The 288358-nt window shown below is 46.3% G+C and overlaps 3 protein-coding genes across 19 annotated transcripts in view; all 3 read right to left on the bottom strand.

Annotated features, from left to right (window-relative positions):
- Positions 1-15218: 15218 nt before the first annotated feature.
- Positions 15219-31742, bottom strand: ndufa12 (NADH:ubiquinone oxidoreductase subunit A12). Its single transcript, XM_038810946.1, has 4 exons — positions 31527-31742; positions 28082-28164; positions 20421-20508; positions 15219-15492 (listed from the first exon to the last, which is right to left on the bottom strand). Exons 1-4 carry the CDS (start codon positions 31613-31615, stop codon positions 15312-15314), a joined length of 441 nt encoding a protein of 146 aa, XP_038666874.1. The 5' UTR covers positions 31616-31742; the 3' UTR covers positions 15219-15311.
- Positions 31743-45170: 13428 nt separating this feature from the next.
- On the bottom strand, positions 45171-210042 carry LOC119973238 (nuclear receptor subfamily 2 group C member 1-A-like). Of its 15 annotated transcripts, none has more exons than XM_038810931.1 (18): positions 209639-209875; positions 183321-183366; positions 142157-142212; positions 127055-127133; positions 109827-109943; positions 82463-82597; positions 81885-82112; positions 81255-81339; positions 79248-79427; positions 78980-79127; positions 76588-76681; positions 76307-76491; positions 74367-74550; positions 65865-65986; positions 65131-65270; positions 61175-61312; positions 51005-51110; positions 45171-47325 (listed from the first exon to the last, which is right to left on the bottom strand). In XM_038810931.1, the coding sequence occupies exons 4-18, from the start codon at positions 127061-127063 to the stop codon at positions 47151-47153; spliced, it is 2046 nt and encodes a 681-aa protein (XP_038666859.1). In that variant the 5' UTR covers positions 127064-127133; positions 142157-142212; positions 183321-183366; positions 209639-209875; the 3' UTR covers positions 45171-47150. The 15 variants fall into 15 exon arrangements, with proteins under 15 accessions (XP_038666859.1, XP_038666862.1, XP_038666867.1 ...); XM_038810934.1 differs by having other exon boundaries at positions 142157-142209; XM_038810939.1 differs by lacking the exon at positions 183321-183366 and adding an exon at positions 111908-112011 and having other exon boundaries at positions 209639-209874.
- Positions 210043-254552: 44510 nt separating this feature from the next.
- Positions 254553-288358, bottom strand: part of fgd6 (FYVE, RhoGEF and PH domain containing 6) — a 243997-nt gene continuing 210191 nt past the window's right edge. For all 3 annotated transcript variants that reach the window (XM_038810925.1, XM_038810924.1, XM_038810926.1), the window contains 3 exons: positions 287347-287475; positions 283249-283400; positions 254553-256929 (listed from right to left, as the gene is read on the bottom strand). In XM_038810925.1, coding sequence (XP_038666853.1) covers positions 256893-256929; positions 283249-283400; positions 287347-287475 — 318 coding nt within the window. In that variant the 3' untranslated portion in view covers positions 254553-256892. The remainder of the gene's footprint in view (positions 256930-283248; positions 283401-287346; positions 287476-288358) is intronic.

The raw sequence follows: 288358 nt of genomic DNA, 5'->3' as shown, positions 1-288358 counted from the left end.
TTCCTGTCCTTACGAAAAGTCACATACCCCTGAATATGTAGTTCCCAGTTTTGATCTCCCTCTATTTGGTCTCTGTAATGGCTACAAAATCATACCCAGTTAGACAAAGGAGAACCAGTGGGCGTGATTTATTTAGATTTCCAGAAGCCCTTTGACAAGGTGTCGCAGAGGAGACTTAAATAAATTAAGACCCCATGGAGTTAAGGGGTCCATCCTGCCATGGATAGAGGATTGGCTGACTGGCAGAAGGCAGACAGTGGGGATAAAGGGGTCTTTTTCAAGATGGCAGCCGATGACTAGTGGTGTGCCTCAGGGGTCGGTGCTGGGACCACAACTTTTCACAATATACATTAATGATCTGGAAAAAGGAACTGAAGGCACTGTTGCTAAGTTTGCAGATGATACAAAGATATGTAGAGGGACAACCAGTATTGAGGAAGCACGGGGGCTGCAGAAGGACTTGGACAGGCTAGGAAAGTGAAAAAAGAAGTGGCAGATGGAATACAATGTGGAGAAGTGTGAGATTATGCACTTTGGAAGGAAGAATGGAGGCATAAACTATTTCCTAAATAGGGAAATGCTTCGGACATCAGAAGCACAAAGGGACTTGGGAGTCCTTGTTCACGATTCTCTTAAGGTTAACGTGCAGATTCAGTCAGCAGTTAGGAAGGCAAATGCAATGTTAGCATTCATGTCGAGAGGGCTAGAATTCAAGAGCAGGGATGTACTCTGAGGCTGCATAAGGCTCTGGTCAGACCTAATTTGGAGTATTGTGAGCAGTTTTGGGCCCTGTATCTAAGGAAGGATGTGCTGGTCTTGGAAAGGGTCCAGAGGAGGTTCACAAGAATGATCCTCGAATGAAGAGCTTGTCGAATGAGAAATGGTTGAGGACTCTGGGTCTGTGCTGGGAGTTTAGAAGGATGAAGGGGGATCTTATTGCAATTTACAGGATACTGCCAAGATAGAGTGGATGTGGAGAGGATGTTTCTACTAGTAGGAAAAACTAGAATCAGAGGTCACAATCTCAGACTAAAGGGGTGATCCTTTAAAACAGATGAGGAGGAATTTCTTCACCCAGAGGGTGGTGAATCTGTGGAACCTTTTGCTGCAGAAGGCTGTGGAGGCCAAATCACTGAGTGTCTTTAAGACAGAGATAGATAGGTTCTTGTTTAATAAGGGGATCACGGGATTACGAGGAGAAGGCAGGAGAATGGGAATGAGAAAATATCAGCCATGATTGAATGGTGGAGCAGACCCGATGGGCCGAGTGGCCTAATTCTGTCTCTATGTCTTATGGTCTTATTAACATCAATTTGTGCTATTAATTCATTTATTTTGTGCTGAATGCTACGCGCATTTAAGTAAAGAACCATTAATTTAGCTTTTTTACTATTTTCTCCCCCTTTGTTGCTGTTTTTAATGTTTGTACACCCTGTCCCCTCATGTCACACTCTGGGTATCATTATCTAAATAGCTGCCTTGTAATGCTGTCATATCCTTTTGCTTTGTAAGCCTACATATCCCCTTTCCAGAACCATCCCCCACTCTATTTAGTTTAAAGTCCACTCTTCTTTTCTAGTTATGCAGCTTGCAAGAACACTGCTCCCAGCATAGTTCAGATATAGGCTGTCCCAACGGTACAGCCCCACTTTCCCCAGTACTGATGCCAGTGCCCCACGGACCAAAACCCACTTCTCCCACCCCAGTCTTTGAGCCATGTATTCATCTCTCTAATTCTATGTGCCCTATGCCAATTCGCACGCGGCTCAGGTAATAATCGAGAAATCATAATCTTGGAGATTCTGTTGTTTAATTTAGTGCCGAGCTTCTCAAACTCTCTATTCCTCCCATTCCTCATTTTACCTATGTCGTTGGTCCCTATATACCAAAGATAGCCCTGGTGCCGGGTGGCAACACAGTCATTGGGACTTTCACTCCTTGCTGCAGAGAACAGTGTCAGTCCCCCTCACTATACTGCACCCTACTACCATTACACTCTAATCTGCTCCCCGCTCTTGAATGGCTTCCTGTACCACACTAACATGATCAGTCAGCTCATCCACCCTGCAGCCCCCACTCTCATCTTCCAAAAGTGTGGCAAGCAAAACCCTAGTTAGGACTGTAATGATATCTAAAGAGAGCAAAGTGTTAACAAGATTGATGTTCATAGTATCTCAACACTAGATGGCTTCACTGAATAGTCTTGTAAAAAGCTGCGTCTCTAAGCATTCTGGGAGAAGCTTATGGAGAAGGATAGTGTGAGGTTAAGATAGTGTTGATAGGGCAGCACGGTGGCCTAGTGGTTAGCACAACCGCCTCACGGCGCTGAGGTCCCAGGTTCGATCCCGGCTCTGGGTCACTGTCCGTGTGGAGTTTGCACATTCTCCCCGTGTCTGCGTGGGTTTCGCCCCCACAACCCAAAAATGTGCAGAGTAGGTGGATTGGCCACGCTAAATTGCCCATTAATAGAAAAAATAATTGGCTAATCTAAATTTAAAAAAAAGATAGTGTTGATTGTGTTAGAGAGACATGATAGATTACTGTAACATAGATTCAGCTCCTAATATAGTGTACGCTATATGTGTACAGCTCCTAACTCAGTGTACTCCACATGTGTACAGAACTAACACTGTTATTTTGTTAGCTATTACTCAGTAGAGTGTGCAAACCATTTATAGTGCAAAATAAATTAATTTTGTTTTAAATACATAGCTTGATGTTCTTTGTAAACACTACGACTTTTAGCTGTCTTGGAGAACTATACAAGGAACATCACAAGCAGTTGCAGGATTATGATCTCGTGACAGAGAAGAAATGGCAGTTTAGTTTCACATCAGGATGGCGTCTACACATCATGAGTAACTCCTGCTCCAAGCTGTTTCACCATTTCCTCTTTGGTAATTTTTTTCCCGTGACTGCAGTTTGTGATTCCGCCCTGAAGTTGGCACCATGATCCCAGTTTGCCTGTTTCAGGTACACTGCAGTAATGTGACACTCTGACCTGCCTGGTTTTAGAGTGCGATCACACTTTTTGGATCAGGCACTTATTTTTTCAGCTGACTTCAGGATGTGAACACAAAATAAGAAAAAGATTTCCCATTTCTTTGACACAATCTCCCCATCTTTCAAAGAACTTTAAAGGCAAGAAAGTACTTTTCAAGTTGTGTAATGTAGGACACGTGGTAGAGATCAAGGAACATGAGGAGGAACAATCTTCAAATTTGTGTGCAGCTCCTAATGCAGAGTACTACACCTGTACAGGGCCTAATAGTGTACTACACATGTGTACAGCTCCTAACTAAGTGTACTCCACATGTGTACAGCTCCCTGCACAATGCACCCCACATGTGTACAGCTCCCTGCACAATGCACTCCACATGTGTACAGCTCCCTACACAATGCACCCCACATGTGTACAGCTCCCTACACAATGCACTCCACATGTGTACAGCTCCCTGCACAATGCACCCCACATGTGTACAGCTCCCTACACAATGCACTCCACATGTGTACAGCTCCCTGCACAATGCACCCCACATGTGTACAGCTCCCTGCACAATGCACCCCACATGTGTACAGCTCCCTACACAATGCACTCCACATGTGTACAGCTCCCTGCACAATGCACCCCACATGTGTACAGCTCCCTACACAATGCACTCCACATGTGTACAGCTCCCTGCACAATGCACCCCACATGTGTACAGCTCCCAATACAGTGTATTACACAGCTGTACAGATCCTGTTACAATCTATTTCCTGAGTCACACTGACAGTGTGTGGGTTTCCCCTCTGCTAACTACAGTTGTCTTTTCTAATAATGAAGGGTTTATTAACAAACAAATTATATACAGATCACTGTAATTGATGTCTTCATTCTCAGTGCTAGGATCACAATGGCTGCAAAAGCCCACGCTCTGCATTGAGATCCCCAAGCTTATTTCCCATTGGCTGATGAATTCACAGGACCCTTCTGATGCGCACCCCTTTAAAGGGGCAAGCTACTACAGCCCTTCCCTCTTTAACTCCCTTACTACATAGTACACAGATAACTTTTACAACTTTCAAAAAGCAATAATGAACAATTTTTAACATAGTTCATCAGAAACTCCATCTGTCAGGGGACTTTCTCTGGAATTGACATCGCTCAAATGGTTGTGGTTCCGCTGTTGACGTAGCTTTGGCTGGATCTACTTCAGTGGGACTCTCTCCTGGTACAGTATATCACTGTCCACTATTTCCTCGGTCATACTGGGAGCAGTACTATAGTCTGCAATTGGCTGATCAGCCGCTTCACTCCTTGGACAAACAACACTACTTGCTGGGACAACGGGATCATGCAGGAACACTGGGGCCTGGGACGGCTCCTGTCTTTGTAAATAACCTATGTGTTTCTTCAAAAACCTGTCTTGCGCTTTCACTTCATAAGACAGTAGCCCCAGGACTCAGGGACCCATTTTGGCCCACTTCTAAAATTCTTTACCAAAAATGGATCGCCTATCTCAAATGCACAAATGCCCTTTCCACATTTGCTGAATTACGGTTCCTTTTCTAACAACTCTGCTTTGTCTCCACCCTCCCTGCCAGACTCAACCTGGTTCGCAAGCGACGAACTAGCTCAGTAGTGGTAAGCGGGGTGGTTCTGTAGGCGAACAGGAACCGTGCTATCTTGGTTCCTAATGACACAGTTGTGCTTCTTCAGACCAATCTTGAACATCTGAACGGTGCATATGGTGGTTTAGTGCGGTCCGAATATGTTTAATTCCATTAAACGTCATGAATTGCAGGAATTCTGCACTTGTGAACGCAGTTCCATTGTCTGAGACAAGTATTGCTGGCACACTGTGGGTGGCGAAACATTGGCGCAGTGTCTCGATGGACTGTGGCAAGTGAAGTTGTTGACTTCATTACATACACCTACATCCATTTTGAATGGGTGCCCACTGCCAAAAGGAGCATGATGCTCAAGAATGGGCCATGCAATCTACATGAACCCTCACCCATGGCCGATCCGGCCATTCCCTGGGGTGCAAGCTGACAGCTTCTGGTGTAACAGGCTTTGGTCACATTGTTTCACAACCCTTTCTATATCTACATTGAATTCAGGCCAGCAGGCTTCTCGTAGCATTTTCATCTTAGACATGCCCGAATGGGCGCTATATAATTCTTCAAGCAGAGATTCTCTGCCTGATATGTGAATGACCACTCTCTTTCGCCAAAGGATGACACCATTCTCGCAACTAAATCCATCTTTCTTGAACAGATAAATCTTAATTTCCTCTGAAGCTTTTTCATTCCTCCATCTGTGCAATATCATGTATTTGTTTTTAAATTTAGAGTACCCAATTAATTTTTTCCAATTAAGGGGCAATTTAGCGTGGCCAATCCACCTGCCCTTGCACATTTTTGGGTTGTGGGGGCGAAACCCACGCAAACACGGGGAGAATGTGCAAACTCCACACGGACAGTGACCCAGAGCTGGGATCGAACCTGGGACCTCGGCGCCATGAGGCATCAGGGCTAACCCACTGTGCCACCGTGCTGCCCACAATATTATATATTCAACCTTCAATAACTATGGGTCTCCATTAGTCCAGGACTTAATTTGTTGCGCTGTCACAGGTAAGATGTCCAGAACGTTTAAGGCTATTGCAATCTCTTCTGGTACTAGAGAGGGTGGCGTGCCTTCTGGTAACAGAAGGTGACATAAGGCATCTGCATTGGCTGTGTGAGCTCCTGGCTGATGTTGTAAAGTATATTCATAGGTGATAAGAACAGCGCCCAATCCTGCATCCTAGCAGAAGCAATTCGTGGAATTACTTTGCCTTCCTTGAAGAGCCCTAAAAGTGGCTTGTGGTCTGTGATGATAGTAAAATGCTTCACGTATGTGTATTGATGAAACGTCTTGATGCCGTGGATAATAACCAGGCCTTCTTTTTCTATTTGGGAGTATCCTCTTCCGGCGTCTGTTAGGGCTTTTGATACATACCCAGTGGGTCTCTCCATTGTTTGGGCTAACACAGCCTCTGCCGATATGGTGACTTTCAGAAGGTGTTTGACAATGTCCTGCATAAGAGATTATTGGGCAAGGTTAAAGTGCATGGGATTGGGGGAAGTGTATTGAGGTGGATAGAAAACTGGTTGACAGGCAGGAAACAAAGAGTGGGAATTAATGGGTCCTTTTCAAATTGGCAGGCAGTAACTAGTGGGGTACCACAGGGATCGGTGCTGGGACCCCAGCTATTCACAATATATATTAATGATTTGGATGAGGGAACAAAATGCAACATCTCAAAGTTTGCAGATGATACCAAGTTAGGTGGGAGGGTGAACTGTGACGAGGATGCAGAGATCCTACATGATCTGGACAGGTTGGGAGAGTGGGCAAATCAATGGCAGATACAGTATAATTTGGAGAAGTGTGCGGTTATTCACTTTGGAAGCAAAAAGAGGAAGGCAGATTACTACCTGAACTGTTGTAAATTGGGAGAGGGCCTGCGTGTCTTTGCAGCGGGACCTGGGTTCCTTGTGCACCATTCGCTGAAGGTAAGCATGTTGCTGGAGCAGGCGGTAAAGAAGGTAATGGTATGTTGGGGTTCATTGTGAGAGGTTTGGAGTATAGGTTCAGGGATGTGTTGCTGCAATTATACAGGGCCCTGGTGAGGCCACACATCGAAGATTGTGTGCAGTTTGGTCTCCTTCTCTGAGGAAGGATGTTCTTGCTCTCGAGGGAGTGCAGCAAAGGTTTACCTGACTGATTTCAGGGATGGTGGGACTGTCATATGAAAACAGATTGACTAGGTTGGGATTGTTCTGACTGGAGTTCAGAAGAATGAGGGGGGAATCTCATAGAGACTTATAAAATTCTAACAGGACTAGACAGGGTAATGCAGGAAAGATGTTACCAATGATGGGTGTGTCCAAACCAGGGGTCACAGCCTGAGGATTCAGGGTAAACCATTTCAGACAGAGATGAGGAGACATTTCTTCACACAAAGAGTGGCGAGCCTGTGGAATTCATTACCACAGGAAGTAGTTGATGCTAAAACATTGAATATATTCAAGAGGCATCTTGATATAGCACTTGGGGAGAATGGGATCAAAGTTTATGGGGTGAAAGCAGGATTAGGCTATTGAGTTGGATGATCATCCATGATTGTGATAAATGGCGGAACAGGCTCGAAGGGCCAAAAGGCCTCCTCCTGCTCCTATCTATGTGATGCATCACATGTAAGTACTATCTTTTTAGAGGGGTTGAAATGTATGAATAAGCATGAAGACTGAAGTGCCTACTTAACTTAGTTAAAAGCCTCTTCTTGTCGTGCTTTCCAACCCCATCTCTGGCCCTTCCTTAATAGCACATTGGACAATGCTGGCACTGTTGATAGATTTGGGAGGAATCGCCCATAATCGTTGACCATCCCAGGAAAGATATGAGTTCTGAGGTGTTCCTAGGGGCCGGTGCCTTCTTAATTGCTTTCACTTTGTCTTCTACAAGAGTAAACCCCTGAGAGTCCAGCCGATGACCACTTCATTTGCCTGGAAGGTGCGCTTCTCTCTTAAGTGCACTCCCACCTCCTGAAACCTCTTCAAAACTTTGTCCAAGTTGGCCAATTCTTCCTCATCAATGGATCCTGTTATTAAAACATCGTCCAAATAAACAACAACCCTAGGCAAACCTTGCAGAAAACTCTCCATAGTCCACTGGAAGATGGCGCAAGCTGGTGAAATCCCAAATTGACTTGTATATTGGTATAAACTAAGAGTATTTATGGCGACATATCCTGTTGATAAATCATCCAGCTCTAACTATTGGTAAACGTGGTTCATGTTCCAACTTGGTATATATATCAACCCTCAGCTAACTTGGTGCAAAGACCCTCTATTTTGGGAAGAAGTTACCTATCCAGTTTTCTGGCCTGATTTACTATCAGCTTGTAATCTCTGCAGCTACGGATGGTCTTGTCTGATTTGACTACTGGCATGGTGGGTGCTGCCCACCCCACTCTGCAAATTGTCTTGGGCCGAAATGATGCCCACATCTTCCAGTCATTTTAATTTGGTTTCTACCTTCACTACTTATGTTTAGGGGCACACAGCTTATCTAAAAATCTTTGGGGTGGCCTCCGGGTCCATATGGATCATTGTTGCAATCCGTAGATCTGTCCTAATTCCTTATGGGAACACATCTTGTTTTTTTACTGACTTCATGCAGGCACCTCCCCCCCCCCCCCCCCCCCCCCCCCCCTCCTTTCAATTAAAATTTTCCAGCCAGTTCAACTTGATCTCCTGGAGCCAGTCACGTCCCATTAAGCTTGATTCTTGGCCCTACATCACTAACAACAGTAGCTGTGCAGCTGCTGTCTATAGCCCACTGGAATCATGGTCACCCTGGCTATTTTCACAGCCTCACCAGTACATGTAGCCAGTCTAGCTGCAGTACCCTGCAACCCCAGAGGTTGAATCCCTTCTTGGAGATACCGGTAGGCCTGTTCGCTCACAACAGTAACTGATGTCTACTTGCACACAAACACCACCGCTGTGATGGGGGCTAACTTGCTTCCTCTCACGTTATTCAGGGACTAAACATTCTGTTCAGCACTGGGCTATCCCCCATACTATGCACTGGGGCTTAATTATTTACTCTGCTTGTACTGGACAGGCCTGGCTTGTTTTTGCACTTGTGCATTAAATCCTTTCCTTCCACACGCAGAGCACTCTGCTTATCTAAACCTACACATTTCTGAGGAGTGACTTACTCTGCACCAATAGCACTCTATTATTCTTGGAGTTTGTTGTTTAAATCTTCCTTAACTTGTGATCCTCCAGCTTCTGTGTTGTTTCTTCTACTTAAACCAGCTCCTTCACTCCTAGCACCACCACTGTTTGCAGTTTCCCGCCCAAACTGGTGGACGTCATTGCTCTGAGCACTTTGCAGCTCCTGGGCACCCTTCTCGGTGCTCTCTATTACTGACACCATTTCCAGCACCTTCTGATTCAGCAAACAATTTTCTCTGTATAGCTGCATGGTTTGTCCCACTTACAAATTGGTCCTTTAGCAATTCATTCAACACTGATCCAAAATCGCAATGCTCTGTGATTGATTTGTCTTAGTCTTGCTGCAATGGTCTCCCCTAGGCTTCTCCCTTTGTACCTTTGTAATATTATTGAGGGCTCAGGGTGATAATGCCCCTTTGAGGGGTTGGGTGGAGTTGTTGGGTTGTGGTAATGGGGTGGCGGTGTGGGCTTAAGTGGAGTGCACTTTGCAAGGGCCGGTGCAGACTCAATGGGCCGAATGGCCTCTTTCTGCACTGTAAATGCTATGATTGATTGCTGAATGAGCTCTGCAAATGTCCATGTGTCGGGAACATCCAGGGACGTTAAATTCCGGATCAAGCTATACGTCTGGGTCCCACATGCCGTCAGCAAAATAATTTTCTTCCTATCCTCCCTCTCTATTTCATTAGCATGGAAAAAAATATTTCAGTCAGCGTGATTGGCACCCCATCCATAAACATTCACTTCCTCCACCATTGACGCGCAATGGCAGCCATGTGTACCATCTATAAGATGCACTGCAGGAACACACCAAGACTCCTTTGGCAGTACCACCCAAACCTGTGACCATTGTCATCTAGAAGAATAAGGGCAACAGATCCATGGGAACATCAGCATCAGGACGTTCCCCTCCAATTCGCTCACCATCCTGACTTGGAAATATATAGCTGTTACTTCACTGTCGCTGGGTCAAAATCCTGGAACTCCCTTATAGTACTGTGGATGTGCCAACATCACGTGAACTGCAGTGGTTCAAGAAAGCAGGTCACCCTCACCACTGCATTCTCAAGGGCAATTAGGAATGGGCCATAAATGCTGGCCTGGCCAGCAACACTCACATCCTGCAAATGGAAAAAAAGCTTTTTTCATCACAATCAACCATACAATTATTGTATAATTTGCAATCTTAATCATCTCCCAACTTTTAAGTCTAAATCATTGATATATACGACAAATAGCAAGGGATCCAGTACTGAGCTCTGCGGAACCCCACTGGAAACAGTCTTCCACTCACAAAAACACCCACCGATCATTACCCTTTGCTTCCTGCCTTTGAGCTAATTGGACTGTTTTAGTTGCCATAGGCAAAATGGCCCAAATGGCCTTCTGTACTCTATGATTCTCAGGAAAGGGACGCAGCTGATTTTCTGTAATTTATTTTGTTCTCCCACAATTTACAGAGAAATTAAGAACAACAAAAGACAAAGAACAAAGGAAAGTACAGCACAGAAACAGGCCCTTCGGCCCTCCACCCTGTGCCGACCATGCTGCCCGTCTAAACTAAATTCTTCTACATAACCTGGGTCCGTATCCCTCTATTCCCATCCTATTCATGTATTTGTCAAGATGCCCCTTAAATGTCACTATCGTCCCTGCTTCCACCACCTCCTCCGTCAGCAAGTTCCAGGCATCCACTACCCTCTGTGTAAAAACCTGCCTCATACATCTCCTCTAAACCTTGGCCCTCGCACATTAAACCTATGCCCCCTAGTAATTGACCCCTCTACCCTGGGGAAAAACCTCTGACTATCCACTCTGTCTATGCCCCTCATAATTTTGTAGACTTCTATCAGGTTGCCCCTCGACCTCCATCGTTCCAATGAGAACAAACCGAGTTTATTCAACCGCTCCTCATAGCTAATGCCCATCATACCAGGAAACATCCTGGTGAATCTCTTCTGCACCCTCTCTAAAGCCTCCACATCCTTCTGGTAGTGTAGCGACCAGAATTGAACACTATACTCCAAGTGTGGCCTAACAAAGGTTCTATACAGCTGCAACATGACTTGCCAATTCTTATACTCAATGCCCCGGCCAATGAAGGCAAGCATGCCGTTGCCTTCTTGGCTACCTTCTCCACCTGTGTTGCCCCTTTCAGTGACCTGTGGACCTGTGCACCTAGATCTCTCTGACTTTCAATACTCTTGAGGGTTCTACCATTCACTGTATATTCCCCACCTGCATTAGACCTTCCAAAATGCATTACCTCACATTTGTCCTGATTAAACTCCATCTGCCATCTCTCCACCCAAGTCTCCAAACGATCTAAATTCTGCTGTATCCTCTGACAGTCCTCATCGCTATCCGCAATGCCACCTACCTTTGTGTCATCTGCAAACATATTAATCAGACCAGTTACATTTTCCTCCAAATCATTATATATACTACGAACAGCAAAGTCCCAGCACTGATCCCTGTGGAACACCACTAGTCACAGCCCTCCAATTAAAAAAGCACCCTTCTATTTCTACTGTCTGCCTTCTATGACCTACCAGTTCTGTATCCACCTTGCCAGCTCACCCCTGATCCCGTGTGACTTCATCTTTTGTACCAGTCGACCATGAGAGACCTCGTCAAAGGCCTTACTGAAGTCCACATGAACAACATCCACTGCCCTACCTGCATCAATCATCTTTGTGACCTCTTTGGAAAATTCTATCAAGTTAATGAGACACGACCTCCCCTTCACAAAACCATGCTGCCTCTCACTAATACATCCATTCGCTTCCAAATGGTAGTAGATCCTGTCTCGAAGAATTCTCTCCAGTAATTTCCCTACCACTGACGTAAGGCTCACTGGCCTGTAGTTCCCTGGATTATCCTTGCTACCCTTCTTAAACAAAGGAACAACTTTGGCTATTCTCCAGTCCTCCGGGACATCACCTGAAGACAGTGAGGATCCAAAGATTTCTGTTAAGGCCTCAGCAATTTCCTCTCTAGCCTCCTTCAGTATTCTGGGGTAGATCCCATCCGGCCCTGGGGACTTATCTACCTTAATATTTTTCAAGGCGCCCAACACCTCGTCTTTTTGGATCTCAATGTGACTCAGGCTATCGACACACCCTTCTCCAGATTCAACATCCACCAATTCCTTCTCTTTGGTGAATACTGACGTAAAGTATTCATTTAGTACCTCGCCCATTTCCTGTGGCTCCACACATAGATTCCCTTGCCTATCCTTCAGTGGGCCAACCCTTTCCCTGGCTACCCTCTTGCTTTTGTATGCTACAGCATACAAGGCTACAGAACAAGTGCTGGAAAATGGGATTAGAATAGGTGCTTGATGGCTGGCATGGACACGATGGGCCAAAGGGCCACTTCCTGTGCTGTAAAATGCTATGATTGTATGACACTGTGACAACACAGTGACTCATTGCACCTAGAACACAATGTGCCATCGGTTATTCAATTATAGGCAATTGTGGAGTTCCGTCCAATACATACCAGACGTGCTTCCCTTCAAATTACAGTTCGTATAATACACCAGCCTCCATTTCAACTGATATGCCCCCGTGTTTCATTGGGAGTCACTGAGAGGACGCGGAGAGGTTCACAATGTTCATGAGCTTGGAAACACAGATGTAAATCACTTGCACCCTCTGCTGTTCGTAATCTGCATCTGCAAAAGCAACTTTTTATTCAACTGCCAGCATTAAAAAAGATCAAAATGTAGAGATTGTCACAGTCCCACAAGCACCTCAATCACTATTGCCACTCACACTGCTGCAGAAATGGACTGTTGGCCACCTACAGTATCCGAGAGTGAGCGTCGGTCACAGCCTGTGGAGTGCATCACTAAAACGTATGAGTTGCAGCCTGTTGTAAAATGTTCTATCCTAGTTCGTATGTTTGCACAATTATCCTGCTGCCTTAAGGGCTCCCACAAGCTTTGCATCAGGCATGGATTTGGACTCATTGGCTCTGCAAAAGCAAGCTGCCAGAAGCCAGATTCTCTGGGAAAGCAGCTACCATCATGAGGGTCCTTCGCAGCCCCCATTCACTAAACACACGTGTGTTCAGCAAGCACCTCACAGTGGCTTAAGGTGCTCGAGTAAATTCAGTAGTTGGCTGGTGTCATGCAGTTATTATAGAATTTCATAAAATAGAAATAGGTTATTTGGTCCAACCAGTCTATACCACTAAGTTCCACTGGAGTCTCCTCCACATCCAACTCTTTATTAGTGCAATTCTCTAATCCATTTGCCCCCATGTGCTTATTGAGCGTTCCCTGAACTGTACCAGTATGATTTGCCACAACAAATTTGATTTCTTGGTGACGATAATGATCACCAATTTTGCAGCTCCCACAAATGAAAACAATACTACGGCAAAACATTTTGTAATTTTATTAGGTCACCTCTCAGTTTTCCCTGAGAAAACAAACGCAGCAATTTCAACCTTTCCTGTTGGCAGAACCTCAGTTATAGTATCATGCACAAAGTTTTTTCCCACCCTCTCCAGCTTCACTGGACTAGTAATTGAGACCCAGGGTAATGCTCTGAGGACCCAGGTTCTAATCCCACCATGGCAGGTGGTGAAATTTTAATTCAATAAAACTCTGGAGTTAAATGTCTATTTAAAAAAAAAAATTCAGAGTACCCCAATAATTTGTTTTCCAATTAAGGGACAATTTAGCATGGCCAATCCACCTACCCTGCACATCTTTGGGTTGTGGGGATGAGACCCTCGCAAACACGGGGAGAATGTGCAACGCCACACGGACAGTGACCCGGGGCCAGGATCAAACCTGGGTCCCCAGCACCATGAGACAGCAGTGCTAATCATTGTGCCACCCTTAAAAGTCTAATGATGACCACTAAATCACTGCGGATTGCTGTTGTTTGTGGTCTTCTATACCTTGCAAAGGAATCCATCTAACACCTTGACTTGTCCAAACCAGGATCTTTATGGAGTCTCGTGTGGTAAGATAGGAATCTGTTGCAGAGCACATTATCATGAAGTCTCCTTGTTACTTCTCTGGAACAACACCTAGTACCGACTATTCACCTGTATACTACCATCTGCAACCATCTGTTGATAGCCCAATGTATCCCCACATATGTGGGAGTCGCTGGTCACATGACCATGGTCTTGATACCACATGGTGCATCTGCACTGCAACCTGCTGGTCGGAGGTCGCACACCATCCATCTATGATATTGCCCACAGGCATATTACCACAATTGTTGCTATAGGGAAGGAAGTCTGCTCTCCTTACATGTGACTCTAGATCCATAGCAATGTGGTTGACTCTTAAATGTCCTCTGGGCTGGTCTCAGTCCAATGGCAATTAGGGATGGGTAATAAAAGCCAGCAACTCCAACATTCCATGAATGAATAAAAAAATATATCCTTTTTATATTATAGTGACAAGAGCTGTCTATGCCAGTCATATTTGAAGTGTGGTCTGAGCTCGGCTCGGTACAAGTTTTGCACAACTTCTCTTTCTCAATCGTATTTATCCAGAAATAATATTCAGTTTGTAGATGGGATGTTTGGTACCTTTTGAAATTTTTTTTTCAAGGACTTGTATTTATGTAGCACTATTCATGACCACCAGACATCTCGAGTGCTTTACAGTCAATTTAGTACTTTTTGTATCCACTGTTCATAGAGAATAGAATCCCTATAGTGCAGGAGGCCATTCGACCCATCGAATCTGCACAAGCCCTGTTGTAAGAGGACAGGCAAATTGCTCTCAGCAAACTCTGACAGTGATAATGATCGGTAAATGCTGGCCGGGATACCAGGGAGAACTCCCCTGCTGTCCTAAAATCCCAATCATAGAATCCCTACAGTGCAGGAGGGCATTCAGCCAATCGAGTCTGCACCGACCCTCTGAAAGAGCTCTCTACCTAGGCCCATGCCCCCACCCATCCCCTTAACTCCATCTAACATTTTGGGTACTAAGGGGCAATTTAGCATGGCCAATCCGCCTAATCTGCACATTTCTGGACCGTGGGAGCACCTGGAGGAAACCAATACAGAGTGACCCAAGGCCGGAATTGAACCCGGGTCCCTGCACTGTGAGGCAGCAGTTCCAACCAGTCTCACTGTGCCGCCCTGGTCAGTATTTATTCCTCAAGCACCAAAATATGTTGTCTGGTCATGGGAGCTTGCTGTGCACAAATTGGCTGCTTAAATATTCCTACATTTCAACAGTGACTACACTGTAAATACCATTTACTAGCTGTGGGACATCTTGAGGTGAAAGGTTCTGCGCTACAAACCTCCATTATATTAGGAATATATATATTTTTTAATTACAATGGACCAAATATTACCTGTTCTGACTGCATAACCACACCCAGTTTTTAAAACAAACTCTATTGAAAGCAGACGTATGCCAATCTGTAAAATGACAGACAAAATTTCAAGGAAAATATGCATTGTATAATTTTATTGGTGTTCGCTGTCCATACAAAGTCAAAATGGAAGGTATAAGTTACAGTAAAGGTTGCGCCAGTCCCTACTCATTTGCCGCTGGTTTGTGGTGGGACCCATTCGTGAATCTTCTTGCGGGTAGTTGAATAAGGTACGTACTGCTCCGCTGTACCACTCACGTTAAACTGATGAGTCTTCCAGATAAATTTCCGATCGACAGGAGGGTGTGTGCTGGGAGGATTCTCAGTAGTGCAATGAATCCAGCAATGCCTAAGATAGTCAGGGAGGATACGAAAATAACAAAATTACCATCGCAGAAATTTCAAAAACACTAAGCTGTGCCCGGCTGTGCTTGGATGTGGTTTCCACATGGAGAAAAGACAGAACAATCAGCAACCATATTCTACAGCGGGATACAAGACCCCCAAATTGCAAAACAAAAGCACTGGCTTTTGTGAATGGAAATGTGAATGCACCCACCTTGTGATGTAATCACCATCATCATAGAGTCAATTGAATCACCATCATCCCACCAAGGTAAGATAAATGATTCAACCCAGCAAGGGTAAATTGTCCCTAAGCCTGTGTACAGTTTAACTCCTTTCATAATCACCATACAGTGTGGAGCTGAATCGTCCCATTGGATTGGAAGTGAGCAGATGCAATATCACTATTCAAGAAAGGAGAGAGAGGGAGAGAATCCAGAGAAATATAGGCCAGTTAGCCTATCAGCGGTTGGGAAAATATTTGAACTTATTAACAAGAAAGTCTTAACAATGTACTTGGAAAATCACAGTATGGCCAAAGTCAGCATGGATTTACAAAAGGGAAATAGCGTTTGACAGATCTATTAAGAGTTATTTGACGATGGAGGGAGGGGTTCAGATTTATGGGACATTGAAACTGGTTCTGGGAGCGGTGGGACCATTACAAACCGGATGGTCTACACCTGGGCAGGACCGGAACCAATGTCCTAGGGGGTGCTTTTGCTAACACTGTTGGGGAGGTTTTAAACTAATGTGGCAGGGGGATGGGAACCAGATTAGGAAGTTAGAGGTCAGTAAAGAAGCAGCAACTGAAGCCAGTAAGGTACGAGACAATAAACTCAATGTGACTAGGGGGAAGAGCAGACAGGGAAGAGATGATGAACGCAAAGGGACAGGTGGTCTGAGGTGCATTTGTTTTAATGCGAGAAGTGTAGCAGGTAAAGCAGATGAACTTAGGGCTTGGATCAGTACCTGGGAATATGATGTTATTGGTATTACTGAGACTTGGTTGAGGGAAGGGCAGGACTGGCAACTGAATATCCCAGGGTATAGATGCTTCAGGAGGGATAGAGAGGGAGGTAGAAGGGGTGGAGGAGTTGCATTACTCGTCAGAGATGATATCACAGCTGTGATTAAGGAGGGCACGATGGGAGATTCGAGCACTGAGGCAATACGGGTGGAACTGAGAAATAGGAAGGGTGCAGTAACAAGTAACATTGTTGGGACTTTACTACAGACCTCCCAAAAGCGAGCATGAAGTAGAGGTACAAATATGCAGACAGATTATAGAAAAATGTAGGAGCAATAGGGTGGTTGTGATGGGAGATTTTAACTTCCCCAACATTGAATGGGATTCGTGTAGTGTTGGAGGAGTAGATGGAGCAGAGTTTGTAAGGAGCATCCAGGAGAGTTTTTTTAGAGCAGTATGTAAAGAGTCCAACTCGGGAAGGGGCCATACTGGACCTGGTATTGGGGAATGATCCCGGCCAGGTCATTGATGTTTCAGTCGGTGATTACTTTGGGAATAGCGATCACAATTCCCGTAAATTTTAGAATACTCATGGACAAGGTCAAGAGTGGTCCGAAAGGAAGAGTACTAAATTGGGGAAAGGCAGAGTATAACAAAATTCGGCAAGAGCTAGGGAATGTGGATTGGGAGCAGCTGTTTAAGGGTAAATCCACATTTGAAATGTGGGAGTGTTTTAAGGAAAGGTTGATTAGAGTGCAGGACAGACATGTTCCTGTGAAAATGAAAGATAGAAATGGCAAGATTAGGGAACCATGGATGACGGGTGAAATTGTGAGACTAGCTAAGATGAAAAAGGAAGCATACATAGGATCGAGGCAACTCAAAACTGATGAAGCTTTGGAGGAATATCGGGAAAGTAGGACGAATCTCAAACGCGCAATAAAGAGGGCTAAAAGGGGTCATGAAATATCTTTGGCTAACAGGGTTAAGGAAAATCCCAAAGCCTTTTATTAGTATGTAAGGAGCAAGAGGGTAACTAGAGAAAGGACTGGCCCACTCAAAGACAAAAGAGGGAATTTATGTGTGGACTCAGAGGAAATGGGTGAGATTCTTAATGAGTACTTTGCATCGGTATTCATAAAGGAGAGGGACAAGACGGATGTTGAGGCTAGGGATGGATGTTTAAATACTCTAGGTCAAGTTGTCATACGGAAGGGGAAAGTTTTGGGTATTCTAAAAGACATTAAGGTGGACAAGTCCCCAGGACCGGATGGGATCTATCCCAGGTTACTGAGGGAAGCGAGGGTTGATATAACTGGGGCCTTAACAGACATCTTTGCAGCATCCTTGAGCACGGGTGAGGTCCTGGAGGACTGGAGAATTGCTAATGTTGTCCCTTTGTTTAAGAATGGTAGCAGGGATAATCCAGGGAATTATAGACCTGTGAGCTTGACGTCAGTGGTAGGCAAACTGTTGGAGAAGATACTGAGGGATAGGATCTATTCACATCTGGAAGAAAATAGACTTATCAGGGATAGGCAGCATGGTTTTGTGCAGGGAAGGTCATGTCTTACAAACCTAATAGAATTCTTTGAGGAAGTGACAAAGTTAATTGATGAGGGAAGGGCTGTAGATGTCATATACATGGACTTTAGTAAGGCGTTTGATAAGGTTTCCCATGGCAGGTTGATGGAAAAAGTGAAGTCGTATGGGGTTCAGGGTGTACTAGCTAGATGGATAAAGAACTGGCTGGGCAACAGGAGACAGAGAGTAGTGGTGGAAGGGAGTGTCTCAAAATGGAGAAGGGCGACTAGTGGTGTTCCACAGGGATCCGTGCTCGGACCACTGCTGTTTGTGATCTACATAAATGACCTGGAGGAAGGTATAGGTGGTCTGATTAGCAAGTTTGCAGATGATACTAAGATTGGTGGAGTTGCAGATAGCGAGGAGGACTGTCAAAGAATACAACAAAATATAGATAGATTGGAGAGTTGGGCAGAGAAATGGCAGATGGAGTTCAATCCAGGCAAATGCGAGGTGATGCATTTTGGAAGATCAAATTCAAGAGCGGGCTATATGGCCAATGGAAGGGTCTTGGGGAAAATTGATGTACAGAGAGATCTGGGAGTTCAGGTCCATTGTACCTTGAAGGTGGCAACGCAGGTTGATAGAGTGGTCAAGAAGGCATACAGCATGCTTGCCTTCATAGGACGGGGGATTGAGTACAAGAGTTGGCAGGTCATGTTACAGTTGTATAGGACTTTGGTTCGGCCACATTTGGAATACTGCGTGCAGTTCTGGTTGCCACATTACCAGAAGGATGTGGATGCTTTGGAGAGGGTGCAGAGGAGGTTCACCAGGATGTTGCCTGGTATGGAGGGTGCTAGCTATGAAGAAAGGTTGAATAGATTAGGATTGTTTTCGTTGGAAAGACGGAGGTTGAGGGGGGACCTGATTGAGGTCTACAAAATTATGAGAGGTATGGACAGGGTGGATAGCAACAAGCTTTTCCCAAGAGTGGGGGTGTCAGTTACAAGGGGTCACGATTTCAAGGTGAGAGGGGGAAAGTTTAAGGGAGATGTGCGTGGAAAGTTTTTTACGCAGAAGGTGGTGGGTGCCTGGAACGCTTTACCAGCGGAGGTGGTAGAGGCGGGCACGATAGCATCATTTAAGAGGCATCTAGACAGGTATATGAACGGGCGGGAACAGAGGGAAGTAGACCTTGGAAAATAGGAGACAGGTTTAGATAAAGGATCTGGATCGGCGCAGGCTGGGAGGGCCGAAGGGCCTGTTCCTGTGCTGTAATTTTCTTTGTTCTTTGATGTAATGTAGGCAAGATAAAGAGGAACCAGGTGTGGTATACAGGCATTTGATGAGATGTCACACAAAATACATGATTTGTAGGTAATATATTGGGATCAATGAAGGATTGGTTAACAGACAGGAAGCACAGAATACTGCTAAAAGAAGTATATTCAAGCTGGCATGCTGTGGCTACTGGAGTACCACAAGGATCAGTGCTGGGGCCTCAGCTAGCTTCAATCTATATTTAATATTTTAAACAAAAAAGCTAGATGCAAATGCAAGGTATGTGGAGGACACAGAGGCTGCAAAGAAACATGGACAGGTTAAGTGAATGGGAGACAAGGTGGCAGATGGAGTAAATGTGGGGAAGTGAGAGGTTAGTCACTTGGTCACAAGAATAGAAAAGCAGAATTTCTTTAAAATTATTTTGTTACGTTGACTGTTATGCACTTGGCACAAGGAACACAAAATTAGCATGCAGGAAACACAGCAAGCAATCAGGAAGGCAAATGGCATGTTGGCCTTTACTGCAATCAATTGCAGTAGAAGGATAAGCAGGTATTGTTAGAATTGTCTAGGCCTTTGGTGAGGCCATATTTAGAGTGCAGTGCAGTCTCGATTCCCACACTAAAAGAGAATATACTTATCCTGGAGGCAGTACAGCAAAAGTTCAATAGATGGGTCTCTGGGGTGAGAGAATTGCCTAATGATGAAAATATGAGTTAAATGGATCGATATTCTCTGGAGTTTAGAAGAATGAGAGGTGACCTCATTGAAACATGTATGATTCCAAAGGGTGCCTGACAGGGAAGACGCTGAAGAGTGGTTTCTCTGGCTGGGAAATATAGAACACAGGGGGTACATGTGTCAGGATAAGACAGTTCGCCATTTGGGATTTGTGCTCCTCCCTTTTCTCTTGGAGTATAAATTATTGTGATGGTTAAAATTTGGCTTTCTTGTGTTGGTTCTGATGAGTGAAAGGTGAACAGCTTCAGCGATTGAGCGTTTGTGCAAGCAAATGTTTGTGTGTGCTCAAGTGTGTATGTTAAGCATGTGTGATGTGAGTGAATCACTCACCCAATGTTCGTTAACAAAGCAAGCACTCTGAAGTAAGCATTCCCACAGTTGCAAAAACAAGTCCTAAATATAAGGTTTACCATTCTGGAGGGACCATGCTCCCATCTACTTCCCAAAATGTGTTCTTCCCATTCATCTCACTGGTATATTCAACCCATCTATGTCGACCTAGAAATTGAAACCATTGATATCATCAACAAAATATCACAGACTAACTAATCACCTTTCTCTATCATCTATGAATATATTAATTCAACCCTGTTGTGCAGATTTCTCCCTTACAGCCCAACAGTAATGATTAGAGACCTTAGAAGCACTGATCACATATCACCACTGTCACATTGCCCTTGAGAATCATCACAACAAAGGTTCAGTAGGCAAGGAAACCAACAGGCAGACTAAACGGAAGACAGCATATTGCAAAACTAGGGACAGAAATCAGTAAATCCCAGACTTGCGGTGGCAGCCATGGTGTGAGCAGTCACACATTTGGTAGCTCCCCCTCAAAGTGGGTTTCTTTGGTCCTTTCCCCGTTCGTAGGATAGATGTTTGGATGGAAAAAGGTGTAGGAATACCAGGAGAAAGTGTGACTCGTCTGCTGCAGCTGGTGAATGGATCCACGGATCAGGAGTGGGTTGAGACGAAGGGAGCTGGTGGGGCATGTGAATCTTCATGTCCCACAGGTCAAGATGGCGGAGGGTAAAGGGCCAGTCCCTTTTGCCCAGTGGCCAATGGAGCAGCTGATTCTGAAATGAGTTCAGCCAGCAGCGAGGGAAGCCTTGGAGGACCTAATCAAAGTGGTAGAGCCGCTCAAAGCAGGGATCGATCATGTGGGGTAGAAGCTGGAGTCCCAGGGTCAGGCGATCCTGAAAGTGGAGGTGGTGGTGGGGGAGCACAGGGAGCAGTTGGCCTCATTGGCAGCTGAGATGGGGGTGATGTGGGAGACCCAAAGAGGCTGAAGGAGAAGGTGGAGGATCTGGAGTACTCCAGAAGGCAAAACTTGCAGATATGGGGATGCCTGAAGGAAAAGGAGCGGCGGTCGGCACGTACGTGGCCAAGATTGGCAACGTTGATGGGGGAGGGGCCTTTGACTGTCCTCTGCAGGTCGACCGAGCACACAGGACGCTGATGAGGCAGCTGCAGACGGGTAAGCTGACGGGGGGCGATGGTAATGTGGTTACACCGCTTCTTGGATAAGGAGAAGATTCTGTCGTGGGTGAGGCAGACGAGGAAGTACACCAGGGAAGGGAACGAGCTGCGGGTGTATCAGGACCTGGACGCAGAGCTGGCGAGGAGGTGGGCTGGGTTTAACCGGGTCAAGGCTACCCTCTTCAAGGAGGGGGTGAGGTTTGGAGTGCTGTACCCGGCCTGCCTCTGGGTGACTCTCCAGAATGGAGAATACTATTTTGGTTCGGCAGAGGTGGTGACGGAATTTTTCAGACAATGGACTGGCAGGAGGAGGAGGACATTGAAATTTGGAGGTGGTGTGAGGTGTTTCCTTTCGGTGGTTGTTGAAGGGTCTTTTCTCTGTTGTGATGCTTTGTTGAGCTTGGTGGCCAGGTGCTTGGGGAGTTTTAAGGGTGAGTGCGCCTTTTTCTGTTCCATTGTTTCCTAAGGGACTGCGGACATAGGGAGGGGGGCTGGAAGGTTGTCAGGCCTTGGGCGGGGACTGCCATGTTAGCTGGGCGGGTGGTTGATGTAGGGGAGGGGCTTGGGGTTGTTGTTTGGTTTGGGGGGGCGTGCTGACAAAGGTGTGGTCATGTGGTGCTATTTGAAAAGGAGCTATGACAGTGGACATCCATGGGTGGGCCTGGACACTGGCCGGTCCAAAATGGGATATGGGGAGCCCCCCCCCCCCCCCCCAAACCAGGCTGGTCACATGTAGCGTGAGGGGACTGATGGGCTGGTCAAACGGTCACGTGAGTTCATGCAACTGAGGAGTCTGAAGGCAGACATGGCTTTTCAACAAGAGACGCATTTGAAGATAGGGGATCAGATAAGGCTGACGAAAGGAGGGGTAGGTCTGTGTTCCATTCCGGATGGGACATGAAGATGAAGGGGTGGCGGTGCTGGTAAACAAGCGGGTGGCGTTAGAGATGGGGAACATAGTGACAGATTCGGGCAGGGGGGGGCGGGAGGGAGGTTGTGATGGTGAGTGGGAAGCTGGAGCGGATGCCAGTGGTTTTGGTGAACTTTTATGTCGCAAACTGGGATGATGTGGAGTTTATGAGGTGGGTACTGGGAAAGATTCCAGACGTGGACTTGCACCGGTTGATCACCAGGGTGGGGAAGGTTTTAACACGGTCATTGAGCCAAGTTTGGACCAGGCGAGCTCGAGGTTGGGAAAGGTGTCGGCGGTGGCGAAGGAGCTGCTGGTTGACTCAGAGTATTTGGTGATTGTGGTTTCAAACTACGCACCGCACTGGGTGGATTTGTGAGTGGATGGGGCGGGGAGGAGCAGCGCCTGCAGTGGAGACTGGATCTGGGGTTGCTGGCGGATGAGGGCATGTGGCTATTCCTGAATAGGTTGGAGTTTCCCAGGGTGGGTGAGCAGCTGGTGCAGGGACTGGGGGCCTCCATTAGATTGAGGAAGGTGATGGAGAGTATAGGGGTGATGCGGGCAGGGAAGGCCACATGCACGTTCCCACTGGAGTTTTATAAAACTTTGAGGGGTGGGGGTCGCTGCTGGTGAAGGCATATAATGAGGCTAGGGAGAGGGGGGAGCACAAACCCCCCATCCCACCCCACACCCATCCTCACAGACACATGCTATTGCAGGCGTACATCTCCCTGATACTGAAGAAAAATAAGGATCTGGAGCAGCGTGGATCCTACCGCCCAATATCGTTGCTAAATCTGGATACTAAGTTGTTGGCGAAGGTATTGGCTTCACAAGTTGAGGACTGTGTCCTGCGGGTGATAGGTGAGGACCAAACAGAGTGACCTCAAATTACACTGTGAACGGGGCAGAGTGACTTAACATTACAATGTGAATGGAACAGAGCGACCTCACATTATAGTGTGAACGGAACAGAGCGACCTCACATTATAGTGTGAACGGAACAGAGCGACCTCACATTATAGTGTGAACGGAACAGAGCGACCTCACATTATAGTGTGAACGGAACAGAGCGACCTCACATTATAGTGTGAACGGAACAGAGCGACCTCACATTACAATGTGAATGGAACAGAGCGACCTCACATTATAGTGTGAACGGAACAGAGCGATCTCACATTATAGTGTGAACGGAACAGAGCGACCTCACATTATAGTGTGAACGGAACAGAGCGACCTCACATTATAGTGTGAACGGAACAGAGCGACCTCACATTATAGTGTGAACGGAACAGAGCGATCTCACATTATAGTGTGAACGGAACAGAGCGACCTCACATTATAGTGTGAACGGAACAGAGCGACCTCACATTATAGTGTGAACGGAACAGAGCGACCTCACATTATAGTGTGAACGGAACAGAGCGATCTCACATTATAGTGTGAACGGAACAGAGCGACCTCACATTATAGTGTGAACGGAACAGAGCGACCTCACATTATAGTGTGAACGGAACAGAGCGACCTCACATTATAGTGTGAACGGAACAGAGCGACCTCACATTATAGTGTGAACGGAACAGAGCGATCTCACATTATAGTGTGAACGGAACAGAGCGACCTCACATTATAGTGTGAACGGAACAGAGCGACCTCACATTATAGTGTGAACGGAACAGAGCGACCTCACATTATAGTGTGAACGGAACAGAGCGATCTCACATTATAGTGTGAACGGAACAGAGCGACCTCACATTATAGTGTGAACGGAACAGAGCGACCTCACATTATAGTGTGAACGGAACAGAGCGACCTCACATTATAGTGTGAACGGAACAGAGCGACCTCACATTATAGTGTGAACGGAACAGAGCGACCTCACATTATAGTGTGAACGGAACAGAGCGACCTCACATTATAGTGTGAACGGAACAGAGCGACCTCACATTATAGTGTGAACGGAACAGAGCGACCTCACATTACACAGTGTGAACGGGTCAGTGCCCTCACATCACACAGTGTGAACGGGTCAGTGCCCTCACATCACACAGTGTGAACGGGTCAGAGTGACTTCACATTACACAATGTGAACGGGTCAGAGTGACCTCACATTACACAGTGTGAACGGGTCAGTGCCCTCACATCACACAGTGTGAACGGGTCAGTGCCCTCACATCACACAGTGTGAACGGGTCAGAGTGACTTCACATTACACAATGTGAACGGGTCAGTGCCCTCACATTGCACAGTGTGAACGGGTCAGAGTGACCTCACATCACACAGTGTGAACGGGTCAGAGTGACTTCACATTACACAATGTGAACGGGTCAGTGCCCTCACATTACACAGTGTGAACGGGTCAGTGACCTCACATTACACAGTGTGAACGGGTCAGAGTGACTTCACATTACACAATGTGAACGGGTCAGTGCCCTCACATTGCACAGTGTGAACGGGTCAGAGTGACCTCACATTACACAGTGTGAACGGGTCAGAGTGACTTCACATTACACAGTGTGAACGGGTCAGTGCCCTCACATCACACAGTGTGAACGGGTCAGAGTGACTTCACATTACACAATGTGAACGGGTCAGTGCCCTCACATCACACAGTGTGAACGGGTCAGAGTGACTTCACATCACACAGTGTGAACGGGTCAGTGCCCTCACATTACACAGTGTGAACGGGTCAGAGTGACCTCACATCACACAGTGTGAACGGGTCAGAGTGACTTCACATTACACAATGTTAACGGGTCAGTGCCCTCACATCACACAGTGTGAACGGGTCAGAGTGACCTCACATCACACAGTGTGAACGGGTCAGAGTGACCTCACATTACACAATGTGAACGGGTCAGTGACCTCACATCACACAATGTGAACGGGTCAGTGCCCTCACATTACACAGTGTGAACGGGTCAGAGTGACCTCACATTACACAATGTGAACGGGTCAGAGTGACCTCACATCACACAATGTGAACGGGTCAGTGACCTCACATCACACAGTGTGAACGGGTCAGAGTGACCTCACATCACACAGTGTGAACGGGTCAGAGTGACCTCACATCACACAGTGTGAACGGGTCAGTGCCCTCACATTGCACAGTGTGAACGGGTCAGAGTGACCTCACATCACACAATGTGAACGGGTCAGAGTGACCTCACATCACACAGTGTGAACAGGTCAGTGCCCTCACATTACACAATGTGAACGGGTCAGTGCCCTCACATCACACAGTGTGAACGGGTCAGTGCCCTCACATCACACAGTGTGAACGGGTCAGTGCCCTCACATCACACAGTGTGAACGGGTCAGTGCCCTCACATTACACAATGTGAACGGGTCAGAGTGACCTCACATTACACAGTGTGAACGGGTCAGTGCCCTCACATCACACAGTGTGAACGGGTCAGTGCCCTCACATTACACAGTGTGAACGGGTCAGTGCCCTCACATTACACAATGTGAACGGGTCAGTGCCCTCACATCACACAGTGTGAACGGGTCAGAGTGACTTCACATTACACAATGTGAACGGGTCAGAGTGACTTCACATCACACAGTGTGAACGGGTCAGTGCCCTCACATTACACAGTGTGAACGGGTCAGTGCCCTCACATTACACAATGTGAACGGGTCAGTGCCCTCACATCACACAATGTGAACCAGTCAGTGCCCTCACATCACACAATGTGAACCAGTCAGTGCCCTCACATCACACAGTGTGAACGGGTCAGTGCCCTCACATCACACAGTGTGAACGGGTCAGTGCCCTCACATCACACAGTGTGAACGGGTCAGAGTGACTTCACATTACACAATGTGAACGGGTCAGTGCCCTCACATTACACAATGTGAACAGGTCAGTGCCCTCACATTACACAATGTGAACAGGTCAGTGCCCTCACATCACACAATGTGAACCAGTCAGTGCCCTCACATTACACAATGTGAACAGGTCAGTGCCCTCACATTACACAATGTGAACGGGTCAGTGCCCTCACATTACACAATGTGAACAGGTCAGTGCCCTCACATTACACAATGTGAACGGGTCAGAGTGACTTCACATTACACAATGTGAACAGGTCAGTGCCCTCACATTACACAATGTGAACGGGTCAGTGCCCTCACATTACACAATGTGAACGGGTCAGTGCCCTCACATTACACAATGTGAACGGGTCAGTGCCCTCACATTACACAATGTGAACGGGTCAGTGCCCTCACATCACACAATGTGAACCAGTCAGTGCCCTCACATTACACAATGTGAACGGGTCAGTGCCCTCACATTACACAGTGTGAATGGGTCAGAGTGACTTCACATTACACAGTGTGAACGGGACAGAGTGACTTTACATTACAGTGTGAACTGGACAGAGTGACAGTGCAGAACGCACCCCTCAGCACTACACTGGAGAAGTGTCAACCTGGATTAAGGGCTGAAATATCTGAAGTGGGACATGCAGACTCCTGACCAAGAAGCAAAAAAGACACTATTGAATCAAGACTGATGTAAACAGTTTGGGTCTTACGAACCTGATGTACTACTACTGGGCAGCGAATGTGGAGAAGGTGCGGAGCTGAGTGAGAGGGGTTGATTCCCAGTGGGTCAGAATGGAGGAGAGTTTGCGCAGGGGGTCAGGATTGAAAGCACTAGCAACAGCGCCGCTCCCAATAGCCCCGGGAAGTACTCATGGAGTCCAGTAATAATAGCTTCATTGAGAATTTGGAGGCAGTTTCGCCAACATTTTATGTTGGAGGAAGGGTCAAGGGAAATGCCGATTTGGGAGAACCACAGATTTGAGCCAGAGAGTTGGGGCGGAAGCTTTCGGAAATGGGAAGGGAAGGGGATTAAGACCCTAAAAGATTTGTTTCTTCGGGTCGATTTGCAGGATTGAGGGAGCTGGAAGCAAAGTATGGGCTGGAGCAGGGAGAAGTGTTTAGATATTCAGGTTCAGGACTTTGCCAGGAAGGAGATATAGAGTTTCCTGGAGGAACCGGCCTCCACGTTGGTGGTGGATACTGGAAGGAGGTTTTTAGGGTAATGTCCAAGGTGGTGCACGTGAAACTGGACCCGGGCCCCCAGGAGGCCATATTCAGGGTGTCGGACCGGCTTGGGTTGGAAACAGGTGCGGAGGCAGATGTTGTAGCCTTCGCCTCGGTGATCGCCCAAAGACGGATCCTGATGGGTTGGAGAGCTGTCTCTCCACCCTGTGCCCTGGCGTGGTGGGGGAGGACCTCTTGGAATTCTTGACTCTTGAGAAGGTTAAGTTTGAACTGAGGGGAAGGACAGAGGGGTTCTACAATTCATGGGCATTATTCATTATGCACTTTCAAGAACTGGATAACATCGAACATTAGTTGGGGGGGGGGAGAGAAAGGGGGCGATGGGTGTTAATGGGAGCTATGGGGGATTCCTGATTCCTTTTTGTCAGTTGTTTATGTGAACATGTGGGTGAATGTTTTGGGTTTGGTGGGAGGATGGGATCGTTGTTATTGATATGGGGATTGACATACTTGTTACTGATTGTTTCTTGTTGGTGGGTGTAAATTGGGGAGAAAATGCGGTAAAGGAGGAGAATAAAGAAATATATTTTTAAAAAGACTGATGTAAATGGGATTTTACTGCAATTAAACACCAACTTCACTGATCAATAAACTGGTACCTACCAAAGAAGTATCGTTTGTCTTCATAATATTTGTTACCATACTTGTCTTCACCAACATATTTCCCAGTTTTGAGCTCACTTGTTCTGGAAAAGACAAACCCATTGATGATATATGGCAGAGGTGTCAACATTCACACAGGTATTTAAAATGGTCAACTTGGGATAACGGCACGAGGAACTTATCAAACTGTTCTATGATTAGATATGCCAGTGTACAGCTTCCTGAAAAGCTGGCTAACAGGCTTTAAAAAATACTGGACAACCCCTCCCCAAAAAGATCTGACGGGGCAAATAATTAAATGCAACCCTGTGATTGAGGCTTCGGGGCTGAAAGTCCTTCAGGTGACCTTGAATTTCTGGAATTATACTGTTTTCTTCTTGTGATTACATGCTATAATTCAGTTGACTTTCCTGTAAAATACGAAAACAGCGTGTATGATATACAATCCATAGAATAGAATTCCTACATTTGGTCCATCAATTCTGCACCAACCTTGCGAAAGACTCCACCTGGGCCCACCTCCCACCAGGTTTTTGTAATCCTAAAACCCATCTAACCTGCACATCTTTGGACTGTGGGAGGAAACCGGAGCACCCAGTGGAAACCCACGCAGACATGGGGACAACGTGCAGACTCCACACAGACAGTCACCAAAGGCCGGAATTGAACCTGGGTCCTTGGGGCGGTGAGGCAGCAGTGTAACCACTGTGCCACACCTACAAGCAATGGTTATAATGAGAATGCAGTGGGATATTAGCTGCTTGTGAACTGAACTGATGTTCCATCCCATATTCAATTAATCACATCATGGGTGGTGCAAATTCACATATACTGCAAAAAGACAATACCGCATCAAACTAGAGTCCCAGGCCAACGACACTAACCCACGATGACTATGGCAGAGCCTACACAAGATCACAGGCTACAAAGCAAGGCCAGGCGGAATATCTGGGGCTGGGGCATCCCTACCCAATGATCTGAACAAGTTCTATGCCCGCTTTGAGCAGTCAGCCAATGTATCAGTGCCACCTGTCCCAACAACCCTGGACACACCAATACCCACTATTACAGCCTCAGACGTAGGAGCTGCCTTCTTGAAAGTGAATGCAAGGAAAGCGACGGGCCCCTGCGGAGTCCCTGGGCGAGCACTCGGAGCCTGCGCAGACTATCTGGCGAGTGTATTTGTAGATATCTTCAACACCTCACTTCTCCTCTCTGAGATCCCCACCTCCTTCAAGAAGACCACCGAATACCAATACCAAAGAAGAACAAGGTAGCCTGCCTCAATGACTACCGACCGGTGGCCCTGACGTCTGTTATCATGAAATGCTTCGAGCGGCTAGTCACAAGATGGATCAACGCTAGCCTCCCAGACGGTCTTGATCCACTGCAGTTTGCCTGTCAGTGCAACCAGTCCATGGCAGATACTATCTCCCTGGCTCTACAATCAACACTTGAACACCTCGACAACAAGGACACGTACGTAAGACTGCTGTTCATAGACTACATCTCCGCCTTAAACACCATTATCCCGACAAGACTAATAATCAAATTCTGCAATCTTGGACTTGACCCCCCCCCTGTGCAGCTGGATCGCGACTTCCTCACCAACAGACCACAATCTGTCAGGATAGGCAACAGCACCTCCTCCACAATAGTCCTCAACACCGGGGCCCCGTAAGGATATGTGCTCAGTCCTCTACTGTACTCCATATACACACATGACTGTGTGGTAAGATTTTGCTCCAATTCAATCTATAAGTCTGCGGATGACACGGCTATGGTGGGCCGTATCTCAAACAACGACGAATCAGACTAGACAAGGGAGATAAATCACTTGGTTGCATGGTGTACCAAAAACAACCTCTCTCTAAATGCCGGAAACAAGGAACTATCATCGACTTCAGGACGCATAGTACGACTCACACTCCCATCTGCATCAATGGCTCCGAAGTGGAGATGGTCGATAGCTTTAAGTTCCTGGGGGTCACCATCACGAACAATCTGTCCTGGTCCATTCACATTGATGCAACAGTCAAGAAAGCCCAACGTCTCTACTTCCTACGGAAGCTAAAGAAATTTGACATGTCTGCATCAACTCTCACAAACTTCTGCAAATGTGCCAGAAAGAGCATCCTATCCGGCTGCATCACAGGCTGGTATGGCATCTGCTCGGTCCAAGATCGCAAGAAACTACAGAGTGTGGTGAACTCAGCCCAACACATCGCACAAGCTTGCCACCATCACATTGATTCTGGAAACGCCTCCCGCTGCCTCAGGAAGGCAGACAGCATTAACAGAGACCCCTCCCACCCAGGCATTGCCTCCTTCCAGACCTTTCCATCAAAAGGTACAGAAGTCTGAAGAACTGCACATCCAGACACAGGAACAGCTTCTTCCCCACAGCTACACAACTCAAAAACGCCTCCTCGGACTGATCTGTTACCTGTAAGAACACTATTCACGATGCCCTATGCTGCCCTTACTCATGCATTTGCTTTGTTTGGCCCCTTGTTCCGCATTGCAACCAATCACTGTTTATCAATGTACCATTTGTCAATATTCTCTGTTGATTATTCTTTTTGTCTACTAGGTATGTACTGTGTACGCTCCCTTAGCCGCAGAAAAATACTTTTCACTGTACTTCGGTACTTGTGACAATAAAATCAAATCATTGTGCATTAAGAAAAATGAAAGATGAGGCAATATTTTCCTTGAACCCCAATGCAATTCTGTGGTGCATGTACACCCACGGCGTTATGGAGGGAGTTCCAGGTTTTCACCTGGATAGGAAATTCGATTTGAAAATACACTTTCCATCAGTTTCAAATATGCAAATATTTGATACCGAAATGTTTCATCCGTTTACTCTTGAACATTAATTTTCATGCCTTCAATTTCACTTTCCAATTTGAGATTCTGGAATATTTCTATTACTGTCGTCATTTTTGGGAGCTTCAGCTTTGTTCTCATCTTAAAGCCAGTATTATTTCTGTCCTTTCCATCCAAACCTCTACTTGTTTATTAGTTTGATGTCCTTTCTACTTGCTGTCTCTCTATTGTGTGTTCCCTTTATCCCCTCCCGGTCCCTCACACTGTATTCCTGGCTGTTTCTGTCTCTCCCTCAACTCAATTACTGAGTGACTCGCACACCTCACCTCAAGGTGACTCATTCTCTATCTCCACCTACCTCAGGGTAACCCTTCCTCCCTCCCCTCCCACCCTCCGGTGGCCTTGTTTCTCTTTCCCCCATCCACCACCTCAGGGTGACCCTCCCTCCCTTCCTTCTTCCCTCTCTCTCTCACCCCCCCCGGTGACCCTGCCTCTTTCCCACACCCACCACCTCAGGGTGACCCTGTCTCTAGCCCACCGTCGCCCCAAATTCCTACAAGGCATCAAAACTCATCTGCTTCGAGCTCAGTCTCTCCCCTTCCTCTGTTCTCACCTCAAGAGCTTCCAGAAGGCGCCTCGGATCCCGCCATGACTCCAAAACTGGGTCCAACCCCGTTTAAACACAGGGAGAATGTCCGCCATTTTTCAGCGGCCCGATAGCGCCACTCGCCGTCAGCTGACAACACAGTCCAACATCGCCACCCGCGGCCAGCTGACAACACAGCCCAACAGCGCCACCCGCGGCCAGCTGACAGCATAGCCCAACAGCGCCACCCGCGGCCAGCTGACAGCATAGCCCAACAGCGCCACCCGCGGCCAGCTGACAGCATAGCCCAACAGCGCCACCTGCGGCCAGCTGACAGCACAGCGCCACCCGTGATCTGCTGACAGTACTGACCGACAACCCCAGCCGCGATCTGCCGACATTATTGACCGACTGCGCCACCCGCGGTTAGCTGACAGTTGAAACGAGCAATATTATTGGAAAGATTTGAATTTACAGTAAAGATCTATGCCGGTATTAATGCTGCACGTGATAGAGATGTCTATCGATAAAAGCAAACTGCCGATTCTGAAGACCTGAAGTAAAAACAGAAAATGCTGGAAGTACTCAGCAGGTCTGGTAGCATCTACAGAGGGAGGAACAAAGTAAATGTTTACAGTCCAATGTGGCTCTTACCTCCTAAAACCATAGAATTCCCATTGTGCATTCAGCCCATCGTGTCTGCACGGACCCTCCAAAAGAGCACCCTACCTGGGCCCAATCCCCCACCCTATCCCTGTAACCCCATCTAACCTTTGGACACCAAGGGGAAATTAGCCTTCCCAATCCACCTCACTTGCACGTTTTTTGACTGTGGGAGGAAACCAGAGGAAATACACACAGACACCGAGCATGTACAAACTCCACCCAGACAGCGACCCAAGGCCGGAATTGAACCAATGTCTGGTGCTGTGAGGCAGCAGTGGGAACCACTGTGCCACCTGGCTATAATTTATCAGAATCACAGAATTAAATGGCACAGTGCAGAAGGTAACCAATGGTAACCGCACCAGCTCTGCAAATGAACAATTCACCTAGTTTTGTTCCTTCACCTCTCCCTGTAACCCTGCACAGTCTTCCTTTTCAGATAACAGTCTAATTCCCTTTTGAATGTTTCAATTGAATCTGCCTCCACTTGAATTAGGTAGAGCATTCCAGACCCCAGCTACCTGTTGAGTGAAAATGTTTCTTCCAATCACTAATGCTTCTTTTACTAATTATTTACTGTGCCCCCCTCATTCTCAATCCTTTCATGAGTGGGAACAGGTTCTCCCTATACAAGCCCTTCATCATTTTCAATATCTATTAATAATAATCCCTTATTGTCACAAGTAGGCTTCAATGAAGTTACTGTGAAAAGCCCCTAGTCGCCCCATTCCGGCACCTGTTCGGAGAGACCGGTACGGGAATTGAACCCACGCTGCTGGCCTTGTTCTGCATTACAGTTGAGCCCACTGTGCTAAACCAGCCCCAGTGGGATGTCAGAGAGTAGTGGGGGCGTGGAATGCACTGCCTGTGGAAGTAGTTGAGTCGGAAACATTAGGGACCTTCAAGTGGATATTGGATAGGTACATGGATTACGGTAGAATGATGGGGTGTAGATTAATTTGTTCTTAATCTAGGACAAAAGTTTGGCACAACATCGTGGGCTGAAGGGCCTGTTCTGTGCTGTATTTTCTATGTTCAGTAATAGAACAGTACAGCACAGAACAGGCCCTTCGGCCCTCGATGTTGTGCCGAGCAATGATTACCCTACTCAAACCCACGTAGCCACCCTATACCCGTAAACCAACAACCCCCCCCCCCCCAGCACAGAACAGGCCCTTCGGCCCTCGATGTGCCGAGCAATGATCACCCTACTCAAACCCACGTAGCCACCCTATACCCGTAACCCAACAACCCCCCCCCCCAGCACAGAACAGGCCCTTCGGCCCTCGATGTTGTGCCGAGCAATGATCACCCTACTCAAACCCACGTAGCCACCCTATACCCGTAAACCAACAACCCCCCCCCCCCCCTCCCTCCCTCCCTCCCAGGACACTACTGGCAATTTAGCATGGCCAATCCACCTAACCCGCACATCTTTGGACTGTGGGAGGAAACCGGAGCACCCGGAGGAAACCCACGCACACACGGGGAGGACGTGCAGACTCCGCACAGACAGTGACCCAGCCGGGAACCGAACCTGGGACCCTGGAGCTGTGAAGCATTTATGCTAACCACCATGCTACCGTGCTGCCCCACGGCATGTCTCTGTATGTCTCCTCTGAGTCTTCTCCAAAGAAAACAGTCCTAACTTCTCCCATCTATCCCCATAACTGAAGTTTCTCATCCCAGGACTTCTCCTCATGAATCTTTTCTGCACTCTATCCAATGCCTTCAGATCCTTCATAAAGTGTGGTGCCAAGAACTGGACGCAAAACTCCAGCTGAGGCCAGACTGGTTATGTGTACAAGTTTAAAATAACATCCTTGCTCTGGCACACCATTAGTGAGATGTATCCAGCGAGCCAAAAGTCCAAGGAATGTGTACCTGCCTCCCCGAACAGGCGGCAGAATGTGGCGACTAGGGGCTTTTCACAGTAACTTCATTGAAGCCTACTTGTGAAAATGTGATTATTTTTGTATTATTCTCCAGCTATGAGCATTGCTGAAATGGCCAACATTGATTGTCCATCACTAAGGCTGAGATCATCTGATCAGTTGCTTTTGCCACTTGCCATCTCCAAGCCATTGGTCCAAACTATTCCTTCGGATTTTACCTTCCTGACTCCTATGTTACTTGACATTGTTAACTTGTAACAGGGAGGATAGTGATGTAATGGTAATGTCACTCACAGAACTAGCAATCAGAGGTCCAGCATAATGTTCTGAGTTCAATGGGTTCAAAACTCAATTAATAAATTTGGAATACAAAGCTAGTTTCAGTAATAGAAACAGAGTAGGCCCCATGAGCCTCTTCCATTCAATATGATCAGAGCTGATCGGACTGTAACCTCAACTCCAGATTCCTGCCTAACCCTAATAACATCTTAATGCCTTGCTCATCAAGAATCTATCTTCCTCTGCCTTAAACATATTTAAAGTCTCTGTTTCCACTAGTTTTGAGGAAGAGAGCTCCAAAGACTCAGGACCCTGTGAGAAAAATAATTTTCCTTATCCCAGTTGTAAATGAACAATCTTTTAAAAAAAAATTCCAATTAAGGAGCAATTTAGCATGGTCAATCCACCTGCATATCTTTTAGTATGGGGCCGAGATCCACGCAGATATGGGGAGAATGTGCAAACTACACACAGACAGTAGCCCAAGGCTGGGATCGAACCCGGGTCCTCAGTGCTGTGAGGCAGCAGTGCTAACCACCGCGCCGCCAACAATCCCTTATTTTTAAACTGTGACCCCTACTTCTAGATTCTCCTACAAAAAGAAGCGTCCTGTTCACAACCACACTGTCAATGCCCCTCAGGATCTTTTATGTTTCAATCAAGTCATTTTACCCTCTAGCGCAGGCATTTTCAAAGTCAGGGTCTCGACCCGCGGTTGTCGGGAGGGTCGTGGAGTGGTCGGCCCAAGGGCTGTGACCGGCTTATAAGAATTCCGGCCGTGGACAGTACCCGATTGGCTGTAGTGTTCAAGGGAACGGGTCAAGGCTGGGCTGTGTGCTGGTCCCCATGCATGGGGGGGGGGGGGGGGGGGGGGGAGGCAGGGGGTGATAGGCGGCCAGGTGGGTGCAACTGTGCTTGGAGCATTGATCTAGGACTTGCCCTCTTCACATTGCTCAGCCCATCCCCCGCCACTGATCGGCAGTATGTGACCTGCAGCTCCATTGTCAAGGTGCTCAACGGCCAGTATGTCTGCTTGCCCTCCCATGAGGTGAAGTAATGGTCGGGAAGTGCTCAGCAGAGGTGGATGCATCTGATGACAGAAACAGCTACTGGACAGTGAGGGGGGAGTCAGATGAGGCCAGTCAATAAAGTTGACACATGTCAACACTGGAAGAAACCTACACAATCATCACTTTGTGTCACCACTCTCTGGAAACCAGGAAGTATGTGCTTTTCGTGAGAACGGAGGAGATGAATTGAATGTTTGGATAGGTCAATACAGTGGAACCAATAAGAATTATTGTGACATTGTGCGTGTTTGACAAGTTACCTCATCTCGACTAAAGTCATAGTTTGTAAATTAAAAACAAGTTTTAACTTTTTTCTCTACTTGTTTAAATTTCTAAAGAAATGGGAATATATTTAAAACAAAGTTTGTGTATAAATGTAAGGATGCGCATGTTCAACTGAAATTGCTTTAATTTTCAGTAGCTAAGTCATAAATTTCGAAATATCAGGTGTTGAAAATACAGTTTCAAAGTAAAAAAACCAGAATGCCAGCTTTGGGTACAAAATCAGAGGAGAGATTATTCAATATTGTAGCTGCCAGCAAGCAAGCAACAGGACTGTGTGAAGCACTGAAGATGGGATTATTTTGCAATCACAAAGAGAGGGCCAGAGACACAAACAGGCCAGGATCTCACAGCTGAATCTGATGGAGAGAGGTGCTCAGTAGAGTCCACAGCAGGGCAAAGCAATGCTGGCGTGAGCTGTATACAGAGCTCCAGGGCCTCTGGCGAACAACCCATTAAAAAACTGAAATCGGGAACAAAGCAGTATAAAGATGATTTCTTGAGGTATGGTTTTGCTAATTGTGCCAATGAAAATCAGGATACAAAGTCCATGTGTGTTATATGCAGGGAAGTACTGACAAATGAAAGTTTAAACCCTCAAAACTTCAAAGGCATTATGAGTTAGAGGACAAACCTCTTGATTTTTTTCAAAGGATGCAATGAGAACTTAAATTGTGAGTTAAGCCCTCAGCAGAAATGTAACATTGAATGACAAAGCAAGTGAGATCGTGAGAACAAAGCAGGCTCAGCTGTCACATTAAAGGAAAGCAATAATGGCGTGTCCCAAAGGACAACCAGAGGCGGTCGTGAAGGTCGTCTGGTTGGTAAAAGTGGATCCCGGGAAAAGATGTTTGAAAAATACTGCTTAAGTGAGTAGAAGCCTAACCTCTCAACTTCTCCTCACATTTCAGGTATTATTCCAGTAAACCTCTGAATTGCTTCCAATGCATTTACATTCTTCCTTAAATAAGGTGATCAATACTGTATACTGTACCCAAGCTGTGGTTTCACCAATGCCCCATAACTTTGTATTCAATTCCTCATGAAATAAATATTCTATTAGCTTTCCTAATTACTTGCTGTACCTGCATACTATCCTTTTATGATTCACACACAAACACCCAGATCCTCCTGCATCCCTTTTGCAACTTTTTCAATCTTCCTTCCAAATTGGACAATTTCCTACTTGCCCACATTTGCCAGATCTTTGCCCACTCATTTAACCTATCTATATCCCTTTGTAGCCCCATGTCCTCCTCACAACTTACTTTCCTATCTTTGTGTTGTCAGCAAATTTAGCAACCATATCTTGAGTCACTTCACCCAAGTCATTTATATAAAATGTTAGAGGCCTCAGGACTGCTTTCCATGGCTCATCACTCGTCACACCTTGCCAACCAGAAAATGACCCATTTATGCTTAAATCTATTTCCGGTGAGCTAGCCAAACTTTAATCCATGCCAATATGTTGTTCCCTACACCATGAGCTTTTACATTGTGCAATTACCTTTGACATAGCACCTTATCTCAGATCGTGTTTTCGGGATCCTTAAGGGGGAGGGGGAGCAGCCCCAAGTCATGGTCCACATAGGTACCAACGACATAGGTAGGAAAAGGGATAGGGATGTAAGGCAGGAATTCAGGGAGCTAGGGTGGAAAATTAGAGGTAGAACAAACAGAGTTATTATCTCTGGGTTGTTACCCGTGCCACGTGCTAGCCAGTCGAGGAATAGGGAGAGAGAGCAGTTGAACACGTGGCTGCAGGGATGGTGCAGGAGGGAGGGTTTCAGATTCCTGGACAATTGGGGCTCATTCTGGGGTAGGTGGGACCTCTACAAACGGGATGGTCTACACCTGGACCAGAGGGGTACTAATATCCTCAGGGGGAGGTTTGCTAATGCTCTTCGTGAGGGTTTAAACTAGTTCAGCAGGGGATTGGGAACCTGAATTGTAGCTCCAGTACACAAGAAGCTGAGAGTAGTGAGGTCATGAGTAAGGTTTCAAAGTTGCAGGAGTGTACCGGCAGGAAGGAAGGTGGTCTAAAGTGTGTCTACTTCAATGCCAGGAGCATCCGGAATAAGGTGGGTGAGCTTGCGGCATGGGTTAGTACCTGGGACTTTGATGTTGTGGCCATTTCGGAGACATGGATAGAGTAGGGCGAGGAATGGTTGTTGCAGGTGCCGGGGTTTCGATATTTCAGTAAGTTCAGAGAAGGTGGTAAGAGAGGAGGAGGGGTGGCATTGTTAGTCAAGGACAGTATTACGGTGGCTGAGAGGACTTTGATGAGGACTCGAATACTGAGGTAGTATGGGCTGAGTTAAGAAACAGGAAAGGAGAGGTAACCCTGTTGGGGCTTTTCTATAGGCCTCCGAAAAGTTCCAGAGATGTAGAGGAAAGGATTGCAAAGATGATTCTGGATAGGAGCGAAAATAACAGGGTAGTTATTATGGGGGACTTTAACTTTCCAAATATTGACTGGAAACACTATAGTTCGAGTACTTTAGATGGATCCGTTTTTGTCCAATGTATGCAGGAGGGTTTCCTGATGCAGTATGTAGATAGGCCAACAAGAGGCGAGGCCGTATTGGATTTGGTACTGGGTAATGAACCAGGACAGGTGTTAGATTTGGAGGTAGAACATAGAACATTACAGCGCAGTACAGGCCCTTCGGCCCATGATGTTGCACCGTCCTGTGAAACCCTTCTAAAGTCCCTCTACACTATTCCCTTATTGTCCATATGCCTATCCAATGACCATTTGAATGCGTTTAGTGTTGGCGAGTCCACTACTGTTGCAGGCAGGACATTCCACACCCTTACTACTCTCTGAGTAAAGAACCTACCTCTGACATCTGTCCTATATCTATCTCCCCTCAATTTAAAGCTATGTCCCCTCGTGCTGGACATCACCATCCGAGGAAAAAGGCTCTCGATGTCCACCCTATCTAATCCTCTTCTATGCCTCAATTAAGTCCCCTCTTAACCTTCTTCTCTCTAACAAAAACAGCCTCAAGTCCTTCAGCCTTTCCTCATATGATCTTCCATCCATACCAGGCAACATTTGTGTAAATCTCCTCTGTACCCTTTCCAATGCTTCCACATCCTTCCTATAATGTGGCGACCAGAACTGCACACAATACTCCAAATGCGGCCGCACCAGAGTTTTGTACAACTGCAACATGACCTCATGGCTCCGAAACTCAATTCCTCTACCAATAAAAGCTAACACACCGTACGCCTTCTTAACAACCCTCTCAACCTGGGTGGCAACTTTCAGGGATAGTTGATAGTGACCACAATTCGATTACGTTTACTTTAGCGATGGAAAGGGATAGGTATAAACCGCAGGGCAAGAGTTATTGCTGGGGGAAAGGCAATTATGATGCGATGAGGCAAGACTTAGGATGCATCGCCTGGAGAGGAAAACTGCAGGGGATGGACACAATGGAAATGTGGAGCATGTTCAAGGAACAGCTACTGCGTGTCCTTGATAAGTATGTACCTGTTAGGCAGGGAGGAAGTGGTCGAGTGAGGGAACCATAGGTTACTAAAGCAGTTGAAACACTTGTCAAGAGGAAGGAGGCTTATGTGAAGATGAGACGAGATGGTTCAGTTGGGTCGCTTGAGAGTTACAAATTAGCTAGGAAGGCTCTAAAGAGAGCTAAGAAGAGCCAAGCGAGGACATGAGAAGTCTTTGGCATGTAGGATCAAGGATAACCCTATAGCTTTCTATAGGTATGTCAGGAATAAAAGAATGACTAAGGTAAGAGTAGGGCCAGTCAAGGACAGTAGTGGGAAGTTGTGCGTAGAGTCCGAGGAGATAGGAGAGGTGCTAAATGAGTATTTTTTGTCAGTATTCACACAGGAAAAAGAGAAAGTTGTCGAGGAGAATACTGAGATACAGGCTACTAGACTAGAAGGGCTTGAGGTTCATAAGGAGGTGTTAGCGATTCTGGAAAGTGTGAAAATAGATAAGTCCCCTGGGCCGGATGGGATTTATCCTAGGATTCTCTGGGAAACTAGGGAGGAGATTGCTGAGCCTTTGGCTTTGATCTTTAAGTCATCTTTGTCTACAGGAATAGTGCCAGAGGACTGGAGGATAGCAAATGTTGTCCCCTTGTACAAGAAGGGGAGTAGAGATAACCCCAGTAACTATAGACCAGTGAGCCTTACTTCTGTGGTGGGAAAAGTCTTGGAAAGGTTTATAAGAGATAGGATGTATAATCAACTGGAAAGGAATAATTTGATTAGAGATAGTCAACATGGTTTTGTGAAGGGTAGGTCGTGCCTCACAAACCTCATTGAGTTCTTCGAGAAGGTGACCAAACAGGTGGATGAGGGTAAAGCAGTTGATGTGGTGTATATGGATTTCAGTAAAGTGTTTGATAAGGTTCCCCACAGTAGGCTATTGCAGAAAATACAGAGGCATGGGATTCAGGGTGATTTAGCAGTTTGGATCAGAAATTGGCTAGCTGATAGAAGACAAAGAGTGGTGGTTGATGGGAAATGCTCTGACTGGTGTCCAGTTACTAGTGGTGTGCCACAAGGATCTGTTTTGGGGCCGTTGCTGTTTGTCATTTTTATAAATGACCTGGAGGAGGGCGCAGAAGGATGGGTGAGTAAATTTGCAGATGACACTAAAGTCGGTGGAGTTGTGGACAGTGTAGAAGGATGTTACAAGTTACAGAGGGACATAGATAAGCTGCAGAGCTGGGCTGACAGGTTGCAAATGGAGTTTAATGCAGAAAAGTGTGAGGTGATTCATTTTGGAAGGAATAACAGGAAGGCAGAGTACTGGGCTAATGGTAAGATTCTTGGTTGTGTGGACGAGCAGAGAGATCACGGTGTCCATGTCCATAGATCCCTGAAAGTTGCCACCCAGGTTGAGAGGGTTGTTAAGAAGGCGTACGGTGTGTTAGCTTTTATTGGTAGAGGAATTGAGTTTCGGAGCCATGAGGTCATGTTGCAGTTGTACAAAACTCTGGTGCGGCCGCATTTGGAGTATCGTGTGCAGTTCTGGTCGCCACATTATAGGAAGGATGTGGAAGCATTGGAAAGGGTAGAGGAGATTTACACAAATGTTGCCTGGTATGGAGGGAAGATCATATGAGGAAAGGCTGAAGGACTTGAGGCTGTTTTCGTTAGAGAGAATGTTAAGAGGGGACTTAATTGAGGCATAGAAGATGATCAGAGGATTAGATAGGGTGGACATCGAGAGCCTTTTTCCTCGGATGGTGATGTCCAGCACGAGGGGACATAGCTTTAAATTGAGGGGAGATAGATATAGGACAGATGTCAGAGGTAGGTTCTTTACTCAGAGAGTAGTAAGGGCATGGAATGCCCTGCCTGCAACAGTAGTGGACTCGCCAACACTAAACGCATTCAAATGGTCATTGGATAGGCATATGGACGATAAGGGAATAGTATAGAGGGACTTTAGAAGGGTTTCACAGGACGGTGCAACATCGTGGGCCGAAGGGTCTGTACTGCGCTGTAATGTTCTATGTTATCAAATGCCTTCTGGGAAGCTAAGTAAATCCACCGGTTCCCCTTATCCACTGCATGTGTCTCCTTCAGAGAACTCCAACAAATTGATTAAACATGATTTTCCATTCACAAAACCTTACTGACCATGATAATGACCACAAAGCCATCATTGATTGCCGTAAACATTCATCTGGATCACAAATATCCTTTTGGGAAGGAACTCTGCCATCCTTACAGAGTCTGGCCGACACTTGATTCCAGCCCCATGCAATATGGTTGACTTTAACTGCCCTCTGTTATCTTACGTTCAAGGATAATTAGGAATGCTTTTCCAGCTATGCCACATCCCATGAGAATTAAGAAAATAACTATTCAGATAGTTCCCCATCAAGCGTTGTCCTAGATGGTGTTGAGATTCTTGGGTTGTTGGAGCTGCACTTATTCTGGCTGCTCTCATCAACCCACTCTTCAAAACAAGTAACTGCTAACCCCTCTGTCCTTGAAAACTACCACCACGATTCCAAACTTCCCTTCCTTTGCAAAGTCCTTGAACTGTATTGCTTGCCAAGTCTGTTCCCATCTTTCCCAGAACTGCATTTTGAATTCCCCCAATCAGCTTTCTGCTCAGTCACAGTTCCAAAACAGCTCTCATCAAAGCCACTAATGATATCCTACATGGCTGTGAACAAAGGTAAACTTTCCCTCCCTGGCCTGTCTGCAGTTTTTGACATGGATGTTCACAGCATCCTCCTCCAACACCTCTCCACTGTCATTCAGCCAGGCAAGATAGCATTTGTGCAATTCCATTCTTTCCAGAGAATCACCCACAATAATTTTTCTTCCCACTCCTGTAGCTACTTCTGGTAGCCTCCAATAATCTATCCTTAACCATCTATTTCTTGTTTACATGCTGTCCCTTGGCAACATCTGAAAACACATAAGCTTCCACACGTACAATGACAACATCTTGCTCTACCTCATCACCAACTCTCTTGGTTTTACCAACTCTCGGTGACTTTAAATTGTGACTGGTCATCCAATATTCAGAAATTGCCATACATATTGGGAAGACCCAAGTCATTGGATGGGATTTTCCACCTTTCGAATTTGTTTCTTCAGCTACTTGGACCCCAAGCCTTGGGAGTTTCCTCCCTAAACCTCTCCAACTCATTTTCTGCCTTTAAAAGCTACCTCTTTGACCTCCTTCCCTAACATCTCCTTCCATGGCTTGTGGTCATATTTTGTTTCATAACGTCCTCGTTTGCATAGGATCCCTACAGTTGAGGAGGCCATTCGGTCCATCGAGTCTGCGCCCACCCTCTGAAAGCAGTCTACCAAAGCCCAATCCCTGTAACCCCACCTAACCAGCACATCTCTGGACACTAAGGGGCAATTTGGCATGGCCATTCTACCTAACCTGCACATCTTTGGACTGTAGGAGGACCCCAGAGCACCTGGAGGAAACCCACGCAGACACAGGAGAAAGTGCAAACTCCACTCAGACAGTGACTTAAGGCTGGAATTTAACCTGAATCCCTGGTACTGTGAGGGAGCAGTGCTAACCACTAGGCCACCATGCAGCATCTTGGGACATTTTATATTGAAGGGACTATAGAAATTATGTTATTCCTAATTGTACATGACAAGTTGGTGATAAGACCATGAGACATAGGACAGAATTAGGCCACTCGGCCCATCTAGTCTGCGCCGCCATTCAATCATGGCTGATATTTTTCTCATCCCAAATTCTTCTGCGTTCTCCCCATAACCCCTGATTGATCAAAAACCTATCTATGTGATGATGGTGAGAGGTTCAGCCAAGGGAATGCCATTAAAACTGAAGAGGTTAGATACTCTTGTTGATGAGTGTTGCCTGGTACTTGTGTGGTGCAAATGTTAAGTTCCACTTACCAGCCCAAGCAGAGATGTTGTGCAGGACATGCTGTATGCGCTCACGGCCTGCTCCATCATTTGAAAACTGAATGGACCTGAACATTGTTCAAATATGCACAGCAAAACCTGCAGCTTATCACAGGCAATGCCATAGGGGGCCCCAGCAGGGGCTGGTTTAGCACAGGGCTAAATCGCTGGCTTTGAAAGCAGACCAAGGCAGGCCAGCAGCACGGTTCAATTCCCGTACCAGCCTCCCCGAACAGGCGCCAGAATGTGGCGACTGGGGGCTTTTCACAGTAACTTCATTTGAAGCCTACTTGTGACACTAAGCGATTTTCTTTTTCATATAATCTATGTTACATAATAGACCATTGCAACTGTTAGGAAACACAAGACTCACCTTCAGCAATGTCCCAAAATTTGGAATTCCCTCCCTAAATCTATCCTCTTTAAAACCTACCTCTGTGCTCAAGGGTGGCACGGTGGTTAGCACTGCTGCCTCACAGGGTCCCAGGTTCTATTCCAACCTTGGGTGACTGTCTGTGTGGAGTTTGCACTTTCTCCCTGTGTCTGCGTGGGTTTCCTCCGGGTTCTCCGGTTTCCTCCCACAGTCCAAAGATGTGCAGGTTAGGAGGATTGGTCATGCTAAATTGTCCCATAGGTCCAAAAGGTCAGGTCGGGGTACTGGGTTACCGGGCTAGGGTGGAAGCCTGGGCTTAAGTCGGGTGCTCTTGCCAAGGGCCGGTGCAGACTTAATGGGCCGAATGGCCTCCTTCTGCACTGTAAATTCTATGATTCTATGCAATACTTTCCCAATTCTCTTTATATGGTTCGGTGTCAAATTTTGTTTGAGAATGCTCCTAAGAAGCACTTTGGGATATTAGATAAACGCAAGATGTTTCGAGATCCAACAGTATAGATAAAATACAGAACACCGATTTCACCACAAGCAATGCCACATGTTGCACCAGGAGACATAAAATTCTTTTAGATTGCTGTGCCCGACGAAGGAAACAGTGCCTCGTACTTCCTTGCCCCACAAGTGCTGCCTCACATGTTGAGGGTTCCCAGTGAGTGCTGTTTTAACTCCTGTTCCCAACATCCATGGTATTTTGCTCTTTGTACAATAGCCATAGGCCACAAAGAAGTCACCAACAAATTACAGAAATGCCAGTTTTAGTTTACTAAGTGTTGTTTTTATCATTCACAAGTACACACAACTCATTTTTTTGCTGCTGCTTTAATACTCAGAATCTTATTGCCATCATCCTAACATGTAGCTATATACAAACAGAGAAAACGTCACAGATTCCTTTCCTAATAAAATCAGTTACAATCTGTTTTAAAAAAATACAGCCAAAATAGAATTTACACTTGTAGTCTGATTTCAAGACATTTACAGGAGCATTTATACAAAAAACACGGTTGGGGGGGGGGGGGGGGGGGGGGGGGGGGGGGGGGAGAAGAGAGAGAAATATCAGAGGCGGGGGATACTGACGGTATAAAGATTGAGCTATCACTAGTGTATAACATATAGATATGGAATACAAAGCGCTTCAAACTGGAGAGTACACTATCCTCAAGAGGGTTCAGGCTACATCTCAATTAATGTGTATAATATATATATAACAAGTGACAGTAACGTTATACACAGCTTGGACAAGACGTAATTTAATGGCTGCTAACACAGGAATATAAAAACGATTCATGATTGTCGTGGCAACAACTATAATTATCACTAGGTGTTGAGCTTCCTCTGTTACCTGCATTACTAGCTGTTTCTCAAGTAATGGAATCGTTTAGCTTTTGGGATCAGTTAGCAACTGGTGAATCAAACGGTGCAATTTAAAATCAATGACATTCGCTTCAGTGGTTTGCCTCCTCAGCCAAAGTGCTTAGTCAAACCTTTTATGGAAGGAACACATTTCATTAATATAGACTCTATCAATTGCGTTGTCCTGATGTAATTTTATGTGGTTATTAGAATATGCCCCGAAAGGGAATAAACTTGCTTTTGGGAACATGCAAGAAACTCGATTGTGTACTACACAGGGTGGGAGCGGGGAAGGGGAGGGACTTAAAGAATCAGACACAAAAAGGAGTTTTTAAATTAGATATATTTTTTTTATACAAAATAGTCAACTTAAGTTATCCTGCAAAAGCTGGTGAGAAAGCTAGCAACAGTCAGAAGTTTCATTTGATACCGCTTCAATTATTACCACCCATCCTCCCTCCCGCACCCTCCCGTTTCACAAACCAAAAAGAACCCTGTCCTCCCCTTCAAAAAAAAACACACAATGCAGATTCTGGGTGATGGAAATCTGCAGCAGGTTAAGAATGCTGAATGAAAAAAGCTTTCTTCAATGTAACCAAAAGTCAGTAGTGAAGGGAAGCCAACCAACAAACAACATGCCACATATCTCTTGTTCCTCAATACTAGCCTTTCGTTCACTTCCAAGTATCTAACAGGACTTTCTGTAAAATTCTAAAGTTGAATACTGTAAACCACAATTTGTACAGAAAACATGTATTTGCGAATGGCATTCCATAAAACATTTTGATGCAGGTAAAAGTTTCCACTCTCGCACAGCAGGAAACATTGCTGCAACACTAAAAACTGGCTAAACCTGTAACTGTACAGACTAAACACCTATCAACCATTTCCATTTTATTGGAACATAAATTTGAAATCAGTTACTGTGTTTGAGGAAATATTAGCACAAAGAAAATGGGTGCAAATGGGTGCAGCCGAAGATTGCCAGGATTTGTACCCACTAGAGGGACTTTTCCAGCAAATTTAGATGTGAAAATAGCAAATTGTATTAAAATTGAACTGTTTATGGTATCTGCCATTGATATTCTTTTCTGGGGAAGGGAAGTCCATTTTTGTCAGGGACTTTTCCAGCAAATTTAGATGTGAAAATAGCAAATTGTATTAAAATTGAACTGTTTATGGTATCTGCCATTGATATTCTTTTCTGGGGAAGGGAAGTCCATTTTTGTCATGGACTCAGTCCATTGCTTGCTAAATTACAGATTACTGCTCTCCACTTACCGGACTTTTATCAGGGAAATGGTTGAAAAACAAACAGCTTTGGGATTGTGGGAGGAGGTGAGACGAGGAACTGGGATATGTAAGGAGAATAAAAATTTGCATTGTTGTTTTCTCGACAGCCAAAGTGCTACAGTAGATTTCTTTTTACAGCTGCTTTCTAAACGCATCCAATTCCTCGAGTCAAATCCATATTCTTCTAATTAGCACTTCTGTGCGTGATTTCAATACAAAAATGAGACTGTTTCCTTGGGATGTTTACCAGCTGGGCCTGGCTGTGGGTTCACGGAAGATCAGACAGGCTTCAGTGCGCTTACTATTATATGTCACTCTACAATGTACAGGACGACAAAATCTAACATCAGCTTGGCGTGGTAGTACTGCAAAATATAATTTGCTCTCCTGCTTTCCCTTATATTCTTATTCATTACGAAGAATACAGAATGTGAGATACATCAGTAAAATTAAGCTACCAGATACAATTAGTAATTTGAGAAAGACAAATTTGTCAGCTATTCATATAGTTGTCCAATATTTGCCCAAAAATGTGTGAATCCACATCTAAATGCTATGCTATATATATAGGAACAGTCTCAGACATGCAACATCAGTGCTTTATCAATGTTAATGAAACATTAAATAAGCCCATATTTTTCAAATGACTGTCTAGTCAAATACAGTCCTATAAAAATTATTTTTTAAAAATTGGGGTCAACACAAATATATGATCATGGCGTTTTTCAACTCAAGCTGTACACTCATTCTGCAAACTGCAGAAACTAACAATTTTAAAAAAAGGAAGGGATCATTCATGGTCACTTTTTTTTATTACAACTGCTATCAAGCACAATTCATCAATGAAAAATATTCACAGTCTACTCTCCATGAATTGTTTTTTCTCGTTCTCTTCTTTTATAAAGACTACCCCGAGATTTCTTTGTACATGAACAACCTGCAATTGTCTCTCATTACTGAAAAAGGTGAAGAAGCTTCCAGCAGGTCACTGCGATTGTTCATAGGTGTTAAGTCACACTGCAGACCCTGTGATCTGACTGTTGTACTCTGCAGTTTCCATTCGCAATATGTACGGTATTATACTGTCAATCTGCACATTTCCTATTAGTCCAGCAAAGAACAGTTCCTCAGTGATAGCAGAACTCATGAGTCGTAGTGCAGGCAATCTAAGAAGAAGTCTTGATAATCTAAAAAAAAAGAAACTAAATTATAATTACCTCAGTTAAAACCGGCATTACCCATGTTCCAAGGCACCTCAAGTCACATATGTTCGCTACTTCTGCAAGGCACCTTTTGAATATATACTTTAGGAAAAAAAAGCTCTTAAAAAATTCATTCATGGGTTGTGGGTGTCACTGGCTGGGCCAGCATTTATTGCTCACCCTGATGGCATTTAAGAGTCAACCACATTGCTGTGGATCTGGATTCACATGTAGGCCAGACCGGGTAAGGACGACAGATTTCCTTCCCTAAAGGACATTAGTGAACCAGATGGATTTTTACGACAATTGATTCATGCTTACCTTTAGACTTCTAATTCCAGATTTTTATTTAATTCAAATTTTACCATCTGCCATGGCAGGTTTTGAACCCAGGTCCCCAGATCATGACTCTGGGTCTCTGGATTACTAGTCAAGTGACAATACCATGACGCCACTGCCTCCCCTAGCTGTTAGCTGTTACTGTTTTCCATCAATGCCAGTATAATGTATGAAGGGCTTCACTTGGGATACAAGTAGCTGGCATTTATATTGCAACATTCATATCCTAAGAATTTCCCAAATAGACCTTTTGAAAAATAGCCAGTATTGGAACAATGTCAATTTGCACATCACAAAGTCTCACAAACAGCAGTGAAATTACTGACTAGATAATCTGTTGCAGTGATGTTGAGCAAGAATTAAAAATGGTCACTGGGAGACTTGCTGCTCTTCCTCAAGCTGTGTCATATGGGAAGACATGGGTTTGATTTAGAAACATCGAAAATAGGAGGAGTAGGCTACTAAGCCCTTTCATCTTAAATTACTGAGAAAAGACTAGGATATGTGCTCAAGTCCTGGAGCACAATACAACATGCCTCCAATTTGGGGTGCGCCTTGGGATAAACTTGCGGTTCCTTTAGGCCTCACCAATATGATCCGGGATAAAACAGATAATAGCACAAATTCAGACTGGTCAACTGAGCATTGAGAAAAAGATGAAATAGGTTAACACATTTTGAGGTTAGAGCCTTTCTCAGAACTTGGCCTGATGTGAATATCCTGCCTTTGTTGGTTTGCTTCTCGTCTCCAAAGATCTCAGTATATAGAAATACTCACAGGCAGCCAGAATTCGAATGTTGTAGAACTACAACTTCAGCGCAACAAGCACTTTAACAAATTCGCTATTTCTTGAAAATTTAATTGTGCTGATGTAAATACTGTTTTCTGTCACAACTGATTACCTTTTCATACCATTTGTTTGACTTAATATACTCACAGCTTTCACTGCACTAATGCTTTGAACAATAGGACCACGCTGTTGGTTTTATCGCATTTCATTTTATGAGGGAAGTTGGGAAAGCAGCAGGTGAAAAATAAAAGCCTGAAATGTTGCGATGTTCATAAAAAACAATACAACGTCTTGGAGTTCATTGCTAACTTTGTTTGTGAGACAGCAAGTCGGGAAGTTACCTACCTTGTCCGCGACTCGATAGTGCCCCTCACAATCAAGAGCAAGAGCTCAATCATAACTGGTCTGTTAAATTGGATCATTGATCTCGTGCTACCCACCCCTTTCCCACCCCACATGTCTAGTGCATGTCAACAGAGGAACTGTAATGGACCTATGGTCTCTTACCCCATTCAATCAGATCATGGGTGATCGGCATCCTAACTCCACCTGCCATTTCTCACAGTAGTGCTGGCTCACAAAAATTATTTAAAATTATTAATTGAGCTAGGATTTATTGCATCTTGTGGGAGACAGTTCCACATTTCTATCATCCTTTGTGTGAAAAAAATGTTTGCTATCTTCTTTCCTAAATGGCCTTGTTGATTCTGCACTTTGGAAAAATAAAGGAGCGGAATATTATTCAAATTGAGAAAGGCTGCAGAAAAGCGCAGCACAGAGGGATTTGGGGGTCCTCGTGCATAAATCACAAAGCTAGCCTGCAGGTTCAGCAGGCAATAGGGAAGACAAATTGAATGTTGGCCTTTATTTCAAAGGGAATGGAGTATAAAAATGGGGAAGTCCTGTTGAAACTATATAAGGCACTAATTAGACTACACCTGGAATACTGTGAACAGCTTTCGTCCCCTTATCTAAGGAAAAATATACTGGCATTGGAGGCAGTCCAGAGAAGGTTCACTAGGTTGATCCCAGATATGGAGGAATTTTCTTATGAGGAGAGGTTAAGTAGGTTGGGCCTGTACTCACTGGAGGTTAGAAGAATGAGGGGTGACTTTATTGAGACATGTCGGATTCTCAGCAGGCTTGACAGGAAGATGCTGAGAGGATATTTCCTCTTGTTGGAGTCTAGGACCAGAGGGCATTTCTCAGACTCAGGGGTCACCCATTTAAGACAAAGATGAGGAGGAATTTCTGCTGTCAATGGGTAGTGAATCTGTGGAATTCTTTACAGCAGAGGGCAGTAGATGCTGGTTCGTTAACTATATTCAGGACTGAGACAGGCAGATTTTTAATCAGTAAGGGAATCAAGGGTTATGGGGATCAGGCGCGAAAGTGGATTTGAGCATTATATCAGGTCAGCCATGATCGCATTGAATGGCGGAACAGACTTGATTGGCCGAGTGGCCTACTGCTGCTCATACATCTTCTGGTCTTTTCTTGTCCTAGATGCCCTCACTAGCAGAAAAAAATCCTATCTGCCCAAATCAATTCCTGTTAAATTTCTAAAAGCTTCAATCCAAGGCAAGCTAGTCTCCAGTAAGGAATTCAGAAGAAACAGAGAGTAGTTAGAATGTGGAATTTCCTATCACAAGGCACACATGAGGCAAATAGCATAGATGCATTTATGGGCAAGCAAGATAAGATAAACATAGAGGGAGAAAGGAGTTGAAGGTTGTGCTGAAGGAGGGGGGTGGGAGTAGGCTCACGTGCAGCATTAAAATTGCCATGGACCAGTTGTGCTGAATGGCTTGTTTCAGTGCTCTGCATTATATGTAGTTTTAAGTAATGTAAAATCAGCCTTCACCTTCTATAATCTAGGTATGTAATCCCTTTTCATAATCTAACCCATAAAGCTCTAGTGACATTCTGGTAAACAAGTGCTGCCGTTCTTTCAATGCCAGTATATCCTAAGTGCAGTAAATAGAATTACATGTGGTACTCCAGGTGTTGTTACGTTTCACTACAGCAAAACGTTGTCCCCATTATATTCCAGCCCTTGAATTATAACGACTAACTTCCCAATAACCTTTTTCATTTTTACATGTTTAATACATTGTAGTGACCTCTATACATGGATCCCTACATCTTTTTTGATCTCCACTGTTCCTAGCTTTTCACCATTTCAAAAAAAAAACTTGGATCTATCCTAAGTTGGTCCAGTGAAATCCATCAGTTTTGTCCGTTCACGTAAGCCATCCATGTCCTTAATTTTACGTTGCTACCAACATTATTTAGTACGATATCGACCTTTATGTCACTGGCAAACTTTGATACATAACAGAGAATCCCAATGGCCGGAGAATTCCACCCCATATGTATATATGTTTCTACTCCAGTTTGTCCAGGTAATGTTGCTAAATGTATCCCAAGGAATCACATTAGCCCCATGATAGAAAAGTGAGTTGACATCCCTGTCCAATAGTATGTCAAAGTTTAATAGTTGAAATGAGATTGCAGAAATTGACACCATCATACCTGTAAGAATCATCTGGATAGGCTTTTGCTTCATAATCCTGAAGTTCCATATATGCCTTCTCTTGAAATTTATCAATCTGTGCTGCATTAATTAGGCCTGGATGATCTAAGAAAGACAAAATAACTAATCTTAAAATGTTGCACAGGTTTATGATCTAAAAAGTGCTCATTCACAGCCTTAAAATGCTTTAGATTCAATTTTCAGCCAAGAAGAATGTAATGAGGAAAGATATAAATCGCCAACATTCTTTTCTCAACGAACTCAAGGGTAGGACTGATTATGTCAAAGGTCTTCAACTGGGGCTTATAATCCCCCAAGGGCTCCATGAGAAAGTTTCAAGGGGTCCACCGCTAATAATGACAGAATATAGATTCTCACTTGTAAATGAAAAGAGTCACAAAGTTAGTTACTCAGTGACATGTCTCTTCCCTGTATAGAAGGCATAGTTTTTTCAAAAACAATTTCAAGTAAGATTCCCATGGTGACCTTTCTCCAACCATCAGATGTATCCTCAGCAATGTTGTTCCAAATGCTTTTATTTTTTGAACACAAACCTTTCACTGTCCGCTTGTTATATTTGTGAGAAGTTTATCAAAACAAATTCTCGGCTTCTTTAAAAAACGTCAAAAGGGTTAAGTAGTTTGTAAAACTTGCTTTCAGCCTGTCTGGTTTTAATCAATAATTTTCTTTGGGAGAGAAACAAGCAATTTTCCCTTCCTTTATTCATTCATTCATTCATTCAGCTTGCTGCCAACTATGATCACATTTCTAATATCAGTTATCTTTGAATACAAGTTTCAATGTTTTATCTCCGCTGATTTTCTGTTATAAGAATCTGAATATCGTTTCAGTATTTATCTTTGCGAGAAGAAAAACAGAATACGGGGGCTCCAAAAAGAGCACAATCTTTAGAACCCGAGTAGTTAACAGTTCTGCTGTGTTTGTATTTGCATTGAGGAGTATCCACAAAACTAGTTGGACTACATAGAAAATATTTGTAGAGGAATATAGATAAGGCAACTTCTGGTATAAATAATGCCATATGTGGTATAGGAGCTCCAGAATTAATGGTTAATCTATATAAATGACTCTGAATTAACTTGCTTTCGTTCACGATTGTGCATGCAGGTTAGCGTTGCGATTCTCTTAGAGACTGATAACTTTCAGAAAGAGATGAATTTCCCATTGGAAATAACCAAAGGACAAAAATAGCACTTTTTAAGACTTTTACTGCAACAAGCAAACTAAAGTCAACATAGATCAAACATTAATTAACAGACATATATCAAACTAAATAAAAGATACCTTTACATTGCCCATTGAAACCGAATAAGCATTGTGAAACATTTTTACTTTATTCCATGGTTTTGTCAGATATGTAGCATTAAACAACAGTCCCAAAGTAACCCCTAGTTCTCCAGCAGAAATTCACTTCTCCTCCCACAACAAAACTTCCAGTGTTCATTTGAATCTATAACTGTTCCATAACACCAGAGTTTTTCAGGATACAATTATCATCAGAAAGGCGCACGTTGACAACTCCCCCTTTCCCTCAACTCACAACAGTCTTGACAATCCAGCATCCAACTCCTTTAATTAGTTTAGTCGGTTCTGGAAAAATGGTTTCCCCATACGGAGATTTATTTTGAATCTCCAATAATTCTTACAGGACAGCAAGACCATTTCCTCAGCCTGCATCTCAGCACAGCTGTTCTTTATGTGAGATCCTGCGAAAGGTACTAATAATTGCCACTTGACTTAGATGTGTTTTCATTTGAGTTATTCGCCACAAAGCAACTGGATCACGTGGGCATTTCACCGAACTGAGATGTTTCTCGGGAATGCTAATTATACGTTTCCAGAATTCTGTTTTAATTTTAAGTTAAAGATGTTAAGTGCGGTCTTCATGACAATTTAGACATATATTTTTGTATATTTTCATAAGAAAAATGAAAGCTGAAGTGTTTTGGCAGTATAACCAAGGCATTGGTTTGCATTATATCCTATTATATGGGATGTCGACATTGACAATATGTTATCTAATGCTGGTCTGTTGTTGGTTTCCCTGCATTATGGGAGATGGCCATTTCTTGTCTGTGTAGAGTCATGGTGCATTGTAACATGGCTGTGGAGCCGGATTGATGCATGTCTTTCCAGTGTGGGCAAGGATGAATTGTCTGTTTTTGTTGGGGTTGACTGTTTTTTCTAGCTTGCCATCATTCCTATTTGCTTGTATTCTTCACTGCTCAAAGGAAACAACACTAAAGATTGCTCTCCAGGTCGTTCTTTCATATGCATTTTTCTCCCAGTCTGTGGTGGATATGCCACATTTCCTGCATTTCATCTTCAAGGAGTCCTTGAAGCTTAATTTCAGCCTACCTTGTGGGTGGTGTCCAAGTTAAAGTTGTGAATACGTGCCACCTGAGGGACTTTGTCAGTCATGTGTATCACATGTCCATTCCATCTGAGCTGGGCTACGATGATGAGTGCTTCGATTCCAGACGTTTTTGCTCTTTGAAATAACTCAGTGTTGAGCACTTTGTCCCCCCCATTTGATGCCCCTAATGTCATGATTGCATCTTGTATGCAACCTGTTCAACTGCTGAGTATGCCTGGAGTAGGTAGTGCATATCTCAAAGTTATACAGGAGGGTAGATTTTACTACAGCTTTCTAACATTGCATGTTTTGTTGCAAGTTTGACACCTTGCTTCCTCTGCAGTCTCTGTGTAAATGGTGAGCTCGCTCTTTGACATTTTGCTCTCAGTGGAGACATTTCTGGCTTCCAAGTTGAAGTTATCCACGGCCTTCAGGGTTGTGTCACTGTTAGTTAGTGTGGATTATAGTCTGAATCTAATAGCGATTGGCAGAGTATCTGTCTTAAGCCAAATGGTTAACCCATAGTCATCAGCCACTTTTGAAAAACACTCATGATCCTTTGAAGGCCATGCTCTCAGTGACATGAAGGCACAGTCGTTGGCAAACAGCAATTCCTGGATCATCATCTCTGCTGCTTTAGTTGAAGATTTAAGTTGTCTCAGCATGAAGAAATTTCCTTCTTTTCTGAATTCGATGTACATTTCATCAACATTTTCGCTAAATGCTCCAGAAAGCGCGGCAGCAAAGAATATACTGAACAGCACAGGGGCCATGACACACCCTTGCTTCACACTTGTTACATCAAAGGGTCAGTATATTCACCAGTCAGTGACTGACCATCATTCCATGTGAAACTGCTGTATCAGATTTACAGCTCTATCAGGCCATCAACTTTCCACAAGGGGCTTCATTTTTTTACTGTTGAAAGGCCTTTGTCAGGTCAACAAAGGCATAGCAAATCCCACCTGTTGTTTGTGGCATTTCTCTCCTATTTGCTGAAGGATGCAGATTATGTCCCAAGTACTTCTGCCTTCCCTAAACCCACTTTAATTGACTTTCTGGCAATACACATCCTGCTCTGTGGCTTACAAGTCTGTGCAGTAGAATGTTTTCTAGAATCTAACCAGCCATCTAAAGCAGCAAGATTATTTTGCGGTTGTCACATACAGGATTGTGTCCTTTTTTGTACAAGTGAACAATCAAGGCAAATATTAACTCCTCAGGAATGGTTTGCTGATCCCAACTGTGTGTAACTGTGTGAGGAAGGACTGTAACAACTTCAGTGCTAGAAATTCCTCATGTCGTGATCATAGACTTGAAGCTCTCTGCTTGCCTGGCCTACTATGCGTCTTGTATCCTGCACAGCTTCTATGTCTTAGTAGCAGGTGTATCTTTGTTTGCCAGCCATGCTGCACTTTTCTCCTGTAGCAGTTTCTTAACCTGATCACTGTTTTCATCAAACCAATTTTGATCATTTCTTTGCCGTATTCCCGACATCATCAACAGCTTCCAGAACTGTCGATTTGAATGTTGACCATGCTGAATCAACATCCATCACTTGGGTTTTCTTTCGAGGACAGTGCTTTGTCAAGTTTGAACCAGAATTGTTCACAGCACTCTGCAGACACCATTTTCTGCATATCTTGCTTTCTTTGGGGCCTAGTGCATGCTGGTCTTCATTTTGGTGGGAGTAAATTTCACCTTGAAGCATAACATCCTGTGGTCTGTAGAACACTCTGTTCCTCTCATAATCCATGTGATCATCTTTTATGTTGCTCTGCCAGGGGATGATAAAGTCAATCTGATGCCAGTGTTTAGATCTTGGATGCACCCAAGTGTTTTGTACTCTGTTTTCTGTCGAAAGATGGTTGTTGATTGGCATATTCCAGTGGGTGCAAAGACAGGAGAAATATAACATTGCTGTTGCATTTCTTCACACCTTTACTCCCTAAGCCAGATAGTCAGTGCCTATCCTTTATTACTCGTCCCTAATTGCCCATGAACTGGATGGCTTGATGGGCTTACATTGAAGTTCTCCATTACAATGAACTGATCCTCCTATGGAGTATCAGTCTGATGATGACCATGGAACCATTGTCAACTGCCCTAAAAACCCATCTGGTTCACGAATATCCTTTAAGGAAGGAAATCTGCCATCCTCACCTGGTCTGGCCTATATGTGACACCAGAGCTACAGCGATGTGGTTCGTTCTTAAATGCTCTTCTGAAAGAGCCCATCAAGCCATCCAGTTCATGGGCAATTAGGGACGAGTAATAAATGCTTGCCCAGCCAGCGACGCCCACATCCCATGAATGAATTTTTTTAAAATGTTTTCTCGCTATCATTATTTGGACTGATGGCTGTTTCATACTTGTTCATGAGGTGATTGTTTATGCCCCTATGGAGAATGTCCAAACGTTTTGTTACGCCAGACTTGCTGGCAAAGACGGCACCTGCCTCGCGTCTCTCACTCTGCATTGCCTACCCAGAAGAATGTGGAGCTGGCTGATAGCTTTATCAGCTGGCCCTCCTCGATTACTGGGATTTCACTAAAAGCAGTAATGTCAATATTGCATCGCGACAGCTCCCAGCAACCAGAGCAGTTCTGCGCTGGGGTTGGGAACTGTTGTCTTTATCAAGTAGAATTCATACGTTCTTTTTGTCTCACCTACGATATACTGTAGTGTGTAGATGAATACTAAAGGAGTGCATTTCGAAATATAATGGATTGTGTGTGCAGAAGTCTGTAAGGCTTTCACCATGTGCACATGAGTTGATGGAGATGGATTGCACTTGGCTAGTCCCATTCTCTCGGTCTTGCACATCTGCTCCTGGTGGCTAAACAAGTCAAGCCAAATGGAGATGTTGTTGACTGCAATGGATGATCTACTTCACCTTTTGTGCCCATGCTGATGAGCTTCACAGCTGTCCATATAGCTGTGCTGTGATGGCTTGGGTATGTACCATTTCCTCTGCTACATCCATCAAGACTGCTCTTATTGTATACTTGGAAAAGGGTGGTTGGAGATAGAGATCCTATGGAGTAGGATGCAGCTTACTCCTGCAGAAGGGACTATCCGACACCCCAAGCACATGGATATTAGTGGCCCAGTTAGGTCTGTGGGCTGTGGTTAGCTGGCCCCTGCTAAGTTGAATACCAATAAGTGTTCCTCCAACATCAGATCATAAGACTGTGCTCCTTCTCCCGGCTTACAAGCAGAAACTCAAGCCGGAGAATCCAGCTAAGAAGGTTGTTAGGGGGGGGTTGTTGGGTTACGGGTATAGGGTGGATACGTGGGTTTGAGTAGGGTGATCATTGCTCGGCACAACATCGAGGGTCGAAGGGCCTGTTCTGTGCTGTACTGTTCTATGTTCTATGTTGTGCAGTGCGGGTCCGAGGAGACAGAAGAGCTCTTACGTGACTGCTTAGAGACAGTGGATTGGTCCATATTTAAGAACTCAGCGACTAACTTAAATGAGTATGCCACCACAGTCACAGACTTCATCAGCAAATGTGTGGACGACTGCGTGCCAAAGAAAGCAGTACGTACGTTCCCCAACCGGAAACCATGGCTCAACCGCGGGATTGACTCCCTACTGAAGGACAGATCTGAGGCGTTCAAGGCAGACGACCCTGTCCTATACAAGAAAATCCAGGTACGACCTCCGCAAAGCCATCCGAGATGCCAAGAGAGAATATCAAACTAAGCTAGAGTCACAGACAGACTCTCGGCGGTTGTGGCAAGGACTAAACAACGTAACGGGCTACAAAGCGAAGCCGAGCAGTATCTCTGGCAGCAGCACACCCCTCCCCGATGAACTTAACGCATTCTATCCTCGGTTTGAGCAGGTAACCAACAATCTGCTGTCGAGTGCCCCAGCAGCCCATAATTCACCCATACCCACCATCACAGTTTCCGAAGTCAGATCGGCCTTCCTGAAAGTGAACCCACGGAAGGCGATGGGCCCGGACAGGATCCCTGGTCGTGCACTCAGAGCCTGCGCATACCAGCTGGCAGAGGTATTCACAGACATCTTTAACCTATCCCTACTCCACTCCGAGGTCCCCACCTGCTTCAAGAAGACCACCATCATACCGGTACCAAAGGAGAACCAGGCAACATGCCTCAATGACTACCGCCCGGTGGCCCTGACGTTGTAATGAAGTGCTTCGAGAGGCTGATCATGAAGCGCATCACCTCCATATTCCCGGAACGCCTTGATCCACTTCAATTCGCATACCGTCGCGACCGGTCCACATCAGACGCCATTTCCCTGGCCCTACACTCATCCCTAGAGCATCTCGAAAACAAGGACTCCTACATCAGACTCCTATTTATTGACTACAGCTCCGCCTTCAACACCATAATCCCAGCCAAGCTCATATCAAAGCTCCAAAACCTAGGACTTGGCTCTCCACTCTGCAACTGGATCCTTGACTTTCTGACCAACAGACCACAATCAGTAAGAATGAACACCAACACCTCCTCCACAATAGTCCTCAATACCGGTGCCCCGCAAGGCTGCGTACTTAGCCCCCTACTCTACTGTACACACACGACTGCGTGGCAAAACTTGGTTCCAACTCCATCTACAAGTTTGCTGATGATACGACCATAGTGGGCCGGATCTCGAATAACGACGAGTCCGAATACAGGAGGGAGATAGAGAACCTAGTGGATTGGTGTAACGACAACAATCTCTCCCTCAATGCCAGCAAAACTAAAGAGCTGGTCATCGACTTCAGGAAGCAAAGTACTGTACACACCCCTGTCAGCATCAACGGAGCCGAGGTGGAGATGGTTAGCAGTTTCAAATTCCTAGGGGTGCACATCACCAAAAATCTATCCTGGTCCACTCATGTCGACGCTATCACCAAGAAAGCACAACAGCGCCTATACTTGCTCAGGAAACTAAGGAAATTCGGCATGTCCACATTAACCCTTACCAACTTTTACAGATGCACTATAGAAAGCATCCTATCGGGCTGCATCACAGCCTGGTATGGCAACTGCTCGGCCCAGGACCGCAAGGAACTTCAGAGAGTCGTGAATACCGCCCAGTCCATCACACGAACCTGCCTCCCATCCATTGATTCCATCTACACCTCCCGCTGCCGGGGGAAAGCGGGCAGCATAATCAAGGATCCCTCCCACCTGGCTTACTCACTTTTCCAACTTCTTCCATCAGGCAGGAGATTCAGAAGTCTGAGAACACGCACGAACAGACTCAAAAACAGCTTCTTCCCCACTGTCACCAGACTCCTAAATGACCCTCTTATTTACTGACCTCATTAACACTACACCCTGTATGCTTCAACCGATGCCAATGCTTATGTAGTTACATTGTATATCTTGTGTTGCCCTATTATGTATTCTCATGTATTTTCTTGAATTTTGTTTAATTCCCTTTTCTAATGATCTGTTGAGCTGCTTGCAGAAAAATACTTTTCACTGTACCTCGGTACACGTGACAATAAACAAATCCAACCCAATCCAATCCAATCTGTTAGAAGGGTAAAATAAGCAGGCCAGGATTTCCATGCCAGATTGCCGTCCAGCAATCCCTGCTGGGAAATGTAAAAGGGCAGAGTCATTTTGGCTATGGTGCAACTGAATACAGTACTACTGCTTCTGCATCGCTGAATGTGTTTTAGTACTCAAGTAAAAGTGAGTTCATAGGAATGTCCTCAATGAAAACTGGCCATGACAAACAAAACACGCTGCCTAAGATACCTCCAGAGCCAAAAACAATTGCTGCTCAGCAGCAGATTTCACAATCAGAGAAGCAATAATAAATATACTTTTGATTGTATATCTAATTTTTATGCAGAAAACAAGTACTAGTATTTCAGGGATCTACTGAATTTTTATGTGGAATGGATCCTGAAAAGCAAATGATTGAGTCCCCCCTCCACCCTGCCGGTATAAACCATTGTGAACTGCTTACAGACGGCACTGGCATCCATAAATATCCAAGGGAAATGAAGAATGAAGACAATTAAGGGTAATGTGATGAAGAAGCACACCAAGAGCAACAAAATGGGCACATTTATGATTTGTAAGTTAATATTCGGATTAGCTTCACATGTGCATGAAAATCTGTGCTCAGGCTACAACTTCATAAAACTGACCCAGATATAATCATTTACAAAAATGGTAATTAGGAAAATGTATACCAGATTAAATAATTTAGCTTTCCCTTGAAATGAATTAAAATAATTTGCTGTCAGATCAAGAAGTCAAAATTCCAGCAGGACCAGACAGGGTAGATGCAGGAAGGATATTCCCAATCGCAGGGAAGTCCAAAACCAGGGGTCACAGTCTGAGGACATGTATAAACCATTTAGGACTGAGATGAGGGGAAATTTCTTCACCCAGAGAGTGGTGAGCTTGTGGAATTTGCGACCACAGAAAGCAGTTGAGGCCAAAACATTATATGTTTTCAAGGAGGCAGATATAGCTCTTGGGGTTAAATGGATCAACGGATATGGGGGAGAAAAAAAAGAGGAACAGGTTAAAAAAAACACAAACGTAGAAACCAGGAGCAGGAGTAGGTCATTCGGCCCTTCGAGCATTCTCCGCCATTCAATATAATCATGGCTGATTCTCAATCTCAATTCCTCATTCCCGCTTTATCCCCTTATCCCTTAATCATTAAAATCTAAAACATTATCTCTTTTGTTAAAAATAAATTCCAATTGAGAGGTAATTTAGCGTAGCCAATCCTCCTACCCTGCACATCTTTGAGTTGTGGGAGTGAGACCTACACAGACTCGGGGGAATGTGCAAACTCCACACGGACAGTGATCCAGGGCCAGGATCGAACCCTGGTCCGTGGCTCCGTGAAGCAGCAGTGCTAACCACTGCCCCACCATTCCGCGCATCTATCTCTTTCTTGAATACATTCAGTGACTTGGCTCCCACTGCTTCTGTGGTATAGAATTCCAGAGGATCACTAGCCTCTAAGTGAAGACATTTTTCCTCATCTTAGTCTGAAATGGTCGACCCATTATCCTGAGACTGTGTCCCCTAGGTCTAGATTCCCCAACCAGGAAAAACAGGTGACTGAGTTGGATGATCAGCCATGATCATAATGAATGGCGGAGCAGGCTTGAAGGGCTGAATAGCTCTTGTTTCTATTTTCTGTGTTTCTATGAATCGAATACAAAAGTAGGGAGGTTATGCTCCAGTTATACAGTGCACTGGTGAGACCACATTTGGCGTACTATGTACAGTATTGCCCTCTTTATTTAAGGAAGGATGCAAATGCACTTGAAGCAGTTCAGAGAAGGCTGCTAGACTAATACCTGGAATGGGTGAATTATCTTCCGAGGAAAGGTCGGACAGGCTAGGCTCGTTTCCGCTGGAGTTTAGAAGAGTAAGAGGTGAATTCCAAGAACATACAAGATCCTGAGGAGTCTTGACAGGGTGGATGCTGAGAGGATGCTTCCACTTTTGGGAGAATCTATGACTAGGGATCACTGTTTAAAAATAAAGGGTCACTCATTTAAAACGTCTTTGCAACTCTCTTTGTGAAAAGATTCTGGCATCAGAGTCTATTTTTAAGGCGGAGGTGGATAGATTCTTGGTAAGCAAGTGGTGATAGGTTATCGTCGGTCGGGGCGATGCAGATTTGAGGTTACTATCAGATCAGCCATGATCTTATTAAATGGCGGAGCAGCCTCGAGGGGCCGAATGTCTTTTTCCTGTTCCTTGTTCATATGTTTGTATGTTAAAGTCACTCTCGCTCATTGATCGCACCATTTTTATAGACTTGAGCTTTACTCACCTGGGCTAAAGAGGACAATTGCCTTCAGGTAGGCATACTCGTATCCATCCAGAGATAGTTTAACCATGCTGTTGCAGAACTCCTGCAGTTTCCAGATGTGCTCCATCACCACTTTGACACGGTCTGCTGACAATTTATCTGTTCATTAAAAAACAGCACAACAAACAATATTCTTATCAGCATGACACATCCTAAAACTGAACTGAAAGGAGAACAGAAACCTCACTGCAAAATGGAGATGATCAATCTTCCCCAGTGGACATTTTTCATTGATGGCCAAGTTTCACCACCATTATTGTTCTGAATTTACAAACAGGCTACGTTAATGCTTCCTGTGAAACACTCTTCACTCCCCTAAGTCTCTTGCAGTCTCTCCTACTTTAGAATGGAAGCTTTCAGTCTTAGAAATTATAGGCATGAGTCTGAGATTTACGATATGGTGCACCACCCTGTAATGTCAAACCACTGCACCAACACTAAATGTTTGCCAGTGATTCCCAAAATAAATCGTGCAGGATGAGATAACCAATCAACAGGAAGCTGATTCATCAACACTTTTGTACAAGAGAAAATTAATTTGTTGGACTTAATTTAATAGGAACTCAAGCAGTTTCTGTCTCACAATCCACCCTATCCTCCCCACGTTAACTTAAGATGGCTACAATATCCCACTGGCTACAGCAGTGGACCAGCAACTCAGCAGGCATAGGTTCAACTCTACCCTGGCAAGCGGTGAATTTGAATTTTTCACATTTTGGGCTAGGGTTGAAAACTAATATGAGCACTTTCTAGTGAAAGCCCAGTTAGTTGACCATGTGCTTCGGGGAACATGATCTGCCACCTTTATCTGCTCTGCCCTATAGGTAACTCAAGTCCCACAATATGTGGTTGACTATTAACACCTTGTCTTTGGGTCTCCCAGTCCCACTCTGAATTAGACAATGAGGAGACCTCCTGATCCCAGGCCTCTCCCAGTGCCATTATGAATGACAGGACACCTGTGCTCCATCACTCCACGATATAGCATTCCAGGGCGCACCTGCATTTAATGATTTTGCTGTAAAGGGGTTTGGGGGATCCTAAGGTTGTGAAATGAGCTTTAGGAATAGGAGTTTGCATTCGGCTGCTCGAGACCATCCCAGTCAGTTAGATCATGACTAACTAACCTGTACTATAACTCCATTTACAAGACTTGGATCTTGGTGCCATGATGACTAGCCTCCAGCAATTATAACCATATTTCTGTACAAAATAGGACTTCAACCAGTGGAGATTTTTCTGATTCCCATTAAGTCCCGTTTTACCAAAATGTAATGGGTGGTGGCGGTGGTGATTGCCACTCTATCACCCAAAGAGTTGACTGCCCGCAACTATTTAATGCCCCGAGTGTTAATTCGCTGGAGGTGAGACGTGCGCCCCTCTCCCTCTGATGGCTGCTAGCCAATTGCGAATGGTGTCACTGTTGGGATGACAAGCAGCTAAGTCCAGAGTCTCACAGCAGGAAATGGAGTTGGAGAAAGAGCCTGGGAGGGAGCTCCAGGTGAGTGGGGGCAGCAAGAAAGGCATCCCCGTCTCTACTGTCAGAGGCCAGAGCAGAATGACCTGTTGGAGTTTACCTGTTGGGAGTTTCCCTGCTGTCCCCAAATTCTGCCCTATGACTTTAAAACCGAGGCCAAGGCAGGAAACCTTTCATTATAAATTAAATGAAAAATTATGGTCCAGTGCATTTCCCTGGGTGGCACCACTATTCACATGCTGGAATACATACCCAATATTCCTACTCTCTCCTTCTCCTCCCGACCCACATGAATGGATTTCCTCCAATTCCACGTGTTCTCAGTTTAGGTAACAGTCTCTTATTTAACACAGGGCCTTGGTGAGACCACACCGGGAGCATTTTGTGCAGTTTTGGTCTCTTTATCGAAGTAAGGATATACTGGCCATTGAGGGACTGGCAGCGAAGGTTCACCAGACGAATTCCAGGGATGGTAGGATTTTCTATGAGGAGCGATTGGGTCGATTGGGCCTGTATTCAGAACACTGAGAGGGAATCTAATTGAAACATATAAAGTTTGGACAAGGCTGGACAGATTGGATGCAGGAATGTTGTTCTCTCTGGTTAAGGGATCTAGAACAAGGGGTCACAATCTCAGGATATGGGATAGCTTGTTCAGGTCTGAGATAAGGAGAAGCCTCCTCACTCAGAGGGTGGTGAACCTGTGGAATTCTCTACAATAGAAAGCTGTGGAGGTCAAGTCACAGAATATATTTAAGAAGGAAATATATAGATTTCTAGACTCTAAGGTTGTCATTGGGTATAGAGAGAGCATGTGAGTCTAGTTTCGAGATAGAGGATCAGCCACGAGCATATTGAATGGCAGAGCAGACTTGTAGGGCCGAATGCACTACTCCCATTCCTATTTTCCATGTTTCTATGAATGCCGTTTCAAAATCACCAGAAGTAACATTCATAGGCACTCCCTTAATAACCTTGAAAGATTCAACTAGGCTCAAGTTAGCGTGACGTATCTGTTACAAATCCATACTGGCTGTCTGTGATCAGTTCATATTTGTCCAAATGTTCAGTTACACTATCCCTAATAACAGATTCCAGTAACTTCCCCACAACAGACATATCCAAACTTGCACCAAGTCCCACTCGCCCATCATCCTTGTGCTCATTGGCTTACTGGTCCAGTAATGCCTCTATTTTACATTCTCATCCTTCATTTTAAATACCTCCATGGTCTCATCCCTTCCCATCTCCTATCACCCTCCAAGAACTCAGTTTGTCGAATTCTGGTCTTTTGAGCATTCCCAATTATTATCACGCCACCACTGGCCATCTCAGTCACAAGCTCCAGAATTCCATTTCTGAGTCTCTTAGCTTCTTAAGTCACTCCTCCTTTAAGCTCTTTAAAACCTAGCTTTTTGATCAAGCTTTTGGTCACCTGTTCTAATATCTCATTTGGCTCGTTGTGAAAGTTTAATTAATAATGTTCCTGTAGGTGGCAGCACAGTGGCTAACACTGCCGCCTACGGCACTGAGGACCCAGGTCCGATCCCGGGCCCGGGTCACTCTCTGTGTGGAATTTCTCCCAGTGTCTGTATGGGTTTCACCCGCACAACCCAAAGATGTGCAGGTTAGGTGGATTGGCCATGCTAAAGATTGCCCCTTCATTGGGAAAAAAAATAATTGGGTACTCTAAATGTTCCTGTAAAGTGCCATTGAAGAAGCAATATAAATGTGTGGATTATTGTTAAGATTAATAGGTCTTTAAAAAATCCTACTTCACCTCTCCTACTCTTCTTAAATGATGGGATGATGTGGGCAATTTTCCAACCCAAGGAGACAATTTCTAAATCATGATCATGACTAAAGCATCTGCAATTTCCTTCCTTACTTCTTTTAATACGCTGGAAACCATCAGGTTTTGGAGATAGATCTCATTATTTTCTCCATTACCATTTTATAAAAGTCCAGCAGTAAATCTAGTAAGTTCTTCCCTTAGTTTATTTTTATTTCACTCAGACCTGTGGCAATTTATTCTCATCCTCTAGTGAAGGTCAATACAAGATAATTATTTAGGAGGTTGACTTTTTTCTTACAATTACAAAATCACAAGTGCTGTTAAAGGGACCACATTAGCCACAGCTATCTGCTTTCCCTTAAAACATTCGTGGAAACCTTTTCTGATGTCCTTGGTGTCTCTTGCAAATTTATTTTCTTAATTGCTTTTTGTGGCTCTTGCTACATTTTTTATTGCTTTTCTGTTCCTTCAGTTTGAGTTTCAGTTTCCATCATTCTTTGCATTTGTGCAGACATTTAACTCTACAAGCAAATGTTTATTTTCTTTACGACCATATAGTACAGTCTTCAGTGGTACATTAAATGAAGTGTTTAAATTATTCTAGCACATGCCCACATCAAGTTTGAAGAACAGCTCTCTGCCTACCTTGCTGGAGACTTGTTTGCAAATGGTTGACAATTGCTGTGAGTATGGTCGATAAATTCATCACTTGGGAACACTGGGCCAGACCAAGAGTAAAGAGTTCATTCCAACAAGCGCGCACCAAAGCAGTATTATTGTCTGGCCTGTGGAAACAAGATAGATTCTTAAACCTAAAATAAAACGGTGACAAAGAACTGAAACTTTTTCATAATGAACTGATAAATTACTGCAATTTATTATTAATGTTAAAGTACAACTGAATTTGTTGGCTCATTAGGCAAACGTAGCACTGATCTTTACAGATTGAAATATCCCAAAATGCATCCCTGTAAAGTCACACTTCAACATATTGGGTTTGTTTACTGACACGTGTACCGAGGTACAGTGAAAAATATTTTTCTGCGAGCAGCTCAAACAGATCATTTGTTACATGAAAAGAAAAGAAAATACATAATAGGAATAAGAGATGTAAAAAGAAGATCTGTCGGGAAGAGCTCACAGAGTCACCATGCTCCGGAGTGCCACCTTGGTACAAATTATTCTCTATTCCTTCCACTGCACCATTTGTAGCCACAGTAAGATATTACAGCCTGGCCCTCAAGAATTCTGCCCAACTTCTCTTCAGGGTTCTACCTCCAAAAGCCAACTTAACCTTTTGACTGTGCCTCTTCCTCATCATCCCATGAGTCTCATTTTTCCCCCCAAAACTAAACAGTGGTCAAAAATAAATCACTAACCCAAGAGCCTGGAAGGCTGGAATAGACCTTGCCCAGTGCATGGAAAGGAACAATAATCTTGATGCAGACTCGCAGATGTAGTGCACGTTCAGGTATTCTGGCATAGGCGATGGCATAGTTAACTGCAGGTGGAAAAAAAAACAAGGGGAAAAGCGCTTAATTAATATCAAGAAAACAAATAGTCGGAAAAGCTTCCTTGTTAAGTAGAAGTTGCAGTTGGTGATATCATACTATCCTTGCTGTCTATGCTTAATTTACTGCTCAATGAGATATTTAAATAGGCATTTAAATCAACATCATTTATGCAAGTCACATTATATCTCTCTTTGATAGCTTTTAGTTTTTATTTCACTTTCCTTTCCCGAGCACTACCTAGAAGGTGACACAACCATAAGTACACAAAACATAACAGACAATAACAGATCTCAGGATCTTTTCTTCATTATTTCATGGGATGTGAATGTTGCTAGAAAGACCAGCATTTGTTGCCCATCCCTAATTGCCCTCGAGAAGCTGGTGTTGAGCTGTCCTCTTGAACCGCTGGTGTTCAAGTGGTGAAGGTACACCCACAGTACCGTGTGGGAGGGAATTTCAGGATTTTGACCCAGTGACAATGGAGGAATGGCAATATAGTTCCAAATCAGGATGGTATGTGGCTTGGTGGGGACCCTGCAGTTGGTGGTGTTCCCATGCATTTGCTGCCCTTGCACTTCTAGGTGGTAGAGGTTGAGGGTATGAAAGATGCTGTCGAAGGAGCTTAGATGAGGTGCTGCAATGCATTTTATAGATGGTACATACTGCTGCCACTGTGCGTTGGTGGTGGAAGGAATGAATGTTTAAGGTGGTGGAAGGAATGCTGATCAAGCAGGCGGCTTTGTCCTGGATGGTACAGTATTGAGGTTCTTGAGTGTTGCTGGAGCTGCACTCAGCCAGGCAAGTGGAAAGCATTCCATCACACTCCTTGACTTGTGTCTTGGAGATGTTGGGCCGACTTTGGAGTCAGGTCATGAATTACACACCACAGAATTATCAGCCTCTGGCTTGCTCTTGTAGCCACAATATTTTTATGGCTGGTCCAGTTCAGTTTCTGGTCAATGGTAACCCCCAGAATGTTGAATGTGGGGGATTCAGCGACAGCAATGTCTTTGAAGGTAAAGGGGAGTTGCTTAAAATTTCTGTTGTTGGAGACAGTCATTGCCTGGCACTTGTGTGGTGCAACGGTTACTTGCCAATTATCTGCCCAAGGCTGGATATTGTCCAGGTTTTGCTCCATTTGGACATGGGCTGTTTCAGTGTCTGAGGAGTTGTGAATGATGAACATTGCACAATCATAAGAGAAAATCCCCAGTTCTGACCTTATGATGGAGCGAAGGTCATTGATGCAGCATCTGAAAATGATTGGGTCTCGGACTCTACCCTGCAGAACACCTTCAGTGATGTCCTGGGGCTGAGATGTTTGACTTCCAACAACCACAACCATCATCCTTTGTGCAAGATATGACTCCAACCAGTGGAGAGTTTTCTCCCCAACTCTCGGTCTTCAATTTTACTAGGACTCCTTGATACTACACTAGGGTTGAATTTATCTCGCTTTTTGGACAGAACTCAGCTGAGCAATTTTCCACATTGCTGGGTAGAAGCCAGCATTGTAGCTAGAAATGGATTGACTAGGGGTGTGGCTAGTTCTGGAGCACATGTCTCCATTCTGTCAGGGACAACCCATAGCCTGTTCAGTATCCAGTTCCTTCAATCGTTTCTCGATATCACGTGTAGCGAATCGACTTGGCTGAAGACTATGCTGGGGCCTCAGGTGGTGATAGAGATGGATCATCCACTTGCCACTTCTGGCTTAAAAAGGTTGCAAATGCTTTAGGCTGGTCTTTTGCACAGTTCTGCTGGTTTCCCCCAAACTTGAGGATGGGGATATTTATTGAGTCTCCTCCTCCTGTTAGTTGTTTAATTGTCCACCACCCTACCCATGAGTATGGCAGAACTGTGGAACTTAGATCTGATTCATTGGTTGTATGATCGCTTAGCTCTGTCTATGCATCTGCAATAGGTAGATTAGTAAGGGCAAGGAATTTTATCCCTCTTGTTTATCCCTCTCTCACCATTGCTGCAGACCCAGTCATGTCCTTTATACTATGGGCAGCTCAGTGGGTGGTGGTCCTCCCGAGCCACTTTTGGTAATGGACATGAAAGTCCCCCGTCCAGAGTATGTTTTATAGCCTTGGTTCTTCTTCCAATTGATGTTCAATATGGAAGGGTCCACCAGCTGGGGCAGGGCTTGTATACTACTGTGCCACCACCTCTGGTGGGTATGTCCTGTTCCACTGACAGGGATAGTGATGGTGCTAATATAAAAGCAAAACACTGTGAATGCTGGAGTGAAACAAAAACAAAATGCTGGAAAAACTCAGGTCTGGCAGATTTTGTGGAGAGAGACAATAAAGTTAACTTTGAGTCCGTATGACTCTTCTTCAGAGTTAAAGAGAGGGAGAAACGTCTGGGTTATATACTGTAGAAGAGGGGATGGAGCCACGAGAGTAGAGTAGAAGGTCAGTAGTTGGTGGGAGCTGGCCTCAAAGATGGGTAGGTCATGATACAGAGGAAGGTGCTAGTAGTTGGGAAGGTGCTGGTACAGTAGTTGCATAAAGGTAAGAAATCAGAATATGTGAATAGGAGAATAAAGATCAATGTTCAGTGAAAGCATAAATAAAGAACAAGTGACAGATAGAGGGGAGGGGGAGATTTGCTTTGGGCTTCACTGGACCATTGCAGCAGGCCAAGGACAGGCATGAGGGCAAGATGTTGCTTCACCTGAAAGGAGCGTCCGGGGCCATGAACGGTGAGGAGTAAGGCGGTAAAGGGTCAGGTTTCGCACCTTCTGCGATTGCGAGTGAAGGTGTCGTGGGAATGGGGATGAGGAGTTCGCGGTGATGGGGGAGTGCCGGGTACCACGGAGAGAGTGGTCCCTGCAGATTGCTGGGGAGGAAGGGTGGGGAATATGTGTTTCGTGGTAACATCATATTGGGGAAATAGTGGGGAGGATGATCCTTTGAATGCGGAGGCAGGTGGGTGGAAAGTGAGAACAAGGGGGACCCAATCATGGTTCTGGGAGGGAGGGGAAAGGGGAAGGACAGAGGTGTGGGAAATGGGTCAAACTTGGTTGAGTGCCCTGTCAATCAAAGGGTGGCGCCTCAGTTAAGGAAAAAGACAGACATGTCACAAGTGTCATTTTCAAGGTTGGCATCATCAGAACAGAAGGCGTAGAAACTCAATGGATGAAGTCCTTACAGGAAGCGAGGAGCTGTAGTCGAGGTAGCTGTGGGAGTCTGTGGGCTTGTAATTAATATTGGTGGTCAGTCTATCGCTGGAAATGGGTGTTGTTTGAATCATTGACTGTAGTCAGTGAGTATGACTGTGTCAGGCTGCTGTTTGGTTCATGGGACAGATCTCCCATCTTTGGCACAAGCTCCCAGATGTTTGCAAAGAGGACTTTGAAGGGCCGATAGTACTTGGGTTTGCTGTTGTCTTTTCCAGTGCCCAGGTCTTTGTCAATGCTGGCTAGTCCGTTGGTTTCATTCCTTTTAGACTTTGCAGCAGTTTGATGTAACCGAGTGGCTTGCTGGCCATTTCTAAGGGTAGTTAAGAGTCAACTACATTGCTGTTGGTCTGGAGTCACACGTAGACCAGACCAGGTAAGGTAAGGTTGGCAGATTTCCTTCCCTAAAGGTCAATTAACCAGATGGGTTTGCATGACAATCAATAGCCTCCGACAACCATAACTACCTTTTGTGATAGATATGACTCAAACTAATGGATTCCCGCTGACTTCCAATTTTTCTTGGCTCCTTGGTGTCACTTAATCAAATGCTGCCTGATGTCAAGGTCATTCAGACTGACCTTAAATGAGGTGAGGAGCTGAGCGGTTCTGATGGAATACAAACAGTCCACTTGATAGCACTGTCAACGGCACCTTCCATCAATGTACTGATGATTGTGAGTGGACTGATGAGGCATTAGTTGAATTTATGCTCTTTTTTTGGAGACAGGACATGCCTGGGTAATTTTTCACATTGTTGGATAGATGCCAGTGTTGTAGGTGCACTGGAACAGCTTGACTGTGGGTGCAGCTAGTTCTGGAGCAGAAGACTTCAGTACTACTACTGGGATGTTGTCAGGGTCCATAGCCTTTGTTGTAGCCACTGCGTTGAGCTATTTATCGATATTGTGTGGAGTGAATTGAATTGGCTGAAGACTGGCATCTGTGATGCTGGGGACATCAAGGGGAGGATAACAAAACAGAAGACTAATGATCGCTGTGAGACAATTCAAATTTCTTCACAATCAAAGAACAAAGAACAATACAGCACAAGAACAGGCCCTTCGGCCCTCCAAGCCTGCGCCGATCACGTGTCCTATTGAGACCAACTGCCTGCATCATTCTGTACCCTGTCTGTTCATGTGCCTATCCAGATTAGTCTTAAAAGGTTGCTAACGTATCTGCCTCAACCACCTCACTTGGCAGTGCATTCCAGGCCACCACCACCCTCTGTGTAAAATGCTTCCCGCATACATCTCCACTGAACCTTTCTCCCCTCACCTTGAACTTGTATCCCCTTGTAATTGTCAATTCCGCCGTGGGAAAAAGCCAACTGTTCACCCTATCTATACCCCTGATAATTTTATAAACTTCTATCAGGTCGCCCCTCAGCCTCCGTCTCTCTAGGGAGAACAATCCCAGTTTATTCAATCTCTCCTCATAGTTAATACCCTCCATACCAGGCAACATTCTGTACTCTCTCAAAAGCCTCCACGTTCTTCTAGTGCGGTGACCAGAATTGGACACCGCATTCCAAATGTGGCCTAACCAACGTTCTACATAACTGTAACATAATTTTCGAGCTTTTATACTTGATACCCCATCCTATGAAGGCAAGCATGCCATATGCTTTCTTTACCGCCATTTCCACTTGTGCTGCCACTTTTAAGGATCTGTAGACATGTACGCCCAGATCTCTCACCTTTTATAGCTCCCACCTGAATTGGATCTACCAAAGTGCATCACCTCGCATTTGTCCGGGTTTAATTCCATCTGTCATTTCTCTTTGGCAATTTTGCAGCCTATCTATATCCTGTTGTATTCTCTGACAATCTTCATCACTGTCCGCAACTCCTGCAATCTTTGTATCATTCGCAAATGCCAATCAGACCTGCTATGTTTTCTTCAAAGTCATTTATATATATTACAAAGAGCATGAGGTCCCAGTACCGATCCCTGCGGAACACCATTAGTTACAGACCTCCATTCGGAAAAACACCCTTCCACTGCTACCCTCTGTCTTCTATGGCCAAGCCAGTTCTGAAAACATCAAACTAGTTCACCCCTGACCCCATGTGATCTAATCTTTTGCACCAACCTGCCATGAGGGACCTTATCAAATGCTTTACTAAAGTCCATGTAGACAATTTCCACAGCCCTTCTCTCGTCAATCATTTTTGTCACCTCCTCAAAAGACATGACCTCCCCTCATACAACCATGCTGTCTGTTGCTAATAAGACCATTCGTTTCCAAATGTGCATAGATCCTATCTCTGAGAATCATTTTCATTATCACTGACGTCAAGCTCACTGGCATATAATTACCCGGGTTATCCTCGCAACCCTTCTTAAATAATGGTACAACATTGGCTATTCTCCAATCCTCTGGGATCTCACCTGTGGCCAATGAAAACACAAAGATTTTGTCAGAGGCCTAGCGATTTCATCTCATCTCCCTCAGTACTCTGGGATAGATGCCACCTAGTCCTGGGGATTGGTCTACCTTAATGCTTTTTAACACACCTAACACCTCCTCCCTTGTAATAACGACCTGTTTACACATCCCTCTGAGACACCACCAATCAACGTGTCCCTCTCCTTTGCGAATACCGATGCAAAATACTCATTAATGACCTCTCCTCCTTCCTCTGGTTCTACACATAATTCCCCTCCTTTGTTCTTGAATGGGCCAACTCTTTCTCTAGCTACCCTCTTGTTCCTAATATATGCATAAAATGCCTTGGGATTCTCCTTAATCCTGTCTGCCAAGGACAGATTTTAACATTGGGCAGTAAACAGACACCTTCAGACCAGCTCTTGTATCCCACAGCACTCAATATTATCCAAGTAATATTACATCAAAACTGCTCGTTCATTGCTGGCAACTACTACCCTGGAACTCAAACTACACACTAGGGACTTTAAACAGCCTACTAAATTTAAACTGAAACATTAGGTTTGAATAGATCAAACCAAATTTTTAAAAAAATGAAATACAATTAAGCAAAATCAAAAAGATGACGATTATGCCCATTATAACAAATTAGAAGACTAATGATCATGTAATTCACATTTTTTTCTCTCTGACGATTAGCGAATTGTAAAAGTTCAGGGGTTCTTAGAGCTTCTGTGCTGAAGTTTCTGTGTCCCTGTGCCACTGCTAGAAGATTGACCCACTGCGAATCCCAGACTCCTGTGGCCACTAATTCTGTCCCTAATTCAGAGTGGGGGGTGGGAATGGGATTTAAAGGTCAAGTGGACCTGTAAATGCACATTAGTGTTGCTCATTGCAATCAGGCTGGAGGAAAGGGGAGCTGCATCCATACATGTTCCACCAAAGGGGCCTGGAGGTTCTTTGTGATTTCTGGCCCCAATGGGAGCTTAACTCTGGTACATTAGAATCATAGAATTAGAAGAATCATAGAATTCCTACAGGGCAGAAAGGGGCCATTTGACCCATCGAGTCTGCATCGACCCTCCGAAAGAGCACCCTAACTAGACCCACTCCCCTGCCCTATCTCTGTAATCCCACCTACCTTTGGACACTAAGGGGCAATTTAGCATGGCCCCACCTAACCATTCAGGCAATCATGTGCTCCAGGATCAAAATGTTGCTGCGGAAATGGCTGGAGCCATTCCTGGGGGCTCAAGTACGATTGATTTGAGCTTTCAACTGGCAACAATTCAGATGAGTCGTTAAGAGTTAGCCATGGCTCGATGGTCGAACTCTTGATTTTGAGTCAGAAAGTGGGTTCAAGTCCCAATATAGAGACCTAAGCACACAATCTCCTTCTTTGGCTCGGTGTCCATTTTCTTTCCCATTACAGCTCTGTACAGGATCTTGGATCATTTTTCTATGTTGAAGGTGCTATGTAAATACAAGTTATTCTTACCATCACATAGAATTACAACATGGAGACAGGTCACATCGGCCTCCTCCTACCTTACTTAATCTAACCCCATCAGCATATTTCTTCCTCATGTGTTTATATAGCTTCCCCTCAAATGTATCTGTTTTCACTTCAGTCACTTAATAATAATAATCTTTATTGTCACAAGTAGGCTTACACTTCCCTCCATCCATGAGTGAGTTCCATCTTTATTACCACATTCAAATGTAAGTGCACAATAGGACACAGAACTATGAAGAAATAGTTTGGCATTTTTGAATTCCATTGTGAAAATCATATTTCCATATCAAATTCTGTAAGGGTCAACCCTGTTGATTCTCCTATTTCCTAATTCTTTTATTTTATGGTTATCGTTTTGGTCCATGGATCTTTAATGCAACATACCTTTAAGTCAAGAAAGGGAAGTAAGGAATTTAAAAGTTGCAAAATAGCACACTGTGCTGTGAAGATGTAGAACAGAAGACTCAGACTTTATGGCATCCCAGAGATTGGAAGGATTTGGTTTGATTGGTTGACTGGTGGCCAATGAATTGGCCAGGGGCAGTATTCTGACCAGCAACAGACAGCAATTGGGTCCAACCAGGTGAGTTTTTTTTTCAGAGAATCTGGCAGGGAAAGCTCCTGGATACTAAGAGAGGCTTTGTGTTGTTCTCTTTCTCTCAAACGTTTCCTGTTTGCTGTTTCTGAGTCTGCAGAGAATGTCTTGAGACCCAAATGAACCTGCAGTGAAAACTATTACAGACTGAAAGCAAAGACCTCATCCAACTGGAGGCAGAGGCAGAAAGAATCAAACTGGAAGATGTCCATCCGAACAAGAGACTTTTATCCTTTTTATTTTTACACCCCTCCTTCCCCTGGTTTGCCTGCCATGTGTGTGTATAAAGGGTGGGGCAGGTTAAAGGGGAGGAGGTGGTTAGGAAATAAATTAGAGTTCACCAGTTGCATTTGCTGCCCATTTAATTATAGTTATTGTTATTAATAAAAGTTAATTGTTTAAATTTACAAACCTAGTGACTGTAGTTATGAGGCAGCCAAAGACCAAAGATTTCGAGTATTTCTTAAATTAAGAGTTAATTTCAACTGTACTGCCACTCTGGGTTAAATAGGGCTGGAATTGACTGCGCACTAGCCCAGCATGTCATAACAATACAGAAAATGGATTGTATCATGATCATTAGAAGTTTGTAAAACACTGAAAGCTGTGCAAGTGTAAAGAAATTTATCACATGTCAGAATAACGTGAACATGGAATGCACATAACCATACCTTGAAAGCGACGTGTACATCACTGAGAAGAGGACCCTCAATCTCGACAACAGGAAGGGACTGTTCTCCGCTAATTAGCTGGATATTGGCGCCAGAAGTATCCATGCATTCTGCCGAGTTCTGAACAGCTTGCCCCTCTGCAGGGTTTAGTGCTTTTGCGAGTGTATCAAATGCCCTGAAATACCAACAGTCAGAAAACACAGGCATGTTTTATCGAAGTAACATTCCCAGTCACACTTCGATTTTACTGGTGTCGTGAAGTTTTAAAATGTTTTTCCACGGGGCAATTTAGTGTGGCCAATCCACCTACCCTGCACATCTTTGGATTGTGGGGGTGAGACCCACACAGACATGGGGAGATGTTCAACTCCACACGGAGAGTGACCTGGGGTCGGAATCAAACCCGGGTCCTTGGCGCCATGAGTCAGCAGTGCTAACCACCACCACTATGAGTCACTTGTCATGAAGTTAATACAGAATAGGGAGACTTGGAATAAGTCAATTGATTGAAAAGGCTGTGCTCCAGTGTGTTTCAATTAACTCTCGTAACCTTTTCACCAGCAGAAGTTTAGCATGACAGCAAGATCTTTGGTGGAGATTTTACAGAAACATCCTGGACAGTTTCTTTATGTGCTATTTCCAGGGCAAACAACAATGATCATTTACATTAAAAACTTAATTGTTATCCTGCCCTTTTGTTTGTAATGAAACTAAGGGGAGTTTTGCTAGATGTTTTTGCAAACCACAGTCATTATACTACAGAATAATCTTGGAGTGAGCTGGCTGAAATCATATTGGTTTGATCTACTTTTAAGTTATTACCAAACTGTGAATAAAATGTTAACTACAGAAAGCAGGACTGTACACACAGTGTAAAAAAAGAAACGGGATTTCCAAAATGAAACGGGCATCACATTCTGACCCCTCTGACCTCCGTCTCCTACGCTTGTCTGATGAAATTCATAGGAACAGCGCCAGGGACCCGGGTTCAATTCTTTGGTGACTGCTTATCTGGAGTTTGCACATTTGCCCAGTCTATGTGTGGGTTTCCTGCGAGTGCACCTGTTTCCTCCCATGGTCCAAAGATGTGCACGTTAGGAGGATTGGCCATGCTAAAATTGCCCCTTAGTGCCCAAAGATGTGCAGGTTAGGTGGGGATGCAGCATTAGGACAGGGGAGCGGGCCTAGGTAGGGAACTCTTTCAGAGGGGCGAGACAGACTCGATGGACCGAATGGCCTCCTTCTGCACTGTAGGGATTCTATGGAAAATTCATAGAACAGTCTCTCAATCTTTTGATTAGGTACTTTACAATCTGCCAGACTCCACACGAGTTCAATAGTTTTAGATCATAGCCACTTTTTATAACCATTTTTACAGACAGCAGCTGTTAGAAATGCTTCAGCAGCAATTAGAAATGATTCTGTTGCTGTCATTTAAAACGAGACCCATATTTTGTTTCTTTCTCTCTACCATAGGGGCTGGTTTAGCTCAGGGCTAAATAGCTGGCTTTTAAAGCAGACCAAGCAGCGCGGGTTCAATTCTTGTACCAGCCTCCCCGAACAGGTGCCAGAATGTGGCGACTAGGGCCTTTTCACAGTAACTTCATTTGAAGCCTACTTGTGACAATAAGTGATTTTCATTTCATTACCATCTCCTTTTGCCTTGCATCATCATAACTTTTGTCAGTTCATTTCTTCTACCTTTCACTATATCACAGATAGTCCCTTTGAGTTCTTTCCTCCCCTCCCCGCACTTACGCTGCCTCTGCACTTGCTTGAAAGTTGTTAGTCTTCCAGCTCTGATGAAAGTACATTGACCTGAAACGTCAACTCTGCTTCTCTCCACAGATGGTGCATAACCTGTGGAGTATTTCCAGCATGTTCTGCTTTTATTTGTAAACTGCTTCAGTATTTGTTACGACTCAACAGATAATAGTTACCTTGTAATATCACTGGCAGACTGATCATCTTGTTGCATTTCTGATAAAGAAGCATCTCCATTACTCAAGGCATCAATCCCTGATAAATCAGCACTACTTTGGGACAGATCCTTGGATTTGCTTAAGTTTGCAAGTGATGTTACAACATTTGCAAGAGTGCTTAAATCACCTTGACAGGTTTCAGCCTGAAATGAAAAGGACAGTTTATGAGCATTTGCTGATCTGAACATTTAACTTACAGGATACCATGAAATTTAGAGTAAACGGGACCAATATCCTACCTTGTTCTCAGCTGCATGTAACATAGCACTCTCTGTCTTCAGCAGTGGCTGTTGAATGTTAACCAGCATTCCAGGTTCCAGAAGACCTGCAGGCCTGTTTGAGACAAAAGGGTGAGTATTTGCATGCACAACAATAAACCCTTACATAGCCAATCCCCTTCACCAGTCAATCTATTAAATTCCTTCCCAAGCATAATCACCTCTACTTTACCATTACTGGAGCTCCCCTGTTATCAGCAGCAGTTGCAGTCCCCAGGGAATTCAGTACCCTCTCCCCAACATTTGGACAGCTGGGGTCTCTGAATAAGTAACAGAACACACTGTGGATGCTGGAAATCTGAAATGGAAACAGGAATTCTGGAAATACTCAGCAGGTCAGGCAGCGTCTCAAATTTCAAGTCGCTGATGCTACCTGACTTGCCGAATGATTCCAGCATTTTCTGAAGGTTTTACTACCACTGAATGAGTTGATTGGATATGATTGATATTTGTCACATTATTGTACAGTGAAAAGTATTTTCTGCAGCCAAATGAACGTACACAGTAGACAAAAAAATAATCGACAGAGTACAGTGACAAATGGTATAGCAACAAACAGTGATTGCTTACAGTGCGGAACAAGGGCCAAACAAGTAATACATGAGCAAGAGTTGCATAGGGCGTCGTGAATAGTGTTCTTACAGGGAACAGATCAGTCCAAGGGAGAGTCATTGAAGATTATAGTAGTATGGGGAAGAAGCTGTTCCGATGTCTGGGTGTGCGGGTCTTCAGGCTTATGCATCTTCTGCCTGATGGAAGGGTCTGGAAAAGGGCAAAGCCTGGGTGTGGGAGGTCTCTGACTTCCTGAGGCAGCGGGAGGTGCAGACAGAATCAATGGGAGGTGCAGACAGAATCAATGGGAGGGTGGCAAGCGTGTGTGATGCGTTGGGCTGAGTTTACCACACTGCAGTTTCTTGCGATCTTGGGTCGAGCTGATGCCATATCAAGCTGTGATGCAGCCAGATAGGATGCTCTCCATCGCACATCTGTAGAAGGTTGTGAGAGTCGATCCAGACATGCTGAATTTCTTTGGCTTGAAGTAGAGACGTTGTTAGACTTTCCTGACTGTTGCATCAATGCGAGTGCACCAGGACGATGGTGACACCCCAGGAACTTAAAGCTATTTACCATTTCCACTTCGGAGCCATTGATGTAGACCGGGGGGGGGGGGGAGGGGCTTGTGCTACGCTTCCTGAAGTCGATGATCAGTTCCTTGGTGGTCTTTGCAACATTTCGAGGGAGGTTGTTTTCGGTACACCATGCAACCAAGTGATCTATCTCCGTTCTGTAGTCTAATTCATCATTCTTTGAAATACGACCCACCACAGTTGTATCATCCGCAAACGTATAGATTGAATTGGAGTTAAATCTTGCCACACAGTCGTGTGTGTATAAGTACTACATAAGGGAGTACAATAGAGGATTGAGCACACATCCTTGTGGGGCACTGGTGTGGAGGAGGTCCCGACAGATTGTGGTCTGTTGGTGAGGAAGCCAAGGATCCAGCTGCACAGGGAGGGGTCAAGTCCAAGATTGCAGAGTTTGGTTATTAGTCTTGTCGGGATAATGGTGTTGAAGGCAGAGATGTAGTCTATGAACAACAGTCTGACGTAGGTCAGACTAGTTTGGGCTAGTTTCTGAGAGCAATCTCATGAATGATCTGTTATCTGTCTTCTGAACATGCACTGAGGACTGAGTTTAGGAGGAACTTCTTCACCCAAAGGGTTGTGAATCTATGGAATTCCTTGCCCAGTGAAGCAGTTGAGGCTCCTTCATTACATGTTTTTAAGGTAAAGATAGATAGTTTTTTGAAGAATAAAGGGATTAAGGGTTATGGTGTTCGGGCCGGAAAGTGGAGCTGAGTCCATAAAAGATCAGCCATGATCTAATTGAATGGTGGAGCAGGCTCGAGGGGCCAGATGGCCTACTCCTGCTCCTAGTTCTTATATTCTTATGCACAAGAATAAGTTTGTTACAATGGTGTGTTTCAAAATTGGGTGCTCACTGTTTGAATTTAATGCATGGTTTGTGCAGGAGTTAGGAAGAACATTAACAGTAGCAGGTGTATATTTTTGGACAATTACCCTGTGTAAATCTCTGTATGGACTGTTTAATTACAAATGTCTTCCCTAAAGAGGTCTTTCCCACAGGATCATCTTCAATTCTGTAAGCAGCACTCTAACCTCAAGCATTACACATGTTAATAAAGACACAATTATTTTTAGAAATCGGAAACCCTCCCCCACACCAAATCTGGACTTCTCAGTGGCTAACCTAGACTGGTGCTGCCACTATTGTCGTTTTCCACAATTAACACCATGCTCTTTATAAGTTTGTATAATTGAAATGGTACCTTGCACTTTCTTTGTCTGTTACAAAGGTGGGTGTTGCAGCTAAAGGACTCCGCAAATCCTTCCTGATGTAAATCTTTTCAGTAGAGGCTGCACAGTTTGCAGACTTTTCTCGTGAAACTTCAATCGGTTTCCGTTCACACTGAACAGCTATTGAAAAACAAACAGCATAACAAAGGTTTAAAAACAAACAGCATAACAAAGGTTTATACAGCCACTCTTAATTTGTGCACGTGCTCAAATCATTTGGAAGCTCAGTCCTTCACTTACAATCCTGCTTCATCCCGAGAGCCAGGCATCTCTGCAGCCGGCAGTACTGGCAGCGGTTTCGGTGGTGTTTGTTAATGACACAGTCCTTCGACCCTCTGCAGAGATACACCAAGTTTTTCCTTATGCTTCTTTTGAAGAAGCCTTTACAGCCTTCACAGCTCACTGCCCCATAGTGGCGTCCTATAAAGTATGGAGAGAACAAAAGACTAGCATCCCAGTACAAAATCAGGGGGTGAAGAGACAATTACTACGTAATTAGAAATGTCAAACATTTGCAATTTTCCACAAAATGTACTGAAGCAGATATCAGGAAAATAATTGTCAAGATTTATGATTATTGTACATGTTAAACACCTCAATTGGCTTCAGATAAGCATCAAGCTAAATTCAAGCAGAACTGAGGCACCAAGCACAGTGCTCCAAAGAAAAGGGAGCCGTTGATCTATGCATAAGGTGTCAAGCAAATAAAAACATTTTACTTGACTCTTTAATTTTATGATTATTCGGCTGAAAAAGAGAAAAAGGATAATGATAGCCACAGATCATCTGGATAGCTAATTATATTTACACTGGGTTCTTGAAAGTACACAATCAGTACTGCAATCAATACTCTTGAAACAGCTGAAAAACATAATAGCCAAAAACAAAGTCTGTTCCTTCAATTGTTATCCCCTTTCTCCCCCACCCCACTCTAATTCTTTGGAACCTACCATTTTGCTTCCACACTCTAATTCCCCTTCCTCTCGTGTTTCCTCGAATTAAATATTGGGAAAGAATAAAGTTATTGTTTTCAGCCATTGCTTCAAACTCCATACCCTAGCTACTGACTCAATCCCTCTCCCTGGCAACAGTTAGATTTAAATCAATCTATTTGCAACCTTGGGTGTCACATAAAATACTGAAATGAGCTTGAACCACATATTCGTACTGTCATGAAGACCGGGCATTTCCATTTTCTCAAGGTCATTCAACTTTGTCCCTGACTCAGCTCATCTGCTGCTGAAACCCTCACCCGTTCCATTGTTTCCTCTAGATTCTCACATGCTACCTCTGTAAACATGAGGATGTCTAAGATCCTTCTGCTTGTTGCTCAATTTGCTGCAAGTCCTGTTCTTGTATCACCTACATTGGTTCCCAGTCAAACGATGTCTTGATTTCAAAATTCGCACCCTTGTTTTCAAATTCCTTCATGGCCATGCACTTCCCCTTCTCTGTAACCTCATCCTACTCCAGAACCCTCCAAGATACCCGAGTCCGTCTAATTCTGGCTTCTTGTGCACTGCCAATTGTAAGTGCTCCAGCATTGGTGGCCGTGCCTTCACTTGCCTAGGCACATAGCTCTTGAATTCCCGATCTACCTCCCTCTGCTTTTGTACCTTGCTTTCTTCCTTTAAGACACTTCTTAAAAATCTACCTCTTTAACCAAGTCTGACCCAAGATCTGCTTATGTGACTTGGTGGCATACTTTGTTTTATAATGCACATTGGGACATTTTGTGACGTTAGATGCACTGTATAATTTGTTGTTGCTTTGCACACTTAATGTTGTTGACTATTTGACTCCTTCAGGGGGTCTGACTGCCTGCCAACAGATGCAGGCTCAAATCCGAATGCTCTCTTTCCCAAAGACTATTACTATATTCCCCACCTCATTGGTCAACAGCCCTGTCAAAGAAGAATATGGGACTAATGTGATGAGAGAAACTGGGCCAGAAAGGCCAATCGGATCTCTCAGAACAATGATGGAACACTGATCAACTATGAACAGACAGTTGCATTATAGATTTTCAATATGGCTGTTAGAAATGAACAAACTGAAGTGCTAGGCAAGTCTCCAGGTTTAGAATGGCACACTCCCATCTGCCTTAAGAGAAAGAATTGTGTACACACTTAAAACTATTTCATAGCCACAAAACACAAATTAGAATTTTTATTTCAGTGTCATCAAAAACAAGCTCAAACTAGATTTTGATATATTTGTCAGAGATTAAAGAAGACATTTTCTTACCTGAAGCCCTGTCCCCACAAACTACACAGAACTCCAGTGGCGGTTTGACTGCACTTTGCTCTCCTGAAACAGCATCCGTCACAATCTACAAAGAAAGAAATACAAATACATATTTTTTTCCCCTCTATAAATTACATACCGTAAAAGCATCAAAAATTAGGCTTTATGTTGGCATTCGCCAGATTTGGTGCCATGATTTTGGCAGACGATCTGGAAAAACTATGGAAGTTTTGGTCAAAGTTATGACATGGGGATTGGGAAAACCACTGCAGAAATTCCAACTCAAAACTTGAAATTTTGAACATTATAGGTTACGTTTTCTCAACTTGGTTTCTGCAAACAGTTAATGGTCAGGAACATATTGAACTCTGGAGCAGGCTTTGCCATGGCTCTTTAAACGGAGTCAAGAAAGCAGCCCACCAGCACCTTCGGAAGGCAACTTGGAATGGACAAGAACTATGGACCTTGCCAGAACACACTCATCCCAAAAATAAGTCCAACAAAAGCGCAAAGTTAAGAGTAAAAGAGGACAAATACCATATTTTAATTCACTGACAGCCACATACATGCAATTTTCTAATAACAGAGGCGACAACAATCAGTGCACTTTCCAATGTACACTTTCTGTACCTGTATATGCTGTGCTGATCCATCAGGAGATGTAAAAATGAGTTGGTTGAGACCTGCAGAGTCAGGTGTGGCCAGGATCACTTTTCCCTGTCCTGAATCAGGTCTGGCTAAAATCACTTTGTTTGACGATGTACCATCTGAATTTGTTAAGATGAATTGTTTGCTCGCACCATGATCCATTGAGGTGACGATTTGGATCTTCTGGCCCGTCTGCTGATCAGTAACAATCTACAAACAAAAACGTACTATTTAGTAGTTGACACCCGTCAAATGATAGAAGTGGATAAACCAAATATAATGTTGCCTATTTTTTTTAGGTCTGCAATAATTAAAATACATTAGCAACCAATGGGACAAACAACAATGTATTTAAACATATACTGGCAACACAATGTAGGGAGGTAGACACCACATGGACCAGTAACTACCTACATGAGGGAAGCCAGACTTTTAAAATCTGCTTACATACATCTATTCCTTTGTAAAGGCTGAAAATAGGATGGGTGGAGCAGGTTTTAATGCTCGAGTACATGCAACGGTTAGGCTATTTTCACCAAATTTAGTAAGAGAAATTCTACCTGAATGCGCTGAGCTACAGTGACACCAGGGTCTGCGGGAACAATCTGAATCCTCTGTGGGGTACTGGTCATTATTGGTCGTCCTATTACAGCTCCTGGAGCTACAGTAGATAATGTCCCTTGAGAGTGGGAGACCTGTGAGGAAGTTGCCAGGAAATATACAATAATAAAAATAAAAAAGGCACATCTAACTTCAAACTACATTTTTTTTTAGCAAAGCATCCCTGTCCATTGCAATTAAAATGAACTTTTAAGATGATTTAAGTTAATAATTTCCACCACATTTTTTCTCTCTTTTATTCAGTTTCCCACTGGTGCCTTATTATTACATAGAACAAACATAGAACATAGAAAAATACAGCACAGAACAGGCCCTTCGGCCCACAATGTTGTGCCGAAGTTTTGTCCTAGATTAAGAACAAATTAATCTACACCTCATCATTCTACCGTAATCCATGTACCTATCCAATAGCCGCTTGAATGTTCCTAATGTTTCCGACTCAACTACTTCCACAGGCAGTGCATTCCATGCCCCCAATACTCTCTGGGTAAAGAACCTACCTCTGACATCCCCCCCATATCTTCCACCATTCACCTTAAATTTATGTCCCCTTGTAATGGTTTGTTCCACCCGGGGGAAAAGTCTCTGACTGTCTACTCTATCTATTCCCCGGATCATCTTATAAACCTCTATCCAGTCACCCCTCATCCTTCTCAGTTCTAATGAGAAAAGGCCTAGCACCCTCAACCTTTCCTCGTAAGATCTACTCTCCATTCCAGGCAACATCCTGGTAAATCTCCTTTGCACCTTTTCCAAAGCTTCCACATCCTTCCTAAAATGAGGCGACCAGAACTGCACACACTACTCCAAATGTGGCCGTACCAAGGTTTTGTGCAGCTGCATCATCACCTCACGGCTCTTAAATTCAATCCCTCTGCTAATGAACACTATCACACCATAGGCCTTCTTCACAGCTCTATCCACTTGAGTGGCAACTTTCAAAGATCTATGAACATAGACCCCAAGATCTCTCTGCTCCTCCACATTGCCATGAACCCTACGGTTAACCCTTTATTCTGCATTCATATTTGTCCTTCCAAAATGGACAGCCTCACACTTTTTCAGGGTTAAACTCCATCTGCCACTTATCAGCCTAGCTCTGCATCCTATCCATGTCTCTTTGAAGCCGACAACAGCCCTCCTCATTATCCACAACTCCACCAATCTTCGTATCGTCTGCAAAGTTACTGACCCACCCTTCAACTCCCTCATCCAAGTCATTAATGAAAATCACAAACATCAGAGAACCCAGAACTGATCCTTGCGGTACACCACTGGTAACTGGGCTCCAGGCTGAATATTTGCCATCCACCACCACTCTCTGTCTTCTATCGGTTAGCCAGTTCGTTATCCAACTGGCCAAATTTCCCACTATCCCATGCCTCATTACTTTCTGCATAAGCCTACCATGGAACCTTATCAAATGCCTTACTAAAATCCATGTACACTACATCCACTACTTTACCTTCATCCGTGTGCTTGGTCACCTCCTCAAAGAATTGAATAAGGCTTGTGAGGCAAGACCTACCCCTCACAAATCCATGCTGACTGACCCTTTTCAAGCAGTGTCTTTCCAGATGCTCAGAAATCCTATCCCTCAGTACCCTTTCCACTACTTTGCCTATCACCGAAGTAAGACGAACTGGCCTGTAATTCCCAGGCTTTTCCCTATTCCCTTTTTTGAACAGGGGCACAACATGTCCGTGTTCAGCTGAGGGAGTGAGATAGCCTGAATTTCAAATGACTCCACTATTGTAATTGTTGCTTACACTGTCACAGAAGGTGAACAGGAGCCAGGTTGAGCCGTATACTACTTCCTGACTAAAACACAAGTTCAAATCAGTGAAGACTATGAAACCTACATCTATCAAAATAATTTTATTGACTTTATGGAAGAAAGTGAAGAGATATATTGCCAAACATATCCTGTTTTAATCAGCACGTTTGTTGAACAAAGCAAATTCCACTTGTATGATAAATAGCTTTGACGTAACTCTTACTTCCATCCCTATGACCAGTTCTTTCTTTATTAGGCACATCAGCTCTCATAGCTGTTGCAGAAATTTACTGCACCACACAATAAAATTTATAATTTCCATATGCTTGATGTTTATTATTCTTGTAGCTGAGTTTTCTAATGCGACACTCATCATCCAAAATAAATATCCTACTTGTACCCACAGTATCTACAGCTCAGCAATTTTAAAAATCGTACCCCCCCCCCCCCCCAACCCCGTGGCCCAGAAGATAAAGTTTACCGCTGCAAGCCTCTTTGTAAATTAGATCTTTATATTGCCAAATACAGCATGTTGCTCCTCACCAACACAATATTATTTTCAGTGCATGACCATCAAAAATGCACACAGTACCAAAATGCTCTCCAACAATCACATATTTAAATCTGCATGGTTGTCTTTTTTGAACCCAAATGTCCCAGTACTTGATTAGCTTTGCTTGTAATAATCTTTATTAGTGTCACAATGAGGATTACATTTACACGGCAATGAAGTTACTATGAAAATCCTAGTCGCCACACAACGGCGCCTGTTCGGGTACACTGAAGGAGAATTTAGAATGTCCAATTCACCTAACAAGCATGTCTTTCGGGACTTGTGGAAACCGGAGCAACTGGAGAAAACCCACGCAGACACGGGGAGAACGTGCAGACTCCGCACTGACAGTGACCCAAGCCGGGAATTGAACCCGGGTCCCTGGTGCTGTGAAACAGCAATGCTAACCACTGTGCTACCGTGCCGCCCGATGACAATTTTGTAATGACTGCCTGGATATCTCATATGTTAAGTCAACACTCCAATCAAGGTTCTTTACCTCATTTCTTAATAATCTACACAGGCATTTCTTAATAATCTACACAGTTCACTTCTTCTATTCCAATGTCCCTTTGTCACATTAAAACTATCGTTCCTTAAATCTTTTGGCTCTTTAACTCAATTCTTTTTCATGTCGTCATCCCAACATTCACTTCTACACTTGTCAACTTGCCAAATGCAACACTGTATGTGGTATTACATGGGGCAAGAACCCCCTTTGCTGCACAATGACATTAGAAATAAATTTAAGCAGATGACCTGTTTCTTGTTCCTGGATTCTTTCAGAGTGCTACCATTTCGCTAAAATATCTAAGGCAATTAGGGACGGGCAATAAAGGCTGTCCCAGCCAGCGACGCCCACATCCCATAAATTAATTTATTTTACATTCCGATGTATCATTCCTATTTGCTAATGTCTCAGTGACCAATGATGCAATGATCAAGAACTATTAAATCTTTGCTTGCTCCTCCATGCAAATATTTACTGGGTTCTCATTCTACTTTGTAATGTTGGCATATTTTCCTTGTCAATCATCCTAGGTGTGTTACTTCATATATGCTTAGCCGTTTTTAGATGTTAGGTGCCTACGGAGCTCAAAGTGGGTGTTTCTTCTAAGGTTTGGACCAAATAGAAAGCAGATAGTGAAAATGGATCTTTATAAACCAGGCCACTGAGGTTGTTTAACTTACTCACTATTTCAAAGGGACTTTTGCCTTTATCTTTTGCTACTGGCATTCTACTTTTGTCATTTTCAAGATTCCATAATTATCCTTTTTGGGGATATATGCCTTGCACTATATCCCTGGATGATCCTGGTTGGAGTTTGGTGATGAGGGGTCAAGTTGAATCAGAGAGAATATCCTTGTTTGATTGAGGCAACTGGAAGTGGGTGGGGTGGGGTCCAGCTTGCAGTGGCGGTTTTGCTGGCGAGTGGGCCCATGCCTCGGCAGTGCTGTATGCTTCAGGATGATGGCTGCCATTCCCAATGCTGTTTTGGATGATGATCCCGGCTCCGTGGTGCAGGTCTTTGGTGCTCACTTTTATTTATTTAGGTTTTCTTTTTACCCAATTGTTATTTTCTTTCCAATTAAGGGGCAATTTAGCATGGCCAATCCACCTCCCCTGCACATCTTTGGGTTGTGGGGTGAAATCCATGTAGACATGGGGAGAATGTGAAAACGACACACGGACAGTGACCCAGGATCTTCAGCGTCGCAGTCCCAGTGCTAACCACTGTGCCACATCCCCCCTCCCGTGCTCACTTTTATGATGAACTATGAAATATCCATGGGAAATTGGAAAGTGCAGAAAAGAATCCTGGTATTTGATTGAGCAATATCCCTGGTGAGGATCCGCCTTCAGTTTGTAGAAATCCTGCTGCATTGTAGGTTGTCTACCCTGACCGACTTAGAAAGCAGGGGCCGGACAAGAATTTTTCGCGAGCCCGGTCCCTTGCGAAACGTGGGAGGACAAGTTCCCAATTGAGTTTTTAAAAATTGGCTGCGGACTTCCGGTGGCTGTGATGACGTAGGAAGCCACACATTTGGGAGCTCCCAGTTTAAACGGACTTTTAGGCTCTTTTTAGAGCCCAAAACGGAAATTTTTCGATGTCTCCCGGTGGGGGAAGGTGTGCTGAACGACTTTCCCTGCAGTTCATGACTCGAACCCGGAGTGGAAAGGGGGAAAAAGCAGCAGCAGCTACCCAGAAAAAACAGGGGAAGGGATCTAAGATGGCCGCTGGCACAGCTCCAGAGGAGTGGAGGCTCTGAGCCCAAGAACAATTAGCTGCTCTCATGCGTTGCTTCACAGACTTCAAAGCTGAGGTGCTGAGCTCACTGCAGGAAACAAACAGAAGGCTGTCAGAGATTCAGACCACCCAGGGTGCTGCCATCCAGGAGTTGCAGACACAGGCCACTGAACGAGAGGAGGAGGCAGTGGTCCTCGTGAGTAAGGTGGAGGGGCACGAGGCACTCCACAAGAAGTGGCAGGAACGCTTCGAGGTGCTTGAGCACCGCATGAGGCGGGAAAACCTGCGGATCTTGAGCCTTGCAGAGGGGCTGGAGGGATCGGACCTGACAGCCTATGTGGCTGTAATGCTGAACTCGCTAGTGGGGGCCGGGTCTTTCCATCTGCCCTTGGAGCTGGAGGGAGCGCACAGGGTGCTGGCCAGGAGGCCTAAGGAGAATGAACCCCCGCTTGCGGTGCTGGTGAGGTTCCACCGGTTCAGTGATCGGGAGTGTGTGCTGCGCTGGGCCAAGAAGGTGAAGAGCAGCAAGTGGGAGAATGGGGTAGTACGGATCTACCAGGATTGGAGTGCGGAGGTGGCTAAGCGGCGGTCCGTATTTAATCGGACGAAGGAGGTGCTTTACAGGCAAAAGATAAAGTTCGGAATGTTGCAGCCCGCGCGCCTGTGGGTAACTTATTCGGACCGGCACTATTATTTCGATTCCCCGGAGGAGGCGTGGGCCTTCGTGCGGACGGACAAACTGGACTTGAACTAGGGGTTGGGGGTTGTGGGGTCGGTTGTAATAGTGCTGGATTCTGCTGTTGCTGTGTTCTCTTTGTTTTTTGTACTTTTACAATTTTGATATCGTTATTTACGGGGGTGTTCTGCTATGTTTTTTTTTGCTGTGGGGCACTGTTCGAGTTGTGTATCTTGCGGGGAGGGTCGGGGGGGTTTGTTGTATTCTATGTCGGGTTGGGGGTATGGAGTGGGGCTGGTATTTGGGAGCTGCATCAGAAGGGTGTGGTGGGGCAGTGCGAAAGCGCGGGCTTTCCTCTGGTTTCCCACGCTGCGGGGCTGGGGGGGCGGAGACTGTGACGGGGGGAGGCGCTGGAGCGGTGCCTGGAGGAGGGATAGATTGGGGGATGATCCCACTTTGGGAGGGGTCGGGTTATTGGCGGGAGTTTCCGGGGTCAGCAGAAGTTAGCTGACCCACGGAAGTACAATGGAGGACGGTTCGCGGCTAGGAGGGTTCCTAGCCTGGGGGGGGGGGAAGGGAGGGGGGAAAAGTGGAATACCGGGTTGCTGCTGGTAGGGTCAGGAAGGAGCTGGTGGGGGCTGGGGGGACAGAGGTGAGGTGTTGTCGCCGTGGGAACTGGGTCGGGCAGGGGGTTCTGGCCTGGGGCGGGCAGTCGACGGGCTATGGCTAGTCGACATGGGAGGGGGGCGGGACGCCCTCTGATCCGGTTGGTCACCTGGAATGCGAGAGGGTTGAATGGGCCAGTGAAGCGGTTGAGGGTACTGGCTCATCTGAAGGGGCTAAAGGCAGATGTGGCAATGCTTCAGGAGACACACCTGAAAGTGGCGGACCAGGTCTGCCTGAGGAAGGGATGGGTGGGGCAGGTTTTCCACTCTGGGTTGGATGTGAAGAACCGGGGAGTGGCGATTCTGGTGGGGAAAAATGTGTTGCTTGAGGCATCGGAGGTGGTAGCGGATAAGGGGGGTAGGTATGTTATGGTTAGGGGCAGGCTACAAGGAGAGAAGGTGGTACTGGCTAGTGTGTATGCTCCAAATTGGGACGATGCGGGCTTTATGAGGCGTATGTTGGGACGGGTCCCGGATCTGGAGGCGGGAGGTCTGATCATGGGGGGGGACTTTAATACGGTGTTGGATCCTTCACTGGATCGGTCCAGCTCTAGGACGGGTAGGAGGCCGGCGGCGGCCAAGGTACTGAGAGGGTTTATGGACCAGATGGGTGGGGTGGATCCATGGAGGTTTGTGAGGCCGAGGGCACGCGAGTACTCTTTCTTCTCCCACGTACATAGGGTCTACTCTCGGATAGATTTCTTCCTGGTGAGTAGGGGACTGATTCCGAGAGTGGAGGAGGCCGAGTATTCGGCCATTGCAATCTCCGACCACGCTCCGCATTGGATAGAGTTGGAGATGGGGGAGGTGCGGGACCAGCGCCCGTTGTGGCGGTTGGATGTGGGGTTGTTGGCGGAGGAGGAGGTGTGTAGGAGGGTCCGGGCAAGTATTGAGGGGTACCTCGAGGTGAATGATACGGGGAGGTTCAGGTGGGGATGGTCTGGGAAGCCCCGAAGGCAGTGATTCGTGGGGAGCTGATATCCATCCGGGCACACAGGGAGAGGAGCGAGAGGAGTGAGAGGGATAGACTGGTGGGAAAGATGCTGGAGGTGGACAGGAGGTATGCAGAGGCACCAGAGGAGGGACTGTTGGGGGAGAGGCGCAGCCTGCAGGCTAAATTTGATTTGCTGACCACTAGAAAGGCGGAGGCACAGTGGAGGAAGGCACAAGGGGCAGTGTACGAACATGGTGAAAAGGCGAGTAGGATGCTGGCTCATCAGCTCCGCAAGCGGGATGCGGCTAAGGAAATTGCTGGAGTGAGAGACAAGAGTGGGAATGTGGTGCGGAAGGGGGTAGAGGTGAATGAGATCTTCGAGGACTTTTACGGGGAACTGTACCGGTCAGAGCCAACTGGGGAGAGGAGGGGAATGGAGAGGTTCCTTGACGGGCTTTCTTTCCCGAAGGTGCAGGAGGAGAAGGTGGAGGGGTTGGGTGCGCCGATTGAGCTGGAGGAGCTAGTTAAGGGGATCGGGCAGATGCAGTCAGGGAAGGCACCGGGACCGGATGGGTTCCCGGTGGAATTTTATAAAACGTTTGTGGACTTAGTGGGCCTCTTGCTGGTGCGGACACTCAACGAAGCGTGGGAAGGGGGGACTTTGCCCCCGACAATGTCACGGGCGCTGATCTCATTAATTTTAAAGAGGGACAAGGACCCCCAGAAGTGTGGTTCATACAGGCCCATATCTCTCCTCAACGTGGATGCTAAGGTGCTGGCAAAAATCCTGGCCACCAGGATAGAGAACTGTGTGCCAGGGGTTGTGCACGAGGACCAGACAGGTTTTGTGAAGGGAAGGCAGCTGAACACGAATGTGCGGAGATTGTTGAATGTCATCATGATGCCGGCGATTGAGGGGGAGGCAGAGATAGTGGTGGCGCTGGATGCAGAGAAGGCCTTCGATAGAGTGGAGTGGGGGTACTTATGGGAGGTGTTGGGGAGGTTTGGATTTGGTGAAGGGTTCATTAGATGGGTACGGCTGCTATATGAGGCCCCGATGGCGTGCGTGGCCACGAATAGGAGGAGGTCGGAGTACTTCTGGCTTGACCGAGGGACCAGGCAGGGTTGCCCCCTGTCCTCCTTGTTGTTTGCACTGGCAATCGAGCCGCTGGCGATGGCGTTGAGGGATTCAGAGGGGCTTGGTGCGAGGTGGAGAGGAACATAGGGTGTCGTTGTATGCCGATGACCTGTTACTGTATGTGGTGGACCCAGTGGGAGGGATGCCGGGGGTGATGGAGTTGCTAGCTGAGTTTGGGACCTTTTCAGGTTATAAATTAAATTTAGGCAAGAGTGAGGTGTTTGTGGTGCACCCTGGAGACCAGGAGGAAGGAATTGGTAGGCTCCCGCTTAGGCAGGCAGGGGAGAGCTTTAGGTACCTGGGGGTGCAGATGGCCAGGGACTGGGGGACTCTTTACAAGCATAATTTCACCAGACTTGTAGATCAGATGGAGGAGGAGTTCAAGAGGTGGGACATGCTGCCATTATCGTTGGCGGGGAGGGTACAGTCCATCAAAATGACGGTGCTTCCGAGGTTCTTGTTCCTCTTTCAGTGCCTGCCCATCTTTATCCCCAGGGCCTTCTTTAGGACAGTGACTAGCAGTATTCTGAGCTTTGTGTGGGCGCATGGGACTCCGAGAGTGAAGAGGGTGTTCCTGGAGCGAGGGAGGGATAGAGGCGGGCTGGCGCTGCCCAACATTCTGGGGTACTATTGGGCGGCCAATGTGTAAATGGTGCATAAATGGGTGATGGAGGGGGGAGGGGCGGCGTGGAAAAGAATGGAGATGGCGTCATGTAGAGGTACGAGCCTGGGTGCCATGGTAACGGCGCCGTTGCCGCTCTCCCCTAAGAGGTTTACCACGAGCCCGGTGGTGGCGGCGACCCTAAGAATCTGGGGACAGTGGAGGCGGCATAGGGGGGAAACAGGGGGCTCGATGGAGGCTCCACTGGGTGGCAACCATCGGTTCATCCCGGGGAACAAGGATGGGGGATTTAGGGGGTGGCAAAGGGCGGGCATCAGCAAATTAAGGGACCTGTTTATTGGCGGGAGGTTTGCGGGCCTGGGGGAACTGGAAGATGAATTTGGCCTTCCCCAAGGGAACATGTTCAGATACTTGCAGGTAAAGGCGTTTGCTCGGCGACAGGTGGAGGGATTCCCTTTGCTGCCCTCGCAGGGGACGATGGACAGAGTGCTTTCGGGGGTGTGGGTCGGAGAGGGGAAGGTGTCTGATATCTATAAGGTAATGCAGGAGGTGGAGGAGTCGTCAGTGGAGGAGCTGAAGGCTAAATGGGAGGAGGAACTCGGGGAGCAGATAGAGGACGGGACTTGGGTCCCTGGATGCCTTGGAGAGTGTCAACTCTTCCTCCTCATGTGCGAGGCTTAGTCTCATTCAATTTAAGGTGCTGTACCGGGCCCACATGTCCGGGACTAGGATGAGTAGGTTCTTTGGGTGTGAGGATAGGTGCACCAGATGTTCGGGGAGTCCAGCGAACCACGCCCATATGTTCTGGGCATGCCCAGCACTGGAAGAATTCTGGAAGGGGGTGGCGGGGACGGTGTCGAGGGTGGTTGGATCCAGGGTCAAACCAGGGTGGGGACTCGCGATTTTTGGAGTTGCGGTAGAGCCGGGAGTGCAGGAGGCAAAAGAGGCCGGTGTCCTGGCCTTTGCGTCCCTAGTACCCCGACGAAGAATTCTGCTACAGTGGAAGGATGCAAGGCCCCCCAAGTGTGGAGACCTGGATCAGTGACATGGCGGGATTTATAAAACTGGAAAGGGTCAAATTTGCCCTGAGAGGATCAATACAAGGGTTCTATAAACGATGGCAGCCTTTTCTGGACTTCCTGGCGCAAAGATAGGTAACTTGGTCAATAGCAGCAGCAACCCGGGGGGGGAGGGGTGTTCCTTATTGTAGTTTCTATTCTGTAACTTTATATTGTGTTAATTTGCGTTGTTGTTAAAATGCTGTGTTGTGCATGGGGGTGGGGCGAATGTTTATGGTTGTTAATATTATTGTTATTTTTGGTATTTTACTATGGTGCGTTATTGTTGTATAAATTCAAAAATTTTCAATAAAAATTATTTTAAAAAAATTGGCTGCCATGCTTTGGCAATTTTGATTAGGAGGTTGGGCACATCAGCTTCGATGAAGCACATTGTACCAGGTCTTCCAGGCCTGGGGACGGTTGGGGCCCCAAGCCACTGGTCTTATATTATTTTGTTCTCGATGTTCGTCATGAGGGGTTGGAGGTGGCTGGCTGTATCCCCACGACCTCTGGCCGGGACTTAATTTCTAGTTGACTGGGCGTCGAGGCAAAGGCATGGTGGAGGTGAAGGCGCTTCATTAGATGGAATTTTTAAGAGTTCGACTAAACCGGTCATTACTTCGGCCTTTTGAAGTGACATAGATGCTGCTTTATCCTGCATTCATCAATAATCCTGGACTTTGCTCTGTAGCCACCTGGGATGGCCACTGCCCAACACAAAATGGAAGATTGCAAGGAATGCAGGGAAAATGGACATGTTGGAAAGCAAGCAGCTTGCAAGGCGATTGTATATTGGGACGACTGCAGAAACCAGTTTTGACTGTTGCAGAAACCAGACAGCACTGTGAAAAGAAACCAGTTAACATACTAATGAGGCAATACCGGGCGAGTCCCAGATACAATGGACACAAGTTGATCACAAATCGATACATTCTATGAAGGCCAGACCCCATGGCGCCAGAGAAGCCCAAAACAATAGGTCCCAAGAACCGCCCCAGTGACCGAGGAACTGCCCTATGATTGGGGGGTTCAAACATAATCGATTGGGAAGAGACCCAATCGATTCCAAGCAGGTAAGGGAGTCCGCCCAAAGGGGCGCGGACACCCTGGGACCTATAAAAGAAAGGTCCCACACATGGTTCAGTCTCCTGTCTCCTACTCCAGCCTTCGGACGGCAGCCACCAACAAGTAAGTGCCTCCCAACGACCGCTACCAGAGATAGGCACTCCTGACTCCCTTTTAATTGATACCAACCTGAAGTCTGCAGACCAGAGCAGAGCAAGAGGCCTTGTTCCCTGACCCAGCAGTTCCTTCGAGATAAGTATTAGTTGTTTAGCGGTAGAAGTAAGTTTAATCCTTTTAGCGTGTGCATGGGTAGTTATTATAATTGTATTATAATAAACTCTAGTTGTTTGGACTTACTAATTGGTGTACGGTTTTATTGCTTTGAACTTCACCTTGAAGCTTGTGGCGGTGTCTTAACGGCACCTGGCGACTCCAGAGCTTAGAACAATAAACAGAGCCAAATTGAGTGTTAAGCACACTCACCCAGAACGACCAACAGCTCCCATTTGATTACTCTGTTGATTTCTTGTGATTGTCTTTCTCGTAGCAAGGGTTGGTGAGGTGTGAGCACGAGAGTGAGGATCGTTTGTGATCCAGTTTTAGGAAAAACCATACCGAGTTGGTAATGTGCAGTCTAGCTTCTGGTGTTTTTTTTATGTGCTGTAATCCGCAGTTATGAGAAGGGAGTGCATTTTAGACAACCCTCATCTCGTTTATAATGAAGATGAGTGGAACCACGGCAGGCGGATGGTTGGTGTGGAGGTGGAAGGGTTAATTAAGCCCTAACTAGGATCAAGAACAGCCCCCAGTTAGAACTAATTGTATCAGGTTTTAATTTTTTTTATTACTTTGAATTTTGAGAATCTGTGCTCGTCTCATCTGAAGGCCTGCAGATCATTCATCTGGGAGAAGACGGGATTACTTCTGATTCTTCCTTTGGGTTGGTGTTTTTTTGAAAGAGCTATTAAAGTAGGGAGAAATAAGTAGGGGTACACTGGGGTGGGGTTGGCTAATCCTTGTTCGAATTGTTGACTCGAGAGTCTGTATGCATTGCCTCTACATTGTTGGAGCCCCTTCTTTTGTTTGGGGGTAGCTTGATGGGAGTTAGGTGCCCTCCTCTAAGTTTGCACGCGCTCTCTGTGTCTGTGGATGTTTCCTCTGGGTTCTCTGGTTTCCTCCCACGGTCCAACGATGTGCAGGTTAGGCAGATTGGCCATGACCAATGGAGAAAGTGTACCGACATAGGTTGCTCTTTCAGAGGGTCGGTGCAGTCTCGATGGGCCAAATGGCTTTCTTCTGCTCTGTAGGCGAGTCTATGGATTCTAAGTGGTCTTATAAAGTGGTTTCGCAAATGTCATAGAATCATAGAATTTACAGTATAGAAGGAAGCCATTTGGCCCATCGAGTCTGCACTGGGCCTTGGACAGAGCATCCTACTTAAGCCCAGGCTTCCACTCTATTCCTGTAACCCAGCAACCCCAACTAACCTTTTGGAAACGAAGGGGCAATTTAGCATGGCCAATCCACCAAACCTGAACATCTTTGGGCTGTGGGAGGAAACTGGAGCCCCTGGAGGAAACCCACGCAGACACGGGAAGAATGTGCAAACTCCACATAGGCAGTCACCTGAGGCCTGAATTGAACCTGGGATCCTGGAGCTGCGAGGCAGCAGTGCTAACCACTGTGCCACCATGCTGCCCTCATTGTCGTTGGGCCTTACATGGGAGGCAGTGCCTCCATGGGAGGCAGTGTCTGTCTATGTTGAGGCATTGCCGCCTTGTCCACTAGTACCCTCTTTTTGATGACGTAGAATGCTGGTCTGTGGCTAACATTCCTGGGCTAGCTCGGGTGTTCCTCCTTCAGGGGGCGTTCTTTTTCTCTTCGCTTGGGTGAGCAATGTACTGTTATAAACCCTGGTTTGGTTTGGTTCAATGGGTTACGAGGAGGTTCCCCTTATCGTTCCAAGACAAGACACCCTATTATTGGTTGCTGGGAGGTGCTGACCATAATCCGAATCTATAGCTGCTGGCCTTCTCTGTATAACCATGTAGAATGATGATCCTTCCGTTGTGTGTCTGAGGTTGGGATTATGTGGTGTTGTGTGGCATATGTAAAACACCTTTCTAAAACTGGGGTTCTCGTGTATTTTCCCTTTTTTGTTATGGTGGGTATAAAGAAGCAGTGATTGGTTCCTCCTGGGGTACAGACAGGTCTGTTATAAGAACATAGAACATAAGAATATAAGAACTAGGAGCAGGAGTAGGCCATCTGGCCCCTCGAGCCTGCTCCACCATTCAATGAGATCATGGCTGATCTTTTGTAGACTCAGCTCCACTTTCCGGCCCGAACACCATAACCCTTAATCCCTTTATTCTTCAAAAAACTATCTATCTTTACCTTAAAAATATTTAATGAAGGAGCCTCAACTGCTTCACTGGGCAAGGAATTCCATAGATTCACAACCCTTTGGGTGAAGAAGTTCCTCCTAAACTCAGTCCTAAATCTACTTCCCCTTATTTTGAGGCTATGCCCCCTAGTTCTGCTTTCACCCGCCAGTGGAAACAACCTGCCCGCATCTATCCTATCTATTCCCTTCATAATTTTAAATGTTTCTATAAGATCCCCCCTCATCCTTCTAACTTCAATTATCTGAGGGGAGAAGGTTGCGGTATGTCATTGATGCCGCTGGTGCTACTAGAGTTGAGGGAGATGTGTGCTGGTGCTTGCCTGAACATGGGATGAAAAATTTATCCTGATCACGTGGCCGCGGGGAGGTGTGCACCATTTTATCATGTTATATGGCCTTATCCTTTTCTCCCTTGTTCTTTTGTGATGCCTATGGCAGCATCAAGTTGAGTCTAATGATTGCACTTATCCACTTATATGATGTTCTCCTGTACCCCTCTGCATCCATATATGTTGCGATTTTGTTTTTTTGCTGAGCTGTACCATTTATTTGGTTTTGCAGCATTACTTGTTCAAATGTAAAACTTCAATAAATATACCTCCATACTCGCTGGGAAGAGCTCACTAGCAACCACTCTCTCCAGCCAGAAAAGTTGGAGACTGATACAGTAACTAGCAGCAACCTGCAACTTCCAACTGGAGCTGCATCTCGCCGAGTGCAGTGGCCAGTCACCTTGCCAAAGGTGGTAGAGCTTTCACCAGAGTGAGCTATTGATGCAATGCTGCTGTGAAATAGTGATTCTTCAAGAGGGAAAAGAACTCAAACACCAGGCTAAACAACCAAAGCCATAAACATAGATGAGGTCCAATTAGTAATCAGTAATTAAACCTGGCAAAACTGCGGGTTACAACCAAATCTACACTCAATTGCTGAAGCACCTTGGCCCCGTGGTGGCAAAATGGTTCACTGTATTGCTGACCACAATCATCCAACTACCAAAAATCTGGCCGAAAGCTAAGGTCATTGCAATCCCCTAGCCTGGCAAAATCACGAAAGAAGTTACAGACCAATTTACAGACCAATTTATTTTCTATCCATGTGTTGCAGGATGTGAGACAGAATCATCTTGCACCATCTCCAACCGACTGTGGAACATACACTATCCATAAAACAAGCTGGATTCCGTAAAGAGAGCAACACAGAGGGCCAGGTACTTGCCCTCACCACCCACATCGAAAATGGCTTTCAAAAGTGCCCGAAAACTGGAGTCATCTACCTCGGTCTCAGTGCAGCCTATGACACTGTGGCACAAAGGCCTATTGGTCACTTCTCTTCTTCAAAATAGACGAGTCCATATGGAGTCCAAAGCCAGCACATGGAAGAGGCAACAAAATGGCCGACATCAAAGATCAGAATTGGCCACCATCCTGTTCAACCTGTATACAAATGAACTGCCAGCCACATGCAGCCGAAAGTTCATCTACACAGATGACAACTACTGTTGCCAAGCGAGAGATTTCAAGGACATGAACAGTGCTCTTAATGACGACCTTTGTAAACTCTCTGACTACTGTCAAAGCTGGTGCCTCAAACCAAACGCTGCCAAAATGAATCATGCGTCTACCACCTTGACAATGCAAGAAGTCACCAAAACCTTGACCTCTACCTAAACAACAGCCGTTACAAATACCACCCTACACCTACCGATCTTCGTGACCTTCAAGGCACACCTTCAGAAAGTCTCAGCAAAACTGAAGACTTGCAACAATCTTATCAGCAAACTAGCAGGAACCTCTTGGGGAGCCAACATTAGAACTTGAGGATGATCCTTTTTGGCTCTCTGCTAAGTAGCTGAGTACGGTCTTCTGTCTGGAAAAACTCTGTGCACTACAAACTGGTAGATGCCCAGCTGAATGAGTCCATGAGGAATATCTCAGGGGTAATCTGGTCAACAAACACAAATCTGTTCTGCAACATTGCGACACCACAAATCCGTTGTGAAGCTAGCACAGCACGATTGCTGGAAAGAGTGCACAAAAATCCACATCTGCCACTAGTGGATGATATCACCCATCTACCACCAAACTCCTCATCTCAAGGTGGTAATCTGGTCCAACTTGCCCGAGCTAGGCAATTCTGCTGCAGACCTGTGGCACAACACCAACAACACAACACCAGAATCAGAACTTGGTTGATGAAAGCACGTTGGAAATGCCAGGCTTTGGCTTCCGCACGGCAAATGGGTCAAATTGAACAGGTTTCATACTGGAGCTGGACCCTGCCACAACATCGTACCTTGGGGACACCGTGACTCACCCCTATGCAATTGTGGCAAAGTGCAAACCCATGGTGCATATAATCAACAATTGCCCTGACCTGTGTTTCAGTGGCAGTCTCATGGCCCTACACCAGGTTGGTGAGGAGGCCGCTAACTGACTGAAGAATTTCAAATTTAACACTGAGCTGTTCATCAGTGCATATAAGCGTAGTGGCAATGGTATTAGCTTAGTGCAAGTTATTGTGTTGAAGATTAATTCCAAATATAAATGATTTAGATGAAAGTATGGCAGAGCAGGTCAAGTATCTGAACTGCAGTATGTGGGAGTTTGTAGACAGGAAGACTCGTCCTGAGCAAACACAAATGCAGTGAATGTTTCCAGTTTGAATCTCTCCAGCTCAAAGTTATTGATAGATAACATCCTTTGTAAGTAGGCTCGAGAGTCCCGCATGATATATTGCCTACTGGCAGCACGGTGGCGGATTGGTTAGCGCTGCTGCCTCACGGCACCGAGGTCCCAGATTCAATCCTGGCTCTGGGTCACTGTCCGTGTGGAGTTTGCACATTCTCCCCGTGTTTGCGGGATCTCGCCCCCACAACCCAAATATGTGCACGGTAGGTAAATTGGCCACGCTAAATTGGATACTTTAAATTTATTTTAAACAATTAATTAAAAAAAAGGATATATTGCCTACTTGAAGCTCGGGGGAGGGATATCTTGACCTGGTTTGAAAGGATATGGGGGAGGTAGAGGAATTTGAAGAATCCATTACTTGGGGTCCTTGTTGGGACGAACATCATAGGAAGAATTAGGTATTAGGTCCCATTTGGAGATTAGAGAGCAACAGGAATTAGAGGATTTAAATTAAATAAAAGGCTAATAAGTACTTGATTATTAGAAACTCTGCATTATTACCCAAACCATGTGTAAATTTGGCATCTCAGATTAGGAAGGTGAACATGTGCCTGAAGTAGTGGTGTGGGAAAGAGGGGGTTCCATTTCATGGCACACTGGCACTGGTACAGAAACCAGAACGAACTGTGCTGTTGGGATGGGTTCCCCTCAACTCGGCTGAGGCCAGGGCCTTGTGGAAAGAATAAACAGGGCAGTCACAAGGGCTTTAATCTCGTAAATCGGAAGGAGGGCTCAGAAAGTTCCACAGGTAACTTTTCAAATATTTCAAAAACAAACAAAAGATGTGCAGGTTAGGTTGATTGGCTATGCTAAATTGCCCCTTGGTGTCCAAAAGGTTAAGTGGGGTTACGGGGATAGGGCGGGGGAATGAGACTGGGTGGAGTACTCTTTCGGAGGGTCAGTGTGATTTGATGGTCTGAATGGCCTCCTTCTGCACTGAATGGATTCTATGATAATAAAGTAACATTCAGAAATTGCACCTTAGACAGTACTGGTAAAGGGAAAACGAAAACATACAGTAATTAAACCAGGAGAGAGAAAAATGGGAAATGTTTGGGTCGAACATTAGAGGAGGACAGGTAGGGTGGATGGACTAAATAGACATTTTTTTAATACAGCCACACAGAATGTTAGGAACAATGTGAATTAATTGAAAATCAATACAAAACAAAGCACAGCTCCTGGTGAGTAATAAAGGTGCAAGCACCAAGAAAGGAGATAGGATGGATACAAAAGGGGAGTATGAAAAAAGAGATGCAACAAAAATCACAAATGATGATGGAAAAAACTGATGGCCCTAAGAAGCGATAAATTCCTGGGACCAGATAACTTTTAAAGCAGACCGAGGCAGGCCAGCAGCACGGTTCAATTCCCGTACCAGCCTCCCCGAACAGGCGCCGGAATGTGGCGACTAGGGGCTTTTCACAGTAACTTCATTGAAGCCTACTTGTGACAATAAGCAATTTGCATTTAATTTCATTTCAAGATGGGAACATTGCGCATGCCCAAACTGCTATCTTCCAAAGTTCTTTTCATTGGAGAACTAATGTTTTAGATTGTAAAATTGTGTGTGCTGTTCACTATTTAAGAAAGTTAACAAAGGGAAACCAGAGATTGGAGATGTATTAGCCTAACATCTGTTGCTAGAAAACTACTTGGGTCTATAATTAAAGGTAGGGGCTGAACACCTTGAAATCTTTCAGCTGATCAGAGAGTCAGCATGGATTTGGAAGAGGTAGGTTATGTCTGATGGATTTGATCATTTAAAAAAAAAAAGGTGACTAAAGTAGTGGACAGGAGAATGCCCGTGGATATTATTTAAATGGACTTCAGGAGGAGGATCTACAGGAGATACTCATTATAAAAAACAATTTTCTCCTTGGCATAAGATTAAGTGATACAAACATAAGTAGGCCAAAGTAGTATTAGACAAGGAGAGACAAGCTACGGTAAGAGAAGTAACCAGAGAAGTTAGCAAGACAAAGTACGTTTAAGTTTAAGTCATGGCAGATGAGGTCGGCCAAGTGGAATGTATAACCCATCATATGTGGAAAGTAATGGACCACACCAGCATCCCAGGTGACCACATGTGCAGAAAGTGCGCCCAACCATAGAAACTTGAGTAGCGGCTAGAGATACTGTGGCACATCTGCAAGTATAGCACCAGGTAGCCCAAAAGAAGCAGGCAAATAGTGCAGGAGTCCCCTGGGATCCGACTCTCAAAGCGGTTTTCCATTTTGAAAGTTGATACTGATTCCCTAAGGGAGTGCCATCAGACGTAAGCTTCTGGCTCCACAAGCGGCCTGACTGGACAGGAGGGGAGGAAGGAAGGAAGCAGGAATGATAGTGATAGGGGATTCATTAGTTGGGGGGGGGGGGGGGGGGGGGGGGGGAAACAGACATGCGTTTCTGTGGGTGCAGTCATGACACCAGGATGGGTGTGCTGCCTCCCTGGGACCAGGTTCAGGGATGTCACTGAATGGCAACAGGGCATAATAAAAGGAGGAGGGTGAAAGGAAGAGGTCATGATACACGTTGGTAGAATAAGGGATGAGATCTTGCATCAAGAATTCTGGGAGCTAGGCAGCAGATTAAAAAGCAGGACTTCAAAGGTTGTAATCTCTGGATTACTCCCGGTGCCACATGCTAGCGAGTACAGAAATAGGAGAAAAGGGCAGATGAATGAGTGGCTCAAAAGTTGGTGCAGGAGGGAGGGTTTTAGATTTCTGGATCAATTTAACCTTCTTCATTGCTTCAATGTGCTTTGTTAACTGTTTTTCAAGTTCCACAGCCATCACCGTGGTCATTTCTTCTGCTGTGAGGAATGAAGCCTCCCCTGGTACTTCAGCCTCCGCTTTCCTTACAGTTCCTGCACTGACTTTTTCACTCACCGGCGACTTCCATTAACCCCCTTTTTCACGACCGTTTTTCTCCCAAACTTGGACATTTCTCCTCCCTGTGCCTTCGTACAGCCTTTTCAGCCCCTGTTGCCCCCGGGACCGGGCGTTAAAACTCAGAAATTCCTATTCCGAGTGGGAGCCCTCCAGTGTGCGGCTGCCTCCCACCCGCCATCACCGGAAGTCCCCAATGGAACTATAAGATATTGCTGATTCTTCTGTTGAAGTGAGGGAGGAAACCTGCCCTGAGGACATTACCTGATGGCCAAAATCTGTTCCACTGGGTACATTAGAATACTTCAGACTAAATAAACCAGAAAACATAGGCAATATGGAAAATTTGAGAAAAGAGTTTGAGGTTGGAGGCCTCAGCTTAGAAGTTCATAAATTTCATTTTCTGAGGATGAAGAGAAATGGGATGACGGAAATTAGAAATTGGCTGATTTTTTCGTAAACCTCGAAGGCAGTTTACTGTTATGTTTTCAACTTATTCACTGATCCCAGTAAAGGGAAACAAGCATTAGTTGATGGTACTCTTAACTGGAGAAATGTTGGAAGAGATATTGTTGATCATGAAACTTCCAAAGCTCATATTAAAGCTATATGTGCATTTGTTTAAAGATGTAAATTATCTGGAAGAATTGATTCTGGTTATTGGCTCAATTTGAAAAGGAGTGTTCTTACTGGAGGCTGAGATATGTTGTTGCCACAGTTGAACTGCTGTCATCTTTGGGACTACCACTAAGGGGACATGATGAGTCATTATTGTCAACTTGAAGAGGTAATTTTTTAGCCTGTGTGGATCACAGTAAACTTGACTAGATTCCCAAAGAGCATTTGGAAAGTTGTCAATATTGTGGCTCAGGGTAGACTAACTTGTTAACGCACTAAACCTACGATGACTGCATCAGTGTAATGGCAGAGTGGCTCAGAAACTAATTCACTAACGAAGTCAATGATGTCCAATGCTAGTCCATAATAGTTGATTCAACACCAGATGCAAGTCATGTGGACCAATTAACATTAAGATATGTGACCAGCAATGGTGATGTTCTACAGCAATTGCTTTGTTTTGTCCAGCTACAATCCCATACTTCGGAGTATCTGGTGACAACTGGTTTGTAAAACATTGCAAATTTAATTTTGGACATCAAAATAGTCGTGGGCAGAGCTTCGATAATGCCGCAAATATGGCTGGAAAATATTCAGGTCTACAAGCAGGACTGAACAATGCAAGTCCCTGTGCATTATCCATCCCATCTTTCAGTGACACCTTGAATTTAATCTGCAGCTGAATCCTATGAGGGAGCTGTACATTTTTTTGACTTTGTTCAAAACGTGTATGCCTTTTTTTCCAGTTTCCATACATCGGTAGAATATGATGCAATCATGCTTAGAGCAGGCAAATGGGAAATATTTGATGGTCAAACAAATTCGTGAAGCCAGGAGTCCGCTCGTGCAGATACTGTTTTAGCTTTGAAAATGAACTTTGCTGTTATAAAGGACACCTTATTAGACATAGCCGCATCAAATTCAGAAAATCATGTGTGAAAGCTGTAGCAAAATCCTTAGCAGAGATGTTTGAAAAGTGCAAGATTGCTGTTTTTATTCTTTTGCGGAACCATTTACTTCAAAGAATTAATGCTGTCAAAAATCACTGTAAAATACTGATACAGCTTTACTGAATGTTACACAATTGTTAACCTCAGTTAAAAGTTTTGTCACGGATGCTCAAAATGACGATAGCTTGGTGGACTAACATTAACAAAAAAACACAGATCTCTCTGATGGCAAGTGTACAAGACGCAGGAAGTTATTTTTCGATGAAACTGGAGACAATGAAATCACTTTAATATGCAAAGAGAAGATAATCATTGAGACTGCGATGTTATTTGTGACACAATAATGGTGCAATTGCAGAGTAGAAGAGAATCGCTGAAGAAAACAATTGATTTATTAAAGTGCTTTTCGAAAGAAGTTTGGATTAAGTTGCTAAAAGCCACTGCAGTCAGAAATTGAGTGAATTCTACCAGGAGAACATAGACACAAATATTTTTGAAGATGCAGTGAAACAATTCAATCATTTATTTGATAATAATGAGCTCTGTGCTTCAAGATCACCAGCTGATTTGTACAAGCTTGTGTATGATGGTTTGCAGGCAACCTTTCCAAATGAAATGAATGAAAATTGTTTATTGTCACAAGTAGGCTTCAAATGAAGTTATGGTAAAAAGCCCCTAGTCGCCACATTCTGGCACCTGGAAACCATTCTGAATTTTCTTTTGAACAATACCTGTCACAAGTGCTTCCTGTGAATGTTATTTTTTCTGTATTGAAAGAGTTCAAAGTAGAACGGGTCGAGAGCTTCACTTTTTAGGTGTCCAGATTACCAACAACCTGTCCTGGTCCCCCCATGCTAACACTATAGTTAAGAAAGCCCACCAAAGACCCTACTTTCTCAGAAGACGAAGGAAATTTGGCATGTCACCTACTACTCTCACCAACTTCTACAGATGCACCATAGAAAGCATTCTTTCTGGCTGCATCAGTATGGATCCTGCTCTGCCCAAGACCGCAGGAAATTACAAAAGGTCGTGAATGTAGCCCAATCCATCACGCAAACCATCCTCCCACCCATTGACTCTATCTACAATTCCCACTGCCTCAGAAAGGCAGCCAGCATAATTAAGGACCCCAACGCACCCCGGACATACTCTCTTCCACCTTCTTCCGTCAGGAAAAAGATACCAAAGTTTGAGGTCACGTACCAACCGACTCGAACAGCTTCTTCCCTGCTGCCATCAGATGTTTGAATGGACCTACCTCGTATTAAGTTGATCTTTTTTCTATACCTTGCTATAACTGTAACATTATATTCTGCAGTCTCTCCTTCCTTCCCTATGTACGGTATGCATTGTTTGTGCAGCATGCAATAAACAATACGTTTCACTGTATACTAATACCCGTGACAATAATAAATCAAATCAAACTTATTTTCGAAGTACGATGAGTCAGGAACATTTGACAAGTTCAGCAAAATTGACAATTGAAAATGCGCCTTTACAATATTTTGCCTATGGTGATTCCGTTGTTAATCTTGTAAAGAGAATATAAAAAAGCTATCTAAATTGCCATGCCAACATGGGATGAAGCAAGAAAATCTGTCCCCCTTCTATATTCTGTTTTTTTTCCAACATGGACTATTCTTGGTCTGATATAATGGCTGCAGCTGGTCACATGCCGATAGTTCTAATCACCATCATTCTCAAGATTGACCTTCAGAAAGTCTCATCTAGGACAAAGAACGGAATCCTGCCACAGAGCCACTGATATTGGACTTGGACTCACTGGGCACTTCACTCATGCTAATTAACGGCAATTTTGTGAGAGGAAGTAAGTAATTATCTTTTGAAACTGGATGGGACTCAAATGTACTGCATGGCAGCATATGCATCTAGTTGATCAGAGTATTTGCTCCTGCACTGGATTGGCTCATTCTGTCCTGCAGTGGCCTGAGCTCCAGTGATGTAATCGGCTGATTTTTCCATCTCGTTGCTCATCAGCAAGTTACGTGTTCCCTCGCTTCAAGACACACACCGATCTTCCGTCAAAGATTGATCATCTTTACAGTTATTCTGACAAGTGGTAAGCCTGGATTTCAATTCAGTAATTATTCATACAGGCGTGTTTTTGCAAGTTAAAAGCTCTAACGCAGCGATCAATGTGTGTGTTTTGGTGGCTTGTGCCATTGCGTTCTGTGGGGCGAGGATGGACGGGGTTGGGAGGGGCGTGATGTCATGGGAAGGGGGGGGGGTGCAGAAATTAAGGTGAGCGTGGGGGGCCCCACAAAGTGTAAATCTGGATTGGGGGAAGGCATATTTTATTTTAAAAAGTTAGGATCTGGCCAAAGTAGACTGGGAACAGTTTGTTGTCGAGGGATGTCCCATAGGGTTCAAGGGGGCATTCTGTGCATGAAGACATTGGTAGGGTATTAAACAAATACTTCTCATCTGTCTTCACTTAGGAGAACGAGATACAGAGTTTGGGGAGAGGGACTATGAGGTTCTTGAGCAGTTTCACATGGGGAGTGAGGAGGTATTGGAGGTTTTAGCAGGACAAATCCCCAGGTCTGGATGAGTTGCATCCCAGGCTGCTGTGGGAGGCAAAGGAAGAGCCGTGGGTGTGTTATGGGCCAGGGTTTAGAGAACCCCAAAGTGTACCATGGAGTTCACCTGAACCACAACATTTAATAGATTGTGGTATGGGGAGCACATGGCCCACTCTACAGGTGTGTACAGCAGAAATGGAAAAGTATTTTTAAAGCAAAACAATGTTTATTCTACGAACTCAAGTTAACCTTTTTAAAACGTACAGTGAACATCTTAGCAACCATCAATTCAAATACAACCCCCAAAGAATACAACACTAAGTAATCCATAATAACTTCCCAAACATCCAGAAGACAAAAGAAACACCTTTTAACAGAAGCACATCAGGTTTACGTTCACTACTGAAAACATTTATGATTCCGAATTCACCAAATGATCAACAGATAGTCTTTTCATGGCAGAGAGAACTTCAGCTCCAACACTGAAAACAAAACTAAAACACACCCTACAGCAAACAGGCTAAAACAAAAGTAAAAAGCTGACAGACAGCCGAGCTCCACCCACACTCTGACATCACTGATAAACACCCATTTCTTATGACAGCTGAAGGACAGCTATCGTGGTTCCACTTTTCAAAAAGGGTGGTAGAGATAAACCAGAGAATTACAGACCAGCGAGTCCGGCATCAATGGTCGGGAAACTTTTGGAGAAACTTCTAAAGGAGAGAACTAATCTCCACTTTGAGAGGCAAGGTTTGATCAGGATAGTCTACACAACTTTGTCAGAGGAGGGGGCATGCCGAACAAATTTGATTCAATTTTTCGAGATGAGCGGGTGTGGTGTGTTGATGACAGTAGTGCAGTTGATGTAGTTTATATGGATTTCAGCAAAGTCTTTGACAAGGTCCCACATGGGAGACAGAAGAGGAGGGGGGCAGCACGGTAGCACAGTGGTTAGCACAGTGGCTTCACAGCTCCAGGGTCCCAGGTTCGATTCCTGGCTGGGTCACTGTCTGGGCTGAGTCTGCATGTTCTCCCCGTGTCTGTGTGGGTTTCCTCCGGGTGCTCCGGTTTCCTCCCACAAGTCCCGAAAGACGTGCTGTTACTCAGTAAATGACAGGACATTTGGAAGCTCAGAGGAACAAAGAGATCTTGGGGTGCTTGTACACGGGTCCCTGAAGGCAGCAGAATAGGTTTATAGGACAGTAAAGAAGGCATTCGGGACTTGTCATTATTAGTCGTGGTACAGATTATAAGAGCAGGGAGGCTGTGTTGGAGCGGTACAAAGTTTGTGTCAGCCATAGCTGGATTATTGTGTGCAGTTCTGGTCACTTCACTATCGGAAGGGTGTGATGCACTGAGATGGAGCATTTGAGCAATGAAGAGAGGCTGGATAGGCTCAACATGTTTCCTTTAGAGCAGAGACGGTTGAGGGAGGACCAGACTGAGGTGCGTATGATTATGAGGGGTATGGACAAGAAGCAGCTTTATCTGCAGAATGAGGGGCAGTTGGTTTCCAGGGGATTGAGGAAAAAAATAATTTTCACCCAGAGGTTGCTGGGAGTCTGGAATGTTGTTCTGCCTAGGAGGGTAGTAGAGGTGGAAACCTCGCAACCGTTAAAAGGTATGTGGATGAGCACCTAAATATCCTAGCATTCAAGGCTATGGGCCAAGTGCTGGAAAGTGGGATTAGTGCAAAATTTGTTTAGCTTTGTCGGTTTAGACACGATGGGCCGAAGGGCCTCGTCTGTACTGTATGACTATGACTCCCAGAAGGCATTTGATAAAGTCCTGCATTAAAAAATTGTTAGCTAAAGTTGAAGCTGTGGAACTGATGGTAAATATTTGACCTGGTTAGGAAATTGACCAGGCAGAAGGAAACAGAGTAAGGATATCTACTTGGCTAGGTGTGCCAAGTGGTGTCCAACAAGTGTTGAAACCTATTATTCACTGTATTCATTCATCTTTGGATGATGGGATAGAAAGCCACATATCCAAGTTTGCCGATAACACACAGATAGATGGTATAAGTAATGTAGATGGAAGCCTAAAATTACAAAGAGATATTGACAGATTAATGAATAGGCAAAATTGTGGCAATGGATTTCAAGATGGGCAAATGTGAGGTTATTCACTTGGGACCTGAACATGCTGGAACAGGATGTTTTTAAAAAAAAGGTGAAAAGCTAGAAACAGTGGCGGTCTAAGGAGGGTTAGGGGTCCAGTGCATGGATCACTAAATCACAGGTATAGAAGGTATTCAAAAAGGCAAATGCAAGGCAGGAGGGAGTCATGTTTCAGCTATACTAGTATTTCAAGTAATTGTGAATCTTAGCAAGGAGATATCAGCCTTGGAGGAAGGACAGGATAGATATACCGGAATTACATGAATTATGAAGATTACACAAACCAGGGTTACATTCCTGGAATTTAGAAGATTAATGGCAATTTACTTGAAATTTTTGAGATAGTAAGGGGAAGATTGGGAGAAACACTCCGATAGTTAGGGATGTCAAGGGCTTAGGCCGCAGTAATAAAGACACATCTTCAAGCAGATCCGTTCTGCCCCTCAATATTGCAAGCCTCTAAAGTCTGAATACCGAACGATAGAATCCCTACAGGGCAAAAGGAGACCATTCGGCCCATCGAGTCTGTATCAGCCCTCTGAAAGAGCGTACCCCTACCCCCAAACCACTCAACGACCGTATCCCCGTACCACCACCAAACCTGCATATCTTTGGACACTAAGGGGCCGTTTTTTAGCATGGTCAACCACGTAACCCGCACATCTTTGGACTGTGGGAGGAAACTGGAGCACCATTTTTTAAGATGGAGAGGGGAGCCAAAACCCTAGCCTCTGCAATTCTCAGTTCTCTAGCAGATGGCTTGCTCTGCTACTAACCAAAACTAGCACCTCAAATGAGGAATCATGGTAATTCTCGTGTCTGCTTAGCTAGGCCCCCTGCTGAGATGAATGAATGAATGAAACTAATTCAACATCATAAATTTCTTTGGAACATGGAAACAACATCCTGCTTGTCTCAAGTTTGTGAGGCAATGTGAGGATACACAATTCTGTTAACTACTATCTGGTACACCAGTGAGGGGCATGAATCAAATTTCTGACTGATGTGTATGTCATAAAGGGGCTTGCAAAATAAATTATGTGTCATTGCAACAGAATATTAACCTGAAAATCATATCTATGCAAAGTAGGTAAAAATCTCAACATGTAATTGTGTGTCTCACATGCACATTTATTCAATGTTGAGTAGTGCCCTCGGGCTTATAAAGCCTTACTTGTTCAGGTTGCTGCATTGGAGGTTGCTCCAAAAGGAGCTAACACACAAAGGATCCATAGGCCCCAATGTACAGTAGGACATGAAAACTGCTTCAAAGGCAACTCAGGTTAAAGATGGGATGATTGCTGTTTTTGCTTTAGCAACTGCTGTCATTTGTCTCTAATCTGTTGGGTGAAAATGTCTGTGGACAAACATTGCTCAGAGTAGATTTTAAATACAGCTCTGAGCATGAAGACCAAATAGCTGATTGAATTCTGTATATAACACTTTGATTGGATCTGAAAAGAGTAACATAGTTTCAGACACTATGGATGAATGAATATTAGGTGGAAAACTGCATTTTAATGTTTGTTGCCTACTTAATACTAATGAGGATTTCTTGTTTCATGTAAAAGGCACCAAGACACACATAGATATAGAATAGAATTTAGATATAGAATTTACAGTGCAGAAGGTGGTCATTCGGCCCATTGAGTCTGCACCGGCTCATGGAAAGAGCACCCTACCCAAGGTTAACACCTCCACCCTATACCCATAACCCAGGAACCCCACCCAACACTAAGGGCAATTTTGGACACTAAGGGCAATTTATCATGGCCAATCCACCTAACCTGCACATCTTTGGACATACATACAAAGCAAAATTTGTATCGACATTATTGTACCTATTAATAGAATGTGTGCGTTTTAGGGTTGCATACAAGTCGGTTTGACTGTACAGAGAAACTGCGTATCTATTTATTTCAGTTTGGCGTTCCCTTATAATATTTACATGCGGGACAAAGTTAGGCATGCATTTTTCTTTTTATATTCAAAGTTCAGGTCACAATTTAACATTTCATACTTTCAGTAGAATTCCATCAAAAGAAAAACAATTGGTGAGTCCACTTTAAGGTTAGGTGATTATTGACTTGGCTCAAAATTTTCTCAAGCTGAACATTGTGTAGGAGAGCAGCTTTCAATAAAGCTGAACACATGTTTCTACCGAAGGATCCTAAAACTAACATGAATCTTGATCGAGGTGAACTGTAGAAAACATTTAACAAAAACTTATACATTTTATCTGATTGGCAAAAAGCACAAAGCAGTATGATGACTATGCTTGTAATTGACTTTGAACACTTTCAGCAAATAACTGTAACAAAATGAGCTATACCTGTTGTTCAGCTAGCTGCTGAACTAAATCATCAGTAATTGTGATGAGCTTTACTTGAGCCTGTTCAGCCAAGGAGACTGGTGGACTTCCAGCCATAGACACTTGATGCATATGAACCTGTTGTGGCATAAAACAGTTGTTTAGCAAACAAAACAGGAGGCGACCATTCAGCCTCTCAAGCTGTTCTGCCACTCAATTAGATCACATCTGACCTGTACCTCAACTCCATTTATTTGCTTTTCCTGTACAACTGTTGATAGCTTTAGTTAGGTAAAGATATCTCAGGCGTGAAGATTTTGTCCGAGCATCTTCATCTTTTATGGGCAAGAGAATTTCAGATTGCATAGGAAAATTGCTTCCTGATTTTCTTCCGGAATGGCCTAGTTCTAACTTTTAGATTTTGCTCAAAAAAGGTAAAAATTCAAACAATTTGGTACAGCATAGCTAGGTGATCGACTGTCTCCCATATAGGGGGTTGGAGTCCCATCATCATGTGTCACCTCCATACATCTATTCTAGCCAGCAGTAGAATTCAGCATTTTGCTTTCATCAGACTGCTAAGTGAAGCATTAGGAGGATTGGGGCAGCTGCAGCAGGGCCATATTGTACCAAGTGTTTCATCTTCCATCAGAAGCAGCAGTTGTCAGGCCGTCTGTAGCTCATCCCATTCACTCAGCTGAGAATAACTAGCTCCTCGGCAGCAGTTTCTGCATGGAGAAAGTCCCACCAGAGATTTTACAAAATGAGGAGTTTAGTCAGGACAGTGTTCCTGCCTGGGAGCTTCAGAATTGACATCCAGAGCTGAAAAAAATGAAGGGCTTCTTGCAGGAGTTTGTTGATGACTGGCAGACGTAAGCAGCACAATTTCTCGCAGAAGCAAGACCAACGCCCTCCTTGGGAGGTGCATGCCTCCTTCTCCTATTTGCAATCTCGACAGTATTATTATTATTATTTGTTTTGAGCAGCGGAGCTCTGATGGTTAACTACATAAGCCAATTAGCATAAATGTACTATTTTGCTTAAAAGCGACTTCTACCTGATTAGTTATACCCCATAAAAGCAGAATTCTTTTTTTTTTAAAAACAGTAAATTATTTTACATCTATATTTGGCATATCACTGAGCTAGGTTCATTTTTCAAGAATATTTTAAACTTCTACACTCGGTTGCTAGAATATAATCTAGTATTTGAAAGATCTTACAATGGCACTGTATATTACAGTCAAATTATACGGGGAGATGGGGGAGATTTTAAATGCCCAATTAAAATGAACATCAGTTTCCCAACTATCACTTACTGCCACCTTGCCAAGAGAATGGAAAATACATTTTCATTCAAATCAAGACAAAATAATTCCTGCAAGAAGGTCAAAAATCTGAAGCGATCTTTGAAAATGCAATAACCAACATCTTTGATCACCTTCTTGACAACAGGAATTAGGGTATGATCAGAAATCTGCCTACCATTAACCCTTCAATCAGAATATACTTAAGCACATCAAATAGGTTCCAGTTTTCAAGTAAACCCAGCTCTCTGTCCCCATTGTGTCAGAGGTAGATAATGTAATTGCGGATTCTTCAATGCATAAAGAAATTGCAGAAATGCACGTGTTTACGTAAAAAGTTATATATACTCCCATGCTGCACTGTTCTGAGAGCTAATGATATAAACACAAAGCTGCACAAATCTGTCCTGATGTGTTATAGTGGTGTCTGAATTGCAGTATAAATGCAACATGCGGGCGGCATGGTGGCGCAGTGGTTAGCACTGCTGCTTCACGGCGCCAAGGACTCGGGTTCGATCCCGGCTGTCCGTGTCGAGTTTGCACATTCTCCCCGTGCCAGTGTGGGTCTCACCCCCACAACCCAAAGATGTGAAGGGTAGGTAGATTAGCCACACTAAATTGTCCCTCAATTGGAAAAAAAATGAATTGGTACTTTAAATTTATGAAAAAATAAATGAAACATGTTGCATGACTGCGTGCATTGTATTGATTTACAGCTGTAATAACCACACTAGCATAGTGATGAAAGTGTGAACAAATGACCTGATACCACTTTCAAAGTGACAGAAAGGTTTACCTTTTACTTGTCGTCACAATGCTCTCAGCTGTTACAGAAGTAAAAATGCTACTGTATTCAAAAGCGGTATTGATGACTCAATTACTTGCTGCTCTTTAGTTTGCCTAAAGAGTGAAAGAAAAAGTGCTTTAAAAATAGGGAGGAGTAAAATTATCACATGAGCAACCAATCAATTCAATCATTGAATTGAAATTACTTTTGAGTAATGCATTGTTATTCAGGTATTATCATGTGGGAGCATCACAGCAGTATGCTTTCTTCCTTTGTTACATTCTTTACTTCTATTTTTTAAAAAGAACATTTTCCTCCTAAACGCATGAGATTAGGCTCATGCTTGACTTCAAGCTCACATTCAAAAGCACCAGGGAGACCTGAAATTAGCAGAAGAGGTTTTAATGACTCTACAGACACTCCAATTGCCACAACCACAATGTAAGCCTTGGGAGGAAGACATAACCTGTTCATTACAGATGAAAGAGAAACTCATAACAGAGCTACACATTGAGCCAAAGTGCCTGGGACAAGCAAATGCAATAACATACATTATATTCCTTTCCAATATTCCTTCATAACCAGGTGTATGAGAAGATCTATCAAAAGGAAGACATTAATATTCCCAATCTATTCAATCATAAAATGTCAATCATGAAGCTGTAGAAGACAAAACTGAATGAGTTTTTACCCTGCATTGAAAGATTGTCTATGCTGATAGCATAACCGTTAAAATACACAATACCCAGTAATTAAAGCAAATTAGGTCAGCAAATAATATCAGTTGTGAGTGTATGGAGGGGGGTGAGGAGGAGAATGGTTTAAGAAACAATTCAAACTGATGACAGTCTTTTCTCAAGATATCTCCCTTCCGATTCAAAGGAAACCCGATGCACTGGGAAGACAAAATCAGGCTTCATGTCTTGGAAATTGGGGTTCGAGTACTTTAGATGGGTCCGTTTTTGTCCAATGTGTGCAGGAGGGTTTCCTGACACAGTATGTAGATAGGCCAACAAGAGGCGAGGCCACATTGGATTTGGTACTGGGTAATGAACCAAGACAGGTGTTAGATTTGGAGGTAGGTGAGCACTTTGGTGATAGTGGCCACAATTCAGTTACTTTTATTTTAGCGATGGAAAGGGATAGGTATATACCGCAGGGCAAGAGTTATAGCTGGGGGAAAGGCAATTATGATGCATTGAGGCAAGACTTAGGATGCATAGGATGGGGAAGGAAACTGCAGGGGATGGGCACAATTGACATTTCAAGCTCGTTCAAGGAACAGCTACTGCGTGTCCTTGATAAGTATGTACCTGTCAGGCAGGGAGGAAGTGGTCGAGCGAGGGAACCGTGGTTTACTAAAGTAGTTGAATCACTTGTCAAGAGGAAGGAGGCAGCTTATGTAAAGATGAGACGTGAAGGTTCAGTTAGGGTGCTCGAGAGTCACAAGTTAGCTAGGAAGGACCTAAAGAGAGAGCTAAGAAGAGCCAGGAGGGGACATGAGAAGTCTTTGGCAGGTAGGATCAAGGATAACCCTAAAGCTTCCTATAGGTATGTCAGGAAAAGGAGGGTGGACACCCTTGCCTTTGCCTCCCTGATCGCCCGCCGTAGAATCCTGTTTGGCTGGCGGTCAGCAGCACCGCCCAGAGCTACAGACTGGCTGTCCTACCTCTCGGAATCTCTCCAAATGGAGAAAATCAAATTCGCCCTCCGAGGGTCAGACGACGGCTTCCACAGAACGTGGGAGCCATTCATGCAATTGTTCCGGGACCTGTTTGTGGCCAACGTACAAGAGGAAGAATAGTCGGGTGGCCAAGAATCAGGGGAAAATGGATGAGAATCGGGGGAAGGTAGCGGGGGGGAGGGGGGGGGGGGGGGGGGGGGCTACGGGTTCGTTACGGGGGTTTGATGGCTAGCTAAGGCCCAAAACCAAACTATAAATAAATGCCTATAAATATATGCCTCGGTCATATTGGAGCCTCTTGACCACGCTCCGCCATTCAATACGATCATGGCTAATCTCCTCTTAGCCTCAACTCCACTTTGCTGCCCATTCTCCATAACCCTTCAACCCATTACTAATTAAAAACCTGTCCGTGTCTTTAAATTTACTCAATGTCCCAGCATCCACTGCACTCTTGAGGTAATGATTTCCACATATTCAGACCCTTTGAGAGAAGTACTTTCTCCTCATCTGATTTAAATCTGCTACCTCTTATCCTAAAATGACCTCTTGTTCTCGATTGCCCCATAAGAGAAAGCATTGCTCTATGTCTATTTTGTCATTACAATTTATCATTTTATATACCTCAATTAGATCTCTCATTTTACTAAATTCGAGAGTGTGTAGGCCTAAATTGCTCAATCACTCTTCAACAGGCACTTCCACCTAAATGAATCACAGCCCATTCACACAGTAATTTTATCTCTGCTGGCATTTAAAATCAGAATGGTGGTCACTTCAGTGTGCTGAAATGTCATGTGCCTGGTATCTTCCTATGCTCCTCCTCTTCTTTATCGTTGCAATAATGAAGGATTACCAAAGCATGCTCCCATTTTATCAGGAGATATGCCCCAAAAGCCATCCTACCAAGCCTGTTCAACTGTGGTTGCTTCTGTCAAAGCAACAGAAACACAACTGGAAACAAAGTTAAAATCATATCCAAAAGTTGCTGCTGGTCCTTTAAATACCTCCATATAGAAAAGCTTAGTCTAGCAACCTCAGACACCCATAATATAGCCCTGCTGCCTAACAAATATAAGATAAAGGAGCAGGACTAGGCAAATTTATCTCCACGAGCGAGCTCAGTCATTCAACGAGATCTTGGCTGATCTGATGGTGCCTTAAACTTCACTTTCTGCCTGCCCCACAGAACCCTCGACTCCCTTGTAGAACAAAAATCTGTCCAACTCAGCCTTTAATATATTTAATGACACAGGCTCCACTGCTTCCTTGGGAAGAGAGTTTCAAAGACTTACAGCCCTCAGATAAGAAATTCCACCTCATCTCATTCTTCAATGGGGAACCACTTATCTTTAAACCAGGAGCCCTAGTTCTAGATGCCCCCATGAGAGGAAACATCGCAGTACCTATCCTGTGAAGCCCATAAAGGTGGAAATCTGAAAAGAACATTAAAATGATGTGACTTTTGCCACATCAGAATATTTGAAATGAAGCTCATACCTGTGTCAGCAGGAGCCTCTACTGCCTAGAAACAAATGAACGATGATCCAGCAGCACCAATTTTTGCCCATTTTCTTTGTTACTAATGCCCCATTTCAGGGGCACAAGAGTTGTCAAGTTGGCTCTTCACTTTTGCTCGACTCATCTTCTCATATTTTTCACTCAAATGGAGGTATTAAACCAAGGCCCAGTTGCTGAGTGCAGGTGAAAGTTTGAATTAAAATAAGATCATTGAGTTCACGGAATCTTGCAGCACCAAAGGGAGCCATTCAGCACATTGCCCCCGCCAACCAATCCACCCCCCTCCCCCCGGTAGCCCATGTATCGATGCTGCCTTTTTGATAAACTCTCCAACCGACTGACTCCCTGCATACAGCCAAATCATTGCTAATTTCCCAGGCCCACAAGCGCTTGCCAATATATTCCAACGTTGCAGCCTAGATACCATCAAATCATGTTGTCCAGTGACTGTTGATAATTATGCATGTAAATGCGGGGTTATAAATTAACATGGTTATACCTGTATAGAACATAGAACAGTACAGCACAGAACAGGCCCTTCGGCCCTCAATGTTGTGCCGAGCCATGATCACCCTACTCAAACCCACGTATCCACCCTATACTCATAACCCAACAACCCCCCCCCCCCTAACCTTACTTTTATTAGGACACTACGGGCAATTTAGCATGGCCAATCCACCTAACCCGCACATCTTTGGACTGTGGGAGGAAACCGGAGCACCCGGAGGAAACCCACGCACACAGGGGGAGGACGTGCAGACTCCACACAGACAGTGACCCAGCCGGGAATCGAACCTGGGACCCTGGAGCTGTGAAGCATTTATGCTAACCACCATGCTACCCTGCTGCCCCTATATTTTGCTTTAGAACAAATGTACATTTTCTATCGGAGTGTACCCATAATTGTGTTATGGTTTTATAAAACAGATGAATACACACCTAAATGTAGAAAAGTTTCAAAAATTGCTTATGTATAATATTGACCATCCAAAAAAATATTTTTAAAAAGTCAGTAATTTTCAACGGCAGAAAATGGCCGGTGCTTAAGAAGGGGAGTGGCCAATTTTGGTAGGGCATTCAGGAATCAAATTCTCTCCTGTTTCTGCCTACTCAAGTAGGTTACAGGGTTCATTTTCTTTTCAGGAAATCTAATTCCTTTGGATCTATATGAGATCAAAAGAATTAAAGCATTAGTTGTGTTCGCAGGTTCTTAAAACTTTCACCTCAGTGGCTACAAACATACAATTACTGCAGTTGGTTATGTTAAAAGAACGTCAGCTCGCAAAGAAAACAGTAGGAGTAAATCAATCACCAAGAACGGTGCGAGAAAACTACATAATTTGGAAACAGCAAATTTTGGATACAATATGGCAGGTGTATTAGCTAAAAGGAAGTGCAAAAGGTTGTCAAAAAGCCAAAAGTACTTGCCTTCATAGCAAGTGATGTACATTGTTTTGTTGTTTTCAGGCTGCATTTTCCACACCCTTCTCTCGTGCTGGATGAGGAACTTGGGTTACAATTCAGTCCTGATGAAGGGGTCATAGAGTCACAGAATTTACAGTGCAGGAGGCCATTTGGCCCATCGAGTCTGCACCAGCTCTTGGAAAGAGCACGCTACCTAAGCCCACACCTCCACCCTATCCCCGCAACCCAGTAACCCCACCCAACCTTTTTGGACACTAAGGGCAATTTAGCATTGCCAATCCACCTAACCTGCACATCTTTAGACTGGGTGGAAACTGGAGCACCTGGAGGAAACCCACACACACGGGGAGAACGTGCAGACGCACAGACATTACCAGGGACAGCATTATATATTCAACTCTACATGGTGCTAGCATTTAGGGTGGGAATCCCAAAGATTAAGGTTCAATACTACCGAAGACATGGCTGCCAATGGTTGGGCAAAGGAAAATACACAAGGGGCCTGAGCTGGAAGGACATAAAATTCCTGGATAGCTGTATATCTCGACAAAAAAAGAGAAGGATGAGTCCATGGAAGGATCTGAACATGGGGCGAATGTTATTAAAATAAAGGAACCGGTGAACTGGGAACCAATGTCAGGGTAATGGGTAAATAGCATTTGGTGTGGGTTAGGATTTGGGAAACAAAGGAATTGAAGAACTAGAGTTCACTGAAGTTGGAAAAAGAACAGCCAGAAAAGCAATAAGATAATCAAATGTGGAGACAACAAAAGCATTGACAGAGGTTAAAAATAAACCTAGAAATAAACTTATCCTACTCAGAAACGTGAGAATATGGATTTTGCTGATCCAGAAGACCTTGGAAGAAAGTCAAATGAGGTGTTTGCTTGGGAAATAATTACTTGAGTTCGTCATGGATTTGCCGAGTAACAGCAGTAATATGAATCTAACAAAGCATAATAGTATGCACTCTGTCCAGCAACAGGTACAAATCTGCCTAGTAACAGCAGACCGGATGAGTCTTTCCCAGTAACGAGATTAGCAGATTAGATTCTACGAAGATGGTATTAGGTGTGAATCGCCTATTGCAAGAAATAGTTTACCAGGACGATTGGGAGATCAGGGAGGTATACGCATGCTAAACTCGTAAGAATCCAAGGAATTTGATAGTGACAGACAGCCCAATACATAGAAGGCAGAATCAAAGGGGAGCAATGGTATAACTGCCATCATCCTCAGATGCCAGTTTGCATCGAGCAGCGTGGAGGCCAGTTTATATCTAACAGTCTCCAAGTCTGAGAGCCAAGGTAATGCAGAAACCTTCATAGAGCAGACTTAAATAATTTAACTGGACCAGGACAAGGCAAGACATCTCCCAGACTTGGTTATCATCCCTGTGTGGTCACTGTAAATTGGTTTTGACTTGTAGATCTATATAATTTGACTGTTGTTTGGGGAAAGAGAGAGTCTGGAGTTCAGGAACGGTATACACTGTAGAACAAGGGGTACGCTCTGAATAAACTGTGTGTTAAGAATAATCTCTATTCATGTAACAAGTAGGCTTACATTAACACTGCAATGAAGTTGCTGTGAAATTCCACAAGTCGCTAAACTCCGGCGCCTGTTTGGGTACACCAAGGGAGAATTCAGAATGTCCAATTCACCAAACAAAATCTTTCGACTATGGGAGGAAACCGGAGCACCCGGAGGAAATGCAGGCACGGGGAGAATGTGCAGACTCCGCAAAGACAGTAACCCAAGCTGGGAATCAAACCTGCCGCTATGAGGCAACAGTGCTAACCACTGTACTACCATGCCGCCATTTTACTTAACTGTCTTAACGTAGTATAATCCTGCTCGAGTAATAAATAGTCTTTAATAATTGTTACACGATGACTGGGCTGCTTATTCTCACTGGGGTTTCACTTGACTCCTCACACCATTCGAAAAACACAATTATATGCCCCTGAACCTGTGTTCCAAGTTGGGGACACCCTCGCAGATATCAGTGTGGATCTCGCTCAATCTTTTTTTTTTATAAATGTTTTTATTCAGTTTTCATATTTTTTATTGAACAAATTACAAATTGTTAGGAGAAAGAAAAAAAAAAACAAACACGCAAAAATTAACATACATATTTACAGGTAAGCATCTTCGTAGTAGTAACTGCGCCCCCCCCCCCCCCTCAACATGTTTATTTAGTTTGGTTTTGGGCCTTAGCTAGCCATCGAACCCCCGTAACGAACCTGTAACCCCCCCCCCCCCTCCCGCTACCTTCCCCCGACTATTCTTCCTCTTGTACATTGGCCACAAATAGGTCCCGGAACAGTTGCATGAATGGCTCCCACGTTCTGTGGAAGCCGTCGTCCGACCCTCGGATGGCAAATTTGATTTTCTCCATTTGGAGAGATTCCGAGAGGTCGGACAGCCAGTCCGCAGCTCTGGGCGGTGCTGCTGACCGCCAGCCAAACAGGATTCTACGGCGGGCGATCAGGGAGGCAAAGGCAAGGGCGTCTGCCCTCCTCCCCAGGAATAGATCTGGCTGTTCTGAAACCCCGAAGACCGCCACTATCGGGCATGGCTCCACCCTCACTCCCACCACTTTGGACATTACCTCGAAGAAGGCTGTCCAGTACTCCACGAGTCTGGGGCAAGACCAGAACATGTGGGCGTGGTTGGCCGGGCCTCTTTGGCACCGTTCACATCTGTCTTCCACCTCCGGGAAGAACCTACTCATACGGGTTCTTGTTAAGTGGGCTCTATGTACCACTTTTAGTTGCGTCAGGCTGAGCCTTGCGCACGTGGAAGTGGAGTTGACCCTATGCAGTGCTTCGCTCCAGAGTCCCCACCCAATCTCCATCCCCAGGTCGTCCTCCCATTTCCTCCTTGTTGCGTCCAGTACGGTGTCGTCCCTATCTACCAGTCGGTCATACATGTCACTACAGTTCCCTTTCTCTAGGATACTTGCGTCCAGTAGGTCTTCCAGTAGTGTCTGTCGTGGCGGTTGTGGGTACGTCCTTGTCTCCTTTCGTAGGAAGTTTTTGAGCTGCAGGTACCGTAGCTCGTTCCCCCCAGCTAGCTGAAATTTCTCTGTCAGTTCGTCCAGTGTTGCGATCCTGTCGTCCGTGTATAGGTCACTGACTGTCAGTGTCCCCCCGTCCTGCCTCCACCTTTTGAAGGTGGCGTCGGTCAGTGCTGGTTTGAACCTATGGTTGTTGCAGATGGGAGCCCTGTTCGACATTTTGGTCAGGCCAAGTTGCTGCCGCAGTTGGTTCCAGGATTGGAGGGTGGCTGTCACCACTGGGCTGCTGGAGTGTTTTTTGGGTGGGGATGGGAGTGCTGCCGTGGCGAGGGCCCGGAGGGAGGTTCCCATGCAGGAGGCCTCCTCCGCACGCACCCACTCAGCTTCTGGCTCCTGGATCCATCCCCTTACTCGCTCGGCTGTTGCTGCCCAGTGGTAGAATTGTAGATTCGGGAGGGCTAACCCTCCCCTGGTTTTTGTTTTTTGTAAGACCTTCTTTGGGATCCTAGCATTTTTACCCCCCCATACGAACGCCATGATGAGTTTGTCCAGCGCTTTGAAAAAGGCCTTGGGGATGTAGATCGGAATGGATCTAAACAGGAAGAGGAACCTGGGCAGTACGTTCATTTTGATCGTCTGAACTCTCCCCGCGAGGGAGAGCGGGAGTGTGTTCCATCTTTGCAGGTCCTTTTTAACTTCCTCCGTCAGGCTGGTGAGGTTCCATTTGTGGATCCCTTTCCAGTCATGGGCTATTTGGATCCCCAGGTAGCGGAATTTATGTCGGGCTTGTTTGAACGGCAGCCCCTTTAGTGCTGCCCCCCCCCCTGCCCCCCCCCCCTTGCGGGTGTACTGGGAAGATCTCACTTTTGCTCATGTTGAGTTTGTAGCCCGAGAAGGCTCCAAACTCTTTCAGGAGCGCGATGATTCCGTCCATGCTGCTTTGTGGGTCCGAGATATAGAGGAGCAGATCATCCGCATAGAGTGAGACTCTGTGCTCTCTACCTCCCCTTCGGATCCCCCTCCAATTTTTTGCTGCCCTGAGCGCGATTGCTAGCGGTTCAATTGCTAGTGCGAACAGCAGCGGGGACAGTGGGCATCCTTGTCTGGTGCCCCTGTGCAGCTGGAAGTATTGGGAGTTGGTATTGTTGGTCTGTACACTCGCCATGGGAGCGTTGTACAGGAGCTTTACCCAAGCGGTGAACCCTGTTCCAAGCCCGAACCGCTCCAGTACCTCTATGAGGTATTTCCACTCGACTCTGTCGAAGGCCTTTTCTGCGTCCAGGGAGACGATCACCTCTTGTGTTCTCTCCCCGGAGGGGGTCATTATCACGTTCAGCAGGCGCCTGATGTTCGCGGTCAGCTGTCTACCTTTGACAAAGCCCGTCTGGTCCTCTGTGACCACCTCAGGTACACAGTCTTCTAGCCTTTTGGCTAGGATTTTGGCCAGTATTTTGGCGTCTGCATTCAGCAGAGATATGGGTCTGTATGACCCACATTCCGTTGGGTCTTTGTCTTTGATCTCGCTCAATCTTACCTTTTTTGAAAAAATATTTTTATTCTCCTCCTTTTTCACATTTTCTCCCAAATTTACACCCAACAATAAACAACAATCAGTAACAAATGCAATGTCAATTCTCATATCAATAGCAATGATCCCATACTCCCACCAAACCCCCAGACATTAGTCTGCATGTTAACATAAAGAAATGACAAAAAGGAATCAGGAATCACCCATAGTCACCATTAACACATACAATCCCCCCAACCCACCCAGACCCCCACAATGTTCGATGTAATCCAATTCTCAAAACTGCATAATGAATAACACCCATGAATTGTAAAACCTCTCCATCCTTCCGCTCAGTTGAAATATGACTTTCTCAAGAGTCAAGAATTCCAGCAGGTCCCCCCACCACGCCACGGCACAGGGTGGAGAGGTTATCTCCATCCTAACAGAATCCGCCTTCGGGCGATCAACAAGGTGAAGGCGACAACATCTGCCTCCGCACCCATTTCCAACCCCAGCTTGTCAGACACCCCGAATATGGCCTCCCGAGGGTCTGGCTTCACGTGCACCACTTTAGAGATTACCCTAAAAGCTCATTTCAGTAATCCTCCAATTTTGGACAGGACCAAAACATATGAACGTGGTTTGCCTCCTCTCCCCCCCCCCCCCCCTCCCTCCCCCCCCCCCCCCCCCCCCCACACCTCCCCCCCCCCCCCCCCCCACACCTCCCCCCCCAACACAATATTCACACACATCTTCTACCCCCTCAAAGAGCCGGCTCACCCCTGTAAGGTTTGCTCTATATACCACCTTCAGCTGTATCAGCCCCAACCTCGCACGTGAGGTGAAGGCATTCACCCTCCGGAGCACCTCACACCAGAACCCCTCCTCCATACCCGTGCCCAACTTTTCCTCCCACTTTGTCTTGAGCCCTTCCAGGGGTGCCTTCTCCTCTTCCAAAATAGCCCGTAAACCGCCGATACTACCCCCTTCTCCATTTCCCCTGTCATCAGCACCTCCGCCAGCAATGTGGAAGCCGGAAGTTCTGTATCTCCTTTCTGGCAAAGTCTCGAACCTGCATGTATCTAAATATTTCCTCCTACTCCAGCCCATACTTCGCTCCCAGCTCCTTCAATCTTGCAAACCGACCCCAAGAAACAAATCCTTTTGTGTCGTAATTGCTTTCTCCTCCTATCTCTGAAAATTTCCATCCCATTTCCCTGGCTCAAATCGATGGTTCTCCCGAATCGACATTTCCCTTGATCCTGCCCCCAACCCAAAGTGCTGGCGAAACTGCCTCCAATTCTCAACGAAGCTATTACTACCATAGCGCAATCTTATCTGAAAACAATTTTGAAAAGCGTATTTAAAACCAAATTGATGGAAATGGCAGATAAATTAGATGGAATTGGCAGATAAATTAGTAGTCTTATCACCTAGTAAGTGACTAGCTGATTTTCACAGTAACTTCATTGCAATGTTAATGTAAGCCTACTTGGGACACTAATAATGATTATTATCTACAGGGGCAAAGAAGGCTGAGAAAATTGTAAGCTTGGGCTTAGCCGTGCCCAATATTTTGATAAGCAAGGATAATCAATTAGTGAAGCTTCAATTACAAAGCAACATAGAAAAGTTGCATAGAAGTTAAGAGATGCAGGAAAAAAAGTGGGATAGAGAGGAAAGAGAATGAGAGAGCTTTTCAATGGGAAAGGGAGGCAAAAGAGAGGGAAGCGAGGAACGGGAAGAAAAAGGGAGAACTTTAAATGGGAAATGGAGCATGCAGCAAGGGTGAAAGACAAAAAGAGAGAGACACTTCCAACTTCACACACAGGTAGCAGCAACAAAATGTTGGAGCAGGTGGCAGAGGAATGTGGTTCTAGATGGGAAACTCGTGGGGAGGAGGAGTTCAGATATGTACAAGCTCGAGCAAAATTCAATGAAAGAGATGCTGAGGCATTTGTGGTGCTAAAACAGCTCAACAGGTGAAATGGCCACAAAACATTTGGACCTTACTCTTACAGTCTAAACTTGTAGGTAGAATTAGTATGCATTCTTGGCAGAGGAAAGTCTGGGGACCAAGAGACAGTGGAGAAAGCTATATTAGGGGTTATGAGCTGGTGCTGGAGGAGTACAGACAAATGTTTTGAGCTACAAGGAAACAGTCTGGATAAACTTACATTAAATTCAAAAGGGTTAAACAAAGTAATTTTGATAGGTGGGTGCTATAATTGAAAATAGAAGAAACTTATGAAGCCCTGAGACAGATCATTCTGTTGGAGGAATTTTAAGATTCGTTGCCGACATGATTAGAACCTGTGTTGAGGTTGCAGTGTGTCAAGTTGGGATACCAGCATAGATTACATCAGCGTAGTTTGTGTCAAGATGAATATTAATATATTTGGATGAAAAGCAGGAAAATAGGGATTAAAAAGCTGTCAGAGCCAAACATGACAGAAATGTCTTGTTAGACAAGAGAATATACTCCATTTCCTATAATCGTAGCATCCCTACAGTACAGAAGGAGTCCATTCGGCCCAGCGAGTGAGCACTGACTTTCAGAAAAGGACACCCTACCTAAACCCACTCCCCCGCCCTATCCCTGCAACCCCATATAACCTGCATATCTTTGGAAACTAAAGGACAATTTTAGTATGACCAATCCACCTAACCTGCACATCTTTGGACTGTGGGAGGAAACCAGAGCACCTGGAGAAACCCGCGCGGGCACGAGGAAAAAGTGCAAACTCCACACAAGGCCGGAATTGAACCCAGGTCCCTGGTGCTGTGAGGCAGCAATGCTAATCGCTGTGCTGCCTTAATGCTGTCACGTAAATGTGTCATGAATAGTGAGCCATCTAGAGGAAGTTAATGTTAGCTGTCAAATATAATGGGAACCATGATATACTAAACAAGTGAATTACTATGTAAAACTTAGATCTCAATGAAACTAAGGTACCATACATGTGAAGAAATTATTTTTAAACTAGCAGAGACTTGCAAGCACACCAATCCTCTACCCACCAACCAATCAGAAAAATCTGGACAAACATAGTCTGTGTATTATTTTCAAAGATTTGCCTATATGCCTTAAACATAACCTGCCTCCTTCAGTGCCATCTACAAGCTCAGGGGCATAAGTACCTTTTCTGCATGATTTTATCATGGTACTTTGGTTTGTGAAAAATTGTATTGCTTTGGTTATGGTGTATTATTTTTGTTTTTTTCTGTCTTTTCATTGTTTCACTCATAAGAAAACAACCTGAAGGTACAAGAAGGACTACAGTTAAATACATTGAATTGCTTTACCTGCACTCTTGATTTTTTTACAGGCAAAATTTGGGCATATTTATATGGCACAGATTTGAATGGCTAAATGACCAAGTCCTGCTCGTTTCTTACTTAACGGTCCAACAAAATGTAATAAAAGTTCAAGTTTGATGTATAAAAGGAAGGTTCCGGAGGTCATCCCTCCCAATGGGATCAATTTCATAGAATATTTCATAGAATATTTCATAGAATTTACAGTGCAGAAGGAGGCCATTTGGCCCATCGAGTCTGCACTGGTTCTTGGAAAGAGCACCCTACCCAAGGTCAACACCTCCCCCTATCCCAATAACCCAGTAACCCAACCCAACACTAAGGGCAATTTTGGACACTAAGGGCAATTTATCATGGCCAATCCACCTAACCTGCACATCTTTGGACTGTGGGAGGAAACCGGAGCTCCCGGAGGAAACCCACGCACACACGGGGAGGATGTGCAGACTCCGCACAGACAGTGACCCAAGCCGGAATCGAACCTGGGACCCTGGAGCTGTGAAGCGATTGTGCTATCCACAATGCTACCGTGCTGCCCGTAATCAAGTTACATTATGACTTTGTATGAGTCACTTTAACTTGTTAAACTTACTGGGCCATTCTTGAACACCAAGAATGATACTTTGCTGGTGAGTAAGATAGCTAATTGCAACCATGATGTGTTCTTATTAACTGAATAAAATGTAATTGCTACACATCATAACGGTTCTGTCTTCTTTGGAATCTTTTACAGTGCAAGGATTGATAGGTGCAGTTCAGGAAGGTCCTGATATACAGGGTTTATTATTGTCCTTGGTTGGGAACTCATGTTAAAGGGCAAGGAATTTGGCACAGATCTATGAGTCAATTCACTTCAATCAATTCAAACATCTAATGTAATCGAAAACAATGGGTCATTATGGAATACAGTTATGAGGAACACAGTGCCTTATACCAAATGTTCCATGGTATATCAGGTGTTGGTTTGGCTCCGGAGTAACAATTTGAAAACAAGAAATGAGTCATTGCTTCAAGAATTAGGTTTACGTCAAGAGTTAGTAGGAGTATTTATGTTCCTTGGACATTAAGGAAAACAATGGATTATGTAACTACGCTAATACTATTTAATATAAACTAAATGTGCTCCTGGCTTTTAGTCTGAGGCACAATTTGATAGGGTCCATCTTCTTGATCAATGAGATCAGGTGACAGTGATCTGTTTTAATAGACCAGACTATAACTGCAAGGCCTCAAAGTCTCACCACATTATAGTTGGTCAGTAGGTAAAGGCACACTTCGGTTTGCAGGAATTTGCAAGCTCCTTGTTGAATGGGGGTGGCTCTAAACCTAAGAATAGCTACTGATTAAAAACTCAAACATAACTGAAAACCAAATTTGATCCCAATTATAGGCCATGCATTTTCAAATTCTTAATATATCATATACACCTGACAAAACACTGCAAAATGAAAAGTTTAGTTGTTTTTCACTTTTGCTGCAATGAAAGATTATGCACATTTTTAAAAATCCATTTACAGGATGTAGGCGTCGCTGGTTAGGCCAGCATTTATTGCCCATCCCTAATTATCCTTCAGAAGGTGGTGGTGAGCTGCCTGTTTGAACCACTACAGTCCTTCATGTGTAGGTACACCCACTGTGCTGTTAGAGAGGGTGTTCCAGGATTTTGTCCCAGCGACAGTGAAGGAACGGTGATATATTTCCAAGTCAGAGTGGTGAGTGACTTGGAGGGGAACCTCCAGGTGGTGGGGTTCCCACGTATCTGCTGCTCTTGTCCTTCTAGATGGTAGTGGTCATGGGTTTGGAAGGTGCTGTCTAAGGGACCTAGGCAAGTTCCTGCAGTGTATCTTGTAGATGGTACACAAGGCTGCCACTGTTCGCCAGTGTGGAGGGTTTGAATGTTTGTGGAAGGGGTTGCTTTGTCCTGGATGGTGTTAAGTTTCTTGAGTGTCATTGGAGCTGCACTCATCCAGGCAAGTGGAGGGTATTCCATTACACTCCTGACTTATGCCATGTAGATGGTGGGCAGGCTTTAGGTGTTCAGGTGGTGAGTTACTTGCCGTAGGATTCCTAGCCTTTGACCTGCCCTGGTAGCCACAGTATTAATATGGCTAGTGATATTTTTAGTTACTTCTAAACCATACAAGTTTTGAAGTAGTCTGATACCCCAATCTCATTAAGGGGCAAATATTTCAGATACTAGTTCCACAATTTATGTTTTCCAAGCCGTGCGACATTTTACAATGAAACAGAGATGTAACAGCTTGATGGTTCACCACTTAAAGTTTCCTTAAAGTAAAATTTTAATTGCGGTTTAGAAAATCAGCCTCCGTAATAATTGAAGATTCCTCCAAATGCTACTATACATACTGGCAAAGTCAACATTAAGACTATATCAAAATCTAATGAAGCCAATGACTGCCCGTGATAATTGAAGAGGCAGCTCCATTAAATTTGTTTTCCGGTAATCTACACGCAAGCTTCGATTTGATGCTTGACATTCCCCATCACACCCATTTATCCCAATCTCGCTCTTCCAGTCGGGATACAATGCGCTCCAGTTTCATACCGTGAAACTATGATGAAATGTATCCAACGATAGCTAAAATAAAAAAACCACATTAAGCATCTTTTGAAATCGTTAATTTTCAGAAAGCTGGCTTAACAATATCTGCATACCTCAGCCATTTAATGTTCAGCAATCTGCTGTGCCAACTCCTCCATATTGCTTGCCATTCAGTTGATGCATGGGCACTTCCTGGAAGAAATAAATAGGATTTATCCACTCATACTTGAAGTTGGAGGAAAATCATAACATTTGCATCAGCTGAAGAAATATATTGGGACTCAATACATCCGGAATCCACAGGTACTGAGCACCAAGTTTTAACAAATGTAATTTTCTTTTTTATGGCAAATAAAGGAGAAATAATAAAACACTGGGAAGGACCTGCTTTCTGTAGCATCTTCTTGAACCTCAGGGCATCCTATTGAGCTTCACCATTAATCAAGCAGTGTTTAATTTTTTTTCCAATTTTACAAAATCCAACGAAACATATACATTTTTTAAAAACCCCTGAAATATCAAAGATGATCAAAAAAAACAAAGAGAACACAATCCCACCCCCCTTAGCAACTGACTGTGACCGATCCCCTCACGGTGCACTTAATCTTCTCTAGGTATAAAAACTCCCATTAAATCCACTAAGAACGCTGGGGCACTTGGTGGGGCTGGAGACCTCTACCCCAGCAGGATTCACTTCCGGGAATCAATGAGGCAAAGGCAAGGACATCTGCCTCCGCCCCCACCTGCAGCCTCAACAAGTCCGACATCCCAAACATAGCAAGCAAAGGGCAGGGCTCCAGTTCGATATTGAGAATCCCCGACATGGTGCTAAAGAAGGAGACCCAAAAGCTCACAAGTTTGGGACAGGACCAGAACACGTTTGCACGTGGTTGTCTGGGCCCCCAAAGCACCGCTCACACTTATCGTCCACCTCCGGGGAAAAAACTACTCATCTTTTCATGGATAGGTGTGCCCTAAATGCTAAATTAAAGTAAATCAAGCCCAGGTTCATACATGAAGGCGTGGAGTTCACCCTGCAAAGGGCCTCACTCCACACCTCATCATCTATTATCGGCCCCGAGATTCCCCTCCCACTTTGCTTTCACTCCATCCACTAAGCTTAATTCTTCTGATAGGATCCACCCATAGATTCCGATCCTTTCTGTTAGTGATGTTGGCAGCACCTCTGGGAAAGTCTTCTGCACTAAATTCCAAACCTGGAGATACCTAAACGAGTTTGACCCCGATAGCTTGTTAATTCATTGAAGCTGACGAATCGCCCCCCCCCCCCCCCCCTCAAAAACAGGTCTCCTATTCTTTCTCACCTCTTCCTTCTCTACACCCCAAACATAGCATCCAGTCTTGTCGGCTCCAACAGTACAAATAGGAGCCAACCTCGACAAAGATCCCAGTCTAAAATGCTGTCTGAAATGCCTCCCTATTTTTAAAGTGGACACAACCACTGGACTTGCAGAATAGCTTGTCGGCGAAAACGGGAGTGAAGTTGTCACCAGCGCACCCAGTCCAGGCCCCTTACATGACCTTGCCTCAACTTGTACCCAAGCGGCCTCCGGGTCACTACACCAACACCTAGCACCCTTCCTATATTGGCCGCCCAATAATAAAAAAGCAAATTAGGCAGCACAAGGCTTCCAGACTGTCTGTCCCTCTGTAAAACTGTCCTATGAATTCTCCGAGTTCTGTTGGGCAGAATAAGGCATTTGGACACACATGAATAGGAAAGGTTTCGAGGGATATAAAATGCAGGCAAATGGGGTTAGCTTAGATGGGACTTTTGGTTGGCAAGGATCAGTTTGAGTCGAAGGGCCTGTCTCCGTGCCGTAGATTCTATGATACTTGCCCGTCCAAATAAAATATGTTATCAGTCTGTTTACCCTCCCAAAAAGGAATTTAGGGAGGAAGATGTAGCCATGCTGGCCACGCAAAATGGACACTGAGCCAAAGTAAAATGGAAGACAGAAGGAAAAGCCTGTTTAGTGAGAACAGACAGCCTGCTCTCAACTAATTAGCATTTTGCAAGCAGCAAACCAGTTTCTGGCCAGGTGCAAGATCTCCAAGCCAAAGGTGTTAATGGCAAAGCGCTTAGCATTCTGATGAGGCAGCCCAGATCCAGGCACGAACAATGGCAACATTTCCATCTCAATGTAACACTTAATTGGTTGCGCAGACAGGATGGCACCAGAGTAAAGAATATCGGAACCACCCCCCAACATCGAGGAAGGCCCTCGCATTGGAGGATTTCGAAGGTAACCGTTTGGAAACGCTCCAATCGGTACCGAAAGGTAGAGCCCGCCTAGAAGGGGGCAAGGACATTAGAGAGGGGTATAAAGGCAAATTCCCCACAGAGCCCGGTCTGTTAAACCCGTGCTCCGGCCCTGATAGACATCTTGCATCCTGACTCCAGCCGTTGAGCACCAGCCGCCGAAACCATAAGTTCAACGCTCGCTACGCGATCCAAGCCCACTAGACCCCCAGTACCAGAACGCTTGCTGAAGGCTGCAGTACAAGACCAGGACGAAGGCCTCGTTCTCTGACCTTGCCTGTTCCTGTTAGATAAGTATTCTGTTCACTTAAGTTTAGTTATAGCTTAGTCTCTTAGTGTGTGCATGAGTATTTATTATAACTGTATAATAAATATTGATCGTTTGAACCTTACTAATCGGTGTATCGTCTTTATTACTTTGAACTTGACCTTGGAATACTTGTGACGTTGTCTATACGGCAACTGGCGACTCCTAAAGCTGAATAAATACATACAACAGAGCCTAGTAGTGTTAAGCACACGTCGAATACGGAGGCGTGTTAATACACTCCAATAAACGCGTTTTACAACCACAGTAAAACGTGCAACATTTAGTGGCGACCTCCTGGCGGGACACGGTTGTAAGTGGAAACCCCACACCGTCCAGGACCCTGAAATTTGAATTAGAACTCCAAATTGCAGAGAAAGAAAGAGATCACAAGTATTCAAGGTGTTCAAAATAATAAGCGTAATTCGGAAGTGTGTTTAGTGCATGCGTACTAACAGGGCTGTAAGGTAAAACTGAAAGCTTTTTGTTGCGACAAACTTTCGGTAGTTTTGTTAACGGAACATAGCGTAAGCCGTACCCGTTTCTTGAAACACAACCCCAACAACCCCCTGTTCCAAATTATACAAAGAGAGTCAGAGGAAATGGCCATGCAGGCAATGGAACGTCTGATGGACCCAGAAAGGTTTGTGGTCGCAGCGACCAGCAACAGTAGCAGGGTAGGCCAGTGTCCCACGTGGGAGCTGGAACTCCGCAAATATTTACAAGGAAAGGGATGGCCCCTTTGGAAAGAGTTTTGTGCAAATGAGGAGACAGGTCCCGGGAGTATAGGTCATACTTGGTGGGAGAACCTCTCTCAAATACACAAAAAGAACCTAGGTAAAGCACGCAAGCCGATGGCGATTGTGTCCTGTTTGGCACAGTTGCGAGGCGCAGAGGAGGTCATCAGGACGCTCCGGACAGATTTAGAAGAGAGGAATAGGATGAGTAAGGTCGATGTCAGGGACATCGAGAAGGAGAATCTGGATCTAAAAGGGAAGTTGGCAGAGAAGGATAGAGAGGTGGATGATGCCAAAAAGGCTCATCAGTCTTGTCTAGCTCATCTGAGCAGTTCCCAGACCCAGTATGAGAAAGCCTATCAGGACGTGCAACGTGCCGTTCTGATAAGACAGGAATCGGAGAAGCAGGTGGAGGCATTGCAGAGGCAATGTTCTGATCTCAAAGCAGCTTTGAGAGCACTCCATGCTGCAACGACCGAACAAAGACAAAGCACAGTTGACCACGCGAAATGCAGGAAACAGATTGCGGAACTGCAATCTCTGCTTTCGGTGCAGAATGGCTTCCAAAGCACCTTTGGAGCACAGTTAGATGGGGAAAACGCCCCAGATTGGCAGGAATTAAGTGAGACAGCGCAGCGTTATGTTCAGGGAACATGTGCGCCAGCAGCTCAGCAGAAACGACAGGCACCCCAACCCCCCACAGCTCAGACCATAACCGCACCCATGAATCCCGTAACCACGCAGAGAAAAGCCGAATCAGAAGGCGCCCCAGACATAACCTACACCACCCCTTTAACAGTAACCCAGCTAAGGGACGCGTGTGAAAAGATCACTCCGTTCCTCCCCACCGCAGACCCCCACCAATTTTTCGCAAAAGTGAAACAGCAGGCTACCATGTACGGCCTGGATGAGAGAGAGCAGGTTAAGCTCACAGTTCTGAGTTTAGACCAAAGTGTAGTAGCAGCCCTCCCCGACCCACAGAACGTGGCAGGAGGCAGCCTAGAGGAGATGCACACCGCCATTTTAGATGCTATAGGGTACAATAGAGGTGACCCAGTAGAAGGATTAAACAAATGCAGACAGAAAAGATCCGAACACCCCACAGCATTCGCAGGAAGGCTGTGGATTCATTTCAGCGCAGTTTTTGGACAATTAGATAGAGCGCATTTAACCCGCGAAAACATGGTTAAATGGACGCGCACAATAATCTCCCACGCAACAGAAGCAGGACAGAGCGCTTGCAACAGCTATGACCCCTCAGAAGAGGCCCATAACGAGAAATGGGTCCTGAAAAGGTTGTCCTTGGGAGCAATCGCTTCAGGAAAAAGGCAAAGTTAGATCCCCAGAAGAGGCTCAGGCTGCTGCAGATATTCAAGCAGTCAGAGAGCACCAGAAGCCCGCATGGGTAAATGAAGGCAAGAGCAGCCCTCAGCAGAAAGGACAGGAATGCTATAACTGTGGACAGTTAGGGCATTGGGCTAAAGAGTGCAATGCACCCCAGCGATCTCAGAGAGGCCAGCAGACAGGCACTCTGAACCGCAATAAGTCAAAACCGATCCATAATGTTACAGTACAGTCAGGACCCACCAATGTGGACGAGACGGACTGACGGTGTCCGGGCTCCCCCACTTGGGTCTGTGACACACTATGGGACTCATCAGGGAGGCCCGTAGTCACAGCGAAAGTCAAAGGGAAGCCCATAGAGTTACTGTGGGACACAGGAGGCTCCCGCACCACCATTAACTCCACGATCACGGCACACGCAGACACGTGGCCGACCACATCCACCATTACACTTAGCGGGTTCACCGGACACTCGCAGCAGGGACACATTACAGCACCCATAGCAATTCAGCTAGGGAACATTTCCACAAGGCACCCCGTAGTTCTAGTAAATCTTCCCAGGACAGCAGAACACATCCTAGGGATTGATTTTATGAACACACACAGCTTATCGTTCGACCCAGTAAACCAGTGTGTCTGGCGAATGGCAAGAGCAGACAGAGCACCAGCCACCCTCACAGTAGGAGACTACGCTAATCGGATTAGCGCAGTGGGAGAGTACTCATTCGACCTGACTACACTCCACACAGACAGACAAATTAAAGCATTACTGAACAACACAGGACAGCATTTGCAAGTCACCGTCATGACTGTGGCAGAATGACTGGACAAGTTCATGTTACCGGACAGGACCCCCGACCACAAAAGCAATACAGATTTCCCCTCGAGGCAGAGGTGGAAATAGAAAAGGTTATAGGTAGCTTGTTGGAGCAAGGTGTACTTAGAACGGTAGCCTCGACCAACAATGCCCTATTTGGCCAGTGAGGAAGCCCGATGGATCATGGCGTCTGACCATCGATTATCGGGAACTCAATAAAGTAACCCCCGCAGTAGCCCCAACGGTAGCTACTAGTCCCGAGACCATGCTCAAGCAGGGTCTCAACGCCAAGTACTTCACGGTATTGGATATCAGTAACGGATTCTGGTCCATACCATTGGCAAAAGCGTGCCAATACAAATTTGCATTCACTTTTAAAACTCAGCAGTATACGTGGACATGCCTCCCACAAGGATTCCACAATTCACCCTCCATTTTCCACCGACAGCTGGCAAGTGGATTAGAAAAATTTTCCCGACCCGAATGTCTGGTACAGTATGTAGACGACCTACTACTGCAGACAGACACAAAGGCAGAGCACATTTCGCTTCTGGCCGAACTCCTGGAATTGTTGACTTCAATTGGATGTAAAGTTAACCCCAGAAAGGCCCAGATATTGGAAAGTCAAGTGATGTATTTGGGAACAGTCATCACGCACGGCAAACGCGAGATCGAATTCAAAAGAATTGATTCGATCGTCAAATTGCCCCTTCCCCAAAATGTATCAGCCCTCCGGTCGTTTTTAGGACTGGTTGGTTATTGTCGGAACCACATCGACGGATTCGCGACAAAAGTAGCCCCACTCTCAGACCTCCTTAAGAAAGGAGCCCCCTGGGAATGGCTTCCGCAGCATACAGGCGCTGTGGAGGAGTTAAAACGAGCCCTTAGTGCAGCACCCGCGCTGCTAGTCCCCGACCAACTTTCACCCTACGCAATAGAGGTAGCGAGCACCGATCTGACCCTCTCGGCCGTGTTGCTTCAGGAACGGCACGAGCAGCTAAGACCAGTGGCTTATGCCTCCTGACTGTTAGACCCGGTTGAACAAGGATTTTTAGCCTGTGAGAGGCACCTCCTTGCTGTCTTCTGGGCAGTACAGTACTTTTCATACATAACCGGACTAAACCCCATCACCATTCTAACCGAACACACACCCACACAGCTACTACTAGACGGTCGACTGAAGGACAGTTCAGTTAGCCAGATTAGGGCAGCTAGGTGGACCCTACTTTTACAAGGACGGGACATTACTGTAAAACGGACACGCACACACACATATTTAGCAGACAACCTCCAATACCCCGGACAGCCCCATGACTGTGAAATTGTAGCACCCCTGCATAACACAGGCCCCTTCATAGCGAAAACACCCCCCAGGAAGCTAGGAAACCCCGCACAAGGCCCCCCACACACAGACACGTGTGGACCCCTCAAGATATACGTGGACGGTTCATCCACAGTTTTAAATGGTGAGCGTATCACTGGATGCGGCATCTACGTCGAGGACGCGCAGGGGCGCGCTCTCGAGGACATAGCACTGAAGTTACCTGGTCACTTAGGCGCGCAGGCAGCAGAGCTAGCAGCCATAGCGTATATAGTGGACCACCCCGCTTCTTTCCCCAGCCCAGCAGACATATATTCGGACAGTTTATATGTCTGCAAAAGTCTAACAGATTTTTTGCCCCTGTGGAGGACAAGAGGTTTTGTATCCGCAGACGGAAAACCCCTTCCATCAGCCCCCTTACTTCAGCACATTCTAGAGAGAGCGAAGGACAGGACCTTCGGCATAATAAAAGTTCGCAGCCACCATAGGTCATCACCCCCTGGGAATGTAAAAGCCGACGCATTGGCTAAGGCAGGTTCCAGGAGAGGACACTTATGGACCCCCCCAGCTAGCGCACCAGCTAGCGCCCCTGTGAGCGCAGTACAAGTCTCACAAACAGAGGTTAAAGATCTCGTAGCAGCACAGAAACAGGACAGAGACCTCAGGGAGGTTTTCAAGGGAAACTTTGTGCCTGCGTACGAACACTTTAAACACGCACTGACCACACATGAGGGTGTGATCATTAAGGATCAACTTTATGTGGTCCCACAGCAGGATAGAAATGCAATGATCGCTTTATTTCACAATAACCACGGACACCAAGGAATTGATTCAACCACGAGGCACCTCAGGCAACTCTGTTGGTGGCCTAATCTCAGGACAGATGTCACACACTATATAGAGAATTGCCTGATTTGTGCTCAGAATAACCCGGAGCGGTATTCTAAGAAAGCACAACTTCGGCATACTCGCCCAGTTAACGGCCCTTGGACAAACCTCCAGATCGATTTTATAGGTCCATTGCCCCCTTGTCGGAATGGCTATAAGTATGTTCTGGTGGTGATAGATACCTTTACAAAATAGGTAGAGGCATTTCCATCACGTACAAACACAGCTAAGACAGCTGCAAAGATCCTGACCCACCACATCTTCACGAGATGGGGTTTACCCCGAAGTATCGATTCGGACCAGGGATCTCACTTTACAGGACGGGTCATGAAGAACGTCCTGACAATATTCGGCATAAAACAAAACTTCCATATTGCGTATCATCCACAGTCCAGCGGGATTGTGGAGCGCATGAATCGGACCCTAAAAACGACCCTAAGGAAAATGGTTCAAGAGAATAACTCAACATGGGATTCAGTGCTCCCATTTGCACTTATGTTCATAAGGAACACTGTCTCCACATCTACAGGATACACACCACATACACTCATGACCGGACGCCCTATGAAAGGTACAGAATTCCTTTTAGGACTGGACATGACAAGCCCCGAAGTGACGGCCCTCACACATGAAAAGGCAGTTAAAGGTCTAGTTGAGACTGTGAGGTCTGCACAGATCGCAGCCGCAGTCCAGCTAGGGAAACGCCTACAGCAACGCACTGCCTGTTTCAATAAGACCGTACACACCACAGAATTCCAGGTTGGACAACAGGTAATGTTATCTGTTTATAACCCCAGCAGTTTTTTGGCTCCAAAATATTCCGGTCCCTACTCAATTTCGGACAAAATTAGCCCCTCCGTTTACAGGATAAAGTATCCTAATGGGAAGACCGCGTGGTTTCATATTAACCAGCTTAAGGCGTATGGAACACAGTCTAACCATGCTCATCATGTACTGCTGGATGCAGCAGAACACTTCACCCCGCCCACCAGAAACACTTTTCCACCATCCCCCTCACAGACCAGTTCATCCACGGACTCGCCCACGACTCCGCCCACAGACCACTACAGACCACGCCCCGACACGCCCACAAGCTGCCACAGCAGAGACAGCAGGACTGACACTGACTCTGAAGACAGCGACAGCACACAGCCATACAGCCCACACTGCACCAACTACGACCCCGACTCCAGTGACCCCATGGAAGTCACCTACCTCAAATATCCAGAACCACCACCCGACCCCGACTACCCCGACAACACACTCGACACTACATTATGGCACAGGGACAATTCGTACAGACTTGTCCGTAACGATGAGAGTGACCCCCGGTCACACAATTCCAAAGTTTCATGCCTGATCCACACAAGGGTGTGGGATCCGGGAGAGCAGGACGACGCAATGTCTGAATCCCGACACGGCAACCCCTTTGTGACCCTGTTCACAGAGGCAGAATCAAAGTGAGGTGTCCAGATGATGTAAAATAGGAATCGTTTGAGGGAAACGATGTCCTTTCTGATGGAACCTGCACGTATGTTTGTCTTCGTTTTATGTTTGTTTTGTTTCAGGATTGTACATTGTTCAGCTGGAGGATGGACATCTTCTTTTCAGCTGAAAAGATTGTGACCACCTCACATACACGTTAGCTTGTCTGCCGAAACTTTTGAGAACTTCGGTTTGATTGGAGATCTTTTCCAAAGTTGTAAGGCTACACGCCAAATAGCTTGTCCGCAGATATCTCTGAGAACTTCAGTGATGTCCTCAGTTGGAGCATCTTGGCTCCCTTGGTTTTTAGGTGCCCCTCTATTCGGCGAAATAGAGGCTGCAAGTCATGATGAACACATTCGTACCCGTTTTTTTCCAGGTTACTCAGGCAGTGGACAAACGGCACTGAGGACCCGCCCTGTCTGAGAACCAACCCTTGGTCAGCCAAGCTCGGGTATGGCACAGCACGCCCTACCCGGGGATTCCATCCAACTCGTACCCGTCGCGGCCCATACGCAACTCATTCGGAAGTTTGTTTCAAAGTTTGTTTTCATTTTAAGTTAGGTAGCCCTTCGGCCGCCATCCCACATGCTATTTACATCCGGGAACATTCGGATGGTAAATCAGCAAAGCCTGCGAGACGGCTCGCAGAGGGAAGGATTGTTAGGTGTATGCTGGTCTTTAAATTCGCTTTTTGAAAAAAAAAATGAGGGGAGTCACAGGGTGTGACTTAGCCAGTCATTTTAAAGGGTCAATTAGGTTTTGAAAGACAGATGCACTAACAAGTAAAGGTCTTAAACTGTGTATTGACAGATACTGTGCTTGATCCCAAAGGTTTCAAAGGACGAGACAGAGGTCGAGGCCAGGATTGTCAATACCGGAGGAAGAAGGAAGAGAAAGAAGAAGAACAGCAAAATGATGGAAACCCACCTATTGTTTCTAAATGTTATGTGTATATGTGTGGAAACAAGACACGTTTCCCCCACAACCCCCACCGTAAATGTTTCAATTACAGCAAACCCCCAGTGCTCAGCTCTGATCAGCGAGGTTCAGACCTGGTGCACTAAATTCATGACGTGGTACTCCATGTCCTATATAATCGAATCACTGTTGGTGATCGCGATCCTCATCATACTAGTACAGACCCTCAGGTTGAGGAAATGGAAGAGGAGAGCCTCTCGTTCCAGCACCTCACCCATCTATAGAGTGCAATCCCCCATCTTCGGATTCCACCAAACCCCTCAACCCCTCACTGATTACAACACTCTGTAAATAAAAAGTTCAGCCATGTATTATATTGTTCCATACTCGACTGCCGAGTTGGGAAGTGTGATGTTGTGGTGTGAATGATTAAGGTTTTAGAGTGATGAAATGTTAAGTTAAGGTTAAGAGTGATAGGTAGAGGTTCCCAGTTGTAGTAATGCATGTCCCTTTGACATAGGGCCAAGTAGAAATGTTAGTTAAAAATTTTTCTCTTCTTCCCATAGTTTAAGATAGAGTAGAACAGGAACTGGCAAGAGGTCAGAACACAAGGAAGGCAACGTACATAGGTGATCCTTCACAATATTATGATTGTGAGGATCACAAGGAGGGAATGTAGCCATGCTGGCCACGCAAAATGGACACTGAGCCAAAGTAAAATGGAAGACAGAAGGAAAAGCCTGTTTAGTGAGAACAGACAGCCTGCTCTCAACTAATTAGCATTTTGCAAGCAGCAAACCAGTTTCTGGCCAGGTGCAAGATCTCCAAGCCAAAGGTGTTAATGGCAAAGCGCTTAGCATTCTGATGAGGCAGCCCAGATCCAGGCACGAACAATGGCAACATTTCCATCTCAATGTAACACTTAATTGGTTGCGCAGAGAGGATGACACCAGAGTAAAGAATATCGGAACCACCCCCCAACATCGAGGAAGGCCCTCGCATTGGAGGATTTCGAAGGTAACCGTTTGGAAACGCTCCAATCGGTACCGAAAGGTAGAGCCCGCCTAGAAGGGGGCAAGGACATTAGAGAGGGGTATAAAGGCAAATTCCCCACAGAGCCCGGTCTGTTAAACCCGTGCTCCGGCCCTGATAGACATCTTGCATCCTGACTCCAGCCGTTGAGCACCAGCCGCCGAAACCATAAGTTCAACGCTCGCTACGCGATCCAAGCCCACTAGACCCCCAGTACCAGAACGCTTGCTGAAGGCTGCAGTACAAGACCAGGACGAAGGCCTCGTTCTCTGACCTTGCCTGTTCCTGTTAGATAAGTATTCTGTTCCCTTAAGTTTAGTTATAGCTTAGTCTCTTAGTGTGTGCATGAGTATTTATTATAACTGTATAATAAATATTGATCGTTTGAACCTTACTAATCGGTGTATCGTCTTTATTACTTTGAACTTGACCTTGGAATACTTGTGACGTTGTCTATACGGCAACTGGCGACTCCTAAAGCTGAATAAATACATACAACAGAGCCTAGTAGTGTTAAGCACACGTCGAATACGGAGGCGTGTTAATACACTCCAATAAACGCGTTTTACAACCACAGTAAAACGTGCAACAAAGACATCTGGGCAGCACGGTAGCACAAGTGGATAGCACCGTGGCTTCAAACCGCCAGGGTCCCAGGTTTGATTCCCCGCTGGGTCACAATCTGCGAGGAGTCTGCACGTTCTCTCCGTGTATGCACAAGTTTCCCCGGGTGCTCCGGTTTCCTCTCTCAGTCCAAAGATGTGCAGGTTAGGTGGATTGGCCATGCTAAATTGCCCTTAGTGTCCAAAAAAGGTTAGGAGAGGTTATTGGGTTACGGGAATAGGGTGGAAGTGAGAGCTTATTGTGGGTTGGTGCAGACTCGATCGGCTGAATGGCCTCCTTCTACACTGTATGTTCTATGACATTGAAGAAAAAAGAAACCCTGCCTGCCAAGGATAAAGGCAGATTATCCAACATTTACAGAACCGAGGAGGGGTAATGAACAGATGTCCCCTCCAGAGTTGGAGTTTGATTTTCTCCACCTTCTCCTGAATCGGACCAAGTACCTCTTCAATAGAATCCCTACAGTACAGAAGGTGGTCATTCGGCCCCTCGAGACTGCACCAACCCTTTGAAAGACCACCCTACCTGGGCCCAATCCCCCGTGCTAATCCTGCAACCCCACCCTAAGGGGCAATTTAGGATGGCCAATTCACCTAACCTGTACATTTTTGGACTGTGGTAGGAAACCCACGCAGAGAGAGAGAGAGAGAGAGAGAGAGAGAGAGAGAGTGCAAACTCCACACAACCACTCGAGGAACAATGGGGAGCTCTTGGATCAAATTAAGCGCGGGTTGTTCGAGTGCCATTTAAATATGGCGCCAGGACGTTCAGCCCCATGTGGTACTGTGGGGCAGGCAACTTCCTACCCACCCATCATGGGATTTACCGTGCTCCTCGTGGATGATTAATTACGGAACTGAACATCGGACGATCGCCTGTGTTCAGTCATCTCGTGCCCACCTGGAATCTCACTGCCATTCATGCCCACCACAGGATTTAGACTTCGGAATGGAAGATTCCTCCTGTAGTCTCATTTACAGATACCAGTTTCTTATTTCTGTATTTCTTTCAAGGTAAATTCAAATTCTCATTTGTGCTATTTGTGTGATTCAAACTATTTTGGCTGGACTGTTCACCCAGTCACATAACCTGGACTGTTCACCCAGTCACATAACCTGGACTGTTCACCCAGTCACATAACCTGGACTGTTCACCCAGTCACATAACCTGGACTGTTCACCCAGTCACATAACCTGGACTGTTCACCCAGTCACATAACCTGGACTGTTCACCCAGTCATATAACCACTGTGTTCCTTCCAACTTGAATTTCTACAGCAGATTTCACAAAGAAATGTGTCTGATGCTATTTAAAACCTAGAGAACAGATGGGGTATCTGTGTTTGTTCTGGGAGCGGGTTTTAAAGGTAAGAGATGGCATGCCAGCTGATGGCATGGATGCCAATGATGGGGCAACATACACAAGAGGCTGAAATTGGGGCAAGAGGGTCTTCAATGGACTGCTGGGGGGAGGGCATGGTGATGGCGTGGCAGTGGTGATGATGTGGACATGGAATTTAAACACTAGAATTTAAAATGAAATGTTGGAGGACTGGGAACAAGCAGAAGTCCTCAAAGAAGGCAGCAGTAGTAAGATTTATCAAGATGGCAGGTTGGTAAGCCAGCATTTGTGGATATAAACAAAGGTTTAGAAGCTTGGTTCAAGGTTGAACAGAATGTCAAGGTCATGAGGGGCTGGTCCAACCTGAGATTGTGGCCAGGGAATGGCAAATTGAGTCAACTGGTGTTAGGATGGTGATGGTGATTGATAATTTAAAGAAAGTTATAGGGCTGGAATGAGGGAGAATCCAGAATGTCCAATCTTCCTAACAAGCACGTCTTTCGGGACTTAGAACATAGAACATAGAACAGTACAGCACAGAACAGGCCCTTCGGCCCTCAATGTTGTGCCGAGCCATGATCACCCTACTCAAACCCACGTATCCACCCTATACCCGTAACCCAACAACCCCCCCTTAACCTTACTTTTTTTATTAGGACACTACGGGCAATTTAGCATGGCCAATCCACCTAACCCGCACATCTTTGGACTGTGGGAGGAAACCGGAGCATCCGGAGGAAACCCACGCACACAGGGGGAGGACGTGCAGACTCCACACAGACAGTGACCCAGCCGGGAATCAAACCTGGGACCCTGGAGCTGTGAAGCATTTATGCTAACCACCATGCTACCCTGCTGCCCTTGTGGGGAGAAACCGGAGCACCCGGAGGAAACCCACGTAGACACAGGGAGAACGTGCAGACTCCGCACAGTTACCCAAGCCGGGAATCAAACCGGGGTCCCTGGTGCTGTGAAGAAACAGTGCTAACCACTGTGCTACCGGCAAGCGATTGAAAAAGTACATAGAGTTAGAACACAGAGACAGGCTACGTAGCCCAACCAAACCATTTACCCGACATGCACAGGCAGAACAGTCTTAGTAACATTTACCCACTCCGTCATAAATGGGAGGCCCCTAGTTCGAGTACATTTAATCTTGTATTTACAGACCCTTGGGATATTGACCCCATAACTGTTGAAAATAGCCTACTTCCACCTTCCCTGTTCCTTCTTTCATAGCCCATCACATATCACATAGCCCCATAAACTGCAATGTTCCAATGGACAAAGATCCAACTTGTTCAAGGCGTGTTGCGTTTATATTTCCTCATACCAGACAGCATCCGAGTGAATCTCCAAAGCCTCAATATTCATCTTCTACTGTGGAGCCCATTCTCTCAAATTCCATTAATTTTTGAACTACCTCCAAACCTTCCACAAATAAGGAATCTAAAACTGGACACAATACTTAGCCGCATATTCAATCCACAAGATATCTGGCAGAGATTGTTCATGCTTCTCTTAAATAATCAACTCTACAGTCAAGAATTAAGTTTTTTAGCTTTTAAACATTTTAATTTACCTTATATTTTATAGCCATCATGACCCATGTTTTAACATGACCCCATCACATGCAGCTAATTGGCAACTTGTGCTGCCCAATATTTCAAGTTGTCTTCATAACTAGTTTTAGGCCATCACCTTCTTTGTACCAATGTCTGTTCACATGTCTGCACCACATGCATATTGTACTACTTATCGGAGGTTGGTTAAGTTCAGTTGGCTGGACAGCTGGTTTGTGCACAGCAAGGCCAGCAGCGTGGGTTGAATTTCCCTACCAGCTATTGATAAAGCCCCCGCCCACTTCTCAACCTTGCCCCTCACCCGAGGTGTGGTAATCCTCAGGTTAAATCACCACCAGTCATCTCTCCCCCTCAAAGGGGAAAGCAGCCTAATGTCATCTGGGGCTGTGGCGTCTACTTCACTATTTTCATGAAATAATTGCAAACACTCAACGTTTAAACAATACAAACTCAGCTCATACATCTGGAAAATTTAAGTTATCCGAATACTTTCAATTCTACTAGTTTAATTCAGAATTCTCTGCAGCCTACCTTTTTAAAATCCTTCCTTCTGCAACCTAGCAGATGAATGATAGCTTGTTAATCTGCTGGATAAAATAGTTAAGAAAGTCAATACTTCTAACATTTCAAATATGTAATTGCCAAATCACATCAGTGCACAATACAAACATCAAAAGTGCATTTACACAATGTATTTTTAATGTCCTTCGGACATCTCAATGGGCTTCAGAACCAATGGATTACTTTTGGACCATCACACCCGCTGTAATGGAAACAGATGGACTGGACAATTTGTGCACAGCAAGATTTCACAATTAACAAGATAAATCACCAGATCCTCCACTTTCAGTGAGACTGATCATTTTAGAACACATTTCTCAAGTCAAAAACTATAGAAATGATCCCCAAGGTACTATTTGACGGAATAATGTTGGCCAAGAGAGTGGGAAAGCTCCCAGTTCTCAGTCAATCTTTTACATCCACCTGAACAGGCGATCATTTAATATTTATCCACAGACAGCCCTTCCAATGAGACAGCACTCCCTCAATGCCTCACGGTCGTGTTAAGCCTGTGTTAACCTCAGGACATACAGGCTCAGAACACAGCACCACCACTGAGCCACATCTGACAACATGCTCAAAATTCCAGCTCTACATTTTCTATCTACCATGAGATTTCCACATCTCTATTTCCAAATACAAATTTGAATCTCATTTCTTTTTTTTCACAAAAAAAGCCCAAAATAACATGTTTACATTACACCTTTTGAAGGCAACACCACAATTGTGAACTTCCTTTTTAACAGTGTATTAACCTCAAGCAGACTAATAAACAAAGCACTGAATTATTTTGTCAGGTACGTCCATGGAAGTGCTGTCCTGGGCCACTTTTCATCTTGCACCCTGCATAAACCTGAGCTCATCCAAACTCTACTGCCCATGTTATAATTTGTACTAAGTTCCATTCACCCATCACCTTGGGCTTGCTGACCTACACCAGCTCTCAAACCAGCAAGGCCTCAATTTAAAATTCTCATCCTGGTTTTCAAATCCTTCCATGGCCTCTCCATCTCTGTAACCTGCTCCAGCCCAACAACTTTGAGATTGCTCATGCATATTCCCAATTTCAATCTGACAGCCCTGTCTTCAGTTGCTGAGATCCTAAATTCTGGAATTCTCTCACTAAATTTCACTTCCTCTCTAGCTCCTTTGAGGCAGTCCTTAAAACCAATCCAAATAAGTCATATTGACCTTCAAACAGCAACTCTTTCTGTCTCCACAGATGCTGCCACAACTTAGTTTTTCCAGCACTTTATTTTCCTTCCTTAAAACCAATCCTTGCATGTCCTTATGTATTCTTACAAGAACACTAGGAGTGGGCCATTTGGCCCATTGAGACTGCTCTGTCATTCATTTAGATACTGGCTGATCATCTACCTAAAAGCTACTTGCCTGCTCTGTCCCCATATCCCTTGATGCCATCAGAAAGTGATAGATTTCTGGATACTGTCTTGAACACGCTAAATGATTGGGCTTCTACAGCTCTCAAGATTCACTGCCAAGTGAAGAAACTATTCATCTCAGTCTTAAATGGTCAGTCCTTTACTAGGGAACTGTGCTCTGTAGTTCTCGACTTGCCAGCCAGGCTACTATATACATCAATGCTGACATGCCCAGGAATATCACTTCACATTTTTCAATACTCTGGAGAATACAGGTCCACTTTTCACCATCACTCCTCACAAGACAATCCCGCTTCAAAGTACTGTTGATAGCACTGTCAATGACTCCTTCTATCACCGTGGTGATAGCTGAGAATATAATAATGAGGTGGGAATTGGCCAGATTGGATTTGTCCTGCTTTTTGTAGGCAATTTTCCACATTGCCGGGTAGATGCCAGTGTAATAGCTGCACTGGAACACCTTGGCTAAGAAGGCAGCTTGTTCTGGAGCAAGTCTTCAGTACCATTGCCAGAACGATGTCAAAACCCAAAGCCGGAGTGAATCGAATTGGCTGAAGACTTGCATCTGTAATGCTGCAGATCTCAGATGGAGATGAATCGTCCACTCTATTTCTAGTTAAAGATTGCTGAAAATGCTTCAGTCTTGTCTTTTACAGAGATGTGCTGGGCTCCCCCATTACGGAGGATGGGGATATTTGTAAAGTCTACTCCTTCAGTTAGTTGTTTAATGTCCACCACCATTCACGACTTTATGTAGCAGGATTGCAGGGCTCAGGTCTGATCCGTTGGTTGCGGAATCACTTGGCTCTGTCTATCACATGCTGCTTCCATTGTTCAGACCCGCGTTGTAGCTTCACCAAGTTGACACCTCTTTTTAGGCATCACTAGTGCTACTCCTGGCATGCTGTCTTGCAATATTCATTGAACCATGGGATTCCCATGCTTGATAGTAATGGTAGAGGGGAGATAGGCAAGGCCATGAGGTTACAGATAGTGGCTGCGCACAATTCTACTGCTGCTGATGGCCCACAGAGCTTCGTGGATGCCCAGTTTTGAGTCGATAGATTGAATCAAAATCTATCCCGTCTAACAGTGGTGATGCCACACATGAAGGAAAGTATAATCAATGTGAAGATGGGACTTCGTCTCCATGAGGAGTATGGAGTGGTCACTTCAAAATCAAAAGGGAATAGGATGTGTGTTAAATTTGCAACATCTTTGAAACCAGTTTATGCTTCACTGGGAGATCATTAAGGCAGGGCTAAGGAACAAGAAATTAATGTTAATATTTTGCATATTGCACAAGAAACACAAGCATCCTCTGAAGAGAAAATATTTTGGAGACTATTCACAGAAAGTTTCTCGCCTTCAACAATGTTAATTCATCTGCGTCCTCGGGATGCAGCTGGAGGGATTATGATTTTAAATCATACTAAATGCTCTAATTCTGGGGAATATTTCCTGTGCAGTCAGTGTATTGAAATCACTAACGTATCATCTAGAAAAAGCTTAGGGAACAGGCATGCACTGGACCATTTCTCAGGGCAATGCCTTGACCAGAGTTGACCTGCCCAGTTTCAATTTGACCAAAGCTGGGCAGTTAACAGTTCCATGCTGCATTCTCCATCGCAACCAATCAGCGCTCTCTTTTACTGGAATATAAATTGTTGTTACCCCGTTACTGTTAGTATGAGGACGCAATGGTCAGGGCGGCATTGCCAGAGATGATGGGTCAGGCATCCATTTCACTGCTGCTTAAAAAGGATAAAGATCCAGTTGTGTGGCGCGTATAGGCCCATAACTCTGTTGAATGTGGATGCCGAGATATTGGCGAAGGTTCTGATGCTTAGGTTGGAGATGTGCCTTCAGAAGGTGATTGGGGAGGATCAGACGGGGTTCGTAAAGGGCAGGCAGTCGTTGCCAAAGGTGCAGCAGCTGTTGAGTGTGGTGTTTTCTCCGGTAGAAGGAAGGGAGTTGGGAGTGGCGCTGGATGTGGAGAAGGCGTTTGATCAGATAGAGGGAGCTATCTGTTTGCGGTGTTGGAGAGGTTTGGGATTGGGTCTAAGTTTGTAGCTTGGGTGAAATTGTCATACAAGGATCCAATGGCATGTGCGCGAACAAATTAAATGAATTCAGGGTACCTTCCGTTGCAGAGAGAACGAGGCAGGAGAGAGAGCCTTCGGCCATAGTGTTCAGGTGCTTGGATAAATTGGGGCGGGGGGTGGAAGAAGAAGAAGAAGGCGAGAGAGAGAGGGAGAGAGGAAAAGAGGAGGAGAGAGAGAGAGAAAGAGGAGCATAGGGTGTCCCTATGGACCCAAGCTCTTCTATAGGGGATATTTGGAGCATTTTCGGGCTACAAGTTGAACTTGGGTAAAAGTGAGTGTTTTGTGGCATCTTCTCCAGGGGTGGGTTTGGAGTGGGGGGGGGGGGCGTTTGTCATTTTGGGTGACAACAACCCACTTTAGGTATTTAGTAGTGCAGGTGGCCTGGGATTGGGTACAGCTTCTTAAGTTGAACTTTACCAGCCTGATAGGTAGGGTTAAGGTAGATCTACTGAGGTGGATAGTCTTCTCCTGTCGTTGGCAGGTCAGGTGCAGGGGGTGAGGATGAATATTTTGCTACGGTTTTTATTTTTATTTCAGTGCCTGCCATTTTTTTTCCCTAAATCGTTATTTTAAGGGTGTGTATAGGTTGATTTAATTGTTTGTCTGAGCAGGTAATGTGGCTAAGATTAGAAAGACGGTACTTCAGAAGGGGGGGGGGGCCTTCTGAACCTGTTGTACTAATACTGGTAGAGCAAATATGGAGAAGGTGCAGGGTTGGAGTAGGGGGACAGAGGATGGAGGCAGGGTCTTGTTAGGTGGTTTGGGTTGCGGGCGGTGACAACGCCGCCACTCTGTTTGCCCCAGGGGGTATTTGGGAAGTCCTATCATGATTGCCGCATTGAAAATATGGAGGCAATATCGGCGGCACTTTTGGCTAGGGGTGGGGTTGACAGAGAAATCATGGATTTGAGCATCTCCCTCCTTATTGCTGGAGGTGGTGTTGGCGGTAATGAGCTTGGCAATTTACAGGAGGATTTTCGAAGAAGATAAGGAAAGCTAAGTGGGAGGAGGAGCTGGGGATGCTGGAGGAGGGATTGTGGTGCGAGGTGCTGCGGAGGGTGAATGCCTCAACCTCGTCTGCAAGACTGGCTGGGTTTGATACAGTTAAAGGTGGTACAAGGGCGCACCTGGTGAGGTCGAGGATGAACCGGCTGTTTGAGGGGGTAGAGGTTACTTGTGAACAGTGTGGGAGGGGACCCAGCTCGTCATGTACATATGTTCTGGTCCTGCCCAAAGTTGGACAAACCATGAAGGCTGGCTTGCATATGGACTTGGAGTCAGGTCACAAAGGGGCCATATCTGGGGTGTCGGACCTGCCGGAGTTGCAGGCAGGAGCGGAGGCAGATGTTTTAGCCTTCTCCAAGCTGATCACTCGCAGGCAGGTTCTGTTGGGGTGGGGGTCAGCTTCTTCACCCATGTGCCTCGGTGTTCCTGCATATAAAGAAGGTGAAGTTTGCCCTAAGAGAGGCAAATGAGGGGTTGCACAAGAGATGAGGTTTGTTTATTCTGCATTTCAGGGAGTTAGTTACCAACAACTGTTAGGGGGAGTGGAGTGGTGGGTTTGTGCTGGGTATATTTTATTTTATGTTGGCATGCTTTGTAAATGTTAAAATGTCAAATACTTGAATAAAGATACTTATTTAGAAAAAGGTACAGCGGGCAGCCGGGTGGCGCAGTGGGTTAGCCCTGCTGCCTCACGGCGCCGAGGTCCCAGGTTCAATCCCGGCTCTGGGTCACTGTCCGTGTGGGGTTTGCACATTCTCCCCTGCAACCCAAAAATGTGCAGGCTAGGTGGATTGGACACGCTAAATTGACCCTTATTTGGAAAAAAATAAATCGGGTACACTAAATTTATATTAAAAAAAGCATTTACCTTTAATGTAGAAAAACATCCTAAAATGCTCGAGGCCTCAGAAAAACAGGCCGAGCAGGAGGGTACGACCCAAATATTTGGTCAAAGTTGGGTTCTAGTGGTTGGGAGGGGGGAGGGGATCAAAAGAATTTTTAAGCGACAGACTGGTTAGCCACCTTATTTTCTTCCAAATTCTTCCCATAAATCGGCAGAAGCTTTGACAAAGCATCCATACTCGAAACATTTTTTTTTCTCTCCACAGATTCTGTCAAACCTGCTGAGATTGTCCAGTATTTTCTATTTTTGTTTCAGATTCCAGCATCCGCAATAATTTGCTTTTATCTTGGGGGTGAGTTAGGTGGTCTCTCTGAGAGGGTGCAGGTTTGGCAATCCAACATGCTTCAACAGGTATCTGAGGTAGTAAGTAGTTTTGTCAAATATAAAAGAGCAGCCAGTCATTCAGAGGATTATGGAAAGGCAAGCTTGCATGTTATCAGTGTACATTTGGATGATGTCACCTAGCAGCAGATAAGAATGAGGAGGGGACCAAGGGCGCTGCCTAGGCAGAGGAATCATTATAGGCATGGCAGAGATCAACCAAGACATATGGTCACAAAATGAGATTAAGGAGGCGGCAATTTTTTGTCCAGTATTTTCTTTACGGCAAGTGTGGCAAAGTGTTGGTCTCAGTCATCTCTTTCAAAGAAGGCTGGATGCCTACAATATGTTTCATAAAAAGTAAGTAAAATATTTTAAGCACCTTTCCTAACAATTTTGATTTACTTATTTTGGAACTGGCAAAGGAGGAATATTTGGAATGTCCACTTTTTCTCTTTTGCTCTTCCTGAATTAACATGCATCTCATTAGCCACTCTCTCCCTCCTCCCGCCCCCCCCCCCACCTCCCTCACCCCAAATCCTTGGTCATCTTTGGTTTTGTACTTGCGTTGTACAGGTTAAGATCTCATTCCCCTTTTTGTAAAAAAAAAGCAGGATGCTTCATTTCCACATTCCCTACCCTTCCTCATGGTAGCACAGTAGTTATCACTGTTGTTTCACAACGCCAGTGGCCCGGGTTCGATTGCCGACTTGGGTCACTGTGCGGAGTCTGCACGTTCTCCCTGTGTCTGCGTGGGTTTCCTTCGGGAGCTCAGTTTCCTCCCACAAGTTCCGAAAGACGTGCTTGTTAGATGAATGGGACATTCTGAATTCTCCCTCCGTGTACTCAAACAGGTGTCGGGCTGTGGCGACTAGGGGCTTTTCACAGTATCTTCATTGCAGTGTTAACGTAAGCCTACTTGTGACACTAATAAAGATCATCATCTTTTAAAGGCCACCTTTGCCATACTCAACAAATCCTACCAAACACTGCGCAATGAAGCCTGGAACATGTACCACATTATATTCAGAATGACCACCTTATTTTGCCACCCAAAAATACCAATCTCGAAGAGTGCTGCAGCTTAAAAATCCTTAATGCCATTGTGTGGTGGACTAGGGTGATGCTATGCACCAGAAGTTGAAATAACGTAATGTAGCACCTTTCATGACAATGGGTATCCTAAATCCTCAGGAGTGTAGTCACTGCTATAACGTAGGGAAATATGGCAGTCAATTAGGAAGTACAATAAGTATGCTATGCCCTCAACAGTTTGGAGATGCAGCAGAGCTTGGCGTTACATTATGTATTTGCCAAACATTTGAGTACAGACTGAACAAGAAAAATAACATTTCTTCCAAACCCATAATTTGTTTGGGAGTGATGTTGATGACAGGTCACTGTGACCCATAGGGAAATCAGCAACAAATGCAATTTCAAATGAGACCCACTGTAGCAAGAAAAATCGTGTCTTAAAACATTAGCCACATGCAAACTGCAGACTTTGGGGGCACGTCCTTTAACTGGGTTTCTGTTACTTTACAAGTTTTAAACCAACATTGTAACACCAGCCCGACAGAACTTTCCAAACACATTGAAATTTACATTTGTCCTCACGGAAATAGGAGGAACATGCTGATATTAATCGCACAATTAATGAGAAAATAAAAGCATTAAAGGAACTGAAACATATTCTAATAGAAGAATACAAAGGAGGAATCAATTAACTTGCTAAGCGAATCTCAGACAATTGTGCCCAGGTATACAAATCAGTGCAGGGAATATAGCTGCCATTTTGGCGCACTGCCTTTGTAACATTTATCCATCCAATAGATATATCTTGATTTAATTCAATTCTTCATTATTGTACAATCATTACAGCTATGTTCAAAACCTTTTACACTCCTCATTGCAGAATACTTTAAAATACACACAATGCACCCACAATTCCGCTATGTAAATTCGGAAATTAGATTAAGTATTTTCACAGTGCAAGACTACCAACAGTTTCACACTACGTAATAGTAAATTTAAGCATGCAAAATACACTCAACCCTGGAAGTCTCCCATTTTGAGGCTTACCCAAGTAGCTTTCAAACTATTGTATGCAGGACCTGTTCAGGTCGGGAAGGAGCTTAAGCTCCAGATCTGCTACTATCTCCTCCTCAATTCTAATCTGTAACCAGAGGTACTCCAGCGGACAGACTCCTGTTTCCCCCATGCCTCAGAGAGATAAGAGAAAAAATAATATGTTTATGTGGTGCCTTTCATGAACCCAGGGCATCCCAGGACACTTTACAGCCAATTAAATACTTTCTTCCTTTTTAAAAAATAAATTTGGAGTACCCAATTTTCTTTTCCCCAATTAAGGGGCAATTTAGCATGGCTAATCCACCTACCTTGCTCATCTGGGGGTAAGACCCACGCAGACACGGGGAGAATGTGCAAATTCCACAGTAACCTGGGGCCAGGGTCGAATCCAGATCCTCTGCATGTGAGGCAGCAGTGCTAACCACTGCACCAGCGTGATGCCCTTCAATTAAATACTTTTGAAGTGCAGTCACTGTTCCTATGACATGGGAAAACATGGCAGCTAATTTATACATCAAGCTTCCATAAACACCAATGTCAGAATGGCCAGATAATCTGTTTTTTGTGATGTTGATTGAGGGATGAGTATTGGCCAGGACACGGAGGAGAACTCCAGTGTCCCTCTTCGAAACAATGCCATGAGATCTATCATTTTCAGAGAGGACAGACGAGGCTCAACTTTATGTCTCATCCCAAAGACGGCACCTTTAGGGCAGCACGGTGGCCTAGTGGTTAGCACAGCTGCCTCACGGCGCTGAGGTCCCAGGTTCGATCCCGGCTCTGGGTCACTGTCCGTGTGGAGTTTGCACATTCTCCCCGTGTCTGCGTGGGTTTCGCCCCCACAACCCAAAAATGTGCAGAGTAGGTGGATTGGTCACACTAAATTGCCCCTTAATTGGAAAAAATAATTGGGCAATCTAAATTTATTTTTTAAAAAAAAGATGGCAGCTTTGGCAATGTCAGCCCAGAATTTTATGCCCAAATCCCGAAGTGGAAAATAAAGGAAAAGAAAAATGAGATAAAATACCAACACTTGACAGTGCCAGTGAGAGACGAGAAGATTTGATTCTTGGTGAAATGTAACTCACTGATCCTTTATTAATCTCACGTGCAACTTTTTAAACAAAAAAAATTAAAGTTTCTCAATACCGGCAACCGTTGGATGGAGTCTGTGCCGTATTTTGGATCATACTGGTTTTCAAGTTGGGCAGATAGAGCCAGGTTGGTTGGGGCCAAAGGTTGCTCAGACCACTCAGTGTGGAAAAAGACAGGCATGCAAAGCCATTGACTAGTCAGCATGCCACCTCGCCAATGCTGCACCCAGCCAAAGAAGCCGGCAAGTTATTTTATTCACCAATAATAATTAAAATTCATGTATGGCATTTAAAAAACGGTCTGAATTTTAGACAACAGCAGTTCTCTAATAGCTGTTTTTGAGACACTGCACCTGTACTTCAAAACAAGTACCGTAATAGGCTAAACTAACTGACAGGTTATGACTGCTTGCTGCTTTAAACAACCATAGTATACCTGTTCCTGCCATAAAAGCAGTTAATAGTATCATTATCATTAAGATAAATCATAACAAATCAATGACTCAAGTTATAATTGTCATGTGAGAGTACCTTTAAGAAATGGGTGTTTATAAATGGGTGTGTATATAAATATCTGTAGTGAGAGTACCTTTGAGAAATGAGTATTTACTACTGCAGTAATGTCAGAGAGTGGGTGGAGCTGGGCTGTCTGTCTGCTTTTTAACTTTCGCATTAGGCTTTTTGCTGCAGGGTGGGTTTTGTTTCATTTTAGTTTTGGAGAAACTGCAATCACAGCAGGATATGTGTGAATCTCTGCAAGCTTATGAGTGTTCATTTGCTGATTTCAACGTGCTAACTGTTCTCAGTAGTGAAGTTAAGCCTGATGTCTTTCGGTAAAAAGGTGTTTTTAAGTCTTATGGATGTTAAAAGGAAAGCTTAAAGGATTACTTAGTGTTGTACTCTTTGAGGGTTGTATTTGAATTAATGGTTGCTAAGAGGTTCACTGTATGTTTTAAAAAGGTTCACTTGAGTTCATAGAATAAACATTGTTTTGCTTTTGGGGTTCTCTAAACCCTGGCCCATAACATAACCGATTAAACACAACTGCAGGTAGCACTCTCTCTCCTCAATTTAAAATGGCAAAAACATGGTTATGCTCAAAGAGTACCATTTTTAAAAAAGCAGTGGAGGCTTAGAGCAGTCAGATTATCTTTGTTCTGCTTACCGTGGGTGTCTGTGTGTTGACACCTGTACAGAGCTCCCAATCTACTCATATTAAAAATTGTGACCTTTGATAATGAATCTTAAAATTTCTATTGTACAATTCACTTACACTTGCTAGAAGATGCTTCCAGCCACACACTCTCCTACAACCTGTATACGTGCTGTTGAACACCGAAAAAGCACTGTACAAATTACCTACTTGGTTCAAAAAACAGGATTACAGATTACATACAGAATTTTAACTGCCAAAAGGAGTATGGCTCAAGTGCAAGAATGAGGTTAACTTCTTGAAAAGGTCTCTTAGACCAAAGCAACGTTCCCAGTGGACAAAGAGGGCATGCATAGTCAGTGGCTATTAAGGGGGTGATCACTGGAGGTCCACCCACCACCCAGTTGGACTTGTGTGTGCTACAGTATTCCCTTGCAGGGTGAGAAATCAGAGAGTCGAGGGGGTGGTGGAGAAGCCTTGCCAAGTCTGCTTTCCATTCCTGGGGTTGAATCCACAAGACTCAATGTTCAGTTCAGCCATTCTGAACCCTATTCTGAACCCATTCTGAACTTGCCCAGTATTTTTCGTATTTGTTTTAGATTCCAGCATCTGCAGTAATTTGCTTTTATCTTCATTTTTAATTCACTGCCACTTCTCTTCCAGGAATGCCTAGCCTGAAGAACCATGATGTGGAGATGCCGGCGCTGGACTGTACTCTCTTCTCTTTAACAAGATTTCCGTTTGAAAAAAGCAAATTAGTGTGGATGCTGGAATCTGAAACAGAAAATACTGGACAGCATTGTGGAGAGAAAAGGGAGCTAACGTTTTGGGTCTGGATGACTCTTTGTCAAAGCTGGATTTCCGTTTGTCTGTTTTGGCCTGTCCACCTTCTTTGCTTTCCATTTCCCTCTTAGTGCATGACACACTGCTCACCTTTGCCATTCACACATTTTTATCTCTTCGTGGGCCACTATCAGCACCCTTCATAGCCTTAATCATCGCCATTTACATTCCTTTTATCTGCTGTCATCGATAGCTTTGTCAATCACCACCTATCGCAGACCCCCATATCCAGCCCCACCGCTCCACTCCGCTCCACTCCCCCATTATCTCTAGCTTTGACAGTCATCCAGACTTGAAACGTTAGCTCCCTTTTCCCTCCACAGGTGCTGCCAGACCTGCTGAGATTGCATCATCTCGCCTGCGCTCGGATTGGTTTCAGAACACAGGGGCTGGATGCTAATGCAGTAGCGGAGTTGAAGAGCCAGCTTCAATAACAAACGGGTTCCTCAACAGCTGCTGGTTCCCCCAATGTAAGCAAGTCCATTCAGTTCAAATTCTGCCTCAAGTGTCTAGGCGTTACCAGCTGCTCAATTTCCTTGTACTTACAAGAATATTGCAAGAATGATAAAAGTCACCTGCTGCTTGCTATCCCCGTAACCCCATTTAACCTTTTTGGACACTAAAGGGTAATTTAGCATGGCCAATCCACCTAACCCGCACATCTTTGGGCTGTGGGAGGAAACTGGAGCTTCCGGAGAAAACCCATACAGACACGGGGAAAACGTGCAGACTCTGCACAGACAGTGACCCAAGCCAAGAATCGAACCTGGGACTTTGGAGCTGTGAAGCAACTGTGCTAACCAGTGTTATTGTGCGGCCCCAATGAAGTTGGAATCTAACTGTACAAGGAGTATAGTAGTGGGCTGTACGCAGCCTTGTGGGGCCCCGGTATTGAGGGTTATCATAGAGGAGCCATCGCTGTTTATCCTTACAGATTGTGGTCTATAGGTCAGGAAGTCGAGGATCCGGATGCAGAGAGAAGGGCCAAGTCCTAGGTTTTGGAGTTTGGATGTGAGCTTGGTTGGGATTATGGTGTTAAAGATGGAGCTGCAGTCAATGAATAGGAGTCTGATGTGGGAGTCCTTGTTGAGACGCTACAGAGTGATGGCATCTGCTGTGGACTGGTTCTGGGGGCATGCAAATTGCAGTGGATCATGGCAAGATGGATTTGCCATGCAAAATTGCCCATTAGTGTCCAACGGTTCGGTGGGGTTATGGGGGAGTGCACCTAGGTAGGGTGCTCTTTCAGAGGGTTAGTGCAGATTCAACGGGTCGAATGGCCTCCTTCTGTACTGTAGGGATTCTAGGAAAGATATCTATAATAAAGTTACAGTGCAGTTTTTGTCTGGTCAGATTGTTTTGATTGGTCATTTAAGGGGCATGTCAAACTGTGTTCTGCTGCACCTGTGGGGTGACAATTAGATAATTACTTTAAAATATTATTGCAACACTTGGGTACTGAGTATAATAATTTTTGATTCATCAGATACAAGGCACTTGGATAAAGATGCACGGTTCTCTGTTTAGAACCAAGCTGGAGCTCTTCAAATCTCTATTACCCAAGTAGTTTCAGGGAAGTGCTTGCAAACTGCAATTTTTGAAACTTCTCACTGTAGTTTGTGGAAAATAAAACATTTGCCAGTTTGATTTGGTAGGCAAAGTCTGGCACGTGAGAGGCAGGTGAGTCGCATGCAGGTTGAGTATATGCCCACACTACCTCGAATCACCTCCGCAATGGCTACTGACTCGGTCTGCAGCCCCGCACTGGGTAGGATATTCTACAGCAGTGATTCTCAAACTATCTGATGTGGCGGACCGGCAGTTTTTTTTTTCAATGTGCCAGGGACCGGCAGTCTCCCGTGGCGTTGAATATCACTACTGTCTCTTTCTTTTCTGGAAACACTCCACGTACCGGCAGACGATGGCTCGCGTACCACACTTTGAGTAGCACTGTTCTACAGCATGGAGCTGGATAAATTCCAGAGAGTAGCCAACATAACTAAATATAGAAGGTTGCTGGTTCACTGGAGGTTCCATCACCTAGCTGACAGTCGCCTGGGGTTTGGGGAATTGGGAGAGGAACTTTGCATTTCTTTTTCTTCTAAAACGCCTAACCTTGGGTTTTAGCTCTCACATGAGATTGTAAAACTGAGTGGGAAGGGAGCAGGTGTGATGGTGTGTAAGGTTATACACGCTTAGATAGCAATTGCCTCGCCAAACCCTTTCAACAGCCCACCTCTATTGTCCTTTAATATGTTCTCAAAACCTCGCTCTTTAAACTTTTTTTTCATGTAGAGTACCCCATTATCCCCCCCCCCCCCCCCCCCAAATTATGGGGCAATACCTAACCGCAACATCTTTGGGTTATGGGGGTGAAACCCATGCACATAGGGAGAATATACAAACTCAACAGTGACCTAGGGCCGGGATCAAACCCGGTTCCTCAGCACTATAGGCAGCAGTGCTAACCACTGCACCACCGTGCCGCCCTAAAATCTCTCTCTTTAACTAAGCATTTGCTCACCTATCGCATTGCTTCCTTCTTTGACACAGCGTAAATGTTTATAGGATTGTGTTCAGAGACACAAATGGAAACCAAAGCACTAGCTATCCCTGTGTCCAGCCAGAGGTAGTTTTGGTCCATCCAGATTTTAATGTTGGATAGGTAGTTAGAGAATGCAGTAGTGTTAGCTTCAACATGTACGCTAAAACCATGACCATGCCAAGCAAAAGCATGTAAATGATGGAGGGGGTACCAAGCATGGACCTTTAAATTAAACTTGAAATTACCAAGTATGGGAATCCATGGGAGATAACGTAGTGTTGATATGTTGACAAGTATGAGTAGAACACAAAAGACCTACATCACAGGGATGAATGTCACCATAGACCTCCAAGGACCCTAGAACATAGAACATAGAATACTACAGCGCAGTACGGGCCCTTCGGCCCTCGATGTTGCGCCGACCTGTGAAACCATCTGAAGCCTATCTGACCTACACTATTCCATTTTCATCCATATGTCTATCCAGTGACCACTTAAATGCCCTTAAAGTTGGCGAGTCTACTACTGTTGCAGGCAGGGCGTTCCACACCCCTACTACTCTCTGAGTAAAGAAACTGCCTCTGACATCTGTCCTATATCTATCACCCCTCAATTTAAAGCTCTGTCCCCTCGTGTTGGTCATCACCATCCGAGGAAAAAGACTCTCACTGTCCACCCTATCTAACCCTCTGACTATCTTATATGTCTCTATTAAGTCACCTCTCAGCCTTCTCCTCTCTAACGAAAACAATCTCAATTCCCTGAGCCTTTCCTCGTAAGACCTTCCCTCCATACCAGGCAACATCCTAATAAATCTCCTCTGAACCCTTTCCAAAGCTTCCACATCCTTCCTATAATGTGGTGACCAGAACTGCACGCAGTACTCCAGGTGCGGCCGCACCAGAGTTATGTACAGCTGCAGCATGACCTTGTGGTTCCGAAACTCAATCCCCCTGCTTATAAAGGCTAGCATACCATATGCCTTCTTAACAGCCCTATTAACCTGGGTGGCAACTTTCAGGGATTTATGTACCTGGATGCCGAGATCTCTCTGTTCATCTACACTACCAAGAATCTTGCCATTAGCCCAGTACTCTGCATTCCTGTTACTCCTTCCAAAGTGAACCACCTCACACTTTTCCGCATTAAACTCCATCTGCCACCTCTCAGCCCAGCTCTGCAGCTTATCTATGTCCCTTTGTATCCTATAACATCCTTCAGCACTATCCACAACTCCACCGACTTTCGTGTCATCTGCAAATTTACTAACCCATCCTTCTACAACCTCTTCCAGGTCATTTATAAAAATGACAAACAGCAGTGGCCCCAAAACAGATCCTTGCGGTACACCACTAGTAACTGAACTCCAGGATGAACATTTGCCTCTGTCTTCTTTCAGCTAGCCAATTACTGATCCAAACCGCTAAATCACCTTCAATTCCATACTTCCTTATTTTCTGCAATAGCCTACCGTGGGGAACCTTATCAAACGCCTTACTGAAATCCATATACACCACATCAACAGCTTTACCCTCATCCACCTGTTTGGTCACCTTCTCAAAAAACTCAATAAGGTTTGTGAGGCATGACCTACCCTTCACAAAACCGTGTTGACTATCGCTAATCACTTGTTCTTTTCAAGATGATTATAAACCCTATCTCTTATAACCTTTTCCAACATTTTACCCACAACCGAAGTAAGGCTCACAGGTCTATAATTACCAGGGTTGTCTCTACTCCCCTTCTTGAACAAGGGGACAACATTTGCTATCCTCCTGTCTTCCGGCACTATTCCTGCCGACAAAGACGACATAAAGATCAAGGACAAAGGCTCTGCAATCTCCTCCCTGGCTTCCCAGAGAATCCTAGGATAAATCCCATCTGGCCCAGAGGACTTATCTATTTTGACATTTTCCAAAATTGCTAACACCTCCTCCTTTTGAACCTCAATTCCATCTAGCCTGGTCGACTGAACCTGAGTGTACTCCTCGACAACATTGTCTTTCTCCAGTGTAAACACTGACGAAAAATATCCATTTAACGCTTCCCCTATCTCCTCTGATTCCACACACAACTTTCCACTACTATCCTTGATTGGCCCTAATCTTACTCTAGTCATTCTTTTGTTCCTGATATACCTATAGAAAGCCTTAGGGTTTTCCTTGATCCTATCCGCCAACGACTTTTCGTGTCCTCTCCTCGCTCTTCTTAACTCTCCCTTTAGGTCCTTCCTGGCTAACTTGTAACTCTCAAGTGCCCTATCTGAGCCTTCATGTCTCATCCTAACATAAGCCTTCTTCTTCCTCTTGACAAGTGCTTCAACTTCCTTAGTAAACCACGGTTCCCTTGCTCGACAACTTCCTCCCTGCCTGACAGGCACATACTTATCAAGGACACGCAGTAGCTGTTCCTTGAAAAAGCTCCACATTTCGATTGTACCCATCCCCTGCAGTTTCCTTCCCCATCCTATACATCCTAAATCTTGCCGAATAGCATCATAATTGCCTTCCCCCCAGCTATAATTCTTGCCTTGCGGTATATACCTATCCCTGCCCATTGCTAAAGTAAACATAACCGAGTTGTGATCACTATCACCAAAGTGCTCACCTACATCTAAATCTAACACCTGGCCGGGTTCATTACCCAGTACCAAATCCAATGTGGCCTCGCCCCTTGTTGGCCTGTCTACATACTGTGTCAGAAAACCCTCCTGCACACACTGCACAAAAACTGACCCATCTATAGTACTCGAACTATAATATTTCCATTCAATATTTGGAAAGTTAAAGTCCCCCATAACAACTACCCTGTTACTCTCACTCCTGTCAAGAATAATCTTTGCAATCCTTTCCTCTACATCTCTGGAACTATTCGGAGGTCTATAGACAACACCCAACAGGGTGACCTCTCCTCTACTGTTCCTAACCTCGGCCCATACTGCCTCAGTAGACGAGTCCTCAAGCGTCCTTTCTACCACCGTAATACTTTCCTTGATTAACAATGCCACACCCCCCCTCTTTTACCATCTTCTCTGTTCTTACAGAAACATCTAAATCCTGGAACCTGCAACAACCATTCCTGTCCCTGCTCTACCCATGTCTCCAAAATCGCCACAACATCGAGATCCCAGGTACAAACCCATGCTGCAAGCTCACCCACCTTATTCCGGATGCTCCTGGCGTTGAAGTAGACACACTTCAAACCAGCGTCCTGCTTGCCGGTGCCCTCTTTCGAACTTTTAACCCTATCCCTGACCTCACTACTCTCAACATCCTGTACACTGGGACTACAATTTAGGTTCCCATCCCCCTGCTGAATTAGTTTAAACCCCCCCGAAGAGCACTAGCAAATCTCCCCCCCAGGATATTGATACCCCTCTGGTTCAGGTGAAGACCATCCTGTTTGTAGAGGTCCCACCTACCCCAGAATGAGCTCCAATTATCCAGGAACCCAAAACCCTCCCTCCTGTACCATCCCTGTAGCCACGTGTTCAACTCCTCTCTCTCCTTATTTCTCACTTCGCTATCACGTGGCACGGGTAACAACCCAGAGATAACAACTCTGTTTGTTCTAGCTCTCAGCTTCCACCCTAGCTCCCTGATTTTCTGTCTCAAATCCCCATCTCTCTTCCTACCTATATCGTTGGTACCTATGTGGACCACGACTTGGGGCTGCTCCCCCTCCCCCTTAAGGATCCCAAAAACACGATCAGAGACATCACGAACCCTGGCACCTGGGAGGCAACACACCAACCGTGAGTCTCTTTCGTTCCCACAGAACCTCCTGTCTGTTCCTCTAACTATGGAGTCCCCAATGACAAGTGCTCTGTTCCTCTTCTCCCTTCCCTTCTGAGCAACAGGGACAGACTCTGTGCCAGAGACCTGTGCCCTATTCCTTCCCCTGGTAAGTCGTCCCCCGCAACAGTATCCAAAACGGTATACTTGTTATAGAGGGGAACGACCACAGGGGACCCCTGCACTGCCTGCCGGTAACCCATCTACCTTCTTCTTTTACCTGAGGTGTGACTACCTCCCTATAACTCCTCTCAATAACCTCCTCCGCCTCCCGAATGATCCGAAGTTCATCCAGCTCCAGGTCCCTAACGCGGCTCTCGAGGAGCTGGTGTTGGGTGCACTTCCCGCAGATGTAGTCAGAAGGGACACTAGAGGTGACCCTTTCCTCCCACATTCTGCAGGAGGAACATTCAACTGCCCTAGCCTCCATTCCCACTGAACTAACTTTCCAACTACTGAAAAATAAAAATAAAAAATAAAAGACCATAGGCTGCTCTCCCTTTTTGAGAGAACTGACTGGTGGTGATTTAACCAGAGTATCATCACACCTCAGACAAGGGCATTTGTTGAGACAGCAGGACATTCATGAATAACCTCAGCTGGTACAGGAACTGAACACCCGCTGTTGGCGTAACTCAACATCACGATCCAGCCATCTCGCCAACTGAGCTACCAACCTCCATATCACAGGAATAGGAAGCAAAGAACAAAGAAATGTACAGCACAGTAACAGGCCCTTTGGCCCTACAAGCCTGCGCTGACCATGCTGCCCGTCTAAGCTAAAAGATTTTACACTACAGGGACCCGTATCCCTCTATTCCCATCTTATTCATGTATTTGTGAAGATTCCCTGAAACATCACTATCGTATCTGCTTCCACCACCTCCTCCAGCAGCGAGATCAAGGCACCCACTACCCTCTGTGTAAAAAATCCTTCCCTGGCACATCTCCTCTAAACTTTGTCCCTCGCCTCTTAAACCTATTGTACCCTAGTGATTGACTCTTCAACCCTTGGAAAAGGTTTCTGACTACCATCTTTGTCTAGGATCCTTTGATTTCCTTGCCTATATGAACATAGGAACACCTTCTATATGACCACAATGTCCAGTGTTGGTGAAGAAGGCGGCAGTGCCTACCAGAACTCAATGTAAGGATTTTCAACGGTCATGAAGCTAGATTAACTAATTATAGTGTTGGTGAGAACACTGTCCTTTCAGTTCTGGGATTTGAATCAAATTGAAATTAGATTGATGGATGAAATTCTCGTCCTTCTACTGGTTGAATTAAGTTTGACAATCAAGTTTTTGTCGAAGCGGGACTTCCGGTGTGCACCATGGAGTGAGTGGTCACACACACGGCAGCTCCTGCTAAGATCACAGAAAAGAGCTCTTTTTTAAGCAATATGGAGTGGAATTTTTATGAAAACGTATAGGTGAATGTAGGAGGAGTTTTTTCACCCAGGAATGATATGTTTCTTGGTTTCAAGTCCCGCAGAAACAGTGTAGGATTTGGCTGGAGCTGCAGCAGAGAGACAAACGCCTATTCAGCAGGCAGGCGGGGGAAGGGCTGTGTTAGAGGCTTCAAGCTGACCGGAGGGCCCTTGTGAAAGCTGGATTCTAGCAGCAAAGGGAACAACTGGAAAAGATCTCACCAAGGGCTCTTTTAAGGGCCCGCAACAGCGCTGATTTGATTTTTTCCCCAGGTGGGAACGCAGCCTCGGCGCTTGGCGGCCAGTGGATGGGCTGGACTAGAAGTGGAGCGACCAGAAAATCAACTTTGCAGCAGAAGAAAGTGCAAAGCAGAAAGGACAAGATGGCGGCGGGCGGGGAACCGGCAGCGTGGCAGCAGTGGGCGAGGGAGCAGCAGGAGCTGCTGCTGCACTCCTTCAAGGAACTAAAAGCTGAGATCCTGGAGCCGTTGAGGGCATCGCTGGAGAGGCTCGGGACGACTCAGACGGCGGAGATTCGGGAGCTGCAGCAAAAGGCTTTTGAGAACGAGGACGAACTCCTCGGCCTGGCGGTGAAGGTGGAGTCGCACGAGGCGCTTCACAAGAAATGGTTGGCGAGGATGGAGGAGATGGAGGGGGCAGCAGGGTAGCATGGTGGTTAGCATAAATGCTTCACAGCTCCAGGGTCCCAGGTTCGATTCCCGGCTGGGTCACTGTCTGTGTGGAGTCTGCACGTCCTCCCCCTGTTTGCGTGGGTTTCCTCCGGGTGCTCCGGTTTCCTCCCACAGTCCAAAGATGTGCAGGTTAGGTGGATTGGCCATGCTAAATTGCCCGTAGTGTCCTAATAAAAGTAAGGTTAAGGGGGGGTTGTTGGGTTACGGGTATAGGGTGGATACCTTGGTTTGAGTAGGGTGATCATGGCTCGGCACAACATTGAGGGCCGAAGGGCCTGTTCTGTGCTGTACTGTTCTAAAAAAAAACCGCACCCGCCAGAAGAATCTGCGGATTTGGGCCTCCCGGAGGGGCTGGAAGGTTCGGATTTGGGGGCCTACGTGGTCCTGAACTCGCTGATGGGCGCGGGGTCGTTCCGGGGACCCCTGGAGCTGGAGAGTGCCCATCGGGTGCGGCTACGGAAGCACGGGCCGAAGGAGCCACCCAGGGCGGTGCTGGTCCGATTTCAACGCTTGGTCGACCGTGAGTGTGTGCTTCGTTGGGGGGGAAGAGGGAGAGGAGTAGTAAGTGGGAGAATACGGAGATCAGGATTTACCAGGACTGGAGTGCGGAGGTGGCGAAGAGAAGGGCTGGGTTTAACCGGGCGAAGACAGTGCTCCACAAGAAGGGGGTGAGGTTTGGCCTGTTACAGCCGGCACGCCTGTGGGTCACTTATAAAGACCGCCAACTTTATTTTGACTCCCCGGAGGAGGCCTGGACTTTTGTCCAGGCAGAGAAGCTGGACTTGAACTGAGGACTGGGGAACGTTGTACGCAGCCCGGAGGCTTTGTCCTACTTGATATCCTTTCGCTCTTTTTGCTTCTATTGGACGATGTTTTTTTTTGCTGTCTTGCCTTTTCTTTTCTGCTTTTCGGGGCTGTTATCTGTTTACTTGGGTGTTTTATCATATCATGTTGGGATTTTTATTATTTCACTTGTTACGGGTTTGGGTGGGGTTCGCAGCCCTGTTGGGTCATGTGCCTGTCTTCCCGCGTTTTGGGTCGGGGGGGCGGGGCTTGGGATGGGGGGCGCGGGCCTCTCTCCCGCGCTGGAGAAGCAGGGGGCGGGGTCGACATTAGGGGAATGGTTTGGGGACACTGGGGAGGGTAACTGGGGTGGCGGGAGCAGCCGGGGTCAGCAGGAGTCGGCTGACTTACGGAAGTACAATGACCGGAGTTACGCAGCTGGGGGGGGGCCCTAGCTTGGGGGGGGGGAGAAACCGGGTTGCTGCTGGAATGGCCAAGAAGGAGCTGGAGCATGCAGAGGGGATCAGGATGGGGGTCTGTCGCTGTGGGGAACGTGGCGGACTACGGAAGGGTGATGGCTAGTCGACGGGGGAGGGGGGCAGGTGGCCCTCCGATCCGGCTGATCACCTGGAATGTGAGGGGACCGAATGGGCTGGTCAAACGGTCCCGCGTGTTCGCGCACCTGAGGGGGCTGAAGGCGGACGTGGCTATGCTTCAGGAGACGCACCTGAAGGTGGCGGATCAGGTCAGGTTGAGGAAGGGGTGGGTAGGCCAAGCGTTTCATTCGGGGCTGGATGCAAAAAACCGGGTGATGGCGATCCTGGTGGGGAAGAGGGTGTCGTTTGAGGCGTTGAGTGTGGTGGCAGACAGCGGCGGGGGGGTACGTGATGGTGAGCGGCAAGCTACAGGGGGAGCGGGTGGTGCTGGTCAATGCATACGCCCCGAATTGGGATGATGCGGGTTTCATGCGGCGCATGTTGGGCCGGATTCCAGTTTTGGAGGTGGGGGGGCTGATAATTGGGGGGGGGGGGGGGGGGGGGGGGGATTTCAACACGGTGCTGGATCCGCCACTGGATCGATCCAGTTCCAGGATGGGTAGGAGGCCTGCGGCGGCTAAGGTGCTCAGGGGGTTTATGGACCAGATGGGAGGGGTGGATCCTTGGAGGTTTGCGAGGCCGAGGGCCAGGGAATTTTCATACTTCTCCCATGTGCATAAGGCCTACTCCCGGATCGACTTCTTTGTTTTGAGTAGGGCGCTGATTACGGGGGTAGTAGACGCTGAGTACTCGGCGATAGCCATTTCTGACCATGCCCCGCATTGGGTGGACCTCGAGCTGGGGGAGGAGAGGGACCAGCGCACGTTGTGGCGCTTGGAGGTGGGGCTGCTGGCGGACGAGGATGTGAGGGGGCGGGTTCGAGGATGCATCGAAAGGTACCTGGAGGCCAACAATAATGGGGAGGTTCGAGTGGGGACGGTCTGGGAGGCGCTGAAGGCGGTGGTTCGGGGGGGAGTTGATCTCCATTCGGGCCCACAGGGAGAGAGGGGAGCAGAGAGAAAGGGAGAGATTGGTGGGGGAGATGGTGAGGGTGGATAGGAGGTACGCGGAGGCCCCGGAGGAGGGATTGCTGAGCGAGCGGCGCAGCTTTCGTGCTGAGTTTGACTTGTTGACCACCAGAAAGGCGGAGGCTCAATGGAGAAAGGCTCAGGGTGCGGTGTACGAGTATGGGGAGAAGGCAAGTAGGATGCTGGCACACCAGCTCCGTAAGCGGGATGCAGCTAGGGAGATTGGTGGAGTTAATGTGGTGGAGCGGGGAGGAAATGTGGTGTGGTTGGGGGTAGACATTAATGGGGTGTTCAGGGACTTTTATGAGAGACTATATCGGTCCGAACCTCCGGCGGAGAAGGGGGGATGGGGCGCTTTTTAGACCGGCTGAGATTCCCGAGGGTAGAGGAGGGACGAGTGGAGGGTCTGGGGGCGCCAGTTGAGCTTGAGGAGCTGGTTAAAGGGATAGGGAACATGCAGTCAGGGAAGGCGCCGGGGTCGGATGGGTTCCCGGTTGAATTTTACAAGGCGCATGCAGGCCTGCTGGGCCCCCCTGTTGGTTAGGACCTTCAACGAGGCGAGGGAGGGGGTGGGGTTTTGCCCCTGACGATGTCCTTGATCTCCTTGGTCCTTAAGCGAGACAAGGATCCCCTGCAGTGTGGGTCATACAGGCCGATTTCACTCCTGAAAATGGACGCCAAGTTGTTGGCAAAGATCTTAGCCACGAGGATAGAAGTTTGTGTGCCGCAGGTTATCCACGAGGATCAAACGGGGTTTGTGAAGGGGAGGCAGCTGAACACTAATATATGGAGGCTCTTGAACGTTATTATGATGCCGGCGGTGAAAGGGGAGGCGGAGATAGTGGTGGCGCTAGATGCGGAGAAGGCCTTTGATAGGGTTGAGTGGGGGTACTTGTGGGAGGTGCTGGAAAGGTTCGGGTTTGGGGAGGGGTTTCTCAGTTGGGTGAGGCAGTTGTATGAGGCCCCGATGGCGAGTGTGGCCACGAATAAGAGGGGGTTGGACTATTTTTGACTATACCGAGGGACGAGGCAGGGGTGTCCCCTGTCCCCCCTACGTTTTGCGCTGGCAATTGAACCCCTGGCTATGGCGCTGAGGGAGTCGGGGGATTGGAGGGGGCCGGTGCAGGGTGGGGAGGAACACTGAGTGTCGCTCTATGCAGATGACCTATTGTTGTATGTTGCGGACCCGGTGGGGGGGGAATGCTGGTGGTGATGGGGATTCTCCGGGAATTTGGGGATTTCTCAGGATATAAGCTTAACTTTGGGAAAAGCGAGCTGTTTGTGGTACACCCGTGGGACCAGGAGGGGGGGATTGGGAGGCTCCCACTGAAAATGGCGGAAAGGAGCTTCAGGTACTTGGGGGTTCAGGTGGCCAGGAGCTGGGGGGCCTTGCATAAGCTAAACCTCACAAGGCTGGTGGAGCAAATGGAGGAGGAGTTTAAGAGGTTGGACATGCTGCCGCTGTCTTTAGCGGGTAGGGTGCAGTCAGTCAAGATGACGGTGCTCCCGAGGTTTCTGTTTCTGTTCCAGTGCCTCTCCATCCTTATCCCGAAGGCCTTGTTCAAGCGGGTTAACAGGGGCATTACGGGGTTTGTGTGGGCACACGGGACTCCAAGGGTGAGACGGGTGTTCTTGGAGCGGGGCAGGGATGGGGGGAGGGGGGGGGGGGCTGGCGTTGCCCAACCTCTGTGGGTATTATTGGGCTGCCAACGCAGCGATGGTGCGTAAGTGGGTAATGGACGGGGAGGGGGCGGCATGGAAGAGGCTGGAGATGGCATCCTGTGTGGATACAAGCCTGGAAGCGCTTGCAACGACGCCGCTGCCGCTCCTTCCGACGAGATATACCACGAGCCCGGTGGTGGCAGCTACCCTCAAGATTTGGGGGCAATGGAGACGGCACGGGGGGAGGTGGGGGCCTCGATGGGGTCCCCAATACGAGGGGAACCACCGGTTTGTTCCGGGGAGAATTGATGGCAGGTTCCTGAGTTGGCACAGGGCAGGTGTAAGGAGGCTGGGGGACCTGTTCATAGACGGGAAGTTTGCAAGCTTGGGTGAGCTGGAAGGGAAGTTCAGGCTCCCCCCGGGGAACACCTTTAGGTACATGCAAGTAAGGGCGTTTGTCAGGTGGCAGGTGGCGGGGTTCCCCCTGCTGCCGCCGCGTGGGGTCCAGGACAGGGTGCTCTCGGGGGTATGGGTTGGAGAGGGGAGGATCTCGGAAGTGTACCAGGTGATGCAGGAGGTAGACGAGGCCTCGGTGGTGGAGCTGAAAGATAAATGGGAGGAGGAGCTGGGTGAGGAGATTGAGGAGGGGGCGTGGGCGGATGCCCTAGAAAGGGTGAACTCCTCCTCTTCGTGTGCGAGGCTTAGCCTCATACAGTTTAAGGTACTGCATAGGGCTCATATGACCGGGACAAGGATGAGCCGGTTTTTGGGACCGTGGACAGGTGTATTAGGTGCTCAGGGAGCCCAGCAAACGATGTCCACATGTTCTGGGCATGTCCAGCGCTGGGGGAATTTTGGAAGGGTGTAGCAAGGATGGTATCGAGGGTGGTAGGATCCAGGGTCAATCCAGGCTGGGGACTCGCAATATTTGGGGTTGCAGTGGAGCCGGGAGTGCAGGAGGCGAAAGAGGCCGGTGTTCTGGCCTTTGCGTCCCTAGTAGCCCGGCGGAGGATTCTTCTTCAGTGGAAGGATGCGAGGCCCCTAAGCATGGAGCGTGGAGGCCTGGGTCACCGATATGGCGGGGTTTATTAAATTGGAGAGGGTGAAATTTGCCCTAAGGGGGTCAGTGCAGGGGTTTTTCAGGAGATGGCAACCATTCCTAGATCTCCTGGCAGAACGGTAAAAACAAAAGGTCAGCAGCAGCAGCAATCCGGTTGGGGGGGGGTTTGTCTCTTTGTTTTTGTTTTGGGTTGAATATCTGTTTTTTGCCAATGTCGGGCGTTAATTTATTGTTTCTCTTTTGTATTTACGGCGGGGGGGGGGGGGGGGGGGGGGGTCTGTTTTTTTTGTTCTTAGAATTTTCTGTTATTGTTTTCTTTTTTGTGAAAATGTGAATAAAAGTTTTTTTTTTAAGTTTTTGTCGAAGCCGGCCCACACCATAAAATTGCCTATAAAAGGAAGAGTTTGGATGCGATTAAGTGATTAACGACGTTAAAGGCAAGGACAAGATCAAGAATCATTAGCAGCAATGATAAGTCGCAATCATTACAACACAAATGTCAAGCAGGGTCCCCATCAACAAGAGACCTCAAAGTCACTTATGCTAATAATGTCAAATCCACAGAATTCAGAGAGCTCAAGAGATGAGAGTTCAAACAAAATGTCTTGGAGACAGGGAAGGGAATAAAAACATTGATAGTCACCTTTTGAACAGCCCCAGATTGATGTTGGGGCGGCTACATTAAGGGAGGTACCTTGAGGTCAGAAAGCATCGAACGGAGACGGAAGAGGTGGCAAAAGTCAGTATGTTTTAATATGGAGATGCAGTGAAGAGATCATCCTGAGAAACTGCCACCAATACTACTTGGTTGAGGTGCTCAGCAAGTGTAGCGTACTCAAGTGGGGGTGGGTCGCGGGGAAGAGTAATGTCAATCAATCAGTTCTAGAATGTTTATTTGCTTCACCATGAGATCAAAGTGGGCTATATTCACAAAAAAGGTTTTGCAGGACATACAAATGCTGGAATTTTCACAGTAAATTCTGTGAAGCTTTTCACAGTAACTTCATTGAAGTCTACTCGTGACAATAAGCGATTTTCATTTTTCTTCATTTCATTGTTCAGGAAGAAGATTGGAATGGTTGTTGGGAGGAGAGTGAAGAAGTCAGTGAACACAGGTGGGAGAATGGAAAGTACACAAATTCTATTAATGGATGAGCAAGGAAAAACATGATATTTTAAAAAAACACCAACCATACTAAAATTATTACAAAGGCACTCAATGTTGTAGATGAACAATTTACAGTAGCTTGGTAGTACAGAATGGAATGTTGTTGAAATAAGAGACATCTTGCTGAAGCTTTGCCAAAAAGGGTGCTGACTGAGCGAAGCTTTGCCATGAACAAAGCAAAAAGGAAGTAAGTATAGGCTCCCCGAGCTCCCAGGTAATTCAGAAAAGATGCAAGATTTGAACATATTCAAGAGTTGCTTTCTCCATGGCAATGCCTCGGCCAGTGTTAAACTGGCAACCAATCAGCACCCTTTGCTCCTGTAAGTGTTCTGTTCTGCTCATTAGAAATTTGGTATTCTTGTGCTGTCTTGATGAGTGCAAAGAAGGCTTCATCAACTTGCTTTGAAATTCAAAGGACCTTTGCACTTAGAATTATCATTGAAAACAGAATGTCAAACGTTACACAGGCAATTAAGCTATTTTAGATCTTTTATATCCTGATTCATTTGGTCTAACCTTCAGCTCGATGCCAAACCTTATCCCAAGCCACAACCTCACCATAAGTTCATAGCCTTGTACTAAACAGAAACTTGTCCAAAACCGTCCCTATTCTCAGTTCTGTCACACTTTTGCGAACTGGATGTTTTCACTGAATGATTAGCCAATTGAAATTGTGCAAATTCCCATCACTCAACATATCATTTATAAAGCTAGTGACTTCAGACAGGCATCCCACACAGGCACAGCGTGTATACCAAATGTGACAACAGCAAGAATGTGAAGCATCTCCTCTCAGCGCAACATTTAACAGGCCCAAGATCAGGCTCTGAATTGACGAATGAACAAACATGCATAATACAGAATATATTTGTCCTGTTTCTAATGTCGCTTTATAGATCAAAATATATTTTTAATTAAAAACGGCTTAACAAAGCTTCAGAATAATACTTCACAGCAAATTAGCGTACTACAAGTAACCCTGCGGTCTCCATCATTTTGCAACTTTAGGATTATTGAATAAACGTTAACTGTTTACTTTTTTCCTTCACACACGAACAGGGAGTACAAATCAAATGTAAGAATAAACAAATCAAATTGGGACAGACTAAGTGCCATCTGAAAATACTAATCCATTTTTGATGTAGGAATCTTGCTAAGCTTCAGATGAAAACAGTTTGCATTGTAGGCATAGAATTTATAGAAAACATAAAAGGAATTTAATACCATGTGACTGCAATGGTTTCTGTTCAACCAGGCCAGCACTAAAGCAATAAATTTCAGGATGCAAGGTTCAGACTGTAAGTCTTGGGGTTAAGTATTTTTTTTGGTCATATTTAGAATACATCCTATGCTATTAAACATAGAATCCCTACGGTACAGTAGGTGGTCATCTGGCTCATTGAGTCTGCACCGAGCCTCTGAAAGAGCATCCGACACCCACCCCAACCTAACCTGCACATGTCCCAAGGCTCTAATGGCCAATTTAGCATGACCAATCCACCGGACCTACACCAGGAAACTGGAGCACCGGAGGAAACCCCAGCAGACGTGGGGAGAGTGTGCAAACTCCACAGAGACAGTCACCCAAGGCGGGAATTGAACCCGGGTCCCTGGTGCAGTGAGGCAGCAGTGCTAACTACTGTACCACCGTACCACCCGATTCCCCCACTGATCCTTGAAAGGATACTTGTGCATAGGAATGGAAGAGGACCGGCACTTTTAGTGCTGTAGGTATTGCGTTGCTGGCAATTTCAATTGCTCTCTGAGCAATCACGTCACAGATGGTAGTTACTGCCTCCCTTGAAAGGCCTAGTCTTCTGGAATACTGGCGTTCATTTCCAGGTACTTGGATTGCTGCTTGCATTCTACAACAGGGTACTGTTAGCATCTTCGCCCATGCTCCCCTTGCTTAAATTGATAACTTGACATACTAACAAACAGGTGATACCACTCTCTATCATGATAAAATATGCCAAATTCTATTCCCCCCCCTGGTCTCACTCTTTATACGACTGCAAATTCTGGAATTTTCTTTGTTGAATTTTATGCTCTTAAAGGCAAGAGTGGAGCACGGTGTTAAGCCACAAACACTTTTTGGTGATCCAGCAGGATCAAGCATCTCAGGGCATCAACAGTCAACTGTATCATTCAAGGTAGGTGATAAGCACAGGCTCAATAGAGCATAAATTGACACAGTTGGAACAGTGGCATGTGGAAACTGAAAAAGTCTGTTACTCTTCTTAGCTGTCTTAAGAATAAATCTATCTAGGGTAAAACGCTAGCTTTAGACTCATTCTTTCACAAAATACAATGATTGGAGTGAAATTGATTGGACAGCACAGTTTAACAGCAAGTTAAAGCTCCCATTAGTATGCCCCAATCCGAGAGAACTCTCTCCTGCATAGTTGGGGCATTTTTCTATGTTCGCCACAACAAGAATAATCACACTGAGTCAGTCCATCACCTACAACCGTTATACCCAGAAAGATTGACGCGATAGAAAATTTCAGAGATGATGTTCTACTTCATCTTAGAAAAGTTGCAATTCCATTGATCAAGCCACATAAAGTGCAGCATGCACATACAGGAGTGCGCGGGTTGGATGACATGGTCTGCGACGGCATTGCCGATCTCGTGCATCAGTACACCGACTGGTACAGCTCTATCACATGCATACCAAAACAAGATGTCAATATCCAGAAAGTCTTGACCCAAGACATCTAAATCTCGCTCTAATGTTAAGAGCAATTGAATCCCAAATTCATAAGAGCAAAGTTTTTCTCCAAGTTGAAAGCTATTTTGGGTCAGTTTATTTGGAAGAGGGATCTCAATAAATCATTACTTTCAGGACACAATTCGGAAGATACTGCTTCCAGATATTACCTTTCAGTTTATCTGTTAGGCAGGGTCGTTTCCAGAAGCATATGGATAGAATTCCAGAAAATGTTCTTGGATGCATTTGCTTGCCAATAGTTTTAGCCATCACCACACTATCAAAGAGGAGCATGACCAAAATTTACACTTACTGATGGCAGAAGTTCATAGTGAAGGACTCCATTTCAACATGAAGAAATGTGAGATGGACGTGAATCAGTTTTTATTTATTCAAATTCCAGGATCTGTCCTGAACCAGCTAAACTCGAAGGTGTGCAAAATACGAATACTCCGCAGGACAGAGGACTGGCATAGATGCCTCAGATTTTGAGCTTCTTGGCACCATACATACCCAAATTTACCGATAAAGATCAGAGAGCTGTTAAGAAAAGATGTTCCTTGTGTATGGCAGGAGGACATTCAACGTGTTCGAGTCACTGAAACAGACATTGTCAGGAGAGAGGTGTGTTCGACAAGAATACAGTCCAAGAAAGGAGACAGTCCTCGAGGTTGATGTATCTCAGGGTTAGGAGAGTGCATCATGCAAGGTGGAAAACCAATTGCATTTGGCTCCAGAAGTCCACCTAAGGGTAATCCGATTATGCAAGAGCACCAGACACCAACACTAGTATTCTATACCACAAGATTTTACATATAGCTATTTGGTGAATGATTCATTGTGGAAACTGACCACCAACCATTGGAGATGATTTGGCATAAGCCAAGTGCATCACCCAGAGTACATGACTCTAAGAAAAATACAGAGAAACGACTCTGAAGTTGGTTATCAAAGCATAATGGTTACTTCAAACATACCGAATTAACAGGTTGCCGAATCCAAAAAACAAAACAAATATTTTGCTAGACCTATATGTAGATGGCTAAACATGAAGTAGAAGTTGTATTCAATATCAATCTGATCCGGATGAGTAGGTTCTTCCCTGAGGTGGAGGATAGATGTGAACGGTGCCAAGGAGGCCCGGCCAACCACGCCCACATGTTCTGGTCTTGCCCCAGACTTGCAGGGTACTGGACAGCCTTCTTCGAGGCAATGTCCAAAGTGGTGGGGATGAGGGTGGAGCCATGCCCGAAAGTGGCAGTCTTTGGGGGTTTCGGGCCAGCCAAATCTATTCCTGGGGAGGAGGGCGGATGCCCTTGCCTTTGCCTCCCTGATCGCTCGCCGTAGAATCCTGTTTGGCTGGCGGTCAGCAGCACCACCCAAAGCTGCAGACTGGCTGTCCGACCTGTAGGAATCTCTCCAAATGGAGAAAATCAAATTCGCCATACGAGGGTCAGACGCCGGCTTCCACAGAACATGGGAGCCATTCACGCAATTGTTCCGGGACCTGTTGTGGCCAATGAACAAGAGGAAGAATAGCCAGATAGCCAAGAATCAGGGGAAAGTAGCCAAAGCATGAAAGGGAGAGATAGACCGGGAGGGAGGGGGGGACAGCTAAACCCAAGAGGAAAGAAAGGTGAACCACGGGAGTGGGGGGGGGGGGGGGGGGGGGAAGAGAGAGAAGAGATAGGGAACAAGAGAGGAGAACCAGGGAGGTGGGGAGGCAGGGAAATGAGAGCCGGGAGGAAGGCACAGCTTACAATAACGCGAAAATGGCATCTCCAGGAGCAGGGAATGAGGAGAATGAAGACGAAAGACAGGAGAAACGGCAGAAGCGGAGGTGAGCGCGAGACGGCAGCGAGATCCGTCTGGGAGAAGCAAGCGACAACACCAACACCAAACCCATTTGAGTATTGCCCACTGTAATTGTTTCTCCGGCACCCAAATGTATATTTACCTCCCCAGTCTCCAGCAACCCCCCCCCCCCCCGCAAACAGTCGCCTACTTATGTTTTCTAAATAATTTTGCCAGGTGTACAGAGTTGCTGCTGTTGAGCTGGTGCACAATACCCTACCAGTTATTCTATTTTATTTTTTATTGGTTTGTTTTACTATTTACTATTTTCTTTTCTTTGGTATGTTTGGGTGTGCCCATCTCTTCTATATATATATATATATATATATATATATGTTTCTTATCCTGTGTACATAACGGTAAATATACTTTGTTCAAAAACCCAATAAAAAAACATTTATTAAAAAAATATCAATCTGATTACTTTTCTTCAACAATAATTCAGACTGAAACGGCAACGTGACTGAAGGCATTAAGACAAATTATTGTCGAAATTTGGACTGATAAGCTACAAGTGCCAGAATACCCTCAGATATTTTTTGGGCTGTACATAGATCAATTTGATTAGATTTGTTTATTGTCACATGTACCAAGGTACAGTGAAAACCATTTTTCTGCGTGATCATTAAGTACATGAAAAATGAAATAAAGAAAATACATAATAGGGCAACACAAGGTACACAATGTAACTACATAACACCGGCATTGGGTGAAGCATACAGGGGTGTAGTGAAAATCAGGTCAGTCCATAAGAGGGTCATTTAGGAGTCTGGTGACAGTGGGGAAGAAGCTGTTTTTGAGTCTGTTCGTGCGTGTTCTTAGACTTTTGTATCGCCTGCCCAACGGAAGAAGTTGGAAGAGCGAGTAAGCCGGGTGGGAGGGGTCTTTGATTATGCTGCCCGCTTTCCCCAGGCAGCGAGAGGCTTAGATGGAGTCAATGGATGAGAGGCAGGTTTGTATGATGGACTGGGCTGTGTTCACGACTCTCTGAAGTTCCTTGCGGTCTTGGGCCGAACAGTTGCCATACCAGGCTGTGATGCAACCAGATAGGATGCTTTCTATGGTGCATCTGTAAATGTTGGCAAGAGTTAATGTGGTCATGCTGAATTGCCTTCGTTTCCTGAGGAAGAATAGGCGCTGTTGTGCTTTGTTAGTGGTAGGGTCGACGTGGGTGGACCAAGACAGCTTTTTGGAGATGTGCACCCCAGGGAATTTGAAACTGCTAACCATCTCTGCCTCGGGCCCCGTTAATGCTGACAGGGGTGTGTACAGTACTCAGCCTTCTGAAGTCAATAACCAGCTCTTTAGTTTTGCTGACATTGAGGGAGAGATTGTTGTCATTGCACCACTCCACTAGGTTCTCAATATCCCTCCTGTATTCTGACTCGTCGTAATTTGAGATCCGGCCCGCTATGGTCGTATCGTCAGCAAACTTGTAGATGGGAGTTAGAACCGAATTTTGCCACGCAGTCGTGTGTGTACAGGGAGTATAGTAGGGGAAGAGAGAGAGAGTGAGAGCGAGAGCGTCCAGGAATGCACCCCTTATAGGCAGGACACGGCATTGGCCACCAGCCAACCAATCGAACCAAGTCCCACAGATCTCTCAGGTGCCGAAAAATCTGAATTCTGTTGTTCAAAAGTTTTATAACTTTTGAGTTTCTTTCTTCCCCTGCTCAACATAAAAAGGTACATGTCCATTAAGCCATGGATCAAAATGATAACAGCAAAAATAAAGAAATGGGAAAGAGAATCAAAGGGCCCTTATACCAGGTATTTCAACAGGCATCATATTATCAGTTACACTAGGAGCATAGGGGTTTGACAGGGTAGATGCTGAGATGGTTTCCCCTTGTGGGAGTGTCAAGGAGAGGGCATGATCTCAGAGTCATGGCTTACTCAGTTAAGAACATATAACATTTTGTGCAGAATAGAATAGAATAGAATAGAACAGTACAGCACAGAACAGGCCCTTCGGCTCTCGATGTTGTGCCGAGCAATGATTACCCTACTCAAACCCACGTATCCACCCTATACCCGTAACCCAACAACCCCCCCTTAACCTTACTTTTTAGGACACTACGGGCAATTTAGCATGGCCAATCCACCTAACCCGCACATCTTTGGACTGTGGGAGGAAACCGGAGCACCCGGAGGAAACCCACGCACACACGGGGAGGACGTGCAGACTCCGCACAGACAGTGACCCAGCCGGGAATCGAACCTGGGACCCTGGAGCTGTGAAGCATTTATGCTAACCACCATGCTACCGTGCTGCCCCTTGCTACCGTGCTGCCATTTGTGAAGGAGGCCATTTGTTCCATCGAGTCTGCGCTGACCCACTTAAGCCCTCACTTCCATCCTATCCCCGTGACCCAATAACCCCATCTAACAGTTTTGGACACTAAGGGCAATTTAGCATGGCTAATCCACCTAACCTGCACGTCTTTGGACTGTGGGAGGAAACCGGGGCACCCGGAGGAAACCCACGCAGACACAGGGGAGAACGTGCAGATTCCTCACAGACAGTGACCCAGCAGGGAATCGAACCTGGGACCCTGGCGCTGTGAAGCAACAGTGCTAGCCACTTTAAGACAGAGATGAGGAGAAATTTCTACACTCAGGAGGGTAATGAATCTGTGGAATTCTTTACCGCAGAGAGCTGTGGAGGCTGGGTCATTAGCTATATTCAAGGCTGAGATAGACAGATTTTTAATCTGTAAAGGAATCAAGGGTTATGGGGATAAGGCAGGAAAGTGGAGTTGAGCATTATCAGATCAGTCATGATTTCATTGAATGGCAGGGCAGACTTGATGGGCCAAATGGCCTACATCTGCTCCTACATCTTCTAACAGAGCAGCTGGATAGGGAAACGGTATTGGCCAGGGGTGAACAACAATAGAGTAGGTAGTGAGGATGTGTGAAGCATGCCAGAGTCACCAACCACATCAAAACTTTAAAACGCTACATCCTCATGAGGTTTCATTGTACCCTCGATCCAAAATTGCAACAAAGTTGTTCATGGTCAGATGTTGTAGTCTTCGCCTCATTGATCGCCCGAAGGCGGATCCTGTTAGGGTGGAGATCAACCTCTCCACCCTGTGCCCTGGCGTGGCAGGGGGACCTGCTGGAATTCTTGACACTTGAAAAGGTCAAATTTGAACTGAGGGGAAGGATGGAGGGGTTCTTCAATTCATGGGCGTTATTCATTATGGACTTTTGAGAATTGGATCACATCGAACATGGGGAAGGGGGGGGCGGAGGCTGGGAGGATTGGGGGGTGGATTGTGTGTGTTAATGGTGACTATGGCTGATTCCAGATTCCTTTTGTCATTTGATTAGGTTAACATGCGGGCTAGTGTCTCGGGTTTAGTGGGAGGATGGGATCGTTGTTATTGGTATGGGGATTGACATTACATTTGTTCCTGATTATTGTTGGGTGTAAATTCGGGAAAAAATGTAAAAAGAATAAAAAATAGATTTTTTAAAAAGTTGTTCGCGGTCCGCGGCAAAGACTTTCTCCTGATCACTGATTACTTTTCCAAATTTACGAATCATCTGACAACTTAAAGATGCCTCGAGTGCATTGTGGTGGGTGCAATGAATACAATATTTATTTAGTTCTATATACCTGAAAAGATATCAGATAATGGGCAACAATACACTGGCAGACCTTTTAGGGACGTGTCTGCTAAATGGGGCATAAACTAGCCTCACCAAACTATCCCAGGTCCAATGCTCTTGCCACGCGAATGGTCTGCAAGATCTCCACATTGCCATGTTCCACCTGATACCAACACCTCTGAACATTGGCTTATGGTCACAAGCGGAAATCATGTTTTGAAGACAGGTTAGGAAAACTTTGTCAAACCATGACCTGTCCAGATTCTCAGGAATGCAGGAGAAATTCCTCAAAATACAAGAGCGACTTGAGACTGCACATGACCAACACACCGGTTTGGAAGTGTTTATTCTGCACTGAGGACAAAGAGTAGAATCAGACATCTCACCAAGGGACCTGGTTACCTGTAGAAGGGTATCTAAAATGCGCAGTGAGCCTTGACTCTCTGAGGTCACAAGGCCGAAGGGGGTGGTGGTAAGGAGAAGCAAGAGCCAGCTGAGGGAACTGTGCAATTGCATAACACACAACACTCCAATTGTGTCAAAAACACATCGAATTCAAAGTGAAACCGTGGAAGATCACGAGAACAATTAGCATCACTAAAATACGCGAGCATTACAAGGCCAGCATTTATTGACCATCCCAAATGCCTTTTGAAAAAGTGTGGTGAACCAGCTTCTTGAACCACTGCAGTTCACATTGTTGAGTTACGCCCAAGGTGTTGTTACGAGGGATTCCAGGTTTTGATCCAGTCTCAATTATATATTTCCAAGTTAGGATGAGTGGGGGAACTTGGAGGTGATGGTGTTCCCATGCATCTGCTGCCCCTGTCCTTCTATGTGTGGTTTTGGGAGGTGCAATTGAAGGAGCCATGGTAAGTGTACCTTATAGACGGTACAAACTGCTGCTGAGGGAGTTGAATGTTTAATGGCGGTGAATAAGTTGCTGATTAATTGGGCTGCTTTGTTCTGGATGGTGTTGAGCTTCTTAGTGTTGGAGCTGTACTCATCCAGGCAAGTGGGGATATTCCATCACACTCCTGACTTGTGGATGATGTACAGGCTTTAGTAGTCATGAGATGAGTTACTCACACAGAATTCCCAGTCTCTAGGATGCCTTTGAAATAACAGCATTTATATAGCTGGTCGTGTTCAGTTTCTGGTCAATGGTTAACCCCCTTCCCCATGGTGAAGGATTTAGTGGTCATAAGGTCAGAGAATGTCATGGGGAAATGGATAGATTTTCTTTTGTTGGAGACACTCTGCCTGGCACTTGTGTGACGTGAATGTTATTTGCCACTATCAGCTCAAGCCTGAATGCGATCCGAGTCTTGCTGCATATGGAAATGGACTGCCTCAGTATTGCGAGGAATTCCGAACAGTACGGAATCCACAACCATCAATAAATGCCCAGCCTCTGACCTTATGATGGTGAGAAAGTCATTGACAAAGTAGCTGATGATATTAATCAGCTCGTAACATCAACCAGTCAAGCCTTTATGAATCATGGCATTCTAACACTTTAGAAAACGGTGGTTAAAAGTTTTATTACAATTCAGGAAAATAGTTTTAAACAGGCTCCAGTAATGGGTATGATTTTCAAGCTTTTTAGACAAGTTAGACAAGTTCTTCCCTCCTCCACCCTGAATAATGCAACAGTAAAAGAGGGCAATGAATTCCCACAGCAGACTGCAGTGAAATGTAAATTCAGAACAGAATAAGTAACCCCATTTAAAAGGATAAGAGAATGCCTCTGAGCCAGTTTCGAGGTGACTTGTGGCACTTGAGTCAACCAATGGTTGCAATTATAGAACATACAGTGCAGAAGGAGGCCATTCGGCCGATCGAGTCTGCACCGACACATTTAAGCCCTCACTTCCACCCTATCCCCATAACCCAATAACCTTTTTGGTCACTAAGGGCAATTTATCATAGCCAATCCACCTAACCTGCACATCTTTGGACTGTGGGAGGAAACCGGAGCACCCGGAGAAAACCCACGCACACACGGGGAGAGCGTGCAGACTCCGCACAGTGACCCAGCCAGGAATCGAACCTGGGACCCTGGCAATGTGAAGCCACAGTGCTATCAACTTGTGCTACCGTGCTGCCCATTTAGTTGCAATGCTAGCAACTAAATATACAAATGCAAGAGGCAACAGGGAAACCCTCCAGAAATGTCAAATATATAGCTCCCGACTGATCATTTACAGTTGGTGTAGATAAACATTTAAACTGCCCGCTAACTTGAAGTTAGCAACATACATAAAACATCAAATGGGGATTTAGAAGTCACAAGAGTGATCTTTTGAATTAGGAGAGTTTGAGTTAAGAGCAGACGAATAGTATAATCAAAGAATGATATTGTACAGAAGGACAACATTCAGCCTACCGTACCCGTGGTGGTTCTTTGTGCAACTATTTAATTAATCCCGCTCCCCGTTCTCTCACCATCGTGCTGTAATTATTTTTGCCTTTAACCATTTCCAATTCTTTGATGCAAATTTCTATTAATTTGCTTCCACTACCCTTTCAGGCAGTATGTCCCAGTTCACAACAATCCGCTGCAAAAAGATCCTTCTGGTTATTTTGCCAATCGCCTTAAATCAATGCCATTGAAAGCAGCGTCTCCCTACTTATTTGACCGAAATCATGAGTTGGAATATCTCTAAGAAATCTCTGAACAGTTCCTGCCTGCAATTACTCCACATAACTGAAGGCCCTGATCCCAGGTACCTTTGGCTCAGTGGGCTAGACAACTGGTCTGTAATGCAGAACAAGGCCAGCAGTGCAGGTTCAATTCCCGTACCGGCTGAGAATTCTGAATTCTCCCTCCGTGTATCCAGACAGGCGCCAGAATGTGGCGACTAGGGGCTTTTCATAGTAACTTCATTGCAGTGTTAATGCAAGCCTAATTGTGACAATAAAAGATTATTATACCATTGCAGTAAATCTATTCCACCCCGGGCCCTGCCATCCTTTCCAATGTGTTGCCAATTCCAGTTGAGTTTAAGCAGTATTTGACAAAGGTTGAGCATAACTTTCTTGTTTTTGTACTCCACCGCATTATTTATAAAGTCGAGGATACGCAATTTAAAAAAAAATTCAAAACAGCCCTATCACTTTCAAAGATTTGTGTGCGGACTTCCCCAGGTCTCGCTATTCCCATGTGCTCTTTAAAATTGTGCCATTTAGTTTATATTTCCTCTATTCATTCTTCTGAATTTCTTCTGTATTTCTTCAAAAATACACCATTTCACACTTCATCTGTTGTGTCTGACCATTTCACCCATCCACCTCTGTCCTCTGCGGTCTGTTACTATCCTAACAAGGTTAGTTTCCTGCCATCAGCAAACATTAAAATTATGCCCTGTACATCCAAGTCCAGGTTATTATATGGTTCCAATACCAACCTCTGGGCAACATCATTGTGTACTGCACTCTAGCCTGACCAGGACTCTCTCTCAACCAACTTACATGGGTTCTAATTTGGCCAACAGGTCTGATGAGAATCTAACATTGTGGATCACTAGCGCTAATTGTGTATTCATCGGTCTCAAAATTGGAACCTGGTTATTAATTTTCATTTGTAAATTATCTTATTCACCAGAAAACTATGAATTGAAACATGAAATTGACAATTAATATACAAATCCTATGTAAATTAATATACAAATCTTATGGAAATTAAATGTTAAGTTTTATGTTAAGGAACAAAGGAAACTTTGTTAGAATCTGAAAACCCTTACACAATGGGAAAATTCCCCAGCACTTTGACTTAAGCTTTCCTTCCATATATGCTGTAAGTTTATTACCCGTGATTATTCAGTCTTAGCACTATGACATAGATACATAGAAGATAGGAGCAGGAGGAGGCATTTTGGCCCTTCGAGCCTGCTCCACCATTTATCATGACTGATCATCCAACTCAAAAGTCTAATCCTGCTTTCTCCCCATAGCCTTCGATCCCATTCTCCCCAAGTGCTATATCCAGCTGCCTCTTGAATATATTCAAAGCTTTAGCATCAACTACTTCCTGTGGTAATGAATTCCATAGCTCACCACTCTTTGGCTGAAGAAATGTCTCATCTCTGTCCGAAATGATTTACCCTGAATCCTCAGACTGTGACCCCTGGTTCTGGACACACCCACCATTGGGAACATCTTTCCTGCATCTATCCTGTCTAGTCCTGTTAGAATTTTACAAATCTCGATGAGATTCCCCCCTTATTCTTCTGAATCCCGGCGAGAACAATCCTAACCTAGTCAATCTCTCCTCGTATGACATTCCTGCCATGAGTCTGGTAAACCTTTGCTGCACTCCCACGAGAGCAACATCCTTCCTCAGAAAAGGAGACCAAAACTGCACACAATACTCCAGGTGTGGCCTCACCAAGGCCCTGTATAATTGCAGCAACACATCCCTGCTTCTGTACTCGAAACTTCTCGCAATGAAGGCCAACATACCATTATGATAACAGGTCTTAACCACAGTTAAAACAGGGGAGACAAATAAAGCATATAAATATCACCATGTTTGTCCCAATAAATTACAAACCACATTCCAGATGCTGAATCATTCTACCTTCTGTCTTACTGGCCAGTTTAGTGAGGGGAGAGGTGCTGAATCCATACGGACAGCTGAGAGTGGAAAGGCATATGTTATCGAGAAAGGTGATACCACATCTGGAGTACTGTGTAGCTACGATTGATATGCATCGCTCCCAGTGATGAGTTTAAAGCAGCTGTTCAGATAATCATCAAATGTGAATAGCTTAGAAGGAGAGACAGATTATAGACAATTGGAAAGATCCCAGAGATCTATATATGCTAAAGGAGCCTGACAGCCGAATACACAGAAGGCATAATCAAAGAGCAACAAAGCTTTAATTGGCCAGACCCTGAGAAGGAAGAGCGGCAGTTAACATCTAGCAGTCTCAGAAAGACGAAAGGCTCCAGTCACCAAGCCCGAAGGCCAGGTTTCCAGCAAACAAGCTAAGTCATAGAGCCAAGGCAATGCAGAAAATCTTTGTAACAACTGTTTTAATATATCTTCGCTGGTCAAGGAAAAAGACGGTCCCGGATTTGAATATCATCCCTGTATTCTGTGGTAACTATAGCTGGTTACTCAATTCGGATGATATTTGGTGAACAGGGGAAGTTTTACAGAGTTCAGGTATAGTAGATATATTGTGTAACATGGGATAAGTTCTATAAAAACTGTCTGTTTAGTAATTCATAAATTGTGCGAGGGTAGAGTTGCCCTGTTTGTGCGTACCTTTCTTTTCTTTACTTTAATAAGTAGTCTTTAATAGTTGTTACTCGATGACCGAAGTATTTATTCACATTGGGGTTTCACTTTCATAGATTGTTTCATAGAATTTACACTGCAGAAGGAGGCCATTCGGCCCATCGAGTCTGCACCAGCTCTGGAAAGAGCACCCTACCCATGCCCACACCTCCACCCTATCCCCATAACCCAGTAACCCAACCCAACACTAAGGGCAATTTTGGACACTAAGGGCAATTTATCATGGCCAATCCACCTAACCTGCACATCTTTGGACTGTGGGAGGAAGCCGGAGCACCCGGAGGAAACCCACGCACACACGGGGAGGATGTGCAGACTCTGCGCAGACAGTCACCCAAGCCGGAATCAAACCTGGGACCCTGGAGCTGTGCAGCAATTGTGCTAACCACTATGCTACCGTGCTGCCCCTTGTCTCCTCACACCAAAACAAAACTATACACCCCCAAGAACCGGTGTTCCAAGTTTGGATACCCTCATAGATAACCGTGGGCAGCACGATAGCACAGTTGCTTCGCAGTTCCAGGGTCCCAGATTCGATTCTCGCTTGGGTCACTGTCTGTGCGGAGTCTGCACGTTCTCCCCCTGTCTGTGTGGGTTTCCTCCGGGTGCTCCGGTTTCCTCCCACAGTCCAAAGATGTGCAGTTTAGGTGGATTGGCCATGCTTAATTGCCCTTAGTGTCCAAAATGGTTAAGTGGGGTTACTGGGATAGGTGGAGGCATGGGTTTGAGTACGGTGATCTTTCCAAGGGCCGGTGCAGACTCGATGGGCTGAATGGCCTCCTTCTGCACTGTAAATTCTATGATCTATGATAACATCAGTGTGCTTCATGACAATAATTGCATTAGAAACAGTAGAGAGAGGAGTGGTTAGCACTGCAGCCTCACGGCACCTAGCTCCCAGGTTCGATCCCGGCTCTGGGTTACGTCAGTGTGGAGTTTGCACATTCTCCCCGTGTTAGACATAGACATAGCATTTACAGTGCAGAAGGAGGCCATTCAGCCAATCAAGCCTGCACCGGCTTTTTGAAAGAGCACCCTACTCAAGCCCACACCTCCACTCTATCCCCATAACCCAGTAACCCCACCCAACATTAAGGGCAATTTTGAACACCAAGGACAATTTAGCATAGCCAATTCACCTAACCTGCACGTCTTTGGACTGTGGGAGGAAACCGGAGCACCCGGAGGAAACCCACGCTCACACGGGGAGAACATGCAGAGTCCGCACAGACAGCAAACCAAGCCGGGGATCGAACCCGGGACCCTGGAGCTGTGAAGCAATTGTGCTAACCACCATTCTACCGTGAATGTTTCACCCCCACAACCCAAAGATGTGCAGGGTAGGTAAATTGGCCATGCTAAATTGCCCCTTAATTGGAAGAAATGAATTGGGTCCCCTAAAAGTTTTTAAAAATTTTTTAAACAGTACAGAGAAAATTCACTTGACTCAGTACTGGGATGAGGGGTTTATCTTAAGGGAGGTTGAACTGGTTGGGCCTATACCTATTGGGAGTTCAGAAGAATAAGAGGTGATCTTATTGAAACATACAAGATCTTGAGGGGACTTGACAGGGTGGATACTAGGAGGATGTTCCAGAATAAGATGTCTCCCTGTTAAGATGGAGATGAGGAGAATTTTGTTCTCTCAGAAAGGAGTGAAGGCTGGGTCATTCAATTTATTCAGGTCACAGTTAGACAGGCTTTTAATAGACAACAGAGTCAAGGATTATGGGAAGCAGACTGGAAAGTGCAGTTGAGACCACAATTAGATCTGCCATTATCTTAATGAATGGAAAAGCAGGTGAAGTACCCACGGCCTACTCCTGCTCTGAAGACGCACCCAGAGAGGGAGAGAGTAAATTAAAACTTGCTAACAGAGCTCAGGGGGAGAAAGTCAGACATCATCTGCCCCTGTTGGCTTTACTCTAGACAAATTCACTGGGTTGGAGTTACCACTTGAGGCAATGTGGAGTGTGTTTGCTTCCTCTGGGATCCAGCATTGTTCTCTTCTCCAGTACTCACCCGAGCCTCTGGTTCGCTTCTGACCTCATGCACACAAATATTCTGACTACAATATAAAAGGAGAACAGTAAAGTACAATTAAAGGGTTTGCTCACTTATTCAAAATCATGCACTCACACAAGTTCAAAGTCAACTAGCCTTAAATTTCTCTCAACTCAAGCTGCAGGCCTTGAATTAAAATATTTTATAATTTCAATTTTTTGTAGAACTATTTTCTCAAGTGTCATTTCAGTTCCCTTAAGTGGGAACTTGTCACCAATAATTCAGAACATATTGCTTTTCCATAATCTGTCTGTCAGATAAAAAAATTACCATGATTCAATTGTCAGTAAAGCAGGTTGTGTGCTGCCTCATTTTACACCATCGTTTCAGAATCACATTAAACAGAAATCAGATTTTCCAGATCATAACTAACAAATTTCTTTACTTCTAACATATTGCAGTTTGGCAAATACCAACAGCATAATAGAGACAAATAAACACCAACTGCAAACATCTGTATGGGTTTATTACTCTTCAGTAAGTTTCCTTAAGAAATAGATTTTTCATTATGCAAAACTAAGCAACAGGAAATGCAGTCATTTTCTTGTTCGGTCAGAAAGAAAGCAAAATGTTGCTGACTGCAAAAATCAAATTCAGTAATTGAATGACTTCATGTTACTTCTAATCTCAGACAATGTAACATAGTCGCCATAGTCCCAGATGACTATGGGCTGCTTTCCCCTTTCAGGGGGGAGGAATGACTGGTGGTGATTTAACCTGAGGGTCACCACACCTCAGGTGAGGAGCAAGTTTGAGAAGGCGGGGCCTTCACGAATAAGCTCAGGCAGTCTGGGAATTGAACCTGTGCTGTTGGTCTCGCCCTGCATCATGAACCAGCTGTCCAGCATGACACCATTAAGAAATGTAAAAAGTTACCCTTCAATTTGTTCAAACCTCAGAAAAATCACACCTGCCTCTTTCCAGCACTCATCCTGTCCAGTCTTTCTTCTGGCAGAGTTGGGAGGTGTTCACTCCTCAAGCTCCTGCCTCCAAGAGCCCTGGTTTCCATTTAAAACTAAGAATGAAGGAGGGCAGCACGGTGGCATAGTGCATAGCACTGCTGCCTCGTGGCACCGAGGTCCCAGGTTTGATCCCAACTCTGGGTCACTGTCCGTGTGGAGTTCGCAAATTCTCCCCGTATTTGCATGGGTTTCACCCCCACAACCCAAAGATGTTCAGGGTAGGTGGATTGGCCATGCTAAATTGCCCCTTAATTGGAAAAAACGAATTGGGTACTCTAAATTTAAAAAAAGGAAAAAAAATAAGAATGAAGGAAAGTCCTGCCCTCTGGAAAGTGGCCTCCTGTTGCTAAGCAACGACTTCTATTTACTTTTCATGCCGTAACCCTCTCTTAGCACAATAGAATCACAGTGGGAAGTGAAACCAACCCCCACACAGCTTTGTCCAGTATGGATCCAGCTATACGTTTTAACCTTTCCAGGTAGAGAAACATTAAACACACTTAAAACTACACCTTATTTCTAATGTTTACCAATACAAATCCCTTAAAACTGCCTTTGTTTTCCGTTATTTAATAAATTCAAGAGTACCCAATTCTATTTTCCCCCCCAATTAAATGGCAATTTAGCGTGGCCAATCCACCTACCCTGCACATCTTTGGGTTGTGGGGGTGAGACCCACACAACCACGGGGAGAATGTGTAAACTCCACACGAACAATGACCCAGGGCCGGGATCGAACCTGGGTCCTCAGCACCGTGAGACAGCAGTGCTAGCCAACTGCCTCAACTGCCTTTGTTTTCCTAACAAATAGTCAAAACCAATTTACTGATTCTGCAATATAATTCATGTACACTGGACCACAAACAAATATTTGAACGCAAGCGTCGCTGGAATCAGACTAGAAAATCAGCAAAAGAATGTGTTGATTAAATACACTGGCATCCAGATATTCCCCAAGACAAACCAATTTTTCAGGATACTGGGAAATTCTGTTCTTTGCAGTAGTGCACTTCTAAGTTGTCAGGAAGGCTCTCTCTAAACAATTTGCACATTAATGAAGTAAATCTTTGCAAAGCACCTTACAGAAGCAAAAGCAAAAAGTGTATATATATATGGATTTCAGTAAGGCGTTTAATAAGGTTCCCCACGGCAGGCTATTGCAGAAAATACGGAAGTATGGGATTGAAGGTGATTTAGCGGTTTGGATCAGTAATTGGCTAGCTGAAAGAAAACAGAGGGTGGTGGTTGATGGCAAATGTTCATCCTGGAGTTCAGTTACTAGTGGTGTACCGCAAGGATCTGTTTTGGGGCCACTGCTGTTTGTCATTTTTATAAATGACCTGGAAGGGGGTGCAGAAGGATGGGTTAGTAAACTTGCAGATGACATGAAGGTCGGTGGAGTTGTGGATAGTGCTGAAGGATGTTATAGGTTACGGAGGGACATAGATAAGCTGCAGAGCTGGGCTGAGAAGTGGCAGATGGAGTTTAATGCGGAAAAGTGTGAGGTGGTTCACTTTGGAAGGAGTAACATGAATGCAGAGTACCGGGCTAATGGCAAGATTCTTGGTAGTGTAGATGAACAGAGGGATCTCAGCATCCAGGTACATGAATCCCTGAAAGTTGCCACCCAGGTTAATAGGGCTGTTAAGAAGGCATATGGTGTGCTAGCCTTTATCAGCAGGGGGATTGAGTTTCGGAGCCACGAGGTCATGCTGCAGCTGTACATAACTCTGGTGCGGCCGCTCCTGGAGTACTGCGTGCAGTTCTGGTCACCACATTATAGGAAGGATGTGGAAGCTTTGGAAAGGGTTCAGAGGAGATTTACTAGGATGTTGCCTGGTATGGAGGGAAGGTCTTATGAGGAAAGGCTCAGGGACTTGAAGTTGTTTTCGTTAGAGAGAAGAAGGCTGAGAGGTGACTTAATAGAGACATATAAGATAGTCAGAGGGTTAGATAGGGTGGACAGTGAGAGTCTTTTTCCTCGGATGGGGATGACAAACACTAGAGGACACAGCTTTAAATTGAGGGGTGGTAGATATAGGACAGATGTCAGAGGCAGTTTCTTCACTCAAAGTAGTAGGGGTGTGGAACGCCCTGCCTGCAACAGTAGCAGACTCGCCAACTTTAAGGGCATTTAAGTGGTCACTGGATAGACATATGGATGAAAATGGAATAGTGTAGGTCAGATAGGCTTCAGATGGTTTCACAGGTCGGCGCAACATCGAGGGCCGAAGGGCCCGTACTGCGCTGTAATGTCTATGTTCTATGTTCTAAACTGATGTCAAAACGTAGGTAGAGGGAATTGATCAAAAAACATGGTCATATAAAGGTGTCTTTTGGGCAGAATGGTGGCGCAGTGGTTAGCACTGCTGCCTCACTCTGCTGAGGACTCGGGTTCGATCCAGGCCCCGGATCACTGTCCGCGTGGAGTTTGCACATTCTCCCCATGTCTGTGCGGGTCTCACCCCCACAACCCAAAAAGATGTGCAGGATAAATGGATTGGCCATGCTAAATTGCCCCTTGATTGTAAAAATAATAATTTGACACTCTAAATTTATTGAAAGAAAAGTGTCCTTTAAAGGAAGGGAAAGAGGGTAGCAACGCAAAAGTATTTAGGGAGCACATTCTAGAGATTATGTTGAGGCAGCTAAAGGCTCTGCCACTGCAGAAGACAACGGCAGAGGGTGTCTGAGTAAAAGAGAGAACATGCTCGCGCATAGGATGCATCCAATGTAGTAGGGCTAACGGTAGTTACCTCTAGGGAGGGGTGAGGCCCTGAACAGATTTCATTTCAAAAGGATTCCTCTACTTCAACTCTTAAGTAACTACTTGATTTATACTAAGAGTTTCAGGCAAGAAAAATTAAACAATAGTAATATCCAAAAGCAAGGAAACTTTGTCTCATTGAGCATTCCAAAACATATGGAAATGCTTGCATTTAAATAGGGCCTTCAGGAACATTCTAAGTATATTACAATCAATGAAATACTTTAGTCACAGTTGTAAAGTAGGAAACAAGACAGCAAGATCCCACAACGCAATGAGATAAAACTAGATAATCTGTTTTTACTGATATTGATTGAGGCATAAATTTGCCAGGAACCAGGACAAACTCTCTTTGCTCTTCAAATCTTCTTCTTGCAGATGGCATCTTGCAACTTTAGAAGTCCAAGCCAAGTCACGTCATTGTGATGTTAGGCAGACTGTTTGGAATCCTGCAGTAAATTTTTATCACATTCATTCACAATGTGATTGATGACCAGCCTGATCCAGGTGACCTGTTGCATGCTGGTAGGAGGTGTGATGTCCTTGCATGATCCTCAAGTACAGATCATGATTTGAAGGAACCCAGCAGGCTCTACTGTCTTCGCAACACTCACCAGATCTTTGTTGGTGTCACCCCATAGGTTGTGTCATTTGTCATTTTGGTCAAAACTTGAAATACCCAAAACAATTTTCAGAGCTCCAAATAGCTGTGTGAATTCAGTCGCACATTCAATAGCTTCTGAAGGTCTTTGTGAATTAGCAGTCCTGGACTGCTTTCAATGCAATCTAACACTTTTGAGTTTTTGGAAAGCTTTGGAAAGGGTTCAGAGGAGATTTACTAGGATGTTGCCTGGTATGGAGGGAAGGTCTTATGAGGAAAGGCTCAGGGACTTGAAGTTGTTTTCGTTAGAGAGAAGAAGGCTGAGAGGTGACTTAATAGAGACATATAAGATAGTCAGAGGGTTAGATAGGGTGGACAGTGAGAGTCTTTTTCCTCGGATGGGGATGACAAACACTAGAGGACACAGCTTTAAATTGAGGGGTGGTAGATATAGGACAGATGTCAGAGGCAGTTTCTTCACTCAAAGTAGTAGGGGTGTGGAACGCCCTGCCTGCAACAGTAGCAGACTCGCCAACTTTAAGGGCATTTAAGTGGTCACTGGATAGACATATGGATGAAAATGGAATAGTGTAGGTCAGATAGGCTTCAGATGGTTTCACAGGTCGGCGCAACATCGAGGGCCGAAGGGCCCGTACTGCGCTGTAATGTCTATGTTCTATGTTCTAAACTGATGTCAAACGTAGGTAGAGGGAATTGATCAAAAAACATGGTCATATAAAGGTGTCTTTTGGGCAGAATGGTGGCGCAGTGGTTAGCACTGCTGCCTCACTCTGCTGAGGACTCGGGTTCGATCCAGGCCCCGGATCACTGTCCGCGTGGAGTTTGCACATTCTCCCCATGTCTGTGCGGGTCTCACCCCCACAACCCAAAAAGATGTGCAGGATAAATGGATTGGCCATGCTAAATTGCCCCTTGATTGTAAAAATAATAATTTGACACTCTAAATTTATTGAAAGAAAAGTGTCCTTTAAAGGAAGGGAAAGAGGGTAGCAACGCAAAAGTATTTAGGGAGCACATTCTAGAGATTATGTTGAGGCAGCTAAAGGCTCTGCCACTGCAGAAGACAACGGCAGAGGGTGTCTGAGTAAAAGAGAGAACATGCTCGCGCATAGGATGCATCCAATGTAGTAGGGCTAACGGTAGTTACCTCTAGGGAGGGGTGAGGCCCTGAACAGATTTCATTTCAAAAGGATTCCTCTACTTCAACTCTTAAGTAACTACTTGATTTATACTAAGAGTTTCAGGCAAGAAAAATTAAACAATAGTAATATCCAAAAGCAAGGAAACTTTGTCTCATTGAGCATTCCAAAACATATGGAAATGCTTGCATTTAAATAGGGCCTTCAGGAACATTCTAAGTATATTACAATCAATGAAATACTTTAGTCACAGTTGTAAAGTAGGAAACAAGACAGCAAGATCCCACAACGCAATGAGATAAAACTAGATAATCTGTTTTTACTGATATTGATTGAGGCATAAATTTGCCAGGAACCAGGACAAACTCTCTTTGCTCTTCAAATCTTCTTCTTGCAGATGGCATCTTGCAACTTTAGAAGTCCAAGCCAAGTCACGTCATTGTGATGTTAGGCAGACTGTTTGGAATCCTGCAGTAAATTTTTATCACATTCATTCACAATGTGATTGATGACCAGCCTGATCCAGGTGACCTGTTGCATGCTGGTAGGAGGTGTGATGTCCTTGCATGATCCTCAAGTACAGATCATGATTTGAAGGAACCCAGCAGGCTCTACTGTCTTCGCAACACTCACCAGATCTTTGTTGGTGTCACCCCATAGGTTGTGTCATTTGTCATTTTGGTCAAAACTTGAAATACCCAAAACAATTTTCAGAGCTCCAAATAGCTGTGTGAATTCAGTCGCACATTCAATAGCTTCTGAAGGTCTTTGTGAATTAGCAGTCCTGGACTGCTTTCAATGCAATCTAACACTTTTGAGTTTTTGCTTTCTGCGCCGTCAGGAGGAGGGATATTAAACAGGACTGGGAGGCATTGTACAGGATATTGATTTCAATGTACTGATTATCTGCATTGTTGCACTGAAGACAGTGCCTAAGCATTTTGTGTGGCTGCTCTCTGCATTCATGGAGGAAAACAATATTCTACTGAAGGGTAAACAAGACCAAGGCTAGCAGTACGAAGAGTGCTTGGATTGGATCCTCTGCTAGTTTCCAGATAATGTGCACTTGAGTCTTGGTATTTTTTGGGACTCTTTTTAGGAGTTTGTTTTGAGGCCGAATGTCCCAATGACTGGCATGTCGTATCAAACAGCACATCCTTTCAACTGTTCACAACAGGCACAGTACTGAAATTTCCCAACAAACACATGCTTGCAAAACGCAGAACATAATGCCAAACGTTAGATGCGATTCCATGATTGGGTAACACTTGCTGAACAATCCCAATTGTGCCAAGAGTTGTCGATGTCAATGTACTTCGTCGATTATTCTTTTTGTCTACTGTGAACGTACTGTGTACGTTCCCTTGTCCGCAGAAAAATACTTTCCACTGTACTTCGGTACATGTGACAATAAAATCAGAGTGACGCCAACAACCAATTTGAGATTATCAGATGGACTCACAAGTAGTTGCATATACTCGTATGCAGGTAAAAAGAATATGTCCAGATATGGCATCTTTTTTGAATAAACAAAGCACTTGGCAGGGTGGGGGAGGAGAGGCATGTTCCATGGCAACTGCCCTGCTCAACCAATCAGTGCCCTTTTTTCATGCAGTATAAATGGTTGGTTGCTCTGTTTGAAATTTTGCATTTGTTTGTCTGTCCTAGCCCCGAGTACTCAGCAATACACAATCTGTTGTTAAACGTTCACTCCCCTTCCACCGCTGGTGCACCATGGCTGCGGTGCATTGCGTCTATGAGATGCAATGCAGTAACTTGCTGTGGCTAAAGCTACTTATGCAGCACATCCTAAATCTGCAACCTCTAACGTCTAGAAGAACAAGGGCAGTACCACTTCCAAACCACACACCACCCTGACATGGAAATATATCACTGTTTCTTACATCGTTGCTGGATCAAAATCCTGGGACAATACTATTCAGCATATAGATTGCAGCAACTCATGGTGTTGGCTAACCACCACCTTCTCAGGGGTGATTAGGGATGGGCAACAAATGCTGGCCATGGCAGTAACATTCACATCATGTGAATGAACAAAGAGAAACTCACTTAAGACCGAAGGCTTATGAACCACTAAATAAGTGGCTTAGAATCAGAATTTACAGTGCAGAAGGAGGCCATTCGGCCCATCGTGTCTGCACCGGGTCTTGGAAAGAGCACACTACCCAGGTACACACCTCCACCCCATAACCCAGTAAACCCACCCAACACTAAGGGCAATTTTGGACAATAAGGGCAATTTATCATGGCCAATCCACCTAACCTGCACATCTTTTGACTGTGGGAGGAAACCGGAGCACCCGGAGGAAACCCACGCACACACGGGGAGAACGTGCAGACTCCACACAGACAGTGACCCAAGCCGGGAATCGAAGCTGGGACCCTGGAGCTGTGAAGCAGTTGTGCTAACCACTATGGTACCGTGCTTAGCTGTCACTGATGTGTTACACTGCTTGTCCAACAACCACTATGGAATGAGCAGAAATTACCATCCAAGACCAAAGCTAATGTCTTTCATTTTGGCTCCAAACCAGTTTGCTAGTCAACAACTCCATCACTTTCCCTGTCAATTGTCAGGGGGCTGAACCAGACTATTTGCAACAAAGGTGTTGAATCTGACCCTCAGATGAGCTCCTACTCACATTCCTGCCCCACCACCAAGGCTACTATGTCCACCTGCCCCTGACTCATTTGCCACAGAAACGTCATCCACATCGTTCTATGCTCCCCTGCCAGCCATCCATCTTCCACCCTACATAAACTGAAGCTCACCCAAAACTCTGCTGCCTGCAGTCCTGTTCACTTTTTAACCAGTGATCACTGACTTACATTGGCACCCAGTTAAGCATATCCATTTTCAAAATGTCATCGTAGTCTTCCCCTGATCTTGTTCCTCCCCCTCTCGTAATTCCTCCAAATTCTCTGCACTCCTTAAATTCAGGCCTCATGTGTCTCTCTCTCTTCTTCTTCTTCTTCTTCTTCTCCTCCCCCCCCCCCCCCCCCCCCCCAATGTTAATTGCTCCATTATTCCTTCAGCTGCTGAGGCTTGAAGCTCTGGAATTGCCTCCATAAACCCATTTTCCAACTACAGTATTACTCCCACTGACAAAAGTCCACACAAACGTTTTTTTTTTAAATGCTGGATTTAACATTTTGAAACTTTCGACCATTTGGCTGAGAAGGGATTCTGGTTCAATTTTAATTATGCTATTATGAAGCAAGATTCTGCAAGTGTCAGAGAAGCACATGCCATTTAGAAAATGAGTCAGCTTTGGACCCATGTTGAATACTACACTCACCACCCTTAAGCTGCTGAATTTTGTATGTTAACTTAGTTTTAAGGAAATAGAACATAATTGAATACATTCCAAAGCAGTTTGTACAATGTTGCTGAAATAGGTTTTTATTCAAAACACCCACCATGGACTTAGCTGAACTAGCACCATAGGTGCCAGAAGGATACACAAGAGTTTTTTTCCCAGTCAAGGAGATCACTTTAATCAACAGCCAACTTTACCAATTCTGATCACAGAATTGAGAGGGGCCAGGTGTTAGCTTTTCCCATTCTTTGGAGAAGAAAGTGCGAGCCAAAGACAACCCACTCTCTGGTGAGCCAGAGGGAGACACAGTGACAGACAGCACCGATTGGAGAATGTGAGACAGGAAGGTGCTCAAAGTTGATGACAGCTGAACCAGCCCAGCCTCCTCAACTGACACCCGCTCTTATCATCACCTGAACCTGAAGGAAGCCGCATGTGCTTAAATCTCACTTTTTTTCTTAAAATCGTAGAATAGAATCTCTACGGTGCAGGAGGCCATTCAGCCATTCAAGTCTGGACCGACCTTGGAAACAGTACCCTACCTAGACCCTATTCCCATAACCCCACCTGAGGGGCAATTTAGCATGGCCAATCCACCTAACAGGCACATCTTTGGGCTATGGGAGGAAACCGGAGCACCGGGAAGAAATGCAAGCTCCACACTGACAGTCACCCGAGGCCGGAATTGAACCCGGATCCCTTTTGCTGTGGGGCAGCAGTGCTAACCACTGCGCCACCCCAAGTACTGTTGAGTGCTATTAATTGTAATAAAATACATGCATAAATCCTGCAAGGAAATGGTTGTCAGTTTTGTTACTGACTGTTAATTTGTAAAGTGGGTCATTCGCATTAATGGGCAAAGCTATGTGATTTAAATAGATGGATCTTATTAGAATACTGCTTGGTCATACATTTTATGTATACTTTAAGAATCCTTCCTGTTTATTTGCTTTGTACCCATTTATTTTGTTATTTCTATTATTTTGGTCCGTGGACCCAAAATCGGAATGTGCCTTTAAGCAGAAAATTCAAGGTTGAAGCAGCCAGCTTAGAATTGCTACAGTGCAGGAGGCCATTCGGCCCATTGAGCCTACCATGACCCTCTGAAAGAGCACTCACCCTATCCCTATAACCCCATCACCCCACCTTGTTAGGACACTGTGTTCCCAGGTTTTGTTTTTAGCCAGGCTCCTCGGCTAAATGGATGTAGAAGCCAGGTTTGGAGGGAGTTGGATCAATTAGTTGGCTGGCAACTGATAGGTTGACCAGGCACACTTTTGCCTGACAGCAGTCAGTGATTGGTTCCTTTGTGATGTCTTCTGAGAGAACTGAGCATAAGCGTTTAGATCTTGGGAAGTAAAAGGAATGCTCATTCTCTCTCTCCTGCTTACTTCAGTGAAAGAAATGCTTTATTATTCTGAAAGCAGTGAGTGCCTGGCCCATCCTTTGCTGTGATGTGCCAGGGTTAAGAGAACTCCAAAGTGTAGCATGGAGTTCACCCACTCTGACATCACTGCAGTAATAAACATCCATTTCTCAAAGGTACTCTCACTACAGATATTTACATACACACCCATTTCTTAATGGTACTCTCACATGACACTTCTGCCCAAGAAAATAAAATAAACCATCAACTTCAAGATGGTTTCATTTTTCACTATCCTACACACAGTAGGGCAGCACGGTGGCGCAGTGGGTTAGCACTGAGGTCCCAGGTTCGATCCCGGCTCTGGGTCACTGTCCGTGTGGAGTTTGCACATTCTCCCCTTGTTTGCGTGGGTTTCGCCCCCACAACCCAAATATGTGCAAGCTAGGTGGATTGGCCACTCTAAATTGCCCCTTAATTGGAAAAATGATTGGGTACACTAAATTTATAAAAAAAAAGAAATGCACACAGTAAATATACTTCCTCATTTAAAAAAAACACATGCAAACAGGTACAACAATATAGTCCATTTTTTTCGTTTTTCTTCCTCCAACTGAAATCCTTCTTGGTTGAGTCTCTTTGAACAAGAAGGTCTTTGCACGATCCGTCCATTTCTCTACACCTTGGCATTTCTCTTTAAAGTCAGATACTTTAGTTCAATCTGATCACAGAGTCCCTTGTAATTCTCCAACACAGGAGCATTGGTTATCTCAGCTTTCAGGCAGTCAAATGCCTGTTGAAAGTCCGCTGGCCATTGAAATTTTCGACGTTTCTTCAGCAAGTCCATCAGTGGAGCAATCACGCTACAAAACCTTTGCACAAATGTTCAATCAAATCCTCTCATGCCAAGAAATCGCATTATTTCCCTTTGTCTCGAGGGTATTGAAAACTCCTCAATAACTGTTGGTTTCACATCCCGTGTGACAATTCGACCCTGTCCGATTATATGGCCAAGGAAACTGACTTGGGCTTTTCCAAATTGACTTTTAGCTAAGTTTATCACCAAACCCATCTCTTGAAGTCGATCGAATAACTCCATCAGATGTTTTAAATGTTCTGTCCACGTCTGGCTGAAAATTACCAGATGGTCGATGTATATCGCACAATTGGGTAATCCTGAAACAACTTTGTTAGTTAACCGTTGAAATGTGGCTGGGACGTTTTTCATGCCAAATGGCATAACTTTGAATTGGTATACACCATCTGGAGTCACAAAAGCTGAAATCTCCCCACAACCCAAAGATGTGCAGGTTAGGTGGATTGGCCACGTTAAATTGCCCTTTAATTGGAAAAAAATAATTGGGTACTCCAAATAAATAAATAAATAAATGTATAGCCATTTTAGTACTTCCCAATGTATCCCCACAAATTTGCCCATGTGACATCAATAACTATCTCAAGTCAGTCCGTTTTTCCTCTGGAAGGTAACTCAACAATTGATCCCAATTTTGAAGAACATCCTCATTTTCCAATTTAATTTGAGGAATGTCAAATTCACAGTCATCTGGATTTGGTTCATCGCTTTGAGTTAGAATCATTAAAACCTCATTTTTCTCTCCTTCCCTTGCAAAGTACCTTTTAAGCATATTCACATGACACACTCGGTGAGTCTTCCGTCTATCTGGTGTTTTTCCCCACATAATTCACCTCACTTAATTTCCTTTCAATCCAATACGGTCCACAAAACCTAGCTTTTAAAGGTTTACCTACCACTAGTAAAAACAGCAAATCTTTACCTCCACTGGCAAAACTACGAACTTTGGATTTCTTGTCCGCTAGCCGTTTCATCACATTTTGTGCAACTTTTAAATGTTGTCGAGCCAATTCACCTGCTCTATTTAATCATTCCCTAAAATTTGACACGTAAACGAAGAATGTAGTTTCCGATTTCTCACGCACCAATTTAACTTACCTCATGACCAAAAATTAGTTCAAAAGAACTAAATTTGGTTGACTCATGAGGTGCAACCCTAATTGCAAACAGTACGAATGGAATTCCTTCATCCCAATCCTCTGGATAATCTTGACAATAAGCCCCCAACATTGTCTTTAATGTCTGATGCCAACTTTCTAACGCTGCCTGCGATTCTGGATAGTACACAGTTGATTTAAATTGTTTTATTCCTAAGCTATTCCAAACTTCTTTGAATAACCTGGAGGTAAAATTTTACCCTTGATCCGATTGTATTTCTGTGGGTAGTCCATATCTAGTAAAGAATTTAAGTAACTCCGCCACAATCTTTTTAGCTGTAATATTACGTACTGGAATGGCCTCCGGAAACCTAGTAGGCACATCCATTATCATCAAAAGATATTGATTCCCACTTTTCGTTTTAGGAAGCGGTCCTACGCAATCAATTAGGACCCTTTTAAAAGGTTCCACAAATGCTGGAATGGGTATTAAGGGCACTGGTTTTATCACTGCTTGAGGTTTCTTTATCACTTGACATATGTGACATGATTGACAAAATTTAACTACATCTTTATGTAGTCCAGGCCAATAAAAATATTTCTGGATTTTAGCTTGAGTTTTCCTTATTCCCAAATGACCTTCCACTGGTACCGTAACACCTCCTTTCTATACCCTACCGGCAATACTACTTGATGAACTTCTACCCACTTTTCATCCTCCTGCATATGTAAAGGTCTCCATTTTCTCCTCAAAACATCACTTTTACAGTAATAACACTCTGGTATACACTCAGATTCCTCTTCAGTGTCTGCTTTCTGATACATCCGTTTTATTTCTACATCTTTCTGTTGTAACTGCCAATTTTCCTGAACTTAAAATATCCTCCTCATCCTCCACCTGTTCTTGTTCTTTTTCAACCATCTGATCAAAAATTATTTCTGATAATTGCACTTCCACTTCATCTTTACTCTTTGATTTATCCTCTTGTCTTCACCTGTGACTTCGCGACCTTGTTACTACACAATCCGGAAAAATCCCAGGATATTCGTCCTTAAACACTTCAGTTGTCTGATTTTCCACTGGCTTATCAACCACCGTAGGCATCACTCCCACCTGTGATCCAGCTATATCATTACCCAAGATAAACTGTATTCCTGGACAAGATAGTTTCTCTATTACTCCTACTACCACTTCACCACTCTTCACTGGACTTTCCAACCTTACCTTATATAATGGAACACTACTCCTCTCATCCTGAATTCCACATATTACCACCTTTTCTGGCAACGTTCTTCCCAAACTACATAACTCATCTTTTACCATTAAAGATTGACTAGCTCCCGTATCTCTTAAAATTGTGACTTCTTTACCTGCTCCTCCTGATACACATGAGTAAACTTTACCCAGACAAGTAAATTCTTTCAAGAGATCTGGCACCTTCTTATTGATCACCTCTTGATCAGGCTGTACAATCTTTTGCACCTGCTTTGCTTCATTTGGGCTTTCCTTTACCACTTTAACAAACCCCACTTATCTTATCTTGTTTTCCCACGTCAGCCTTTCCAGCCCTTTTCTTCAACTACTAACACTGACTTTACATGGCCTAGTTTATTACAGTGAAAACATATGAAATTTTTCATGTCTCTTTCACCCTCCTGGATTTCTTTTTAAAAAGTCTGGAGGTACACTCCTTATCATCTCCCATCAGATCACCTTTACTTTTAGCACTTGAGTATTTCTCATGTCCCCAGTTTCTATCCCTCACAGGCTGAATCTGATGTCGGAAAGCAAGCTTTGTGAACTAATTCAAAATCATCTGCCATTTCTGCTGTTAATCTTGCAGTTTTAACCCTCTGCTCTTCCACATGAGTTCTCACTACATCAGGTACTGAATTTTAAAACTCCCCAAAAGTATAATTTCTCAGAGCTTCAGACGTTTGGTCTATTTTCAAAGCCCTTATCCACCTATCAAAATTACTCTGTTTGAGCCTTTCAAACTCCATGTATGTTTGACCAAATTCTTTCCTTAAATTTCTGAACCTTCTAAGCCTTGAGGTTCATATGCACCTCAGATGGTTTTTTTCACCTCCTCATACGTCCCAGATACCTCCTCCGGTAGTGAGGCAACCACTTCACTAGCCCTACCTATCAGCTTTGTTTGAATCAGTAATACATGTCCTGTGGCCATTTAATTTGTTTAGCTACCTTCTCAAATAAAATGAAAAAGGCTTCTACCTCCTTCTCGCCAAGCCTTGGCAATGCTCCGACATATTTAAATAGATTCCCACTGAGCCTTCGACTTTGATGCTCTTTCTCACTATCCTCATCACTATCATCCAACTGTACGTTTCCCTGTAGATCTGCCAATTTTAAGTGACTGTCATGTTTCATGGCCATTTTCTGATGTTCAAAGTCTCTCTCTTTATCTTTTCCCCCCAATCTGTATCTCCCTTTCGCGTTCTTTTTGTTCTGTTTGGGCTCTTTCTTTTCTCGCCTTTTCTTTTTCCTCTCTCTCGTTCTCTCTCTTTCTTTTTCCTCTCTATCGTATTCAAGCTGCTTTAATTCTTTCTTATGTTCCATTTGTTTAATTTGCAACTGAATTTTTGCCATTTCCAATGAGTGAAACTGTATCTCAGGCAACTTTAAATGCTTCGCCACTGCCATAATTACCTCATCTTTTTGCATTTTGTCAGGTAACATTAAGTGCAATGTTTTTGCCAAATCTAACAGTCTGCTTTTAGTCTCTGTCCGTAAGGTACTGCGTGTGACCGTCTCCACCCCCAAAAACTTCTGAGCCTCTGAAAGAGCCATTTTCCCAACACACGCCCTACTGAAACTAGAATACCACATCTGAAAAGCAACCCACAATATGCTCACCCCTCAGTGTCTTTAAGTTCACCAAGCCAATCCAATAGATAGACTATTACCCTGGACGAGCCTCCAATTTGTTATGGGCCAGGGTTTAGAGAACCCCAAAGTGTAGCATGGAGTTCACCTGATCCACCACTTTTAATAGATTGTGGTATGGGAAGCACACGGCCCACTCCACAGGTGTGGTACAGCAGAAATGAAAAAGTATTTTTTAAAGCTAAACAATGTTTATTCTATGGACTCACGTTAACCTTTTTAAAACATACTGAACATCTTAGCAACCATTAATTCAAATACAACCGCCAAAGAACACAACACTAAGTAATCCTTAATAACTTCCCAAACAACATCCAGAAGTCAGAAGAAACACCTTTCAACAGATGCATATTAGGTTTACATTCACTGAGAACATTTATAATTCTGAATTCACCAAATGATCAAGAGATAGTCTTTTGATGGCAGAGAGAACAGCAGCACACCTGCTTGGTCTGGCTTCAGCTTCAACATTGAAAACAAAACTAATACACACCCTGCAGCCTGCTCAAAAGCAGAAGTAAAACGCTGAGACAGCCCAGCTCCACCCACTCTCTGACATCACTGGCGTAATAAACACCCATTTCTTAAAGGTACTCTCACTACAGATATTTACATAGACCCATTTCTTAAAGGTACTCTCATATTACAGCGGTGAACCTGGAATGACGCCGAATCTGCAGAGAAAACAGACAGCCTTGCCAGAGAAAATCATCTTGAGCCTTGAAGGAAGAGGTCATTCCAGTGCATCAAAGACACTTATCCTTTTATTTTAATATTTTCTTTCGCTGTCACCACCCTTTATTATTATTTGTGTGTGTATGTGGGGTACGTACTGAAGTGGGGGTAGTTAGGAAGGGGTGGGCTGGGAAAGGGGTATTAGTCCATTACATTTTCTGTCCAATTATAACACCGTACATAATGAAAGGTTACTTGTGTTAGTTACAAACCTGATGACTGTAGTTTATTGGGATCAGCCAAGGACATTAGGCATTTTAAATAATATCTTATTTCACCTATGTTCAACTCCTGGTCAAGTGGAGCTGGAATTAACTGCACACTAGCCCAGGGTGTCATGATAACAAGATAAGAAATACGAGGTACAGCAGCATAGCGCAGGGATTTTTTTTAAAAGTGTGGGTAACAACCCAAGGCGGGATTGCAGAGTGATCGGTCATGGTGCTCCTTACTGCGGGTGAAGTGCCCAACGACGGCTACATGCATTTTTATTGTGAATAACAACCGCTGCCGCCTTTTAATGAGAAGGAAATTAGGCTGACTTCTGGCTAGTCGCACGCCCGGCACGTAAACTCGACATCAAATGCCCTCTATATACATGCAGTCTGTGCCAAATCACAGAGGAAAGTTTCTTCCATTTTCCAACTGCTGGCAAGAGGATTGTGAAGATAAATTATTTTCTTACAAATAAGAGACAGCCAGAGACAAATCGGCAGTGCACCTGCTGGCCAGGATGTCACAAGTAAATCTGCTGGCAAAAGATGCTCTGGAGAGCCCAGGATAGGACAGAGCAGTGCTAGCATTGGCTCTGTAACAGTCCACAAAGAGAAAAAAAACTTAACGGGGGGGGGGGGGGGGGGGGGGGAGAAATAGCAGTATTATAATTTCTTGAGGTATGAAAGCTAATCAGGATCCAAAGCTTATTTGTGTTATATGCAGGAAATTACTGGCAAATGAGAGGAAAAGTTTCAGATTTTGAAAGAGAAGTGGCAGGTGAAAAATTATTTTTGAGGTTGAGACGCCAGAGTCGGCTATCAGCTGACAGCTGACTCCAAATGAAAAGACTATGTTGCTACACCTGACCTGTGATAGCATATTAAAAACACATTAAAGGCCCATGAGCATTCTGGAGTACCATCTCCCCAGGGGTATCCAGTGCTGAGTAGCCATTTTGTTGCTTTGACCTTCACCACGGCCTACATGCGCGAGGTTGGACTTTCCATTATCACAAAGATGCAGATGGCACAAAAGAACTGGCTGATGTCGGCACCCGATATGCACAATGCCCTATTCTCCTCCAGAGTTATGGGTTCGAAAGGTTGACGCATGAGCCTCAAGGAAAATAATTTGAAATCACTGGTATTGTGGTTAGATTACTGGATGAGTAATCCAGAGGTCCAGAAATATGATCATGACATTTGCTCATAACCCAGTCTCTTATTGAAAGAAATCTGTAATAAACAGGTAGTCTCAGTAATGGCGACCATGAAACTACTAGATCACAAAACACCATCTGGTTCAGTATGTCCGATAGGGAATTAAATCTGCTGTCACCTCATTTGACCTACACATAACTCAAGATTTACAGCAATGTGGTTGATTCTTTACTGCCCTTAGGAATGTCCTCACCTCTTCCGGTTACTGCTATGCGAAGCTAAGTCGCACGTTCGGCAGCTCCTGCTAGGAACAGACTTCTGGGCTATTTTTAAGGCCCCCAGCGGTACTTTTTCGATGTTTCCCGACGTGGGAAGGAGTCAGCAACATTTCCCCAGCAGTGTATGGCTTGGACCAGGAGTGGGGCGAGTAAAAAAGTGGTAGCAAAGCCAAAGCAGGTGCGAGGGAAGAAGCACAAGATGGCGGCGGGTGGAGACCAGGCGGCATGGATGCAGTGGGCGCAGGAGCAGCAGGAGGCTCTTCAGCGCTGCTTCAGGGAGCTTAAAGCGGAGCTGCTGGAGCCGATGAAGGCTTCAATTGATAAGCTGCTGGAGACCCAGACGGCAGCGATCCGAGAGGTCCGACAAAAGGTCTCCGAAAACGAGGACGAGATCTTAGGCCTCGTGGTGAAGGTGGAGGCGCACCATAAAAAATGTAAGGAGAGGTTCGAGGAGATGGAGAACCGTTCGAGGCGGAAAAATCTGCGGATCCTGGGCCGTCCAGAGGGGCTGGAGGGGTCGGACGTGGGGGCCTATGTGGTCACCATGCCAAATTCGCTGATGGGAGCTGGGTACTTTCAGGGGCCCCTGGAGCTGGAGGGGGCCCACAGAGTACTGTCGAGAAGGCCCAAGCCTAATGAGCCACCACGGGAGGTGCTGGTGCGGTTCCACCGGTTTGCTGACCGGGAGTGTGTGCTCAGGTGGGCCAAGAAGGAGCGGAGCAGCAGGTGGGAGAACGCTGAGGTATGGATCTACCAGGATTGGAGTGCGGAGGTGGCAAAGAGGAGGGCCGGGTACAACCGGATGAAAGCGGTGCTACACAAGGGAGTGAAGTTCGGCATGCTGCAGCCAGCGCGTCTGTGGGTCACCTACAAGGTCCGATACTTTTACTTTGAGTACCCGGAGAAGGCGTGGGCCTTCATACAGGCCGCAAAATTGGACTCAAACTGAGAGTTGAGTAAGGGGGTTTGCGTGTAGCTGTGTTACATTTTGAGGGGGGGGTGCTCTGTTTATTGTTGGTTCTTTGTTGCTTTTAGGGTGGGTGGGTCACTGTTTTTGCTTGGGTCTGTCGGATGGGCTCGGACAGGGGGCAGACCTGCTGTGTGGGGGCTGATGGCGGGAAGGGGGGTTGGGGCCCCGCGAGGGGACCGGGCCGGTAAAGGGAGCTGTGTCAGAGGAGGAGGGGTCGGGCAGGTGGAAAGCGCGGGCTTCATCCCACGCGGAGGGCTGAAGGGGGCGGGGCCGGAGCTGGGAAGTGCAGGCTTTTTCCCGCACTGAGAGCGGTAGGGGGAGGAGGAGAGCCTGCTGGTGGGCAATGGGGAGGAGGGGAAGCCCCACGCTGGGAGGGGTCGGAGTGGCGGGAGTGGCCAGGGTCAGCAGGAGTCGGCTGAATTACAGGAGTGCAATGCAGGGAGCAATGCAGCTGGGGGGGGTCCTAGCTGGGGGAGGGGGGGGGGGGGGGGGGGGCAGGGTACCGGGATGCTGCTGGAATGGCCAAGAGGGAGCTGGAGCAGGTAGAGGGGGTCGGGATGGGGGTCTGCCGCCGTGGGGAACGGGCCGAGCGGGGGGCGCGGGCACGTGGCGGGCTGAGGAAGGGTAATGGCTAGTCGGTGGGGGAGGGGTGTAGGTAGCCCCCTGATCCGGCTGATAACCTGGAATGTAAGGGGACTGAATGGGCCGGTCAAACGGGCCCGCGTGTTTGCGCACCTGAAGGGGCTGAAGGCAGATGTGGTCATGCTTCAGGAGACGCACCTGAAGATGGCGGATCAGGTTAGATTGCGGAAGGGATGGGTAGGCCAGGTGTTTCATTCGGGGCTGGATGCATAAAATTGGGGGTGGCGATCCTGGTGGGAAAGAGGGTGTTGTTCGAGGTGTCGAACATTGTGGCAGACAGTGGCGGGAGGTATGTGATGGTAAGTGGCAAGCTGCAGGGGGGAGCAGGTGGTGCTGGTCAATGTATATGCCCCAAATTGGGACAATGCAGGTTTCATATGGTGCATGTTGGGCCGGATTCCAGACTTGGAGACGGGGGCCTGAAAATGGGGGGAGGGGGAGATTTCAACACGGTGCTGGATCGATCCAGTGTTGCTGAGGGGGTTTATGGACTAGATGGGAGGGGTTGACCCATGGAGATTTGCAAGACCGAGGGCCAGGGAATTTTCATTCTTCTCCCATGTGCATAAGGCCTATTCCCGGATTGATTTTTTTGTTATGAGTAGGGCGCTGATTGTGAGTGTGGAGGATACTGAGTACTCGGCGATAGCCATTTCTGATCATGCCCCGCATTGGGTGGACCTCGGGCTGGGGGAGGAGAGAGAGACCAGCGCCCGCTTTGGCGCATAAAGGTGGGGTTGCTGGCGGACGAGGAGGTGGGCGGGCGGGTCCGAGGATGTATTGAGAGGTACCTAGAGACCAATGACAATGGGGAGGTCCGAGTGGGGACAGTCTGGGAGGTGCTGGTTAGGGGAGAGTTGATCTCCATTCGGGCCCACATGGAGAGGAGAGAGCAGAGAGAGAGGTTGCTGGGGGAGATGGTGAGGGTGGACAGGAGGTACGCGGAGGCTCCGGAGGAGGGATTGCTGAGGGAGCGGCGTAGTCTCCAGGCCGAATTCGACCTGTTAACCACCAGGAAGGCGGAGGTTTAGTGGAGGAAGGCACAGGGGGCGGTGTATGAATATGGAGAAAAGGCAAGCAGGATGCTGGCTAACCAGCTTCGGAAGCGAGATGCGGCTAGGGAGATCAGTGGAGTTAAGGATAGGGAATGTGGTGCGAAGTGGGGTAGGCATCAATGGGGTCTTCAGGGACTTCTACGAGGAACTGTATCGGTCCGAACCCCCAGTGGAGGAGGGGGGGATGGGCTGTTTCCTGGACCGGCTGAGATTCCCGAGGGTGGAGGGGGGACAGGTGGAGGGACTGGGGGTGCCGGTTGGGCTGGAGGAGTTGGTCAAAGGGATAGGGAGCATGCAGCCGGGGAAGGAGCTGGTGCCGGATGGGTTCCCGGTCGAATTCTATAAGACATATGCAGGCCTGCTGGGCCCTCTGTTGGTTAGGGCCTTCAACGAGGCAAGGGAAGGAGGGGCTATGCCTCCGACGATGTCTCGGGCGCGGATTTCCTTGATCCTTAAGCGGGACAAAGATCCCCTGCAGTGTGGGTCATACAGGCCAATCTCACTCCTGAATGTAGACGCCAAGTTGTTGGCGAAGATTTTAGCCACGAGGATAGAGGATAGAGCCGCAGGTTATTCACGAGGACCAAACGGGGTTCGTGAGGGGGAGGCAGTTGAATACTAACACACGGAGGCTCTTGAATGTTATAATAATGCCGGCGGTAGAAGGGGAGGCGGAGATAGTGGTGGCGATGGACGCGGAGAAGGCCTTCGATAGGGTAGAGTGGGGGTACTGGTGGGAGGTGCTGAAAAGGTTCGGGTTTGGGGAGGGGTTTGTCAGGTGGGTGAGGCTGTTACAGGAGGCCCCGGTGGTGAGTGTGGCCACGAATAGGAGGAGGTCGGAGTATTTTCGGTTATACCGAGGGACGAGGCAGGGATGTCCCTTGTCCCCCCTGCTTTTTGCGCTGGCAATTGAACCCCTGGCCATGGAGTTGAGGGAGTCGGGGAACTGGAGGGGGCTGGTGCGAGGTGGGGAGGAACACCGAGTGCCGCACTATGCGGATGACTTGTTGTATGTGGCGGACCCAGTGGGGGGGTGCCGGAGGTAATGAGGATTCTCAGGGAGTTTGGGGATTTCTCAGGGTACAAGCTCAACTTGGGGAAGAGCGAGCTGTTCGTTGTTCACCCAGGGGACCAGGAAAGGGGGGGGGGGGGGGGAATTGGTAAGCTCCCACTAAAAAGGGCGGAGAGGAGCTTCAGGTACTGGGGGTCCAGGTGGCCAGGAGCTGGGGGGGCCTTGCATAAGCTTAACCTCACGAGGCTGGTGGAACAAATGGAGGAGGAGTGTAAGAGGTGGGACATGCTGCCACTCTCCCTGGCGGGCAGGGTGCAGTCAGTTAAAATGACGGTGCTCCCAAGGTTTTTGTTCTTGTTCCAATGCCTCCCTATTCTGATCCCCAAGGCCTTCTTCAGGCGGGTTAATAGGAGCATTACGCGGTTTGTGTGGGTGCAGCGGACCCTGAGGGTGAGAAGGGTGTTCCTGGAGCGGGGTAGGGATGGGGGGGGGGGGGGGGCTGGCGCTGCCCAACCTCTGCGGGTATTACTGGGCATTGGTGCGCAAATGGATGATGGAGGGGGAAGGGGCAGCATGGAAGAGGATGGAGATGGCGTCCTGTGTGGGCACGACCCTGGAGGCGATGGTGACGGCGCCGCTGCCGCTCCCTCCAACGAGGTATACCACGAGCTCGGTGGTGGCGGCTACCCTCACAATTTGGGGGCAATGGAGACGGCACAGGGGGGAGGTGGGGGCCTCGGTAGGGTCCCTGATACGGGGGAACCACCGGTTTGTCCCGGGGAGAATTGACGGCGGGTTCCTGAGTTGGCACAGGGCAGGTATTAGGAGGATGGGGGACTTGTTTGTGGATGGGAAGTTTGCGAGCCTGGGTGAGCTGGAGGAGAAGTTCAGACTCCCCCCCCCCCCCCCCCCCCCCCCCGGGAACACCTTCAGGTATATGCAGGTAAGGGCATTTGTCAGGCGGCAGGTGGCGGAGTTCCCACTGTTGCCGCCGCGCGGGGTCCAGGACAGGGTGCTCCCGGGGGTGTGGGTTGGAGAGGGGAGGATCTCGGCAACGTACCAAGTGATGCAGGAGGAGGACGAGGCCTCGGTGGAGGAGCTGAAGGGCAAGTGGTAGGAGTAGCTGGGTGAGGAGATAGAGGGGGGGACCTGGGCGGATGCCCTGGGGAGGGTGAACTCCTCCTCTTCTTGCACGAGGCTCAGCCTCATACAATTTAAGGTGCTGCATAGGGCTCACATGACCGGGACAAGGATGAACCGGTTTTTTGGGAGTGAGAACAGATGTGTTAGGTGATCAAGGAGTCCAGCAAACCATGCCCATATGTTCTGGGCATGCCAAGCGCTGGAGGAATTTTGGAAGGGCGTAGCGAGGACGGTGTCGAGGCTGGTAGGGTCCAGGGTCAAACAGGGCTGGGGTCTCGCACAGGAGCCGGGAGTGCAGGAGGCGAAAGAGGCCGGTGTTCTGGCCTTTGCGTCCCTGGTAGCCCGGCGGAGGATTCTTCTTCAGTGGAAGGATGCGCGGCCCCCAGGCGTGGAGGCCTGGAGCAACGATATGGCGGGGTTTATTAAATTGGAGAGGGTGAAATTTGCCCCAAGGGGATCGGCGCAGGGGTTCTTTAGGAGGTGGCAACCATTCCTAGATTTCCTGGCAGAACGGTAGAAAAAGGCCAGTTGATATTTTGTGAAGATTTGATTAAAAATTATTTTAAAAGAAATGTCCTCACCATCCATTGACCCAATTGCATTTAAGCAGGTCTCAACACCTTCTACCATACAATTGAGGATGGGCAATAAATAAATGCTGGCCTTCCAAGTGATCTTAAAAACAAATACAAGTAACTTTGTAGGTTTACAATCAACCTTGTGTCATTAGTGCCACTTCAGTCATCTTCTGAAGGGGCAGAATGGCAGCATGTCAAGGCAGTATGTAGATGTCTGCCATGGTTCAGTTGTAGTATTTACATCTTAGGAGTCAACAGTCATGGGTTTGAGTCCCAGTCCATAAACTTGATTATATCATCTAACTTGGCTCTTGGTTGCTGCGCTGTTACGAGTGCTGCCTTCTGATGGGGCTTTAAACCAAGGTCATCTGCACCCTCTGGTGAACATATACCACAGAGCATTATTCAAAAAGCAGGGACGTTCTCTGTTTGTCTTTGCTAACATTTATCTCACAAACCTGAAATCCTTGTTATTTACTTAATTGCTATTTGTTTGAGCTTGCTGTGCGCATATTGGCCTTTATATTTCCCACAACAGTGATAACACTTCAGAAAACATTTTGTAATGCATTAGAATCATTCAGAGGTGCTCGAGTACATATGACCAATCCCCAGACCAGCCTATTATCAAATATAATATTCAAATTTTTTAAAAAACAGAAAATATATATTTTTTAGAAACGGCCCATCACAGGAATTATCCATTGAAAACTTCCAAATACCCAGCAACTTCAATATCCAACATGCATTCAAATGGCAGCTTCAATGCACAGATTTTCCCTAAACATTTCAGAGCCAAAATCATGCAAAACGGGACATCAAAGGATGACAAACAGATTGGACAAAGATTTTAAAAGAGTGCGCTAAAAGAGGAGCCAGAGGTGCAGAATCGTTGGGAGTTTATGGGGTTGAATTCTTAGATAGCACAACTGAAGACACAGCTATGAATGGTGAGGTAAAGAGAATGGGAGGGAGGATTCACAGGGACAGAAAACTTGATGGGTGGGGTCAGTTATTGGTTGGAGGGGGTGGGGAGAATGAGAGGAGAAACCAGAAAAGGCAAGAGACAAGGAGACGGCAGGGTGGTGAGGTAGAGTTGTCCTTAGCATATGTGCGTGAATTAATTTTGAGATTTTCTTTGGCTTCATCAAAGAGTAGAATGTAGATGAGAAATAAGAGGGGGGGTCAAGGATAGATCCAGTTACCGAGCACTGTCAAACCCAGCTGGATAAACGGTAGAGAGGCTGAGGAGGAGGATGTGGTCAACCTTATCACAAGCTGCAAACAGGTTAAGAAGGACAAGGGAGGATAGTTTACCCATTGTCGGTGATATAGGATGTAATTCATGACTTTTGTAAGAGCTTTCTCGGCATCATGACAGGGACAGAAATATGACTGGGGTGGTTTGATTGGATGGATGTATGCAGATTTGGGAGTCGACATATTCGAGGACTTTGGAGAGGAAAGTGGGGTTAAAGATGGCGCGGTATTGCAAGTGTCAGTATGAAGGTCACCAGTCGCAGACTCCAGCAACTACTAGATTACATTCCAAGGGTGGTTGCATCAGCAAATTTATACATAAATAACTGAAGCTTTCAGTTATATGAGGTCTCAATGCATTAATACCAACAACTCTCTGCAGCCTATAGCGATATAACAGCTGGCACCCTGGATGTTCATAACGTACTGCATTAACTGACTAGAATTCTGCTCTAGAGACCATTGCATCTGGGACCAGACACAAGCAGAGAGCTCCCCTCCCAACAATCAAAATATAGGAAGTGTGCATGGCAGAACCTCCATGGCCTAAACATTTAAATATACACAAAGCAGGTTTAATATGTGTCCAAGATATCCAAAACATCCCCAAATCTTATTGTTAGCACTGCACTGGAGTTGCAGCCGTACAGAGCTTTGGACACTATTGTAACTCCAGGTTTGTTGTTCAAATTTATGACCCAAGAGCAGGTATCATTTAACATAAACACCGGAGTTGCAGTGTAAACACACCAATGCACAAGCAGAAAGCATGTGGTTCCTATACAGTATGCAGCAAATTATTACTGCAGCTCAAGTCTGTGATTCAATTGCACATTAAATGAGGTATCTAATCTGCCGCCATCATGACACTCCCTTTAAAATGAGCTAGATAGACGAACGTTCCTAGAAAACTTCATCAAATTATTTATCAACAGTACAGATACACCACATTCAGCCCTACTGATCTGTCCCAGTGTTTACTTACGAGCCTCCTCCCACTGACCTCTGCCCCCGTATTCCTCTATCATCTGTACACCAAACTTCCTCTTAAAAATGTGAATGGTATCTGTTTCAAACACCTAACATAGGAGTATTACAAATTGTAACTGAATAAAATCTTCCTCAATTCAACATTTAATATGTTAGGGTCTAGATTACGTTCATGTCCTCCTGCTGTAGATGTACAAGCAATTGTCAAGTTTCTCCACATCCACCCTAGCGAACCTTCATACTCTTATGCAGAGGAGCATGATCACTCTCTCCCTATCAATTGCATCCTCTCGATGCCGGTAGTTCTTTATGCAATGCTTCAATATCCCTTGTGTAGAACGAAGGCAACTGGAATCATAGAACACAATCCATCTTTTATGTGGCAACTGTTTGAAAGCTATCCGTTCCCCAGGCCCTCTTCACATCCTTCTCAGCAATAAAACGTACAAACACAAGGTCACGTTCCACCCGTTATCACACAAAGTTAGAATATAAAAATCGGGTTTTGTGGTCCAGTAGCCAGGGGTTACATTGCCCCCCCTACTCAGGGTCTTGGACATGGGGCTGCAGCGCGTCCTGCTGATCAACCGGGTGTTATTTGGTAAATTTGAAAGATAAGCCCCACCGCTCTCCTCCAAGAGGGAGCCGGAGCTTCCCGAGATGGAGTGAGCTCTGAGGCGGGGGGACTGAATGCCGCCGCGGGCAGGGCGCACTTGACATTCGGGTGCGACTTGAAATCCAGGCCACCGTGCAGGCCCCGCGGGCCGAGCGGTTGGCGGGGCTGGGCCGAGCCGGGCGGAGAGGCCGCGGCGGCTGCAGGCCGAAGCCGGAGCTGCGGCTGCTCTGGGTGAAAGGTCAGCGGGAGGGGGTGAACCGCCTTCGTCAGAAAGGGCGGCCAGAGGAGCGGGGCCTGAGGCCGGGGGAAGAGAGGCCGGCACTCTCCCTGCTCGGGCAGACTCTTCACCCACACCCGCCCCGGGCAGAGGGAGGGCCCGAGGCCTCTGGGCTCAGCTCGGTATTCCCCTCCGTCCCGGGGCCTCGGCGGGGCGGCGTCTCGTCGGGTGGTTTCGGCGGCGGCAGCATCAAGATGCCGCCATTTGGGGGTGGGCGTGGGTGGGGCGCCGGGCCCAGGTCAGTTCAAGCGCCGTTCCCGCCTCTTACCTGAAGACGTTATTTTCAAACGGGCGATAAAACCCCCGAATCTCCCCCTCCCCCCCGCGGTTTCTCGGCTCCGCCGCGGGTCAGAGTTCGTGACCTCTCCCTCGGTTCGGCTGGTGGTGCATGCGCACACGCCAACGCGGCGACACAAAATGGCGGCGGCGGCTGGACCGCAGCCAAAAAGTCGAACCTCCCCGAGGGGGTGCGGGAGTTGCAATGTCGGCTGGCCTACTTCCTCTTCCCCGCCGCCCGAAGTACCTCGCAGCCGGTGAAGGACGCCCCACGCCGGAGGTCGTATTTTCGTCAGCAGACTCCTGCCTCCGCGTCTCGGCGTAGGTTGGGCGCCTCAGGAAGCTGCTCGTCCCCCATTTTCTGCAGGGCCTCCTCCTCCTTCCCCCACCCCCCGTTCACAGGCAGGCTTGGCTCACATCCAACTCAATCATTTTATTTCACCTAAAATTGATCAGGAAATATAAACAGCCCAGAAAATTAAAACATACTGAATTTAAAAATCCTGAAAAGTAATTTATACAGGAAATTTCCCTTAAAAAATACAAGATACCCGAAATGTTGTGTCTCACCTTTTCCCACCACCTGCTTGGTCAATGCCACCCAGCCAAGAATCACAGCAAGATTTTCTTTCTGCTTTAAGCTTCTGCACCAAGTCACCCTCAGTAAATTCAACCGACTATATTCTTTACTGTGTTCAGTGACTTCCGATCCTCATCTCCCTCCATGTAACCTCCGGATATATCTCATTGAACTTCCCTACTCTGCTTTTCACAGTAACTTCATTGCAATGTTAGCCAACTTGTGACAATAAATATTATCATTATACTCCTATCTGCCAACCATCCCATTTTCCAAACTATGTAAACCTGAACTCAAACAAAATTCTGCTCATCATCCTAACTCATCATTCATGTGCTCATTAAGGGCAGCATGGTAGCATTGTGGTTAGCACAAATGCTTCACAGCTCCAGGGTCCCAGGTTCGATTCCCAGCTTGGGTCACTGTCTGTGCGGAATCTGCACGTTCTCTCTGTGTGTGCGCGTGGGTTTCCTCCGGGTGCTCCGGTTTCTTCCCACAGTCCAAAGATGTGCAGGTTAGGTGGATTGGCCATGCTGAATTGCTCTTAGTGTCCAAAATTGCCCTTAGTGTTGGGTGGGGTTACTGGGATTTGGGGATAGGGTGGAGATGTGGGCCTGGGTACGGTGCTCTTTCCGAGAGCCGGTGCAGATCCGATGGGCCGAATGGCCTCCTGTACTCTAAATTCTGTGATTATCTTCTCATGTTCTAAATTCCTTCCTTGACCTCACTCGCTGTAATCCTTTAAGATCTCCACATTCTCCCAGTTCTGGTGTACCTTGCAGCTTAATAATTTAAAAATTGGCAACTGTGTTTTACTCTCCTTTAAGAAACTCCTTCAAACCTATCTTTTTGAACAAGGTCACCTGGCCTAATATCCTGTATACCTCAGTCTTCGTAACATTTCTCAGAATAGCTTTGAGGTTGTACTATATTATGCTATTAAAAATGCAAATGATTGTCAATCATAAATAACGCCATCTCTAATAACTTTCTTGAATCCCCACCGAATCATATTCCTTGATCAACCTCACTTCTTTCTAGAAAAATAAAAACTAGAAGAAATTTGAAAGGAAAATATTAGAATGCCAAAAGAACAAATAATTGTATTTGAAATTAGCAATAACATATTTAACGTCACAAATACAAAATAAAGAAATTTGAACCAAAAAAACATAAAAATATAAGATATCCAAAATTAAAAGTAAAAAATATCTTCAACATTGGAATCAAAAAATACAGGAAATCATAAAAAAACTGGAAAATTAAAAGTACAAGAATCCCGAAATCAAACATACCAGAAATTTGATATAAAATATAAGAAATGTGAAATAACTATGTGAACGAAAATATAGAAGAAATGCAAATCAAAGTACTTGAAATTTAAAATGAGGTGTAAAATATTTAAAACATTGTTCAAAAAATTTCTAAAAAATTTGGAAATTTGAAATAAAGAATACAACATTTTTAAAATCTGAATACTTTGCATAAAAAACAAGATATCTGAAAATTAAAATTCTAGAAATTTGCAAAAGGAAATGAAATATGAAAAGTTGAAATTAAAATAAAATGGAAGATTAGAAACAATAAAATACAATAATTATGAAATTATTGCTGGAAATTTGATGAAAAATCATATGAAAAATCAATTTCAAAATTTGCAGATGATTCAAACCATTGTGAACTTCAAAAGGACATAGACAAGTTGGTGGAGTGGTCAGACAAGTGGCAGATGAAGTTCAGTGCAGAGAAATGTGAAGTGATTCATTTTGGTAGGAAGAACATTTTTTATTTTTTTATAAATTTAGAGTACCCAATTATTTTTGTTCCAATGAAGGGGCAGCAGGGTAGCATGGTGGTTAGCATAAATGCTTCACAGCTCCAGGGTCCCAGGTTCGATTCCCGGCTGGGTCACTGTCTGTGTGGAGTCTGCACGTCCTCCCCCTGTGTGCGTGGGTTTCCTCCGGGTGCTCCGGTTTCCTCCCACAGTCCAAAGATGTGCAGGTTAGGTGGATTGGCCATGCTAAATTGCCCGTAGTGTCCTAATAAAAAGTAAGGTTAAGGGGGGGGTTGTTGGGTTACGGGTATAGGGTGGATACGTGGGTTTGAGTAGGGTGATCATGGCTCGGCACAACATTGAGGGCCGAAGGGCCTGTTCTGTGCTGTACTGTTCTATGTTCTAAGGGGAATTTAGCCTGGCCAATCCACCTAACCTGCCCATCTTGGGGTTGTGAGGGTGAAACCCAAGCAAACTCCACACAGACAGTGACCCAGGGCCGGGATTCAAACCCGGGTCCTCAGCGCCACAGGCAACTTCACCAGTCTATCTAAGTTCCTCACCCCGGGAACAGTTCTCGTGAATATTGTCTGCATTTGTCTGACCACTCCACCAACTTGTCTATGTCCTTTGGAAGTTCACAATGGTTTGTATCATCTGCAAATATCGAAATTGATTTTTTCATATGATTTTTCATCAAATTTCCACTGTGCTGCCCAAAGGGGTACAACTCTAAAGGAGGTGGAGGAGCAAGGGACCTGGGTGTTTCAGAGCATAATTCATTAAAAGTGGAAGGATGGGTTAAGAGAGCAGTTAATAAAGCATGCAGTATCTTTGGCTTTATTAATAGGGGCAGAGAGTACAAAAACAGGGAGGTTATGTTGAATTTTTATAAGCAGTAGTTTGCTTCAGCTGGAGGACTGCATCCAGTTCTGGGCATCACAATTTAGGAAAGATATGAAGGCACTGGAGAGAGTGCAGATAATATTCACGAGAACTGTTCCCGGGGTGAGGAACTTTAGATAGACTGGTGCAGTTGGGACTGTTTTCCTTGGAGAAGAGAAGGCTGAGAGGAGATTTGATAAGAGGTATTTAAAATCATGAATGGCCTGCGGAGAGTATAGAGGGAGAAACTGTTCCTACTCGTGAAAGGATTGAGAACGAAGGCAGAGGTTCCAAGGCAAAAGGAGCAAAAGTGACGTGGAAAAACGTTTGTCTGGCAACGGCCGACGCCAGCTTGAAACCCGGAGTGTTTCACGACGGCTTCGGAGGCCACTCCTCGCCCCCTACTCTCCTCCTAGAGCGGTGTTGCAGGGAACTCGGCCGCCGGGCCTTGACGCTGGCAGCGCGCCGATAATGATGCGGCTGGCAGCGCCTTAGTGACGTCAGCCGCGCATGCGCAGGTTGGCCGGCGCCAAACCGCGCATGCGCGGTTGCCGTCTTCCCCTCCCTGCCCCGCAAGGCGTGGCGGCTTGATCTTGCGGGGCGGCGAAGGAGAAAGAGTGCGTCTCTTAGAGACGCCGGCCCGACGATCGGTGGGCACCGATCGCGGGCCAGTCCCCTCCCGAGCACGGCTGTGGTGCTCGATCCCCTCTCCACCCCGCACAGGCCCCAAACATACCTTTCGCGCGATGTTCACGCCGGCAGCGACCAGGTCGGGAACGACAGGCCCCCGGCCCATCCGGGCCGGAGAATCGCGGGTCGCCATGAAAAATGGCGACCCGCGATTCTCTGAGCGGCGTGTTGCAAAACGTGACACGCCATTTTGGGGGAGTGGGAGAATCGCGGGGAGTGCCAAAGCGAGCCTCCCGCGATTCTCCCACCCGGTCTGGGGAGCGGAGAATCGCGCCCCATGTTGGATGTTCCTATTGTTATGCGCCAGGGTTTAGAAAACTCCAAAATATATCATGGAGTTTACCTGACCCACGACTTTTAATAGACTTTGGTTATGGGGAGCACAAGGGACCACTCTCTAGGTGTTATGCAACAGAGATCGTAAGTATTTTAAAAACAAAATGTTTATTCTATGAACCCAGTTAACATTTTATAAACACACAGTAAACATCTTATTAACCACCAACACACGTAACCCCACAGATGCAATACTCTATAGGTAACCCTTAATACTTTTCCGAGCAACATCCATAAGTCAAAAAAACCTTTTTTAACGAAGGCGATAGGTTTCCATTCCGTACAGAAACAGGTATTACTTTGAAATCATCAATTAGCTGTAGAGAGAAAGATCAGTTTACACATCTGCTTTCTTTGAATACAGCTCTCCAACTCGGAAAACAAAACCAAAAACAGCCACAAAGCAGCTTTACAGCTCAAAGCAAAAGTGAAAGACAGACAGACAGCCCAGCTCCACACACTGACATCACTTCAGCTATTTGATAAACACCCATTTCTTAAAGGTACATCCACCTGACACCTCAGCAAAGAAAAAAAATAAACCATCAACTTTAAGATGGTTTCGGGCGGCACGGTGGCACAGTGGTTAGCATTGCTGCCTACGGCGCTGAGGACCCGGGTTCGAATCCCGGCCCTGGGTCACTGTCTGTGAGGAGTTTGCACATTCTCCCCGTGTCTGCGTGGGTTTCACCCCCACAACCCAAAGATGTGCAGGTTAGGTGGATTGGCCACATTAAATTGCCCCTTGGAAAAAATGAATTGGATATTCTAAATTTATAAAAAAAAAAAAAACTTTAAGATGGTTTCATTTTTCACCTTTACATTTTCCTTTAAGAAATATTGACAGTGAATATATGTTTTTTTTAAACAAAACATGCAAACATTTATGATAACATAGTCCATTTTAGTTCTTCCTCCAACTGGAATCCCTTTTGATTGACAGACTCTTTGGACAAGAAGGTCTCTGCACAATCTATCCAGAGCTCCCTGTAATTCTCCAGCATAGTAGCATTGGTTAAGACAGCCTTGAGGCAGTCAAATGCCTGTTGACACTCCGCTGGCCACGGAAATTTGCAACGCTTCTTCAGCAAGTCCGTCAGTGGAGCAACCACACTGCAAAAATTTGGAACAAATTTTCGATAAAATCACTCGCCAAGAAATCGCATTATTTCCCTTTGTGTCGAGGGTATTGGAAACTACTCAATAAATTTTGTATTCAGAACCCATGGGACCATTCAACCCTGTCCGATTGTATGGCCAAGGAAAGTGACTTGGGGTTTTCCAAAGTCACGTTTGGCTAGGTTTACTATTCAACCCGCCTCCTGAAGTCGACCGAATAACTCCCATCAGGTGCTTCAAATGTCCTTTCCATGTCTGGCTAAAAATTAGCAGATCGTCGATTTATACCGCACAAATGGGTAATCCTGAAACAACTTTGTTAGTTAACCGTTGAAATGTGGCTGGGGCATTTTTCATGCCAAATGGCATAACTTTGAATTGGTATACACCATCTGGAGTCACAAAAGTTGAAATCTCCTTCGCCCTTTCGGATAAAGGTAACCAGTAACCTTTAAGTAAATCCATTTTGGAAATAAAAGCTGATTGTCCAAGTTTCTCAATGCAGTCCTCCAAGTGTCGGATAGGATAAGAGTCGTTCTTGTAACTGCAATAACCTTTCTATAGTTCACACACAACCATTGGGTACTGTCCGGTTTTGGTACCATCACTATGGGTGAGCTCCATTGGCTACAACCCACTTCAATTATGTCATTTTTAACCATACTTTCAATTTCCTTGTTAACCTGTGCCAATTTTAAAGGGTTAAGTAAATTAAGGATGTTGTTTAATTGAAATGAAAATCACTTATTGTCACGAGTAGGCTTCAATGAAGTTACTGTGAAAAGCCCCTAGTCGCCACATTCTGGCGCCTGTTCGGGGAGGCTGTTACGGGAATTGAACCGTGCTGCTGTCCTGCCTTGGTCTGCTTTCAAAGCCAGCAATTTAGCACAGTGTGCTAAACAGCCCCTGTTGGAACAGCATTTCCCAGATCTACATCATATTGAGCCATTTTAGTATTTCCCAACTTATCTCCACAAACTTGCGCATGTGATATCAATAACTCTTTCAGGTCAGTTTATTTTTCCTCTGGAAGGTAACTCAACAATTTATCCCAATTTTGAAGAACATCCTCGTTTTCCAATTTAATTTGAGAAATGTCAAATTCAAAGTCATCTGGATTTGGTTCTTCACTTTGAGTTAGAATCATTAAAACCTCCTCCTTTTGCTCTCCTTCCCTTTCAAAGTACCTTTTAAGCATAATCACATGACACACGGTGAGTTTTCCTTCGATCTGGCATTCTGACCACATAATTCACCTCACTTAATTTCCTTTCAATCTGATAACGTCCACAAAACCTTGCTTTTAAAGGTTCACCTACCACTGGTAATAATACTAAAACTTTATCTCCACTGGCAAAACTACGAACATTTGCTTTCTTGTCCACTACCCATTTCATCACATGTTGTGCAACCTTTAAATGTTGTCTAGCCAATTCCCCATCTCTATTTAATCGTTCCCTAAAGTTTGACACGTAATCCAATAATGTAAGTTCCGATTGCTCACTCACCAATTTTTCCTCAATCAATTTAAGTGGACCTCTTACCTCATGACCAAACATTAGTTCAAAAAGACTGAATTTGGTCGACTCATTAGGTTCACCCTAATTGCAAACAATACGAAAGAAATTCCTTTATCCCAATCCTCTGGATAATCTTGACAATAAGACCTCAAAATTGTATTTAATGTCTGATGCCACCTTTCTAACGCTCCCTGTGATTCTGGATGGTACGCAGTTGATGGAAATTTTTTATTCCTAAGCTACCCCTAACTTCTTTGAATAACCTTGAGGTAAAATTTGATCCTTGATCCGATTGTATTTCTGTGGGTAGTCCATATCTGGTAAATAATTGAAGTAACTCCTCCACAATCTTGTTAGCTGTAATATTGCATACTGGAATGGCCTCTGGAAACCTAGTAGACAAGTCCATTATAGTCAAAGGATATTGATTCCCATTTTTCGTTTTAGGAAGCGGTCCTATGCAATCAATTAAGACCCTTGTAAAAGGTTCCTCAAATGCTGGAATGAGTATTAAGGGTGCTGGTTTTATCACTGCTTGAGGGTTCCCTATCACTTGACATGTGTGACATGATTGACAAAATGTAACTACATGATTTCCGGGACCGGAGAGAGGGAGGCAGCCAGAGTGCAGCTTGGGATTCAGGAGGGTGCTTAAACTTACCCCCAGGTTCCAGCGGCCTTCATTTCCGGGAATGGGAGAGAGAGAGGCAGCCAGAGTGCAGCTTGGGATTCAGGTAGGTGCTTAAATCTACCCCCAGGTTCCAGCGGCCTTCATTTCCGAGAGACCGAGAGGGAGCTGGAGTGCAGCTTGGGATTCAGGTAGGTGCTTGAACATACCGCCAGGTTCCAGCGGCCTTCATTTCTGGGAGCGGGAGAGAGAGGCAGCCGGAGTGCAGCTTGGGATTCAGGTGCTTAAACTTACCCCCAGGTTCCAGCGGCCTTCATTTCCGGGAGCGAGAGAGAGAGGCAGCCGGAGTGCAGTCTGGGATTCAGGTAGGTGCTTAAACTTACCCCCAGGTTCCAGCGGCCTTCATTTCCGGGAGCGAGAGAGAGAGGCAGCCGGAGTGCAGTCTGGGATTCAGGTAGGTGCTTAAACTTACCCCCAGGTTACAGCGGCCTTCATTTCCGGGAGCGGGAGAGAGAGGCAGCCAGAGTGCTGCCTGGGATTCAGGAGGGTGCTTAAACTTACCCTCAGGTTCCAGCGGCCTTCCTTTCCGGGAGCGGGAGAGAGAGAGGCAGCTGGAGTACAGCTTGGGATTCAGGTAGGTGCTTAAACTTACCCCAGGTTCCAGCGGCCTTCAGTTCCGAGAGCGAAAGAGAGAGAGGGAGCGGTGGAGAGAGAGGGAGCCGGAGTGCAGCTTGGGATTCAGGTAAGTGCTTAAGTGGTTTATTTTGACCTGTATTTAAGTTGGGCGGTTGCAGCTCCTGGAAATGAAGGCCGCTGGAACCTGTTAGACCGCATGACGGCTCTGGTGCTGCGGATGGACTCACTTTGGAGCATCCATGATGCTGAGGAGGTCGTGGATAGCACGTTCAGTGAGTTGGTCACACCGCAGGTTAGGATTGGTGAGGGAGACGGAATGGGTGACCAAAAGGCAGACAGAGCAGGAAGGCAGTGCAGGTGTCCCCTGCGGTCATCCCCCTCTGAAAAAAAGGTATACAGTTTTGGATACTGTTAGGGGAAATAACTCACCAGGGGAAGGCAGTAGTAGCCAGGCTCATGGCACCATGGCTGGCTCTGCTGCACAGAAGGGCGGGAAAAAGACTGGAAGGGCTATAGTCATAGGGGATTCAATCGTAAGGGGAGTAGACAGGCGTTTCGGTAGTTGAAAATGAGACTCCCGAATGGTATGTTGCCTCCCGGGTGCACGGATCAGGGATGGCTCAGATCGGCTGCAGGACACTGAAGGGGGAGGGTGAACAGCCAGTTGTCATGGTGCATATAGGCACCAACAATATAGGTAAAAGAAACGGGATGAGGTCCTACAATCTGAATTTAGGGAGTTAGGAGATAAGTTAAAAAGTAGGACCTCAAAGGTAGTAATCTCAGGATTGCTACCAGTGCCACGAGACAGTCAGAGTAGAAATTCAAGAATAGTCAGAATGAATACATGGCTTGAGAGATGGTGCAGGAGAGGGGTTCAGCTTTTTGGGACATTGGAACCGGTTCTGGGGCAGTGGGACCATTACAAATTGGATGGTCTGCACCTGGGCAGGACTGGAACCAATGTCCGAGGGGGTGCTTTTCCTAACACTGTTGGGGAGATTTTAAACTAATGTGGCAGGGGGATGGGAACCAGATTAGGAAGTTAGAGGTCAGTAAAGAGGCAGCAACTAAAGCCAGTAAGGTACTAGATAATAAACTCAATGTGACTAAGGGGAAGAGTAAACAGGGAAGAGATGATGAACGCAAAGGGACAGATTGTCTGAGGTGCATTTGTTGTAATGAGAGAAGTGTAGCATGTAAGGCAGATGAACTTAGGGCTTGGAATAGTACCTGGGAATATGATGTTATTGGTATTACTGAGACTTGGTTGAGGGAAGGGCAAGACTGGCAACAAAATATCCCAGGGTATAGATGCTTCAGGAGGGATAGAGAGGGATGTAAAAGGGGTGGAGGAGTTGCATTATTGGTCAGAGATGATATCACAGCTGTGATTAAGGAGGGCATGATGGAGGATTCGAGCACTGAGGTATGAGGTAGAGCTAAGAAATAGGAAGGGTGCATTGTTGGGACTTTACTGCAGTCCTCCCAAAAGCGAGCGTGAAGTAGAGATACGATTATGTAGACAGATTATAGAAAAATGTAGGAGCATTAGGGTGGTCGTGATGGGAGATTTTAACTTGCCCAACATTGAATGGGATTCATGTGTTGGAGACGTAGATGGAGCAGAATTTGTAAGGAGCATCCAGGAGAGTTTTTTTAGAGCAGTATGTAAATAGTCCAACTCGGGAAGGGGCCATACTGGACCTGGTATTGGGGAATGATCCCGGCCAGGTGGTTGAAGTTTCAGTCGGTGATTACTTTGGGAATAGTGATCACAATTCCGTAAGTTTTCGAATACTCATGGACAAAGACGAGGTGGTCCTAAAGGAAGAGTGCTAAATTGGGGAAAGGCTAAGTATAACAAAATTCGGCAGGAGCTAGGGAATGTGGATTGGGAACATCTGTTCAAGGGTAAATCCACATTTGAAATGTGGGAGTCTTTTAAGGAAAGGTTGATTAGAGTGCAGGACAGACATGTCCCTGTGAAAATGAGGGATAGAAATGGCAAGATTAGGGAACCATGGATGACGGGTGGAATTGTGAGACTAGCTAAGATGAAAAAGGAAGCATACATAAGATCTAAGCGACTTAAAACTGATGTAGCTTTGGAGGAATATCGGGAACTGGACAAATCTCAAACACGCAATAAAGAGGGTTAAAAGGGGTCATGAAATATCTTTGGCTAACAGGGTTAAGGAAAATCCCAAAGCCTTTTTTCGTATATAAGGAGCAAGAGGGTAACTAGAGAAAGGATTGGCCCACTCAAAGATAAAAGAGGGAATTTATGCGTGGAGTCAGAGGAAATGGGTGAGATTCTTAATGAGTACTTTGCATTGGTATTCAACAAGGAGAGGGACATGACGGATGTTGAGGCTAGGGATGGATGTTTAAATACTCTATGTCAAGTCGGCATAAGGAAGAGGGAGGTTTTGGGTATTCTAAAAGGCATTAAGGTGGACAAGTCCCCAGGTCCAGATGGTATCTATCCCAGGTTACTGAGGGAAGCGAAAGATGAAATAGCTGGGGCCTTAACAGATATCTTTGCAGCATCCTTGAGCACGAGTGAGGTCCCGGAGGACTGGAGAATTGCTAATGTTGTCCCTTTGTTTAAGAAGGGTAGCAGGAATAATCCAGGCAATTGTAGACCTGTGACCTTCACGTCAGTGGTAGGCAAACTGTTGGAGAATATACTGAGGGATAGGATCTCTTCACATTTGGAAGAAAATAGACTTATCAGTGATAGGCAGCATGGTTTTGTGCAGGGAAGGTCATGTCTTACAAACCTAATAGAATTCTTTGAGGAAGTGCCAAAATTAATTGATGAGGGAAGGGCTGCAGATGTCATATACATGGACTTCAGTAAGGCGTTTGATAAAGTTTCCCATGGCAGGTTGATGGAAAAAGTGAAGTCGTATGGGGTTCAGGGTGTACTAGCTAGATGGATAAAGAACTGGCTGGGCAACAGGAGACAAAGAGTAGTGGTGGAAGGGAGTGTCTCAAAATGGAGAAAGGTGACTAGTGGTGTTCCACAGGGATCTGTGCTCGGAACTCTGTTGTTTGTGATTTGCATAAATGATCTGGACGAAGGTATAGGTGGTCTGATTAGCAAGTTTGCAGATGATAAGTTTTAAGATTGGTGGAGTTGCAGATAGCGAGGAGGACTGTCAGAGAATACAGCAAAATATAGATAGATTGGAGAGTTGGGCAGAGAAATGGCAGATGGAGTTCAATCCAGGGAAATGCAAGGTGATGCATTTTGGAAGATCTAATTCAAGAGCAGACTATATGGTCAATGGAAGATTCCTGGGGAAAATTGATGTACAGAGAGATCTGGGAGTTCAGGTCCATTGTACCTGAAGGTAGCAACGCAGGTCGATAGAGTGGTCAAGAAGGCATACAGCATGCTTGCCTTCATCGGACGGGGTATTGAGTACAAGAGTTGGCAGGTCATGTTACAGTTGTATAGGACTTTGGTTCGGCCACATTTGGAATACTGCATGCAGTTCTGATCGCCACATTACCAGAAGGATGTGGATGCTTTTGAGAGGGTGCAGAGGAGGTTCACCAGGATGTTGCCTGGTATGGAGGGTGCTAGCTAGGAAGAAAGGTTGAGGAGATTAGGATTGTTTTCGTTGGAAAGACGGAGGTTGAGGGGGGAACCTGTTTGAGGTCCACAAAATTATGAGAGGTATGGACAGGGTGGATAGCAACAAGCTTTTTCCAAGAGTGGGGGTGTCAATTACAAGGGGTCACGATTTCAAGGTGATTGGGGGAAAGTTTAAGGGAGATGTGCGTGGAAAGTTTTTTACGCAGAGGGTGATGGGTGCCTGGAACGCTTTGTCAGCGGAGGTGGTATAGGCGGGCACAATAGCATAATTTAAGATGCATCTAGATAGATAAAAGAACGGGCGGGGAACAGAGGGAAGTAGATCCTTGGAAAATAGGTGACAGGTTTAGATAAAGGATCTGGATCGGCGCAGGCTGGGAGGGCCGAAGGGCCTGTTCCTGTGCTGTAATTTTCTTTGTTCTTTTGTACATTCTTATGTAGTCCAGGCCAATAAAAATGTTTTAGGATTTTAGCTTGAGTTTTCCTTACTCCGAAATGACCTCCCACTGGTATCTCATGTGCTACTCGCGATACCTCCTTTCTATACCCTACCGGCAATACCACTTGATGAACGTCTGCCCACTTTTCATCCGCCTGCATATGTAAAGGTCTCCATTTTCTTATCAAGACATCATGTTTAGGGTAATAACACTCTGGTGTACAGTCAGATTCCTCTTCCGTGTTCGCTTTCTGAGACATCTATTTTATTTCTATATCTTTCTGTTGTAATTCCGCCAATTTTCCTGAACTATAAACATCCGCCTCATCCTCCACCTGTTCTTTTCCAACTATCTGATCAAAAATCGCTTCTGATAATTGCACTTCAACTTTATCTTCACTCTTTGATTTCTCCTCTTGACTTAACCTGTGACTTTGCGACCTTGTTACTAGACAAAAATCCCAGGATATTCGTCCTTCAACACTTCAGTTGTCTGATTTTCTACTGGCTTATCAGCCACAGCAGGCATCACTCCCACCTGCGATCTAGCTATATCATTACCCAAGATAAACTGTATTCCTGGACAAGATAGTTTCTCTATTACTCCTACTACCAGTTCACCTCTCTTCACTGGACTTTCCAACCTTACCTTATATAATAGCCTGAATTCAGGCTCACCCTGAATTCCACATATTACCACCTTTTCTGGCAGTATTCCTCCCAAACTACATAACTCCTCATCTCGTACCATCAAAGATTGACTGGCTCCGGTATCTCTTAAAATTGTGACTTCTTTACCTGCTCCGTCTGATTAACATGAGTAAACTTTACCCACACAAATACATTCTTTAAAGAGATCTGGCACCTTCTTATCAATCACCTCTTGATCAGGCTTTACAATCATTTGCACCTCCTTCGCTTCAGTTGGGCTTTCCTTTACCACTTTAACAAACCCCACTGTCTTATCCTGGTTTACCACATCAGCCTTCCAAGTGCTTTTCTTCAACCACCAACACTGTGACTTTACGTGGCCTAGTTTATGACAGTGAAACCATTTGAAACTTTTTATTTCTCTTCCACCCTCCTGGATTTCTTTTTTAATCTGGGGTACACTCTCCTTGTTATCTCCCATCAGATTACCTTGACCTCTACCACTTGAGTATTTGTCTTTTCCCGAGTTTCTGTCCCTCACAGGTTGAAACTGATGTTGGAAACCAAGCTTTGATTTATGAACAAATTCATAATCATCTGCCATTTCTGCTGCTATCCTTGCAGTTTTAACCCTCTGCTCTTCCACATGAGTTCTCAGTACATCAGAAATTGAATTTTTACACTCCTCCAAAAGTTTAATTTCTCTGAGAGCTTCATATGTTTGCTTTATTTTCAAAGCCCTTATCCACCTATCAAAATTACTCTGATCCTTTCAAACTCCATGTATGTTTGGCCAGCTTCTTTCCTTAAATTCCAAACCTTTGTCTGTAGGCTTCAGGCATTAGTTCATATGCACCTAAGATGGATTTTTTCACCTCATACGTCTCAGATACCTCCTTTGGTAGTGATGCAAACATTTCACTAGCTCTACCTACCAACTTTGTTTGAATCAGTAATACCCACATGTCCTGTGGCCATTTCATTTGCTTATCTATTTTGTCAAATGAAATTTAAAAAAGCTTCTACCTCCTTCTCATCAAACCGTGGCAATGCATTGACAAATTTAAATAGATCCCCACCAAGCCTTCGACTATGACGCTGAGGCTCATTATCCTCATCACTCTCCTCAGACTACGTTTCCCTTTGTAGCCATCTGGGATGGCCACTTACGACAAGAAACATGGATGTTCGCAAAGCCTAAAGGGAAATGTGGGCAATGTAAGATTCAGGCAGGCACAGAGCCTGAATGTATATTTGTAAGCAAAGAATCTAGACAGCATCGAAACCCACAACCGATTAGCATTTTGATGGCCCATCTCCGTAAGACAAAGGATTGATACTCAGGCAACCGATACAAGTCCAGACATTTCGGCGCCACTCACTTTACTCAGGAAGCATAAACAACAGGGTCAATGACCGCTTAGGACATGCCCAGCCATCAAGGCACCCGCCCATTTATTGGCTCAGATCGAAGACAGTGATCGAGAACTGCCCAATTAATGGGGTCCAAACTGAAGGACCGCCCAAAAAAGCTCGAAACTCCCCAAGGATAAAGAGAGACATTGCCATGTGTTCGACCCCTTTTGGACCTGGCGCTCCAGCAACGTCCATCTCCAATTACAGCACCACCAGAAGTAAGTTCAAGTTCAATGCCGCTACCAGACGGATGAGCCCAGCTGAGCAGCAGTTACTTCTCCAGACCCAGTAGATTCAGATTCGAACAAAGGCCACTGTTTCTCTGACCTAAGCCGGGTGCCTGAAGTTAAGTACAGGTTGTCATAGTTGTTAGGTGTAGTTTAACTAGTCGTGTCTATGTTGCATCTTGTGTGTAAATAAAGTACCATTGACCTTGAACTAACTAACTAGTGTTTGGCTCTTTGATCGATACCCGGTTGAACCTTGTGGCGGTATCATTTGATATCTGGCGACTCTGAAAGCAATATTATATCGATATCTAAAGAAAATAGGGCAATCTTACTGATTGCCATATTTATAGCAGGTAAAAAAGGCAACACCTTTACATCCAGCAATTTTAACTGACTTATGTTTTATGGCCATTTTCCGAAGTTCAAACTATTTTTTCCCTTACCACTCTCTTTTTCTCTCTCTTCCTTTTTCCTCTCTATCTCGTTCTCTCTCTTTTTCTTTGTCCCTCATTGCATATTCAAGCTGCTTTAATTCTTTCTCATGTTCCAGTTGTTTAATCTATAACTGGAGTTTTGCCAGTTCTAATGCGCCAGACTGTACCTCAGGCAAATTTAAATGCTCAGCTACCGCCATAAGAACCTCGTCTTTTCGTATGCTGTCCGGTAACGTTAACTGCAATGTATTTGCCAAATCTAAAAGCCTTTTTTAGTGTCTGTTCATAAGGTACTGCGGGTGACCTTCTCCACCCCCAAAAACCTCCGAGCCTCTGAAAGAGCTATTGCCCACAACACACTCCCTACTTAAACTGGAATACCACACTTGAAAAGCAAACACAAATATGCTCACCTCTCATTTTCTTTAAGTTCACTAACTAAGCCAGCCCAATCACGAAAGATAGACATTTATCCTGGACAAGCCCCCAATTTGTTATGGGCCAGGGTTTTCAAAACTCCAAAGTATATCATGGATTTCTCCTGACCCATGACTTTTAATAGATTTTGGTTATGGGGAGCTCAAGGGTCCACTCTCCAGGTGTTATGCAACAGAGACCTTATGGGCGGAATTCTCCGCTCCCCACGCAGCGTGGGAGAATCGCGGGAGGGCCTCCCAACATTTTTAAGCCCCCCTGGCGCCCCCAGCGACCCCCCCCCCCCCCCCCCCCCAGCTCGGAAAAATCACCGCTCGCCGTTTTTCACGGCGAATCTCCCGAGCCTGATGGGCCGAGCAGCCGGCCCCTCACGCCCGTTTCACCACGGCAGCAACCACACCAAAAACAGACCCACAAAGCAGCTTTACAGCTCAAAATGAAAGTGAAAGACAGACAGACAGCCCGGCTCCACCCACACACTGACATCACTGCAGCTATTTGCTAAACACCCATTTCGTAAAGGTACATCCACCTGACATTATGGAAGGTCAAAAGCTACACCATGTCTTTGGGATGATTTCCTCAGCACAGAAGTAGGCGATTCAGGAGAAGTGCTATATCAAGAGATCATGAACTACTTACATGTCAGTTGTTGGATTATCGTTCTGGCTATTGTAAATTATGTGTGTTGTTGGATGTTATGTCTAGTTTCAATTGTCTACAGGTGTTGGTCTGGCTAGTGCTGAAGTACGTTTTGGCGATTTAAAAGGTTGTGCTAAAACCAGTGATTTCCAGACATGGGTACCCAAGTGGATCTTCCTCTTAGAATTGAGCATCGCGAGCAAAGTGGACAGAAACCATTCAGAGAAAGACATGCTATTAGGAAAGGGATGGGAAGTAGAGTTAAAAGGGCTTTCAGTAGAGCATATATTCACAGAGGGTGTGAGATCATCTAACTTCTCTCCACAGCATCCAGATTTGAAGCAACATTGACTTCCATAGATATCTGTTCCCACTGAAACAAAATGAAATGAAAATCGCTTATTGTCACAAGTAGGCTTCAAATGAAGTTACTGTGAAAAGCCCCTAGTCGCCACATTCCGGCGCCTGTTCGAGGAGGCTGGGTACGGGAATTGAACCGTGCTGCTGGCCTGCCTTGGTCTGCTTTCAAAGCCAGCGATTTGGCCCTGTCCTAAATCAGCCCCTTTCGCCCCAGTGTTAAACAACCACTACTGACTCCTGAGCATGAGTTTGGAGGGCTGCCTGCTCCCATAGGGATAAAAGTCATATACCTCGAGAAAATCCTCCCAAAAACATGGTGCGACTTTTGATCTTCCAGAAGAAGAAGCAACAGGGTCATTGTTGCCAGACAAATAAAAAATAATGTCGGAAACACCAGGAATTCTTCATTACTTTTTTTTAACAAACATTTTATGAAGGCATTTATGGTTTTATAACAATAAGATACAAATACAAATGTAAACAATTCAGTGTGTAACATACCCCTCCATCTCTCACTGTTCCCGCCTAAGGTAGACAAAAATAGCCTAACCCCCCCCCTTTATTGAATCTGCTGACAGTTTAGTTTTCCCCGAAGAAGTCGATAAACGGCTGCCACCTCCGAACGAACCCGAACATTGATCCTCTCAGAGGGAACTTAATTTTCTCAAGCCTGAGAAACCCAGCCATGTCACTAAATCATACCCCTGATTTTGGGGGCTTTGAGTCCCTCCACGCTAGTAAGGCCCGTCTCCGAGCTACCAAGGAGGCAAAGGCCAAAACGTCAGCCTTTCTTGCCCCTGGACTTTCGGGTCTTCCGACACTCCAATAAATCACCACTGAAGTGTTGGGCACTGTGGACTTGTGAAGCAGACATATGCCACCAACACTGAAGATGGGTCAACACTATTTTATTAACTCTTATAAAATACTAGCATACTATAACTGTGGGTTTACACAATGCTAGTTTAACTAGAGACCTGTGCCTGTCTGAACCAGTTGAATCTCTCAGCATGTTGTGTGAGTCTGTACTGTACTTGATGAGCTCTTGTGCTTCTGAGAGGCAGCATCCAGAATGAGCGGGAAAAGTGATGCCGTCTGTCTTTATAGTGCGTGTGTTCTAACTGGTGATTGGCTGCGGTGTTTGTGCATGTTGATTGGTCCTAGTGTATATCCATCAGTATGTGTCTGCACCATGATATACTGGTGTATATTATGACAGCCACCTCTGGACTCGGGCCACCCTTGTTTTTAGTAGCGTGGACATGACATCCGCAAATCCCTGCCAGAATCCCCTGAGCTTCGGACATGCCCAAAACAGGTGGACATGATTCGCGAGCCCACCTGCACACGCCTGTCCTCCACCCCGGAAAACCTGCTAATCTGGGCCACTGTCGTGGGCCTGGTGAACCACCTTGAATTGTATCAGGCTGAACCAGGCACATGATGAGACGTATTGACTCTGCTCAGGGCATCCTCCCACAGAACCGCCTCTAATTCCTTTCCCAACTCATCTTCCCATTTATGCTTTAGCTCACCTATCCGTGTTTCCTCCCACATAAGTTCTTTATACATTTCCGATACCTTCTCCTCCCCCACTCTCATTCTAGAGACTACCTTGTCCTGTATCCCCTGTGACAGTAGAAGCAGAAAAGTTGATACCTGCCTTCGCACAAATCCCTCACCTGCAGATACCGAAACCCATTCCCTCCCGGCAATTCAAACTCCTCCTCCAAATCTTCCAAACAGGGAAAGCTCACATCAATAAACATGTCCCCACAGCCTCTAAATCCCTGCTTTCTGCCACCTCTGAAACCCCCCATCCATCCTCCCCAGGACAAATCGGTGATTACCACAAATTGTTGCCCACACCGATGCTCCATCCACTCACATATGCTTCCGCCACTGCCCCCAAACTCTCAGGGCCGCCAGTACCCTGGTCTTGTGGAGTATCGGGCTGGCGAGAACGGCAGAGGAGCCGTTACCAATGCCCCCAAACTTGTGTCTTTCCATGAGGCTGCCTCCACCTGCTCCCACACCGACCCCTCCACCACTACCCACTTATTAATCATGGCTATATTTGCTGCCCAATAGTAGTTCCTAACGTTCGGCAGTGCCAGCCATCCCTCTCCTCGGCTCCGCTCCAACAGCACTTTCCTTGCTCGCAGGGTTTTACCCGCCCATACAAACCCAGAGATCACCGCATTCACCCGCTTAAGAAAGGCCTTTAGTATACAAATGGTGAGGCACTGGAAAACAAACAAAACTCTCGGGAGAAACATCATTTTAACGGTCTGTAGTTCCCTGCCAGTGACAACGGGAGCATGCCCACCTCTGAAAGTCCTCCTTCATTTGTTTAACTAACCGGGCCAAATTTAAGTTATGTAACTGCTCCCATCCTCGTGCCACCTGGATTCCCATTTATCGAAAACTCCCTCCCACAACTTTAAATGGCAACTCCCCCAGTCTCCTCTCCGGCTCCCTCGCCTGGGTCACAAACACCTGGCTCTAACCCATATTGAATTTGTACCCCAAGAACCGGCCAAATTCCCCTTAGATCCGCATAATCTCTCCCATCCCCGCTAACGGGTCAGATATATATAGGGGTAGGTCGTCTGCATATAACGAGTCCCTGTGTTCCACCATCCCACCCCCACACTAGCCCCTTTGACACTCTTACTGCCATCGCTAATGGCTCTGTAGCCAAGGCAAACAACATTGGGGAGGGGGACATCCCTGCCTTATCCCCTGGTGCAGTCTAAAGTAGTCGAAACTCACCCGGTTCATCGGCACCCTCACCATTGGTACCTGGTACAGCAACATTTACCCAGTCAATAAAGCCCTGCTCGAACCCAAACCATCCCAGGACCCAGGACCTCCCACAAATAATTCCATTCCACCTGGTCAAAGGCCTTCTCTGCGTCCATAGCGACCACCCCCGCTTGGAGGGCATCATGATCACATTCAGGAGCCTTCTAACATTGGTCGTTAGCTGCCTTTGACAAACCCCATCTGGTCTTCCCCTATCAACCCTGGAACACAATCCTCTATCCTCGAGGCCAGAGTTTTGGCCAGCAATTTGGCCCACATTAATCTGTGTCCTTGTCCCGCTTCAGGATCAATGATATTGAAGCCTGTGATATTGTTGGGGAAAAACGCTCCCTTGCCTCATTAAATGCCCTCACCAGCAGCGGGCCCACCATCCCAGAAAACCTCTTGTGAAATTCCACTGGGTAGCCGTCCGGTCTGTTTTTGAAAACTCACCACTATTCTTAGAATTCCCCCTATACCAAAAAGGGTCGATATTCTAAATGGTGAACAGGGATTCTCACTCCCTGACTTCGATGCAGGCTTCGGTGGGTGCCATTCAGGTCAAACTATATTTTCAAGTTATCCCCCGGTATAACCCATACCTTCACCGAAGATTTTTAGCTACTTACTACTTAGTAGCATCGATGTCCTGGGTCCTGCATTGCTAAGTAAGTAAAGTAGACTTTAGGAAAAAAACACTTTTTCAGGTTAAGTAAGTTATTTTATTATTATATGTTTTCTTTTAAAAGCTGCAAGCACTTTCTTTACAGAAAGGTAAAAAGGGGCAGCACGGTGGCGCAGTGGGTTGGCCCTGCAGCCTCACGGCGCCGAGGTCCCAGGTTCGATCCCGGCTCTGGGTCACTGTCCGTGTGGAGTTTGCACATTCTCCCCGTGTTTGCGTGGGTTTCGCCCCCACAACCCAAAGATGTGCAGGCTAGGTGGATTGGCCACGCTAAATTGCCCCTTAATTGGAAAAAATGAATTGGGTACTCTAAATTTATTTAAAAAAAGAAAGGTAAAAAGATCTTGCTTCTGGATCCTGCTGTTTGGTTGAAGGGACCTTCAGGCCCACCTAGACAATGAATCTTCTTTAAAGTCTGGCCTTCTTGAGATGTATTCGCTGGTTAGCTCTGTTGCTGTGTTTTGTCGATCCATGTACTGAGCTATAAGAGCTGGCTCTGCTAGCAATCTCTAAGCTGACTGACTCCTGTTTAAATTCTAGTCTTCCTTAGCTTGTCTTGTCTTTCCCATGACCGAGCTGTATATGCTTCTCTTCTCTCTCTGAGTTCTCCTCCCCTCCTGTTGCTGGTCTGCTTCTGCTCCCTGGGTTTATATTCTCTTTCTACCAATTATTAAGTTTTTAGAGCCTTATTGTAAATTAACTTATTTCACTTTATGATTGTCAAAAAGTATCTTTGATGTAAACATTCTAATACAACTAAGTATTCATTTTGGGCATGGCCTCACCTCTCAGATCTGATTAAATTGTCCTTTGTGATGTTCAAAGTTCCTTTGTTTTCAATAGTGGTGTTACTTTTAATTCTGTGATTTCAAATTGTTTAATTTTCCAAATGTCCCCAGCTCATAACTTTGCCTTTGATTTTGACTTTAAATTATATTTCTTGTAGACAGGTCGTCTCCAATTTGCTTTAATTTACTTAAATTTCACACTTAGAATTGACACCAAATTTGACTGAACATCATCCATCCTTTCCAGCTGTTTACTAAGAGAGTTAATTTCAATGAAGGTGTGAAACCTTTGCTTTTAACTCAATGCTAAAATTTTACTTGGTTATGACTTGAAAGACCTGCCTGTTTTAAACATTCGTCACTTAATTAAATTGAAACTCTCATCCATGCTTTTGCAGATACTTCCTAAAATATTTACTTTCAATGAAGGTGTGAGCCATTGTTTTAGTTTACTACAAGGATCCTGTGTGTTTCTAAGCCTGCTAATCTGCATTTTATAATCCTGCTCTTTGCAGCTGCTATTAACCTTTTGTGGGATCTTTCCCTGTATCCTCTCACGTTTCTCTCAGATCAGATATTGCCAGACTTCCATGTTTCGAATGACACATTTTTCTGTATTTTCAATTACAGGTCCCAGGGCCTTATCCGACTGCATGGCCTCCAATCCCTCTACTACTTCTACAATCCCGATTGGGGCTCCCAAACCTTCCACCAACCCTTCCTCCACCTTTGGAAACTTCAACCCTTCCAAAAACTGCCTCATCCCCCCCACCCCAGCTGGTTGCTCCGACTCATGCAGCCGACTGTAAAACTCCTTGAACACCCCGTTCACCCCTGCTGGGTCCAAGACGGTGTTCCCCCCTCTGTCCTTCACTCTTCCTATCTCCATGGTTGCCTCCCTTTTCCTGAGCTGATGTGCTAACATCCTACTGGCCTTCTCAGCATACTCTATCGCCCCTCTTGCCTTCCTCAACTGCCCCAATGCCTTCCTGTGGATATCAAACCAAACTCCATCTGCAGCTTCTGCCGCTCCTTCAACAATCCTGCCTCCGGGGCTTCAGAATACCTTCTGTCCACCTGGAGTATCTCCCTAACCAGCCTATCCATCTCTGCCCGCTCCACTTTCTCCCTATGAGCCCGTATCGAAATTAGCTCCCCCCCTAACCACTGCCTTCGGCGCCTCCCACACCATTGCTGCCGAAACTTCCCCCATGTCATTTATCTCCAAATAATTCTAGATGGTCTCCCTCATCCGCCCGCACACCCCCTCATCCGCTAATAATTCTACATCTATTCTCCATTGCGGGTGCTGACCCCCCTCCTTGCTCACCCGTAAATCCATCCAGTGTGGGTCATGGTCTTGACACAACAATCACCGAATACCCGGCACCTACCACCCCAGCCAGCAAAGCCCTGTTCACTTTGTGCACATGGGAGAAAAAAGAAAACTGCTTCGCTCTTGGCCATCCGAACTTCCACGGATCTACCCCTCTCATCTGCTCTATAAACCCTTTTTGTTCCTTCGCCACGGCTGGCACCCTCCCTGTCCTTGAACTCGACCGATCCAACCTCGGATCAATGACTGCATTAAAGTGCCGCCCCCCCCCCCCCCCCCCCTGATCAACCTATGTGAATCCAGGTCCAGAAATTTCCCCAACACCCTCCTCATAAACTCCACGTCGTCCCAGTTTGGACTGAAATATTCTCTAATACCACCAGCATCCCCTCCAGCTCTCTGCTTACCATAACATACCTACCCTCTGAGTCCGCCACTATACTCCCGACCTTAAATGACACCTGCTTATTGATCAAGGTCGCAACCCCCCTAGTTTTAGAGTCTATCCCTGAATGAAATACCTGCCCAACCCACCCTTTCCTCAGCATAGTCTGATCCACTACCCATAGGTGTGTCTCCTGTAGCATTGCCACATCCGCCTTCAAACTCTTCAAATGCGCAAACACACGAACCCTCTTGACCGGCCCATTCAGCCCTCTCACGTTCCATATGGTCAGCCTGGTCGGGGGGCAATGCCCCCCCCCCCCCCCCCCCCCCCCACTGCTGCCGATTAACCATCAACCTTCTTCGGCCAGCCTCCAGCCCGCATCCCGTGACTCCTCTGCCCGCCCTCGGGTGTTCATCGTCATTGACATCCAATTTGTCTCCAAGCGCTAGTCCCTCCCTGTCAGCAGAACAATTCCCCTCCCCCCATAACAAAGTAACAATTCCAACCCCCCCCATAACAAACTGATCACCTACTCACCTCCCACTGTGCTTCCATGAGCTAGCCCGCCCAGCTAGCCCTTGGCACCACGCATCCTACCCCCAACTGATATCCCTTCCCCGCGCTATACATATGCAAAACATAACAATCCCCAACAAACCCAAAGAAGAAAATTCCACCACTATCCCCCATTTAGAACAGAGTTCACCCGCATACAAAACTGAGCAACTGCCCAAAAATTGATACAAAACAATACATACAAAACCCAAAGAGAAAGAAATTTAGCAGCATAGGTACAGAGTTACTCGCCCCCCAGTTCAACGTCCTCCATCACCTGCCAGATCCTTGCCCTTAACAAAGTTCATTGCCTCATCCGGCGATCCAAAATAAAGTTCTTGACCCTCGTAAGTGACCCATAAACGAGCTGGGTACAACATGCCAAACTTCACCCCTTAAAGAGGGATTCTTCAAATGAAAGTGCTCTAAATAGATAAATCAAATGTCAGCTAAAGGCTTGTTCTTCAAAGGAAGTTTCTTTGGTTTAGAAGATACTTGTGTATGGACAGGGATTTTTTAAATTTAAATTTAGAATACCCAATTATTTTTCCAATTAAGGGGCAATTTAGCGTGGCCAATCCACCTAACCTGCATATCTTTGGGTTGTGGGGGTGAAACCCACGCAAACACGGGGAGAATGTGCAAACTTCACACGGACAGTGACCCAGGGCCGGGATTCGAACGCAGGTCCTCAGCGCCGTAGGCAGCAGTGCTAACCACTGTGCCACTGTGCTGCCCGTGTATGGACAGGGATGAAACAGAATTGAAACCGTATGTTCCCTTCTCTTACTGTCCATGATCAATTTTTTGAAAAGGAAGAGGTGTGTATTTTTAAATCCCTGAATATATGGACAGTTTGAATAACCAGCAGCAAGCTTTTTGTGGGTTTAAATAAAGAGGATTATTCATTCACGTGTTAACACGGAAAATCTAACAATATGTCACTCATTTACCTGCTCTCTCTCAAAAGCACACGCTTGTGGAAAGTACAGTTAAAGAAAATTGTGCATTTATACAAGTTAGAAACAAAAGAATGGATTCATAGAGGGATACGAATACCGGAAGTGTAGAAGATCTTAGTTTAGACGGGCAGCATGGTCGGCGCAGGCTTGGAGGGCCGAAGGCCCTGTTCCTGTGCTGTACTTTTCTTTGTTCTTTGTTTGTTCTTTGTTCATAATGCACATGGTGCAAGCCTGATGAATAAGGTTTTGACTCCCAAAGTGTAGGTAGGTGAATTCAACAAGCAAAGTCAAATACCAGAGTCATTATAGGCTGCTCTCTTAGAGATGGGCCGCAATTCTCCCAAAAATCACGGGTCGGAGCTGATTCTGATCGCAATCCATCCCCACGTGGTCATATTTTTGGAGAGGTTTTGCACCAGTATTGAGAAGGGCTGGGCCTAAAGACACCAGTAAGTCCAGCTCCTCAGAAATGGTGCCCCACTCTCAAAGTAAAGTGCTAGGCCCACCACCCCACAGACATCATGCCCCCACAGACAAGGGGAGCACCTCCAACTCTTGACCACAGAGCGGCAACCTCCCCCCCTCACCACTAAATGTTTTGGTCATCCCCATTCCCTCCAACCCGCAGGTATCAGGGTGATCCAAGCCCGCTCCCCCATACCCGCTGGCATGAGGTACTCCCCAGTTGCTGGTATCCTGCCTCTCCCCCCAAATGAGCAACCTATATGGGGTTGCCAAAGGCCCTGCACCACCCCCTCTTTCAGGTCCTGCCCTTTGGCTGTGCCAACCTGGCACTGGCATCCTGGCAGTTCCAACCTGGCACTACCAGCCATGTCCATGACCACCTGGGGGCTACAACGGCTTCCGAGCCCCCTGACGTCATCATGTCCATCCAGAGAATTCAACATTGGCTGCGAGAAAGCCTCCAGTGAACACTTGGACTTTAATCTCTTGAATTGTGCCAGCTACTTCTTTGGCGAACGCTAACTCCAATACAGGCATGCGAGGTTGAAATAGACCAACTATGAAAAAAGTGCAGTGAGACAGAACACCCGCTCTTTCTAGGAAGCATTTCAAACTTTTTTAAAAACGCTCCATGGACCCGGGTGGCATGTTGCGCAGTGGATAGCACTGGGACTGCGACGCTGAGGACTCTGGTTCGAATCCCGCCCCGGGTCACTGTCCATATGGAGTTTGCACATTCTCCCCAGGTCTGCATGGGTCTCACCCCCACAACCCAAAGATGTGCAGGATAGGTGGATTGGCCACGCTAAATTGCCCCTTAATTGGAAAAATAAATAAATAATTGAATACTCTAAATTAATTAATTTTTTTTTAAACCCTCCATGGAAACAATGCGGTCAGTCAGAGCACTTGATCAAAAGGGGAACTACTTCAGAGTTAGTGGATCGTGCAGTGCTATAAAAACAAAGCTGACCTCCTTTGAAAAAGCCTGCAGTTGTCAGTCAAGAGGCGTGTAAAAGTTAATAGAACTTGAAATTGATAGTAAACAATGCAATTCAATGTTTTTAGGCATCTCAACAAGCCCAGATGTTTGTAAACATTAATGAGGCATGAAATGAAATGTGAACAAAGCACTTCAAAGCTTTTCAAGGCAACAGAGAGAATACCTTAACCTTCAACCAGACAGCTCTTTGAAATAGGCATGCTAGGAGAGTTCAAAGCTTTTTAAAGCTACAGAGAAAAAATAGCCATATGACCTCCCATCCCAGGGGTAAGCCCCGATCTGAACTCCTCCAGCCCAAGCCCCATCCCTTTGAAGCACCCTCTCTGCACCTGGCGATGGCTGCTTTGCCCATAGGCAGCCCAGAGGTAAGTGTGCAGATAGTACACCTTGCTCCTCCCTGGAGTGCATGGCACCTGGTCCCTACTTTTAAGGACCTGTAATGATTTGTGCCTGCGTGACTTCCCACGGCAGGAGGGTGGGGTGGGGGTGAGCATACCAGAAGTTTGCTGCATCCTACTTTAGCCTCACTAATTAGATTAAAATGAACACAAGTAAGTTCTGAACAGGTTTTCACTCTTTCTGATCATGCTGCAGTGGGCCAGGAGCGTCACAATCTGATTAATGTCTGGCGCAAATCCCTTTTCAGGCTTCTCGCCGAATTCAGCCCAGTGGGATTTGTACCTGGAGCTAATGGGGCTGGCAAATCATTGCTATGGGCTTTCTGTCATCATGGTGTTAGTTACTTGTTGTATTGTTACTACAAGGTCAGTTTGCTGTGTTGGTAGACTTGTAAAGGAACAGGCTTGGAGACCTTGCGATGTTGTAGTCTTTAGTTGTTTACAGTATGAAGTCTTACAACACCAGGTTGAAGTCCAACAGGTTTGTTTCAAACACTAGCTTTCGGAGCACTGCTCCTTCCTCAGATGAATTCACCTGAGGAAGCTAGTGTTTGAAACAAACCTGTTGGACTTTAACCTGGTGTTGTAAGACATCTAACCGTGCTCACCCAAGTCCAAAGCCGGCATCTCCACATTTTAGTTGTTTAGACATAGATGTTGCTGCCCTTTCTGTTAATTTGTAGTTGTTGTTCAGATAGCACTTAAACATTTTAATAAGGAGACAAACATGGCTGTCTAATCTTGTGGCCTCTTGCAGCTCCCTTTCAAATATGGCATTGGGCTTAAATTGATTAGCCACAACCTGGATTGTTGCTTGTAGACATTCACCCTGGGGGTTTGAGACAATCACCATCTTGGTTTCAGAATGACCCATTCAAGTCAGGAAATATCTTTTTGGATGGTTTCAGGAGATTCTCATGTCACCTCAAGTCTGGAAGGCCCTTTTGAGACAGTGTGGCAGCTTTAGACACACAGACCTAGAGTTACATGACCCTTGGGGGGCATCTTTTGCAGCCCATCGTGGTCCATTTTAAAAAGTAGTCAGTTCCAGAAGATTCCACAATTAGAATAGCTCATGTTTTAAAATATATGAATGTGACATGCATTTACTAAGCAGAGCATTTAGAAATTTTCAACTCCCCCTCTTGGGAGAGTTCAGATTCTCAGTATTATAAAAAATAGCAGGAAATTGTAAGATTTATTAATTACCTAACATCAGTAGGCACATGTGTAAGGAGATTGACAGCATGTAAATTCTGTAACCTGGCTGGTCATTCAAAGCGCGCCAAATCTAATTCCTGTAATATCTTTAGATCAATTGTAATAAATTATCTGTTGCGTTAGAAGCTTCTTTGCAGACCAGAAATATTGGCTCACTTTTCAATGTGACAAAAAGTTTTGTGTGTGACAGCCTGGGCTGAACTGTTAGTTGCAGGAAACCAGCTGAGATGTGGGCGCATGCATTCCCAGAAGGTGTCACTGGTTCCCAACTCCAGAATGTGATGCAACCTTTTAAAGCAAGGTGGAGTGGATGGGCAATGAGCGCTCGTCTACAGTCATGCCCCATTGAACTCCTTGAGGAGCTTGGCAATGGGTTGTGAAATTATTTCCAAGTCAAGAATGGTCAAACAGCGCGGGATGGCGGCGCAGTGGTTAGCACTGCTGCCTCATGGCGCTGAGGACCCAGGTTCGAGCCCAGCCCCAGTTCACTGACCATGTGGAATTAGAACATTCTTCCCGTGTCTGCGTGGGTCTCACCCCCACAACTTAAAGTTATGCAGGGTAGGTGGATTTAAAAAAAAATTACATGCAGATGTTGCAAGATCTGAGTATTTTCAGCATTTTTTGTTTTTATTGGATAAACTGACATTGTAGAAAATGAGAATGCATATATTCTGCATATTCTCGAGGCTGGACAACAGTCATATTTAGTTTGATCAAAAAGGTATGCGGAAACCTTTATGATACTGAACAAGGGCGCATTGACTAAATAATCTATAAGAGTTTCCATTCCAGTAGATGGCAGTAGTAGATCTTAAGCAGAAAAATCATAAAAAAGGAGGCAGAAAGAAAAAAGTTCTCCATTGGCCGCGCTGGAATCTGAAAATGCAATTGGGTGGAGAATAGCGCATCAGCTGAAATTCGAGGCCGTTGCCAAGCACCCGACAGAATGCCATGCTCCGGTTCTTCGACAGCGACGTCAATGCATTCCAAGCCGCACATGCAGTAAATCGCGTTTATCATTAATGGGCCCGTCCCAGTATTCTAAGGGCCTCCCTTGTTGTTCTGCTTCCGCCAGGAGGAATTTCCAATGGCGAGGTTCACTTGTGGTTTTAAAAACCGGGAAACTGGCACCGTGGCTGCTGAGGAGGAGAGCGGAGGTAGGTCATGTTCCTGGCGCGACCGTGGGCTGCTGTTCCTGCTGCTGGCATGGCTGGCTGGGTGGGGAGGGGCGTCTGCCAGATTCAGGATGGGGAGGTGTAGTGGGGGATGACCAAAGGATGGGGCGTGGAGTCTGTGTGATCCCTGGGACTGGGGTGTCTAGGCACGGACTGCCATTGCCGCAGTCTGAAAGGGAGCCATCCTTCTGCGCACCTCGCTGACACCCTACTGTGGCCCGTGGTTGCGTAAAGTCACACCGTCCGCACGAGTGCACCACCCCACCCAACCCCTCCCTCCATCCAACCTCAACTCTGGCTCAGCAGTGGGATCGTACGGCATATCTGCTGGATCATGGCACACCTGGAACTGCGGTGAATGGGAGAGGACCCGCTCCCAGTGGCCGTCAAGGTGACGGTTGAACTGAACCTTTTGCCATGGGGTCCTTCCAGGCTCCGCATGGGGACCTGTCAGGGATCTTGCAGACCTCGGTGCACAGGTGCACCCGCGTTTCACAGAGGCCCTGTGTGGTAGTCACCGCTGTTTGTATAATACTTGTATTAGAGGTAATACGGTAAGGCTCCTGTACTACAGGTACAGGGGTCGATCCCTGCCTGCTGGTCCACCCAGTAGGTGGAGTATAAATTTCTGGTAGCAGCTGCAGGAGGCAACACATCTCTGCTTAATAAAGCCTCGATTACTCTCCGCTCTCGTCTCGTCGTAATTGAAAGTGCATCAATTTATTAAGCAGAGATATTACAGCGATGGAACTACGCATCAAGCCAGATCGCCTACAGCTGCACACTCAAGCAGACAACGCCGTGTCAGCCTTCAACCACTGGCTAGCTTGCTTCGAAAGCTATCTCAGATCAGCGACTGAACATCCCTTGGACGCACAGAAGCTTCAGATCCTGTACTCACGGGTGAGCTCCGAGACTTTTCCCCTTATCCGGGATGCGCCCACTTACCCTGAAGCCATGGAGCTTCTGAAAGGACACTATATCCGGCCGGTCAACAAACTCTATGTCAGGCACCTCCTATCCATGAGGCAGCAATTCCCCGGTGAGTCATTCGACGATTTCTGGCGTGCCCTGCACATCCTGGCGTGGAACTGCGATTGCAGTTTAGGCCGTGGAACATACAGAACCCTTAATCAGGGATGCTTTCGTTACAGGCATGCAGTTGCCGTACATCTGCCAGCGCCTATTAGAAGGGGGTACGCTCGACCTCGCGGCAACCAGGCAACTCACGAACTCGCTAATGATAGCCTCCCGTAACGTACAGTCATACGCCCCCGACCGCACGGCATACACACCCGACCGCACAGCGCCCTTATGGACATCATGGGCCCCACCAGCGGCTGCCCCAACCAACCCCAAGCCTGCACTGTGTGGCAGCCAGCCAACCCCGGGGGGCCCAAGTGCTATTTCTGCAGGCAGACAAAGCACCCTCGACAACGCTGCCCGGCGCGGAGTGCAACCTGCAAGTAAATCGCGGAGTGTCCTTAAAAAGTAAGGTTAAGGGGGGGTTGTTGGGTTACGGGTATAGGGTGGATACGTGGGTTTGAGTAGAGTGATCATTGCTCGGCACAACATTGAGGGCCGAAGGGCCTGTTCTGTGCTGTACTGTTCTATGTTCTATGTCTGTGGAAAGAAGGGACATTTAGCTGCTGTGTGCCAGGCCCGGTCGAATGCTGCTGTACATAGGCCCAGTGTTCCTGCACCCCCCACGTGCGACCCGTGGGTACTGCCATTTTCGTCCCCGCAGACCACGTGCGGCCCGTGGGCGCCACCATCTTCCTGTCAGCAGACCATGTGCGGCCCGTGGGCGCCGCCATCTTCGGCGTCATTTTGGACGGTGCCTCAGGACTCCTGCTCGTCGGTGACTTCATCGGGCCGTTCATCGCCTGCCACCACCGCCGACCAGCACGTAGCATACCAACACCAACCGCAACTCGCCTCCATCACGCTCGACCAGTCCCGGCCGCACAACATCGCAACCAGGACGACGGCGGTGAAAGTCGATGGGCACAAGACATCCTGCCTTCTTGACTCCGGGAGCATGGAAAGCTTCATCCACTCTCCACGGTAAGGCGCTGCTCCCTCGCGGTACACCCCGTTACCCAGAGAATCTCCCTGGCCACTGGATCCCATTCCGTGGAAATCCGGGGGTAGTGCATCGTCACCCTCACTCTCCAGAGCGTAGAGTTCAACAACTTCCGACTCTACGTCCTCCCCAACCTCTGCACTGCCCTATTACTCGGCCTGGACTTCCAGTGCAACCTCCAAAGCCTAACTCTAAAATTCGGCGGGCCCCTACCACCCCTCACCGTGTGCGGCCTCACGACCCTTAAGGTTGACCCACCTTCCCTGTTTGCAAACCTCACCCCGGATTGCAAACCCGTCACCACCAGGAGCAGACGGTACAGTGCCCAGGACAGGACCTTCATCATGTCGGAGGTCCAGCGGCTACTGCGGGAAGGCATTATCGAGGCCAGCAACAGCCCCTTGAGAGCCCAAGTGGTAGTGGTAAAGACTGGGGAGAAACAGAGGATGGTCACTGACTACAGTCAGACCATCGATCGGTACACGCAGCTCGACGCGTACCCCCTCCCACACATATCTGATATGGTCAATCAGATTGCACAGTACCGGGTCTTTTCGACAGTGGACCTGAAATCTGCCTCCCACCAGCTCCCCATCCGCAATGCGGACCACCAATACACTGCGTTCGAAGCAGACGGCCGCCTTTACCACTTCCTTAGGGTCCCCTTTGGCGTCACTAACAGGATCTCGGTCTTCCAATGTGAGATGGACCAAATGGTTGACCAGTACGGGTTGCGGGCCACCTTCCCGTACCTAGATAACGTCACCATCTGCGGCCACGACCAGCAGGACCACGACGCTAACCTTTTCAAATTCCTCCACACCGACAAACTCCTGAACCTCACGTATAACAAGGAGAAGTGCGTGTTCCGCACCAACCACTTAGCCACCCTTGGCTATGTTGTGGAAAATTCAGTTCTAGGGCCCGACCCCGACCGCATGGGCTCCTCATGGAACTCCCACTCCCCCACTGCCCCAAGGCCCTGAAACAATGCCTGGGGTTTTTCACCTATTATGCCCGAACTATGCGGACAAGGCCCGCCCACTCATCCACTCCACAGTTCTCCCCCTGATGGCTGAGGCCTGCCAGGCCTTCAACCGCATCAAGGCTGACATCGCCAAGGCCACGATGCACGCGGTCGACGAGAGCCTCCCCTTTCAGGTCAAGAGCGATGCATCGGACGTCGCTCTGGCCGCCACCCTCAACCAGGCAGGCAGACCCGTGGCATTCTTTTCCTGCACCCTCAATGCCTCTGAAATTCAGCACTCCTCTGTCGAAAAGGAGGCCCAAGCCATCGTAGAAGCTGTGCGGCATTGGAGGCATTACCTGGCCGGCAGGAGATTCGCTGTCCAACGGTCGATTGCCTTCATGTTTAACAATACACAGTGGGGGCAAGATCAAAAATTATAAAATCTTGAGGTGGAGGATCGAGCTCTCCACCTACAATTACGAGATTTTGTATCGCCCCGGGAAGCTCAACGAGCCCCCCGATGCCCTATCCCGAGGTACATGTGACAGCGCACAAGTGGACCGACTCCGGGCCCTACACGATGGCCTCTGTCACCCAGTTCTTTCACTTCATAAAAGCCCGCAACCTGCCCTACTCTATTGCGGAGGTCAGGGCTGTCACCAGAGACTGCCAGGTCTGCCCGATACGACGTCTGCCATGGTCATTAAAGCGCTCAACACCATCTTCGCCCTGTTCGGTTTCCCCGCTTACGTCCACAGCGACCGGGGGTCCTCCTTTATGAGTGATGAGCTGCGTCAGTTCCTGCTCAGCAAGGGCATTGCCCAGAGCAGGATGACCAGCTACAACCCCCGGGGAAATGGGCAGGTGGAGAGGGAGAATGGGATGATCTGGAAGACCGTCCTGCTGGCCCTGCAGTCTAAAAGTCTCCTGGTCTCCCACTGGCAGGAGGTCCTCCACGACGCGTTCCATCCATCCGATCACTACTCTGCACTGCGACTAATGAAACCCCTCCCATGAACGTCTCCTTGCCTTTCCTCGGAAGTCCACCTCCGGGGTTTCGCTCCCAATGTGGCTGGAAGATCCAGGACCCGTCCTCCTCCGCAAACAAAAAATAATAATAAAAATAATAATCACTTATTGTCACAAATAGGCTTCAATGAAGTAACTGTGAAAAGCCCCTAGTCGCCACATTCCGGCGCCTGTTCGGGGAGGCTGGTACGGGAATTGAATCTGCGCTGCTGGCTGTGTCTGCATTACAAGCCAGCATTAACACGGCGGATCCACAAGACGGACCCGTTGGTCGAGAGGGTACAACTGCTGCATGCGAACCTGCAGTATGCCTATGTGGCATACCCTGACGGCCGCCAGGACCGGGTCTCCCTCAGGGACCTGGCACCAGCTGGATCCCCACACCACCCGACACCCCCCTCCCCCCAGCGCACGTCACTACAGCCCCTGCCCCAGGACGATCCGGCCTCCCATTGGTTCCACCCGGGGATGAAGATGAGGACAACACGCTCCCGGAGTCACAGACGACCACGCCGGCGCCTGCATCACCACTGGGACCGAGGCACTCACAGCGGAGGATCAAGGCACCCGACTGGCTAAATTTGTAAATTTTCACCAGACTTTAAACCTTAAATTCTCACAAACCTGTAAATAGTTTTCCACCACCCCCACGGGACCCTTTTTTTAACAGGGGGTGAATGTGGTAGTCACGACTGTTTGTATAATACTTGTATTAGAGGTAATACAGTAAGGCTCCTGTACTACAGGTACAGGGGTAGATCTCTGCCTGCTGGCTCCGCCCAGTAGACGGAGTATAAATTTGTGTGCACACCGAGCTGCTCCCATTTTTGGTAGCAGCTGCAGGAGGCAACACATCTCTGCTTAATAAAGCCTCAATTACTCTCTACTCTCATCTCATCGTAATTGATAGTGCATTACCCTGTATTCCCGCTCAGCCCATTATATTAAATTCAATGTGGACAGAGCCCACCAGGATGGCCAGGCATTGGGGTTCGCTGCCATTCTGAGATGCCCCAGGTGACTGTGCCAGGTCCCTCTGTGACTGGCTCAGGTCAGCCAGCGCCTGGGCAATGCTGTCGATACCTGCAGCCATGACCCTTGTGACTGGGCCAAGCTCTGGAGTGCCACTGCAATGCACAGGTGGCTCTGGTACATCGCTGCTTGTGCCTCAGTCACCACCTTCACAGAGTGCACCAGGCCTTCGACATCCTGACCCATGGCCGATACCATTGCCCCCCCAGGACGCCATCCGTACGGTGTTGGCCTGGGTGGCACGCATGGTCGGCACCGCCTCCTGCCCCTACAGGCAGTTGGACCCCTTCAACTGCACCTGTAGGTGGTGGATGGTTGCTGACAACCTCTCATGTAGTCTCTGGCTCTGTGTCTGCATCTCCGGCTTTCTTGGGACCTCCGTTTCCAGAAGCTCGAGACCCTACTGGATGGTAGCTAGTCCCTGGGTCGGGCCACCCACCAACCATCCGCCCCCTCAGGGGTTCCTACCTCCACCTGACGTGTGCAGTGCACACCAGATAGCGCTGGACATGTCCTGAGGTGTGCCAGAGGCAGGTGACACCAGAAGGGCCAACCTCATTGCCAGGTGATCCTGCAAGACACAAGAAATGACTCATGGTTGGATCACGGGTTGGGGTGGTGGAAGGGTGGTGTGGTGTTGGTGGGCTGGTCTGGGGGAGGTGGGGTTGTGCCATGCATGCCATAGGGACACCGCAACTCAGCGAGGTTCACTTGGTTCCCCAATGCCGACCTCCGTCTGTGCGACTGCCCTCTCCCCGGGTCCACCGACCAGATCCAGTGTCCGCCCCTCAGCGACGGTGTGGGGCCGCAAGTCCTGCTGGCCCCCTCCAGTCTTCTCTCTCTCTCCTTGTGGTTATATGCTGCATCTCCTTGTCGGGAGGGGGGAGGGGGCACAGAATGTGCAGTGTTAGGCAGGTGGACATGGGCAGCACATGGTCGTAGAACACCACCTATTCAGTCCTGGCATTAGCACTTAGTCTCTGTAATGGAGAATCCAGCCCCATGCTTTTGGTTTGTAAACAATGAGCTGGAATCTCCAATTTTGAGGCTATGTCCGGGGGAAGTGTCTAGTTTTACGATGAAAAAATCGGCGAGGTCACAGCACCGATCCTCTGACCGGTGAGGGGCTAACAGCCACGCCACGTAAAACACACTACCATAACAAAATAAAAGGCCGAAGAATTGACGGGTCCGTGGCCTCGCATGCACACGGTGACAACCTGCCGCGGTCACGCCGTACAACATGGTGCCGGCCGCGAGCGGTCCCGGCCTGCCAGATAGTGTCCCCCTGGACACCCCCTCGCCACCCCCCACCAGTCTCCCCAGCCCTCGCCGAAGCCCCGCCCAGCCAGCAGCACGCCTCCCCCCCCCCCCCCGACTGTGGCGGCACTGGGCACAGTCCGCAGCTGCCACGCCAGATTCCCGACCGCTGAGACCATGAGTCAACCACGCGGTCGGGAATTCGGCCCATCGAGGCAGAGCATCGGGGGAGAGCCTTCAGGTGACATCCTGAGGCCGTCCTAATGGCGTGCGGCGTATTTTGCGATGGTGCCATTTTGGAGGAGGTGGAGCTTCCGAAAACAGGTGCCACCCCCGATTTGGTTGTAAAAAGGGATTCTTTGCCCGATCGCCAATTACAAAATCAGTGTCGGCAATGGGAGAATCCCGCCCAATGCCTTTGGAGCTCGACAATATATACTTAAAACTTGATGTTGCTTTTCAGCCATCTTATTGGCCAGTCATGATCATTTCAAATATTTTTACATTTTAAAGCAAATCACTCATCTGGGGAGGCGGTGGTATAGTGGTATTGCCACTGGACTAGTAAACCAGAGACCCAGGCCGGCACGGTGGCGCAGTGGGTTAGCACTGCGGCCTCACGGCGCGGATCCCAGGTTCGATCCCGGCTCTGTGTCACTGTCCGTGTGGAGTTTGCACATTCTCCCCATGTTTGTGTGGGTTTCGCCCCCACAACCCAATAATGTGCAAGTTTAGTGGATTGGCCACGCTAAATTGCCCCTTAATTGGAAAAAATGAATGGGGTACTCTAAATTTTAAAAAAAATCAGAGACCCAGAATAATGCTCTGGGGTCCCAGGTTCAAATCCTGTCACTGCAGATGGTGAAATTTGAGTTCAATAAGAATCTGATGATAACATGAAACCATTGCCGATTGTCTTAAAAACCCATCCGGCTCATTAATGTCCTTTAGGGAAGGAAATCTGCCATCCTTATCTGGTCTGGCCTATATGTAACTCCAGACCCACAGCAAGGTGGTTGACTCTTAACTGCCCCCTCAAGGGCAATTAGGGATGGGCAATACGTACTTGCGATGCCCAAGTCTCATGAACGAATAAAGAAAGAAAACCTCGGCACGGTACTCCACCAGCCCCGTGGTGGCGGCCCTGAGAGTTTGGGGGTAATGGAGGAAACATGTGGGAGCAGAGAGAGCATCAGTTTGGACTCCAATCTGTAATAATCATCGATTTGCCCTGGGGAGGCTGAAGGGAGTGTTTCCGAGATCACAGAGAGCAGGGATCGAGAGGATGGGAGATCTGTTCATAGAGGGGAGCTTTCCTAGCCTGAGGGAGTTGGAGGAGAAATTTGAATTGACGGGAGGGAATGAGTTTAGATACCTGCAGGCACGGGACTTCCTACGCAGGCAGGTCTCAACTTTCCCGCTCTTACCACCAAGGGGGATACAGGATAGGGTCGTTTCCAGAGTATGAGTGGGAGAGGGGAAGGTTTCGGACATCTATAAAGAACTCATGATGTCAGAGGAAACACAGACGGAGGAGCTAAAACACAAATGGGAAGAGGAGTTAGGAGTAGAGATGGTCTCCGGGCGGATGCGCTGAGTAGAACATAGAACAGTACAGCACAGAACAGGCCCTTCGGCCCTCAATGTTGTGCCGAGCCATGATCACCCCACTCAAACCCACGTATCCACCCTATACCCGTAACCCAACAACCCCCCCCTTAACCTTACTTTTTATTAGGACACTACGGGCAATTTAGCATGGCCAATCCACCTAACCCGCACATCTTTGGACTGTGGGAGGAAACCGGAGCACCCGGAGGAAACCCACGCACACAGGGGGAGGACGTGCAGACTCCACACAGACAGTGACCCAGCCGGGAATTGAACCTGGGACCCTGGAGCTGTGAAGCATTTATGCTAACCACCATGCTACCCTGCTGCCCCAGTAGAGTCAACGCGTCCACATCATGTGCCATGCGCAGCCTGATACAATTAAAGGTCGTTCACTGGGCACACATGACAGTGGCCCGAATGAGCAGGTTCTTTGGGATAGAAGACAGGTGTGCGGGAGGACCAGCAAACCATGTTCATATGGTCTGGGCATGCTCGAAGCTTTGGGACTTCTGGCAGGGGTTTGCGGATGTCATGTCCAAGGTGTTAAAAGCAACAGTGCCACCGAGTCCAGAGGTGGTGATTTTCGGAGTGTCGGAAAACCCGGGAATCCAGGAGGAGAAAGAGGCAGACGTTCTGGCCTTTGCCTCCCTGGTAGCCCGGAGACGGATACTATTAGCTTGGAGGGACTCAAAGACTAGCTTTCTCTGTCATGAGAAAATCAAGTTCGCCCTGAGAGGGTCAATGTCAGGGTTCGTCCGGAGGTGGCAGTCGTTAGCAGACTTCTTTAGAAAAAATTAACTGTCAGCATAGAGGGGGGAGGGGGGGGGGGGGGTAAAATCTATGCCCCAAACTGGGATGATATGGAGTTTATGAGGTGGGTGCTGGGGAAGATCCCTGACCTGGACTCGCACCAGTCGATCATGGGAGGGATGATTTTAACACGGTCATCGAACCACGTTTGGCCTGGTCGAGCCCGAGGTCGGGGAAAGTGTTGGCAGTGGCGAAGGAGCTGAAAGGTTTATGGAGAGGATGGGGGGGGGGGGGGGGGGGTATTGGTTATTAGGTTGTACAATTTTGCTTCTGCTCTTATTTATTTTTTATATAAATGCCTGAATAAAATATTTTTTAAAAAAGAAAGCAAAACAGCCTGTACGTCCTCAGGAAACTAAGGAAATTCAGAATGTCCATATCGACTCTTACCAATTTTTACAGATGCGCCATAGAAAGCATCTTATCTGGCTGCATCATAGCCTGCAACTGCTCGGCCCAAGACCGGAAGAAATGACAGAGGGCGCGATCTTCCGACCTCTCGCACTCAAATGAGGCCGGTGAATAGCGGGAGAGGCCAAAAACAGGATCAGCACTGGGCACCAAACAGTTTGCAATGCAAACGGCCCGCTCCCGTAGGCGAAATAGGGATCTCGCCGTCTTGTGATGAGAAACCAATTATCGTCACTTAAACCCCATTTCCATACAATCAACGAGAGCGACCCCATAACGAACGGCCACCCATCATTCAGCATCCTCACAAGCAAGTGCTCACGCTGTACTTGCTGGAAGTGATTAGTACTCCTTTTGAAAAACATGAACCTGGCAGAAGGGCTTCCGTGAGTCGGCATCTTTGCTCACAGGCAAAGAGCCCGGGGGCGCTAGGCTTGCCATCCCAGTGCTCGGCGTTGGGGGGGGGGGGGGGGGGAGCGTGATGGGCCCTCCACAGGGATGGGCCGCCATGGGAGGGTGGGGGGGGGGGGTCAATCACTCGCAGCACCACCATGCCAACCCATGGACCCTAAACACATTCTGGGGGCAAACCTTGTCCCTGCCGCACTGACAGCTGAGGACTCTGGCTGCGTGGCAGAAGACTATGGCTAATAGGGAATTGGCAATCTTGGGTAAGAGCACTTCACACATGCCAAGTGGTTTCCCATGGGTGGGTGCATCCTGTAACATGTGGGAGTCATTGCCTAGCATCCCATCACACCTTAATGCCTGGACACTGTGCCTGAACACTGCGGGAGGCAACACCACACACGCAGCAGCCGACAGGGGATGGGACATAGCTCTGGGGACATGTCAACGGCTGGAGGGTGCTTGGAGAGATCAGCAAAGTGTCCGGGGGTCAGCCAGCATTGCGGAAGAAAGTGACAGAGGCAGCATAATGGTTGTGCAAAAAGTTGTTTAATGTGTTGTACAATACCCCATTCCCGATAGTGTTGCCCCCTCACCCTGCAACCCGCCCTCGCCACCCCATATCTACTGCACCCCAACCCCTCCCCCGGTGCCCTCATTGATCCTCAACGTGCTTGGCTCTCCTAGCTCTAGCACGACATTTGGTGTTTTCCCAGGATGCACATCTGAGGTGGAGGCAGCCAGCTGCTTACCTCATCCTGTGGCCTTCGATGCCCCTGACGGGCATCCTCTGGGGGCTGGAGGGCTCCGGCTCACTTGTCTGTGGCACATGCACAGCCCGTGTGCTGAGCCTGAGACGCAGCCTCATCAGAGGGGTAGAACTCTGGGGAGCTGGTACCCACTATTGCCTCCCCATGGGACGGGTCTGGATTGGCACTCAGCACCCCTCCTTCCACTCAGTGCCCATGGGCAGGCGTATCGAGCCCTGGCTGCCCCTGCATCATCTGGCTCTGCCAGCCGTGGTGGTTCCCCATGATCCGCACCATGGTGTCGACGCCCTCGGCGATGCTCCTCAGTGACTGGAAGATGTTCTCTGGAAGAGTACCTCAGGCATACCCACGTGCAACTGGGACAAGCTCCGCAGCACCTCGGCCATTCTCATCTGAGAGAGGGACATGTCCCGCAGAACCTCATCAAGGTTGGCCTGGTACTGGGTAACATCTCCCAGTGAGTCGGGCATTCTGCTGAGACCCTCAGCAATGGATGTCACCGACTGCGCGATGCCTTCACTCGTGGTGCCAATGTTGTGCACCAGGTTCTCTATTGCGGTTGCCACCCTATTAGTGTTGGCTTCAGTGCCACTCATTGCCGACGCTATCCCCTGCACCCGTAATCTCTGGGACTCCTGTAAGTGGCTATGGATCTGCTGGAGTGATGCTGACATCTCTCTCTGAATATCCCAACCACTCCCTAACATCTCCATCAGCTCCGGGAACCTTTGCACACAGGCTCAGCATCAGCTGGGATCCAGCTGGGTCTGGGGATCCAGCAGCCCTCCGACAGGGGAATCCTGCTTGCCTCCACCTGATGTACATCAGCAGTGTGGCGCTCACCAGATTGTGCCCCAGAAGCCTGAGCACTAAGTATGTCCCACCAAGATGTGTGTATCTGCGCTGGTGGAGGATGGGGATGACAGCAGTGGCATGACCACGGTGGCATCCTCAGAAATCTCCTCGAAGGTGTTTTCCTCGGAATCAGGAGAGGGAGCCACCCAGGATGGACGGTGCCGTTGACTGGAGGACCTGCAGGAGAATGGGCATGTGGTCAGTGGGAGTGATAGGTCAGTCAGTAAGGCAATCATTACTCATGGTTGACAGATTGCCCGGGTGGAGCCCGGTGGTTCCTCATCTCTGCGGCATCTGCCTGCCTCCACATCGGTGAGCGATCTGTCCTTGGCTACCCTACTCACTCCTAGGGCCCGCTGCTCGAAGGAGGTGAGGATTCTCAAGTCCGCACCCGTCTGCCGGCCTGGACCCTCTCCCGCCGATTGTGGGGGAGCTTTTCCTGAGGTGACAAAGAGAGGGCATCGTTAGCCACACGTGTGGTTCAGTGTTGGGAGAGGGGGTGATGTGTTATTTGTGTTGGTCTAACATCGACTGCAACTGGATGCATTAAAACGAGAAACATGCGTCCGACACAGGAGATGGTCCAACACTGTTTTATTGAACCTGTTGAGTGCTGTACATAATTTGCTGTGGGTTGACACTCTATTAACCTAACTGATAACCTCCTACTGGCTTGACCAGACTAGCTCTTTATCACATGGTGATGATGTTCATTGGCCTGTGCACTGTGACTATCTCCCTAGCTGTGTTCTGTGGAGAGAGCCTTAATGCCCTGTGGGCTTTATAGTGGTGGTGTCGTGTCTGGTGATTGGTTGTTCTGTGTCATGTGTGTTCATTGGTTATCCTGTGTGTCAATCACTGCCTGTCTGCATCTCATGATATACATGAGTGGATATTATGACAGGGGGAAGAGGGAGGGATGGCTGTGGGTCACTTGGAGAGTTGTGGAGGTGTATGCTCCCTTGGGTGGGGGGGGCAGATGGTGTTGGTGTCAATTCACTCATGCTGCCCTGTGTAGGTCGTTGACTTTTTTCCTGCATTGCTGCCCAGTCCTCTTGGTCATACTGCTGGAACTAACAGCTGCCGCCACCTCATTCCAGGCAGTCCTGGCTGCCTTGTGGCTCACCTTCCGGTACACCCAGGGGAACAAAACATACATAGAACATAGAACAGTACAGCACAGAACAGGCCCTTCGGCCCTCAATGTTGTGCCGAGCCATGATCACCCTACTCAAACCCACGTATCCACCCTATACCTGTAACCCAACAACCCCCCCCCCCCCCAACCCCCAACCTTACTTTTATTAGGACACTACGGGCAATTTAGCATGGCCAAACCACCTAAACCGCACATCTTTGGACTGTGGGAGGAAACCGGAGCACCCGGAGGAAACCCACGCACACAGGGGGAGGACGTGCAGACTCCACACAGACAGTGACCCAGCCGGGAATCGAACCTGGGACCCTGGAGCTGTGAAGCATTTATGCTAACCACCATGCTACCCTGCTGCCCCAGGGTACCTCCTGGCATCTACCGTGTCCAGGAGCCTCCGCAGGTCAGTGTCCCCAAATCTTGGGGCTGGTCTTCTTGGCGCCATTGTTGCGAGCTGGCTGGGGTTGGCTGTTTAAGTGCTGCTCGATCTTGTTAGTGGGAGGGCTGGCGAGCGCGGACCCGGCAAATCAGCTGGCGAGGCGTTATTTGCGGCGAGAAGCCCTTGAAGTCTAGTAAAGTGGACCAATTAACTTTGAACTGTGCTGTCGGATTTGCTGGGCTGAGCAATGGAAACTCGCGGCAATAATCAAAGACCCCTTTTATCTGGGTTATTCTCTCTTCCAACCTCTTCCACTGGGCAGGAGATACAAAAGTCTGAAAATCCGCACTAACAGATTCAAAAACAGCTTCTTCCCCGCTGTTACCAGACTCCTGAATGACCCTCTTACGAACTGAACTGTACTCTTCACACATCTTCTCTACCGAGTAGTACTATATTCTGTATGCTTTACCCAATGCCTGTGTCTATGTATTTACATTATGTATTTATGTATGTCCTACGTTTTTTCATGTAAGGAACTATCTGTCTGGACTGTACGCAGAACAATACTTTTCACTGTACCTTGGTACAAGTGACAATAAATCAAATCAAATATAATTTGTTAGTGATGTTAATTAAAGGATAAATATTGGCCAGGACACAGATAGCTCACTGAGCCTCAGTTGAATGTCTCATCTGAAAGACGGCACCCAACCTTGCAGCACTGAACTGGAGTGTCAGCGTAGATTTTATGCTAAACTCTCTGGAGTGAGACTTGAATCCATAAGCTTCTGACTCAGAGGCAAGAGTGCCACTTACATCAGTTTAGGGGAAAGATCAAATGCAATTAGTTTTTACTTCCTATCTGAGCTCGATTAGTGGTCTGAAATTAATGAACAAAGAATCCTAACTGGCTACAGAAAATTAAATGGAGCAATTACCCATTTAAACAGAATGAAAATAAACTGATAAACAAAAACCAGAAACAAAGAAGGTCAAATGGCAAAGACTGTGGCTCTATTGCAGACACAAGAGTCTGTCATGCTACAAACACTGGTTGAAAACAAGACAACTCGTGAAATTGTGAACATTGAAGAAACTAACTAACTAGGTTATGTTGGAGACAGCATGTGAACCACTATTAGGTTAAATACTTGATGGTTACACCAGATATTGGTATTTTGGGGTGGTAAAGCTGAGTGCTGGCATTATAAGGGTTTTACATAACATTAAAGGGTATGGGCAAAAGAATCTGAAGGGGAGATGTGAATTTTATTTCAGCAGTGAGATTTAATAAGCAGGAATGCACTACTTGAATGGGTGCTGGGAGCAGATTCAATAGTAACGTGCAACAGAAAACTGGATATGTTTTTAAAAAAAACATTTACAGGGCTTTAGGAAAAGGGAGTGAAACTGACTATATAGTTACTCCGAAGAACCAGCACACGCACAATGGGCCAAATGGCCTCACCCATCTATGATTCCGTATTGTAACACATTTGCATTTTCCAGTCTCTAGTCAAATTCCACGATGAAACAGGTGAGAATATAAAAGCAGCTATCTCTGACATACATCTCATCTGTAGCACCCACTCATGGCTCTATAGGAAAAACCTGCTGGGCAGATGTATAAAAAATTGTCAGACGTCAATACATTCAACATAAATGTTTGCAGTGAATGTTGGATACATTAGGTGTTGCGTGATTGTTACAGGGCTATTAATCCAGGAGAACTCAAGTTCAATTTCCTACTACAGTACAGCAGTTTGAGGGTTTGAATACAGTTTAAGATGATTTTGACCGTGAAACTTTTGTTGTAAATTATGCATACTGTTCCTTGAAGAAATTAGACCTGCTGTCCTTAGCCAGCCTGGCCGATATGTGGCCGCAATCCCACAGCAACATGGATATTACCTGCTCTCTGAAGTAATTTAACAAACAACTGAGTGTATCAAACTGCTAAGTCTACCACCCCTTCCTAAGGCAAGCAGGGATGGACAATAAATGCAGGCTTTGCCAGTAATGCCCATATACCGCGAATTAATAAAAAGGCTGTTCATTTCACAGATATTTGTTCAATAAGGGAAAAAGTGTATATAATGAAGTCTAATGATCATGGCATGTGAATAGCAATTGCCAGAATATCCCATTCACTTTGCTCATATCTTTCTTTGCTGCTAGATAACTGCACAGTATCTGAGTTCCCAAGGCCAGTATGTAAATCCATTAAAAAATAACGTTCTGATACTTCAGTTTCATGATTTGTTTATTAGGTGTAGGGTATCAGTGTTCAAATATAGAACCTTTCTTCTATTTCGGGGAACCGCGTCAGTTTCAAGGACTGCAAGGTCAAATGTAGACCAAATTTAACTTGTCCAAATAACAGCAGAGGGTGACAACATGAACTTACATACAACAAAACTTGAACACAGTAAAATGTCCCCAGGTGCTTCACAGTAAAGTTATAAAACAAAATATGGACACCAAGCAAATAAGGAATCATTAGGGCAGATGACCAAAAGCTTGGTCAGTGGCCATTTTCAACGAGTGTCTTAAAAGATGTGAGTTAGAGATATGGAGATGTTTAGGGAGGGAATTCCAAAGATCAGCCTCAGACACCAAATGGTGGAATGAATAAAATCAGGGATGTGCAAGAGGCCGGAATTGGAACAGCACAGATTTCTTGGAAGAGTGCAAGGCTGTAGGAGGTTACAGAGAAAGGGAATACAAGGAATGATTTGAAAAAAAGGATGAAAACTTTTTACAGACAGTGAAGGGGTTAAAAGAGGTAGGGAGTAAAACTTTGCCATCAGCATACATGTGGAAACCAGCATTGTATTTTCAAATGGTGTTACCGAGGGGCAGCATGATGGTACAAAACAAGACGGGGCAACGCACAGAGCCTTGGGGGACACCAGGGGACAGGCGATTCCTGAATAAAAACACAAAATACTGAATAAACTCGGCAGGTTTGGCAGCATCTGTGGAGGAAGTAACAGAGTTAACGTATTGAGTCCGTATGACTTCTTCAGAGCAGGTGATTCTTGTATTTACGTAGCCACTTTAACATTGCAAACTTTGTTTGGATAAGTTTCCAAGGTCTAAATGAACATACAAAGACAAATAGAACAGCAATACTGAATCATGGGGAACTTGTGCAGAGGTTTTTGTGGAAAATTACAAAGACCTCTTATGTAGAAATAGCCTCCAGTCTAAGAAGTTATTAAAGTATTATCACACACACTGTTTGGCTAACAGTACAATATACACTATGCAGAGGCAGCACGATGGCGCAGTGGGGGTTAGCCCTGCTGCCTCATGGCGCCGAGGTCCCAGGTTCGATCCTGGCTCTGGGTCACTGTCTGTGTGGAGTTTGCACATTCTCCCTGTGTTTGTGTGGGTTCCCCCCCCCCCCCCCCCCCCCCCTCCCTCTTCAACCCAAAGATGTGCAGGGTAGGTGGATTGGCCATGCTACATTGCTCCTTAATTGGAAAAAATGAATTGGGTCCTCTAAATTTATTTTACAAAATACACTATGGTTTCCAACAGAGTGCTCTCAACTCACAACTCAAGAAATCAAATCTCTGATCATCCAATCTTTAACCTCAAGTTTTGCTGAGGTGCAAGCAGTGTCATTGAGTTTCAAATGAACTAATTAGCCTCCTTCTGAACTGTATCGATTCAATGATCACATTTAAAAAAATGAAGGATCATTAAACTGAGGCAAAAAATAGGTACAAAGCTGGAGAAGTCATTCTCACACAAAATAGTGCTGCGGTCAGTTATGGCCACAAGGACTACGTCCAATATTGGTTAGAAACACCAAAACATTTATGCTCTGGAGGCAATATGAAATAAAAACGTATTTCTGGTTATGGTGTGGAACTGGAGAAATATCATGTTTTAGTTCCAAAGGAGATGACTGAGGTGGCTGTACAGCTATTTAAGACAGTAAACAACTTGCATTTATATAGCACCTTTAATGTAGAAAAATACCCCAAGGCACTTCACAGAGGCATAATCAAAAACAAAGTGTAGAAAAGGTAATGAAAACTAAATTTTGACCGTGGTGAACACAGGTTTAAATTAGCAAAAGGCAAATTTATAACTGATATTTTCTTCACACAAAGTGATCAACATATGGAATGCACTTCTAGGCAAGGTCGTTAAAGCAAATGTCCTGGAATTATTTTTAACAAGTATTTGCATTTAAACTTTACTTCATCATATCTTCAGTTACGGATGTCAAGATTTTTACATTGACAAACATGATATACGGTTCGCACACAGCCCCACAAACTGCAAATGAGATGAATGACCAGTTACTATATCATTTAGTGTTGGTATCTGATGGACCCCAGCATTGGCCAGCTATTCTTCAAGACAGTGCTACAAGATTCTTTTTCTCCACTCCTACTTGTTAGAAGGACCTTCAGTTTATTGTATTAACAAAAAGATGGCATTTCCATCAACATAGCTCTCTTCGAGCACTAAAGTGACAGGATGGCCGAAATACTATGTTCAATTTTCAAGTGGAGTTTGAACCCACAACTTTCTGACTCAAAGGCAGGCAGAACTGAGCAAACTCGTTCAATACTTGCAGGAACTTGTGAAATTGGAATTAATTAATTAAAAATCTGGTCATTTGGAAGAGATTGCTGGCCACCATCGAGAAAGTATTTTATATAGAGGTTTAAAAAAGGGATAAATGTTTCCCTCACCTACCAAAAGGAATCCTACTTGGTGTGAAGAGCATGAGTCCCTGTATTTAGATTCACCAGATCATGCTTAGTCGCAAATGCCGATTTACATTCATCTTTCTAAACATTTATAAAAAGACAATATTAGAAAAGTTAAGAAAAGTGTATTTTACATCAATTTGCACTTTGAATTCTACATGATGAATGTTGTATTCCATAAAGAACCATAGATGCTCATTGCAATAGTTAAATAAATACATAAATCTAACTCATGCCTGCATGTATAAATCCTTGCAAAACAATCTTATCTTCAAATATTTTTACAAAAGCCAAACATTAAATTAAAAAACAACTATAAAGTTAAAATATACAGGAAAATTGGGTGCAGCATTTAACAGCCCTGTTCCACCATAAATTTTGGAAAGATTTAAATGTACATTCTGATAAACCTGGAAAATCACAAGAACCATCTAGTATTGATATCAATACAGTGAAACCCTGACAATAGTGTTGGAACCATTAAAGGCAACTTGCTTCTCATTTTCCATAAAATGAAATACATTTCATCAAATGTATTTTTTCCAGTATTCTCAGGCCTCCAAACTACTTAATATGGATATCACAGTTTACAAGTCAAGAACCAGGTCGCAATTTTTGTCCAGTTTCCTTCCCATCTTTCTTCTGAAGTACAAGCTCCTGCTGGATGTGGCTCCATTGGCACTGGTAACCCCCAAGTAAACCACCATATGGTCATTTTGTTGCAGCAAGAATTCAGTCTCTATTCAATGTGTGGCATCACAATCAATGCTAATGTCTTTGTTTGGTGTTCTTGCACAGAGATTTTACATTCCAGTCACTGGGCATTGTTCATGAATAGGAATCTGAGCTCATTCCTCTCTTCCCTGAAGCAGAGGCACTCGGGCAAACAGTAGCACTACGGACTCCAGATGAAAACAATTATAAATTCACTACCTTGACCTTTCTGGTTTGCAAAACGTAATATCATCTAATACTAGGTATTAAATTTACCTCATGAAAAATTAGACGTGTTCATGAATCATTTTTAGATGTGGAGATCTTCAGAGATAGAAAATGTCAGTTCCATAATCCATGAATAAAACAGAGAGATAAAGGTGGGCCTTTCTATCAATAATAATGTGGTGTTCACAGTTTTATGATACAAAGATATCAACACACTTGAAAATGAAGCACGAAAATAGATCACCGCTTAAGTCTTTTGGTGGCCAGGTACAGGGTAAGTAGCCAAAATGTCAAAATAGAGCTTAATTAATTCTTGCTTTCGTTATCATTCAAATTAGAAAATTACACGACTGGCCAAGTTTTCTTCTTCAGGGCCTTTTTCAGATAACACCAAAGAGCACCTGAAGAGTGTTTTGGGTTTTTTGTTGCAATTTCTTTGAAGTTCATTCTGCAATCCAAAATGAATCGTTTGTTACAGGAGATTAAAGTGTGATTATGAACAGTCGAATTCAATCTATTTTGAAGCATCAACACCACACTCTAGCTTCTCAGTATCGTGCATTTTTCATGGAGTTGCTTCTTGAAATCCTTCTCTTGTATAGTCTCAATATTTGGAATGTTATAACACAGTAGCTTCTTGAAAAACTTCTACCCACCTGTGGAGAATTGGAACATTTGTTAATGATTGTAACTCTTAATGTCTATGTACAAAACAGTGCACTAAGTATGTAGAAATGAATGCATCAAAAGACACCTTTTTTCTGTTCGGTACCTAGGGGATAGGGAGTACAGATCGAGACATGTTTCATTAAGTCTCTATCTTCACTGTATCCTCTCAGGCTCTCCCCCAACATGAAAACTGGCCTGCATTTGCAGCAGACCCATTGAAGGCACTTCAGTGGGGTGTAAGGTGGTATTCTCGGCCTTAACCTTCCCTCCTAATGCTTGATGAGCACCACATCAGATAGACATCAATTGAAATGTAGCTTAATGAGCTTCCCTCAGACCTAGTGGGGCGAGTGGGGGAATGAAGAGGAAGGGGAGAAAACAGGGTATCTTTGGGGTCCAGAGACAAGCTGCAGGGTATGGAGAAAAATTATAAGTTTTATTTGGATCCATCATCGGGATATTTGGAAGCACCACGGTAATAAGACCCCCATCTCAGTGGCCTCAAATACTCTTGCAGTGATACCCTGAGACTGAGATGATGGATCGCTCACAAACTGAACCATTTTCCTTTGTGCTAAGTAAGACTCCAACCAGTGGAAAATTTTACAGTGGATTCCTGTTGACTCAGTTTTGTGAGAGCTCCTTGATGCCACACTTGGTCACATGCAACCTTGACATCAAGGGCTATCACTCCCACCTCACCTCTTTAGCTCAGCTCCTTTGGCCATGTTTGGATAAAGCTGTAATGAGGTTACAAGCTGAGCATTTATGGTGGAACCCCAACTGAGTGTCAGTGAGCAGGCTGTTTATGAGTAAGTGCCACTTGATAGTACTTTGGCTGACCCCCTCTATATCACTTTGCTTTTGATCGAGAGTTGACTGATCGGATGGCAATTGGCTGGGTTGGAATTGTCCTTTTTGTGGACAGGGCATAACTGGGCAGTTTTCCACATTGCCAGGTAGGTGCTAGTGTTGTAGCTGTACTGGAACAGCTTGGCTAGCGGCGCAGAACGTTCTGCAGCACAGGTCTTCAGTACTTTGATGGAATGTTGTCAGGGTCCGTGGTTTTGTAGTATCCAGTGCCGTAACCGTTTCTTGATATCACGTGGAGTGAATCGAATTGGCTTAAGACTGGCCAGTGTAATGCTGGGGGCCTCAGGAACAGGCAGAGATTAATCACTCTCTCGGCACTTCTGGCTGAAGATTGTTGCAAATGCTTCCGCCTCGTCATTGATGTGCTGGGCTCCTCCAAACATTGAAGATGGGTATATTTGTGAAGTCTCCTCGTCCTGTTAGTTATTTAATTGACCACCACCATTAATTTTTTAAAAATTCCAATTCAGGAGCAATTTAGCATGGCAATCCACCTAACCTGCACATCTTTGGGTTGTGGGGGTGAGACCCAGGCAGACACGGGGAGAATGTGCAAACTCCACACGACAGTTGCCCAGGGGCCGGGATCGAACCTGGGTCCTCAGTGCCATGAGGCAGCAGTGCTGATCATTGCGCCACGGTGCCATCCCGTCCACCACCATTCATGACTGGATATGGCAGAGCTTAAATCTGATCTGTTTGTCTTGGGATCACTTTGGTCTATCGCATGTTGCTTCATTGTTTGGCCTGCAAGTATCCCGTGCTGTCCCTTCACCAGATTTACATCACATTTTTAGGTATGCCTGGGGCTGCTTCTGGCATGCATTAGACCATAAGATATAGGAGAGTAGGCCATTTGACCCATCAAATGTGCTCCATTATTCAATGAGATCATGACTGATTTCCCACCTTATCTGCATAACCCTTGATTTCCTTACTAATTAGAAATCTCTGTCTGTCTCAGTCTTGAACATAACTTAATGATCAAACCTCTACAGCTCTCTACGGTAAAGAATACAACGGATTCACTATCATCTGGTAGAAAAAAATCCTCATCTCTTTAAATGGGTGGCCCATTATTCTGAGATTATGCCCTCTGGTCCTAGACTCTCTGACAAGAGGAATCATCCTCTCAAAATGTAGCCTGTCAAGCCCCTGAGAATCCTATATGTCTCAAAAAGGTCACCTCTCATTCTTCTAAACTCCAATGAATACAGGCCCAAACTATTCAACCTCTCCTCATAAGAATATTCCTCCATTCCCGGGATCAACCTAGTGAACATTCACTGGCCTTCCTCCAATGCCAATATATCTTTCCTTAGATAAGGGGACCAAAATTGTTCACAGTATTCCAGGTCCCTCCTGCACTCTTCATTGGACCAACATTGATCCCCAACTTGGTAGTAATGGGAGAGTGGGGGATATGCCAAGCCAGGTGGTTACAATTCTGCTGTTGCTGCTGATGGCCCACAGCGCCTCATGGATTACCAGTTTAAAAAAAAAGTACATTTGTTAAGATTTTATATTTTTGCTAACAACGCAACAAAATTACAAAATACATCAAGTAAGCAAAGAAAAACATCGCAACATAAATGAATAGAAAGAGGAACAGAAGAACAATCATTGTAACTGGCTCGATACAATCTTTAGATGTAGCTCGATGCCTCTACAGCCCCACCATAGACCAAGGAAGAAACAGGATAAAGCCATGAAAACATGGTGAAATGGTGCACACCCTCCCATGATGCATCTTACCATGATAGTTCAGAATAAATTTTGAACAGCACAGTAGCACAGTGGATGGGTGGCAGGGGTTAGCACTGCTGTCTGACAGCACAGAGACCCCGGTTCCATTCCAGCCTTGGGTGAGTGTGTGGAATTTGCACATTCTCCCCGTGTTTGTGTGGGTTTCCTCCCACAGTCCAAAGACGTGCAGGTTAGTTGGATTGGTCACGATCAATACAAGGGGTTATGGGGATAGGGCTTGGGAGTGGGCCTCGGTAGAATGTTCTTTCACAGAGTCGGCACAGATTCGATGGACTCCTTCTGCACTGTAGGGATTCTATTGTTTAGGCTGCATCCATATGTATCTCCCTCAACTCTAGCAGTACCTAAAACACCAATAACACATCACAGCATCCTCTCCTCTGATACCAAACCTGTCTGCATCCATGCAGGAATCATTAAAGGATTCTTTATATAAAAATAAACAAAGAAAATATGCGAAAACCCCAGTTCTAAGGGGGAGTTACATATATACCGCACAATGCAACTTAACCCCAGTCTCATGTCCAGTACAGAACCAACATCATTCCATACATTTGCACAGAAAGGACTGGCAACAAAATTTTCAGATAATCTTTTTCTTTTTTTTTGTTTAACTGACCCATTTAGCCCATGGACATTCCACGTCACGATTCTCACCCGAGGCTTCTGCCTCCCCTCCCCCCTTAGAGTCCGTCATCAGCACCTTTCGGCTCCACCCCATCCCACCACATTCATGACCAAACTCACGCTCCATAACTGTCACATCACCCTCTCCTCTTCCCCCCCCCCCCCCCCCCCACCTTCCCACACACTGGCTAACCACTGCAGATCCCCCCCACATCATTTCCAATCACTAGCATTTCTTGCTAGTGTGGCGACTCCCATCTGAAGCCCCTAACCCAAAAAAACATCATCCCCACCTTCTCTAGCCATCCCATCTGCATCCTCCCATCCTCCAAATCTCCACTCTGGCCCTTCCCCCTTATACCCCACACCCAACCCAATGCCAAAAACATCACCCCAAAATGGCTCCCATACAGAGCATTCTCGAAATACCCCGCCACCCCACCCCAGCCCACAACAAGGCCATAGCCACTGCATTGAACAGAAGCAACAGAGTGCAATATAATTAAAAGTTATACCCCCAACACCGAAGGGCACCCCCCCTTGAAAAGAACAAACAATTTAACTTCAATACAAAAGTACAAAAAAGGTGGGTGCAAACACTCCATAACAACTTTTCCCAATCGGCAAACCAAACAGGAAACAAATGGAGACAGAGCTTCCATCCACGCTCCCCCTTGAGATCTTCCCCAACTTATGTTCCTTAATAAAGTCATTTGCCTCTGCCGGCCTCGAAAGTGACCCAAAGTCCTGGCTGGATACAGCACCCCAAACCAAATCCGGCACCTGCCTTGGCCTTGTTGAACCCCACTCGTCTCTTGGCCAACTCCGCACCAATGTCCTGATAAACCCGGAATCATAATTCCGGAGGTGTAGCTACAATCAGATACCACCTTCTCCACCTCGTGGACAGTCGCCCCTACACCTCCAGTCTTTTCTCCACTTGTTCCAAAGTCCCGCGAAGAGGTGACACTGCCCCCTCAATTGCCTTTGACTATGCACTCTGTATTTCTTTACTCTGCTGCCGAAATTCATCCTTAATGAAGCTCATCAACTGCTTTACTGGCAGCTTTCCAGTTGACAACTATTCTTCCTCCTCCGCCATTTCAGCAATTGATGCTACGTCATGAGTCTCCTTCAACACTTTAGGCAGGGCTCACCCTATCTTCTTTTGAGTTTGGTAACGTGCCCACCTGGGGGAGAACTAATCCCCCTTCACTCTCCACACAACCTTTCTGCCGAAATTCCCCAAAGTTCAAGTAAAAGGACCAAAACCAACACTTTCAAGCAGGAGCCACCCTGTGTGTAATGACTCACTCCAAGGCCACCACCAGAAGTCAAAATGTTCAGTAAGTGATTAAGCCTTAAGGGCCTCTTAAGAAAATCAGAGAGGAAAAAGTGCTCGAGCTACCAGGAATTAACTACAGGATAACAAAGGATCAGGGCCCAACCCTGGTTCCATATTTCCTGCCGCACGCTGATCACCTATTAATGAAAAAGAGAACAAGCTGCTCATTCAACCAAGAAAGTGTCCCACCCCTCAGGGGGAGCAACAGGATATCAACCAAATACAGGACTCAGTTTAACCCCAGGCCTCAGTGCTCTGAAAAAGTAAAACCCAGCCTCTCAGAACATCCCTAATAGGTGCTCCAGGATACCAGGCACAGGACTGGACTTGGCCCAGCCCAGGACCTCCCACCATTTTTACTGAAAAAAAAGGATGATAATCCAACCCCAGCAGAGGAGACTGCATCACCAAAGCGAAGATGAATCATGAAGACACCCAACAATTGTGCGCCCTAAAAGGAGGGGGGTGGGGGGGGGGGGGGGGGGGTGAGTCAATTCCCTCCTTCTCGGTACAATCGGGGAACCTTCCCTAAACCACCAGACCAGCATTAGTGATAGCACCTGCTCAACCGGCTGAAGAGAGGGGAAAACAATATGAGGTAAGAATGCCCGAACTGATCTAAAGATATCACCCATCACTGTCCGCTATCACAGGAAGAATCAGGGGCAGCACGGTGGCGCGGTGGTTAGCACTGCAGCCTCACAACGCTAAGGTACCAGGTTCAATCCTGGCTCTGGGTTACTGTCCATGTGGAGTTTGCACATTCTCTCCGTGTCTGCGTCGGTTTCACCCCCATAACCCAAAGATATGCAGGGTAGGTGGATTGGCCATGCTAAATTGCCCCTTGCTACTCTCTGCCTTCTATGACCTAGTCATTTCTGTATTCATCTTGCCAGCTCACCTCTGATCCTGTGTGACTTCATCTTTTGTACCAGTCTGCCATGAGGGACCTTGTCAAAGGCCTTATTGAAGTCCATATCGACAACATCCACAGCCCTACCTGCATCAATCATTTTTGTGACCTCCTCAAAAAACTATCAAGTTAGTGAGACACGGTCTCCCCTTCACAAAACAATGCTGCCTCTCGCTAATACATCCACTTGCTTCCAAATGGAAATAGACCCAGTCTCAAAGAATTCTCTCCAGTAATTTCCCTACCACTGACGTAAGGATCACTGGCCTGTAGTTCCCTGGATTATCCTTGCTACCCTTCTGAAACAAAGGAACATCATTAGCTATTCTCCAGTACTCCGGGACATCACCTGAAGACAGTGAGGATCCAAAGATTTCTGTCAAGGCCTCAGCAATTTCCTCTCTTGCCTCATTCAGTATTCTGGGGTAGATCCTATCAGGCCCTGGGGACTTACTTACCGTAATATTTTTCAAGACGCCCAACACCACGTCTTTTTGGATCTCAATGTGACCCAGGCTATGCACACACCCTTCTCCAGACTCAACAGCCACCAATTCTTTCTCTTTGGTGAATACTGATGCAAAGTAAAGTATTCATTTAGTATCTCGCCCATTTCCTCTGGCTCCACACATGGATTCTCTCCCCTGTCCTTCAGTGGGCTAACACTTTCCTCTTGCTTTTTATGTACATGCAAAAAGCCTTGGGATTTTCCTTAAACCTATTTGCCAATTACTTTTCGTGACCCCTTTTAGCCCTCCTTGCTTAAGTTCCTTCCCACATTCCTTATATTCCACACAGGCTTTGTCTGTTCCCAGCCTTCTAGCCTTGACAAATGCCTCCTTTTTCTTTTTGACGAGGCCTACAAGTTCTCTCGTTATCCAAGGTTCCCGCAATTTGCCGTATTTATCCTTCTTCCTCACAGGAACATGCAGGACCTGAATTCTTTTCAACTGACATTTGAAAGCCTCCCACATGTCAGATGTTGATTTACCCTCAAACATCAGCTCCCAATCTAGGTTCTTCAGTTCCTGCCTAATATTGTTATAATTAGCCTTCCCCCAATTTAATACATTCACCCCATGACCACTCTTACTCTTGTCCACCAGCACTCTAAAACTTACTGAACTGTGGTCACTTTTCCCGAAATGCTCTCCCACTGAAACTTCTACCACCTGGCCGGGCTCACTCCCCAATACCAGGTCCAGTACAGCCCCTTCCCTAGTTGGACTATCTACATGTTGTTTTAAGAAGCCCTCTTGGATGCTCCTTACAAACTCTTCCCCGTCCAAGCCCCTAGCACTAAGTGAGTCCCAGTCAATATTGGGGAAGTTAAAGTCTCCCATCTCAACAACCCTGTTGCTTTTACTCCTTCCCAAAATCTGTCTACCTATCTGCTCCTCTATCTCCCGCTGGCTGTTGGGTGGCCTGTAGTAAATCCCCAACATTGTGACTGTACCCTTCTTATTCCTGATCTCTACCCATATAGCCTCGCTGCCCTCAGGTGTCCTCCCGCAGTACAGCTGTGATATTCTCCCTAACTAGTAATGCAGCTCCTCCACCTCTTTTACACCCCCTCTATCCTGCCTGAAACATCTCAATCCTGGAACATTTAGCTGCCAATCCTGTCCTTCCCTCAACCAGGTCCCTGTAATGGCAACAACATCATAGCTCCAAGTACTAATCCAAGCTCTAAGTTCATCTGCCTTACCTATTATACTTCTTGCATTAAAACATAGGCATTCAGGCCACCAGTCCCACTATTTTCAGCAACATCTCCCTGTCTGCTCTTCTTCAGAGCCATACTGGCCCTATTCCCTAGTTCTCCCTCAATTTTGTCACCTTCTGACCTATTGCTCCGGTACCCACCCCCCTGCCATGCTAGTTTAAACCCACCCGTGTGACACCAGCAAACCTCGTGGCCAGGATATTTATGCCTCTCCAGTTTAGATGCAACCCGTCCTTCTTTTACAGGTCACACCTGGCCCGGAAGAGCTCCCAGTGGTCCAGATAACATAAACCCTCCCTCCTACACCAGCTGTTTAGCCACCTGTTTAGCTGCTCTATCTTCCTATTTCTAGCCTCACTAGCACGTAGCACAGGGAGTAATCCCAAGATTACAACCCAAGAGGTCCTGTCTTTTAACTTTTTGCCTAGCTCCCTGAACTCCTGCTGCAGGACCTCATCCCCCTTCCTGCCTATGTCATTAGTACCAACATGTACCACGACCTCTGCCTGTTTGCCCTCCCCGTTCAGGATGCCCGCTACCCGTTTTGAGACATCCTGGAACCTGGAACCAGGAAGGCAACATACCATCCTGGAGTCTCTTCCACATCCACAGAAGCGCCTATCTGTGCTCCTGACTATAGAGTCCCCTATGACTATTGTTCTTCTGCGTTTTGACCCTCCCTGCTGAACATCAGAGCCAGCCGTGGTGCCACTGCTCCGGCTGCTGCTGTTTTCCCCTGATAGGTTATTCTCCCCAACCGTATCCAAAGCAGTATACCTGTGATGCACAATCAATTGTACAAAGACTAAGGTTGGATACAACTGTGGCTTTATTGCAGTAAGATGTGTGGCCTCCCACAGCAGCTGGCGAAATGGCTGCTGAAAAGAGGACACGCTCCTCCTACTGGGCGGAGCCAGCAGGCAGGGGCTACCGGCGAACCTGTAGTACAGGTCCTACCTTACATCACCTAATACAGGTGTAACAGTGGTTTACCACATTCACCCCCTGTTAAAAATGAGTCCGGCGGGGGTGGTGGAGAACTATATACAGTAGTGAATTTATGTACAGTGCTTTATCAGGGGAAATAAAAAAAATGTCCTTTGAAAGTGTGGTGCCAGTTAGAGATTCAACCGTTCTGGTGCCTTGACGTTCCGCTGGGAGCGACGTAGCGGTGGCGGCGATGTCGATGCTGGCCTGATGTTGGATGACTCCGGGAGTGTGTTGAAATCCTCTTCATCCTCTGGCATGGGCAGGGGAAGGAGGGATAGTCCTGGTGTGGTTAATGTTAGGAGCGCCGGGGGAGGGGAGGGTGGCGCTGGGCCGAAGAAGTGTGTATGGGTGGAACCTGCTGATGCCGGTCCCTGAGGGAGACAGTACCTTGGCGGCCATCGGGAGACGCCACATATGCATACTGGGGTTGGCATGGAGCAAGTGCACCCGATCCACCAACGGGTCCGCCTTGTGAAGTCGGACGTGCCTACGGAGCAGGACCGGTCCTGGAGTGCGAGCCAAGTGGGCAGCAAAATCCTATGGACTTCCTGGGGAAGGCAAAAAGACATTCATGGGGTGTGTTATTCGTAGCGGTGCACAGTAGTGACCGGATGGAGTGTAGTGCAGGAGGACCTCCTGCCAGCGAGAGGCTGGGAGGTTCCTGGACCGTAGGGCCAGTTGGACGGCCCTCCATACCGCCCTGTTCTCCCTCTCTACCTGCCTGTTTCCCCGGTGATTATAGCTGATTATGGTGATTATGCCGCTGCTGAGCAGGAACTGATTCAGCTCATCACTCATGAATGAGGATCCCCTGTCACTGGATGTAGGCGGGGAAATCGAACAGAGCGAAGATTGTGTTTAGGGCTTTGATGACGGTGGCAGACGTCATATCGGGGCATGGGATGGCAAAGGGGAATCTGGAGTACTCATCGACGACACTGAGAATATACGTGTTTCGGTCGGTGGAGGGGAAGGGCCCTTTGAAATCCACGCTGAGGTGTTCAAAGGGGCGGGAGGCCTTCACCAGCCGCGCATGGTCCGGCTGGTAGAAGTGCGGCTTGCACTCCGCACAGACCTGGCAGTCCCTGATGACTGTCCGTACTTCCTGACGGAGTAGGGCAGATTGCGAGCCTTGACAAGATGGTACAATCGTGTGACCCCCGGGTAACAAAGGCTGTCGTATAGGGCCCGGAGTCGGTCTACTTGTGCGCTGGCACATGTACCTCGGGATAGGGCGTCTGGGGGCTCGTTGAGTTTGCCGGGGCGATACAAAATCTCGTAATTAAAGGTGGAGAGCTCGATTCTCCACTGCAAGATTTTATCGTTTTTGATCTTGCCCCGCTGCGTGTTGTTAAATATGAAGGCTACCGACCGTTGGTCAGTGAGGAGAGTGAATCTCCTGCCGGCCAGGTAATGCCTCCAATGCCGCACAGCTTCAACGATAGCTTGGGCCTCATTTTCAACGGACGAGTGCCGAATTTCTGAGGCATGAAGGGTGCGGGAAAAGAATGCCACGGGTCTGCCTGCTTGATTGAGGGTGGCGGCAGTGCGACGTCTGATGTGTTGCTTTCTACTTGGAAGGGCAGTGTCGCGTCTACTACGTGCATCCCGGTCTTGGCTATATCGGCTCTGATACGGGTGAAGGCCTGTTGTGCTGCGGCCGTAAGGGGAAAGTGGATGGACTGAATGAGTGGGCGGGCCTTGTCCGCATAGTTTGGGATCCACTAGGCGTAGTAGGAGAAGAACCCCAGGCAGCGTTTGAGGGCCTTGGGGCAGTGGGGGAGGGGAAGCTCCATGAGGGGGCGCATGCGGTCGCGATCGGGCCCCAGAGCTCCGTCCTGACCAGATAGCTGAGGATGGCTAAACGGGTTGTGCTGAACACGCACTTCTCTTTGTTATACGTGAGGTTCAGGAGAGTGGTGGTGTGGAGGAATTTGGCAAGGTTGGCGTCGTGGTCCTGCTCATCGGAAAGGTGGCCCGCAAACCGTACCGGTCGACCATTCGGTCCATCTCCCTTTGGAAGACCGAGACCCCGTTAGTGACGCCGAAGGCAACCCTGAGGAAGTGATAGAGATGACCGTCCGCCTCGAAAGCAGTGTATGGACGGTCCGATTTACGAATGGGGAGCTGGTGGTAGACAGATTTGAGGTCTATCGTTGAGAAGACCCGGTACTGTGCAATCTGATTGACCATATCAGATATGCGTGGGAGAGGGTACGCATCGAGCTGCGCGTACCGATTGATGGTCTGGCTGTAGTCCACAACCATTCTGTGTTTCTCCCCAGTTTTAATGACTACCACTTGCGCTCTCCAGGGGCTGTTGCTGGCCTCGATGATGCCTTCCCGAAGCAACCGCTGGACCTCGGACCTGATGAAGGTCTTGTCCTGGGTGCTCCTGGTGGCAACGGGTTTGCAATCCGGAATTAGACTGGCAAAGAGGGAGGGTGGGTCGACCTTTAGGGTCGAGAGACCGCACACCGCGAGGGGTGGTCCGGGCCCGCCGAATTTAAGGGTAAGGCTCTGGAGATTGCACTGGAAGTCCAGGCCTAGTAATAGTGCAGCGTAGAGATTAGGAAGGACATAGAGGTGGAAGCCGCTGAATTCTACGCCCTGGACCGTGAGAGTGACCGTTCAGAACCCCTGGATCGCGACGGAATGGGATCCAGAGGCCAGGGAGATTCTTTGATTGGCGGGGTGGACTGCGAGGGCGCAGCGCCTTACCGTATCTGGGTGGATGAAGCTTTCGGTGCTCCCGGAGTCTAGCAGGCAAGAGGTCACGTGACCGTTGATTCTCACACTGGTCGAAGCGGTGGCCAGGTTGTGCGGGCGAGACTGGTCGATCGTCACTGAGGCGAGCTGTGGTCGGTCGTCGCTGGCGCCAGAAGATGGACAGCGTGGGGGGCCCAGGTCGTGGAATGCTGTTGGCGGGGAAGACAGGATGGCGGCGGTTGAAGATCCTGCGGAGGACAAAATGGCGGCGCCCATGGGCCGCACGTTGAGGGAGCTGGACAAGATGGCGGCACCCATGGGCCGCACATTGCGGGGGTTAGACATGATGGCGGCGCCCATGGGCCGTACATGGACTGGGGGAGAGGAAGATGGCGGCACCTATTGGACGCTCGCGGCCCTGGGAGGTGAAGATCGTGGCACCCACTGGCCGTGTGTGGCCCCGGGAGGTGAAGATGGCGGTGCCACTGGCCGCGCGTGGTCCGGTACGAAGTTGGCAGCGCCCATTGTATGTAGGTCAGGGGGGAGGGGGCAATAGCGGCGACTGCGCGGGCCTGGCACGCCGCGGCGAATTGCCCCTTTTTGCCGCAAGTCTTGCAAATGGCAGTGCGGGCTGGGCAGCATTGGTGGGTGTGCTTCCGTTGGCCACAGAAGTAACATCGGGGGCCCCCAGGGTGCACGGGTTGGCGTGTGGCGCAGGCGTACCGGCTGGGTGAAGCCCCAGCTGGGGCGGCCATCTGTGGGGTCCACGAGGGATTGGAGGGGTGGGCTGCGCGGCCAGAGGGGTAGGCCTGAACATTACATGAGGTGGGCGTCATGGAGAGTGCTAGCTTTTTATTCTCAGCTAGGTCGAGCGTGGCCCCTTCTCGCAGTCTTTGGCGTATGAGGTCTGACCCAATCCCCGTTACAAACTCATCGCGCATAAGGAGGTTAGAATGTTTGGTGGCCGTAACGGCCTGACAGTCACAGTCCCGGACGAGTGGGATTAGGGCCCGCCAGAAGTCTTCTATGGACTCACCAGGGAGTTGAGAGCGAGTGGCGAGTACGTGCCTGGCGAAGAGTGCGTAGTTTTGTTTGAGGAGCACCATGGCGTGTGCGTAATTCGGGGCGTCCTGGATCAGCGGAAACACATTGAAACTCAACCTTGAGTACAGGATCTGTATCTTCTGAGCCTCCGTCGGAGGGGTGGGCACTGAGTTAATACAGGCCTCGAAGCAAGCTAGCCAGTGATTAAAGTCCTTTTTGGCGTCGCTTGATTGCGGATCCAGCTGCAGGCGATGTGGTTTGATTCGGAGGTCCATCTTTTAGAAAATCTTACTGCAATAAATTGATGCACAATCAATTGTACAAAGACTAAGGTTGGATACAACTGTGGCTTTATTGCAGTAAGATGTGTGGCCTCCCACAGCAGCTGGCGAAATGGCTGCTGAATAGAGGACACGCTCCTCCTACTGGGCGGAGCCAGCAGGCAGGGGCTACCGGCGAACCTGTAGTGCAGGTCCTACCTTACATCACCTAATACAGGTGTAACAGTGGTTTACCACAACCTGTTCGAGAGGGGGACAACCACAGGGGATTCCTGCGCTGACTGCCTGCCCCTTCTGGTGGTCACCCATCTCTCTGCCTGCACGTTGGGTGTGACCACATCTCTATAATTCCTATCTATGACGCTTTCCACCACCTGCATGCTCCTAAGTGCATCCAATTGCTGCTCCAACTGAACCATGGGGTCTGTGAGGAGCTGCCATTGGTTACACTTGCTGCAGATGTAGTTGACCGGAACGCTGGAAGCGTCACAGATCTGCCACATCTCACAGTTGGAGCACTGCACCCCGCTGAGGGACATTTAAGCACTAGTTAATGAATTTGAAATAAACACGTGAATTATTGTTAGATTGAGTTACAATTAACTAGCTGGCCCTGACGCTAGATTTTTACTGTAAAATTAAATGCTAAATTCCGATCTCTGCCCTCCGGTTTAGTTACTCCACTATCTAGTTAATCAATTAGATTTGTTTTAAAATATATTTTTTCAAATTTTACAGATTCCCAACCTGCCAACCAGACCCCAGCTTTACTGTGATGTCACTTCAGTTTCCCCCCCCTCCCCCACACAATTTGAAAAGGTAATAAAATAAAATCAGTTACCTTCCCGGGATGCTCTCTGGATCTCTTCCTGCAGATTAACAGTGACAAGCCAGAAGAAAGAAAACAAAACACTAGGGAAAAAGCACTTCCTCCCACTCTGCACCAAATTACCAAGTTCCAATCCCCACTCTGGCTATCTCTCACTAGGGTGTCTCAACTTCACCCTGCGCAAGCTTAGGGAGTACACTTTGTGTTTGCCTTTTATACAGAACTCAGCTAACCGAAGATGAGTCACACTACTTAGCTTCAAACAGAAGAATGCAATTCAATACAATACCTGACCCACAACTTTTAATAGATTTTGGTTATGGGGAGCACAAGGGCCCACTTTACAGGTGTGATGAAACAGAGATCTAAAGTATTTTTTAAACAAACCAATGTTTATTCTATGAATCTAGTTAACATTTTCTAAACACACAGTAAACATCTTATCAACTACCAACACTGATAATCCCCACAGATACAATACTCTATAGGTAACCCTTAATAACTTTCCTAGCAACATCTATAAGTCACATACTCTTTTTAACAAAGACAATAGGTTTGCATTCCTTACAGAAACAGGTATTACTTTGAAATTATCAAGTGAGCGGAAGAGAGAGATCAATACACCTTCCTGCTTTGAATGCAGCTCTCCAACTACCTAAAATGAAAGTAAAACACAATGCAGCTTCGAGCACAAAACAAAAATAAAAGACGGAATTACATTCCAGCTCCATCCACACAATGACATCACTGCAGCCATTTGATAAACACAGTTTTCTTAAAGGGACTCTCACATGGCACCTCCTTTAACCATAAGGGTTATAACACAATAACAAAAAGGAGTAAAACTGTACGCAGACCACATTTTGCACAATCGACTCACTATGATTTTTGCTAAAATGGGATAGCAGACAACACACATCCCCGTGCTCATATCTCGATCGGCCCTTGCAGCAGAAAATACAATAAACAATTAACATCACAAGGGAGTAATGTCCAGGATTATACAAGAATTGCAGGATAATATCATCTATGTTGCTCAAGAAGGCTCTGCCAAGACAGGATCAACGAACACTCTTCAGGATCTCTGGAAGCAACTTCACTTCCATCATGCCACTACTCCAGCACCCAAGCAACTCACTGCCTAAGCCCTGGCTAAGAGGGATGACTCACTCGGCCACTTCCAATCCCCAACCCCTTGCATCGAGCATTGATGATAGAGCAAAATAGATCCAGTGGTCCGGGGGGGGGGGGGGGGGGGACGGAAACAGCACTTGAACCTCGGAATATCAGATACTTTGTGTTCCGATGAACCTGAAGCACCCAGCTCCCAAATCAAGATTACTAAAGCATGGCAGCCAATTATCAAACTCAACTGGGAATTCGCCTCCCACTTCTCACCAGTAGTGGGAGCTCAACATCTTGAAGGCGGGCCCTTACCAGGGGAAGTGCTCTTCCAAATGCAAGAAGTCTCATGCTCCTCCACCATTCTCCCTAGGATACCTTGCAAATCTTCAAAGTGAGCTCTGAGGACTTACACCAAAGAGCCGAGATCTTCATCCATAACAACATTCTCAATGGCCATCATCCAGTTATGCGCAGCAGTGTCGAAGCTAAAGCCCACTCACCAGCAACAACACCACTGCAAGCTGGGCCCGACCCCAGCCCACTCCAACCACCACGGTCAAAAGAGGATTTCTACTATTTGTTTCAGTTCCTCTTTGTAAAACACAATTCAGGATTCTCCAGGGACATAGCATAAGACAGAAAAGCCATGAAAATAAAAATATGAATTGTGCACCAGGATAAAATAAAGGATTACTAGAGGAGCAGAGCCAGAACTTTTGAAAATGCAGCTGCTCCCACACTCTTTTTAATAAAAATAATTTTTATTGAAATTTTTACAAAATATAAACAGCTCAACTCTATTAACAAAACAACCGCGGTAACACCCCAAGAACAATTCCCACCCAACTTCAAACAAGAGAACAAAACCCCAAAAGAACACCCAACGACAAAAGGAAAAGAGATAACACCCACCACATCCCACCGACCCATGTACACAGTTCTCCCTCCCCCCGATCCAATCTCTCTCTCTCTCTCTCTCTCTCTCCACACCCCCCCCCCCACCCACCCCCCACACCCACCCCCCACACCCCCCCCCCCCCCCCCCGCCCCCCGGGCTGCTGCTGCTGCCGGCCTATTTTCCTACCGTTCTGCCAGGAAGTCCAGGAAAGGCTGCCACCGCCTAAAGAACCCCTGTACTGATCCCCTCAGGGCAAATTTCACCTTCTCCAATTTAATGAACCCCGCCATATCATTGATCCAGGCCTCCACGCTTGGGGGCCTCGCATCCTTCCACTGAAGAAGAATCCTCCGCCGGGCTACCAGGGACGCAAAGGCCAGAACACCGGCCTCTTTCGCCTCCTGCACTCCCGGCTCCACTGCAACCCCAAAAATTGCGAGTCCCCAGCCTGGCTTGACCCTGGATCCCACCACCCTCGATACCGTCCTTGCTACACCCTTCCAAAACTCACGCCCAAAACATATGGGCGTGGTTCGCTGGGCTCCCCGAGCATCTAGCACACCTGTCCTCGCCCCCGAAAAACCTGCTCATCCTCGTCCCGGTCATGTGAGCCCTATGTAGCACCTTGAACTGTATGAGGCTAAGCCTCACACAAGAAGAGGTGGAATTCACTCTTTCCAGGGCATCCGCCCACGTCCCCTCCTCAATCTCCTCACCCAGCTCCTCTTCCCATTTACCCTTCAGTTCCTCCACCGAGGCCTCGTCTACCTCCTGCATCACCCGGTATATGTCCGAAATCCTCCCTCCTCCAACCCGCACCCCCGAGAGCAACCGATCCCGCACCCCTCGTGGGGGCAGCAAGGGGAACCCCTCCACCTGCTGCCTGGAAACGCCCTCAACCTGCATGTACCTAAACATGTTCCCCGGGGGGGAGCCCAAACTTCCCCTCTAACTCCCCCAAGCTCGCGAACCTCCCCTCCACAAACAGGTCCCTCAGCCTCCTAACCCCTGCCCTGTGCCAGCCCAGGAATCCGCCATCAATGCTCCCTGGGACAAACCGATGGTTCCACCGTATCGGGGCCTCCATTGAGCCCCCCACTTCTCCCCTATGCCGTCTCCATTGCCCCCAAATTTTGAGGGTAGCCGCCACCACCGGGCTCGTGGTATACCTCGTTGGTGGGAGCGGCAACGGAGCCGTTACCAGCGCCTCCAGGCTCGTGCCCACACATGACGCCGCCTCCATCCTCTTCCATGCTGCCCCTTCCTCGTCCATTACCCACTCACGCACCATCGCTGCGTTGGCAGCCCAATAGTACCCACAGAGGTTGGGCAACGCCAGCCCCCCCCATCCCTGCCTCGATCCAGGAACACTCTTCTCACCCTCGGAGTCCCATGCGCCCACACAAATCCCGTGATACTCCTGTTGACCCTCCTAAAAAAGGCCTTCGGGATAAGGATGGGGAGGCACTGGAACAGGAACAAAAACCTCGGGAGCACGTCATCTTAACGGACTGCACCCTCCCCGCCAGTGACAGCGGTAACATATCCCACCTCTTAAACTCCTCCTCCATCTGCTCCACCAACCTTGTGAGGTTGAGCTTGTGCAGGGCCCCCCAACTCCCAGCCACCTGGACCCCTAGGTACCTGAAGCTCTTCCCTGCCTGCTTCAGTGGGAGCCTACCAATCCCCTCCTCTTGATCCCCCGGATGCACCACAAACAACTCACTCTTGCCCAGGTTCAACTTATACCCAGAGAAACCCCCGAATTCACTAAGAATCCTCATCACCTCCGGCATATCCCTCACCGGGTCTGCCACATACAGCAGCAGGTCGTCCGCGTACAGTGACACTCGATGCTCCTCCCCACCCCGCACCATGCCCCTCCAGTTCCCTGACTCCCTCAATGCCAAGGCCAGGGGCTCAATCGCCAACGCCAAGAGCAAGGGGGACGGGGGGCACCCCTGTCTTGTCCTCCGGCACAGCCGAAAGTACTCTGACCTCCTCCTATTTGTGGCTACACTCGCCATCGGGGCCTCGTAGAGCAGCCTCACCCACCGGATAAACCCCTCCCCAAACCCAAACCTCTCACAAATATTCCCACTCAACCCTATCAAAGGCCTTCTCCGCATCCATTGCCACCACTATCTCCGCCTCCCCTCCATGGCCGGCATCATAATGGCATTGAGGAGCCTTCGCACGTTCGTATTCAACTGCCTTCCCTTCACAAACCCCGTCTGGTCCTCGTGAATGACCCCGGGCACGCAATCCTCTATTCTAGTGGCCAGGATCTTTGCCAGCGAAATCGGCCTATATGACCCGCACTGCAGAGGGTCCTTGTCCCGCTTCAGGATCAAGTAAATCAGCGCCTGTGACATAGTTGGGGACAAAGCACCCCCCCCTCCCCCCCACCCTTGCCTCGTTAAAGGTCCGGACCAACAGGGGGCCCAACAGGTCCAAATACCTTTTATAAAATTCCGCCGGAAACCCATCCGGCCCCGGCGCCTTCCCCGACTGCATGCTCCCTATCCCTTTGACCACCTCCTCCAGCTCGATCAGCACCCCCAGTCCCTCCACCTGCTCCTCCTCCACCCTCGGGAATCGCAGCTTGTCCAAGAAGCGCCCCATTCCACCCCCCTCCACCGGGGGCTCCGACTGGTACAGTTCCCCATAGAAGTTTCTGAAGATCCCATTAACATCTACTCCCCTCCGCACCACCTTCCCAGCCTTATCCGTCACTCCCCCAATCTCCCTGGCCGCGTCCCGCTTTCGGAGCTGGTGTGCCAGCATCCTGCTCGCCTTCTCCCCGTATTCATACACCGACCCTGTACTTTCCTCCACTGAGCTTCCGCCTTTCTGGTAGTCAATAGGTCGAATCTGGCCTGAAGGCTACGCCTCTCCCCCAGCAATCCCTCCTCTGGAGCCTCCGCATATCTCCTATCCACCCGCACCATCTCCCCTATCAGTCTCTCCCTCTCGCTCTGCTCCCCCCTCTCCCTACGGGTTCGGATGAAGATCAATTCCCCCCTCATCACCGCCTTCTGTGCCTCCCAGACCATCCCCACTCGGACCTCCCCGTTGTCATTGGCCTCAAGGTACCTCTCGATACACCCCCGAACCCTCTCGGCCACCCCCTCATCTGCCAGCAGCCCCACCTCCAAGTGCAAGAGCGGACGTTGGTCCCTCTCTTCCCCCAGCCCGAGGTCCACCCAGTGCGGGGCATGATCTGAAATGGCAATGGCGGAGTATTCCGCATCCTCCACCCTCGAAACCAACCTCCTACTCAGGACAAAAAAAATCAATCCTCGAGTAGGCCTTACGTACGTGGGAGAAAAACGAGTATTCCCCGGCCCTTGGCCTCGCAAACCTCCAGGGGTCCCCCCCCCCCCCCAATCTGGTCCATAAATCCCCTCAGCACCTTAGCCGCCGCCGGCCTCCTACCCGTCCGGGACGTGGATCGATCCAATGGGGGATCCAGTACCGTGTTGAAGTCCCCCCCCATGATCAGGCCCCCCACCTCCAGGTCCGGAATGCGGCACAACATACGCCGCATAAACCCCGCATCGTCCCAATTTGGGGCATAAACATTCACCAACACCACCCGCTCCCCCTGCAGCTTGCCACTCACCATCACATATCTCCCGCCACTGTCAGTCACCACATTTAACGCCTCAAACGACACCTTCTTCCCCACCAGGATCGCCACACCCCTACTCTTCTCATCCAGCCCTGAGTGAAATACTTAGCCCTGAGTGAAATACTTGGCCCACCCATCCCTTCCTCAGCCGAACCTGGTCCACCACTCAGGTGTGTCTCCTGGAGCATGGCCACATCCGCCTTCAGCCCCTTCAGGTGCACAAATACCCGGGCCCGTTTGACCGGCCCATTCAGCCCCCTCACATTCCAGGTTATCAGCCGGATCAGAGGGCTCCCTGCCCCCCTCCCCTGCCGATTAGCCATACCCCATCCCTTGCCCACCCCCGGCCAGCGTCCCCCGCTCTGCCAGTTTCCCACGGTGGCAACTCCCCCCCTCCAGCACCCCCTGCGTCCTCCAGCTCCTTCCTGACCGTCTCAGCAGCAACCCGGTAGCCCCCCCCCCCCCCCCCCCCCCCCCCAACGCTAGGACCCCTCCTAGCCGCGCCCCTCCCTCCATAGCACTCCTGTGAGCCAGCTAACTTCTGCTGACCCCGGCGACTCCCGCCCTACCTCCGACTCCTCCCCACGTGGGACTACCCCTCCTCCATCGTGCCCGTCAACGGGTCCTCCCCCCCGATCTTGCGCGGGAAAAGAAAACAGCCAGCAACGACCGCGCTTCTCAGCCCCGACCCCGCCATCTCCCAGCGCGGGAAACCCACAGAAAGCCCACGCTTTCGCCCTGCCCGGCCCCGCCTCCTCCAGGGCTACTCCCATTGTCAGTCCCCCCCCACCAGCTCCCCGAACTCCCCGTTTACCCCTCTGCCCGAACCCGTCCACCTGACCCCTGCTGAAAAACCCACATAGAAAAGACAAATCAACATCACCCCACCCACCCTAAGGCCAACCCACATCTTACATTAAACCAAGCAAATACAAATGCAGTATTATACAGCATCCCCCATCTTAGGCCCTCAGTTTGAGTCCAATTTCTCGGCCTGTACGAAGGCCCACGCCTCCTCCGGGGACTCAAAATAATGGTGCCGATCCTTAAAGGTGACCCACAGACGCGCCGGCTGCAACATGCCGAACTTCACACTCCGTCTATGGAGCACCGCCGCCGTCCGGTTAAACCCGGCCCTCCGCCTCGCCACCTCCGCACTCCAGTCCTGGGAGATCCGCACCTCCGTGTTCTCCCACTCCTTCTTGGCCCACCGGAGCACACACTCACGATCCACGAACCGATGAAACCGCAGCAACACCGCCCGCGGCGGCTCGTTCGGCTTGGGCCTCCTAGCCAGAATTCTGTGGGCCCCCTCTAACTCCAGGGGCCCCTGGAAGGACCCAGCCCCCATCAGCGAGTTTAACATAGTCACCACATAGGCCGCTAGGTCCAACCCTTCCAGCCCCTCCGTGAGGCCCAGGATCTGCAAATTCTTCCTCCTCGACCGGTTGTCCAGCTCCTCGAACCGCTCCTGCCATCTTTTATGGAGCGCCTCATGCATCTCCACCTTCCCTGCCACGGTCACGAACTCATCCTCCCTTTCGGAGGCCTGCTGCTGCAGCTCCCGGATCGCAGCCCCCTGGGCTGTCTTGGTCGCCATCAGCTCCCTGTTGGTTACCTTCAGCGACTCCAGCAGCTCCAACTTAAGCTCCTGGAAGCAGCGCAGCAGAGTCGGCTGCTGCTCCTGAGCCCACTGCCTCAGCTCCTCAAGGCCTCCGCCGGCCACCATTTTGTCTTCCTTCCCCCACTTTTTCGGGAGTGCGTTCTCCGGTTTTCTCCTTACCCCACTCCTGGTCCGGACCATAGGACCGTTGGGGTCGACTCCTGACCTCTTCCCACGTTGGGATTTGCCGCCATAGCTCCGTTGAGGGCCCTGAAAAGAGCCCCAAAGTCCGTTCTCAGCGGGAGCTGCCGAATGTGCGGCTTAGCTCCTCATTGCCGCCACCGGAAGTCTGAGCTGCTCCCACACTCAAGGTACCTCCATGGATGAGGACAGTTTTGAGTTGCTAGATTTGTTTGAAATCTATCTCACTCAGCATGAATCTAGTGCCACACAACATGGATGGTATGCTCAATGTAAAGGTGTGCCTTTGCTCTTCATCCACAATGGTCACCCCAACCGATACGGTTATGGGCAGCCGCATCTGCAGCAGACAGGTTGGTGAGGACGAGGTCAAGTAGGTTTTTCCCTCTTGTTGGTTCCCTCACCACCTGATACAGACCCAGTCTGGCAGCTGTGCCCTTCTAGGACTCAGCCAGTAGTGGTGTTACAGAGTCACTCTTGGTGATGGACACTGAAGCTCCCTCACTCCCTTACTGCTTGCTCCAAGTAGTGTTCAAAATGGAGTAGTTTGATTACCAATTGCTTTAGGTTTTGTAAAGTATAAACGCTTTATAACTTATATTGGGGACTCCCTGACATGTGCACACCCTAGTTCAATTACTCCAGATATGTACAATTACACTAGAGACTGAATAGTAAAGCTATGAAATCGAAGTATAACATAAATATAAGAGCAGCATTTACATAATTCTGAAAACGTATCTGGGTATCTGATCCCTTCTGACTCCAACTTCACCTGAAGGCTACTCTTTCATTCTACTCCCATGTGCAATGCGACAGCAGATAGTCTAATATAAATATATTAATACATAATGCACACTCTCGCATGCACATACACATGTGTGAAAGGGCAAAATACGACATATTGCATTGTATCGCTCCAGCTAAGTTATCAAACAAAGACAAAAAAGCTGGAAATACTGAGCGGGTCAGAGAGAGAAAAACAAAACTTATGTTTCAGGTTGATGACCTTGCGTCAGATCTGGAAATGGTTAGAGATGTGCTGAAAAATTGGAGAAGTATCATGGTCAAAAATCAGTGGTTACGACCTCAGTGATGAAGGATGAAATCACTTCAATAAGTGATAAGAAAGTAATTAAGGCTTTCTGGGTAGAATTAAGAAATAGAAAAGGATTCAAGACTGTATTAGAGATCCCGGAGAGCAGATGGCAAGTGGTAGATTGCTAAATGCTTGTCTAATCTCTGCATTTATGCAGGGAGAATAGCTTTAACAGGGGTGGGCAGGGTAGGTGTGACTTTCTTATAGATTGGTATCAACAAACTAGTATTGGTCAGAAAGGTTGAAAATAACTTGAGGGCGGCACGGTGGCCTAGTGGTTGGCACTGTTGCCTTCGGTGCTGAGGACCCGGGTTCGATCCCAGCCCTGGGTCACGGTCTGTGTGGAGTTTGCACATTCTCCCCGTGTTTGCGTGGGTTTCACCCCCACAACCCAAAGATGTGCAGGTTAGGTGGATTGGCCACACTAAATTGCCCCCTAATTGGGAAAAAATGACTGGGTATACTAAATTTGTAAAAAAAAAAAGAAAATAAGTCGGACCAGGATAGTTTTGTGAACAAAATGTCCCAGAACCAAAAAAAGGAAAGAGGCTATATTAGATTTAGTGAGCCAGAGTTCATTAATAGTCAATATCACATGAATATCTATCTAACGGTAATCGTTTGACCAAGCTCAATGTGGTGTCTGTAGGGAAGAAACATGAAACAGCTACAAAGATTCTAGATTTAGGTAAAGCTGACTTCAATGCAATGTTTAGCACAGTGGGCTAAACAGATGGCTTGTAATGCAGAACAATGGCAGCAGTGCGGGTTCAATTCCCGTACCGGCCTCCCCGAACAGGCACCGGAACGTGGCGACTAGGGGCTTTTAACAGTAACGTCATTGAAGTCTGCTTGTGACAATAAGCGATTATTATTATTATTATGAGAAAGAGGGCGCGATTTAACAGAAATGTTTCTAAGTGTCATTTGTGGCGGGTTTGCTGGGAGTTTCCCACCGCTATCTAACAACACTTGAGGCACGGTTCAAATAATTGAGAACAAAGTCCCATAGTTAACGTGTTTAGCTGCATGTTTCTAGGCACTCGCAGCAGCGGCGCTAAGGAGCTACATTTAAAAAATAATGTCCTGATCTCCGTGACCCCCGCCCCTATCTGCCACCAGGGCCCTTGCACTGCCACTTGGCAGTGCTCCTGCTGGCTTGGCATTGCCAAGGTGCCAGCATTCCAGTGGAAGGGCCAGAGGGCCACCCTGCACGATCCCTGGCCACCCGAATGATTGCGGAGTCCCGAATAAATATTCGTGATCCACCCTGTCGAATACCGTCTCCTGATCAAGGGACAGGAAGGCGCTTGACATACCAGCCCTCTAGGAATGATGGACCAGGTCCCGGACCAGATGGATATTGTCGTGGATCGTGCAGCCCAGGAGCGTGTAGGACTGGTCAGGGTGGATCATGTGGCCCAGCACTGTGCCAAGGTGCAAACACATTGCCTTGGCGAACATCTTGTAATCTGTGCTGAGGAGAGAGACCAGACTCCAGTTTTTACGATGGCAGAGATTCCCCCCTTTTTTGGCAGCAAGGTAATGGTGGCTCTGCGCCATGAGAGGGGCATCTCCGCAGTTACGATACTTTCCCTCAGGACCCCCGCATAGCCGCTCCCCAGGACGTCCCAGAACGCCCTGAAGAACCCACCTGTCAGCCCGTTCAGCCCTAGGGTTTTGCCCCGGTCAGGCTGTCGAGGGGGGCAGTCAGCTCCCCCAGGCTTATAGGGGTATCAAGCCTCCCAGCGCCCTCAGGGCCGACCTGCAGCAGGTCCTCCCACAAAACCTTGCTAGCATCCTCGCCGGACGGATCCGAAGAGAAGAGGGCATTGTAGAAGCTTTGCATTTGGGCCCGAACCTCCTCTGGATCCGAGACGAGGGATCCGTCATCGGCCAGCAGCGTAAGGAGCTGCTGACGGACTCCGCGCCTTTTTTACAGCGAGTAGAAGAAGGGGGAATCGCAGTCCATGTCCGTGAGGATCTGGATTCGCGATCTCACATACGCGCTCCAGGACCCAATAAAGTTGCAGGTCCCACAGCATGCCCTTCGTCTCTCTGTACACCAGCCGCAGGGCCGGGTCCTCATCGACTTACCGAGATGTGACTCCAGGTCGAGCACCTCCTTCTCCAACTCCTCGACCCTGTATTTCCGCCGCTTTGTCGCATACCCCTGACAGAAGGTACGCACATGAGTCTTGCCCATGTCCCACCATAGCCTCAAGGAGGGGAAGCCTCCCCACTTCTTTCTTCAGCCGGCCCAGAAGTGATGAAACCAGCCCAGGAACGGCTCATCCTCCAGCAGCAGGTTGTTAAAATACCAGTACGCAGACCGCGACTGAGCGCGAGACAGGGCGAGCCCCGCCCACACCAGACGGTTGTCCGAGCATGGCACCTGCTGCACAGAGGCTGCGGGGATACGGGGCAGGTACGTCCTTGAAATGTAGAGGTGGTCGATTCTGGACGCTCCAACCCCAAGCCTCACAAAAGTAAAGGCGCTGGAGTCTGGATGGAGAGTCCGCCAGATGTCCACCAAGTCCAAGAACCCGACCAGGTTCCTTAACTTCACCACAGCACGAGAGCTGCACTGGGTACCAAGGTGGTCCTTTGTCCTGAGGGTGCAATTAAAATCCCCCCCGCGGCGACGGTGCCAAGATGAGCGGATACTTGTTTGAAGAAAGCCGTCTGCTGCTGGTCAGCCTGGGGAGTGTAGACATTTACAAAGTGAAGTACCTCAGCCCCCTCGCAGACCGTCAGTTTCAGCAACCGGCTTGGTTCTGGCTCCTTGATTCCCAAGATCTCCGGCTGAAAATGTGGGGCCAACAAGATAGCCACCCCGCCTAAACGTGAGGTTAGATGACTCATGTAGGCCCTCCCTCGCCACTCCAGGAGCCTTGTGGCTCCGTCTCCCGGAGCGGTGTGGGTTTCTTGCAGGAAGCACGCCACATACTTCCCGTCCCGGAGGACTGAGAAGTTCTGGAACCTGCGGAGCGAGTCCCTGCTGCCGTTAATGTTGAGGTTGGCTATGGTAACCTCCATGTGAGTAGTAAAGTGCTATCTTCACCTTTTCAGTGCTCGGAAGGAACAGAGGAGCGCAGACCCCTTTGTTCCCTCAGGAGTCAGGCGAGGAAAGATTTCTGCCAGCGCTGCTCAGAGGTGTCCGCGTCTCCCGCCTCTTTAAGGTAGGCGCGGAAAGACCGGATAAGCAGTGCCATGTCCGACTACTGGGTGTGGTCTCACAAGCTCCCGTACAGGTGCAGTAAGGCATCCTTGCTCCTGTACTCAATTCCTATTTGCAATGGAAGCCAATAAACCATTTGTCTTTAAAAAAAAATTCAATTAAGGGACAATTTAGAGTGGCCAATCCACATACCTTGCACATCTTTGGGTTGCAGGGGGGAGAGCCAGGAAGACACGGGGAAAATGTGAAAACTCCAGACAATGACCCGGGGCCAGGATTGAACCCTGGTCCTCAGTGCCTTGAGGCAGCAGTGCTAACCACTTCCCCACCATGTCGCCCACCATTTGTCTTCTTAACTGCTTGCTGCACTTGCATGCTTGCTTTCAGTGATTGGTATACAAGGACACCCAGGTCCCATTGTCCATCAACATTTTCCCATCATTCATCATTTAAATAATACTCTGCCATTTTGTTTGTCCTATTGATGTGGATACCTTCACACTTATCCACGCAATGCTGTATCTGCCATGAATTTGCCCACTCACTCAACTTGTCTAAATCGCCCTTCTTAACATCCTCACCACTCACATTCACATCAAGTTCCAAGCAAACTTGGAAACATTTGGTACCCTCATTCATACCATTGAGTGTAGTGAATAGCTGGTGCCCAAGCACTGATACCTGCGGTACCCCACTGGTCACACCGCCTTCCATTCTGAAGACGCCGCATTTATTACTAATCTCACCAATTCTCAATCCATACTAATGTACTGCCCCAATCCCATGAGCTTTAATTTTGCATACTAGCCATTTATGTGGGACCTTATCAACATTTTTCTGAAAATCCAAACACACCACATCCACTGGTGTTCTCTGATATAGTCTGCTTATTATGTCTTCTAAAAATTCCATTATGTTTATCAAACATGATTTTCAAATAATGGGAGCGAGAGATCAAGTGAGGAAAGATGTGAAAATTTAAAGGGATGACAAGGCAAGAGAACAGAGTAGAAATGAGGAAAATGATAATAAGAGCATAGCAGGAAAGGACAGTGAGTAGTGCGGCAGCAGATAAGACTAGAGATTGCAAAAATAGCAAAATGTCAGAGCTAAAGGCTGTCTGAATGTGTGTAGCATTTGCACCAAAATATATGAATTGACAGTTCAAATTGAAATAATTATACATGATGTAATGGCCATCAATGTACCCCCATGAAAATATAGGCATCACGAGTTTTCATTACAATGCCGTTTATTTGGGGGATTTTAGAGGACCACAGGAGCTGTTGTTTGTCTAACATCTGCAACATTTACCAGTGTTGAAATGTCACCAACCCAAAATGTTAAATCTATTTTTCTTTCTCAACAGGTGCTGCTTCATCGACTGAGTATTTTCAGCATTTTCTGTTTCCAACATCCACAGCATTTTTGCCGTTGAAATGTATAATTTGTCTTACTCACCTCCGGGCAGTATGACAATCCTCTGCTTTAAACACATAGAACAGTGTTCTCTTATGAAGCAATTGGAAAATCACTTTGGGTTCTGAAAGGTCGTCCTGGACTTCAGAAACTGTGAATCCGAGCAGTGGTTGGCTCTCTGATGCAGCTACATCCTTTAAAAAAGACATTGGAGATAAACGTTTGTACAGGTTTTAAGTATGTCAAGCATTTTAAATAAAACAAATGTTACGTAATCTATAATAAGTTATCTAAAATTGTCTTTTTTGGTTACATTGGTCTATGGATGGAGCTGCGGCAGTCACAAATAACGTTAAACGATAATATTTTTCCAATTAAGGGGCAATTTAGCGTTGCCAATCCACATAACCTGTACACTTTTTGGGTTGAAGGGGTGAGACTCACACAGACACGGGGAGAATGTGTAAACGCCACACAGACAGTGACCCAGGACCGGGATTGAACCCGGGTCCTCAGTACCGTGAGACAACAGTGCTAACCAATGTGCCACCGAGCTACCCTCGCAAATAACATTTAAAACCACACTTGCATTAATTTTCATATTACGAGCTGTTGATACTAATGATTTAAAATTCTCCACTGGTGAAGCAGCACCTTTTTCTGAACCTCCATATCCACAAATTCAATGATGCTAATCAGCAAATAAAAAAATCTAAATGTCAAGTGTCTTGAAGGGTAGACTGGCAGGGCTCAGGTCCACAGAGTTGGACTCTCAGTCTACGGTAGCTGTGGTCCTTTCTATTTTAATGCATTTCAAACATCACAGAAAAATTAACTGTACAATACTTTCCGATGAGATTAAGATTTTTAAACTTTTCTGCTTCTTCCCTTCCCTCACCCACTACTTTGTCTAAAATGTTATGAGTACAAGGCAACTCCCAAATAATCCTGGCTTTGGACGGTGCTGTCTAAGAAACCTTGGTGAGTTACTGCAGTGCATCTTGTAGATGGCAGACACTGCTTTCACTGTTCATCGGTGGAGAAGGGTTTGATTATTTGTGGAAGGGGGAGCAATTAAGCGGACTGCTTTATCCTGGATGGTGTCAAGCTTCTTGAGTGTTGTTGGAGCTGCACTCATCCAGGCAAGGGGAGAGTATTCCATTACACCTGAATTGTGAATTGTGCCTTCTAGATGGTGGACAGACTTTTGGGGGGGGGGGGGGGGGGGGGGGGGGGTGGTGGTGTCAGGTGATGAGTTACTCACCATGGGATTCTTAGCCTTTGATCTGCCCTAGTAGCTACAGTATTAATATGGCTAGTTCAGTTCAGTTTCTGATCAATGGTAACTCCCAGGATGTTGATTGTGGGGGATTCAGCAGTGATAATACCATTTAATGTTAAGAGGCGATAGTTAATCCTCTCTTTTAGGAGATAGTCATTACCTGGTACTTGTGTGGCACAAATGTAACCTGCCACTTGTCAGCCCAAGCCTGGATATTGTCCATGTTTTGCTGCATTTGGACATGGACTGTTTCAGTGTCTGAGGACTTGAGAATGGTGAACATGCACAATCATAAAAGAAAATCCCCAGTTGTGACCTTATGATGGAATGGAGGTCATTCATGAAGCAGCTGAAGATGGTTGGGCCGAGACACTACCCTGAGGAACATCTCCTGGAGCTGAGATGATTGACCTCCAACCACCACAACCATCTTCCTTTGTGCCAGGTATGACTCCACTAGCAGAGCGTTTCTCCCGATTCCCATTGACTCCAGTTTAGCCTGGGCTCCTTGATGCCTTACCCAGTCAAATGCTGCCTTGATATCAAGGGCAATCACTCTCACCTCTGGCATTCAGTTCTTTTGTCCATGCTTGAACCAAGCCTGTAATGAGGTCAGGAGCTGAGTGACCCTGGCCGAGCCCAAACTGAGCATCCATGAGCAGGTTACTGCTGAGTAAGTGCCACTTGATCGCACCTTTGCTGACTCCTTCCACCACTTTGACGATGATGGCCAGTAGATGATGATGGTGAGTAGATTGGTAGGGCGGTCATTGGCTAGGTTGGATTTGTCCTGTTTCTTGAGTACAGGACACACTTGAACAATTTTCCACATTGCCGGCTAGATGCCAGTGTTATAGCTATAGGATACACCTGGGAAATGCCAATGTTCGAGCTGTATTGGAACAGCGTGGCTAGTGGCGCGGCAAGTTCTGGAGCATAAGTCTTCAGTACTATTGCTGGAACATTGTCAGGGCCCATAGCCTTTGCAGTATCCAGTGCCTTCAGCCGTTTCTTCATATAACGTGGAATGAATCGTATTGGCTGAAGATTGACATCTGTGACGCTGGGGACATTGAAGGAGACCGAAATGGATCATCCATTCAGCACTTCTGGCTGAAGACTGTTGCGTATGCCTCTGCCATTGTAGATGGGGATATTTGTGGGGCCTCCTCCTCTAGTGAGTTGTTTAATTGTCCACCACCATTCACAGCTGGATGTGGCAGGATTGTAGAGCTTAGATTTAATGTTTACATTGCGGAATCACTTAGCTCTGTCTGTTACTTGCTGCTTATGCTGTTTGGCACACAGGTATTCCTGTGTTGTAGCTTCACCAGGTTGATACCTCATTTTCAGTTCGCCAGATGTTACTCCTGGCACTCTTCATTGAACCAGGGTTGATCATCTGGTTTGGTGGTAATGGTATTTCCGGGCCATGAGATTGCAGATTGTGGTTGAATATAATTTTGCTGCTGCTGATGGCCCACAGTGCCTCATGGATGCCCAGTGTTGAGTTGCTAAATCTATCCCATTGGATAGTCTATCCCATTTAGCACGGTGGTGTTGCCACACAACACGATGAAGGGTACTCTCAATGTGAAGGCAGGACTTTGTCTTCACAAGAACTGTGCAGTGGTCATTCTACCGGTACTGTCATGGACAGATGCATCTGCAGCAGGCAGATTGGTGAGGATGAGGTCAAGTATGTTTCCCCCCCCTTTGTTGGTTCCCTCACCACCTGCTGCAGTCCCAGTATAGCAGCTTTGTTCTTTAGGACCCGGCCAGCTCGCTCTGTGGTGGTACCACCGCGCCACTCTTGGTGATGGACATTGAAGTCCCCCACCAGAGCATATTATCTGCCCTTGCCACCCTCAGTGCTTCCTCTAAGTGGTGTTCAACATGGAGGAACTGATTCATCAACTGATGGTGGCCGGTATGTGGTAATCAGCAGGAGGTTTCCTTGCCCATGTTTAACCTGAAGTCATGAGGCTTAATGGGGTCCAGAGCCAATGTTGCGGACTCCCACGGCAACTCCCTCTCGACTGTATACCACTGTACAGCCACCTCTGCTTGGTCTGTCCTGTCAGTGAGACAAGACTTACCAGGAATGGTGATAGTGCTGTCTGGGACATTGTCTGCAAGGTATGATTCTGTGAGTATGATTATGTGAGCCTGTGGCTTAACTAGTCTGTGAGACAGCTCTCCCAACTTTGGCACAAGCTCCCACATGTTAGCAAGGAGGACTTTGCAGGGTCGACAGGGCTGGGTTTGCCGTTACTCATTTCCGGTGCCTGTTTGGTGCCGGGTGGTCCGTCCAGTTTAATTCCTTTTTTGTGTTTCCGTAGCTGTTGAATACAACTGAGTGGCTTGCTAGTCCATTTCAGAGGGCATTTATGACTCAACCACTAATTCCAGGTGTTTTATTGAGTTTACATTTCATCACCTGCCATGGTGGGATTCAAACCTGTGTCCCCAGATCATTATCCTGGGTCTCTGGATTACTAGTCCAGCAACAATACAACTACACCACCACCTCCCCAAAAGTAATGCATTGGAGGTTATTCTGGCAACACAAGTGAGCCAGATCAAGCTCACATATCTACCCATATGATTGAATCATCTGAAACTGATCTGTTGGATGAGTTCATACCAATCTAGTCAGTTAAGGGAATTCCACCTCAGAAGAAAAAGTATAAAAAATGTCTTACAATGAGATAGTGTGCTGTGTTAATACAAGAACCAATAACTTCACTTCATGCACTTCAAATATATTTCTGTTTTCACAGTTACTTGTTTCACAGTTGCAGGCAATCAACTGACTGATAAACATATACCCATGCAGTGTTTGGAAAGACCCTTACCTCACTGGCAGCATAAGTATATAACACCTTATCCTGAATGACAAACCAGAGCCGTTTCCATGGTTTCTTAATCCCTTTAGACCTATAAAGGTAGCCACTCATAGATGAAGCTCCAGTGTTAGCAGATACCTGAAATAAATGACTCATGTTAGTTCCACTCCATTGATTGCACCTTTACCCCTGGACCACAGAGGGTTTACAGACTTCTAAGCCCAGACCCAGGACTTGAGCTTACAATCAATGTTGATACCCTAGCACAGTATATGTGCAGTATGCAGGCCTTAGAAGGAATCTTTCCAGATAAGACATTGAATTGTTTCCCTGTTTACCTGCTCCTGTGATTAATGTGAATGTTAAAGATGGAAGAAATGCAACATGAATTTCCTCACTCAATCAATCTGAATGACAATCATCAGGATTTCAATTCATTGTTGTTTATGGGGTCTTGTTATACATGCTATTTCTGGTGACATCTTTCTGAAAACAGTGTTTTTACTAAAATGCTAATGGTACCCTGTTCAACTTCACCACTGTTTCTCTTGACTCCTCCCCTATCACTAAATTATTATACTGCATATCCAACAAACTACTGGATGAGCAATAGATGAGCAGAGATTTTCTCCAATTAAAAACTTAACTAAATTCTAAATGGCTGAAGCCATTGATACCACCACAAATTTTGTTCTCTAGCTTTCCACTTTACGGCAACTGTCTGGTGCTGAACCAGAGTGTTCGCAACAATGGTGTTGTACTTGAACCGGAGATGAACTCCCAGTCAAATAGAATCATAGAACAGTTACAGAACAGAAGGAGCCATTCCATCTGTTCAGTCTGCATCAGCTCTCTGCAAGAGCAATTCAGCCAGTTGCACTTCCCTGCCTTTTCTTTTAACCATACTTTTAAAAAACTCTTTCAAGTGCTTATCCAACTCCCTTTTGAAAGCCACGATTGCATCTGCCCCATCACATTCATAAGCAGCGCACTTCAGATCACAACCACACTCAGCACGAGA

This window comes from Scyliorhinus canicula, chromosome 11, assembly GCF_902713615.1.
Source record: "Scyliorhinus canicula chromosome 11, sScyCan1.1, whole genome shotgun sequence".
Lineage (NCBI taxonomy): Eukaryota > Metazoa > Chordata > Chondrichthyes > Carcharhiniformes > Scyliorhinidae > Scyliorhinus > Scyliorhinus canicula.
This window is presented reverse-complemented; position numbering and strand designations above follow the sequence as displayed.

What these genes read in the sequence shown, in the direction of transcription:
- LOC119973238 (XM_038810933.1), bottom strand. An exon ending in TTGTGGGGACAGGGCTTCAG is followed by an intron (nt 79,428 to 81,254) that starts GTAAGAAAATGT and finishes CATACTTTATAG; the next exon opens with GACGCCACTATGGGGCAGTG. An exon ending in GCAAACAAGTCTCCAGCAAG is followed by an intron (nt 61,313 to 65,130) that starts GTAGGCAGAGAG and finishes TTTAATGAACAG; the next exon opens with ATAAATTGTCAGCAGACCGT.
- ndufa12 (XM_038810946.1), bottom strand. Translation starts at nt 31,615, where the DNA reads ATGGCGGACATTCTCCCTGTGTTTAAACGGGGTTGGACCCAGTTTTGG. An exon ending in GCCTTCTGGAAGCTCTTGAG is followed by an intron (nt 28,165 to 31,526) that starts GTGAGAACAGAG and finishes TGTCTTTTCCAG; the next exon opens with AACAAGTGAGCTCAAAACTG. An exon ending in AGCATGGTCCCTCCAGAATG is followed by an intron (nt 15,493 to 20,420) that starts GTAAACCTTATA and finishes TGACTATCTTAG; the next exon opens with GCATTGCTGGATTCATTGCA.